Source organism: Falco biarmicus, chromosome 1 (assembly GCF_023638135.1).
Source record: "Falco biarmicus isolate bFalBia1 chromosome 1, bFalBia1.pri, whole genome shotgun sequence".
Taxonomy (NCBI): domain Eukaryota; kingdom Metazoa; phylum Chordata; class Aves; order Falconiformes; family Falconidae; genus Falco; species Falco biarmicus.
This window is the reverse complement of record NC_079288.1, coordinates 69,574,351-69,813,231: the sequence shown is the minus strand read 5'-3', so window position 1 is coordinate 69,813,231 and position 238,881 is coordinate 69,574,351. Positions and strand designations below refer to the sequence as shown.

The 238,881-nt window shown below is 38.6% G+C and overlaps 5 protein-coding genes across 16 annotated transcripts; 3 read left to right on the top strand and 2 right to left on the bottom strand.

Moving 5' to 3' along the window:
* Window positions 1-2,702: 2,702 nt before the first annotated feature.
* SLC10A4 (solute carrier family 10 member 4) lies at window positions 2,703-5,328 on the top strand. Its single transcript, XM_056347554.1, is given in 4 exon segments — window positions 2,703-2,882; window positions 2,884-3,203; window positions 3,517-3,727; window positions 4,365-5,328. Coding segments are annotated over 4 exon segments (1,113 nt in total). The 5' UTR covers window positions 2,703-2,816; the 3' UTR covers window positions 4,881-5,328.
* Window positions 5,329-5,589: 261 nt separating this feature from the next.
* On the top strand, window positions 5,590-10,929 carry ZAR1 (zygote arrest 1). Its single transcript, XM_056333605.1, is given in 5 exon segments — window positions 5,590-6,009; window positions 6,011-6,400; window positions 6,484-6,576; window positions 6,673-6,747; window positions 6,827-10,929. Coding segments are annotated over 5 exon segments (1,122 nt in total). The 3' UTR covers window positions 6,971-10,929.
* On the bottom strand, window positions 10,328-196,143 carry FRYL (FRY like transcription coactivator). 11 transcript variants are annotated; one of them, XM_056333546.1, is made up of 64 exons: window positions 195,839-196,143; window positions 176,675-176,868; window positions 121,975-122,174; window positions 115,484-115,537; window positions 109,409-109,548; window positions 108,858-108,954; window positions 106,382-106,461; window positions 105,816-105,896; window positions 105,167-105,335; window positions 104,003-104,095; window positions 100,823-100,921; window positions 99,239-99,340; window positions 96,402-96,446; window positions 93,102-93,205; window positions 92,361-92,469; window positions 91,307-91,393; window positions 90,473-90,644; window positions 89,627-89,759; window positions 89,267-89,374; window positions 87,717-87,954; window positions 86,881-87,066; window positions 86,697-86,783; window positions 85,637-85,905; window positions 84,998-85,193; window positions 83,898-84,022; window positions 72,466-72,523; window positions 70,838-70,929; window positions 69,070-69,242; window positions 68,438-68,598; window positions 67,794-67,904; window positions 66,712-66,866; window positions 66,371-66,470; window positions 65,029-65,197; window positions 64,014-64,273; window positions 62,952-63,092; window positions 60,963-61,131; window positions 59,555-59,639; window positions 57,803-57,915; window positions 55,181-55,331; window positions 54,722-54,825; window positions 53,918-54,103; window positions 52,045-52,249; window positions 50,988-51,109; window positions 50,323-50,513; window positions 49,565-49,659; window positions 47,734-48,341; window positions 46,993-47,090; window positions 45,880-46,050; window positions 44,655-44,795; window positions 42,322-42,519; window positions 40,928-41,089; window positions 40,570-40,644; window positions 38,870-39,046; window positions 36,018-36,221; window positions 34,956-35,126; window positions 30,686-30,939; window positions 28,404-28,611; window positions 26,304-26,453; window positions 23,724-23,822; window positions 18,602-18,670; window positions 15,277-15,294; window positions 14,216-14,326; window positions 12,632-12,828; window positions 10,328-12,265 (listed from the first exon to the last, which is right to left on the bottom strand). In XM_056333546.1, the coding sequence occupies exons 3-64, from the start codon at window positions 122,092-122,094 to the stop codon at window positions 12,007-12,009; spliced, it is 9,105 nt and encodes a 3,034-aa protein (XP_056189521.1). In that variant the 5' UTR covers window positions 122,095-122,174; window positions 176,675-176,868; window positions 195,839-196,143; the 3' UTR covers window positions 10,328-12,006. The 11 variants fall into 11 exon arrangements, with proteins under 11 accessions (XP_056189521.1, XP_056189512.1, XP_056189502.1 ...); XM_056333537.1 differs by lacking the exon at window positions 195,839-196,143 and adding an exon at window positions 190,448-190,630; XM_056333527.1 differs by lacking the exons at window positions 176,675-176,868; window positions 195,839-196,143 and adding exons at window positions 162,280-162,343; window positions 164,237-164,343.
* A 101-nt stretch (window positions 196,144-196,244) lies between these two features.
* Window positions 196,245-211,304, top strand: LOC130146928 (OCIA domain-containing protein 1-like). The gene is made up of 8 exons (XM_056333572.1): window positions 196,245-196,397; window positions 197,201-197,285; window positions 199,286-199,339; window positions 199,820-199,867; window positions 204,055-204,184; window positions 206,349-206,557; window positions 207,892-208,041; window positions 210,852-211,304. Exons 1-8 carry the CDS (start codon window positions 196,347-196,349, stop codon window positions 210,887-210,889), a joined length of 765 nt encoding a protein of 254 aa, XP_056189547.1. The 5' UTR covers window positions 196,245-196,346; the 3' UTR covers window positions 210,890-211,304.
* An 11,498-nt stretch (window positions 211,305-222,802) lies between these two features.
* Window positions 222,803-233,742, bottom strand: LOC130146935 (OCIA domain-containing protein 2-like). 2 transcript variants are annotated; one of them, XM_056333581.1, is made up of 7 exons: window positions 233,572-233,742; window positions 231,054-231,147; window positions 230,171-230,224; window positions 227,892-227,939; window positions 226,770-226,875; window positions 225,445-225,532; window positions 222,803-222,967 (listed from the first exon to the last, which is right to left on the bottom strand). In XM_056333581.1, exons 1-6 carry the CDS (start codon window positions 233,629-233,631, stop codon window positions 225,451-225,453), a joined length of 444 nt encoding a protein of 147 aa, XP_056189556.1. In that variant the 5' UTR covers window positions 233,632-233,742; the 3' UTR covers window positions 222,803-222,967; window positions 225,445-225,450. The 2 variants fall into 2 exon arrangements, with proteins under 2 accessions (XP_056189556.1, XP_056189565.1); XM_056333590.1 differs by lacking the exon at window positions 233,572-233,742 and adding an exon at window positions 231,269-231,368.
* Window positions 233,743-238,881: the final 5,139 nt, after the last annotated feature.

Sequence of the window (238,881 nt, the reverse complement as noted above, 5' to 3'; positions counted from 1 at the left end):
AGCATAGGTGCTTTCCTATGGAAATCAAACCCCTTCTAAGAACAATATAGGGCAATATTATTTATAAAAGTTACAAACTGCCACAAGCTCACGTTTCAGTGAGTCCTTTCCCTCCCTCTTCTTGCTCTTGCTCTCTCTTACCCTCTCACCCATTTTTCAACAGAAGGACTAACAAGGAATAATTTGAAAATTATATATGATCAGGTTTATTTGCCGAGTCTTTTTATACTCGAACAGTCGATCTGTTGCTTCCAGTAATAGCTGGGTAGGCAGTATGCCTTCTCCTGCCCTCCACAAAAGATAGCAGAGAAGGAATTATCCGCTGATGTGGATACATTGTGGTGTGCACTATGGGTGAGCTAGCTGCCTTGCAGCCAGATGCTGCAAAACTACTTAGCATCACTCCAGACTGTACTTTAACAGTGACATATTGGGAAAGCCTGCAGCAAGTTAAAGACAAGCACCATGCTCAGTGGAAGATACAGGTTTTTCACTCCGCACGCTGGATGTAAAAATATGCCAGGTGCTGCCCAGGGCAATGGTACTTGCTGGACAGACAACTGGAAGTACGCTGGCTGGGTTCAAACAGCTTTCCCTGGAGTCAGGAGTACCGCTCTTGTTTAAACCAAGAGTTAAGTTTGAATTTCAGCTGATAAATTTTAAGAAAAATCTCAAGAGGTCTTGATTTGCTACTATGTGTTCATGGCATTTTCCCACTAGAAACACTATAGTTCAGTGTCCCTTCCAATGATGACCAGGTGCCCCCTGAAAGAGGATGTGTGTTTCACTGCATCTAGGTTTACTGAACTCCTCTTATAACTGCCTATATGATACATGTCATACGTTATGACACAAAAATACCTTCCCACAACCAGCCCTGCTCCAGTGGGGATTTTGGGGAGCGACACTTGGTGATAAAACAGAAGGCCTGGCCTGTGCCCTTCATAAGCAGCCAGCCGCCTTGTGCTCTGCCCAGCTGACCCAGCCTGGGCTTGTCCATGGTGATCCTGGTTGTGCCACAGGGAAACCTCACAGGCATTACTTACAGACCTGGGAGGGTATAAGCAAATGATCTGCATGTTGTGAAGCCAGGTACTGGCTACATGAAGGCTGGGGTAAGATATAGCAGTGGTAAGAGTTTAAGAAGCACAATAAATACACTGCAAGCACTTTTCTGCATATGCAGACCTGAAAATTAAGTCCAGAGGATGCTGTTGGCTCAGAAAGCCAAGCAGACCCTGCACTCCCCTCCTCTAGCAGCACACAGAGCCCAAAAATATGAATGAACTAAAGCAATCTGGATCCTATCTGGTTGTTCAGCTCTGATGACTCATCTTCCCTGCGCTCTCCTTAGGCTAATGACATGGAAACAAACACAGGCAGAACAACATTGAACTTGGCATCATTCTGGCAAAGTCGCCGTATCCAGGATTATGTCACCAGGTACTACTTGCACTTCTTGTGTCACCTGTGCCCCAAGTAAGAATTAAGGATTTAATAAGCAAGCAGTCTGTTTTTCTCTTGAGTCACCAATAATTTCTACTTGAATCCTGGGAGAGCCTAAAATTTTACCCAACTACATTTTTGAGAAACTTGCTGTCTGATGGAGCTTAGGGCAAGCAGCCGGTCAGGGCAGCTCCCGTAGGCTCTCTCCTTCAATTCAATGCATCCCCCCTGAGCTGCGACCTGAGATGCTCCATGCGGAGCAGAGCAGCGCGCTCAGCGTCGAAGCCAAAGGGCAGCCCTTGGGGACACTACGCACTGAGCCGGCTATTCCCACCCAGGAGCAGTGACGTGAAGCGGTGGCTGTGACCCCTCTAAATCCTCTGGGTGAAAAAAGAAAAGATGGTTATGCTCCCAAGACACAGCCAGCAGCGGTGCCAAGCACACAGAGTAAGTCACCGACGTGCACCCAGCGCCTGGAGGCTGCCCTCCTCCCTCGGGAGCTCCTGCCCCTGTAAGCGCCCCCCCCCCCCCCCCCCGCTCGGGTCAGCATTTCACTTCTGAAGGAACAGGGTGATACACAATTATTAAATGAAAAGTTTGAAACAGGGGAAACATAAATGCTGTAAGCACAGCTGTATGACCGACAACACGATAATCGCCCTTGGGTGTGATTTTTGGGTGACGGATGACATTTCTTACCCTGGTTTGAATATTCGTGTGTCGCCTGCTTCCCCCGCCTGCACTGACTGCCCTGCAAAGGCGTCACCTCTCCTCGCCGGCTTCTTCCTGGGACCCCACCGGCAGCACGCGGTCCCCCCCGACCTCCCCAGCCGGCTTCCACCCCCCCGCGCCCGCTGCGCAGCCCTCACCAGCACCCGGCAGCTTGCCCGGGGGGGCGAGCCCGGCTGGCCCTCGGCAGGGGACCGGTGCTGCCCGCCCACACGGCGGGACGCTGCGGCACGGACCGACCTGCCGATGCCGATGCCCAGCAAATCCGCCGCCCCCCCCCCCCAGCCGGGCTCCCGGGCTGCGGCGCCGGCGCCACGTGGGCTGCCGGGGGTCGCCCCGAGGACGGGGGGGGCCGGGCACGGGTCCCCGCCGCCGCCTGCGCTTCCCTCGGCCGGGGCCGGGCGGCGCTGGCGGCCGTCGAGGCGGCGGCGAGACACCGCCCACGGCGGGGGTGGCCACCGCGGGTCCGGGCGGCAGAGAGCGGGGCGCGTCCGCCGGGATGCGGGCTGCAGGGGCTGCAGGGGCTGCCGGGGCTGCCGGGGCCGCCGGGGCCAGCCGCCGCCGCATCCCGCACTGACGCCCCCCGCTCCCTCCTCCGGGGCTCTGCGGAGAACCGGCGGCTGCCGGGGGCCGCGCAGCCCATGGACGGCTCCGCGCAGCCCCCGACGGCGGCGGGGGCCGGCGGCCCCGACGGCGGGTCGCTGGCGGGGGGGCGGCGAGGCGTTCGGGGACCGCTCCCTCAGCCAGGGCTTGAGCGTGCTGGTGGGGCTGGCGCTCTGCGTGACCATGCTGGGGCTGGGCTGCGCCGTGGAGCTGGGGCAGCTGGGACAGCAGCTGCGGCGGCCCGTGGGGCTGCTGCTGGCGCTACTGGGGCAGTTCGTGGCCATGCCGCTGCTGGCCTTCCTCCTCGCCCTCATCTTCGCCCTGGACGAAGTGGCGGCCGTGGCTGTGCTGCTGTGCGGCTGCTGCCCCGGGGGCAACCTCTCCAACCTCATGTCGGTGCTCGTCGACGGGGACATGAACCTCAGGTAAGCGCCCTGCCCCCCCTCGCCCCCGGCCGCCCGGGGGGCTGCGGCGGCCCCGGGACGCGGGGAGGAGGGGGGGGGGGGCTGCTGGGCACCTGCGGCGGTGGGGCCGGGGCGGCCGGGCGGGCGCGGCTGGAAGCCCCCGGCGCTGCCCTCCTGCCTCTGCCGGGGCGGGCGGGTCTTACACGGCCCCCGACAGGCGCCTGCCGCCCCCTTCCCTGCAGAGCCCCCCTGCCCGCGGGGGCTGCGGCTTCCCGGGGCTGCCCCCCGGCCGGCCGGGCGGTGATCCGGTATCTCTGTGGTTCCCCCGGCGCAGCATTATCATGACGGCCTCCTCCACGCTGCTGGCCCTCTTCCTGATGCCCCTCTGCCTCTGGGTCTACAGCCGCCACTGGATCAACACGGCGCTGGTGCAGCTGCTGCCCCTGGGGGCGGTGAGCCTGACGCTGGGCAGCACCCTGCTGCCCATCGGCCTGGGGGTGCTCATCAGGTACCGGCACCCCCGCGCCGCCGACCTCCTGGTGAAGGTAGGCATGGCCCCGGGGTGGGGGGTGGGGGATGCCCGGGCACGGCACCGAGGACTGAGCCGGGCAGCAGAGCCTTTCTGGTCCCTCCCAACCAATGGCAGCTTCACACAGGCATATTCCACTACTTAGGTGGAATATGAGGACTTCTAGTCTCGAAATCAAACGGTGGGACAGAGATGGAAAACGAGGGCTATGGCAGGTTACCCCCCCCCCAGTGCACCGGGAGGAGGGCAGCCTGGCGCTGCACCCCTGGCCTGGAGCAAAGGCATTCCCCGGGGTCGGGCTCTCTCCCAGCTCCTGCTGCACCCAGGACAAGCAAAACCAACCTGCAGTCACAGCGGCACTGCCTTAAAACGTGCAAACGGGTTAGGTTTATTACGGAAGGAAAAGTGAAGCACAAGCCCTGGCACTCTTGTTTCCCAGCAGGTCACCCCCAAGCAAAATGATGGAGGGCAATCTGAGCCCCTTTCTTTCCTGGGTTATGATCAAACACCAGCGAAGTCCCAAGTTGGAAGCAAACCCGGGAAGGGCAGTGCAACCATGTTTTGCAGTTCAGACTCTATCTAGCCTCTGCCTGCTATGCTTATCCTTTTAAATAACCCACTTGTTGTTTATCAATATCTGTGTCTGTTGCCAGATTTCCCTGTGGTCCCTCTTGGTGACTCTGGTGATCCTGTTCATCCTGACTGGGACCATGCTGGGCCCAGATCTGATGGCACATATTCCCGCATCTGTCTACACCATTGCAGTGCTGATGCCTCTGGCTGGGTACGCCTTGGGATACGGCTTAGCCACGGTCTTTAAAATGCCCCCACACTGCAGGAGAACAGTGTCTTTGGAAACAGGGTGCCAAAACGTCCAGCTCTGCACCGCCATCCTAAAACTCACCTTCCCCCCGGAGCTCATAGGGAGCATGTACATGTTTCCCCTGCTTTACGCGCTTTTTCAGTCAGCAGAAGCGGGACTCTTTGTGCTGGTATACAAGATGTATGGGAGAGACAGCTACAAACAAGATACACTCGGCGAAGAGGAAGACACAGATATTTCCTACAAGAAACTGAAGGAAGAGGAGGTGACCGATACTTCGTACGGCACAGTGACCACGGAGGAGCACAGCTCTGTTCAGATGGAGCCGGTGCAGACGGCGCTTTAGGCAAGATAAGGAGGGGATGCCGGGGGATGTGTGATGTGTGTTGTGCTTGCAACCAGGCTGGGGCCGCACTCACTGCTGTGTGAGCGGAGCTGCCCGGCCTCCGTCATTTCTTCAGCTGCTCCCATTGTACGAGGTGATGTGTAAACGTTAATTACCGTGACTGTTGTATTTCCTCAGAAATAAATACGAAAGAAAATTTAAAAACACAGGGAAAAGTACGACTGCAATGCAAACCAGTAACCGTTCGTCTGCACGCAAGGATGCTCCTGCCCGCCTGAGCACAGCCGGGATGGGCAGGAGGAAGGTGACGAGCGTTTCGCAGGGGTGAAGCCGGTGCGGTGCCGGTTGCGGATGAACGGGCAAACCACCCCGCGCGCGTGTACCTCTGTGCCTCCCACCCGCTGTAACAGCGTCGTGCTCGTTGTTGTCACCACAAATACATGGCGAAGCTGAACCAAACCCGTGTGCCCCCCTGATTAATGGCGCGGGGGCGGCTAAGGGCGGCGCTGGCTGGCTCACAGGGGCGCTGCGCTGGGGGTGGGGGTGCCCGGCCCCAGGCCCGCACCGCGCGGGGATGGGCCGGGGCCGCCGGGGCCGCCGGGGCCGGCGCCGTCGGGGGCGGGGGAAGCGCGGCCCCGGCCCCCGCCCCGCCCCGCCCCGCCCGGGGTATTTAAGGCCGCCCCCCGGCGGTCACCCCGGGTCCGGCGCGATGGTGGACGAGGCGATGGAGAGCTACCTGTACACCACCTACCACCCCTACTCCTACCGCTACCCGCCGCCCAAGGGCAAGGGGGGGGCGGCGGGCGGCTGGCGGCCCCGGGGCAGCGGCTACTTCACGGGCTACGGGGAGGCGGCGGCGGCCGAGTACTTCGACAACTACCAGCGGGCGCAGCTGAAGGCCATCCTCTCCCAGGTCAACCCCAACCTCACGCCGCGGCTCCGTAAGGCCAACACCAAGGAGGTGGGCGTCCAGGTCAACCCGCGGCAGGACGCCTCGGTGCAGTGCTCGCTCGGGCCCCGCACGCTGCTGCGCCGCCGCCCCGGCCCCGCCAGCGCCCCCGGGCCGCGGCCCCGCCAGGCCGAGCAGGAGCAGGGCAGCCCCGCCACCACCAGCACCCGCGCCGTCCGCTTTCCCCCGCACCATCGCCGTCTACTCGCCCATGGCGTCCCGCAGGCTCACCGCCTTCCTGGAGGAGCCGGAGCCGGAGCGGCGGCCGCAGCAGGAGAAGGCGGCGGCCGTCGAGGAGGAACCGGACGCGCTGCGGGAGCAGCGGGAGGCCGAAGCGGCCGCCGTGCGGGCCAGCTGGGAGAAGCCCCCCGAGGGCGGCGCCGAGCCGCTGGAGCAGCGCTCGGCCGAGCCGCCGGAGCAGTGTCCGCCCGCGGCCCCGGAGCCGCCGCCGGCGGGGCCGGAGGGGAGCCAGGAGGAGCCGGCGGCGGCAGCAGCAGCCCCGCGGGCAGAGCCGCCGGCCGCCACCCAGCAGCGGGAGCCGGCGCCGGGCAAGACCCGCCTGCGCTTCCAGGTGAGGGGCGGCGGGGGGCCGCGGAGGGGGCCGGGCTGGCCCGGCAGGCTCCCGTCCCGTCGAGTAACGGCTGTCCCCGGCAGTTCCTGGAGCAGAAGTACGGCTACTACCACTGCAAGGACTGCAACATCCGCTGGGAGAGCGCCTACGTCTGGTGCGTGCAGGGCACCAACAAGGTAGGGCAGGCTCGGGTCCCCCCGGCGCGGCCCCCCGCCGCCGCCCCCGCTCACCCCACTGTGTCCTCGTCGTCCCCCCCCCCGTCCCCCCCCCAGGTGTATTTCCGGCAGTTCTGCCGGACCTGCCAGAAGTCCTACAACCCGTACCGCGTGGAGGACATCACCTGCCAGGTAAGGGGCCCCCCCCTCCCCCCCCGGGTCCCCTGCCTTGCCCCGGGCCGCGCCGCCGACCGTCGCCTTTCCCCCCCAGAGCTGCAAGCAGACGCGGTGCACCTGCCCCGTGAAGATGCGCCACGTGGATCCCAAGCGGCCCCACCGCCAGGACCTCTGCGGGAGGTGCAAAGGGAAGCGCCTCTCCTGCGATAGCACGTTCAGTTTCAAATACATCATCTGAGGGGGATTGGGGTTTGGGTTTTTTTGGTTTGGTTTTGTCTAGAGCTTCTCTGGAAAACTGCAGGTAGAGCAGGGTTTTTTGTTGTTGGTGGTATTGTTGAAGGTACTTACTGAGGTGTAGCTAGGAAAGCAAGCAAATAAAAGTACTGCAAAGCACTCTCAAGTGATCAGGTGGGTTTGTGCCCAGCTCAGGGGGTGCATCTTGCAATTTGCGTAACTTGCATAGGGGAAGAGCCTGCAAATGTCTTGTAAATCGGTGATCTTCTGGGCAGCAGGTGGCTCAGGACCTTGTAGAATCCTGAGTAGGCAAGGATCTCTCTTAACTGCTCCTACCCTTGAACTAATCAAACACTTGAAGTTAACATCAAATTGATAATTTTCAGTAGGTAGCAGAGCACCATTCATGAACACCTAATAGCGTTCAGGTGCTGTGCATGCTTCTAGTCCATGTAGAAAGTCTCCTGCACCTGTTCTTAATCACTAGAAAATGAGAAATGCTGTGTTAAGGAATTGTCACTTCTACTGGTAGAGGTGGTCTGAATTTAGTTAAGCTGGTGTTCTTGTCTTGTAAACTAAAGGCAAAGAAAGCTTGTGGTTAATGCATCCGCAGGGGCAGTTCTCTCAAACTGTTGAGGGAGTCACTGATGTTACTGTCTCTTGGTAAACAAGTTGCCTATCTTTACTTCCATGAGGTTATCAAGAGAAGCGATGCTTCAAAGGCTCAGAGTATGATACTGCATTTGCCTGGCTTCCTCCTGTGCCTCGCCTGCAGGTGCAAGAGCAAGGTGCATTTAGTTATGGTTTAGGTGCCTGCCTTGGGGAAGGATCGAACTCCCACACCAGGCTGGGGCTGCAGCTAGGGATTGTACTTCTGGTGTTTGGTACTAACGGCAGAACCAGCATGGGTACTGGCAGGTGATGCTCTGTGAAGCCTGTCGGTGCAGTCAGTGGTAATGGCCTCTGTAGGGACTCCGTGCTTCAGCAAAGTGTTACAAGCTGACTCTGGGACTATAGCATCACCATCTTGACAGATTCACAAGCTAGTAAAACCTACGCCCCCACCCCCCAGTCTGCCCTGTGGCCAAGGAGCTCTGTAAACTTGGGGGGGGAACTACCTTTCTGGGAGTGTTAATAAAGCTGTTAAAAACTTGAAACAGCATAATGATGCACGAAGCCTTTTCGTAGAACTCTTGAGGTAGCTTCTACTTAGACTGATTTATCTTGGTTGTAACAAACCTACCTACCCCTGTTCCCAGAGTACTTGAGAAGGCTCTTTTAAATACTAAAGGGGGCACCAGTCTGAGCCAGTGCTCCGTAACAACTTTAGTGCCAGGTGGTCCTTGAATCCCTAAATGGAAGCTAGCGTATGGCAGGGTAGGCAAACACTGCCCTTTGTACCAACAAATGTCTGCTAGAGGGACAGTGTTAATTCTCTAAGCTTAACTCTTCTTGTTGTAGATTCCTGCTTTATTTTAACATGCCACTTTGAACTTGCTGTAGTAACTAAGGCTTAATGCCTCAACACCAATTTATTGCCAGGTAATTTTATTCTTGCTCCATTTGTTATTATAGCAGCACGAGGCGCTCTGGGATCAAGTAGATCTACCACCTCCAGAATGGGGTGACACTGTGGTATTCCATGCTTCTGCCTGAATGAAGCATTTTCCCATGTGCCACTGTAGAAGGAAATATCCCTTCCTTTAACAGCTCACTGAAAGGCTTTCAGTCTCTGTTCAACTTAAAAGTACAACTGCAGCTGGGCAGTTTTCTGTTGTAGCTGCCTGTGCCTTGCACTTAACCTGTAGTTACACCAATGAGCAGTGGCAAGTCTGCAGCTTGAGGAGGAACACAGTTGAGGGCCCCCTCTGCAGCTGTGTGCCCATTATCTGACTCTGCTTGCAGTTGCAACTGGGATGCCTTTTTTTTTATTTCCATCTAAGGATGTTCTTCAATATATTTTCCTGTTTGCCTTGCCCATTTTTAACAGCTGTAGCCTGTCCCTGATGGGGGGGGGGGGAGATTGTGGTGAGCCTGTGTATCTTGTAATGAGTTTCAGAACTTGAGCTCTGTGCCATGGGTAGCATGAAGTTGTACAGCAACTCACAGCAGTATGAGCTGTCACGTGCTCCCTGTTTATATAGCTGTCCCTGCAAGCACTGCTTTGAGGGTTACTTGCTGTGAATATGGCGACTTTGGGGCAAAGATCATCAGTAATAGCCCAGAAATACAGCACAACTTGAGTTGTCTGCACTAACTACAGTCAAAGCAGCAGTTGCTTCTGTTGGGTAAGGTGTAGAACAGGCGCAGGCGAGCTGTATGGTGTACTTCAACAGCAACTGCCCAAGCAAGCAGCTGATGAAGGCTCCAAGCGGCAGGTAGTGGCAAAGAGCCACCCCTGCCTTCATCAGCTACTGCAAGGTTTTGAGGCTGGGAGGAGCGAGTGCAGTGGGCAGCAATATTAAACAAGCTTTTCTTCATCCTGTAGCTCTACGTGTCATTCCTCTTAGATAAATATATTAAATGCTTTTACTGCTTGATGCCAAAGTACAGTTCTGTATCCTCTCCCACTTTACTGCTCCGTTATGTCCTTGACAGCATCCACCGTATCATGGGCACAGATTCCTAGACTCAGCAGAAAGAAGGAAAGCTACTCATGACCTGTGATTATGCAAAGCAGAAAGGAACGGCCTCATGCTGCTAATTCATCAAAGATATCTTGCACTTGCTCTGTACAGCTCTTTCACAAAGATGCTTTTAGTCAGTGCTATATTCACTGCATCTTACAAAAGATGTCTGATGCTTTGCCTTGTTTGTAGATGGCTTTACCATACTCTCAGATTTGGCACAGACCTGCTCAGGTAATGTAGTGTGACAGCTTATGTGGTAGTTGAGAATGAGTAATTTTGGGGAAGCTTCACAAAGTTGAAGCAATATCAAAGACCATCAGCTAGCATGATTCTGTTCCATAGGGCAGGTTCCGCTAGTCATTGTAAACTGAGATGTGCAACATAACAAATTATGTATATAAATTCAGCTCAGAGTTGCTATGAGAAATCTTTTAACAGCTTCAGGAGATACGTAGGAAAATGCTGGTGCCATTGACAGGACATAAAAGGAAAAAACATGATTTCAGGGCACCTAGGCTTCTCTTGTCAGTATTCAAGTCTGTTTAGCTAAAGTATTTAAACTCTAGCTTGTAAAAATACACAAAGTGACAGATACAATGTCTTTTATTTTTACAAAAAAAGCTGGTAAAAGATGAAGTAAATAAAACTAATGCACCACTAAATAAAACTACTTATCCCCAGTAAATACTTATTAAATAATTAAGAACATCATCTACAGTACCACAAAACCATCAAAATAATACAACTTTATCAGGAACAGGGGAAAAAATACAGTTATTATGGATGTGCCTTGACCAGTTACAGAGCTTGTTAGGATAACATAACTACTGTCAGCAGTCCAACAGCGTGCACAGTGCCTTCAATTAATGCATTTCAGCATAATTACATTTCTAGTGGGGTCCAATTCCCCCCAAAAGGCAGAGCTAAGAAATTCAATTCTACGTTCTAAACTCTGGAATTAGAACCTATTAAAAAAATCACAGTGGGTAAGAGATGTATATAAAAATACCAGGTGTTCCTTTCAAATCACAGGAATCATGGGACTACATTCTTTTCTGGATTTTTTTGGTTTTTTTGTGTTTTTTTTTTTCTTACAAAATGCTATTGGTTTCAACAGAATCCAGTTTGTTTTATGCTACAGACTTTGACACTGAACTATGAGTATATTGCCTGTTTGCATGTTTTGGTAGTCAGGTTTCTTTTTTTTTTTTTCCTTCTATATAGTCCCAATTCCTTAGGCTTGAGTCATGAAGATGCATGTATGTGCATTCAAACTCTTTGAACCCTGCAGACTACTCAGACTGCAAGTAATGTATGTGACTACAGATAGGGAGACCCCCCACTTCCCCTCATAGCTTTATACACCTACTGTCTTAACAGTGCATTGCACAAATTTACAAGAAAAATACTGGTTTTGCACTATACAGTTTCTAGAATATATACAGAATAAAATAAGTTAACTTCTAATGAGAATTGCTGATGGGCAGCATATATCTTTAATATACATTTTAAAGTCTCTGCAGGCAGCTACTTTTTGGTTAGTTGTTATCAATATTTGTAACATAAGCACTGATCAGAGAACTGAGCAGCATTCCAATAAAGTTAACAGATATATTATTTCTTTTAGAAACACTGGGAAATCCCAGTTTAAAATATTATTAAATGTCCTAACATTTACACACTATGAGGATTAGATCTAATAAAATAAAATTTCTTCAAAAATAATCTTGCAGCTCTTTTAAGCATGCTCTGAGACCTTATTTAACAATCATCCATACCTTCAAAAAATCACCTGTCACATAGCCATACATTCTAACTCACACACATCATCTTCTTGTTACAGACAACAAAAGCAAATAAAACATTGAGAAGTCAATGGTTTTTGCAGTTGTAAGTCATTCCACTCGTGTTTGACCACACATTCTTCATGATGTTGCAAAGTGTCTCAGTAGATACTAAGTTGACTATATATCTACTACTGCTGGAAAGCCAGGAAGCCTTGCAGGTCTTCAGCCAAAAGAAACCAGCCTTGGTTTTAGCCTCATCCCACCTGCAATATTGATTCAACCTTTAGAGGCTGTTACTGCAAACACCATTTATAGTTCTGTTGCAACAGAAAATAATGCATATATAATGCATTACATTTAAATTTAAGCCCTTTTCCTTTCATGTAGTTTTTATACATAAATTTAATAAAAAAATACTACTGCCACACAGCTACTGTGTAGAAAGAGCAGTCAAGTAAGATGTTCTCTTCTGTTTTCAGATTTTTACTTTTGATGAAACAATTTCTTGCTGTAATGAAACTGTTGGTTGTCAGGGTTGCTGGAGGGTGGGTTTTTTCCATGAAAGGTGCTCAATAATAGTCTGAAGTATCTTCATCATAATTTCTTTTTGAAATGACAGCTGTTCAGAATCCAGTGCTCACAAGATTTATTCCTGGTTTGACTTTCCCTAGAAGCCGATAGGATTGCACCATGCGTAGAGACTCTCGAATTTCTAGGTTAAGTTCCATCAGCTTTGAGCTGGCCTCAGACATGTCTTGGTTGGAGCCTACTACTGCAAAACTACCAGTCTGACCAAGTGTCTGATGACGGAAATATATGTGCAGCAAGGTTTGAACTGGGTCATCTTCAGAACTGCCAAAGATGTCGTGGGGCCAAATGGATCTGTAAACACACAATTTGTATATAAATATTAAAAAGAAAATAGTTACATACTCTTGCTCTTTCAACAAATGTTAACAGAAGACATAGGAAAACATCAGAGAAATGTTTTCTTCCATAGAGTCCTGATAGTTAACAGTATCATTTACTCAGAGAGAAATTCTAAAGAAGTAGTACAACTAGAATTGCTTTTCTTTAAATTGCAATGTATGTATGAACAAGGTGTAATGAAGCAACAGTTCTTGTCCTTTTCGATAAGGACATATGGCAAGAGCTGAAAAAAGCCCTGGAACAGTACCTATCCCTATCTTTAAATTAAAAAGGCCCATTAGCAAATCCAGGTCTGAAAGCAGTCCTGTAAGCACTTACCTGAAAGCCTTGACCTGTGCTACAGCTGACACAAACTCCTTGTTTCTCAGGGTTTCAATGAGAGAGTGAATAGCTGTTTCTGTGCTAGCTTGGGAAGCCTCTGCAATTTCAATTTCTTCAATACCGCTGTCAGACGCAGCCTCAGCCTCTTTCAGACAGCTCTCCAAAAGAGCAAGTTCTTCAGACATGTTTATGACCTAAAATAAATACGAGTTACCTTTTCTAGTTTAAATGTATTTTCAGCCAAATTAACTTTCAGCAGATCAGACTTACATTTTTTCCTCCTCTTTGCAATCATAAATGAGAGGCAGAAAAAGTATATCCAAATATTTGGTGCAGTTGCTTAAGTATACAATTAATTTAATGGCCCAAGTGTGCACGTCAGGTATTTGGGCTTTCACTTGATGAAGTTGCCATCTTAGTTCTTTTAAAATTTGTTTCAAAAAATACATTTCTTTCTCCCCACATCACTTAATAATGATTAAACTGACAGAAAGAATTCAACACTTTGGAAAAGTACAGCAGCAACTGTGTTATTACAAGGACAACTTAAATATAAGGAAAAAAATCTGGAAGACTGGTAACCCAGCAGAGTAACTGTAGTGCAGCCCGTGTATGTAACACTGTCTTCAGCTTTAGCTTCAATGTATGAATAAAAGGCAAGGCCATCGCTCAGAATATGATTCTACATTTGACTGACTTAGGCAAGAAGTGGGACTGGTGTGATGCAGACCTGCCACAATGTTGTCCAGACAGAAATGAACTTGCTCGCTCACAGCCTCTACAAAAATCTAGAAATCTAATTGAGGAACATGCATAACTTTTTCCTAAGTTACTCAAAACCCAAAAGACTTTCACCCAGCTTTTTCATTTTCCTCCCTACTATATCAAGCAAGACCAGGTCTACTGTTTTTTCTGGCTACCTCTATTCTTCCATTACAGACCCAGGGGAGAACTTCCAGAAGACACGGTATTAATAGCATAATGTATTCAGATTAACTCGGTTAACATCACGTATGTACCACACATGCACAGCTGAAGAACATATTTTACTTCTAAAGTTAGTGCAATTAAAAATGGAGTATAAGGTGTCCAGAATGTGTTACTAACTGCATTTAGGATGGAGACTAAGGTTGTAGAGTAATTGAATGGTGGCTGAAGCATCACAGTTACATTCATCGGCTGGTAGCAAGTGACAGTGTTCGCAACAGGAAACACTGGGGTGATGGAAAGGGGCTTCATCAGAACTCTGTTGATTGGACTTGATGTGCCTTGATTGTAGCTTGATTAGAATAGAGCAGGAGTGCTACTGAAATATTTTAAAACCTCATCACTGGACTCCCTGCATTCCTGTCTACTTAAGAGCTTTCAAGCTGTACAAAAATCAACATAGATAATTTAACATTTCAGAAAATTCTTGCAAGCTCTGCTTAAATCTTTTATTAATTGACTGTGAAACAGCTGGTGCTCTCCTTCAGTTTCTAAAAAGATGTCCCACTGATGAAAATGTTATCAAAATGTGTTTTGAATTGTTTGGCTTTAAAATGTCAACAATTAGTAGCTAAATGGCATGGTTTTCATTACCTCTGCTTCTTTTTTGATTGTTTTTACTTGGCTGATGAGTTTGCAATAGGCTTGGAACAGAAGCAGCAACTGGAAATGCAACTTGTATAGCCTCCGACACAACTCCAGCTCCTACAAATGCAAAGAACATTATTATATTCAGGAGGTGCAAAACATCTACTATCCAATACAAGAGACAATAAATGACAGCTTCCTCAGTATAAGAATGTACAGAATTAAAAGTAGCTATTTGGTTACTGAAGAAAATGTCAAAGAGACTTAGAAGCTAACATAGCGGGAAGCTAATGAAAAGCAGATGAAAGCTTCATTCAGTTCTCAATTTACAGGCAGCCTCTCTGACATAGGTTTTAAGTTTACTTTTTAATGAAAAGTTCCATTTCCAAGAAGGGTGGTGGGGTGGGGGATGTGAAGTGATTAAAAAGGCATTTTGAAATGTCATGTTCCAAGACAGAGTTTCATAGATCACTTAACTTTTATTGTTGATATTTTACTGTTTTAAATTCAAGATCTCATATCCAAAAGAAGCAGTTGTAGTCTGTAAGTATGGAATCTTTCATAGCCATTAACATAAATATGTAAGCACAGAATATAATCTCAGTTTACAACTGCCTGATGGATTAAGAGGAGAATAATACCATTCTTGGAGGCAAAAATAACGTTTCCTTTATAAAAGGTAGTTCTGACTCTTACTGTAGCAAATACCACATGATACATTCTTAAGGAAATAACATAGCAGCATTAACTTATGCACTGTCTTGCTTCCATTTTTATGCATCTAAAACAGTAGTCAAAGTGCAGACAGTGTTAATACTGCTTTACATATTGACATGAAAGCTAGTGCTAATGCAATAATCTTCTATAACATTCTACTAACTACAGGATCCTATTATCTACAAAGGACCAACAGTTCAATGGGTTAGATAATGCAAAATTGAAGCACACAGCATTTTTGTAATCATCTATGACAAGACATCACTATGTCACAAATGGACGAGACAGATGGAGACCAGTTTGGTGACTGGCAAGGTTAAGTATTTGATAAATCAAGAACCATCACTTACTGCTAGAATTTCCATTTGCTAAGCAAGAAGATGAGCAGGTCACAAAAACACAAAGAAAGAAAAAAGATCAAGAATTAGTGTAGGAAATAATTTTAATTGGGGTAAAAGATGTCCCAGGCAAAATGGAAGAAGAAATACAAGTAATAAGCTCCAAATATTCCTTGAATGGAAAAAATTAACAGACTGAATTTGAAGTGAAATTGCTTGCTGCTATAACTAGCAATAGATAGCATTCACTTTGTAGTATCTGCACTGTACACTTAAGGAAATCAAAACCAAGGACACTTAGGTTTGAACATCTGTACAATGCTTCTTACTTGTTCTGTACCACTAGTTTAAGCAAAAAGGATACTTTTTAAAGTTTGAGATGTAATGTTAATTTGGATTCTAAACCAGTTCAGAAAATTCTTGGTTTTGCTAAACTCAATTCTCAACACCTCATTGTGAGATTTCTGTAATTTAATTGCACTTGGTTTTTACAAGCTATTTCAGAAAAAAAAGTTTGGGAAAGAGGGACAGGGAGAGAAATGATCAGAAAATATATTTGTCAGGCCAAGGACAGAAACTTCACTTCTGTGCTTTGTACAGCGCTAAGCGTATTGATGGTATTTAAGAAGGTACAATGGTTATAGTAAGCATATGAAGATGCAACTGACGTCTGATTCCAACAGGCAGAAGCAGTTGAGCTTTACTAAGCACAGTTACACACAGTGTGTAAAATAAGTTATACACTGTGTGCTTAACAGACTATAAACATAGCATGGTTTTGTTCTGTACCCTGTGCTACCATATACATAGCACAATCGTTATATAAGCAAAGACTCATGATGCACAGAACACTGCAAAGAGATAAGATCTTGAACCGCTAAAGTCAACGAGAATTCTGTGAATTGCTTTAATGAAGCACAGAAATTCAGACTTCGAGGAATAGCAGGGTCGATTATTTAATATTTTTAGTCATTAAGTTCCAGTGTTCTTTAAGCTAAGCCTCATTATTAGTGTAAGCCATAAATAATCCCTCTCCCCAAAATCACACCTTGATAGCTATTCTAAAAATTCAAGAAAGGTTTTCCTTCAAAAGTGGCTTTGTACTGCTGCAGTGTTTTTTCACATACTTGCGCACTTGAGGAATAATCTGATTTCTCTACCTGCCAGTCCCGTACAAATAGTCTAGCCAGAGTCCAGATGCATTCTTTCAGGCTTGTGTCTAAGTACTAACAGCAAAAATCCAATAATTAGATTTACTTGCAGGTCTGCTGGCAATGCGCAAGCCAAAACAGAATTCATCTTACTATTCCTTAGCTGTATTGACCACAGTACTAAAAGTTAGTAAAAAAATCTCATTTGTGTTAGTGAATGAAAAATACCTGTTGAATGCAGCAGCTCTGTTTTCCTGAGGAAGATGACACCTATGTATTTTTAGCATTAACTGATTGACTGGATAGACTTATCAGCCCCACACGCAATTTACAAGGACTTTCGAAACAGTGATCTTACTTCTCAATCTCCTTCAAGTCACTATAAGCTTCTATGAATAAATCTAGAACTTCTGTAAACTGTTTATATCTATGAAGCAGGATAACAGGACTCTGCCTTCTCAATGGATACGATATATTGAAATGATTCTAACTGAACCTGTAAGTGCAAGGAGCACATAAAGAAAAAACTGCCAGCATGCCTTACAGGCTAGGATTGAAAACCAAAATCAAAACAGGCCCCCACAAATAATCCGTGTGAATGGTCACATAACTCCTTTTCAGAGGCTGTCTTCAAACCCTGCAGAAATGGGGAAGAACAGATAAAACTGCCTCGCTCAGAAACCATGGTTCTCTCTGTACAGGCTACGTGAAAGCCTGCATGAGGCTTTTCCTCCATTTCTTGGTTTCCCTAGCTCTGCAGTGGGAACAGTAACATTTACCTTCATGGTAAGAACAGTTACGTTCTAACAGTTAAATGTCAGAACAGTTTCTTGGTGTATATAAGCAACATTCTAAATATGGACTGAAATGCATACATGCTTTTTTATTAATATATAGAACATTTACTGTATTGTGATAGTAAATGTTGTTACATATTTCTAAACACATACCAGTCAGTATACGAAGATGTAAACCAAGTGTAAAATACACTAAATGTTGTGTTCATTGGCAAAGCAAAAATCCTTGCAAATGGTAGTAGATTATTTGGCTGTATTAACTATATTTCTCCACATGAAGTTTTTTAAAATGTGCAATTTCAATGCAATACAAAAATCAACAGTATTTTATCACACGTTTCACTACTCTAAAAATTCAGGTGCATTTTGTGTTTGAATTTAAAAAATATATATGAAAGCAAATGAAAACTGTATAAAAGAAGAAACAGTCCATCACATGGTAGACATTCCTGCTGCTGAACACAATATTTTCAGCAGCAGAAACATGACCAAGTGCATCAATGAATAGTTTCATTGAATACAAGGAATAAAATTCCTCCTTTTTCAGCTTGAATTTAGGATTTTTGTCAAAATGTCATTGTGAAAAGGTAAGTTCATCTGCTACCTGCAATTTTACTTTCTTACATCTTTCACTGCTCTTATTACAGGACTCTAGATGGCAGATTCCTTGTACCTACTAATGACAGTTTTTGGATTTGCTTTTTTATCTACAGTGTCAACATTATGCAGCTACTGTTCTTTTTAAAAAAAAAAAAGAAAAAAACCCCCTAGTCTGTTTGGGGAAAAGCTATCACTTAGTATAGCAATTAGTAATATTAAACATAGATGACTGCCATGCAAATACATAAAAAATATTGAACTAATATTAATAGGTTACTTCACCTGTTTCTGTTAGGTGATTTTCTGACAGAAGTGTTTCATGAGATTTTTGCCATACTGCCACTTTACTCCCTGTTCCTTCCCACCCAAATAATGGCTCCAGAAAGGTCATATGTATTTATATAGTACTAAATATAAATATATTAAATTCAGTAGAGGTTGTTGGCTGGCCAGTTTATTTGAGCATATACACAGAATGCTTTTTTTTTTCTTCTAGAAACGGCTGCAGAAAAGCAGACTTGCTGGTACACAGATGGTATCTAGTCTGCTTATCTACTCAGTGTTATTAAGTCTAGAACCCAAGATGGGTTGCCAACTTTTATTAAAAAGAGCCTTTTTTATTAGACCACTACTTCATAAGAATCTGAGTTTCCAAAAGATAGGATGATAACCAAAATGAAAAGCTTTTTCTACATTTTTAATCTCTGTAAATATTGGAATTTTTGTGCAATAGATATAAGGGTGTTTTTTAATCTCTTATCCAGAGACTCGCAAATGACATACACCTACCTGGGCATCTGTGTTAGTGCCATGAATACCATCATCAGTACCAAATGTTCTTTTACAGTCTTCTAGCCACTGCAAAATAAATATAAACAAGATTAAACCGCTTCTGAAACAGAGCAAACTGAAGACTGCTAAAACTGATACTTCTTCAATTCTTGGACGTTCTCAGATTATGTAAGAATTTGTGATACAAAATCAATTGTTCAGCAGCGTTGTTTCCACTACTGCTGGCCACTCTGATATTTCACTTTGTAGTTTTTATTTTTTCCTTTCTGTTGTAAATTTTCTGTAGCCTTCATTACCCCAGATGGCGATAGTACACTTTAGCATAAATACTAGTCTGTGATTTAATTTGGTTACTGTTAGTGAGATGTGTGGGAGGGTGGAGGCAGAAAAATCCCTTTCAATAAATGAGATCATATTTTCTCCTTACTTGCTGCACAAGGTTTACACCAACATGATTTCTCAGCATTTAAAATAGAGTACTAATTCAAATTAGAGAGTAAGAGTAAGCTTGTTTTATTTTTGGGGACTACTTTAGAAACGGAAGGAAATAGAGCTCTCCTGTGTAACTAGATGCAAGTGTAGGTTTACTGGATGGAAAGAAAACCCAAAAATTCTTCAGTGGGATTTTACCATCACCTGAGTTTATACAAGCCAGGGAGCTGAAGTATTCTCACATTACACAGTGCAAACATGCAGATTCTCTTCTCTTGCATGACTACAGGGCTGTATTTAACCCCAGTTCATATAGCAGACAAGTTTATTAATTTCATGGGCATTCTCTTCGTCTAGCTTTAACCAACCATGCAAATATAAAACTGTTAATACAAAGCACTTGCAGAACCAAGTACGCTCTTATTGGACAATACGACCTGATCATCTCATCGACAGTGCCCAGCGTATTTTTCTGTACAGTGCAAACAGCTGCAAGCATGAGGTAATTCGGATATTACTGAAATGGGAAATGTGTCATGTTGATATAAAGTGCAGATTATCTTCTGAAATAAAGAACAGGCTCTATACATCCAAGGAAGAATAATTTAGTACACTGTGTGCTTGATATCTTGACTCTCACAGGCAATCTTAGTGACCTTTTTCTAACCTTTGTCTGATGCAAGAAAAAGAAAAATGTGATTTCCCATCTGCTCAATTTAATAAAGGTTACTTAGTGAATTAACTAGGCCTGTGTGCTTATCAAGAGGAGAAATGGAATTTTCTAAACACCGCAGTGTCAGTTTCAATTAGTGACATGGATACCAACATACACAGCAAATCTCATTTTTCTTTTTATCTGACAGCATCCATCGGCAACAATGGAATATGGCTGCACTGGAACAAACAGCATCAGCAACTGGGCAGCTAGTATTCATTTTCACACACTGCCCTTTTAAGACCTTTTTTAAATCTCAAAGCCAGTCTGAATAAAGGGTGTGTCTAGAATGTTGTGATACACATATAACCTTATCTTTTCTGTTACATTTATCTGATTCCGTACCTTTGTCACTAATACACACATGAACTCAGTGCTCCTTGCAGTTTCCTTGCAAGGAAATAGAACAGTAGCACCAAAAAGGTGACAAAATTAACTTGTTAAGAATTTTTACAGAATATATGTTCAGCATGGTAGAAAGACGTAAATTGCGACAGTAGTAGATTGTGTGACAAAACGATGATCCCTACATGTTTGCTTTGCACGCTTTCCCCACGTATCTCCTACAAAGATACAGGGTGAAGAGCATCACTGAAAGCGTGATCCAGGGAAGTCTGTGGTTGGTCTTGGCCACAGCACAGGCTGGTTTGCCAGATTAACACACCAAAACAGCCATCCCAAACCACCCTTTTATCTCAGTGTACAGGCAGGAGTTTCAAGCAACTGCAGCCCGAGCCTCTTACTTTGATTCACGTGAATGCCAGTATACCACACAGCACTGACAGCGATGAACATCATCTATTAGGGTAAACCATAAGCAACAATTTTTTCATTAAAGAAGTTAATGTACAGAATTTTCCAGCGGGTTGCTTCTAGAGGATGCCAGATTAATATGCAAATTTTATTTATTTAAATATCTGTTGATTTTTATTTGCTTTATTGTACAATAGCCCAACCAGCTTAGTTTGATCATTTTTCTGCATGCTTCTATGAAAAAAGCAAGGATCTGGAATAAGATCACTATATGTTTTGCCTTAATACTTTCACATTCAATAGGATTCATGGCACAACTGCCTGCAGTAACAGAAATTTAGATTTGACTTGAGGAAGTCTCTTTCAGTTATTCCCTATACTCTGCTTAATAGGACAGAGTTAGATAACCAATCAAACATATCTGAGAAGCAGCTTCGGAAGAGTCTTAGTCTACATATACTATATAACACACAGCACAAAATAAATTGAGGACCAAAAGCTGAAGAAATGCTTTTAAAAAAGTTCTAAAAAATTAAAATTTTCTATGATAATTAATGACTTCTTCTAAATGAACATGCTAAATAAATACCTATATAATGCACTGAATTAGCTAAATGACATGCTATCAAGAATCAGAAATTATTCGTCAAAGCTATGTGGCTAAATTTCTTCCTCCTCAGCACTGCTTCTTTCTAGTTATAAATGATTAAATAAAAATGAAACCCTGGCAAAATGCTCTCAGTGAACCCTCTTCCTGCTCCAGTCACTCACACATCATGTGGCAGAAGACAGGCTGACTACAGAAACATGTTACTGGACACACTTTTGACAGCAGCACTACAGAAAAACAACTCTTTTTCACTCTGATATAATGACAGAGGCCATCACACCGATACTCATATTTGTTTATCAAGTAAAATAAAATAGAAGCAAACAAACACTCAATATCCAGCACGGATTTATGTTTGTATGATAGATGGCAGTGCAAAATTAGCTAAAAATACACAGCCACAGACACAAGTTGCTCTCTACCGTGCCTCAAAATCCTCCTGTCTGATCCTGGGCAGATCAGTTAGCCTCTCTGTGCCTCAGTGTTGCTGTCTAAAACAAGGAATAATACACGTTATTTTCTCATAGGAGTGATGACAACATTACACACTAGTGAGTGTCGGGCATTAAGTATTACATTGAGTAAGGTAATCTTGGTCATGAGATCAGCACTTTTTTTCTAACTAAGCCAATATGGCAAATTGTAGCTCATCATATTACATCAAATAAATTGTTATTACCACAGAGCAGAGCAAAAAATGTAGCATCTCTTTAACAGAAACACTGGCTCGGATCTTAGAAACAGCTTATCTGCATTAATAGTGCTGTGTGGCATACTTTAGCATTGGTTTTTGGAAACTGTTTCTTTTGAGGTCCTTTCCACAAAAAAAGTAGATGTCTGTTCTAGTCAACAGATGAGCTGTCAGCGATCTTTGCAAGGCAGAGGCCACAATTTTCTAATAAACTTAGTACGATCAAGAAACACAGAGCCACTAGAGCAAAATACAGCTCTGCCAAGAAGTCATAGCTTGTATTCTGGTTCTGTTACGCATCACTGAAACTTGCCTATACAGCCATTGTCATGGCCTCACAGGCTGCTATCAGTAAAAAGTTCCTTCAAATGCATGCTTAATTTTCCGAGGAATTATTTTCTCTCTACAGCAAAACCCCTAATTATTCTCTCTCTCCCTGTACCTGAAAAAGTGATTGTAGATCTATGCTTTATTTTGGTTCTTGAAATTGAAATCTTACCTGTTCCAGTTTTCTGAAATTAATGTCTTCTTTCCTGAACGTCACACAAAGGTTCACAAAAACAAATATACAGACCCTTGTGACAGTTTCAACTTTAGAACTTTGTGTTTCTTTGCAAAAAGGATATATCCGCTAACATATACCTTGAAAACTAAACTGTATTATTCTAAATAACGGACATAAATGTCAGCCCTCATAGAACTGCAGTTGCAGGTTGAGAGACCTAAATTTATGTGTCTATGTATGACACAGCTGTTTAAGTCCCCATTACAGTCAGTGGAGAACCAGTCAACAAAAAGAAGTCTAAAGACCTATTCAGCTGAACGACAAGCCAGTACGTACATTAGGATAAAATGCACTGCTTTCTTAATTTCTTTTATTGTATTGACTTGATCCTTGAATACTATGGGTGTTAAGGCACTTAGTTCACATATAAATAGTTATCTGTAAATGTCTTAATCTGGAGGTGAATCCCACCTTTCTGGTCTAATAAAATAAGCCAGAAAGTTCATGAAGAAAAAAATTACCATGACTTACTGATATTCATGTTAAAAATATTTGAATATTTTTTAAAGAGGATTTTAATATGTACATTTGTGCAATGTTATATATTCAAAGTTGTCATGGTTTAACCTGGCAGGTAGCTAAACACCGCATAGCAACTCACTCACTCCCCGCTTGACAGTGGGATGGGGGAGAAAACTGGGGTGGGGTGGTGGAGGGGGGAGTAAAATTCATGGGTTGAGATAAAGACAGTTTAATGGTACAGAAATGGAAGGGAAAATAAGAAAAATAATCATAAAAGAATTAGAATATACAAAACAAGTGATGCACAATGCAATTGCTCACCACCTGTCAGATGATGCCCAGCAGGTTCCTGAGCAGTGGTCCCTGGCCAGGCTTCCCCCCCATTTATATACTGTGCATGATGTTCTATGGTATGGAATATCCACCCCTTTGGCTAGTTCGGGTCAGCTGTCCTGGCTGTGCCCCCTCCCAACTTCTTGTGCCCTTCCAGCCTTCTCACTGGCAGAGCACGAGAAGCTGAAAAGTCCTTGACTTGGTATAAACACTACTTCGAAACAACTAAAGACATCAGCTGTTACCAATTTTATTCTCATATTAAATCCAAAACACAACAGTATACCAGCTACTAGGAAGCAAACTAACTATTCCAGCTGAAACCAGGACAAAATTAAATTTCAGAAATACATGCAACAAAAACAATTTACACATAAGAAAAGCCTCAGGTTCTGATTATACACATAGAATAGTAGCAAGAACAGGAAACAGGATTTGAGTTCAGATTTTTTTCCACACAAATTACTTTTAGATATCTGTGTTGAGAGAGAAAGGCCTGCAGCATTTTCTGGATGAGTAGGTTCTAATATTTTCTGTTATGAAATACAGGATACTCACCTGTTCTGCTGCCTCTCTTTTGACATTATAGGTATCCAAGTGTTCTTGGAGCTCTAGAACACTGAACTTCAATGTTTCTAGCAGGCCACAAGACATTAGCTGGAAGATAAATGCAATTACCTTTGTATGCATGTAACATTTGAGTATAATCCATATAGTCCAATATCTAGATTATATAATATCATGAAATTCCAATTTGGAAAAACAATCAAATTAGAATTAGTTGAGTACAGATCATTCGTGATACCCTTGAGTGTCTACTAACACATGTAGCTCTATCAGTTAAATCAGTGAACAGTTCTGAATCCAGAATAGGATGGACAGTACCTAGTTAACATCTGAAACTGAGATTTCAAATGGATTTTTAGATATTTCAAAAAGAAGAATAATGTTTGACATACAGCTAGTGTAAATAGACAAGCCTGTAGCAGGAAAAAAGGTACCGCTGGATTGCTCCTAAGGCAACCTAAGGAGCTTCCAGTGAGGGTTACTTGCCCTTCTCAATATACAAACTACACCAATAGCAAAGGCTTCAGTCTGTAGGAACCAGGAACTGCCAAAGCAGGAACTGCTGGCTATTTGAAGAATTTTCTACCATTGATAACTTTGCCTTTTTCAACGTAGTTTCAAAATCTCTTTTTCCCTCAGGGGCTGCTACCACAGCTTTGCTCTGCACCATTTCTCCCTGTAGTTTGACTTCCTCTTAGTTTTTCTTACTAATCCTTCTCCTGTCACTTCCTGTAATACTTATGCCTCTCATGATGCTTCCTCCCCCACACTGGTCACCCCTTGCACACCTTAAGAGCTCTGTACTTCTCTCCAGCCCCTGTTATCTGGTACCTCTTGATCAGCTTGAAAATGCAAGACTGATCACAAAATTGTGGCATGTAGAGTTACAGTATTCCACATTACTCAGGCAGGGGTGGGAATGATGCTTACATGTTTTTCCAAGGGCATCAAGATTATTATTCTGTAATCAGAAGTAATCTGATGAACAAGAAGGTTCATTTCAATTAAATTATTTAGAAAGATTTATCTACACAGTATTTGCCTATGTAACAACACTAATGTCTGTATACTTGTGTGCATATATATTATTCCTTTTTTATATTTGTATTTTTTTATATATATATATACACTTATTTTTTAAAACACATGCTGTTCTAGCTAGACTCTAGCGTAAGTCTTCTTGTGGCTTCTTATCTCAAATAAATTTCTTCTTTTGGTTAATTTCTACTGCTTTTAAAGTGGCGTAAGTTAAACAAAAAACATTACACATGCTTCCCTTGAAATGCACTATCCAGATCATGCTTTTTTTAGTCACCATGTTTTAAAGTGACAGCATAAGAGTAGAGTTGCCCCTTAGCACCAAGGGAAGAAAAAAAAAAAACAGGTCAGGAAGAGAGTCTCAGACTGGGTCAAGGCCAAAGATCCATCTACCTCAGTCCCCCATCTGACAATGTCTTAATAGCAGTTGCTTAAGGAAGGGCAAAGCAGGGCATGTGGTGATCCACTTCCTCTAGAATGCTTTCATAGCCTCTGTCAATGTGGTGTTCTGCATATTAAAAAAAAATACATCTGTCCAGGGCTATTTTTTTCATGAATCTCTTTAGCCGCTTTTTGAAAGCATAACAGACACTAAAACAGGGTTTCACAGTTTGATGGTGTATCATATGAAGGACCATCCGTCTTTGGTTCTGTATGTTTTGTAAGTCACTGCTAGCTTCATCTGGTCACTCTTAACATTGAGTAAGACAACAATAGAATATTTTCTATCTCTTTTCTCTGATAATTAAGGCATCTGTGGACAGATTTCTCTCATAAAGGGCTGAAAATCCTAGCCTGCATACTTGTATCTTACATGGAAGTCATTCCACATATATCATAATCCTTGCGATCTTTCCTGGAATCTTTTCCAGTTCAACTGTATTTTCTCTGAGAGCAGGGGACCAGAACTGCCCCAGAATTCAGGATGTATACTGGGGATATGTATCCCCATAACATCATTAGCTCAGTGATGTTTTCTGTTTTGCCTTCATTGTATTATTTGTAGCTAGAATGTTTTTCTCATGCATCACTGAATATATACATAAACAAAACGATTTAAAAAGGTAAAGTTGCTGCTAGATAAGCAGTCTTCCTTCTTCTTCCCTGTGCAAAGAATATAGAGTAAATATGAACACGGAGGGAAAGTAAAGAATAGCAAGTGAATTTAAGTGGTATCTAGTATCAGTAAGTTCCCTCACTGTTTATTGTTACAGCTGCGTGGTTTTATGGAGAAAATGCACTTCTCACTAGCATTTTAAAGCATTTATGATACATAGTGGCCACGTAACATTTCGATTCCTTTCTGATTTCAATTATAAAAAGCATCTTTTTTTTTACACCCCAAAACAATTCCGATATTTCAATTTAGTGACATTAGAGAGCAACCTTTTAAAAGGCAAAAATAATTAACATGCTTTACTCAAACCTTTGAAAATCTACGAAAGCATTGCTATTTTCCAAATGTTAAAACATTATTTTGTATGCTACATAAAAATGTTTAAGCATTTCAATGTGTAAGATTGAGATTTTTACCGTTTCCGCATCCACAAAGACTGTTGGACATTCTGAACATAACATCATCACTTCCAGAGAACTCTTAAATTTTGTTCCAATGCGCTGTAGACTTTCACCAAGAAAGCTGACTGAATCATTTGTTATAGATACAAATTTTCTTTGAATGGTCTAGAAATCAAATCAGAAAAACATTTATTTTACATTGTATTTTACTACCCATCTCTGGCTTTTTAAATTTAGAATTTCAGGACAAACTTCTATCACAACAGCATAGATTTTTGTCATTAATATACAAACTAATCCATAATTTGCTCTGAATATTTATGTAAAACTAGCTCCAGAAAATGCAATCAACCAATAAATAAAACCAGCCTGTATCTATAAAGACAATTACTCCTTTCACATCAGTATAGCTGGATGACTATTTGTCTTCATGCAGTATAGTTAGTAGTTCAATTCATTGTCAAGTGTTTGCGTTGCAAGAGATTATACTCTGTTTTATGACTAAGAATACAGCCCATGTAGCACAGTGTGTCCAAACTGCCACCTGCAGGGTTTCTACCTTCTTCAAAAATCAGTCCTATGTATATCACATTAAATAATGTATGCAGACTGTCAGCTTGGCCTAATACAAGTGCTTTGCTATGTATTATTTCATAAATTCTATAAAATTACATGTAGAATGAAACTATACAAGATGGTACTTTCAGCCGCAAAGTTAAACACAGTAGGAGCCAGAAGGCAAAATGGAAAGGTCCAGTCAAACAAGGCCTCCAAGGGTCTCATTTAATCATTTTAACCCTTCTCTGTACCCAGTAACAACTCCTCAGGAATACTTCTTTTGCGCAGGCTCGAGACCTGGATTGCTATTGTCCCTTTTCCCAGAGTATCCACCTTTCCAGCTGACTGAGGGCCATTCTGTCGAGCCACAGAGAGTTTCTCCTTTCTTTCTAGCTCCTTCTTTAACAAACACAAGAGAATATGAACTCCCATTTTACCACTTTGAGAAAAAGCAGCTAAGCTTTGGTACTAATACAGAAAAACTAACCCCCTGATGTCTAGCTGAAGGAAAAAGACAAACATCTAAAACCAGTAACAGAATTTCACAGCGCTGTGGCGAAATTTTTAAACTAAAAATGGAAAATGGGTATAGATGCACAAACAAGTTATTCCATGGCTAAGGTAGAGTTATCAATTCTTCACATGTAAGTTACTTCATGGTACTAACCCTAAACGTGCTCATACACACAGGATAAAATGTGTGCTAGTGTGGTGAAGCAAAGTGAGGCTTTCACTGAGAAATTTATGATGATGTACCAAACAGCAGGCAAAATTAACACTGGAGATCTAAGAAATGGTTGAAGTCATAAGGTCTTGGTTTGTAGTACTGAATCTGCTCTTACCTCACTTGGCACATTGCCTGTAAATAAAATGGATTCATTTTGTTTCTCCTATCCCATAAGAAGTTGCAAAGAATAATGTACATCCAAGTGGTACCACTCTGAATACGTAAAAACCTCATCCCTACATAGGGAGCAGGGAGCCAGAAAAATTAAGCCACAGGCATCTCATGTTGGATACCAGTTCTATGAAGCAAATACAGTTAAGAAGAGGGATTTGAAATTTCCAGCTTAGTGGATCTCCTGGTGTTTCAATTACTTCTCTGCAGAAAAAAACACTTTTCTCACAAGACAGATGCCAAGATAAACTCATTAATGTTTGTCATGCTGCAATTCTATAGTAATCAATCTCACAGAAAACCCAGGAGGAAGACATTAATTCTGTAATCAGTACAGAACCTGGGTGACACTCAGAAAATAAAGGAAGGGACACAACTTGAACTAAGATACATTGAGCTGGGATTGTTTGAGCTGGTTGCTTTTCCTGAGTAGAATCACTCCTAGACAACGAATACAGCAGATATCCCATGGGCAAATAGCGTATGACCACGTAGCATTCTTTTAGCAACATGGGGGGTTTTGTGTGCTTTTGATTTGCTTTCTAAGGCTTCTTGCTATCATAATTCTGAGGCTTTTGCAGTTACAGAGGGGAAGAATAGTTTTCAAAGCACGAGGAAAGGACTTCAGACAAACAACCACACACTGGCAATTCACTGACCTGAAACAATCTTGAGAAGACATGAAATGTATACACAGCACAAGATCCATCTGTATCTGACAGCATTTGATTGACATGGCAGCGCCAGGCTTGCTCTTCATCATCATATGCCACTGGTTGGAAAGCTGCCAATATGGCAGAAAGAAATGGTGAAGGAGGTGGGGAAGTTTGTACTTCTGGGAAACCATCCTGTTCTTCTTCATCTTGGCTATGAATAACAAACAACAGAAATTAACTTGGAAGAAGTTAATGAAAGTGGAAAAAAAATGCTTAATTTTGCTAAGAAGAAAAAAATAAGAATTTGGATTTTGTAAATTAAATAATTAGTTAAGGTAACAATGAACAAGGAAGGGACCAAAAAATCAAAAACTTTTGCTACTGCAATATAAAAAATTTCTTATATTCTCAAACATCTCCAAAGCTTATTAAAATGTTATTTCTATACGTATCTACAGACTGTCTGTAGATTACATGTAGATACAGGGCTATCTGTAGGTTATATATAGTTATATACAGCACTATATATATATATATATATACACACACAACTCAGAAACTGGTATTTTTTTCTTGGCCCCAATTACTGAATTAACATTCAGTTCTTCAAATTTTTATTCCTCTAAACATACAGTCCAACAATATCTATAACAAATTTTAGCTTTCCTTAAAGAGAAACACAAGAGCTCATTTAGCAGTGTAATACTATTTTATAACTGTCTTAAGCAACATCATAAGTGAATGGAGATAGATTGGAACACTTTCATTTTTATAAGCAATCAATTTAATGGGCCTTTGTTCAAAGAGCATTCTGCAGTCATACTTTCCATTAAGCACCAGGCATCCAATAAAAATATCAAACTATAAATTAATCAATGCTACTACTTACAATCATTAACTTAATTGTTAACATTTTCTGCATTACAAGGAAGGATACATTTTGACAGTTGTTCTTGTATAATTTTACTTACGCAGCAGAAATACGTGTGGAATGATTCCAAGTACAGGTAGTTTATTAAAATGCTTTTTTTAACACCATTTTTCTCAGTATCAACCACCTCATTCACAGCAACACCAACTATGTCTTAAACAAGACTTAAGCATGTCTTAAACAAGAAACGCGGTGTGAGTGCTGGTTTTGGGTACATTCATTTTAGCACAAAGCTCAAAAACTAAGATGCAATGCTTCTGAATAAGATCTGTAAGCAAAGCTTCAAAAAGATTTTCAGACATTTTCTAACAAGTGTATCAACCAAAAAAATAATCACTTTTGTCTTTTTGTTTCTTTGGTTACTGCAAATAAACTAAAATCTTAAAGAGATTTTTCAGTTGCACATTAGGAAATAAACTGCTGTTAACTGGTACCAGCCTTTAATTCTCACAAGGCATATTGCAGTAGGTTGTGTACGGGATTACAAGATTCAATTTCTCTGTCTCTGTTACAGTAGAACCTTCTCAAATGACTTGGTCTTCTACAGTTCCTGTTGTGCCCTTTGCTGTAAAAGGCTCCTTAAATGATCTCTCTGAGAGAATATATTCTATGTTCCTGTATAAACTAAGTCTATGTATTATTCAATCTAAACTTCTGAACAAATTTGAAGTATGAACAAGCCTATGAAGAATTTGGAATTTTTTGTTTCTTTTGGTTTGGGGTTTTTGTTTGTGGTTGGTTTTTTCCCCTCCTTAAACTGTTACCTTCAAGGGACTTAGGGTTTTACTTTAAATATGAATCAACCAGCTAGTATTAACTATAACTTTTCCTCTTACTAGTTATTTTTGATCTCCATATGAAAAACCCCGAAAAATATTATTTTACTTTAAGATGTCTTAAAAATAAACAAGAAAGTGATTAACCTTAACACTGAAAATAAACCTTGAGCAAATTCAAAGACAAACTGGCCTGACTCCTACAGGACTTATGGGTTAAAAAAAAAAAACACAACAAAACAAAACATTTTTTTTTCTGTCTTTGGGTGCCAAAATAGGTTCTGCTATAATTCAGAGAGTTCAAGGGCTTTTCCATGTTACACTGCTTGCAGCTGGTGGCTGCCAAGAAAACACTCCAGAACATCCTCTGACCTCTTTTCACATCTCTGCCCCATTGATGGTGATGAAATGTACTAGATTTCCTTTATTCAAGAATTCTCATCTCCTGCACGGCTGTTTTCCAGAGACAACTGCTGAGCATGGGATTCATGGAAAACCGCACACCATAAGAAAGCCTACTTTGATTCATGCACTGATAACATGTAATTTCTGTTACTTGGAACCAATATTAATATTACCTAGACAAACCAGAGAAGTCAGCTTCTTCTTCTTCACATCTCTCATCTAGCTCTTTCAAAGCAAGAGTGACATCCTCTTCACAGATAGATTCAGAATAGCTCTCAGGAGCTGCTGCCTCTGCCAGCTCTGGGGTCTCTTCCAACTCAAGAGATTCATGACAGACCAGACAGTCTTGTTGTTCTTGTAGTAGATACAACCCAGTGTCTTCACTAGCAGTGCTAACCTGTTCATCCTTTACTGCTGAACTGCCTTCCTGTGAATCAAACATACTTCTATTACTTTTATTGTCAGGGCTTACATATTCTTATCAGTTATTCTTATGGTAAAGTAACAGAGTTATATAAAATTGTTTACAAATATCCATTTATACTTTAATCATTCAGCTTTATGGATTGTTCACACAGTTTTACTTGAACAAAGACAGGCAGTCTATTTGTAACTTCTGGTAAACATTAATATCCTAGAACATGACTTATTATTTATAGCAAATACCATTTCTCAAATATACGCAATTAAATCTGTCAAGAGAACACTCCCAGAAAAATATCTGCAAATAGCCTCAAACATACTTAGATCACAAACACAAGCAAGACTTCCATATTTTACTTTTCCAGGTAAGGACAAAAATTGCTGCCTCATGCTTGCCTTTGGGGTCTGGAACCAGTACAGAATATTTCTTTTCATTTCCACTCTCCATTTTAACAACTTTCTAAAGCATAATGGAGCAACAGTGTAACAGATGAACAATGGAAAAGGGACATTCCACATTTTTATTATTTTGCCATTACTGTTAATATGGGGAGCTTTAAGGGTTTAACCCCGAATCTCTAAATGTAGGCTTTCAATCACTGGCAATTATAAAGACACGATGATTAAACTCAGGTAGGTAATATCAGAATGACCCTTTCTCCCTTCCCTCTTCTTCCATTAGCATTATTATACTCATTAACATCACTATATTGAAGAGAAGAATTCAGATTATAGTTAATTTATGATGAATCCATTTGAAACCTTTTAATGGATTTTTCTGTGGAATAAAAATAACACTTTCTTGTACTTGCTGTTTCCTAAAGGCAAAAATTATCATGTATTCATTCTTACTGTGCTGGTCTTCCCCTACTGGGATATCCAAGACTGGTCAACAAACCTTTGATCAGCCTTTAAGCACACATAGCACTTCATGACTTTCATCAGTCTAAACAGATCCTCAGATAAATAACTGTACTCATTAGAAAAGACAATTCAGCTTTAAACAGAACTGTATCGTTTGCTTTCACGGTGATCCTAACCTGACCTCGCTTTGACAATGGTACTCCTCAATGTGACACTGCTGTCATTTGACACAGCTAGTGACCTCGCTTCTGATTCCTCTTTTGTAAACGTTACATCTGTAACTTTATTGCACAGAAGAGCCATTTTGTCACACTGAGCAGCTAAGGCACACAGGATTGCAAGACACTTCTAAATACCACCGCAAAATAGTTTGGATTGAAGCAGAGGTCCATTTCTATTATAGATGTTAATGTATGATACAGAGCTGCATTGATCATGCCTGGTAGATGTACATAGGAGGGATACGCTTTTAGAAAATAATTAAGTGCTAATTATACTAGCTAATAAATTTACCACTAAGTTAGTCTTCATAGTGCCATCACTCCTGATTTCTGAAGTTTCCTGTGTAACATTGCACATGTCTTTATTACCAACATGAATGGCATTTAAGTATCTTTAAAAATGGATTTGATAATTCCACAGAACCTAAGGAAAATTACTTGTAGTAAACCATTCCCTCATAAATCCACAGTGCAAGTGAGTAAAAGAATAATTTTAGTCAGAAACTTTCATATACTTAATTTTGTAAAACTTACTGTACAACATTGAAAATATTCTTATAAGCTAGAATGTGAATTTTTGTCCTTTCTGCAAAGATACATTCTCTTACTGGGAACCAGCCAAATACATTTAAGTAAACTATTTAGTTAACTGTTCAGCATCCCTACAAGAGAAGAAAAACCAACTGCATCTAACCAGCACACACACTTGTTTTTAAATGATGGCTTCAATTTTTTTATTTTACCTGAGATAGATTTTGACACATTTATTTATACTTACAACGTTTTGATAACTGACACCTGACAAGCAATGAAATACCTGTGTTGAAAGTTTATAGATAAAGTATATGAGCATAGGAAAAAACCAACTGCACTATGATACCAGTTGTGCAGTACAAGAATTCAGAACAAGATTAGTTTTACTGGCCTCACAAATTTTTCGAAGTGAGTTGATAGTGTGCCCATTTTCAAGCACATTCTATTAAAAAGCATAAAGCCAGCTCTCCCTTTTAGCAACAAAATCCAACTAGACAGCTAACTCTTGTAGAGAAGTAACTTCGAGTGTCTGAACCGTGCTTGAAGAGAACATATGTATTGGACTGAATCCCATCTTCTAACAAGCACAAAATAAATGTGGAACACATCACATTTAGTGATTGCATTTATATGCACTTACAGCCTTTTTTTTTTTTTAAATATAACAATTTTTACTGGATGTTGCTTAGTCATGAAATTATTTTACAGCCCAGTTTAAATGTTTTCAATATTTTTAATGACACCGGTGCTTGTTTTGTGTGAATGTTTTCACCTGGCTTATAGGAAGTATAGTGATTTTAAAAGGCAGCTGCAAAAGAACAGTGGATCCAAGTATAAAGGCAGTCTTGGAAAGAACTATAAAATCCTAAAAATGAGTTACAGCTGAGACTGTATCACAAGCGAACAATGGGGAAGACAAAAGTTCTGTTGTGGTGAATTTCTTTCTGTAAAATGCCAGCTTCTCCCTTTTGAAATCTTAACATAAAACATCTATCCTATGTGGACAAACACCATCCAGATTAAGTATTCTTCCTCACCCAAAATTCTATTGGAACAAAAACGCATACTGTAGACAAGCAGATGAAGTGCTAACAGAATAATTTGTTTGACAATCTAAGCACAGGTGTTCTACAAAAGTTCAGACAACTTATCTACTGCAATGGAACCAAAACTTTTTTAAAAAGCATGTAGATAATAATGGAAAAATATGAAAAATGTGGAAAAAAAGCTGCTTTATAAAAGTCACAATATTACGCTTTTAGAAGGTGAAGATTTTACCAAAGAAAACCAGTCACCCACACTTTCCCTTTGTTGTACTCTAAGTATGTCTTTTGTTCTTATATTTGAAATGTTAGCTAGGTGGGTAGTTTGCCTGTTAATAAGAGTGATTTTCTAGGCAGCAAACAGGTAGACTACAGCCTTTGTTCAGAAACCCCAGTCACTTGAACTAGTCAATTGACTGTTCAAACCAGGTTGGCTGAAGACTCATTCTTAAGTGTAAACTACACACTCGTTATTCAGATACACATAGAAATGGCTTGATTTTCTGGAAGACTCAATAAAACTATGCTCTGTTAAAGATGGGATTCGCAATACTAATCCAAATAAAAGTAAGATTGTCAGTAGCATTAATAATTTTAACTGAAGAGATAAGAAGTCCAGCTAAACCAAGTCACTCCATATTCAAGAAAAAACCCAACATATTGAGGTTCTAGATACAGCTGCTAAATATTGTAGGAATTGTAGCAGATCAGTTTTCTGGTTTTTAAAATCTTTTGAATAATTTAAAAAACTCATGTAAAATAAAATTAAAGTACTCACAGACTTGCAGGCGGCCATTAGCTTGAAATTTGTCTCAGTCCACACAGGCCTTTCCAAAAAAGTATACCACTAGCATCTCTGGTCCTTTTTAAAGGATTATTTAGTGGAACCAACTGCTAACACAGCTGGCCTGAGGTTTTATTCCCATATAGCACCAATCACATTAACCCAAAGAAAGCAAAAAAAAAAAAAAAAAAAAAAAAAAAAAAAAAAAAAGGGGGTGGGGTGGGGTAGGGAGGTAAGAAAGTATTTGAAAGAAAATGTTGCTCAAGAAGGATTTCAACCGTATCAAATAAAAGCATCTTGAATATTAGCCTATTTTCATTCTGCACCATGAAATGATCATTATCAGCCCTTCAAGAGTATTTTTAACCTGTGGCAAGTTCCCTCAGTCCATCCCAAGCAGTTTTCATACTGAGGGAACATTTTGTAAGAACATTCCAACAGGTTAGAAATATTAAAAGCAAATCAAATAATCAGTGTAACAGATGAAAATTCAGTTGAAAAGAAAGGCAAAGTTGCTATTGAAACACTAGAAGGAGCCCAAATCAGCCATGCACCAGCCCGCATTTCTCCCCACCTCAGGCAGCTGGTTGCTAGAATTATCTAGAGGAGAAGCCTCCAAACTTGGGGTCTCAGTTCTGATTTGAAGCACCTCTTCTGTTCCCACACTGCTAGTGGAATCTTGAGACTGAAGTGATAGACCAGCATGATCTGATATTGTTTCATCTATGGCAGAATCGCTGTTTAACTAAGACAGAAAAGAAATGTTAAATTCTTCATAGTTTACTGAACATATAAATTACAGGGAAAATACACGTTAGTTTTGAAATAGGCTGTTTCAATATGGTTAGCTATTTGAATTTATTTACATATTACGAGTTTAACAGCTTTACATTAAAAGCATTACAAGCATCACATGCATTTCTGTAACATTTAACTTTCAAGAGAAGTTTGAAATTATCCTTGAAATCCAGAAAATTATTTCCTTTCTTATTCTTAAAGGTCTTTGGTGCTGGTGAACTGCTAGACTGAAAACACTGAAGAGCAGAGCTCTTTGTTTTGGGCAACATTAATACAAACTTTGCCCAAAGTCTGAAAAGCAGCATACTATCCCTGCTGCTTCCCTGTCCAGTCAATTTTCTCCTAATTTTATTTATGTAATGCAGAGAGGCTTCCTAGTGACCAGCATTCTTGATTTTCGTTGTGTGTACACATGCTTCAAAATCTATAACCAAGTTTTCAATTTCAATGGTTAAACACAACTGAGGTTCCCATGGGATCCCACTTATTGCTCTTGTTCTTTTTCAGTATTTTATTTTGTTTTTTTTTTTAAAACTAGGAATCCACAAAGACACATATTGATATATAACACATGCAATTTTGTACTTATATTGAAACAAATATACTAAATATAAAGACAGTAAAAGAATGTTGTACTAGAATTATAAACCTGTTATGTACCACTGACGTGGTAAAGCAACTCTTCCCTTCACTGATGTTGTTATGAAAAAGAAGCTTAGCCACATTAATTTAGTTCCTCTTTAGTTCACTTGGGCTGAAATTGTGAGCCATACTTATCCATTAAAAGTGCAAGTGAAAGCTTAGGTTCTCAGATTCCTTTCACAGACAAATAACTTACCATCTGTGAACGAGACAGTATCTGACTTGCAGTCAGGGCTGCTTCTTCTTCTGAGGACTCATCAGTATCTTCCTGGTTGGTCAAGTTCAAGCTGGGTGTGCTACCAGAGTACTGACATTCTTGAAGAGACGGTGTGTCACCTTTGTCAATACTGTCAAGAGAGCGCCTACGAACGCCCCAGTTGAAGTTGTCCATGCTTTCACCCTGTAATAAAAAAAGTTTGCACACATATGTATGTATGAATTTCAACATAATAAAATAGACAAATGCAACACAGAAAACACAAGTACTGAATGCATTATGAACAGAGTTTCAATCAGCCCTTTAATTTTATTAAAATTTTAAATACCTTGTTAAATGATGTTTGTAGGTAAATTAAAATATATGGCAAATGAAGTAGAAATCTTTTGAATATCTTCTTGGGAAGCAACTCAATATATAATCTAGAACTGTATCAATATCAGTTTTATGTATCTGACTAGCAAGTACAAACACACCACAGACAACAACAGATGAACAAGCCAGGGCACCAGGCTGCAACTTACCTGCAGCTCCTGGTTAGCAAAAAGGAAAACACATATAATTAGAAAGAACGAGGACAAACACTTAAAGATACTCTAGAACCAGGGAAAAATGTTTTATTACATAAGATTTGCCAACAGTAAAAGACTGATTCAAGCTCTGAAAAAAAAGCTTTAGTCAAAAAGCTAGTATTTGAAATAATTTATCTTTCTAACGGGAGATTGATTAAAAAAAAAACAAAACAAACTGATGACAAAACAGTAAAACCAGCATGCTTATGATACATTTTCTCTAGTGTAACATAGAGAGCAAGTGTTTCAACAAACATTAGATGAAATCCTTTAACTAACACACATGAATCTAAACTGACCACATCCAACTGACAAAGCACCATCAACATTAATTATATACAGGCTGTAGAATAACCGATGTCTTCATTAACTGTTTCACCAGCTACTTTGTGTCGGTTTCATGAAATAAAATCTGAACACCAATAGCGGGATCCTTTCTGTTTGCATATTTTAAAGCTGGGATACTTGGGTTTCAAACACCAACATACTAAGTGAAATTCATATCTTAAAACCAGTACTGTTTTAATTCACAAGTACAATAACAATCTTTCATTTTCTCAAGCACTCTGTCAGCCTTCAACAGTTCATCGAAGTAAGATGGAAAACCTGGTAAGTTCAATTTGCCAGTGTACAGACCGTTACTGAAATACCTCATCTAGCCCCAAATGTGCAAGTAGGGGTTCCAAAACTGCTCTGAGTATCTCTTGTAATGACTTAAGAGATCATAGTGATGCATTAAATATGCAAAGCAAACTAAACATTTTGTGGTCTCTTTCTCTTTTAGTGATTTGGTTTGCTCCAAAAAAAGTGACAAGTTACGGCAAAGCAAAAGAATCCCAGCTACAAAGTACTACTACTGTGGGATGCTACTCAAGTTTAATCTGAATATTACTCAGATTTTAATATAAATGGCCCAGTTCATACTGTTGACATTTAATTACTATCATCAAAGAACTTTTTATATTTTTGGTGTAAAACTAGGCAGCTCTTATATGAAGTGCACAACTTATATGTAACGCCCTAAATTTGTACAGTCTGTGCTTTTTCTTTTTGTGTGTGTGTGTGCAAGTATAGCAGCACTGCATGTTGCATACAGGCAAGCAATGAGAAAGAAACTGTCTTCTCTTCATTACGATCCGGTATTAAAATAACACAGAAAATGAAATTAAAGATTAACTTGATTTGGCAACATTTTCAACTTTTGGCATCCTACTTGCAAAGCCCCATCTAGTGTTAAAGTAGTGTTTTACTACTAATAAGCCTTGATTCTGAACTGTTTGACTACTTGCATTCAATATAGGAAATTGTATATGTATGGTGTGTGGTCACATATATGCAATAAACCATAATGAGCCTGTACTTTGGCTGAAGTGAAGCCATATAGAGAAAGCATGAATAAAGTGAGATAAAACTAAAGTATTAAGGGGAAAAAAGCAGGATTTTGTAAAAAGAGCTAGATTAATCAGGAGAACAACCACCTTAGTGTTTAGATAGGCAAATATTATTCTTAGTAGACCTGCGAGGGTCTCCATTACTAATTCAATAATTTGTATAGACTATAACAAAAGCACTGAAAGAAACTATAAAGCATTTGATTTCTTCTCCCCAATCCTTTTATAGTCATACTTTAAAGCTTCAGCAAATTCTGGTCTGAAGCCTTTTATTTATTCCAAACAAGCAACATTTTTTAACAGAACCTTTACTATTTCTTGATATTATTTTTATTTTACCTCCCCTTTCTTTTTTTAACAGGAGAAGTGGAGGAAATGCAAGAACTGCAACAAGCCAGATATAATGTAAAAGTCAATGCAAGCAATTATGGTGACCAAGTCAATCGTATATAATGAGATAGTATATCACACAGTTTGTAACTTTGAAAGCTATTCTTCATCTTTTCAAAATGCAGAAAAATATCAGGAACAAAGATTATGACATTTTCTTAATGTATTGTTCCATAAATAAGTGTTCTACTGCATGATACTCAGGTGTTCATCCTGTCATTGGCTTATACTGTCATATCACTTCACTTTCAGGTTAAGTCACTTAACCCCTCCAAAAAACACCCAACAACTTGCAACAACTTAACACCGCACAGTTTAGACACCTTTTTTATCATGCAAGTTAAGCTCAGTAACATCATAAATTCTTCCCAATTGGACTAGTTAGAAGAGCTGCCAATTCCTTAGAATTGCACCAACATAACCTTATTTTTAAGATGTTCTCAAACGGAAATACACAGAAGAAATCCCAAGGTCTCACCTCTGCATCTTCCAATTCAACATCTAAAAAGTCAAAGTCTTTAAAAACTCCAAATTGCTGTTCACTGGTATTGTCTTCTACAGCCACTTCCTCCTCTTGAATCACTTCTTCAGTTGTTGAAATAAGACTAGTTTGTTGATCTCCAACTTCCAAGTCTTCATTAGAAGAAAACACAACCTGCAGATACAGGTAAAAATAGAAATTAAAAGTTCCAACTTCTCCAAAAGTCAGATATCCTGCTTTCCTGCAATTTAATGGCATTAGCAGCAGCGAGCGTACCACTGTAACGATAATACTAGGGCACTGCAGACTGCAACTTGTTTCAAGACTTGCTGGATTTTATACTACATTTTTAAACCAGTGATATCATTGTCTCCTTAATGTAACTGAGAGCTGCGAAGGTTCAAATAAAGAGAAAAATATACCCCCAAACCTTCACCCAAACCTTCATTTTCATAACCACAATATTAATCAAACTTAAGAACAACAACAAAAAAAAATATCACAATAATCATCCAGCATTTCACAGGCCATACCATTTTTGCCTATCAGTTTCTGTGGAAGGACTGTATACCTATAAATAGGCACCCAATGCTGGCTTCCAGTGACAATAATCTTCACAAATTACAATTTGCTGTTTATTTCCATTTTTTATTTTTCACAATCCCTTCAGTTTCAGCTTTCAGGCATCTAATTTTATTTATTTTAACCTCCTCCACTAGATAAAATATGCAACTCTCATCAATATTTTTTCCCCAGCTAAGAACTTCTATGTTGCAATAAAAGATATTCTAGATGATAACCAAGACAGGCTACTCACTTCATTTTAAAAGCTCTTAATGTCATCACCACCATTAAGCTTAGTATGCCAGTGGGGGTCTTTTCTATGCCATACACTGAAGTAACACCATCGCCCTATTTTTACTCAACAGTTAAGACTATTGTTCCTGCTGATACCCATGTTAATTTGAAGCCGTGTGATCCACTGGCCGTTTTCAATGGATTCGATGGTATTTTCAATACAGCATCAACATCCTTGCAGTCCTCAGCCACTGGCTGCTCCTTCTCGCTAAAGCACATCTTATTTATAATGGACTAGAATAGGGGAGACCTAGTTCAATCCCCTCATCTAGCCAAGACAATTAAAATTCATATGTGCAGCCTCAAACATGCAACACGCCATTCTGGAGTGGCAGTGTAGTCCTGCTCTTCTGTGAAGAAGTATTAAGGGTTAGTTTGATCAACAGAGCTCCTCAACATCAATCAATTTAATTTAGAGAGGAAAGATTTGAGTTCCAGTCCAAAGACTTTTAAAAAAATATAATCTTGGTTTGATAACCAAGTAAGATAAAAAGTAAGAATTAATCCTAGTAATTTATCCTTGCTTTAAAATGTATAGTCTTCCCCCTGTGAGTCTGACCTAAATTCACTGAGACAGCAACATGAGTTGTGGCTGAATTTAAATACTGTTTTGAAACCTGTCTAGTAAAGAATGGTGCCCACTGGACTTCTTGAGGAATAACAGCAATTCATGACTTATGATTTAATCTCTTTTTAGTTCTTCAATTGGATTTGTGAATTGTTGAACCAAAATCAGTTTGTCAAAACTCACTCTTCATAAGTTCATCAATACCTGAAAACACAAAGGCATTCTCACTGCTGGAATTTAAAAACCAAAACAAACCACCATCACCACTTACTGAAGGATTCTTGGGAAGACCAGATTCTGGACCACACAGAGAAAGCACGTTCATTAGTTTCTCCCTAGTTCTTCTCTGAAAAATATACCAAAGAAAAACACATAGCAAGGCATATGCTGGAGGTCCAGGTAAAAACGTAAAACGTCTGCATTTTTTAACTAGCCATCTCGCATGCTGACTTCAGTGAAAAGAATCTTACCATTTTTAATTTTCACCAGTATTAGCTTTTAGTTTATGCTATATTTACTGTTTTGCTAAGACACAGTATAGACTTCTAATTAAAAGTTAACAATTACTTTTTTAATGTTTATAAACACTGTCTATAATATATGTATAATGTGTTTGAGAGACAATGTACCTGAGATAGCTGTGGTCTCTTCCAGCTGACAGGAACTAATGCATTTGAATTGGAGCCTGATGAAGTTGAAGAAGTGCTCCGGGTGACAGCAATGACTTTTGGCTTCCCATTTCGACCAGCTGCGCTATGTTGATCACCATACTTATTCCCAATAATGGGTGTCTGTCAAAGACAAGAAATACTTTCTTAAAATTCAAATCCATATTAGTAGAGTCTACACATCTGATTTTAGAATTTAGAACTAGAATAGAATTTAGAATGTCGGAAGGTTTGTCTGTTTGATTTTAAGCAACCTATGAAGCCCATGACCTAATCCACTGAGCACTGGTACACTGAGAAATATAAAGCTGAATAATCCTATCCTGCATAGCAGGCTGCCATTCTGCCCACTTGTGTTTTTTTGAAATATGCAAGATTTATGCTGGCAATCCAGTTATATATTTTTTTAAACACACTTTAAAAACAACTGTGTTCTAAGTTCAAAAGATGCAAAGCTTCTCTATAGAATCGTTCACAGACATGAACAAACTGTTCTCATAGACTAGCAACCTTACTAACACACGCACACTTCTGAAAACCAAAGATCATATTCAGCCTTTGTGACAGTAAATGCTACTCCAATGAACTCTGTGGGAATTCATCTCATCTTTCAATTACTTGCATTCACTGAAACATCCAGTAAGGAATTCACTTACCAATTTAAGTAATGCTCCTAAGACAGAATCTATACCTCCAATAATTACCTAGGGTCAGCTTCAACCAGGAGCCTTTACTGCTGATTACTTCTAAAGTTTCTACAATTTTACCATCCCTATATTACACTGCAGTCATTTGGCTACACTCCACTTTTCAGACATAGAATGAGTATCAGCTGTATTATTTCCAGTTCTAATGAACCCTAATTGGGGTGTTGTTTTTAACTACAGAGGCTTTTCTCCAGTTGCATCCATCTTGCACTGAGGTTCCTATATTCTGTATCCTACTCTCCTGTAAGTTTTCTCCCCCCTTCCAAAGTCATGCCAAAATTGCCATACAGGGTTTTAATCCTCTCAACCCTTCATTTGATAAAAGCCTGGAACGTACAGCTGCAAGCAGCAGCCAGCTGCAGTAGCCTGTTCTCTGACACTGCAGAAATACCCTTGAGAATAATCATATTGACTTTTAGTAACTAACTCTCCAGACATTCAAAGGGGGGGAAAAGGCAAAACCATAACATATAAAAATTCAAAAATTATCTTTCAGTATGACTCTAATTACATGTATGTAAAACTTCAACATCTGCCATTCTTAAAATCTGTATTTATTTTAATATATAAACGTGGAAGGCTAAAAGAAAACAAATCTGAGTTGGCAACAAAGTCATTATTGCATTATAATTTACATATAATAATTACCTCTGATATATCAAAATGAAAATCTAAGGTCTTCCCAGGTAGCTCCTTGGAGACATTATTAAAAATTTTCGTGAAAGAGATTTCAGGAGAACCTATGTCACTTCCATAAGACTTTGGAATATCATTTGGTACAACAAGGCTTGCTGACCGAGACACCACCAGTTTCAAAATATTAAGGGCTTCCTTCCAATATGGACTCTAAAGAGAACATACACAAATCACAAAATCACTTCAAACAAGGCCGCCATTTTTACTGCACAGTAGGACTTTGCATTGATTGACTGCAAGATTCCCAAAACCAAAAGTTCTGATCTTCTACATGTGGCTGCAAGGTCCTAGCACAGGTGGTCAGCTGTGGACCTTCAAGTGCTGGGAAGGCAGCAGCACGGTCATCTCATGGTGGGTGGTCAGGTCCAGCCAGACAGGCTCACCAGCACCGGGTGACAATGCCAGCTGCACCAGACTGTTCTATGTCCCTCGCTCCCTGTATTTACACGATGTTTTTTACCATTGTCTGAAGTATCTGCCCTTCATGCCCCAAAAGATAAAAATTCATAGCATTTAAAAGCAAAACAACTTCCACCTCCTGGCATCTTTAATTATTTTACACCTATACGCAAGGTAAACAGAATTTGAAACAGACAAACTTTGTATTTCCTCAGACATTTTAAAGATCCTAAAAAAAAGAAAGGCAAAAACATTTACAAGGTTTTTACATAGTATCAAACCAATGGAGTGCTTAAAAAAGCCATGGCAAAAGTATGAGAGCTTAATAGGCAGAGCCTAAGTGAAGTGCACTCTCATTAAAATGATGATTAAGGTAAGGTAAATAATTCAGTAGTTTCAACTGGAGATTGTGGAGTGAATCACAGAAGAGACTTCCACCAAAAGCAGTGCCTTGGGAGGGCTAAGATCTACCCTCCCAAAGATGTTAGGGTTCTACCTGAAACTTAAAATTGTCCAGTTTTTGAAATTAACAGGATGCCTGCTTTGGTTTGTTTGGGGTTTTTGTTTGTTTGTTTTTTGTTGGTTTTTTTTTTTTTAAATGAGGATACCATGTTTAAAATTTAATATATTTCAATAATTTTTTTTTTAAAAATATTGCACGGAGAAAAAAAATGCCACTTTTAAGGCTCTAAGTAACAAAAGTCTCCAACAATCTCCTGAATTTCTGTGCATTATAAACATATAAAAACTAGTTGCAAACTTGAACCATCCTTGTAGCAACTTATATTTATTAAGATGCATTGTGATGGCAGTGGAAAAAACCCAGCTTAGCAGCACAACATTTAAACAAGACATGTTCATTTATGATCTTTTCTTTTGTCATTTATAGTGACGTGTTTTATTGTATCAAAAACACAAAAAATTCTCTGGAATATTTTTTTTGCTGCTACCATTAGTTTGATAGCTAACATCTTCTAATTAAGATTACATTCCATGGTAGCGTGGGCTTGCACACAAAGCTCAGATAAAGGTCAGAGGTGAAGCAAGCAGCCATCAGACTATAAAAACTAGAGTTAATGTTAATCATTCCATTTTGCCTAATGCACTCTGACAGGAGCATAATATCTAAAGTACATATCCATCAATAACAAAACATCCATGGAGCGCTACTTTTTCCTGGTTAATTATGATTAAACCATTTGACTGAAATACATCTGGCAGTAATGTAATTCTGGAAAAGAGAAAAGGGGGAAGGCGGGGAAAATGTGCACTGAAATAGTTTAATGCTCCAGGGATTTTTATAAAATCTTTCAGCAAGATGCTAGACTTTCTTCTGTGAAATAGATTTTCAGTAAATTGTGTTCCAAGTACAAAGGATCAAATTACCTAGGGCAAAATATTATTGCTCATCTTTTGGGGATTTTCTTTAATAAAAAATACACTCAAATTTGTTACGGTGCAACTTAATGTTCCTCACAGATGTATTAGCGAAAGTTGTTTAAATATGCATTTACCTGTAAAACTTCCTTTTGAACCAAAACATATACACTTAAATAAAACATTTGTGCAGTATTTAGCAGTAAGCATTTCTTATATTTTAATAGTTGAAGGATCATCTCCTTTAACTATATATGTAGACTTGCCTATATCTGTATAGATGCACATTCAGTCAGGTAACTTGACCCACAAGATATAAATCAAATTAGACAAATACACAAGCATATAGTGAATTAAGTACATAGGACAAAAATAAAATACTATGGAATCTGACTTTGAAAACTATTTTTATATCTGCAGTAAATTAATTCCTCCAAACATACAAGTGTAATTTCACTACCGCTTTGATAATAAGCAAAAAGGATTTTACAGTTTTTCAGAGTACCTACCTGAACATATTTACCAATCACTTTTATGATTTCCAAATTAAACTGCTTCACTGGTGCTGTGGATAGGTCAATATGACTCAGAAGACTGTAAATGATCTGCAGTAAGGACTGTTGCATACTGGATAACCCTTTCTCTAACAGCTAAAAAGAAGGTTTTTAAAATACAGAATTTAATTAGGGCCTAATGGCAGCAAAAAGTGAAAACAAACATTAAAGTATAGATAACTTCCATACAAATTTATTTTCCCATTCAAGAAACCTAAGTGTACCACTTCACGATCTTCAAAATTTTAACATCAAAAAAAAATGCAACAGAACAATGTTCTCTGTCCCAATTCAGTCTTTTACCTGGGTTTTGACACATTTACTAGCACAGATCTAAAGTACCTAATAAAAAAACACGTCTCACTAAACAGAAGTGTTCATACAAATTCAAAATTCCAAAGCTGTATGAAAAAACAACTACATCTATGCCTTAAAGAAGGCTGGTAAACACAATATTATGAACAAAATAAGTACATATAAAGTCATTCATGAGAATGTACAAATATTTTTAAAAATAGCTTCATCAGCTTGAGTTGCTGTGATATACTTCAAGTATATATTCAAAATCTTGAAGTAATATACTTCAAGAACCAGGTCTACAAGCTTTTTGACAAGCTACTTAAAGGTAATAAAGGTTTTCCTGTATGAATGGCTAGAAGCATATACTGAATTCTATAATTTAAATTATCTTTGATTATATACTATGCAATACTTACAATTGAACTGTGAAATTATTTTGTAAAGTTATGATAAGGACATCTTTAAATGTGTACCCGGCTAAAAAGAGGCCTCTTAAAATTTGCACTACGTACATTTTGCTAAAGACAAGACAGTGTGAGCATTTTATTCATGTAGTACAGAATATAAATATCTACTACTACAAAATATAAAAACACTACTACCATAAAAAGGGACCTTTCATTAGAGGGATTATGATTTCAATGTACATTTAAATTGTACACGCCAAAATGGCAGCAGTCATCCCTTTTCTATATTCTAGAACTTGTTAATGTTATTCTGCCATTATGGAAGGTGCACTCCCCGCCCTCGCCCCAGCTCCCCCCCCCCCCCCGCCCCCCCCCCCCCAGTATTCAGAATCATGAAAAATAAGGAATTAGCAATGAGTATGTGCAATGTTGATCACAGACTAACATGAGATACACTTTTATTAAATATTTACCTCTGCAAGATAAGTTACGAGGTTAAATGTGGCATCTGAGAAAGAGTCATGCAAGTATCTACACACTACGTTAATCCAGTTAGAACAGTCTCTGGAATAACTGTGTGTACTGTATAAACTCATCATATGAGCCAGATTGGCAAGAGTTGGTGATTTCTCCTCTGCACAAACCTGAAAAGCAAAAACCATATTTAATTATATTAGAAATAACAAATTTTTAGCCTAAGCATTCACGAGTCATTATGCATTTCTCCCAGATTCCACTCTATTTTCTAGTAACTGAAATCGAACTAATCACACAAGCAACACCTACAGCTTCTGTTGAACTCTGGTACTGTACCATCCATGCTTCAAGTTTACTACTCATACCAAACTTATGTCAAGTACTCTCCCTAGCTAGCAGTGCAAGCATTTAAGGTACAGCAGTAATTTCTGGATTTGCACCAGGCATGTACTCCTTTGAGATGGCCAGCGCAGCTGAGTGATTTACGTATCACAGTTTGGACAGCCAGAGGGCTAGGGCTGCATCTCCTACCACAGACAGCACTTTCGCCCTCCCCTTTCCACATTCTTCCTTAAAATGCAGGCTGCCAGGCCAGCACACCACCAGCTTGGCTGCCGGCGTGCACCATGCGCTGCTTTAACAGACACTACCGTTCAGAAATATTCCAAGGTTAATCGCTGTATACACGTAAAAAAAAGAACATACTACCTTTTCTTCTCTACCTACTAGCCTGAAAGGATCACATCCTTCTCAAATAAATTAGGAAGTGTTTAAAAATTGACTAGGTTTACATTTAAAATTACAAACTGAAAAATTAGACCAGTAAGAAAAAGTAATTGATAAAGTTAATGAGGAAATCTGTTCTTTACATCTAAGTTTTACAGAATAAGCTAAAGGTGTCTTTTCATTGCCAAAGGGAATCTCAGGGGTTGGTATAAGGTCCAACTATATAAATTAGGACTAGGTAACATCTTTAAAATATGACCTTTTATAGTCATTTCCATATGACTATTATAATCACATAGAAGTATTACATAAGGGAGCAGAAAAATACAGAAATAATGCTGGTATAGACTCCTGGATATTTCTCCAGGCATCATTTTACCTACCTTTGCTATCCTGTCAGCTGTTTCTTTACAAAACTGAGTTGGGTTATCAAAATGTTGGATCAGATGAGGAAGTAGGCACAAGATGTTTAGGGGAAATCCTAAACACATACATAAACACAGTTACATGAGCCCTAAAGATTTTTACTATGACTTAATTTAACATGGAGTTATCTGTCATTTAGGAACCCTTACAGCATGATGCACACATTCACACAGATATATATATTATACATACACATACATGTACCTAAGTGTGTATGTATGTAGAATGTATGTAAATGTCTGTGTTAGGTATAAATACACATAAGATGAAAATAAAATCATCGCTGGATGAATTAAGCAGAACCATGAAACTGGACAGCTTTAGGCAGTACAGCCACATCGTTTCTAAAATGTGTAAATGTTTGAAATAGTACTAACTGAGTTACTTAGCACAACATCATGAAAAATACTACACATGCTCTAAAAACTCACTTGTAGGCAAGTTTAAAGTAAGTTAATAGTCAATACATAAAGTTTATGTGCTGTATTTCCTGACAGATAATCATAGTCTGTAATGTATTTGCACTATCTAACACTGTAGCATTAACAACTGCAAAAAGCATTACTGAAGGGTGGTTTTTGTTTTTGTTTTTGTTTTTGTTTTTTTATGGCAAATGCATGATTCTGCTGATGTTGATTACACTTAAATAAATTTAAAAAAATATGCATTTTCATTACATATGCATTTACTAAAGATACCTGCTAACTGAGAAGGATCCACCAAAGCATGCCTGGAAATTGTGATGAGTTTACTGAGGAGATGAACTGTCATTTCTTGTGTAGATGCTGAAGTAAAGCCTTTAAGGAAAAGCTGCTGAAGGCCTGGAAAATTATTCCATTTCAGTTTATTCTGCACCTTCTCTATCTTTTCCCGACTCTCTGATTTATCCAGAGGCAAGTGAATAAGAAGTTTGTTGAGTAGCTTGAGAGCCAAAAGGTATTCATACTCATAATCTGACTCTAGCAATGAAGCTGCAATCCAAAATATGGTGGCCATCAAGTTGACAGGGTCAGTAGTGGGCTGCACATCATATATCCCTCCCTCTCTCAGGGAGGAAAGGCTTCTAGTCCTGGCCAAACTTCCACCATGATTTATCCTTCCATCCATTATATCCAGTGTGTTGCTCCGCCGACGATCACCTCTCCGCTCACTGATTAAATTCAGTCTCAAAGAATTACTCCTTGTATTGCTGTAGTATCCCAAACAACTGCCACTATTAATGGGACTTGTGCTTAGGTTTATCTGTCCAGTGCTTTTCCTATTAGCTGCATACTTGTTTCCCATTACAGATTCATGGTATGAGGTTCTAAAATAAAAATCAGTATTATATATTATTCCATGCGAAATATTTAATAACCCAGTTTAGAAAAAAGGAAGAAAGGAAGAAAGATGTGTCGCTAATCACATATATACACATACAGTGAATACTCCCCTTCATCACTGGAACAGTATTGTATATGAAAATACAGAATTTCTACATATATTAACAAAATATCCTTACAGCATAAGGACAAGACTGTAGCATCCCAGTATCTCTGCTACCAAATCTATTCATTACAATATCAGAATACCAAAATAGTTACATAACAATTCAGTAAAATCAGAAAAAGCCTACAGCATGTAAAAGATTATCTGAAGACCCAGCATTCCAGCTTACTTATAGATGTGATAAAGATAAAAAACCAAATGAATTAAAAAATGAAATTATTTACTTATTACCTCCTATTTGTCTGAAGTATCTGACCTAGAAAAAACAACACCTTCCAGTTCTGATACTATGAAACTGAATATATTCCTAGAAGTCTCAACATTTCAAAAAATTTTGCTATGAAAGCATCTGTACATTTAGGATTTTTTTTTTCAGTTTGATAAAAAGTCATTGAGCTAACCACTCAGACTGTAATGAGACACACAAATGACTCTGTTCAATTACACTTCTATATGGACAACAAACCTGAGGCTTAGGACAGAAAAGCATTTGCTGTGACTGAAGAAATTTATTCTGTATTAACTTTGGAATGGAAGTATTGCAGTATAGGAGTTTTCATTTGTGAGCCTTAAATTATCTTTTAAAGATTGGTGCCATTACCTTCATTATACGTATAGGGAAAAAAATAAGACCTCAAAAAAAATCACACTATTAATCAAGGTCAGTAGGGCCCAATTTAAAAAGGAAGTTCTAAATATACTCAGTGCCTTTATTTTGAGACGTTTTAGAAGAACTGACATTTCAGAATTGAGCCATAAAGAACATCTTGAACATTTTCCTTTTTCTTTTTTTTTTTTTTTTTTAAATTGGACCCAAGAGGATGGAAAGGTAGCAGAGATCCTTTTCAGAAAATCTAAGTTCTTACGAGTTTTGCTTAAGGCAGAATCATAAAACCATAAAAAAGCAAGCAATTTTGGTATAAGGGCACAATTATTCTGCAAAGACAGCAAGAAATCATTTCATTACATTTGTAATGCAGATCTTTAATAATTCAAATGTGTAAAAATGTGTAATGTAGCTTGACTAATAAAAGAACTTACTGAGAAAGGGCAGAAAGCAGATCATAATGCTTCATGGTTTCAGCCAACGTATCAATAGCAGACTCTAAGGTTAGAAGCAGTTCTATGACAAAACCCTGGGGAAAGCCACAGGTCATTATTAATTACGCAATATGCACAAGGAAGGTCACAGATCTACTGAGTAGCGCTACAAAAATATAAAATCTGTATCTGTAGTTAAATTGTTATTTCATGCTTTAATTAGAATGCAATTTTGATGAGGCAGCTCAAATTAGCAGTGTATCTTCAAGACATGGAAAAGCTTTATTTCTAAATATTTATAGAATTCATTCTGTTTTCATTATTTTTAAGGATGAACTTAGGGATGGCGTCATTTAGACTCTTCTTTAGGTGTACAATGACACTGAGTTGGACAGCTGTTAACACTTAATCAGGTTAAGTTCTTAATAAAAGAGAACAAATTATTTTTAATACGGCTGATCTTAAGATTCTAACTATGCAAGAGAAGGTGTTTTCAGGAAGCAGATGTATCACACTCTGAAAGTTCCTATTGCTGTAGAAGAGAATGTGCACAGCTTATCTTTTCTCATTTAATTAGATGAAAATTCAGGAAGTGTCACAAACAAAACTGCTTTGATATCTGCAATATTTTTATTTTAAAATAAAAAGCAACTGAATAAAAAATGCTTTTAAATTTTACTGTCGTTAAAATAATTATTCAAGTATTTTATTCAGGCAAGCTTAGCTTTCTAAGTAATTGGGGGAAAGATTTCAAATACCTGAGCTTCTTCTCCTGCATCTCCAACAGTTTCTACTAGTCTGGAGAGAACATCAGAAAGTGTAGATGCAGTAAGAGGCTGCTTCAGAGCCCTGAAAATCTGAAAGGATCTCCCAGCATAATGTCGAGAGGAGCACGAAAGTGCAGTTTGCAAAGCAACTTCACTGAGACGGTGTTCCAATTGAAATCCTCCTATAAAAGTAAATAAATACTGAAGCAACACAATGCATTGTAAAAAACAAAATCAACTGAATTTAATGAAGAGTAAATTGCCAAAGTCATTCCTAACTTTAAAATACTCTCATCTTCTACATTTTTCTCAAGGGCTATTGCTGTCAAAAATCCTTCCAGGCATATAAACTCATATTCCAAAATACTTAACACTGGGGAGACTTGCAAAGAATAAACCATTTATGATATGCATATTAAGTTTCCACAATAAATTAATATTTTTCTCTCATTCCTAGAAGACTATATTTAAATCTGTCATAATAGAAACATGAACTGAAGTGTGCAACACACAAGAAAAATTTATTACTTAGAATCAGTAAGTGACCACCTAGAGTGATTTTATAGATAAACTGTAAGTTTACCGCCATTTAAAAAAAATCCATTTAGTTTGCAGACTTGGCTATTCTATCACCCACTGATTGTTTTCAAACATACCTGAGCTAGACTGTTTAAATATAGATACCACATGCTTTAAAAACACAGTTAACTGTTCAGCACTTTTTATATTAGGGTTCTTGGCTGAAACGTCTTCATGATTCCAAAGTGGGCCTCTTTTTCTAAAAATATGAAAATAGAACAAATACTTAACAGAACATAAAACATAGCCTTTGTCATTAATATTATGCAAATATTATTTTAACCTTAAGATCAATTGCTATTTATCTACTACTTATCCCATAAAAGAAACCATTTAGAACTGCAGACACAAATCGGAAAGAAGTGTGACAACCGCCCAATATTATGTAATGATTTACAAGAAGTTAATACAAGGTGAAGAGCACTATATCAGATCCAACTGAAATAACAGTGCAAGTTTAGGAAGAGAGGTTCTCTGTTAGACAACAGTTATGTAACAAAGAACCAGCACAGCCAACACCATTATACAGTCCTTGGAACAGCCACCTTCCTATTTTCTTCCCATCTATCTTCCACCACACTATTCTAAATTTAGGCTGATGTAAAGCATAAGTAATCAACAGCTTTGAGAAACACACAGGATTTCAGATTTACAAAATCTTGAAAGCTTTATATAAACTATCATACAAACTGCACAAGTGTTGATGGTTTTACAGATGTCCTTTGCCACAAACTACTGGTTTTTGAACAGCCAAGCTCTCTACTACTGGGTAATCCATAAATTCCACACAAATCTTGCGGCTCCCTAATCATCTTTATGTATTCCAGACCTAGTCCTTTCCATGGAAAAGGAAATTCTATAAACTGTATGGCAAGCAAAGATAACAGACCTGCGTAGAACATGGCAAAAGACTTTTAAACACTCAGGACATGAAAGGGTGGCCAAAATTCTCTGAAATTGTTGGAAAGTTAGAGTTGTGCATAAGCTGTATCACATAAAAACACTGCAGGATTAAACTATCTCTTACTGGTGATAGACCAGCCAAAATCAGACAATGTGACCCTAAATAGTAAGGATTTTGCCGTAACTCCACAAAATACATGTCTTGACAAAAATAAGAATTGGAAATCTTACCTTGAGGTAATAAATTCTATGAGAGTTTTCACTTTTTCATCCTGCTCTACTGAAATGTCAACCTCATTGAGGATTGTGGTGTGCAGATGAGAAATGGCAGCACTTGTATTTCCTAAACTGATGCTAGAAGAGGTAGAACTTGAACTAAGCCCTGAGTCTGTCATTGGGGAGGGCTGGTAATCAGGTATAAAATCATGAACACCTGCTGAAATAAAACCAAGACGATAATGCACTCTTAAGTTGACAGTTAATATTAAATACATAAAAGAAAAAAAAGCCCTCTAAAAAAATAAATCAGTAACTTAGCAAATGCAATGAGAGTAATTTAATGCAATAATTTCAATGAAGTCTGATATATACAAAGTCTTCACATGACTGGACCCTTAATAAGGAACTGCTAGATCCCTTTTTAAAACTACTGTGTTTTGTTTGATTTTGTGTTGGTAATATGACAGCTCATCGGTTTCTGAGCATCTCTTCTTAAGGAGTTGAGACAAATCATATAAACTATTCAATAATGTGCAGATAATGGTTTTGTTAAAACTTAGACCCGGTGTAATTGAGAGTACTTTAAACTAGTGAACACTACGTATTAGGTAGTGAACTGACCCTAGGCAGAGCCCCTCTAGCTGCACAAAGTTTCTCTGAAGTTAGTTTAACCTTGCTGCTGTTAAGGTTTTTCTCTGCATGTAAGGAATCACGTGGCAATAAAATACAAGTGCAGTAACTCCTTACATTATGCCTCTATCTATGAGGTGCTGGGAGAACGTAAACTGGCAAGGAACTGGTCATGAACCTCTGACTGTAACAACTGTACTTAAGTTTGAGAATCACTGATATCCACCACAAATTTTCACTCTACGGAGCCACAGGGTTTGGACTAGGGTATCAGCTGGCCCAAATAAAATTTAACATCAGCTCGTCTGAACTTGTGCTAGGCATGCATATCTGTAATTAACCTTAACATAATCATTAGCTGGAAATGTTTGGTGCTGATCTTTCTCTAGTTTCTATCTGACATTTTTGTTTTAGTAATAGCAAAATACTGTGTCACGTTTAGACAGTTTTACCCAAAACTGTAAAGATTAGGAACGGAATGGTTTGTATAAGTCACTATACAGGTGGCACTGGTGAAGTTCTGTGAATAGCTTTACATAAAAGAATTCTTTCACTATGCTTGTTCTTTAATTCCTTTTTGCTATGAATATCAAATTCACAAACCAGATGAATATTTTTTGGTTGGTGACAAAATCACTTCTGATGTGAACAGAGAGGAAACAAATTGTGTAGCAATATGCTGCCACCTACTGAAATAATATGAAACTAGGTTTCAAAAAAATTAACTATTTCACATTTCTTTAGAAACTACAATAGGCTCACATCACTAAAATGTTCCTTTTATAAAGAAATACATAGAAAATATATAGTTTCCTGTATAATTATAATATTGTAACATTAAGGTGAAAATTAGAAGGTAATAAAACAATATTCTGTCAGCCTATTGAACAATGCACTTACAGCTGACAAAATTCAGAAATTTAAAGTCGCTATAAACAAGTAAGAGAAGTATCTTCTTGGGTTTTATTTTCAAGAGCATTATAAAAACTGCTGTATTAAAGATCTAACACACAGAGCTCCTTCTGTGGTTTCCACTACTATTTCATCATTCAACTGTGCTCCCTATTCTGATGACTGGGCACAAAGTGCTAATGTGAACCATATTTATTCTGACAATTAAAATCTGAAGAAATACATTTTCATGCCAAGGGCTTAGGAAAATATTACAAATAGCAGAAATGTTCATAATGGCTTGAAGAAAAGATAACTTTCCATGTCATTTTAACAAGCAACACTTAATAAATCTAAAGCATACCTGTGAAAGTATAATCTAAATGGGTAGTTTGCTTGACAGTAAGCACCCTGGACTCATTGAACTCTCTGTTTCTGAGTAGGACAGAAGCAACAGACTGGACATTACTGCCAGATCCCATCACTATCAGTAGATGCAAAAGCAGACGTTTACAATGCTCATAGACTTCAGGGTGACAGTGGTCAAAACCTAACACAAAAGGAAAATGGAAAAACTTCATTACATTCAAAGGGCACGCCGAATTAAATTATTTATAAAATAGCAGCATCCAACATCCATGGTCTGTTATGCTTTACTAAATAATAGATACATAATTCACTAAATGTTTTTTCAGTGTTTCAATATAAAAACAAAAGCATACAGTTTAACAAACATTAATATGTCCTCTTTATATCATAAAATAATCCTCTCACAGTAACTTAATTAATAAATTAAGAGCAGTAAGAACTTCATGTGTTCTGTATGAAAATTACTACACAGAGAAATGGAAAAAAATTTGAATTTTACTGTGACTTCTACAAGGGAGAAAGAGGTAAAAGTGGCTCCAACAGAAAGTGCCTTGAAACAACTACAAAACAATTATATTCATATTAGTCAAGCTAACATATTTAGTTGAATTTTAAATAGTGTAAATATTAACAAATTTATGATTTAATTTGAAATTGAATTTCAAATTAAATTGAAATTGCAAAAAACAGATTAACAACTCAATATAATGGCAAACATTAATTTAGATGTGGAAAAGAAAAGCTACACAAATAGCTACAATTCCTAATTTACCAGACATATTTCTAAGAATGTTGTTACCTATAAAAATTGCATGAAGCAAAAGATGCAAGTATCCTCCCCATTCCACCTTTACACTGTGGTCAACTATCAAGTCAGTCAAAAGGATCACTGCTATATTGCATCTAAAAACAAAAGAGTAATTTGTTAGAAGAACATAATGTCAACTTCACGTAGAGCTGCAAAGAACTTGGTGTGTTACTAACCAGTGTTTCTTTTTAAGTCTACAAACATCTACACAAGTTGTATTATAAGGGAAAAGATGAATGCTCATAATGAAGATAGAAAAACTTTAATCCTCCAAATTAAAAAGCTGAGAAATCTTAAACTGCTAGACCCATGAGTAAAATCACAGAAAACAAATTAGTAGATTTAAAGACAGTAGATAGTACATTTTTATCTGCTATCTTTAAGTCACTATATGTGTGCAATACAAATTAAAATGTAATGCCCTGCCATCAGCATTGTTAAAACAGCTACCTGTGAAGTGACATGCCCGGAGGAGAAGTTTCAGGCAAGTAATCCACCAATGGTGACCAGCAGCCTCCAGTCGGTGGAAAAGGTAGAGGCTCTCCTTGATTGTGCTCCATCACCTTCAACCGCCAGTTTGAATACAGAGGCATTGAATCACCTAACACAATAGGTAATTAAACCAGGAAAATAAAATATATATTATATGTTTCTGTATTATATAGTCTTCTAACAAAATATTTTTAAATTCTTGAAAAGCTGAGATGTGGGGGGTGGGGGTGGGGGTGGGGGTGTGTGTGTGTCTGTGTCTGTGTGTATGTCTGTGTGTGTGCGTGTGTGTCTCTCGATGGGATGGACCAGCCACAAACAGTAGTAGTTGACACAGTTTAAAAAAACCAGAGAAAATTGTTATTTCTTTCAGCATAAGGATGATTCTACAAAAGCCACACACATAAAAGAGTAAGATTTTGTTGAATAGGTTCATAAAAGTGAAGGATGGATGGATGGATGCACATAGGGAACATGGATGCACGTAAGGAAAAAAAGGCAAAGTAATCTAATATAATTTCCTTTAATTTCAAAACTCATGTCAGATGGGGACTTAAGGCTGGGTCCCAAGATTGTACTGAACTCATTTTGAAGAGCTGCATTCCACTGTAGGCTAAAGAAGTATTTCTCAAGAGTGCCTCTCTATAGGTCTCACTAGCAAAAATCCACCAGTTCTACATGTCAGGTAATGCCAGCCTGATATATGGGGAAACTCATAATTTGCCACTTTTACAACAGCATAGTCCAATCCCACTGCTTGACAAAAGCTCAGAAAATCATTACATTTTTCAAGAAAACACAGAAAGACATTTAGTTTTGATTAAGCAAGCTTCAAGAGTGGAAGAAACATCAGCTATTTGGTACCAGTATATTGTGTTACATATCCAAAATATTTTTCTGGTTTTAAATGAGATGTCTTGGACTTGAGAATGATCGATTAAGGCTAGAAAGAAGTAAGACGACTGCCTTAACACTTCAATGTTTCAGTGATTCTACCCGTTGTCCTTTTGGAAGTATAGCTGCCGAAGTTTCAGAAGTTTACACATGTATCAGCGCATTACCGCCTTCTTGACCAGAAGTGACAAACTTCTTACTGATGGAACGTGTGAATTTTCACCTGCTTCAGGTTGCTATCACAAATAGCAAACAAAGATGAAAATGACCACAACTAAGATACTGGAAATCAGCCATCCAAGCAGTAATAAAGAAGGTCCGCCAACCTGTTACTGACCCAAAGTTTAGGAGATCTGCATGAGTATGCCCAATCTTTACAAGAAGCTCTTAGAGGACATTATGTTCCACTTTCTTGAAAGAGGTGATATGAGCTACATATTCACTCTAACCTTTATGGTCTGCACAGAATCAGTCATTAAGGAGTGCATAAGGAGATCCTAATGGACTCCATTGCTTCAATACAGCGTGGGACACACCACATTCCATACTGACATGCAATGCTCAAAATGCAGAAATGTACATCCCGTTGTTCAGTAGCACAAGAGAAGTAAGGAAAAGGCAGTACCGTATCATGTGCTGTAACAACCTGACTGGCAGCAAAATCAACTGTCAATAAAAAACCTGAGTGAAACGTAAGAGGACAGTCTGTGGGAGCACTGGATTAGACTGAAAGTCTGGATCAGACTGAAAGGTATCTGATAATCCCATGCAGGGTTAAAGTACAGTCATTTTAATTACTAACAGCTTGTTAGCCGAAACCAGTTTCAGTCAAACAAGTACTCTGACAAAGCATACAAACCCCACCCATGTAAAGCATCGATTACTGTCTGACCAATGTCCTCATTTTTGCCTAATTACATGACCTGTTCAGCTTTCCCTAGCATTGCAACCATGATTTTATATCTTAGGCACTGGTACAAAAGTAGCCACAGTTAATAAGCCTCCATTAAAGAAAAGTCTTGAAAAGAATATGGAGTTTCAGGATACTTTTTTTCCTATTTCCTTACTGCTGCACCTCAGAAAAAACAGATCACATTATCACAAAAAACAACCCAAAAAATATTTTCAAAACAATGTTGAAAATAAGAGCAAGATCCTTTTCCCCCTCCTATATTTTCCTTTACTTGGCTTCTCAGAAAGTTCTGTACTCTTTTTTTTTTTAAACAGGCCAAGGACTGCTATCATTTAAAAGCACTATTACTTCTAATTTTCTGGGGTTTTAAAATTTTTTTTCCCCATCATCTTTTTCCTCATTTATCTCATTTTCCTCATGCTAATCTCTTTTGTTTCTTCTGCTTAATCATCTCTCTTTGGTGTTGGTACTGGCAAAAACCCAATAGAGTAAAACCACTTCATTTGAGAAGATGTTCACAACTCATTCCAGAGGACAAGGGAAGGAAAGAAAGTGTATTATCTTCCTTGCACATTCTATTGTAATCAAATGTATGCTAGACTTCAACAGCAGTACTAAGACCAAAGAACGTAAAAAACCCAGTTATTTTTAAACAGATCTGAGAAAAACCCACAGATAATGCTTATTTCCTCATGTTCCACAACCTTCAGCTAAAGTATTAATACTTGAAAATTTTGTCTTCTATCCATAGAAATATTGTAAAATAAAAATATTACTTTTTTCCTCTTCGTATGATCCTCCAGAGCTGCTGCTGTAGCGAGATTCTAGTCTGTGGTGCTGGCGGTTTAAGTTACTATTCAACCCGCTGTAGATGTCTAGATGTACATAACTAGAACCAAATAAAGCAGCATTAGTAACTGACGTTCTGTGACAAATATTAATCGGGGCTTCTCAGTAAAACTGTATTTTAGCAAAGCTAAGTGTTATGTAAAAATATTTCATCTTACAAGGAAAATCAATGCCAGATAAGGGGATTTGAGGAGAAAATCCACTACAAATTACATTACTGTTAGATAATTTTCATTAACATTTAGATACACTAAAATATTTGTTACCATTACGCGCAAGTGATTTCTTCTCACTCTTGAGCAAAATAATGACAACCCCATTTGATCTGGCACAGACATGTACATACACACACAGAGTCTAAGATCCCACCTCACTAACCTGGTAAACTATAAAGAAATCAGAGAAATGAGAGCGCTAAAAGCACAATTTCCAAGCTATTTTGTAGGTAAGTTTCTAAAATTCTTTCCTCCTGGCAAGTCTAAGATGTACATGGTATATCCTACCAAAAAGCATTTACCCTGGGGAGGTGGTTAGACAACCCTACAGCATACGCCAAAACTTGCAGAGACTTTCAAACCACCTTCATTACCTTACAAGTTTCTTCAGCTCCAGCCCCCATAGCAGCCAAATACTTGTCTGTATATACTGTGAAAATACTTATCTTCACACAGCTTCCCCCTTCCCCCCCAATTTAACTGAAGAATCAGGGTTGTCTCTATCAATATATTTACTAATCTAACTATATTGACATGATTATCCTAGGGAAGAAAAAAAGTGTCCAACTGGGAAATTATATGGGAAATATAATTACTAAGGCTCTCAAACAAGTTGTCACAAAATACTCATTTGTGAATTTACCGCATAGTAGCTACTCTACAGTAGGAGCACTTCTTTCTGTGCACACTTTTTATCATGTTAATTAGAGAATCCCTACTCCCTTTTCACTTTAAGCTTAGCCAGCTCATATTTAACACAAAAGGAAAGCATGCCCACAGTCAGTTACTGTTGATCTCCATGTTCACACCCTGACTAAGTCTGTGTTAGCTGTTTGCTCTCCACCACCCTCACATCGGTACCACTGTCTGGCAAATTTCTCCAAAAGATTGTTCTTAAGAAGCTCAAAAATTGAGGAGGGAGGAATCTGTTTTAAAACTAGCTGGAAAGGATCTTGCCAGATAACAGGCATCCAAATACTCTTAACTGGGAGAATAAACTAGCTTTCAACACACAGTCACTGTTGATTTCTAGTGAGCTAGTAAATCCATTTGTGAACTGGCTACATTACTGAACTAGTAACATTTGCCCTTGATGTATCCACAGCCATCTGCAGTATAATTTCTCTTACATAAACATATACAATCCAGTGTAACAGTAGCCAATTTAGGCATCAATAACAATATAGCTATAGCAATACAAAGCCTGACCCGGACTGATCCCTTAATTTACTCAGTTTCCTCTAAAGCTTTTTGAGTTCAAATTACAATTGAGGCTGGTACTGTTAATCCCAAATAGTATTCCAGTTGGGTTACATTAAACTTAGAAAATTTACAGTCACGTATTTCCTGCAATGCAGATTTACTTGGAGTCATTGGGATGGCTTTTATAAATACAAGTATTTATAGTACCTACTAGGAATTCCTGTAGTTCAACTAATAACCGCTCTTTGATGAGATACTTACTTCTCTTCAATATTGTCTTTTATATGTTTACAGTCAGGGTTCCCATCTGTGGGAGCTACCATTGTATTGCTACTAGAAGTGGTACCTGTGAATTATAGACAAAGAAAAAGATGGATCAATAAAAAAGAATAGCAGTCTTAAGCAATACATGATGACCCTTGTTTACTTGTCCATGCCAAGAGCCCTAACCAGGTTTACACTACAGCAACTGGCACAAATACAAACTGAGCCACAGAAATACATATAAGAAAAAAAAAAAATAATAAAAAAGTGGTTAGACTAAAAGATTCTGAGATATTACCATAATTCCACTAACTGGAAAAAAAAATCAAAATAATCCATTCCAGGAATCTCTGAATTTTCAACACAAATTAAATAGAAAAGCTTGCTTTTGAAGCTGGATCTAAAGACCTTTCTTTTCGGTTTTCTATGTCTCATAGTAATCTGTAAAACTTAGTTGGACTTCGGTATGCAGTTAATTCAAACCACAGACAGGTTAGGGATTAAAATCTAACAGCCTGCAGGGTCAAGTTTGTACCAACTTCTTTTTAAGAAAAAACTGCAAGCATTACACTGACTGAATGAGCACAATTGGAATTAATTTTGTACCCGCCCCACAGATTTTGCTACTCTCAACTGCACTGCAGTACAAGGGCCCCATAATTGTTTTTCATACTTCTAAAACACTTTAACGAACAAGTGCCAATGCATCCACCTTGTGATCCAGATAACCCCTACGTGATAGGTCAAGGCTGCTTCATAACACTGACAGCTTTGCAGCACAAAAGCTAAGTGCTACCTTAGATACCCTCCTATCCACACCTGTTGCGGCTCACTTTGAAAGATGCTTCACTAAAACCAGACAGCTTTTCCCCACATTTCTCAGCATGTTCTTGGACTGAATCATGAGGTGGACACTTATTATATTTTCAGTCAGGTTTTTTTGATGACTGATCTATAATTAATTGTTAAGTACTTCTAAATAAATTCTCCTAAGTAAGTGTACTTAAATCATCTTGAATAAATACCTATGGATGCAGCTTGTGTCTATAACAGAACTTAAAATGTAATTTATACAGATTTCAAATTACATAAATCTTGCCAGTTGTTTGACTGAATTATGACATAAAAGTGATATAGTGAGGGTAAACAGTGCAAGATCTGAACAAAGTCTAACACATATTAATACAAACCTGTGTTCCTTGTGAACCTGTTATGTGTTCTTTAATAAGACATTTGGGTACACCAAAAACTGCAGATTTTGTAAAACAAACTTTTAATCTTGATTTATTTTTAGAAACACAACATTGTACTGCTATTGAATGTTTACAGATGAACTCCATTATTGTAACTGATTGATAATAGAACATTTATCATTGACAATAATAAAAGTTTAATACATTCTCACCTGAAGTGACAGAGGGGATTTTGTAACTGGAAGTAATGCGGTAGTACGGTGGATTATCCATATGGGTGACTCCTGAACTGACAGGATCTGTAAGTTGAAGCTCACTCACCAGCTCTTCTAGTAGTTGCATTGTTTTATCTCTACCCAAATAAACAATAACTTTCTTTACCTGCCATCAAAAAAAGTATATATGTATATAAAATATAAATATATATCAAATAACCTGTACATAAAATAAAATTCTTATTGCAGTGAGTTGATTTAAAAAAAAACACATTAATTTAAAAAGGAAAATCAGAGATTTGAATACCACAACTTGTTAGAATCAGTATCTACCTGCACTGCAGTGAGGATACATGAGACTTACTCTAGTTCTAAGAAAACAAAATGGCTTTTACAGCTGTCAATAGTAGCAAGCATCAGAAACATATCACAAGATTAAGAAAAGTAAGTCTCCGGAGTTCACTGGCAGTTATTTAAGAAGCAAAATGTTTTCTTACAAAGGTTTTAGCATCACCCAAGGTCAACACTGGAGAGAATGTATTCTGATATAATTTCTTTTTGATACTTCACAGCTGTGTTCTACACCATTTCTTTTCCAGCAGGTATCATATTTTCCTTCATGCTATTCTGCAGTGCTCTCACATCGGCTTTGATAAAAAACAGAATTAGTTTTGAGGGGACCTGAGGTGGAGATTTTTTTTGTTTTAATACTTGGTCACGTGAGAATAATCACACTATCCCTACATGGCATGACGGGTGCTTTATTTTACTATATTATCTGTCTGCTTTTTAGGACTATCCTAAATTATATCATGGGGAAAATATTTAATTCCCTGAGGCCTTAATATGCTCTGGTAAGAATAAACACACAACTATATCAATATTTCATTCAACATATAGTAATTAAGGATTCTTCACTACACCTTACTTCAGCAAAATAATCCTGGTCACTCCTAAGCAGCAGCAGATGGCTGCTAGTCAGTGATTACTCTATAGATACCAGTGAGTTCAAATTTTTTATTCTGACATTTTCTTGAGTCATTACTGCTCAATGATTCATTTCCATCCTTTTGATAGAACTCAGAGCTGAACAGTAAGCAAGTGATCCAGGGTGTTTGACTCACGGAATTACCTTATCACCTTGTTCAAACCATACATGCAAAGGCTTTGGGCTGCAACATTAAGCTAGATTTCCTGATCTGCAATGAAAACTTCTGCCAATCCATGAAGAACTTAAGCTGTCCTTAGTAAGAACTTCATAATATTTTAGGTCCCGATTGTTTACTTCATTTCTAGTTTTTTTGATTAGCAAATCCTATAATAATTTTCTATTGAAAATATTACTCACGGAACTATCTTATCTCTTCCTAATGAACAGAGACCAGCCACTGCAGTAGATTTGCATCTAATGAGTTGTTCAGTATACTTCTAATAAAATTACTCTAAATTTAGCAATCAAACTCTTAGTTACCTTTTTATGACAAAGGAACAAAAAAATGCTAAAACAGATATAGACATTTTAGCAAGTCTTTTCCATTTTTTATGATTTACTTCATAAATGAGGTCTATGGTCCACCTAGTATACCCTGAATTTTGACAACTCTCAACTGATAGGATGGCTACCAGACTGTTTCAGATTTACCATCTTGAGAAAACTGCAAGAGTCAGCAAGTTGTCTTCAGGAAGCCTCAGCTATCTTTAAGGTGCAATATTCTTTTGGGTTTACTTCCTTTCTCAAGCCCATTCCATGAATGCCCAGTTTAACTGAAACTGATACTGAAATTTTGACACAGATGTCCAAAGTAACTTAAACAAAAGAACTGAATTTGATTTGTTCATAGTATTCGGTGGTCATAAAATATTGGGTTAGAGATTTTGATACTAGAAATCCTACCTCACATTTTTTGTTTGGTCACCTCTGCTGCTAGACACACAATTAATTTTTAAAACAACAATAGGTCTAAGGAGAGACATACACATACTCACATAAGGCAAAAGGCTGGGTTCACTGTTCACTCCACAGATACTGATCAAGAAGTGCAAAATTATTTTCAGATTCTTTGGCCAGCTATCTGCTAAAGTAGTCCAGACATTTTCTATCTCTGACCAAGCCACTTCATCACCATACTAGAAAACAAAATAAATATCTCTCCTGAAAACTCCAGTAGAAAACATTGTATTTGAAAGTGATCTGTATTGAGTGGGACAGGCTCTAGAAGAAGGAGACATAAATCCTGTAAGGAGCTGTTGCCTTTTTAACATTCCAGAATGAAACTTTCACATATATTCAATTTTTATAAACACATTCCGGAAATACCTTCTTCTTACAGCTATAAATACATAAATATATCTCTAACAATATTTGTACATATTGTATATTGTATTTATAGCTAATATATTATAATAGATTACATAAGTATACAAATATTTAATATTATTTTAATTCTATCGTTATATATTTATTTACATATAAAACCAAAATATCTCTAAATTTAGCAGAGATCCATTATCCCAGTTGCTGACAATCCTGACTAAAATTCAATGGACCACAGGCTTCCAGGAGTAGTTTATTGTTAATTTGTAAGTTAATTTGTGATTTAAAACATGATCCCTCATCAGTAGGAATCAAAGATATCAATAATTGGCAGGAGCACTGCACGGGAGCAATACTTTTTCTCTGTTTGAAGTAGCTGTCATAAGAAGGAGGAGGGCCTGTCAGACTCTGGCAACAAGACTGGTTCCAAAACTCCACTTTGAGATCACAGGTATACAGGCAACTTGGGATTATCTATCCAGCTAGACATCTATATTGCAAAACAAGTTATATACTGTTACTATATATAACAATACTGTAACGTTTATTTTACATGTTACATATTCCTCATACTACCTCAAAACTAAATGGTATAGTTTGGGTATACATAAGCAACTCAACAAATATGAGCAGTAACTCTTGAAAGTTTGGTAACACAGTACCTCTGAGCAGTATTATCTCGTGCCCTACACAACAATCCACTGGAATGAGATGGAGCACTTAACTAGTTTTACCTTTGCAGTCATGTACATCAGATTGTTCAGAACCATAGCTGTAGCCTGTGGCGATCCCCAGCCTTCTCCTCGTAGCCATCGTCTACTGTTCACCATTATTTCTCTGTCTTTCAAAGAATCTTCTTCATCTTCCTCTTGCCGACGAATGGTTGGCAAAGGTTTCAAATCTACCAACTCAATATTGTTCATCCACGGCAGCAGATAATGCAGCATCACCTGTCTCCCAGCTGGATGAGCTGTTTGGATTCTCTGACTTACTTCTGTCATTCAAAAGTTAGGTACATGGATGAATTGTGAATCAATAATGAGAACTGTTTTGGTAATAACAACCACCAATGAGCCCAGTAGTCCATACTGATACAAATGAAGTAATGCTGATACAGACATAATTTTTTTGTTTAGCTGACTAGAGCCATTTATAAAGGCCGCAGCCTTCAGCAGAGCTAACAGAAGACACTGCTGACAAACAGTGCTGACGAAACCATATTTAGTATATGCATACACATATATTCCTCTAATTGCAGGGGGGAACTGAAAACCTAGAGCATGTAAAAATGTACCAACTTTGGCACAAAAGCACTTAACCATTTTCTCTTCCTCGTACTAGTCCTAGTTTTTTTTAATTAATGTGAGAGATTATTAATCTGCAATTGTTTAAAAATGCTATGGAATAATATTTTAAACCAATCTAGGGTAAATAAGAAAACACTAGAAAGAACAACAGAAAGAAATTTTTTAACAATAGCTGCAAATTATTTCTCCAACATGATTTTTCATGGTTATTAGAAAATCAGTAAAAGTATCTTTGATTCATATTGATTCCTCTTGAATACATTTTAAATACTAGTAAACAAAAATTGTCACTCAGTAAATTCCATTTTCTCCATTCATTATGTTGTTACCTTGTCCTGATTTTAGTGATTTACATATAAATTAATTATTGAAAAATAAGAATTACATATTTTCTACAATGCTTTTGACCCAATGAGGTTTTTGTTTTGTTTTAAAACCATACCTGAGAAGATAGCAAGTGTTAGTTCAGGATAAGTCCTTGCTAATTCTTCTGACAGTTGATAATATGACACAGAATACACATGTGGTAAAGGAGAAGGCTGACCCAAAACCCCATCCGTCCGCTGAACTTCCAGTTTGTGAGCATAACGGAACATCTTTGGTTCCAAGATCTACAACAGTAATGTTCAGAATTTGAAGCTAAGTAGAGCTACAGTGGAAAACTTCACTACTCTTACTTAATATTTCTTATCTACTCAGATCTCCATACATCTACAGTATTCACCAAAACTGTGGTAATTTCACAGAAGGTTAGCTAACAGTCACTCCACTTGATGAGTTTCCCATCAATAAATTTCAGAAATCTGCTTTCACAAAACACCATCTTAAACATGAATTTCTCTAAAACAAAATGTGAAATACTACTGAACACTTGTCTTTCCAAACAATATCCATTTCTGGTCATCTATGGATGACACGGATAGAAGCAGTCTTTGTAATCTTTGATGTGACAGAGATGTCACATCATCTCTGTAATCTTTGATGTGACAGAGATGCAGCAGGAGGCTAAAGCAGTTTGATACTTTAAAAGTCAGTTTAGGCTGATCTTAAGCAGTGGTGTTCATTTGAGAAGAAAGATGGGGCTGAAAGGGAGAGTGCTGTGAGTGCTGACATAACAACAGGAGTGTGACTTCAGTGGGGACTTTACTGTTGAATTTAGCTGACAACAAAAACTTTTGAAAAAATCTCCAAGATTTGTGGTCTGAGGCACACGCAGCGTCTATTTATTTATTTATTTTTAAACACTAATGCTGCCTGTAAGATTAAGCTTACCTGTAAACGACCTCAGAAAGGAATATACAAAACTAAATTAAGTAGCTAACTAGATTTGCACTATCCACAGAGGTGAAAAAATGTTTGTTATTAATGCAAAAATAAAAAACCTGGCTGTCACCCCAGCAGACAGAATAAAGGGACAGGAAGCAACGTGCTTCTTTCTGAGTTGCTTTTGGAAAAATGGAGCTATATATCACTCTGTTTCAGTGCCAAGCCACCAGAGTCTTGATTTAGGTTTTGTCTCTTGAAAAAGTAGATATTAAGAAAATACATGTCTTGAATGCTTAGTTCATGGAAACAGATACACTTCCACTGAAGTCTATTTGTGCCAGGTAAGGATCTGGCCTAACTATGTACTAAAATAGAGAAGAAAAAAAAATATATACACACACACATTGCATTTCATTACTGGAGGAACAACTAAATAATAACAGAATTATTGTTTTTTTTAATGCACAGAACAATTATATTTTAAAAGAAAAAATATTAATCAAAATTAGCTTACAAACCTGTAATAGTTGCATAGCAACTTCATAGATAGCCCTAGTAGAATCAGCTGCTTTAAATAGTATCAGATTCAGGAGGGTCACTGTATCACACTGGTAATCCCTAGGGTAAAATTGCAGGTGTGAAATAAGTAATACTGCATTCAGCTTTTTAAAATTTGAATTTATTAAAGTTTACTTTACAGGGCATATGGTATGGGATAATAAAATATTTTGAAAAGTTTCTCTAGTAACACACAAAAACAGGGGTGATCTTTTCCTCTTTGGGGGAGGAAAAACCACAGTTCTCCATGAAAGCACACCTTGAAAATTAAAATCTAAAGTTTTGAAAAATGCTGTAGTACCTGTTTTGGAACACACTGGCTATGGCTTTAAAACAGCCAGCTGCTACCCGTTTGGAACCTGTGTAACACCGGTCTACAGCCCAGTACATGAGGTTACTCTGGTCCGGGTTGAGCTCCAAGAGCAGCATGACTGCCTCACAGCCTAGCTGGTGAACCTGTATTCCAGAAAAGAACCAATATGTATTTATAAATAGAGAAAAAAAGGCCAACTTATAAAAACTACATCAAATAGGGAAATAGATTTTTAATAATTAAAAAAACCCAACCCACAACTTCAATACACAAGATTTGTTCCATCTGAAAACAGTGAGACTGCAGCTTAAAACAACAACAGGTAATTCTATCAAACCATTTCATGTTCAACTTGCGCACACAGTCATAAATTATTGAAGCGAACAGCTAGATAGCTCTGTTGACTTTTTTCCTCAGTTTCAAGGCTACCTTGAGATATTTACTGTTTTCACTTGCCTTACTACAAGATGAACACTGTCCTGAAAGCATCAGATACAGAAGAGCACTTAAAACACATGCAGGAATTCCAATGGGATACAAGGGATAGATCTGTGTGGAAGCTTGCACGTTCTCTTGAATCAAGAGTAGCCCACTGGAGCTGTATTTTCATGTAGTCATAGTATTTGTGCAATGGAGTCCCTATCTTTTAAATCTAAAGCTTGCCTTACTCTTTAGAGGTAAAGCTTGGTCTTCCTAAGTTCTGCAGGACCCCCAATGGACTCTACAGTCTTACAACAGCTCACGTTCAAAATCTTGCCTCCTTCAAACACCTAAAAAAATCTGCTTATTACTACAACTTAGCCTAGCTGATTAGTTTATAAACTATCCACAGTGTTTCACTCCTTGCCCTTTCCTCTTCCATTCTGTCTGTTCTTAGACTGCGACTGGGGACTGCCTTCCTCAACAGGGTGAATACACATACTGAGGACAGGGCAAATATATGCACTATTAAAACAGCTTTGAGCTTAAGCCACTCGAAAGCATTTAGGCCAATCTGACTACAAAACTCATTAAAGCATATGTTGAAGGCACCGACAGTTGCAAAACAACGTTGACATTGCCTGTATTACCTTTTTATCTTGTGAATCCAAAATATTATCCAGCCACTTGTATAAATAGCCATCAGATGAGAGTCCGACATTGTCTGCAACAGGGCCACAACACAGTACAGCAGACATAGCCTTTGGAAAGTAATTGAAAAACACTACATTTTAGTAACTCAGGCACAGGAAGGGCTTTGACCAAGTCCATTAAAATATCAGAAAACTAGCTTCTATTCAGTCAAGGGAGAAGACAAAGGCTAATAAATAACAGTTTAACATCTTCTTTAAAAAATTAACAAATCCTATTTTTCTCAACTTCCAAATACAAGGAACTGCCAATACTGAAGTGCTGATATATTTAAGAGTTAATATGTCAGTTTGATTGTGAATGTATTTTTACATGAAAGTGCTTCTTAGACAACTGAGAAGTAAAGCTATGGGAAGTATATGTTTATAAGAATATAATAAGAAATTCCTATAGCAAGTGCAATAGTCTACAGTATGGAAAAAAGCCAAACTGTCATAAATACACATGTAAGCAGAAGAGAAAAAGAGCTAAATCACGAATGGTAATAAGGATGTGAAACCTACATCCAAAAAGCCCAAATGTTAAATTTGCATTAGAAAAGTCAACATAATCTATTTCCAAAATTCAGAAAGTGCTAAAATACCTTTAATGCACAGTATTGGTGTCTGTTTATTCGCATGTTCCTATCACTGTATCTGTCCAAGGGAGTAAACATGATACTAAAAGGACCTGCCCAATGACTGAACAACATAAATAGACTGTGGCGTAGACTCTGCTGCGGAAAGACACTTCTTCTCTGGTGTACTGTAAGAAACAGCACAGTTAGACACACTCCTCCTGTCAATCTTTGAAATAAAGTACATAAAACATAAACAGACCTAAACAATGAATGTAAGAAAAATCAATGTAAAGACATATTTCCACATCATAATAGCTGGATGTAGGTTTACTGTTGTCCTGTTTAATGCCACAGTGTAAAAGAATGAACTATTTCTTAGTCTAGAGAATTTAAATGCACTGCCAACCAGACTGTTGCCAAGTAAGAAAATTACTCGTACATTTCCAAACAGTACCAGAAATCTCTCTTAAAAAATCATAAACTCATTCTGCTAAAGTTACATCCAAAACTGATGGCATAAATTATTTTTATGAAAGTATTCTGAAACTTCAGAGAAAAAGTGGATTTTTTAAGTTTTTGTTTGTTTATTTTTGTTTTTTAAAATGCACTGCATATTAAACACAGTCATCAGAAGTTACTAAAGCATTTTCACATACCTGGAACATTTTGAATGATATTTGCCACTAAGGCACTAAAATGGCATCGGATATCTTTCAATGTATCAGAATCCTTTTCATTTTCTGCTTCTAAGAGTTGTCTTGTTAGATCGACATATTCAAGTAGAGTGTTGTTGAGGGAATGTGTTTCATTATCAAGGCCACCACTTGCACTTAAAAATAAAATATGATACATACAACAACAATTTTTGAAAACAATCCTTTTTTTCTTTCTTTTAAAAAACCTCTACAATCTCATCACTGCAAAAATTTAATGCAAAGTAATTCCGTCAACCAGCTTCTATTTCAGTGTTAAATAAAAAGCTCCAGTGAAAGGAACCTAATAATCAAGCCCCATTATCAGAAGTCACTCATCTTCAGTTGCACAGAATTGGTTCTTATACTGGGGGAAAGTGTTAAAAATAATAATGAAAAAACCCCAAACCCCTCCCCCCTAAAAACCCCATGCAATTCGTAAACCAGAGAAAAATTACTACTGCTTGACTATACACATCTATATCAGAAACTGATTTTTGGGAGTCGGTCAAGATGTTCAGTATTTCATGACATGCTATTGACTATTAGGCAGATGAAAGCAATTTATTCATTTTATATATTCACTTCCCATCTCCATTGCTTTAGCATCTGACTAGACATCTGCACTAAACTACATAAGGAGATTAAAGACCGCATATGATACAAAACTGCCCTCCTTTGAAAAACAGTTGTTAGAAGGGTGACTCCTTTCCTCTCAGTTCCCTCCATCATCTTTCCACATTTGTACTGAAGGCAACTAAAAACCATGCCTCGCACACCAGAGACAAGATGAAGTTTGCTACTTTTGACCACAGAGTCAGGCTGGCCTCAGAGAGGAAAGCTGACAAGGTTCAAGGGTGCGGGCTGTACGTAGGAGATATTTTATACACACTAGTTAAACACCAGTGAGTACCTTCAAAGATAAGAGGGAGAGTATGATTTTAACTGCTGCCATCTCAAAAGTCAGCATGCCAAAAGGAAGGCATTTTAGCAATGCTTCTGAGGCAGCACTGTAGTAGCTTACCTAAAGATTGAGAATTTCACACTGATTATGTTGCTAAAGTTGACAAATGTTTAAGTATCGTTGCCTAATAAAATGGCAGGAGCTTGCCTAACCATCTCCTAACCAACTTGCTCTTAGACAATTCCATCTGCACAGAAAAAAAATTTGTAAGAGACTTGTAAAACATATGCCAGAATTTTAAGTCTTCTTTCAAAGTGTCCCTACACAAGTAGGGTAAACAGAGGGGGAAAAAATCCCCAACCCCTAATCCAGTTAACATTCTTCCTCCCTCAGATAGAAAAAGGACTAATATCAATGAGCAGCAGCCCTCTCTGCATAGGGTATGCTGACTAGTACCAGGACTCTGGATGAGGAAGAATTCCAGACTGATTGTAGAATAGCTGTAACTTGAGGGTTTTTTATTTGCTTAACTGGTGCAATGTTCGAAAACACACAAACAAGAAGGAACATGACGCATTGCCTGTTCAAAGCAATATCCCAGGGAACAGAATAGCAGCATTTTAAATAAAATGCAGACCACAGTGACAAAGAAGGGGACGAAGGGATTAGAAAGCCAGCAAAGTTCCAAGTTTTATAAAACCATATCTATTTATTCAGTAGTATCCTAAAACTTACTGAAGAATTTTGCATGCTTGTTATACTGGGTCATAAGAATACTAATGACTTAATTCAGAAGCATAAACAACACCTTGTCAGTACTGCCCCTACCTGTGACTAATGACACCAGCATCTGCCAACAGTTCAAATATTCGTACTAGTTGTACTCGTAAAATATCTCGACGCCTGCGCCGCTTCATGTTCTATTCAACAAGAGGAAACAAAATTAGAATGAAGCATAGGAAAAACTAAGTGTAAAACCAGCATAGTGTATAAAAAGCATCATTATATCTGTACTACAACTGGCATCAATTATCAGGAGTGCCAATCTTTTAAGATGAGTTACAAAAACTGCCAGCAATTTTAATAAACCAGACAATGAACAAAATTTTTCCCTGTTGCAACTCCAAGATACGCTAGGTTTGTTACTGCACGTATTATCAAAATAATGGGTTTTATCAGTCTCCTCTCAAAAAGTGCAACATATAAAAACAACAAAGTACAAGCGTCAATCTTCCTACATATTTTGGGGAAGGTGGTGCTGCCTCTCTACTGTGCTCTGATAGACCCCACCTGGAGTACTACATCCAGTTCTGGGGCCCCCAACATAAGAATGACATGGACCTGTCAGAGTGGGTCCAGAGAAGGGCCACAAAAATGAGCAGAGGGATGGAACATCCCTCCTACGAGCAAAGGCTGAGAGAGTTGGGGTTGTTCAGCCTGGAGAAGAGAAAGCTCCAGGGAGACCCTTCAGTTCTTAAAAAGGGCTTATAAGAAAGATGGTTACAAACTTCTTAGCAGGGCTTGCTGCGATACGACAAGGGGTAATGTTTCTAAACTAAAGAAGCCAAGATTCAGATGGATATAAGGAACTAATTTTTTACAGTGAGGGTGGTGAAATACTAGAATAGGTTGCCCAGAGGGGTGGTAGATGCCCCATCCCTGGAAACATTCACAGTCAGGCTGGAAGGGGCTCTGAGCAACCTGACCTGGCTGAAGATGTCCAGATAGCCTCTTTAAAGCGCCCTTCCAACCCAAACTATTCTATGATTTGCACGCAAGACTGACAAAAAAGATACAGCCTGGTAAGATTTTGAAACAGAGATGATATTCCTTCCCATCATCTGCATTTAGTTACAAATTTGTTACTAGTAAGAGTATGACAGTTACCATAAAAGATATGAAGTAACCATCTCTGAATTTGTATCTGCAGAGATTATTTTTTCTATGAATACCTACTGAGGCTTCTAAACCTTGCTGTAAAACATGTTCTTGATCAGAACATTTTTAGTTAGAGCAGTCAGTAGGTAGGCTTAACAGCCTTTTTCATTAAAAATAAATAAAAAAAAACATGCAACAAAATTGGTAGACAGTAGAGCTCAGTTCTCTCTTAGGTACTACTAATTGTAGGCATGTTACTGATAATATAACGAAAGTAACAACTGCCTATGTTTAGATAAGAGGAATTAAAGGTGCGTGGAAAAGGTTACAGTAATTTTTTCATCATTTGAAACAAAGCCTCTTTAATACAGGAATAACAAAGAGCTCAAAACAAACACAAAGCTCTTTAATGTAAACACCTCACAATAATTTAAAAAGGTAAGATGTCACATTTTTATCTGGTATACTGACAGTTTTTAGGTGCAGAAACTAAAGAACATAACTAAAGTTTCTTTACTACCATTTGTGAGAAGATAGTTCAAACTGTGTACTAAACATAGTGGAAAATATCTAATTACCTCTGGCCTTCTTTCAAGTGCTTCCTTAATTATAGGATGTAATTCTTCTATTAGTTCCCTGAATTAAAATAAAAGAATTAAAAGGATAAAAACAATGATTAAATTAACATTTCAGTGAAAGATGTTTTACAGCAACACAGCAACTAGCATTACAATGTAAGTTAAAACAACCTCAGTTCTCCCTTCTTTACCTGTAGCATTCTGAATAAATGAGCATTTAAGAGAGATGTTTCCTAGAAAGATTATTTTCTTAATTTAAAGACAGACTACCAAATGGATTTCTCAATAACTACCGCTAAATTTGCATTCACCAAGTATTAAGGCATATTTCTATCACAGGTGATTTTAATTTATCTTAATATTCAGATTTAACAGGGCCTTATGGTATAAATGATACTATTAGAAGACCAAAAAAACCCCAACACGCTGGCATAGCTGGTCTCTGTGAAAACTGAACAACATGCTTTGACATTGTGGTTACATTCCCTGTTTGTTCTGAAGCTCCACAATCTTTATTACTACTCAAGGGCCTTCTACCAAACTAAGACTGTCTTATTGTTACAGACTTGCTAATAGTTAGAATTTATTAACTTTATTTGATTTTATAAAATCATTTTAATAGAAATACAGAGGAATAAGAAATATATTTTAATGAAACTAGTAGCTGCACAACAAAAGCTGCTATGAAATCCTCTGTACAGCCCTGTACCAAGGCCAAAAGAATTGGTAAGTGAGAGCAACTGAATGAAACAACTCGTAGTTACCTGCCAAGAAATCGTGAACTTTAATAATTGATATGAAGAAATTGCATGGAATAGGGACAATAAGTTAAGTGTAAATATATTTACTCAAAGAATGTAGGTATAGTAATTAGGTCATGTAACCATATAGTTTGAAAGAAATAATTAATGAAATAACTAATGAAAGAAGGGATCTGTTTCTCTAACTTTCTCTAACAAGGGGCCTGTTTATAAGTTATCTAGAGGGAGCGACTAAAAGAAACAAGAAGAAGAAACAGATGGTCGACAAAGACATAAATTAGCTCAGACCGGTAAGGACACTGCAAACTTGCAAGACCATCCTGTTCCAGGCAAAGGGTGAGAAGTACGCCATGAGGAAGACCTACGGCCTTCCTCCCAAAGACCCCTGCCCACAATTCTTGGAAGAATTTCCGCAAGCGCGAAGGACTGATAAGCTAATTAACATACAAAGCGAGAGTATGTTAATGATTTTCAGGAAATACTATGTTTATGCATGAATACTTAATGAATAAGTATGAATAAGTTCTATATAAGGTGTGTAATTTTGAAGCCTGGTGTGCATTGATCGTGAGGAGACTCACTCACGCACCCGGCTGTCAACAAAGAAGTGTCTGCTTATCTACATCGCATTGGTGTTGATAAGTTCTTCATTCTGAGATTTTGGTAACAGTTTTGGCGACCCAGATGGGACCTCGCTGAAGGAGACCGGAGGAGTCGGGGACCTGATCGGTTCCAGCCGGCACCAAGGATTTCTCGGGGATACCCATCGATCCCCGATCCGTAAGGCTCTTTGCGACGTTCCCTGGATTTTGGTAAGACACTTCTTCATTGTAAATTGTAGTAAGTGGGTTAGAGTCCCACTATAATAAGTGCACTAGAGTAAGTGGGTTAGAGTCCCACAATAGTGGGTTAGAGTCCCTCTATAGTGAGTGGGTTAGAGTCCCACCAGTGGGTTCAAGTCCCACTGAGTAAGTCTGCCTGTCAGTCGTGGTGAAAGCTGTGCAGGGTTGGACTAAAGGATCCTTGTGGAAGTGGAAGCCTAGGCGTCTGCCCGTAAGACATAAGCGAAAGCTATTGCAGGGCTGGACAACAGCGGAGACAAGAGAACCTATATGCTATAGTGTTCTCTAAGGTAGCACCTCTAACAAAAAGTTAGAAGTATTTCATGTGTTATTTTGTGAAATTGTTTATTTCTTTGATTGTATACGGAGTAGCAATTAAGAAGTGTATAATATTGTGTTATATACCTTTATTTAAGATAACAGTTGTGGAAAAGTGTGAGTGTGGCTGTAAAGGAGAGACGTGCAATAGAACACGAAGTGAGTGTGGAGTTCGAATCCACGGATCGGAGTGACAGATTTCAGTGATTGTGTATTGTACTGTAAAGTGATTATACTATGGCATCCAAGTTAACACAGTTGTTTAAAAGTAAAAATATGGGTAAACTTGCTGCAAATGACAAAATTCCAAAAAATTCTCCATTGGGATGTTTATTGGCACATTGGGGAGATTTACACGATGTTCTGTGAAAGAGACAGATGATTGAGGATTGTAATAATTGGTGGCCTTTGTATATATTGGATGATCAGGAAAAGTGGCCCATGAATGGGACACTGAATTATAACACTATTCTGCAGTTAATGCTGTTCTGTAAAAGACAGGGGAAATGAAGTGAAATGCCGTATGTGGATTTGTTCTTTTACTTAAGACAAAGAAAGGATTGGCAGGATGAATGTAAGTTAACTATTGGAGATAATCTGGTAATGGCTATAACTGCTGATAATAAGAAAGTGAAAACGTGTTGTTCAACTTGTGAGATTGGGAAAGATTGTTTGAAGAAGAGAATTGCTTCCAAAATTGATGAAGGACCAGAATCAGATATATCCTCTCCTAGAAGAGAAAGGAATCAGGGTCGAGAATATAGGGCATGAGAACAGGTGGGTCAACCAGATAGCAGTGGAATAGAAGATGTGGAGGAGAGATTACCTGAGATTGTAATTCATACTCCTGTTTCACGGAGAACTTGACAGCAGACACAAACAATAGCTCCCCTGCGACAGGGAGTTGGTAGTGATGGGCCAGTATATGTGAAAGTACCTTTTTCAGTTATGGATTTGATGGCATGGAAACAGGCAGCAGGAATTTATAGAGAAGATCCTGAGAGAGTGGGCAGAGTAGTAGATACTATAATCAGAACGCAGAATCCAGACGGGAATGATTTACAGGTGATCCTGGATAATTTGTTAGATGATACAGAGAAGCAGATGGTATTGAAAACTGGCGAAGCACAGGCAGAGGTGGCTGTGTTGAATGGAATAACAGGTAGAACAATAGAGCAGAATTTTCCATCTGGGGATCTGCAGTGGGACCCAAATAATGTGGCACATAGAGAAAGACTGAGTCGGTATCAGAAATGGATTTTATATGGAGTTGAACATGCTATGCCTAAATCTCTGAATTGGTCAAGTTGTATGAAGTAAGGCAAGATAAAAATGAATCTCCCTCAGCATTTCCGGAGAGACTAAAGGAAACTGCCAGGAAATACACTGATTTGAGAGTGGAAACAGAGACAGCTCAGATACAATTGGCTTTGATTTTTATGGGACAATTGGCACCAGATATAAGGAAGAAACTCCAGAAACCTGAGGGAGAGGATTCAAGGAGTTTGAATAAAATGCTGGAGGTAGCATGGAAAAATATATAACCAGAGAGAAAAAGAGGAAAGAAAAATTAGGGAAAGTAGATTATTGGCCGTAGTGACAAGGATGGCAGATAGAGAAAGAGGCAGAGGATGAGGATTTAATGGAAGGGGAGGTTGTATGAACTGTGGCAATCGGAAATTTAATACCTCCCTAGGAATAAATCAGTGTGCTTTGTGTAGGGAGGAAGGACATTGGAAAAGGGATTGGGATTGTCCTAAAAATAGGAATGCTTATCAAGACATGGCCAAGGTAATGGTTTTAGATGATTGAAGGGGACCGGAGGGGAACCCAGCTGAACCTCTGGTTATAATTAAGCTGGGAGAAAAAGAAGTTAAACTTTTAGTGGATACAGGAGCGACATTTTTCAGTATTAAATACCTGTAAAGGAAAAATTGGAACAAAACCAGCCAATATAATAGGAGCAACAGGGAAAGAAGAGAACAGGCCATTTCTACAACCCCTGGATTTGAAATTTGGAAATAAGATAATTACACATGAATTCTTGTATGTACCAGAATGTCCGATACCCTTGTTAGGAAGGGATTTGTTATCCAAATTGAATGCACAAATTGTTTTTGAAGAAGGAGAACTTTTCTTGAAAATACCTGAGTCAAAAACCGGAGAAATCCTGATGATACAAGAAAAAGTAAAGGAGCAGGAAATTCCACCGGAGGTGGATTTGGCAGTGATCCCTACACAATGGGAAACAGATATTCCTGGTAAATCGTTAAAATTTACCTGTTAAAATAGATTTGAAGGAAGGTACAGGGACAGTGAAAATTAAACAATATCCAATCAAACCAGAAGTGAGGCAGGAACTGAAGAAATTGATTAATACATTTCTGGAGTATAACATTTTAGAAGAATGTGAATCTGAGTATAATACTCCTATTTTACCAGTCAGAAAACCCTCGGGTGAATATAGGTTAGTACAAGATTTGAGAGCAGTGAATCAAATAGTTAAGGATATTTATCCTGTAGTAGCAAATCCCTATACGCTGTTAACAGCGTTAAAGAGACTTATCAGTGGTTTACAGTGCTTGATTTGAAAGATGCTTTCTTTTGTATACCTTTGGAAAAGGAAAGAAGAAAACTATCTGCTTTTGAATGGAAAATCCACAAACCAGGCGAAAGATGCAGCTGACATGGACCAGATTACCCCAAGGATTTAAAAATTGTCCAACTATTTTTGGAAATCAGTTGGCAAAGGAACTTGAGATCTGGAAACAGGATAAACCAAGACCTGGACATTTACTTCTACAATATGTGGATGACATATTGATTGCTACAGAAGAAAGATTTACTTGTATACAGGTGACTATTGACCTCCTGAATTTTCTGGGACTAAATGGGTGTAAGGTATCCAGGAAGAAGGCCCAAATAGCCTGTCAGACTGTGATATACCTGGGCTTTGAAATTTCAAAAGGGCAGCGACAATTGGGAAAAGATCGCAAAGAAGCTATTTGTAGTATACCTGAGCTGAAAAATATTCATGAACTCAGAGCGTTTTTAGGAATGACTGGGTGGTGTCACCCTTGCATTATGAACTATGGACTAACAGCTAAACTGCTATATGAGGCCCAAAAGAATTCTCCCTTAGTATGGGGCCCACAACAGCAAAAGGTCTTTGTAGAATTAAAGTGTGCCTTAATGTCTGCACCTGCTTTGGGACTTCCAGACTTAACCAAAGATTTTCAGTTGTTTGTTCATGAAAGGCAACACCTTGCACTGGGCGTGTTAACTCAGAAGATAGGAAGCTGGAAAAGACCAGTCAGATACTTCTCCAAACAACTGGACATAGTGAGTAAAGGGTGGCCGAATTGCCTTTGAGCAGTGGTGGCAACAGTAATGCTCATACAAGAAGCTCAAAAATTGACCTTGGGAAGAACAGTAACAGTCTATGTCCCGCACATGGTGATAACTGTCTTAGAACAAAAAGGGGGGGACATTGGCTGTCTCCGAGCCGAATGATGAAGTACCAGGTAGTACTGACTGAACAAGATGATGTGATTCTAAAGACAACTAACCTAGTAAATCCTGCAGTGTTTTTAAGCTCCATACAGGAAGAAGGACAACTGGAACATAACTGTGTGGCTACCATCGAGTATGTTTAATCCAGTCATGAAGATCTGAAGGATGTACCATTGGAGCGACCAGACTGGGAATTGTATACAGATGGAAGCAGCTTTATGGAGCAAGGAGTCCGATACACTGGATATGCAGTAACAACAGATACTACAGTTATAGAAGCAGGAGCATTGGCGAATACCACATCAGCCCGGAAAGCGGAACTTATTGCTTTGATTCAAGCCCTAGAACTAAGTAAAGAAAAGAAAGTAAATATCTGGACAGATTCAAAATATGCCTTTGGGGTAGTGCATGTCCATGGAGCTTTGTGGAAAGAAAGAGGGCTATTGTCCTCTCAAGGATCAAACATTAAATATCAAAAGGAAATTTTACAATTATTGCAAGCAGTTCAGAAACCAGATCAAGTAGCAATCATGCACTGTAAGGCACATCAAATTGGGAACACAAAAATAATTGCTGGGAATAATTTGGCTGATAAAACGGCAAGAAAGGTAGCAAAGAAACAAACATTACAGATAGCAATAATTCCTTCCAAAACAGTAACCCCTCCTAGGGAAAGGCCAAGATATTCAGAACAAGATGACAAATAAGGTCAGTTATTAAATGCTAAGAAAAACCTAGCTGGATGGTGGGTAACCCCTAATGGACAAATAGCAATTCCACCTCTTTTGATGAGAGAGGTAATTCAAACAAAACTTCAGGAATGTCACTGGGGAGCGGAAGCCTTACTAACTTCTTTACAGAAACAAGTAGTATCAGTTAAGATGTTGGGAATAGCTTAAAATGATAACTGCAAAATATGAAGTATGTTTGAAAAATAATCCAGTGATGAAGAAAAGAGTTCAAATGGGTAGATTAAAATCTGGTACAGAACCTGGAGATTATTGGCAAGTAGATTTTTCAGAGTTACCTAGACAAAATGGGTACCGGTACATCCTGTGGGGGTTGATACTTTTACAGGATGGCCAGAAGCCCTTCCCTGTCGCACCACACAAGCAAAAGAAGTAGTGAAGTAGTTACTACAAGAAATAATTCCAAGATTTGGAGTTCCTATTGGAATTTCTTCTGATAGAGGTCCACACTTTTTTGCTGAAGTAGTCCAAAGTGTTAGCAAAGTATTGGGTATTACTTGGTAATTACACGCGTCCTGGAGGCCACAATCTAGTGGAAAGGTAGAAAGGATGAATCAGACTTTAAAAAGACAAATAAGTAAGATTTGTCAAGAAACTAATCTAAAATGGCCTCAAGCGCTTCCATTGGCATTATTATGAATCAGAGTACAGCCAAGAGTGGAACCTCAGTAAGTCCTTATGAATTATTATATGGAAAACCATATGAGTCTCCAGAACCAAATCCAAACATACATATAAAAGGAAAACAGGATGTGTATAACTATTTGCTTTCTCTAGGGAAAACTCTGGCTGCAATTCGGAGTGCGGTTATTTGGAATAGACCTTTATCCCTGGAGAATTCAGTGCATGATTTCCAACCAGGGGACTATGTCTATGTGAAGACCTAGACCTCTGAACCTTTGCAGGAACGTTGGAGAGGACCTTTCCAGATACTGTTAACCACTTATACAACTATCAAGACTGCAGAATCAGATGCTTGGATACATTATATTCGGGTGAAGAAAGCACCTATTCCATGAAAGATTGCTAACCGTGATCCAGAGACTTTAAAACTGACTCTGAAACATGTCTAATTTTTTCATATCAGGTTTTGATTGTTCTTTGGCTTTTATTTTGGTCGGTAGTGGTGGTAGGATCATGGACTGACTTGGTGGATAGGAACAAAAGACAACTAGAAACAGAAAAGTAATTGACATTCCCAAACAAATGGCTGAGGAAAATTCGATGTTGGGATTGATTAAAGGATTTGCCAACTTGCAGAATGTTACACAGATTACTGCTTGTTACTGCAGCAGGTGAATCCATTCCGTGGGGAATTTTAACTATGAATCTGACCAATCTGGAACATAAAAATGAGACCACCTATTGTGAACAAAGGCCAGTAACTCAATGGTATGAACAAGTAAGGGTTATCAGAAAACAGTGGAAATCTCCAGGTAGTCGGGCTGATTGTGAAAAATTGTTAAATTATGTTTTTACCAAAATAGGGAGATATAAGACTGTGGGATGGTGTTCTTATGATGAACAACTTCAAACCAATGTGAGCAAAAACATCATGGAATGGAAGTGTAACAAAACAGGCCAAGGTACACAATCAGTAGAACAATGGGACTCTATATGGTCTATGTCCATATTTTCTCAATTTCAGTACATGGCCAGAACTCCTTGGTGTTTTACTTGGGATGGAAAAGCTTTCGTAGTTTTACCCTCAGTCAATGATAAATCAACTTCATTGAGAGAGAAGGAGAATAAAACAGTGCCATGGTGGAAATGTGAAAAAGTGTATGATATCAGCAATGCAGATTTAATAATTCAACAAATTCCTCCTTTGGCCGCTGCTTTAAAATATGGTTGTTTTTGCTGAGGTCTGAAGAATACTCTCAATTTAACTAGCACTTTTACACCCAGAAGAGGAACTCTGTTTAGTTGCAGAAAATCTACTATTCAAAGTCCAGGACATTTAGTTTGGACGTTAAGTGACGGAACCTTACCATTAGATGGTAAGGTGAAACAAATTACTTTAGGCATGCCAAAATTGTGCCCGATTTGGAAGAAATCACCGTTTAAGGGACCCTTGGAAAGTTTAAAATTAGAACTAACCAAGAGGTCTGAGACAAATGATGATACTTGGAAAGAGCCATCAACAGGAGTAAAAATTGGCTGAGCACTTGAATCACTTTTGAATCCTATAGCCTCATATAGAAACAGAGAATGGCTTTATCAATTAACAAGGTCAGGTAGAAAAGTTAGCAAATGTCACCAAGAGGGGATTTAGGAAATTGCAGGTGACCTCCAGAATGACTTTACAAAATAGAATGGCATTAGATATGCTTTTACTTAAAGAACATCGAGTATGTGGATATCTCTAGGATAGACTGGACCACTGCTGCATTCACATTCCAAATGTAACTCAAGATGTGGAACATGATCTGGACCTATTAGGTAAAACTGAAAAGGAAACAGAATCAATTCGAGAAGATATGTCAGAAGATTGGCTGGGGAAAATTTTTAACAAATTGGGATGGAATCTAAGCTCTTGGATACAATCTATAATCAAAACTGTGTTTCTGTTACTGGTTGTCTTTCTGATGATCATGCTAGTATATGCTTGTTTGAAGAAACAGTTTATCAATAGAATTGCAGTCAATCGCATGATCGTGAGAGAAGTACCAACCATTCCACCAAGATAATAGTCCACCACCAAAATATGCTGAAACTACTGCTATGTAAATAATGTGAAAGTATTGAAAAGTTTATTTTATTTTTTTTATTTTATAAAATCATTTTAATAGAAATATAGAGGAATAAGAAATATATTTTAATGAAACTAGTAGTTGCACAACAAAAGCTGCTATGAAATTAACATACAAAGCAAGAGTATGTTAATGATTTTCGGGAAATACTATGTTTATGCATGAATACGTATGAATAAGTTCTATATAAGGTGTATGATTTTGAAGCCTGGTGTGTGTTGGTCGTGAGGAGACTCACTCACGCACCCGGCCATCAATAAAGAAGTGTTTGCTTATCTACATCGCATTGGTGTTGATAAATTCTTCATTCCGAGATTTTGGTAACATTATGACTCCCAAAAGTATGGATATACGTAGACAAAATACTAAGGTAAAAACATACAGGTTTTACTATGTTAACAGACATTAAAGTAACTACCACCTCCACTTTAGATTTATTGGAGTGTGACACATTTTTCTACTTCCTGTGCTACTGTAATTTGGACATATCAAAAGCATAAACCACTTCAATTTTTTGTGGTAAATGACTGACTTCTCTGCTACATCATTCAAAGTTTTTCCTTAAGAGAACAGGTCCAGGTGATCAGAAAGCTGCACAAACTTGTGCAGTGCGCTCAATTACAAGACTTAAGCATGTTTTATACTTTCTTTTAAACACAGAAAAGAATCTGAAGAAGGTTGTTTGTGCTAAAACATAGTAAAGGGTCAGCTTCCAATGGAGAGCAAGAGAAACCTAGACAATTTCATGTGATCAGTAAGAGAAAACAAAAAAGAATATTCTAGCAAGTTTAAGTGGACTGCACATACATATAATCTATAATGAAAAAAATTCCCACATACCAAGTGGGAGCAAACAGTGCTTAAAAAAACAAAACCAAAACAACAAATCAGCACAGAGCTGCAACAGTGAAGGATGGGCTACAGTTAGCATCTGGTGGGAGTACACACTTTGGAAAGAGGAAAAAAGCTGGTCATCAGAAACAAAACACAGAAATCAGAAAACTGATGAGAATCATACTTTTTTTTTTTTTCCTAAAGTTTGCTGAATTAATTGTTTCAAATTTAGAAAACAAGGATTTCTGGTGAAACCCTTTCTGAAAGCATTTTCTAGACTTCTAGAGCACAGTTATAATTTCAACTGTTCAGTAGATCTTCAGGGTCACGGGATAAAGTCTTGCTTTACTCCTGGTAGGAGAGTAAAGTCAGACAGAGTACAAAATTAGAAGATCATCACAGGATTAAAACCGAATACTGTCACTGAGGACTTGGCATTACAGTTTCAAATACACCTTTGGCTCCTCATCTGCTATTATTATGGGACACAAGTGACTGGAGACAAGAAGCAAATCTTTAACACCAAGGGTATTAGTGATCCCTGATTTCTTCTGCAGAAGCGGAGTCCATTGCTATAGCATGGTACAACTTCATAACTCTATTAAGAGGCTGGTGCTGTCAGAGAACATCTGATGCTCAGCACCGGTCTTCTCAGGAAGTTTTCGTCCCCTCAGATGTTCTCCCTCTTCATCCATCTTCCATAAAGAAACAGTTGTCAGTTGAAGACAGTGGCATGGAGATGCATTTTAAAACTCATGGCTTCCTGGCACAGAACTGCCCTTTCACCTCAGTGGATTTGTAATACACACTGACAGTACAGTACATTAGGATCCTAAGAAAAGCAAATTTCAGTTGGGGTAGGAAAGCCACGACGGCTAGATAGACCATTTTGAATTCGACGTTTATATTAAGACTTGTCACAATAGAGTAACCAAAAATCTTGGATTATGAGCTGAATCCAATTATGTTGAACACGATGTATGAAACTGACAGAACAAGTGGCTTGGCAGAGATTTAATTCTGCTACAGTAGAACACAGTTACCAGTGCCCTAACTAATCCACATGGACTTGTCATAGTACAACCTATGAGAAAGGTATATTAGTTATGAAGTTACAGGAAGTTTACTCAGAAAAAAAAAAATGAAAAGGGGGAGAGGGATGTGCCACACATTTTCGAAGCTTCAGAACTAGTCAGAAAACAGTTGTAACTGGTATTTTTTTCAGCCTGATCCAAAAATCTCTTTTTAGAATACAGTTATCCCGAAATTTCTACACATAAAGAACTCAGAAACCTATGTTTACTGGCAATACCATTAAGGAGGGTTTAATAACTCTTATACAAACATTATTAATAATTAAAATTTCAGACATTAATAGCCCACAGGGCCTGTTCTTTCACATAAGGGCAACCTTTAATATCAATAAAAGGCAGCCCTTTACTATTTCAACTAACTTTTCCTTTATGCAGACATGACCACATAAAATTATTTCAACCTCCAACAATCCTTTTCACACCACTAATGCTGGAAAAGACAATGGTAATCAGTTTTCAGAGCTTTTTACAAAGTTCTTGCAAGAAAAAAAAGCAAAACTTTTTTTCTGAGCTCTGATTCCCCAGCTTTGTAATCAATTAGCATAAAACCAGATGAAACAACAGTTACCTAAAAGCTCCTGGGTTGGTCCTGCCAAGTCCCAGCACAAGGGATTCTGTAATTTCCATGCTCTCAGAGCGCATCATTGGAACTATGTGCTTAAACAAGGAGGAAGGGGATGGAATGCCAATGATCTAAGAAGAAAACCAGAATAAAACAGAATGATGTAGTTACCAGACAATCAGGTGATGTGACATTAAAACATGTGCTATAATTTTACAGTCTTCTCACACGTATCAGTGACTTAAAATTATAAAAATGAAATATTTGGTATTTGACATGGAAAAAGACTTTCTGAAATAGTAGTTTAACTACTTTTCCATTCCATGTATAATTCCATGTCAGATCACAACGAATGCCTCAACATGATAAACAGATGCTTTGCATCTTTAGTGTATCTGCCCTCCTCAGGAAGAGGAAACACTTCTGGTGTGCAATTCCTTAAGACTCCACTGCAGCTCTCAAACAGAACAAAGCTTTCAGTCTACAGTTCCTCAGATTTAGGGAAAGGATCCTGGCAACAAACAAGTGGAATAGGCTGCTCCTGCCAAAAATCTGCTGCATACTCCATGAGTTATCTTTACCTCTACTGTACCTTCTACAGGAAGCCAAAAAGGAGAAAAACAAAAAGAAGCAAACAAGCAAAAAGAAAAAATCTGCAGGTGATATGAAGCAAGGCAGACAGAAAACTATCTGTCATTGGGAAAAATGTAACAAGATACATTATGCCTGAATATGTCACTGCTTCAGTTACTGACGTGAGAGGCTATTTGCTCAGAATTGCACAAGCCAACTGACAGCAAAAAAACCCCCAGTCAATGGTAAACATTTCCTCATTACCACTGGATAAGACTGAGATTGGGTTAATGTTTTTATGACATGGTTAGATTTTGCCTTAAAAAACATAAGCAGAAAAGCCTCTACAGCACGGATTGGGAGAAGCAAACTGAAACATTATCCTAAACACATGAAAGACAAATGTATACTAAAACGTGTTTTCAGACAAATTACACCAGTTTCTGAGAATTATGACAGTTATTATAAGCCTCAGGTGTCTCCACTTCCAATAACATATAGACTTATTTACAGTAAGCTTTAGAAGAACCTACTCTTGAATCAATGCTGTAACCGCTGTCGGGAGTAGACGCCAGCGTCTCAGGAGGGGAACATCTCACAGAGCCTGTGGAGGTGGAGGAGTTTGAAGAAGATGCTGCACTGCAGCAAAGAATCAGGTAGTTTCTCCACAGCCCAATATAGGAGTCACTGCTTGTAGTAGTATTCACTTTCTTTGCATTGATAGGGCTGCTATTTAAAAAAACCAAAAAACTCCATATAGTAAAAAAAAAAAAGCTCAGTATAGTAAATAAAGCTTACCAGATTTCACTTTGTTTTTCTACTGAATTTATTTTTCAATTATGTACATGCCATTGCTTCCAAAATTATTAACATGGCGTAAACTGAATAAATTGTTCAGAATACAGCTGTACATCAATAATGTATGCTTTTATAGTCAAATTTGTTGAACTACAATATGACTGAAGGCATGAATTAATTAATCTTTACAGCAGGTAACATTTTTCCAGACAGAACTACTTTAATTTTTTGTTATAGAAAGCTGAATTAAACCTACAGAAAATATTAACAGGCCATACGCCACCTCACTGAAACGTGATGACACCGCAATAATGATAAATCTTGAAAGAATACTCAATATAATATATTGTTATTTACTTCAGAAATTAACTTACTTTATATCCACTTGTGGAGACAGCAGTTGGAGTCTGGTATAAGCAAACGTCCAAGCATAGCTTACAGCTGTCGGGCAGTGTTTTGGGAGATTTTCCTGTTTCATAAAACTTGAGAGGCTTATGATCCATGGATCTTGACCTTGAGTCACATGTGCAAATATCCATATATGTGATGGACTGACTACATCAAACTGGTGGCTGATGGGGGAGGAATTCCAGTCAGCCAGAGTCTGTAAATCTATTGAACTGGGACAGTACAGTAAAGTAGTCTGTGTGCATAAAAAAAGAGAACAAGGCAGTATTTTACATCTATGTATATTAAGTAACAATGTCTTCATTGTTAAAAACCTAAGAAAGTATCAGTGTCAAAACTACATTTAGAATAGATAAAACACATTACTTAATATATGGGGGTTTTTTTACAGACATTCCTAGCATGGACAGTTATATAAAAATGCTGTTTGGGAAGGAACTGGCTATTAGGAAACAATAAATTCTAGAAAAAGGCCCTTTCACTCATTAGGATTTAATAATTCCAAAAGATTCCAGACTCTAAAAGCCTTACTACTGAACTCCAACTTGTTTCTTAAACCTAAAATCAGAAGAGCTTTTCCTTGATACTTAAGAGTTAATGGTAAATATATAAATACAGAATTCTGTTGTTATGGATAGTTATTATAGTTTTCATCATGCATAAAGGACACATTGACTTTATTAAGACACTGTATCACTGCAGAAAAAGGTGGTGGTCTTTGCTTCAAAGAAATGGTAATCTATGAGCAAGATGAGAAAACACAGTTAAGGATATATATGGTATATGGTGGTCATAACAAGACACCACTGACCATAAAGTGCACAAAGTGTCAGCTTCACAACATTCCTCAAATTTTTTTGAGTTTCTTGTTTTGTTGGGTTTGTTAGTTTTTGGTTTTTTAAGGTGATAACTTGCTGATAAAGTTAGCACAAACATAGTGATGCTATCATTTAAAATATATACAATTTGCATGGGACAGTTTTGCAGAACCCCTCATCTTGCATCCAAATGTTAAAACTCTCCTACCTGGTCAGCCCCAGTGAGATGTATGAAACTCTCCAGGATAGTAGCACTTAGTCTGTCCATTACATCTATAGCCAACTCATCATCACTCTACAAAAGACAAAAGGCAAAACATAAAAAGCTCAAACAAAGTCAAGACAAAAGCAGTTTCATTAAGCAGCCACAAGAATGGGTCATCAACTCTTACCTTAGAAATTTCTAGAAGTGTGAACAAGGCCCTTATTTCTCTGAGAACACTGACAGCTAATCTCCTGGTGGCGGGCCTTGTGCTGCAAAGGATGACTAAAGCAAAGCCTTCCACCACATGAAATACACTGGAATAAAGGGTCCTCTCCAGAGGAAGGGTATGGGCAGCCCCATTGGATACACCACGCTGAGAAAAAGATCACAGAAGTCAAGCAAATTAAGAAAAATATTAACACAACCAAGCTATAATAGTTCCATAATTGGCAATGGCAGAATTAATCATAAGGTATTTAGATCTTGTTTGGCTACTAGTCAAGTTTTGCATTAGGAGAATTGCATGATACCAGCTACTTTGTTTTTTTTAGTATCTCTCTGACTTCAGTCCAAACAAATATCACAAGAAAGTCTTTCTTGTTTCGTTTTCTCACAGGAACGATGCAGTGAGGGCAAAATTAAAAAATAAAGTAATACTGTTACATATAGTATTGTATAAAATTTAACTATTTGGACTCTTTCTGTTTGTTAGTAAAAAATGGTGCTTTTTTACTAGTTCTACTGTTTAACTGCTCCTACTTAATATACTTCCAGTTACACATGATGACTTTTGTTGTAAGCAAAAATGTGGCCTTGAATTAGTGTTTAGGTAATACTTAATAATATTGAAGTAACTTTATTGACAAAAACGCTGATTTAAAATAATAGATCTAAAAATCTTCAAGCACTGTAAGAAAGTAAGCTGAATTTTTTATTATTTAGCAAAACCAATAAAGCCTACTAATAAAATTCTACGTAGATTCAAACCATGTTTTAAAATCAAAGGACCTTATTTAGAAATACCTGAGAATCTTGGTTTTTATTGTGCATTTGGGCTGCTTGTTTCCACTGATTTATGAGCTGCACTAACATTTTTACTGCATTGTCAAGAAGCGTTGGGTGGATGTCAGTCACTTCACGCACAATAAAATATACAAATCCTGAAAGAACATCTTCCCGCCAGTCTGGAAAATCAAGCATTAATGCTTGGAGAGTATTGAAAGCCAAGGCACGAAGTTCTTCATCCATATGAATTGTCAGCCTGTTTAGAAAAAATACCGATATCATCACCCTAGATTGGCATACACTTAACCAGCCTTTATAAATTAAAGTTTGGTGTTAAATCTTCATTCTTTACTGCACAATGTAGAATACTTCCACACATGCATTTTCTGCGTGGAATACGTCTGGAACCAGCTACTAACAGAAGGCACTACTACTATAGCAAAATAATCCAAGACTTCACAAAACTCAGTACAGACAAATAATTTTCAAGTGTGACAATCAAGTCGCACATATAGGCACATCTTTGCACGCATCTGAGCAACCGCCTTAGAGCTGGGGCACAGTGTGATGTACAGGTTATTTTCTTCAAATAAAAATGAAAAGAACAGATTATTTCTGCAGATAAAGCAGCTTTACTCTGGATAGGAGAAAAAACTCGCAAAAAAACCCCTTTGCATATATGCTTAAAAATACGTCTCAGCTATGGTAGAAGAAACTTATCTGGTACTGTATTATTACTTAATACTTCATGTCTTTTATGTGATTTTTGACACTGAAGAAAAAGTGTTAGAAACATCTTATTCTCCCACACCACTACCTTTTTTATATATGTAACTGAACACATTATATGCAAATGAATTTATAATTTAAAAGCTAAAAGCTATCCCGTATTTCCGCGCTAAGACCATTCCTGGATTAAAAATTAAAAAGGAAGGTTTATCACTCTAGTAATACATAAAGACCGCCTGCATGTACCACAACTACATATTCTCACTGAATGCTCAGTTTACCCACCTGCAAACACCTGGCTGTCCAGTTGTCTCAACTACTTATCAGTACTGATAAGGCACATTCAAGTTAAATTGAGATAAGAGATGGAGGAATATGGGTAGTGTTGAATAAAAAAAATGGAAAAAGGAAGCAGGATTAGTAGAGAACAAGAAAAAAATTTTGCCATTAAGTGCCCGTCTCCAATTTTGGTAATGTCAAATAAGAATGCCTTTATGATAATTTACAGTAGTAGCAATAGGAAGGAAAAAGAAAAAAATATAAAAGCTGAAAAAAGTATGATAGTAGTAACAAAAAGATAAGACAAGTTCAAAAAACAAAGCAACAGAAATTCCTACTTTTCAAAAAATTATCTATAAAAATAAGTGGAAGACCTTCAGAATAGGTTTACCTCCCGCTACTCTGGCCAGTAACACTTGACCAACTGCAAAAAGCAGGCAGGAACAGGAAGAATGGATTTTATGTGCAGCGGACTCACACTATATAGTGCACTGATGAACTCTTATACACACAGCATTTAAAAAGAAACATCACTAAGAGCAGAATTTAATTTCCTTTACCTTGCAAGCAATTCAATGAGGTCAGTCTTGCTCATGCCATCTGGAATCAGTCTTGGGATAGCAGCAATACAAGTTCTGAACAAATCTATCTTAGGTTTTCTCTCACCCCTACAAAACCAGTTTATAACCAACAAAACAACAGGAAAATCTACTTCAGTACATGGCAAATATTTTCAATTTCATGTCAAAACTAAGGAGCTAACAAAACCTGTTATAATTAATTAATTAAATTAGCATTCATTTAATAGTCAAGAAAAAGGCCAACAATTTTAATGCATTAATGATGGTATCTGCAACATTCTAGCATAAAAATAATGACATATAACTGTGACAGTGACAATGCTGTAATTCAGTACATACGTAATCATGTCTTCAGGTTCTTTATTGGACATCTGCACACTAGTCATGCACATGGGCCTTCCAACTTCTTTGTCCAAATGCCTAAGAATGCTATCTAGTGCTTTTCTGACTTGAGGGTAGTATATGGACATTCCTGAAAAGCCAAAGAGTTCCGATCACCTCTTTCATTTATTCTCATTTCATTTTCACATTTTTAATAAAACGTTTGCCACTTACTCAGCTTCGAACTAACTTCTTCTTATACAAAAGTTGATATGAAATACACACTTTAAATGTCAAAAGAAATAGATGTTAAATGAGTAGTAGTAGGCATTATATGGAAGTAGAACTTTCTTTCAGAAAGATCATAAAGAAGCAACCATTAGTTGCTTTTCTGTTTTCTCAACTCTGAGCATTTTAGTTCTAGTTTAAATTTTACACACTGAAACAGTCCTTTAGAGATGACTACCTCATCCACAGAAGATCAATACAGCACAGGGATCAAAACTGTCTTACTCCAGCTGTGGGACATTTGGGACATTCTAGAATGACATCAAGGGAACTAAAATTGCCACGCTATTTACGACACTAATTGCACTCAGGCTTCTTTGTGCTAATCTGGCAGTGCGGAACACTTAAAAAAAGCCATGGATTTGGTCTCAGACACCAGAAGGTCAATATTATTGTCTAGCAGCCCTCTCTAAAGAATCAAAGCAATTCTGTTAAAATATACTATGATTAGATTCTTGTTAACAATTAAAATAAATACAGAAATAAAGTTTAAAAAAAACCAACCCACTGCTTGAGAATAATTGCGCACATGCATGCACATATTGGAACGCCAACTTACAAAAGAATACAACATACCTATAACTTTTGCTTCCTCATCTGTCAGCGTTTTATTAAGAAAAATTTTCTTCACACGCAGAGTATTTCCTGAGGGAAGAACAACTCCTGTTGTTGGCATTGGTGGTTCACCATCTTTCTGCTGCAAGCTATCTGCTATGACAAGGAAGACTCTGAGGCCGATATTCATCCTCTTCAATAGCAAAAAAAGGAAGAAAAAGGAAAGAGAAAACAGAAGAAATTGTAACATTAAAGTAACACAGATGAAGCAAAACACAAACTGCATTTTCCCCTCTTTCAAACAGACAGCAGTATAGGTCCAGTAGGACAGGTATTATTTAAATGTTACATATTAGGGTAATGAAAGTAACAAGAATAAGAATAAAGTTTAAGTCTTCAGTGTCTCCCCATAACTGACTCCAGTTAACTGACTTGGCATAGGCTAATATACCAAATACTTTATAGTACAGAGCACCAAAGGACTTAATATGAATCTTGAGAATGACAGATTGCTTAAACATCTCATTTGTTCAGTTGGGTCTTGAACCATAAGAGCCAGGTAAGACTTCTCTGAAAAAAGGCTTTACAGTTATACTGTAACAAAAATTCACACCTACTTACTGAAATTATTGTTGAAAGGAGTCTGAACTGTAGTACTGCTGCTAGCTCATTCACCAGAAATGAAACAGCAATTGTGCAAACTACAATTACTTACTTCTTTAGTTTTAGCAGAACACCCACTCAGATACTTACTACTCTGCTTACATCCTGGCTCTAAAATAGTTAACCAATTTCCCCTCATAAAATCCCCCAATGCTCTGTTCTCACTGTATGCAAGTAATGAGCTTTTTTTACCTCTGGATTAATAGTGAAGGTTTTAGGTGATTTTCCAACACTAAGAAGATCAAATATTATTTCTTTCATCGCAAAATCCAAACGTTCCTGTAAAGGAAGACAGATTGATAAAATCATTTCTTTTCAGTTAATAGGAATAGTTTAATTTCATGGCTTGGAACAGGTGCTGTCAAAAAGTTTAAAAAATAAAAATAAAAAATATTCCTTTTTTCCTATTCATTCTTATGACTTAATGTTCCTTTTTAAATATAGTACAATTCAACAAGCTCATCCCCTGATATGGTTGAATCATTTCTCTTGAAAAAAATTCCCAGACAATTCTGATCAAGTTGAACACATTTCTACAAATGAGCTGAACTGTTTTAAATACCTAAAAATTAATGATAAAAACAGGAGCCCTAGGAAACAAATATTAACAGTGAAGGGTTGAGTGTTTTGCCTCGTCCCTGTATGACCAGAAGCAAATTGCTTTGGAAGTTGAAGCACAGACAAGCTATCTGCAAGACAGGAAAACATGTCTCTAATCTATAAGGTTATAGATGAATGAGAGTTTATCTTGTGAGATCATATCCTGCATTTTGACATTAAGACACCAGAAGAACCTAAAATAATATTAACCATAATGCAATACTAACTACACACTAATACATGCATTGCATATTTTTTCTGTCTACAGAGGCTAGTCTCCAGGCTAAATATAAGTGGACATTACTGTTCAAATGCTTTGTCCCTTATAAAAATATTAAGATGGGATATACTAAATATATTAGTGGATTTATATATATACACATACACAAACACAACAGTGCAATAGAAATGTAAATAGTAAACATTATAATGTTCATACACAACAGTTATTGAAGTTTAAGTAAAATAATTTTCCCACTAGTAGAAACAGAATGAGTCGTTTCATTTTTGTAAGTATTTAGGGAAATTCTACTCAGGATATAAGACCATTACCTCAGTGCAAATACTTCAAAACCTAACCATAAACTTACAAGTCTTCCAAATAATGCTCATCTATTCTTATAGCTCTACCTAGGCTTATTCTTACCTGAGCAATGAACTGAATAATCTTCACAAATATATTCAGAGGTGTGTCTCGTGGGACCACACTACGTGATCCTTTTGGAAAAAGTGCTGATACAATGCTCATGAGACGGCTAAAGAATTTAGAAACAAGAAGAAATTAAAAAAAACTTTTAAAACCATCTTTTTAAATAGCATAGATGTTACAGTTCAAATCTGGAAGTGTGTGTGGAGGTGTTGCTACTAAACAATGCACAAAGAAGCATTAAGACAGGTAGGACCACCTATGGAAAGTACAGCCCTCTACTGACACAGGCAACAGTATTCTGGGCTTATTTATAAAGTGACCAAGATCCTGCTTTAAACTAGTTAGTAATAGTCAGGAGGAGGGGCAAAATCTGAAGGACTATTCTAAATTCTCGTTATACTAATTTATACTTAAAACTTTTTCACTTCCAGCCCATACTTAGCAATGGCCACTTCATACCCTATTTGTTCTGGTACTGTTAGTGCCTTTTAATTTCAATACATTTCCTACTTCTTACATCTCCATCCTCTTCTATCCCTGCAAAGACAATTGTAGACTCTATTCTTTCTCCTCATCAAAGTAATCAAATTCTTTCGCTTTCCTCTGTTAAGATGAAGTCTTTGTTCCCTTGTTTATATGACTAGATCACTCCTGAGCTTCAAGATCTCTTCTGATATCACTAGTGGGAAACCCCCCTCACCAATCAATAGTTTAAACTCCTTTGCATAATAAACTTACCTTTGAGTTACAGTGTTGCTTTCACATTTTATTCTAATAACATAAACCCACAATAACCTATACAAAGATTCCAGTGCAACTCGGGACATTTTGGGATCTTTATTCTGTAAAATAAATGAAAAATACAGTTACTGTTGCCTGTGAGACACTCAGAAAATTCTGTTATTACTCTTTTGACTTTCAGGAATAGTTTCAAATTTTTTTACAATGAAAACTGATGTATTTAATACCAACTACAAGTTTTAATCTGCTTTTATGAAAACAATCCTGTATTGCATATTTGCAATACTACCTGAATATTTAGCTAGTAATTCCACATTATTTTACAGCAGAGTAACTAAAAAGCAGATATTCCTCTTAAGATGAATACCAAGAGTGTACTACTTACAAGAATTTTTCTCAGAAAGCCATTAGTAACGAATACCTACTTAAAGCAAACTAACTCTAGTTTGCCTAAAACATCGGAGTAGCTGCTTTGGATCAGGCACAAAGTCTAAATCCGTCATTCAGTTTATGACAGCAGACAGTAGCAAGTGCAGAAGAAAAGAACGCAAAACAGGGCAGGCACACAAGGATGCTTCTCCGGGTATGCACCCCAGGCTTCACCCAACTTAGTCATTTCCTCTGGGCTGTATTAGTGTTTACTCACTTCCAATGGATTTTTATTGTAACAATTAAACTAGATTTCTCTTGAATTAATACAAAATCTTGTGGCATCGTTCAGTTTGAATTATACACTTTATGAAAAACAATTATTTTTTTTGTCTTAATGCTGCTACTAGGAGTTTAGCTTTATTCCTCCTAGCTCTTAATCTGTGTATAATAGTAACTAACCAACATTCTTTGTACTAACTCCAGCAATCCCTTTTCCTACTAGGGATTCTTGGTGCATTTATGATCTTGAACTGTCCCGTGAGATTCTTCAAACCGGCCAACAGTATGAGCTTATGAACAGAGTAAGTGATTCCGAGTTGTCATCATTTTAGACACTCTCAGTCTCAAAAAAAAATCCAACAAAAATCAACAAAAAAAACCAACAGCACCCCAAAACTACACCTTCCCCATCTGCAGTGAATTCTCTCTGTTTCAAGACCTAACTATACAATGGCTTAAGCCTAAGTAATTTCATATTTTGTGGCCTCTACCACAAGCCAGTGAGTCAGAATAACAGATTGCTTTGCCCTCCCCAGACAAATGGTGTGTGATTTCACAAATGGTGTAAGTGGATTTAAGATCACACTGTTTGAAAAAAGATGGTCTCATCCTCAGTTCTCTCCTCCACAATCTCACTGCTCTTTTGTATTGACTCTAGCAGTAAGAAAGTCCAACTCACAGCAGTAAATTGATCCAAATAATTTCATGGCCATGTCTGTGCAACAGACTATATGGAGGAGAGTAATTTGGACGGCATTAACACAGGTGGGCTGGGACTACTGGTTTTGGCAGCAGCTTAGTTGAAGAAAGGCTAAAAGCCTATGACAAAATCACAGAGGCAAAAGTGGTATTTCACAGACAAATAACATACATGACTTTACCAGAATATTAGACGTAATAACCTAACCCAGTCTACATCAGTGATAATGCTGTTCTACCCTCCCTCTTCACACCCATCAATATATCCCTGCAATCACTTCTGAATTAGCACACCTGCAACTAGGCAGTGGATAGATTTAGGAAGGTGATCTAGACAAAATCTAACCAGCAAAATATGACACCTGTCCCTGGTTAGTATTCAAAAAGATAGCTGTCCCACTGTCAAGTTAATTTACCAGCAGTGCTACTGTAAGGAAGAAGCAAACACTCAAAACTGTATGAGAGGGTGATTTTAATCAACTTAAACAGCAAAAAAGTCATCACATTTAATCTGCAGGCCAGCAGTTCTCCATGTTCAAAGTAGGCTGGTGAATTCGTTGGTAGACACACTACCAAAGTCTATCTGAAATGCGGTGTCTAGAATGGAGTAATGCTTCAGTTTTCTTATTTCTAATATTCTGAAGGGGAGCTTAATTTAGAGATCTAAAGAAAACCAAAAATTTACTATTAGCTTTCAATGGTCTAATAAAAAAAATAAAAATGGTATAGGTAGCAGATTATCTCACAATGCATTAACAACATTCTATCTGTTAGGAGGTTTATCATCCAATATAGCTACTTCTGATTAGTTATGACAAAGTTGCTTCTTTGCTTAAAAAAAAAGTATAAGGAGGCATTCACCTTTTTAAAAGGGTTACAAAATAAATACAGCAGTACTTCTAAATCCTTCAGCACTGAAAATTTTTGTTATCTCTTCCTGTAATTAGGAACTATATATACTAGAAGAAAATGGCTTTTGGGGTCTAATTTATGGCACACTTCCTGTACACTTGGTGTTAATGTCAGCATTCCCTTTTCTCTTTGATATTACTGCAAGTAGAATACAGTATATACGGCTATGTAATTCACCAGCCTGGCTAAATTTGAGTCTTTTTTAGCTGATGCCTGTCAGATTTGAAAGCACTCTGGGTTGTTTGGGTTGTGGTTGTTGTTTTTTTTTCAAACACAATTTTGTTTAAAATCCTAACACTTTTAACATGAATTATATCAGTGGATTATGGAATAAGCTGTAAAAATTATATCTCTGTTACAAACCCAAAAAAGTAAGAGCAAATCTACAGTGGTTTTACATGATACATTAAGATGAGTCAATGAAACATATTTCAATGAAGGCAAGAAACAAAATAGCATTTTTTCCATGTTAGGCAAATGTAGTCACTTACTGAAGAAAGTACTTTTTAATATTGATGTTAAACTTTTCTTCTGTTCTGAACTAAAACAATGTCTACTTTTTAAAACCTGCAAAACCAACAGTGTAAAAGTCTTTCAAGTTAGTGCACTGCAAGTTGTTATAGCATATCAGTTTCACATTTTTTAATTGTGAAAATGTTTTCAAGTTTGCTCACATGCAAGACACTATTTGAAATGAATTAACAGAAAAAAACCATACATCTGAATAGGTAATTTACTTCCAGTTGAAACATGCACTGCTGTTCAGGAAAGCCAGCTGTGATATTGATACTCAAAGTTACATGTTCACCCTCAAGGAAAAACTGATGCTAGATAATTTTCTGATCTTTCTCCTTTACTCCCTGGCAAGAAAAAAATCTTTGAAACATTATCTATTCTTAGTCCTGTTGCTTATTAAAGTACTGACAGCAATTTTACCAAGAAGGGAAAGCACAAAATACAACAATTAACATAAAAAACCAAACCAAAATATTTACAGGAGACAAAGCAACAGTTCACATCGACATATTAACTCACCTGAAGTGTTTCTATTTGTTTTCTGATACTGTTGTTAGATGGCATCTAAATAAAGCAATGTGAGACAGCAAAACATAACAAACATGAGAATGGAAGGCACATGCATGTTAGATGAAAAAAAAGCACAAAAACAACAGATAGCTGTCTAGTAAGGACTCTATTCAGTAGAAATACAGGCTTTGCTATAGTGGTAGGAAACATTCCTCCAACTTTCTTTTGTGGTAACAGACACTAAGGTTAAACTGTGAAAAAAATTATTCTTTTCTACCCGACAGTGGTGCAGAACGATAAAGACACTTTTCTCTCCCATTTCAGCAGCTTTCTTAAATGTTCCTTCCTCTCCTTGGAGGAGGTGGTACGGATACCACAACAACTCAGCTTCATCCCAGAATCTATCAGCTTTCTGACAAACCTGCTAGAATTAACCCATCTAAAAACTAGTAAAAAAAGTAAGCAAAACGATAACACTGACCCAGCGTTACTGCCTGCTGAACAAATTCAGTATTTTGCCTACGCTACAGCGTGTAGAGAAATGCCCTGCTGGGCTCAATGCCGAAAAAGCATCCCAACTGCTTTGTGGGACACAAGGCCAGCTATACATATACCAACAAACCCTTTGGTACACCTCTGGTCTAAACTGACTCTTACAACTCACTTATCTGCTATTTACATCAGTCCGGACCCCTACGTTTCCTCTTTTCAGCAAGACTAGGATGTTTGCCTCCTATAATAAGCCTGCTTTGATGTAATGTGCACCAAAACCCAGTACCAGGGCAATAAACATTGCTAGCACCGGACTGAGATTCAGAGCACCCTCAGAAACATTACCAAGTACAACATAGCACCGAAATACTGCAAAGTAAGGTAGGGTATGAATATACTTATGCATCAGGTACTATGGAGCAACTACAAAGATGTGAGCTTTCACACCATGGCAAACGGGGAATTCCTTATTTCCGTCACCAAAGCGTGACCAGATGGCGTTTATTGCTAGGAAATGTTTGCCCAGGGCAGGCACCAGGGAATAAAGTGAGCACCATGAATCCACGACCTACATTACCTCAAACCTGTACTCTTCACAGAATACCCTGTGACAGAATTTAAGTGTTGTCATTATTTCAATCACTAATTTGTTAATTTTAACCAACACAGTAGTGGTGGATGAACCTTTCCAGTATTTTAAAGTATCTCCCAGTAACTTTCAAAATTGCTTTATTAAATAACAAAGACAGTAGAGACAATAGATTTGGAATCCTTATTGCATTTTAAATACTTAGGTAACTGCAAATCAAATAACTTCAGTCATTAGAAAAATCAGGAAATATAATGAGGAAGGGGAAATCTAAAAGACTAAACTGCTGTGAAATTCAGATTTATAAATTAATGAGATTACTTATTACAGAGTGCATGCATTTAATTAGCTTCAGAAATACAGGAACACATTAATTCGTAAGACACGTGAGAACAGTGGGGGTGTATTTTTCAAAATTAAACTCCATGAATTTCTGAACACAGTAGACACCCAAAAATCCAAATAATATTTGGTGGGCCAAATTAAACCATGCCATAAAATATCCTAAATAACCCATTGATGGCACAGCATCATAACACTGCAAATTCTGAATTGCAGAAATTCATATGTAGAATTTCTGCTGAATAGAGCCTTACAGTAAATGTGTTAAGCTGTTAGTGGTTAACAAAACTAAGTAAAATATAAAATGCATGCTCAGCAACTACCAGTTAAACTTACTGGCGTTTATAGTTTTAATACATCCATTATCAGCCAATGGACATTATGCCAGAAAAATGCAACTCCTGGATTGTAAGAATTTTTTAAAAAGCTTCATAAAAACAAAAGCAAAAGCAGCCTCCATAAGCAAAATAAACAACAGAACAAAAATTGCGGCAAATATTGCAAAAGAACTGCAATGTTAGATGATAAATATACAAAAACCCAACAAGCAACAGAAAAGTGTGGAAGATGAAAACAAAATGACCCTTAAAAAAACAATCCAAGCAGCTAAACCTGTTTGCTTTTGACTTCATGCTGGTTTACATATTTTATTAATAAGCTTCGGAATTTTCACTCTTACCTAACCAGAATGAATATTGTGAAAGTGGATCAAAGAATTTATTAAAATTATACATTAGGGAAAATCATTAACTATGTTAATCAAAATTAAGGAAAAACCATGTACAACAATTAATGCTATGATAAAGTCACTAAAACAAATCCCTAATTTTTAAGTATCTTGATCTCTTTATCAACCAACTCATGTTTACAATGCTATCAACTGAAGCCATGAGTTAAAGGGACACTGTAATTTTTATTTGGAAAATACATATCACAGGCTGTAGATATAATCTTTTCTGGACTCCCAATTAATTTTCTATTTCTTTGGTAAGGGAACAAGAAAGAGAAATTTTGCATTTACTATACACATTCTACTTAGAGGAGCAGACAAACCACTTATTTTCTTACATATAATTTGCACATGAAGAATTACAGTTTGTACTTTATTTGGCATAAATAGCATTTATTAGCAGATAGTTCTACAGATTTTACTTAATAAAACTGATAGTCCCCGGGGGGGGGCACATTTATTTCCAGCTTTACATAGCATTACAAAAACTTAGTAGTAAGTTTAACATTAACGGAGACTTAAGACATTTGGTTTGGTTTTTGGTTTTTTTTTTTTTTTTTTTTAGGAAAATAGTTCGCAGTGTCCTTTTAAACAGCCAAATATTCACTGTTTATTTGGCATGAAAATGCTAAAAACATATTGGAATAAATGCTATCAATTTGCAACAGTTCCTGAATTAAAAAGGATTCTTACCTTTAGATGGGACAAACAGTTCTGCAGGAAAACGTGCCAGTTATTTAAAAAAAACTGTTTCTGACTGACACACAACAGGCAGGTGATCAATGGATACAAAGCCTATGAGCAGGGGGAAAAAGAATTGATCAAATTGCTCTTTGCAGACCTATCAAGTCTTGTACATTGAGAATGAGACACAGTCGGTCCTTGTTTCTCACTCTCATTTTAGCATTGAACGGCAGCCTTCCCCTGCACTAGGACACGTGTGCCAGGCATGGTGTCCTAGGTATAACCCACGTGCTATAAGAGCTCATGGTGTAAGACTGTGGCAGCAGGACCATGGTGAAGCTCACTCCCTAGCAAGGCCTGATCTCAAATATCACCCTTCATACAATATCCACTCTTTCCCTGCGACCACACGACCCAATTCATGGGGTCCTACGTGCTGGGAGAGGGAACCATCACTAAGCAGAATATTCAGGAAAAACATCAACAACTCAGTAAAAACCGAGGCAGGCTTTAGGTTGTCAGAAATGTTGCTTCTACGCAAGGTCTACTTTAGGAAAGAATGAAGCACCATTTAATAGTCTGTGAATATGCTGACTAGCATGACTTTTCTTTGCTTTAATAGCATAAGATTTGTTTGAACACCACATATTTCAGCAGAATGAACAATGGCGATAAATTCCAAATCTGACTGCAGATTATCTTGTTATGAAGCAAAATTTTAAAAATTAAATTGTAAACTTAATGTAACAATGTTTCTGACTTCATAAATAAAATTACATGGTGAATACTAACATCAACTACTTTATGTTCTTCTTACAGAAGGAGTTTAACCATGTACAATGACGTGTGCTTTATACGCTCAGAATACTGGAAAGTAAAGCTTGTCACTAACATGAAAGTGAGAATAAATCATTTTAAATTCACTTGCATTTACTGAATATACCAATTGTAATGCAAAACTTAGGTCTACATTTCCAGCAAAGTGGAGTGAATCAACTTGAAACATGGCTGCCACGGTCATCAATAATTACCAAGTACTGCATTAATAAGATATTTAAAACCTTGCTAAGATGCTGGTTTAGGGGAAAAACTAGTCTTACAGGAAAAAAACCCACAGATAATTTATATCTGAAAGAGATAATAAAAAATATTAGAAAAAGAAAAAAAAAAAGTGTATGAGGAGGGGAAAAAACAGGCAGAGCAGGGCTATTAACAGGCCATTATTCTGCTGAGGAAGTCTTGTCTGACACTTCCAACTTTTAATTTGTCATCATCTAAATAACACAGATTCCCTGAACACAAGTTCTTTTTAGAAGAGACATTAGGTTAAATAACTCTGTGCTAAAACCCACTAAAATAACCAAAACCAAGCATTGTTTTCAAGACAATCTCACAAGTGAGATAACAGAGTACATATCTTGCACAAAGAAACAAATCAAAGCAAACACACATAGACAGTGTGAACTTAAACATAATCTAACTGAGGAGTTAATATTTAAATTAATACAGCTCTTAGCTTTTCCTCATAAAATATACTAGCTTAAAAGTCTAAGATGAGTAAAATGGAGAAGTTGAAATATTTCTTTAAAATACCAGTGAATGCTTCTTTCTTGAACTCAATTCAAAGGTAGTCTGATAAAGCATCTCCACAAAATTTTTCAAACATGGCACATTCACTTCATTTTTAACAGCCTATTAAAAAAAATACATAAATGGGTTTAAAAGTTTATATAGAAGGCAATTTAAATATACATTAAGATGTCCATGAAATCAAGAACACTCAAAAGTTAAATCTCACTTTAGGTAAGTATTTGAGTGTATGTATCTGAAATATAAACAGAAGCATAAGAAATCATGTCATACACTACAACCATACAGTTGAAAAAAACCAACACAAAACCACAACAAACACAAAACCCATTAAGAAAACTACTATTCTAAGAATGTGGCCTGTATCTCATGCTTGAAGAAGAAAAAGTATTTGGAACTAATTAACAAATAAAAAATACACTGAAACTCTTTATAAGCATAATTTCATATTTTTCAAAAAATAATGCCCATAACTTTCTCGTTGTTCCCCTCTTTAATGCTCCCCTTTTATGTGCTCCAGTTCTGCAAACTGAAAACTTAGGAAATGATACACAGGATTACCAGCCAATTAACCATGTAAGTTGTCTTTGATCAGCTTTCAGAATTAATGGAACAAATACACTGAGCCCTACACCTTTTTTACCCACTCTGTCCTTGCATACAAAATAGCCTTCCCTCCACAAACCAGGCAGCTACCTTCTTTGTCAAAACCTCTGCAAACCTGTATTTATCCATTCCAACATTATTCTCAATGGCTTTATACTGTATTTCTGCTTTATTTGTCAAATTGGGGTGTGTTTGAGAGGGAGTTGGCTTTTCTGGAAGAGATCCTCTATAGTCAAAATTTCTCTATAATATGGGGTGGTGGTGTTAGTTTTTATTATTCAAAGTTATTAAAAGGTATGACATGTCCACCTTGCTAAGAACACTGTGAAAACATGATGAGGAAGCATGAAAAATAGCATTCAATATCTATGTAACATATACAAATCCAAAAAAAAGCAACCTGTGAGAGTAATTATGTTTTAAGTTACTTCCTACATACCTCCAAATTATTTATCTTTTGCTATTCTTAAGCTATGGGTTGATCAGTACCCTACTAGCTCCATGAGAAATTCATTGTTGCCAGCACCACACTGTTGCTTTGGGATATAACCTTGGGTTTACAGATCAGTCTTAACTTCCTCGCTGTAAAATATGCTATTATCTGTCATACCTGCAGGGTCTAAACCAGGTCAAGTTTTTTAAAATGCCTGAATGACTAAGCAAGAGAATACAGTAAAGAAGTTACAATGCTGCAACCTAACAGCTTCCTCACGTAAGCAATTTTCTGTATCCAAGATACAGAAGAATCCAGATTAATTTCCTTCATCTGCTTCAAAAAGATTCAAACTTGCCTCTCACATCTTCCAGGAGAAGGACTAACCCTCTCAGCTGCATCTCAGCCTAGGATGGTGCTCTCCAATTCTATTTAAGAAGCCTCATTTGTATGAAATGATTAGACTCAATGACTCTGAAAGAAAGATCAAGCCTCCCTCCCTCACCAATCGCTTAAAGCACTGATTCAGGCTGTGCTGGTAGGAAGCAATCCATAAAACACCACACACACTCTGCACAGCGGTGTGAGTGCTGCCATGGTTACCAACGAATAATCCCAATTCCCAAATGCTGCTTCTCCCTCATTACTGGGCATGCTGTTTTCACTATTATTTAAATTATGATTTTGCAAACTAGTATTTGTATTTACCTAAATGCAAAGTACTTTCACCATGTACCCCCACTCCAAATGCTGAGCAACTATGGAGTTCAAAACAATAAATGCATTCACTTTTCAGAAGGACAAGAAATTGTTCTCTAGAAGAATATAAGCCCAAGTAAGATCAAGACTTCAGTCAATAAAGAGCTACTGCTAACACCACCTCTTTGTGGTCATGCCTTAAGAAGAAAGATTGTCTCCTGTCCCATTTAAAAAAAAAAAAACAAAAAAACAAAAAAACAAAACAACAAACCAAACACAAGGTTAAGACCAGTGAAGGGAGAGAAGCATTTCCCCATAGCTCAGGGCAAGGCAGATCATTTTAAAGAGGAAGCAGAGTTCAGAAGGTTTTATGTTTCCATTCCTATGAGCTTGCTTAGGCAGGACCCCCACCCAGCATGCTCATCTTTGTAGATCCCGTTCCACAAAACAGGATCCACGCATCCCAGGTCTCCACATATTGCAAGATATGCCCCTACGATCAGTTGTAACATGGAGCCATGATCTGCCATTTTTCAGGACAGTGTGCCAAACACACCATGGCCTAGCATCTGCTAATACAATTATCATTTTAGACAACAAACACAGCAAGTATCCATCTGCTACAATGAAACTTTGAGTTCATGGTAAATGGTCAGCTTGAAGTACACCCAGCTGTCACAACTTCTTGTTGACCTGCTGACCAAGCTGTACACAACTGAGCAAAGTAGCCTGGGAAGAAGGGGGAGAACCTGTCCTGGCTAAAAGTGTTCTCACAAGCAGCGTTACAGGCACTGTACATCCAAGACTGATGATATCGAGGGTTTTTTTTTCTTGTTCATGGCTGCTGAGTAAAATTTCTTCCTTTAGATTTAAAACACATACCGGAGGGAGATGACTGACTGCTCTTCCACTTGAAGGATTACACCTAGTGGACACTCACCTTTAGAAACAATTTTTATTTAAATAGCCAAAAGCTACATTCCTCCTCCTTGCATAGGAGTTCACACACTACCTTATCTGTAAAAACTCTCCTAACTGTAAAAATGTTACATATCTCAGTTTATTCTAGAAAGAACTTAAGAAGTTTCAGCTCATAAAGAAAAGACAATGGGACCCTTAAGAGAACAAATACTGAACCAAGGAAATTTCAAGTTTTCAGAGCAAGTATAAAATGACAACAGTGCCTTTATCAACAGTGTTGATAAAAGGGTCTAGAAAACAGACAATTATAAGCAGTTCTGAAAAAAGACTAGAAACTAGCTAATAGACAAATTACACTGGCACATTCCCCTTTGAAAGATTATGTAGCTACTTGGAATTTACTTAATAGTCTCTTTCAATCTGTAAAAACATAACATTTTGAACATTAATGGAAGTCATTTCAGCAATGAAAGCCTAATTGAAAGTGAGAGGAATAGTGGGGAAGAAAAAAACCCAATACTTACAGCAGCCACAGGGATGAGAATTTCCACAAACAAACCAGCAAGTGCATGCTTTATATCTTTATCTTTTACTTCCAGGAAGTATTGAGCACATTCCTTCGTAAGGAAGCATTAGAAAAACATTTAGAAAGAAGACAAGTGTCACCATGGCATAAAAACCACCAGCAGTATTGCATTAATTGCCAGTTTGAATTTAAAACATGCAATGTGTTTGTTAGTCTTATATTCCTTGACAATGCCAACTTTACAAAATATTAGAAACTTTAAAACCTGTTTCCCCAGCAATTAAAAAGAAATCGAAAGGAGAACATTTGTAATACCAGAGAGCTACTTACTTCCTACTTGGAATATGAAGAGTACTCAGAATATAAAATAATATAAGTATGCACATTTTCCTCAGATAATTCTGAAGTTTTAAAAAATAAAACCTTATCTCTCTTGAAATTATTATAAAACATTTTTTTAATTTTTATATACTCATTTTCAAGAATACTTTGATGCAAAGAAAATCTTACCGAAAAATAAATAATTCATACACATGTTTGCACACTCCAGTATACCAAATTGTCAACTCTGGACACAATCTAAAGCACCAACGTGTATGTTAGCTTTTTCAGCATTGAAATCAATGTCAATGGCTATTCAATAGTTCCTATAAAATTTGTGACCAAGTTGCAATAACTTCAGTTACTGTGGAATGGGCAAGTTATTCATCAGGACAACTTTTAATCCATGAACAAGAGAAGCAAAGAGATTTTAAGTCTCTGAAAATTAACTGAAGTGTTTTTTCAAACAAAATCATTTCTTGGCATCTCAGCTGTTAAAAAAAGATATATCAAGTAATTTTTTTCCTTTAACCCACTCCTTTCATAAAGACAATTATTTGATTGCTATCCATTTTCATTGAATCTTGAATAAGTTAATATATTACAGGTTTGCCATATTACTGAGACAATTGAGAATAGGTTCTCATTATGCTAGGTACTCATGAAGTGTAGAGAAACAAGTGATTCATATCTCTGAGAACTTACAAACTGAACAGAAAAGGACGAAGGATGACACTCTAATATTTAGAGTGAGCAACTGATCATTACAGGCATCATTGTAGCTTCATGAGTTAAACAATCAAAATCATACTAGTTTCACTTTTCTGTAATAGTAATTTACCTGCATGAACTGAAATGACGCTTCAAAATCCTCCACAGGATACATTTTTACTCGAAAAAACTTCATTCCCATAATCAAACTGATGATACTTTGTACCACATGAGGACTCTGTTCTTTTTGTCTCAGTTCCTTTAATTCAGTGACAAATTTCTTCCTAACAGCTTGAAACCTAAACCAGGGATATACGTGGCAATTATTTGAATTTTTAGTTACTTTTATATGATGTCTATTTGAATCAGTTTCCTTAGGCTGTTAATGAAAACACCACCTACAGTAAAAGAAACACGAGCAAGATGAACGCCGATACTTAAAATCCAGGCATTTAAGAGTGCCTATGATGACCAGCACATTAGAATATTCTCATTAACTGAACAACAACTATTGACTGATACCAGGCCTCCTTTCCCTGCACGTACAAGCAACTTGACAGCAAAGCAATTCAGTATTGCACTACAGAGTATTTCTTGATTTGTACAAATGTACTGTGCCAGAATACGAGACAGACAAGCAGGCTACACCCGAGTACACTGGACACTGACACTTAAGGGGTTAGTTACTGGGGTCATTAACACATGCTCCAATATTGAATAGTCTTTAGGTCTAGAGTGATTCTTCCCAAAATGCAAGAAGAGTCAGAAACCGAACTTACTTTGATTGAGCAAGAACCCCTGTCACTTCTGCATATAAATCTGCAATAATATGCACATTCCCAGTGTTGGTTCCTGAATACCTAAAGAGAAAAAGGAAAAAAAAAGGAAAAGCAAAAGAAAAGAACAAAAGAAAGTGTTAAATACAACTTTATTCTTCTAAACACCACACATGTTCTCAATTACAAACAAGAAGTCTGTTCCATAGCAAGGTGGATTATCACCATAAAACCAACGTGAGTCAAGCATAAAATGCACGGGTGACATTTAAAGAGATGTTGTTTCCTTGAGTGGACACAGGAGGCATATTCTGTGTAGGAAATTTACTAGTTATCCAAACTTGGACTTTTCTGGCTGGCTATGCAAATCATTTTGTATCTTCTAAGCAAAATAAACTCAGCATTATATTGAACACAGCTGTATTTCAAGATATGTTTTCAGTTTAAAGATACCAGGGTTCATTTACACTATTATCAACAACATGTTACAGGTGAGGCAAAGGAGAACAATCACAACCACAGGCTGGTAATACACACAAAATATTTTAAAGTACACAAAAGAAACTTACCCTTCCTTATGTTTAAAGTGCTTAAAAGCCAAGTTTAGAACTTCATGTACTAAAGGATCTGGCACTGGATGAACAGGTATCTGAAATGCAGGTATCATTGAACTATATGTAACTATGCATGTATATATATACACCTATGTACGTATGAAGTAAATAAATAAAACAGTACTGTGAGAGGCCCTGTAGAACACTAGTGTCAAAGGACACATCTTCTGTTGGCAATGATACCAAGTTAATTCTGCAATATATGAACATTTAGACAATTTGCATTGGCATTCTCTTAAATATTTTGCATACTGGCTTTCAGGGATTAAATGAATAATAATATAAACAACAGTAATGTAAACACTATTAATTCGTCCTCAAAATTTATCAGACTACATTAACTATGCATCTTTTCACTTTCTACCTTGTGTGGTATTACTGTTACAGATTTAACCTCAAAATGCTATTAATCTCAGTATAAAGGAAGACAAACAAAAAAAATAAGAACGTAGAAGAGATTATCATTTCCATTTTAGACTTTTTCAGATGAAAGCAGCCAAAACACATAAAAATCTCCCTAGCAATAAGTAACAATGTGGTGAGAAACCAAAACCAAGCATTGATTAGAAGGCTCTTTTTTACCGAGGTTCTCTTTGACATCACCACTTTTCTCAGTTTGAAAAGGAAACATTTATTAAAAAAATCAAATATATTCTTTTAAAAAAGCACTATATGTAATTATGAAGTCATAATAACTTTAAAATTTCAAAACAATTTAGGTGGGGACTAGGATAACCCTAGTAAACATTATTGCTTTAGACTGATCATGATTTAGTAAAAAAACCTTATTAAAAGATTACTGTCTTGGCTACAGAAAATGAAGCACTTGATGCAGAAAAGTATGAAATTCTAAAGCAATAAGAAAGCTGTTTCTCCAAGAACATCCAATTATTGGAACTGACTACTTACATGCATATTCATACAATAAGTAATATGTAGCCATTTAAGCAAAAGATTTTTGTTCCTACATAGGTCATGTCTGTCACCCTCTCTCCAGCTGCTCTGTGGATACTACAGAAACAGCTGGATCATGCCCTTTGCACCCTCTAAAACCAGTTTCTAAGAATTAAACAACGACAGGGCTCCCAGGATGACAGGCATATGGATGTAATGTGAGTGTAAATATGTTTATTGATTAAAAGCCATCATTTCTGCACTTTGACTACCTAATCGCAGAAACATTACAGGCAGAAAATACAAACCCTCCCTTAGATAACTTTTAATACTAAATTGACCCAAGGCTTCTTTATGTGGTGTATCTATGTTCAGTGGCCCATTGCAGGTCTTTAGCAGAGGAAAAATTCATATCACGAAAATACCTATCTTGTCTGGAGTACAAGCATGAGAGAGGCTCACCAAGAGCCTCTCTTCAAGATCAAAACTTCAGCATCTCTCCTGACATCTGAATCACTAGCAACGTGCACTCTTATACTCAGCAGAAAAACTAGTACCAGTTCAAAAAACAGAAGCTACCCATACAACTTTGCAATCCTAAACAATGTATTCTATTTTCCCCTTTTATTTTGCACCGATAGAAAATTTAGGCAAGGAGAGAGCATGAACTAAAGATTTTCTGTAAAACACTAACAAATAAGAGTTTGATGGCTTTAATACTGTTGTCTGCATATATGTGCATGCATTATAGAAATATCACTTTGGACGATTGGCTAGTGTCTCAGGGCAGGACAGGCAGCTCTTTTGGTTTATTTTTTTCATTTTTTCCCTGTATCACATATGTACCATATACAACCACATAAACCAAAACCTCCTACAAATTATTTGCAAACTAAACCATAGCCCTTGCCTGACTTGGTACAGAAAGACATTTAATCTTCACGTACCTAAAGGACAAACTACTTTAGTATTTGAAATGTGACATTTGCTCGTCTTCCTCATGTTTCATACCGTTTCTTACAGTAATTTTTCCTCTCAAAAATGCAAGAAAAATGATGCTGCTGAAGCCAAACTCTACCCTCTTGTCCATACACCAATGCAAATATTAATTTGCATTACAGAGTATTAACAGAAATTCCATGTGACATCATCTAGCACTACACTATAAGGCCAAGCAAAATTACATACCCTTTCTAAGTTTAAGTGACATACTAATCTTGTCACTTTATGATTTCACGTTGTATTGCAAAACTGCAGACAAAAAGGTACTGAATAAAAACAGGGTTTTTTTTAAAGTTTTGGTTTTTGCAGTACATTAGCAGCTTTGCCTTAGTGGATCCAAGACACATGAACTGAGATATGCAGGCATGTAAAGAAAAGACAGGAGAAGCCAAAGGCTTTATGCAACTGAGAGTATAATTACAGCCTTGTATACGCTCATCATATATATGCTCCATATAAAAATTTAAAGTATATGATCAAAAGTGACATTAAAAGCAAAAGATTAAAAGAAGTTTGTCAAAGTAAAAGAGCTTACCTGTTTTAGAACCTCTATTAAAACTAAACAAAAAATGAAATCTACAGCTAAGTCCCTCCTTTCAAGTAGATAATCTCTTTCACGTTGTTGGTCGTCCCTAAAATAAGAAAACAAGAACACGTGTATCATACACAAGATTGAACACAAATATTGTGGAGAAGAGGTATGCATGCACACCTTCCAAGCAATCACTGCTACACGCATATAAAATGATGGTTAGAAAGACTTCGGGGTTTGGTGCAGCACTGACATCTTGCCCCTCTCCTGAAAGGGCCTTCCAATAACAAAAACAATTCAAAAAGGGGCAAACTAGCTTGTAATTACCAGTGGCCAACTTCCTTCTGTGTATCAACCCCAAAATCATTAAGTCACTTCATGCGTATCATCTACGCAAGTTAAACACACTATCTCAAAGAAGCCCATGCTCTTTCTATACAGATTTAGGTAATGACGGTTCCAAATACAAAATACTTGTCAAAAAAGTACAAAGCGCATATTCTTAGAAGAAAGCACAGAAAAATCAAACAGACTTTTCCAAGGAAAACTCTTACCCCTTTGATTTTGTGCTAGACCGAGGTCTATATTCATAAGATTCATCTTCTGTTCCATTTTGGCGCCTGTACCAGTCAAACAAGGTGCGTAATAAGGAGGGGAGACAGTGCTCTGCTACTGAGCTCATAGAGCTTATCAACTGAAAAAAAGTAAGAAAAATAGTTTAGCATGATAAAGCAATCTAAAAATCCTAGAATTATAACCATCCCTTCAAACTGGTTTTTAATGTTAAAAACCATTCATCATGTAATTTTACAAAGTAGCAACTTTAGGTACCATTTCCATCTAGGACAATTAGTGTAAATATGGCACACTAAGTTAATTATTATGATAGATTTAAGCAGACAAAGTGTTTCAAAATTCACGAGGATCAGAGAATGCTATATTTATACAGATAACCCATATAATACCATTGAGAAAACAGCAGATACTTTAGGATTTCCCTGAATGCTGCCATATGTATTGCTCAAGTATACATACCTTTACATTACAGATGACAGACAGAAGTAAACCTCCTAAACTGAGGAAGTATGTAACCTTCAAAAACATGCCGCTTTCATTATTATACAAACAAATATAAGAGCCTTTTAGATATTCTCCTCTACTTTTAATACATTTGACTGGTCTAGATCTCAAGCTATATGTACTTTCAGCATAACTCCCCTATCAACTGCTCTCTTTCATAAAACCCATGAGTTGTAAAACTATCCATGAAACAGTGGCAATAGAAACCATTATAGAAGGATGACTTTAACAGGTATGAAACTTAAATACTCCAGGCTTCCTTAAACTTTAACAGAACTCATCAATGCCCCAGGTTTGGAGAGCAGAATGACTGAGAAAGGCAGCATAAAACAGCTATTAACTCCCTGCCAGGAGGCAGCTGGGAGCAAGCCCATCCCCAAAACACTGGCTGGAAGAGGAGAGTTACCCTGCTGCTCAGTGATGCCATGTATTAATTATCTCCCGCGTCTTTCAAATAAGAGGTTTCAATAGAAGCCATGCTTGTGCCATAACATATCTATTACTCACTATTCCAGAAAACCAAGATACTATCAATTCCATTATTTCTTTGTCCTCATTTGAAGCATATTGGGGTGTCAGATGGGGGGAAGGGATAGGGGTAGGTTAACCATAAAGAAACCTCAGGAGGATCTTTTCCAACCGTCTGAATGCTTTACTCAGCTTGTTAACCAGTGAGCTATTCAAGTCACAAGAATTAAGCAGTATTCTTGACTCCCTGAAAAATCCTTTATTATATAAACAAGTAGAGACATTTTCTCAAAATAAGTGAAATCATATTCTTATTCTAGAAGTCCATAAAATTTTAAATCCCAGTATAAAATACAGACTACATATATTCTACATCTGAACAGGAACTAGGTTACATTAAGAAATTTTTACTAGAATAATGAGATTACTTTTTTTCTTATTATTACTGTCTGTCAATAGGACACTCACTAAAAAGGGATTCAATGGAAAAACTATGCATGCTTGCTGCAGGAGAGGCACGCACATTGAGCTAACTGCACAAAAAGATGAAGGCAGTTATTACAGGCAACACAAAACCATACAAAAGCTTTTCCACACAAACACAACAGAAGCTAGAATGACTCTGTAAGCTTGCTATAATGCCTTGCATCTCAGAACAAAGGCTAAGCTTTGAGAATACCTTCATTCTTATACTAATGTATGTTGAAATCTTTGTAACTTGCTTTGAAAACTAAGCATGTTGTAAGCTTGTTCCTTGTGCACCAATATCCATATAAACCAAATATCCAGTCAACCAACTAACATACATCAGACTTCAAGAAGCGTACAGTACAACACAACTCAATTTTACCACTTTGAAGTTACATTGTGATGTGAAATGAAGCAGTGTGTGATGAAAAGGAATGTGTACGAATGAAGATGTTGTTCAAGAGCATTTTCTAATGTGGCAGAGGTATGACAAACTACCTGGGGGGGGGGGGGAACAACAACTTGGGAAGACAAAGAGGAGAAGAGGAAAGAAAAACTATGAGGAAATTTGAGACACTTGTGGGCTACTGTTAAAACTATTATCCTTCAGTAAGAGGAAGCATCATAAAAACAGCTGCCCAGAGAGGCTGTGGAGTCTCCTTCTTGGGAGACATTCAAAACCCGCCTGGACACCATCCTGGGCAACCTGTTGTAGGTGAACCTGCTTTAGCAGGGCATTGGACTAGATGATCTCTAAATGTCCCTTCCAACCCTGACCATTCTGTGAAAAAAGAACTCAAAAGAGTCATTTGTATTGATAAAGCTTCAACAAAGCTTCACCATGATTTCATGTACAAGAAATGCCTGTTGCTTGCATCAGCTTGGGGTAATCAAACATCTCTGTTAACTTCACTCCAGCCATGAGCAGAAATCACAAGTTAAACGCATTAATGTGTATGTGGGAGAAAAAAAAATAAAATTCAGAAAGCAGGAAGAACAAAGCTTCCTCATGAGCTCCTAAATCAAGGTATTAGACTCAGCATAAAATAGTCAATGTAACTGGTAAGCCTTAGAACGAAAGCTAAGGCTAAACTGGATGAGCAAGGGATCCATCATCAACCACAGCAATCCAAAATATGTTTTGCCTTACTGTCACTTTCCGTACCCCAAATAACCTAAAGACTGGGAAAATACATCAATTTCTTTTTCTCTAAAAATAATGATATATCAAATACATTGCACAGAGCTGTGTTCATACAGCAACCACACACACAACAGGACCAGAACAGATTAAGGAAACACTTAAGTTTACCCTGTGCTGTCAACATAAAATGACCCCACAAAGCATTTCTACTCCTCTGCCTCCCTTCTGAACTGATGGGTTTATTAGTAGAAGAAAAAGAAGAAAGCTGCATTTTAAGCTTTACTAAACCTTTTCCTTGGATTTTCCTGCAATTTTACACAGCATATTAATATTACTACCCTTCATAAACATTCCAGCAGTTAGTAAATTACATCATCTTCCACAGAAATAAACTATATCTCATGCACTAAAAAAATTGTCATTGGTAAAGTGCTACACTCTGAGACAACTGACGTTATAAAGCATTTTCCTCTTGAAATGAAAAATCAGTTTTACATTATAATTATATATTTCCTGCCAAGTTTTACATTCCTTACATTCTAATGAGAAGGCATTGGAATTATCAGGAAGATGAAATCTTTGCTCATATTTCATAGCTGCTAAGCAGAACATGAGCTATATGCTTATTCTTTTTATTTAAAATAATTACCATATTGTTTGGATACTAAATTAAAGATCATCTTATATAAAAATAAGTTAGCCCTCCTATTTTAGCATTAAACTATGCCTAGCTTGAAAGCAGCAATCCAGAAAAAGAGAGATCCTATAATACCCAAGAGGGCAGGGTTGCACTAGTCAGCATTCTATTCCTCAGAATGAAACCGCAAAGTGGGCTCCAGTCTTAAAGGCCATAAAACATTGCTAACTGCTGCATTTAACATACCCAAGAGCACACTGAGAGGTAAGAAGAGATGCAAAACTATAGGAAGATGCTAGAGCCCAAATTCCAGCTATGGCCCAAATCCTGATCCTGAAAACATTCTTCAAGTTGTGTCGAATCATAAACAAGCCTGAACCCCAGAAACGCATCTGCTTTCACTCACTGAGATGGCCAAGATATGCTTCTGCATGATCATAAAAGTTTTGGTGTTTAGGACAAGAGTAGGAAATTGCCAAGTATGACTCCTACAACAAACAAAGGAAGAAAAATACAAGCTATTTCCGTTTCAAGCTGTACAAGCAAAAATATTTTAAGAAATGCAATATATGCTCTAAAAAAAATATCTCCTCTGGTAGCTTCTTGATGCAGTGGGAATGATAAAGGGAAAACACTGGTACTAAAATGCTAAATTTTTTCAGAGTTTAAAAGTGTTATCAACATAAAAATATCCCTCTCTTTTTCTAACATTTCATCTCTTCTAGCCAAATTTACATTGTTTCAATTAAAACCCCAGTGACAAGTAAGAGTTACACTATTTGAAAAATCAAAACCGCCTGGTTTTGCACACTTGGATCTAATAGCAGCCCTCTTGGTCTAGTTATGCTTCCAACAGAAAAATTTATAATCCCATTAAACAGCTATTTTCCTTTTTCATGATAAGGACAGACAACATTACATGTCTTCCTCCTCCATCCCTCTTCTCATCACTTACTGAGCTGAGAGAATGAGTATTAACTACATACCTTCTTACTCCCACAGTCCCTCTTGTGTCTCAATTGTGCTCTTTTTATTCACAAAGTACACTTACTACTCAGAACACCGTAACAGTACTGCTAAAGTCAGTTTTTAGACTTGAATTCCTAACTCTGTAAATATCTCTGTGTAAACAAGGTTGGCCCAGCGACAGCTCTAGCTTCTCTGCTGGATGCTGTGGCTGTGCACTCTGGATCCTCCTCTCTGCCATACTTCGCCAATCTTCTTATTCTGCAATCTTCTGCACTGCTGGAGAATCAATCTTAATATAGCAATGAACAAGAGAGAAGCAATCTTAATTCCTTTTGCCAAACCACATCCAAAATTCCCTACCTAAATTCCTGTCATCATGACAAGCCCTGTCATCACAAGGGAGCCATTCCGCTCTGACTCTCTAAAGTAGTTATTCAGTACCATTAAAATTCAGCTCTTCATGAACCCAAAGTAGATTAAAAATAATTCCGTTTGATTATGTGTGCGTGTGTGTGTGAGAGGCGAGTTCTTATTTTGTTCTTTTGTTATTTGTAAAGTACTACGTTTTCAGGAAAATGAGTTTATTTCTATATTACAAGATTTCAAAAGTTATATGGATTATTTTTTACGTCATTCAATATATCTTTAGAAGCCTATATGTAGTTTAACATGTGACTACTTATTTATAAAAAACATTCTTCACTGAGGAAAAGGGGGGGGCAGATTAGTAGAAAAATTAGTAATATTACTGATTCACAGATTTCCTTAGATCATCCATTATCATTAACATTATTTACCTTTTGGTCAGCTTTAAAAAAAAAAATGGTAGCCACTAGAGAATTTATGCCCTATCCCACCCTCACCTGTTTTCCTTGCTTAAAAGTAAACTTTCATTTAGGACATAATGGCCTTACTGCTGTTTAGATTGAAAACATAAAAAGGCTACGTGAGGTTTTTGGTGTTGGTTTTGTTTTTCTTTGAAAATAAAATTATACATCAAATATTACATGGTATTATTTGTTTCTCTTTTGGGAGGAGTGGAAAGAGGTGCACAGATGGCTATTAATTGAAAAGCAGGGGCAGGTCAGCAGATTTTATTGCAATGTCTATTACCTATATTCAGGGAGTAATGGAAAGCATGAAACAAAAAAACAGTTATAGAAGATAGGGACAGAATACTGAACTTCATACAGTAAGATGCTATTCAGTAGCAGTTAAAAATAGGAACATGCAATTAATGAGGCTTCATCTGAATGGTGCCGCACCATTGCAAAGAAGCAGTTATGGGAGAAAAAGCACGTCTATACTACGAAAAAATTAGAAATACAGACAATAAACTTGAATAAATTGAGCGGAGTTATTCCAGGTACAGTTCACTTACAGTAAGTAAAACAGAACAGCCTTACAGTGCAACTATATGCTCAAAGGACAAGTAACTTTTGAATCTACTTTATGCCTTCTGCCATAGAATCAAAAAGCCCTTAGCAAAAGCCCTGTTACTGAAATTAACGCTATTTCTTTATAAAAGCAAACCCCCAAACACTGAAACAGTAACTGATACAGGCTGAGGTTCCACAAAGCTCATTAACAGGAACAGAAATAAAGTCTTTGTGTCTCCACCATATTTCAGCATCTTTCCTCCAGCCGTTTTCACTGCCACCTTCACGTAATTGATCTATTCTAGCAGTTTCCTACTACCATATTCTATAATGGAAAATAAAGTAATGAACATTCAAGGTCTAATCTTCTGACACTGATTCAGACATGGATGTTCCAAGTATTTACAACAGTGGAAATACCATTCTGCAAAACCAGAGGCCACCTGCACCCAAAAAAACCTGCCTTCAATTACGTGTCTCCTACCTGATCAAACTGAAGATCTTCACCTCTTTGGAGAGATCTGGACAAGAGCTTTTCCTGTAAAAAAACATAAAAAGAAATATGAATGCAATTGACCATTATCAAAGATAGGTTCCTCCTTTCTCAGTTATATTAGGGAGCAAACAAATAACTTTTAACATGAATATCTGCATTAGTTTTCATCTAGGGAATAACCTTTACCACTTAAAAAACCACTTACAAAGACATGAAGTGTACTCACAAAACAGAGATGTAAAATTAATTTTGTAGCTTAGTAGTAATATTGTTCAAGACTGATACACAGAAAATGTCAAATATCTTTCCCAAACAGCAGGGCCTACAGCAGTGTGCTCAGACATAGCTGGCAGTGAGTGCCAAGAGTAACTCAGAAGGAAAGCCATTCCCATTTGAATTAACAAGGATATTCATGTTCATAAGGCAGTTATTGTAAGCTACAAGAATGAATTTTAAAATGTTTTCACCAAGGCAGAGACAATTGTTCAATAAATTTCCAGCCTGCACTTTCCCTGAACGGCAATGAAAAATAGCTAGAATATCTAGTCCAGAAAAAGGAGAATGTCCATAATAATTTGCTTTACATTTGAAATAACTCTGGAAAGATGCAAAGCTACAGAAAAGATGCCATACTAATAAAATTTAATTATTAGAATATTTCACTGCTACCCATACCATAAGACAAACTGCTCTGTTAAAAGCAAAATTAAATTATATTCTTAACAAAATAACATAGTGAGAATTAAAGCATTAAGAAAACAAAACAGTCATGAACTGTAATAGTAGTGTAATAGTAAATCTTATTAGTCACTGTGGAGAGTACTAAATCACACAGTTTCAAAAGATACAACTTTTATAGTCTCTTGGTAAAAAAACAAACAAACAAACAAAAAACCCAGACAGACAAGACTAAGCCCCACTTACAGGCTCTGAGAGTCAATGATTTACTGTAAGCCAAGTGCCACAGTAACAGCTTTAAAGGTGAATTACGAAGTGGTAAGATACATAAATGGCTGATGAACAGTTCTTGCTACTTAAAGAAATTTCAAGCTACTTTTCACTCCATTATAAATGAATCAAAAATGTTATCTTTGATGAGGAAAGCAGAAAAAGTGCTCAAGGTGAGGAGTTAATAGCTCACATTATATTGCAGTAAGCAAACAAAAAGCTTCTATGAAGCCAGTTAAGACAAGTAGTAAGCTGGAAGAGCTGTTAACCTGCCTGGTCTGGGATGTAAAAGGCAGTGTCAGCAATACTGACAGCCAGTATTGCTCTCAACAGGTTGTGCCTCAGTTAACATAAAATAACTGCTCAGTACTTCAGTAACAGAAAACACCTATGCTGTCAGGCTGTTGACAAAAAATTAAAACCCAGTATTGCTTGGCATTTAAGACTTGCAAGGCTGTATGTTAAAATTGGGATTGCATGTACCAAGTCCAGATTCAAACCGACAGCTTATTTTCACTTGTTCTAATCGTAATCTTGAAAATACAACACAATTTCTGGCATTTGCTGCTATGAGTGCAACTGTATTTCTTGTCTAAAAGGACATAATCTCTGGTAAATATTACAGCCTCTGAAAAGTGGAATTCCCAGGCAACCTGAATGCTCAGGCAAAAAGCATTTGCCTACTCTGAAAGTATAACTGGAAATAATATAGGTACAAGTTCACAACTCATTTTCACTTTCCATAATCCAAAGAAACTCACTTAATTGCCTAAGAAGACACTATGTATGCTTCCAGTACGCCTAAATAATAATTTAAAAAAAATAGTTCTATTTGTTCATCAGTGATGTATTAGCCAGTGTTCTTTCACTGGGTATTCAAAAGCAAAGGGAAAAGATTTCAGATACTGGCAAATAAACATTGTTTTTAATTTTTACAAATTCATAGGATTTTACATGTCAAGTCAGTTCAAAATTCTGTTACGAGAACTGATGTTTCAGAGCTTTTGATATAAGCTCTATAGAGCGCTTAGAACTCTCTTTTAACTAGAATTTCTCTCTCCCCTTTTTTTACAAGGGAACATCTATTGTAGGTGAATTAATGTTATCTGTCCTATGCTTTTAGATAAACTACACAAATAATTGTAATCTTATCTATAAAGCAAAAACACAAGAAATGTTCCACCCTATATAAACATTGTATAATGCTAAATAAGCTGAAGGAAAATAACTAGAAAACTATTTCCCAAGAAGATAAAAAAGTGACTTTCATGTAAGAAGATGGTAAAAGTCTGGTTCCTTATGCCTCCTCACAAGACAATGCCCCGACAGGCCAAGTTTCCACCATGGTACTACGAAACTATTCTACAGGTGAACAAACACTGGGTTTATTATACCCACTGCACCTGTCCAAAACCAGAAACAGCTAGAGAAAAGAATGGCAACAAATCAAAGAGAAGTTAAATACTCTGTAAGTCTTCAGATGAAAAAGTTGAAATTCATGTCAATAGATAGCAAACTGTCTTTAAGATAGGTCTGGTTTTTCCCCTACATTCTATACTAATGGAAACACTTCTGTACATCAAATGTTGATACAAGTTCTAAGATTTTTAGTATCAGAAAGAATGAAGACTTTACAAGTTCATAATGCTCCCTATTATTTTTCCTCAGCATTAAAGATTTTAACTGCTAATAGGTAAATATCACCATAGTTAATATAACACCAACCAAACAAATGTGACATAACCAAATGATACTCAAAGGGGTTTATCAAGGCCTCTGATTTATCTGTATGACTTCAAAATTTATTTTTGTTCAGTGTCGCCTTCTAATTCTGCTTTGTCACAGCCCCAGTCATCTCACATGACTTACAAAAGTCTACCCAACAGTATAAAGAAAAGGTCTAGAAACTTTCACTGAATTAATAATTTAAGATTTATTTTCCTGGCTTCCTGAAGTTCTGAGAGATGGAAATAATAGGTCTATATTTACCTTTTACAACTGAAAAGAAAAAAGAAAAAAAAACCAAAAAAAACCACACAACAAAAAACCCAAACCCTAAACTAGAAGAAACCCAACCCACTACTGAATTAACCAAAGAGCAGTTTGCATCCATTGTGTAAAGCAGAAATGTCAACATATGGCAAGCAGCAAACATCAGGATGTAGGCAGACGTGTGTGCTGTGCAAACAGCTACACCCATGGAAAAAGGTACCACCTGTTGGCCCCTCTCCAGTATTAATTGGCACCGTCCTCCGGTGGCTAACACACCTCAGCAGGGTGGCTCAGGTGAACACAGCAAAGCTGACATACTTGTTTCTGTCCTCTAAGCTGCAAGTAAGAAACCAGAGAAGCGATGCTGCCTTGCCTCCTGTACCCTAAGTGCTGAGCAGTGCCTGCATCCTTGCCCTAGCGTCAGAGCAGCATACGAGAAACACTGTGCTGAAGAAATGCAGTGTGCTAAATATTACTACTTTCAGACGAACTTTTGAAGGCACCTAGGCAAGACTTGCAAAAGCATGCATTGCTAGTCTGAGCAATGTTTAGTTCATCTCCGTGACGGACTAAAATAGCTGGTGTTGGTAACAGCCTTAAATAGTTTTGCTAGTTAGTTTTGGCTTAAACATGAGACTGAACTACGATTTAGTAACTTAGCAGCTTACCTAGTTAACAGCTTGGTAACTTGGTGGCATCATGTCAAACACTCTGCTTAAATCTGTATTTATATACAGATTGACAAAATACAAGGTAACTGAGTGAGTTGAGGAAGGATGGTATTGTGCCTCATAGTCATTCTTCCTCAGCTGAGGAAGAGTATTTTAAGCTACCATAAACTGTGACTGAGCCCTTTTTCCTTTAAAACTATATACCACTACAAAAGACTTAGAAGAATTTACTTTTTAAAAAGTGTTTTAATTTAATTTGCTCACTAAAAGGACGATCTTCCTTCCTGTGGTTATGCTCGCTACTTGAATCATTTATTTTAAGCACTTGCTGATAAGTTCTTTATGCAACTTTGGGAACTCTGCAGTATTACTATTTTGCAAGCAGAGAACTCTTAATTAAATCAGCAAAAGGAAACTACTTTGTTACTTACTGAGTATCCTAAGCAAATTCACAGCCAGAAAAACCATTTAGTTACTTTCTAAATTCACAAGTCAGTTACTTCTAAATGAAACCCATACATCTAGCCAAAACGGTACTCTACCCTTATCACCCTCAGGTCCTGTCTTGATTTGAAGCTAGTATTTCATTTTTTAAAATTATTTTTTAGATTAGATTTTTGCTCCCCTACTTCATCTTCAAGTTTTGCAAAGTGTCTAGCTCCTAACTTTAATTGCTCTGGCTCCAAATTCCCTCCAATAGCATCATCTAACAGCCTAGCTTCATCTAACACTTTAAAGATTTATGTAACATTGTATGTATTCTCTACATTATTGTTTGTAGCCAAGTCATCCCACAAATTCAAATCACACTAAAATGATAAAGGGCTTTCCTCTCTTCCATTAAAGCCTTTTCTCAAGTCGGTGCTTTTCCTGTGCCCTTTCAGCCTTTGGTCTTTCATTTTAGATGTCATACACTAGAACTGAATATTCACTATTTATATGAAATACTATGTACAAAAATAAAACCACTTCACCATTTTGGTAATTCCCTTCACTGAGACACCTAAGGATTTCCTTCTGCCTCTGTGTTACACAGGCTCAGGTTGTTTCACTTTTCCCCAGCTTTTGGCACCTCTTAAATGTCTGGGTTTCTACATAGTCCTTCCTTCCCAACACTATAAAATAAGGAATGCTGCCTATACGTGTAAATTTACATTTGATTGCATTAAAAAACATTTTGTTTAAAAGAATTCAACTTAGCGAATAAACCCAGAGAGAACTGTAAAAGACCTTCACAAATGATTACCCCAGTAATATTTATAATTTCTTATTTTATCCCAAAGAATTTTATACATACTGTATACACACAAAATAGCAATGTCAGGATCTGATTAGTAAAAGATCCTGACTAAGGCAGACTTCATGCAACCACCATAAAGGCTCACCAGACAACAGAGCTGGGAATCACTCTTCCTTGAAAAGTGTATTATTTCATTAGTTACATGGGTTTTCTAATTTTTAATTTGGCAAGATGTTTCAATTTGCTATGATTAACAGATTTTAAAACATTCATTTAACAGTCAGCAGCATGGCAGGGAGACACAGCCTGAGAATGTTGTCAGAGCATTTATTTAATCTGCTCTAGGGACAAGTTCTGCAGCACAAGTGAACTCCAGGCCTATTATCTTTACCTTGCTACTAGTATTCTGGTTAGGAGATTTAACTTTGAACTAGCTGTGTGTTGTACAGGAAAAGCCCTCTTCAGCTCATCCAAATCACAGCCAACCTATGTCATTCTGGTCAAACACCACCCTCCCCATGTGTTTGGCAGATGAACAGAAAAGGGGCCAAGGGAGCAGCATTCGCAGCAGTAGGCACGCAGGCCACCCTGAGTGGAGCAACCTGTCCTTCCAGCCACAACATCAACACCCCTAGAGCTCTCCTCTTATTTCTTAGCCACATACCCTTCACCATCTGCATGGCCCTTTTCCTACAAAGTTTCTGTGCTTTCTTATCAAAGCCTCCTGAATACATGAGTCTTTTGGATGTCTACAAGGAAAGAGACAAGTTCCATTTAAGTTGTAGGCTTGTCTGGTATACACACACACACACACATACATAATGTATACCTAAGTAGGTGTATATAAAGAAATGTTTCATTTTCCTCAGCCTTTGATCTACTAATGGTTTCAGTTGAAGATGATTCCATCAGCAACACCACAAAATGTGCTTAGCCCCATTTTTGTGTTCTTTTGGACTGCTTCACAGTAATATTTTTTCCTAAAGTTTCGAAACTGGGGCTCAAGTCTTCGCACGTGCACTTCTGCACACAAACACTCTGCAAGCTGTGAAGAAGCAAACTCTGGAAGCTTGCTCAGCAAGTTTCCAAGTTAAAAAAAACCTTCCCATCCTAGAAATTTCCAAGTTAAAAGAAATCCATTTATTTCAAGATCATGTGATCTAGACTGCCAATGGAATTTTGCATTTCGCCTGATCTGCAATATATGCTGGCTACTATATTCTTCCAGGTGTTGGGTGTTAATACTTTGGAAAACAAATGCATCTTTTCTTGAAGTATATGGTCAAAGTATTGCTTCAAAAAACATCAACAGGAAACACACTTTGCAGTGGTACTGAAGAAACATTTTTTGTCGTTGCTATTTCCTTTTGTAACTTTACAGAACTTATGGATACTAAGAGTTTTAGTTTCCAGTAACCACTACGTAACAGTTTTAATGAAAGTCAATAAAACATAATCCAGGTAGCCACCCCTGTTTGCAAAAGCCTATTTATTCTTGAAGTAATCCCTTTGAAAAGTCAACAATATCTGGGGACATTTTTTTTCAGTAGCCATACATACGATAAAACAGACTATTTTAGAAAAAAAGCAGGACCATTTCAAGGGATACTATGAAAAAAAGGACTCACCAAAGGTTCAGCCATTACAACTTCAATTTTCTTTTCAGCCTGAACAGCAAATTCAGCAAAGAGGCTTTTGATGACATACTCGCCAGGTTTGACATCTGGATCAATAGTAATGTTAGACATGATGATGCCTCTCTTTTCCCAGGTGGAAACAACACTTGGAGAAACTCTGCGTTTATTTACTCTGCTGGGTGGTGTGGAGGCTGTAGGAAAAAAAAAAAGAAAAACAAAGAGCTATAAAGAAGAGCTTCTAAACACAGTAACTGTCACTTCTTTACTTTCCCATGCTCCACACGTATTCACACAGTAAATTCTGTAAACCAGAAGGAGGAAACAACTTAGCTATAACATCCAAAAATAATATATTTTTTTTAACTAGGTGGGGAATTCAACTCTAAGTTGCATAAAGGTTTACAATGTAACTCATTTTTTGTTACTGATAAACCCCAAAAACTGTCTTACGCTGTGTAAACGGTCCCTTTCTGAATACAACTGTATGACAATCATGATAAAGATTACAGCTTTTAATAACTGGTATATTCAGTTTGAGTATGACTAAAAATCAAAAGGTTCAATGTAAAGAGTTATCTCCTTGTATTGTGAGAGGCATCTGCTTGATTCCATTTTTCTGAATCGTCCATGAAATTTAAGTTTCTATTTGGCGTCCAAATATCTGCAAGACAAATACTTCTTTGGCCCCTCTTGGCACTTTTGGTGAGCTTATTTTCCTAACAAGAACGCAAACCCTTTCTAAATATGTCATACTAACTATTTTTTATCTACCCTTTAGTCACAAATCTGAAAAACTTGTTCCTTATCAGAAATAATAATGAATCTATCAATATAAATAGCAATGAATATATTAGCCTCCCCCCTAAGGATTACTGCTTTCACCTCTATACTGAAATTGTCATATACTAAGTTTACACATATTTACGCATCTTTGTTATTATTTTCCTCCCTAACAACTCAAAAATATTTATTATCATAGCTGCCACTCAATCTGAACTGCAGTACTGAAAATCAAGTATCAGAACTCATGTATGAGTTTAACACACACATACCAACCACAGTAAATAACTACAATTCTTGTCCTACACACTGCAAATCAAAATAAATATTGACATCTCTACTGATGCCCTAGATCTACCCAGAAAGGTCTGATATTTCTCTAGCATATTCCACAACTGCAAACGTTACTTTTTTTATTGATATTAGGAATTGGTATTAAGAATTGTTAACTTTTTATGGTAAGATTTTCCTAAGACAAGGAAAGGAGCCAAGTCTCAGTCTATTTTATTGTATTTTATACTGCACTTTGCTCAGGTAAGGCTTTTTGCAGTTAAAGTGTGAGGAGATGCACTTGTCCAATTTTGATGAACTTGCAAAACTGTTGTCTTTTCAAGTTGTACATGTGCAATTCCTATTAGCTAAATATTATCCACAGGTTTTGCTCAAACATTTTTTTCAGTGTTCAACTCATCCATGAAAATAATGATTGCCATGAAAACCAAACCTTTGGTACTTCACATCTTCTTCATAATTTCTTCTATCAGTTCAGAAAGTTACATTTTACATAACACAGATCTCCTCGACTTCCATTGAAAGTAATGATTTATCAAACATTTTAGTGAAGTGAGAAATTCAGCAGGAGTCAGAACAGTCACAACTACCTTAGCCTCTAATCAAAAAGGAAGGTTTCCTTGCATAAGGTGATGATAGTAGTCATGTTTTTTTCCCCTAAGTTTTTGTACAAACTCATAGTTGAAGTAGTGCATATTTTTTCCTGTACATAAATTGCAGTATGCCATCTTCAAGGCTGGAAGGACTTGCCAAGGTCGCAGAGTTGAGTTCCTGGCAACCAAGGGCAACATCAAAATGGCACACTGCATGCCATAAAGCACTTCTGAACATCCTCTAACATTTTGACCTAGCACTTTGATCTTGGTAACAGAGGTCCTAAAAGACACAGAAAAGCATGTGCCACACAGCACAGGCAATGGGAGATCAAAGACAACGTTCTAGATCCCTGTAGTGGAAGTTCGCTAGATGGAAGTAAACAAAGGCATTAAGAAACAGAATAAAGTGCATGCTACAAAAGAATAATGACAACCCAAACCATCTGACTTTAAAGAAGAATTTGTTCTTATCCCATATCTGATGATTAGCTTGTCCCTCAGTACAGAAGCATAAAAGTGTCAGGCGCTTTAAAAAAATTTTCTTCACAATGTCCACATTCTCCAGCATCTGCACTCTTGTCATTCTTTAGCCCCAATACTCCCAAAGGCAACCCGGGAAACAAGAGAGATGCACGTGTTCAAGGAGGAGAGCACAGAGGTTTCAGGAGAGGCAAAAAGAAGGAATATATCCACCCTAGCCATAGCAGGTAACAGACAGGAACACCAAGTATGAGACAGACAAAACAGAAAAATGTTGCAATACACAGATTATGAAGAACTCTTCTTTCATCTCCATCTGCATGCAGACGAACAAAATAAAAAAAAAATCAAGTACCTAAGAAAAATCAAGTATCCTAAAAGATACCACACATTTCTAAGTAAACAGTTGTTTCTATCCCGAACGTGAGAGTTTCTAAGAAAGCTAAAGCTCTGTTCTACTCAACAGACAAACTGGACTCTCTATTATTTTAAATCATATACTGAAGGTAATAGACTGGAAAGAAATGCGAGAAGTTTAAATCTCCTTGGGAACATCATTAGCTGTGTCTGGTCAGAAGGAACTTAGCAAAGTAGCTGCTTTGGCTCCTTCTCGACTTACCTACTGGAGCATGCCACAGTCCCCACATTATCAGGACTGGGGACTTAAGGGAACATGCCACAACAGCTCTGGCCCAGTCCATGTTCCTAACAATGAGAAGCTGGTATTCAGCCAGCTCTTCTCTCTCTCTAAGGAAACTAAGAAGCACTAATGTGCTCCTTAACCCAGAACTACATCTAGATTCGCTTTCACATAGACAAGTCTTAAAGTGTTTACACAATACACTTACACTTCTGTCTCATCTTCAAAACACTGCCTTTAAAAGTCCCTGTCATTTAACAATCAGGAAAAAATTGAGAGCTGGTCATCTTCAAAGTACTATCTTTACTTAGTGTTAGTAAACTAATCCTGAGTAAGAGACCATCTCAGCATGTTAACTTCCAAAGCCTCAAAACAGCCTCTATCACTAAGGATGAAACCTTCCCATCCCAGAAATTTCCAAGTTAAAAGAAATCTATTTATTTCAAGATCAGGGAAACGCTGTTTAGACTGACCTAAATCCAGGCATACTGCAGACAAATCCTCCTACCACCCTCACGTGACAACATAGGAAATCAACTCAGAATGGGTAAACTGGACAAAAATCTAACCCCGGCAAGAAAAATTGAAGCAACTGGACTACAACCACACCAGCTCCCAGATGTGCTGTGACAATTTCAGGGCAAAGCAGAGGGCACAACCATCAAGTCAGGGAAATGTGGTACCAGGACTGCCTTACATCAGTCTGCAATGTCACAGACCCCACTCCTCGGGACGTTTCACACAGCCCCCTTCAGACGGCATAAGCTGCAGTACTGTCAGAGGATGCAACCCCTCCCAGCCAGCCATCTTCTTCCTGTACCGCCTCCTACTCCTGTGCAAGCGAACGTAAGCGTGCAGCTCCGTAATGAACTGAGAAGTGGAAAAGCAGCATACGTATTAATTTTTTTTTTCCCAGGTTAATTTTGACACAATCAGTTGTCCAATTCACTCACCACATGACTGCACATATGCTTATGCCAGCAAAACACGAAAGTCAATGGAGGGACAGCACTTGCCTTTTTACTCTTCCAGCAGCAAAGCAGAGTTAAGACTATCCTGCAGCCGTACATGTTACTAACCTCTGCGTTCACATGCACAAACTCTTCAGTTGGTAATAAACCTCCCCAAAAAAACAAGGGCAAAATGTCAAACTGAAGCAATTATAAATGCTGCCGTGAGAGAATTACAATTATCTTAGTTTTGCTGAAATGCCAGTGTATTCAAAAGGCAGAATAAAAGACTAGGATTTACTTTTATCTATGAACTTGCTGAGGACTCCATGACAGCATTAATAGTCCACATTTACGACTCTTGCCTTGCATATGACAATGTTCATGGGTTTATCTGCTACGTAAAAAAAATCCACACAGGAAGGAAAAAGGGGAGGGAGCTTGACTGTGTTTAATAAGAAGATACATAGTAGTTCCTTAAAGAAAAGTCAAAATCTATTATCAGATTTCTTAACTAGGTCAAACAACATTGTTATCTGGTATAATTATGTTCAGTGGGATTCATTTACTCATGAACTTACTATCAGTAACACCGTAGGAAGGGTCTAAGTGTATTTTAAATAGCATGTTTAATGGAAAAAAAAATCTCATTACAGGACAGGATTAAATAATTTCTTTCTACTATTCTTTGCCATCAAAGCATAAGCCGTTCTCTGCTCTTAGCTTCCAGAAAAAAAATTAGAGTTTCAAAAATTATTTTGAAGCTTCAAAACATGGACCATTTTACAGAACTTCAGATGAAATCCGGAACAAAAAAATCATACCACTTGCAACAGTTCAAAAAAACCTCACCTACTTCCATAAATTGCTTGAAAACACTGACTGTTACTCACTTGAAACAATATCCTGCTTGTTTGCTCTGATGCAAGCTAGTGCTATGTGGGAAATCTGGGAGCAAGTGCCATAGGAAATCTCTGTTAAACAATATTGTTTGGTTGCTAGGGCCACACCAAATTGTTTGGATAGTTTGAAGGAACAGTAAAACAATACAAAGGATAATTAGACAGCCAACATACTCCTGAGTCAAAAGGCAACACACCCAGATGAATGCTAAATGAGAAACAATGTTGTTTCGTCTTAAACACAAATGTCCATAAAGGTTACTTGTTTCTATCACCCTGCTTCTCTCTGTATAGCCCAAATGCGTCAAGTATTTGAGATGTAAGTAGTATCCTGTTTACCAACAAGATTATTCAGGATTCAAACACACAAAGCAGGTACCAAAGCGTAACGAACACATCCCAGCCTGTGACAGTCTATGAGTGCGTTTTACTTCATGGCTAATATGAAACAATGATTTTTAGCTGTCATACAATTTTTTTGGTACTACTTTACACTTCGCCAAGTGTTGACACTTCACGTGTTCTAAATAGTACTAAGTTTTTCACATTTTTCCTACAACTGAAATATGCTTTCAGCTGCTGCTGTTTCTCAAGAAGTTGGACTGGTCTGACTGAAGCAAACCTTCCATCAGGTATCTCCCCACTTTTGAGATACCTGAAAATACATCTAGAATTATTTTATGGTTTTTAAATAAGGTATCCAAACAGAAAATAAGGATACTCAATGCACTTTTGATAGGGCCTCCACAGTTTTCATCAAGCAGATGATATGCTTGGTTACTATTTTTAAAGTTCACTGCTAAGGCAGTAAATCATTTTACACAGCTTACATTTAATGATTAAGCTTTCTGTTATTATTTTTGCAGCACATATAATATCACAGTTACTTTTAAGTTTCCTGTGATACTTGCTGCAGAATAGGGTTTGCATGTCCCACTGGCAAAACAAAACCTCCTCAAGATTGAAAATATGATCTGTGTGGTTACTTAAAGGTATTTTAATTAAGCTCCTTGTCTTCTACACTGATAAACATCTAGAACACTTCATCCTTCACAGAAATTATATTAATATACATGGAAACACATCTGTAACAATTGTTAGAGTGCTTCATAGCAACAAATCTTCAGTTATTTTCCCAAAGGAATCATTATTTTTCTCCTAATAAGGACATCAATGCTCAAAAGGAATCGCAACCTATCCAGCATCATCCCAAGAAATTCTAAGCAGAACCAAAAAGTTAAACTTCGTTTTCCTGCCTCCCAGACCAGCAGTCTGTTTTCTAGGGTGCACAACTTCTTCAGAAACTCTATCATTATTTCACAGTTCTACAGTTCCTGTAGAACATCAGGTTTCTATTCCAAAGTCTCCTTACTCCTATCAGTGGAAAAGCCTCACGATTTGAACAAGAGAAATGGTGAAAATCTTTATGAAGACAACACTTGCTCTAATAACAGATGCACACTCCAAATCTTAGCCCTCGGTCTACAGACAAATATAAAGAAAGATCCATTCTTCACTTTTATCTCTTGGATTTGCTTTCAGAATAGTGATGGGAGGATGCAGTTGCTATTCATCTATCCAGCCTGGGTTGCTGAAGCATGTGACAGCACAGCAGACCAGCCAGGCCTACTACACTGTTTTTTGTCCAAACTATGTACCACTAGTGATAGTGAATGGAGTCCGTTCATAGATTGGACTTATTACTACCTTACTAGCTCTAGCTGTAACTGAACCGCAGCTGATCTCATGCACAGCCAGCACCACTGCACATATGACTCTGGCTCGTTCCTTGGTTTGCCAGCATCACGCAAGTGCTGGAGTCAGCAGTCTGCAGAGATGGTGGATACTTTTGCATTATACTGCATTCATCCAGATTTCTCCATTTATTTCATGAACACTCATTTACCAACAAAATGTTACTAATTTTAAACTGTGCTAATAGATTACAGTAAAACACCCTTATTTTAACCACTTCATTATACAAAAAATGCTCTTCCCTTTTTTTCAGTGATGTGTATTATTCTCAATATAATTAATTTCTGTCAGATGCCATTTTTTGAATAATTCTTAAGACATGTTTAAAAAACAGTACCTAATAAAAATAGTATTCTTGATAGAGGTATGAAAACCTCGAAAAACCGAAAGTGAAAGGAGAGGCACAGCAACCTCCTGATACCACAGTCATATACCATTTGCAAGATAACCTAAATAATGTGGATAAAATCCACAGTTTTTGCCAGTGAAATTATTTATCAATTAAGGGCCACCGAACACACAAATTTTCACAGATTGCATAACTTAGATACTCCTTTGCTTTATGTAACATACATCTACTGATCAGTAACACAACAAATATAAACACAGTGGTTGAAACTGACATCACTCCAAATACACTAGAATATACATAAATCAAGAAAAAAATCTGCTCTTTCTCCCATATTTCTCATATCTTAGTCTGGTTACATAGTCCATGATGAACAAACATCCTGTTGTTTTCAATACAGACTATACAACTAATTTATCCAGTGACACAAAGTATGGCATTCTCTCTCCTTTCTCTGGATTATAGTATACAGTGAATTATCTTTGGAAAAATGTTTAACAAAGATCATAGCTCCACATGTCCAATTACACTACATGAACAGGCAAAGAACCATTATCCCATTAAGAAGCTACATGCACTAAAAGCTCAGACTGCAAATTCTTATTCACCTCTCTCTCTTTCACTGATTTTATGTGAATTTGATGAAAGGAATTAAATAACCAGCAGTGGTAGCTCATACTTCTGTCATGCATTTATGAAATGTCACGTTAATAAAATGCATGGATTATCCACCTGTGAAGTAGAAACAGGCTTAGACCTAGCTTAGTTCAGCAGTATGGTTCAGTGCAACGTTTGCAAAGCCAAGTCAAACCTTTCAGAGAGAGGAAGTTGTATGTGTGTCGGTAACTTCCCCTCCATGTCTAAATCTGAACTTACATTTCACTTCAGCAGTAGAAACATTTCCCTATCAACAATTTATTTGAAGACCTTCAGATGTGTTTATATTACATTCATCCAAGCTCTGGAGCAAAGAAACATAAATGAATGCTGCACCAATAAACAGAAGATAAGTTTATTTCAACAGGTACCTGATTAAGTATACGGCTAAAACATGAAGGATATCCTGGGAAGGAATTTCATTCATAAACTGTAGATTTCAAGACTTTCATTTGGCATAATGCTTTCTAGAAATCTAACCAGTGTCCTGCAAGTGAGAAAGTGAAAGAGAAATAAGTTTTGGTAATATTGCTTCAAACTTAAAAGTGATGGGGTTTGTTATTTTTAATTTAAAAAAAAATAAAAATCAATTTTAAGTTCAGAAGAAAACTTCTCCTCCATCTTTTCCACATCTACAAACACAGTCAAGATGCACGAAGTCAGTCCCCTGCATGTCAAACATAGACAAGTCTTTGAAAGGTCTCTCTCCTGCTTCTAAATTCCCCACCACCAAAACCTTCTAGAGACTTTTTGCTACATTCTCTGCCACATAGCACCTTTCCCCCTTTTTCATACTCATATTCAGACACTCCTTGATAAAGTACTGTGAAGAAACTAAGAAATTCTTTTTGCCTAGCTGCTTTAATGGCTGAGCAAATTCTAACCAGCAAACATTCTAGCCCCTGTAAAGGACTTTCTATCTTGTAGTCTCTTCCCTACTTTACTTTGAGAAGTCTCAAAATAAAAAAGGTGTATTATTTCTTCCCAGAAACTCTAGAATAGAAAGATAAAATAAATCAGAGAGGTAAAATCAGGAAAATAATTTTTAAAATGCTTATTTTGCCTAAACTCAAGACACATGACAATAGAGAAACTGAGCTGTGAACTTCTCCAAGTAAATCCTACTGGCTTTGCCAGTTCTTAAGGACTATGCTAGTCATTCCTCTTACCTTTATACATAGGTGAGAAGGAGGAACCCCACAAAACCTATCTGAAACTCCCTCATCTGTGAAAAGCAGCACCATTACTGAATTGCAAAATACCAGTTTAAGTGTTTATCCCTAAGCAAAGCTTTCTTTTGGGCTGAAAAAAAATTAACAAAAGAATCCCAACAATCCTTAACAACTGTTAGCAAAGTAACGTTACCCTCATACTCTATATAGAGAACCTGCTCCTCTGGAAATTTGTGACTGAACAGGAAGAACAACAGCCATGTGTATCACGTACAGTCCCATATATCAGATGGGCAGGTATTTTTTATCTACAGAAGGTAGAAAACACAAATACTTTTATTAAGAAATTTAATGGTTGAAAAAGAGGTCAGATCTGACATTCAGGGCAGTGTCAGGACATCCAGGGCAGCCAGTCAGAAACAGGCTATCAGTCATTCTGGGCTCTTCCTGTTCACTGAGAATGCTGGACTTGAGAGCAGCAAAGGCTGCTAACAAGCTACAGTCTCAAACATATTTGCTGAAGCTCGCCTGATGAATGCTACGTCATTCTAACTTAGTATGGGATGGCAGGGCAGAATGTCCCATCGATGGTGCAAGCAACTACCTTTACAGACAAGAAGTTTAAAATTAAATAAATAAAAACCCCACTAAGATGTATGTAGGACCTATTTTATGTATTTACATTTAAAAAACAAAAATCCACCTTAACAACCTAACAGCTAGGACACAGATGGGGCATACCAGCTGAAATCGTTACAAGCACATGCAAAAAGTACAACTCATTACGTGAATTGCTTTATAGAGCCTTCTATGGCAGATGATGAGTGTAGATTATTATCAGACAAGAAAAAAAAAAGGGGGGAAAACAAAAAAATAGTTTTGATAGCACAAGATGCCAAAAGACCAAACTATACACATTGGAAAACAATGTACTAAAGCATAAAAATTAGAAGGAGAAGAGGAAATCTGTTTGAACACAATTGTCTCAAGTCCTGCCCAGTCACTCTTGATTATGGCATGCCATCAGGAAATCCTGACCATTAAAGTGACAGACCATTAAAAACATAGTTCATGTAATTTATTTTCTATAAAAACATCCAGAATAGAAAGCCTCTTCAGACAAACCATTTTAATTAAAAATCCTATTTTTAACTCACAGAAACCTTCACTTAGAAAGACATAAAATTTATTCAATAGCGTACTTCCTAACTACTTTGCTTCATAGTGAGAAAGCTGTTGCCATGCAAGATCAGCTTAAAAGAATGTAAAGGGTAAATCTCTCTCTCATCTGTCCACAACCTAGAACATAATCCATCATGTATGGAAGTAGGATAATGGCAGGAATGTAAAGGTTCAGGGCTAGAAGTTAAATTCCCAATGGTAATTTTCAGAAATGCTTCTACTGTCCTAAAGTTTCATACAACTGTAGCTTTCAATTAAATTTAAAGCTGCACATATAATAAAGTTAGATTTAATACATGAATTTCTGCTGGAAAACAGTTCTGTAATCAAGTTCCAAACTTTTCAGAGAACAGATACCCCCCCAAGCACACATCTATTACCTACTGTCTTCTTTCTCAGTAGTCATTGTGAAGACTTAACATGACTCTACTGTCAAAATACTTTGCACAGCACCAAAGTATTAGTGCTGTGATGTCAAGTAATAAAGGTATGTATCCTGATACCTGTTTATTTTGAAACATTTAACAACTGAGCATATGTAACTGCCAAGTTTCACTCATTTACAAATTTTGTATTCCCTCAAGAGTAACCATGTAAGCATAAAAACCCTAAAATTGCTTCTTTACCTCCTATATCTCAATGTTAGGTTTCTACAGCATTCTAAGTCATACCTTTAGCAGTGATGAAACACAGAAACAATTCTATTCTAGCATGATTAAATTGAAAAGGGGAAAAAAAAAAAAGGCTTACACTACCGTTTTTGAAGAGCATTATCTGACACATTTTTTATTTAAAATTCTTACTGCAACAGGAATAAAGACAACTTCCTTTTGAGTACGGAGAGCAAGGATAGACTAGCATATGGCTTAGTTCTTCTGCTCCACCTGCCCTTCAGAAAATGTAAACCAAGCCACTGCTAAGTCTGAACTAGTAGTATTCCCTGCCTTTCAAGGGGGCCTAAAAGCTCAGACTCTTCACCATACCAGTCATGGTTTTCATGCTTTTAGATAGTACTGTGGATTCATGTAATAGCCAAGATACCTTAACACATGAAAGCACCACACATCTTTCCTTCGCTTCTAACTTTTGGAGTTAGAAGGACAACTGGAAAGAGCTCGGCTCAGATGTCTAGCCATCTGGCATCAATTCCAATGATTTATGCCATCAATTTTTTTCTAAACACGAGCAGTTACAACTTTATTTGATGATATAATAGCTAAAAATAGTGACACCGCCCTATGGCTCACTGCTGGATTCCCAGCGTGGCTGCAGCATTGACACAAACTTCACCAATAAGGACCTAGAAATAAGGTATCCATTTCAGCCTAGCAGATAGGTATAATCCTACCACCTGTATCAATATTTTGCAGTATTTTGCCATTAGCAGAGGGGTGTTTTTTTAAGAGGAAGTTTCCAAGGGGGATGCAGATTCCTACTGAGCAAATTTAAGCTTGCTAGGGGGCAGTTTGGTTTCTTCTCATTCCCCCTCCTGGGTGCTGGACTGCAGTTTGAAAGTCACAGAATGACAGTCAACTTCCCAAGTGACAGATAAGTCTGCAGGTAACCTTGCATGCACACATTCTCCCCCACACCCTTCCTGCTTAGTATGGAAGGCATGCCCTGCTCAGCCCATGAAGGTGGGGGAAGCGGGGCAGAGAGCAGAACTTTTACTACTAACAGAGAAATCCATTTTTTCCTTCCTGGGCTATCAAATGAACACTGCACCAGGCTAGAAATACACTGGCGCTCTGAATCCTATGTTAAGCATGAGCTAACAAAGGCAGTAACATTACATCAATGCTTGGCTAAGTGATGTTAAAATAAAAAGCATAAGGGAGGCAAAAGCAGCAGTGGAAAGATATACTAGTCATGTCTGAGGACTAGAAGAGTAGAAAGAGAATGGAAGGGAATTTTATTTGGTAGTGTTTATTCCAGATTTCCATATTCACTGTTCTACAAGTTAAGGAAGCACACATTTCCACAGCACTGATGAGAGTGAACTTACTCTGAATAAAGATATCATTTTTAAGGTACACTAATTACGTGAAGAGAAAGAGAAGCTTTCAGTAGTACCTAAAAAACTAAAATTAAGGCAAGGATATAGCATCAAAGGAATACAAACACACTGATATATGGGCAGCATAGACAATTCAAATTAACACTTGTCACCAGAAACATCATCTGTGATGAGGTTTTGTTTCTTTTCAACGTATTAATAGATACATATACACCACACATCAAAAAATGCATCAAGTAACAAGGTCAAAGTGATCATAGGCATGCCTTTGTTAACCAGCAAACAGAAAAAGAAACTTAAATACCTTCTCTCATCTTTCCTAACCCACATTTCTCTGGAAAAACAAAACTCCATATCCTCAGATTGAAGAATTAAGGATACAGAAAACCCTATCGATGCACTGTACTGAAAGAAAAAACAATATCAATATGCTCAACAAATTTACGCTCTATATTATTTCCAAAAAAAGTGTCAGAAGCCAACAGCTTTTGCAAAGAGTTCTCTCACCAAGTACAACAACCCAAACTAGTTTGTTTAACCCCCCCCTACCACTGCCTGCTTACTCTTTCCATGTGAGAAGAGGGCAATTTCAGCTTCCAGTAGCAGAAGACTTTTCCTCATTATGCTTATTATGCTCATTATCCTCAATTATCCTCATTAATGTCAAACCGATACCTTTCCTGAATAAATGCAAAAAGTAATGAATACTGGCAGCCTTGCTATAAAAAGCTATTTTGGAAAAGGACTCTGGAGCATCAGTTATAAAGTAACCAATAACTTCAAATCATGTATCACTAAAAAAGAACAACCTATTTTAAAAGAATCTTAAGAAACTAATTTAATTTCTTTTTATATGCTCCGTATAAGCATATTAATATTTCAGATGAAAAATATTTCTACAAATTAAAGCTCCAAACATTACATTAGCCCAGACTAGGTCCATTTACAGAGCATTTTCACATCTTTGTAAGTAACTGCCTAGTGAAGCAGTCAAATATTATAACAGTATTTCTGATACTGAGGTATGGTTTGAAAACTGAAGTGTTAGATATACACACACAGATTAAACAAAGAGAATAAACAAACAAATACATTTGAGCATTGGAATATGCTCAAGCACACACAGATCAGGGTTACAGTAAGTCTCATGCATTAAGTATCAATTTCAGGAAAGAACAACTGTTCTACGTTCTAATTCTGTCAGTTTTGCCTAGTAATCCTCCATATGAACATACGAACTGGAAAGGGAAATAAACCTCTGAAGACTAACTCAATCTGTCACATTTAACACAAACATGCTGAGGAGGAAAAGAAATTTAGGAAAAGATTTAAAAAAAAAAAAATCAGCACTTTCAAAATGTATTCTTACAGCAAGTTTGCTGAGGAGTCAAAACAACACGACAAAACCCATTTTTTCCCACATCCAGGTAAATATCTAAATGTAATTGTCAAAACCAACCAACCAAAAAATCATACCTGAACATATTCCCTAAATAAAGTTTTCTGCCCTGAACTGAGGGGATCAGCTCTTCTGAAAATTCAAATCTGATGGGTTTTAGTTTCCAGTACAACTAACCAACAAGTTAGTACATAGCAGAGGTTGATTATTTGTCAACTAGAGCATAAATAGCCTTGTGATGGCACATACATATCTTACAACATTGTTGTAAATTCTGTTTTTAAATATGGTGTAGCTGCCTGTGTTTTTCTGTTTACCAAACGTACTCTTTAAAGCCAGGGCCTTTTGTTCACCAAACTCTACAGAAAAACAGCAATGTCAGCTGCTGAGTTGGTGATGGTCTGGAATGCCTATTTTAATTTTTTCTTGGGGGGAAAAAAACATTTGATGAATATGAAAATCAGAAAACATCCAGACGATCCAGGACTGTTCACTAGGTCAGTTATACAAATTTGTTTTGCTCCTGTGGTTAGTTTGGGAACTGTATTTTGAGGCTCCTCAGCACTTTTTACATTTCTAACAGCACAAGGTAGTGCTGAGTTCACACGAAGCCCTAGCTAACAATATTTTTTTAGAAGTTAGCATAAGACACTTGTATTTCTAACTAGACTTTCTGAATAAATTTATTTATGCTAACCGCAAATAAAACTAAGCCAAACTAGCAAGAATCTGAAGTTGTGCAACTCCTTAGAAAAAGAGATGACAGCCTTCAGAGAAAGTGCAAGGGCACAGCACAAACCTGGCAAAAAAATCTCACGTACCATGCAGACATAGCCAGCACCTGAACTGGACTTCTGTAAGAGGACAATACTAAGTGCCATGCAGTGCTATTCTTAGCCACCATAAACACACCAAGCTTTCAGAGTTAACAGCTTCTTTGTTAGTTCCAGGGGAGGAGGCTAGTCACATCTGAAATAAAAATAGGTTATCATATGCTTCTCCGTGGAACTCCAAAACACATGGCTAAATTGTTCATTTAAGATTTCAGCTGTGTGTATTACAATTGAAAGGGAAAAGGAAAAGCTTTTCTCTTCTGTGTTCTTCAACTTTCATTTTAACTTTTTATCTGATTCTAATCTATTTCAGAAAGTAGTTTGCTTTCTCCACTATAAGGACATTTACCTGGTTTCAATACATTCTTATAAGCTCTAAAAAGCATTGCAGAGAACTGTAACTCAAGAGGCTCAGACTGGTATGAACTGGAAGGTCTGGCTGTGGAGGCACCCAGGGAAGTGGGGCTCCCAGCATGGCCTGTATGAACGGCACCCAGGTGAAGCAGGTGACGGAAAATTCCTGACACCCACCCCCCACATATCTACCTGTGATTTCACAGCACACCCAGACCTGGAGACAAAGAACCATGATGACTAGTAACAACTCACAGAGGTGGGACAGGATGGAGACACTGATCACTGTCCGTTCCAAAAACATATCCAAAATCTGTTGGCAACCAAAGAGGAACTCGGGACATAAGGATAATGTGGCACCTGGCATCCTCACCTCCCATACCATGGCCAGGGATTCCAGACCAGCTGGACACAAGCATCATGGTGCCATTTTGCAGGACAGACACCATGAATACCCTTGTCCTGGTGCTCAGCTGCTGGACTGGCCTCTGGGGCTTAAGAGACTATAAGGGCAAGTGAAAACCTTCTTCCCCTCAGTTCTTATTTTAAGTAACATCTCCTTTCCCTCTTATAAGGTCTTACATTTACAACTGCTACATGGTTTACACAATGTTGCAACAGTATTTCCTATGCTGTTTTTTGAGAAAAATTAAAATAGCAGGATTCCTATTTTTGTAGGAAGACACAGAATATATTCACAGTCTATCAGCAAAGTTAAAGGAGATGCTCACCTACAAAATGAAGTATGGTAAAATCTTTTCTGAAGACTTCCATGCTGACAGACAGGAATAAAAATATGTTTATATATAAAACCGTATTTTAAAGAAAGCAGCCTGTAAGGAGCTAGGACAACTATCACAACTACATTCAGAACTGTAATCATTTGAGTACTACCAGGTTTTGAGGCTTGAAAAGTAACTAAGCATCTAACCATATGCACTAATACCAGCTATGGCTTGGCCATTAACGACAGAAGCAGTATTTGAGTGCCATTTAGAAGACTACACAGTTCACCACAAATATAAAAAGAAGAAGAAATACACTAGAAGAAAGATATGAATCTATTAAGGTTCTGCTTTAAAAATTCTCAATGTCTGGCCCTCTTCAGGAACAGAGGGTAAAATTTCCTAGTAGAGGATATCACAAAAAATGGTTGTATAATCCATAACGCTCCTTACATGAAGAAAAAAAAAATAAGGTCACTTAGGTTACCAAGCAGAATTAGCACAGACAGCTAGCCAAAGACACCACCTCCCAAGTTCTAACACATAAATATACTGGTAGCATTGTTTTGAAAATGGAGCAATACTTGCTTCATTCTTGCTCAGGTATACTATTACCAAAACCGTTTTTATGCATTGCCCCACTATTCCTGCTCAACCCTGAAAATCTCAGCTTTTCTGGTCAAGGTATTTGACCTCAAGCTTCCTCAGTACAACAAAGTTACACAGGCACAATCTGTATGTATCGTAAAAAAATATTACCTCATTAATCGTTCTGCAGTAATAAAACGCAGATTAGACTAACAACTGAATAACTTTTGAAGGGGCAGAAGCAGAGAGCTGGGAAGCAGGTCCAGCTGTGGCGGGACTGTGCGGTGACTGTGGAGCTCAGTCGGGGGTTAGGGCCTCAAAGCTGGGAGCACTCTGGTCCCGATACCTGGAAGGAGACCAAATGCAAACCACAAAACAATAACAAGCTCTGGCCTCTGCCGAGTTACACTCTCAGTCAGTGACCTAGAAATTTGGAGTTTCCCATCCAGAGCTCATCGCTCATCTTCTTCCCTGACGATATGGCATTTAAGTTTGTATGGTCACATATTGACAACACCACACAATGCCAGGCTGTTTTAATCATGCTATAAAAGCCCACTTGCCTTCTGAGCTGACTATAAGTTTGCTAGACCCACACAAGAAATGAGGTTACAGTTTTCTTCCTCTGCAGCTGGAGAACAGGAGGCAGTCTGACCCGCACGGCACTGCTAATCCACAGCCACAGCTCAAGGGAAGGAGCAGTGATTTATCTCCAGAAATACATTATCAATACCCTGCTAAAGCAGCTGCACTCAGCAAGAAGCACAGGACAGGAAAACAGAGGAAACGAGAAATCTGTTAGGTTTTTTTCCTAATTGTAGATGCTGACAAAAACTTGCAACCCCTCACGAGGCTCCACCACCTCAGTAGAGCCGTAAGGCAGATGGCACACGAGCAAACATCCCTCGTGTTAACAAGGCAGACTGATACATTCAAAGGTTAGAAATATCCCGCCCCCCTCTCACAAAGACTTTTTTAGGCAAGACACATGCAAAGCACACAGAAATTACAGTGCCATTAACGCAGAAGGTTAACTCAGGCCCAGCCTGCAGCTTCGGGGCAGCACTCCCAGGCAGCAGGAACGGGGACTGAGGCTCCCCAGAACTACATCCCAGCAGAGGAAATCCCGTCAGGATGGCACAGCTGCTCTTCCACACCTTCATGGGTCTCCATCACCAACCCCAGTCACCAAATAGCTAAAGCTATCCAATATTCACAATCCCTTTTTGGCAGTCAGTCTTTAACCTTAGTCTCAAAACTGCAAATATAAACCAAAACCAAATAGCACTCAAGGACTTCACACCATTTTTCTCAGCACCATGAATGTAAATGGTCTTAGTAGTTAGGAAGTATAGAAGAGATATGAAGGCTTGACAAAGAACTAAAAAAGTGCAAGAATATATCTAATAAACCAGTACCTAAACTAAAATTAACCAAGGAATCACTGCTTCCTCCCTTCAGGCCTTCAGAATAAAGTAGAGCATGCTATTTTTTAATTCTGAAAACTTGCACCTCCAGGAAGACACCAGTTTGGCACATATTCAGTTTTACTGAGGTTGAACTTCAGCTCAATATACTTCAAAAAGTTTTCACGCTCAATGGCAGCGTAATTCACATCCTTCGTGACGTTTTAGATAGTGAAATCCTACAAGCTTGCTTCCAAAAATGCAGAATCCCTGTCTGTGCCCTCCCTATGGTCCTCCCAGGCCCTGTCCTGCCATCCTCTCGCCTCCTCGGTTAAACAAGTTATGTTCTTGTTTCCCTCATCCTCTCCAAGACAAGCACTCTAGTTTTCCAGTCACAGTATCCCCTTAAGGGATAATGCAGCCATAAAAAATGGGCACAAACTACAAATTTAAAAAAAAAATAATAAAAAAATTTAAAAAAAAAAGTAAAATCATTCAAACAAACCTTTGAACACTACTACAGTGACAGATGCTAGGAAAATTTAACAGCGGAATCACTTTCCTTTTGGTCACCTTTTGCCACATTTGTGAATCCTGGTTTTGCTCATATCGTTTTGCTTAATATATTTTTTTTCAGAATTAGCAACACACATTTACCTTCTTTCCTGTGGAAGAATAATTATAGCTTGAAGTACCCTTTCAGGATTTTTAAATTATTATTTAAGAAGAAAAAAGAGAAAAAAATACTCTAAAAAATCGTTCTCATCCATGCACTTCTGCTAGGGAATTTCTAGGTTCTGGATTCCTCCTTCCTCTTTTCCTATCCTGTTAATTTCTGAAGAGAGGGAGGTTCAAATATAAGAATACCCCTACAAGCAGAACAATGCACGACTCCACCTTAATATCCCTAAATCTACCACAGGTTTCTGGCCACAGTGTCTCAAACAGCTATAAAAAAACCACCTTTGAACTTCTCAGCCAAACGTCAGTACATCCGGGCTAGCCTGCTTCTTTCTTTGCCTTGCTGTCACAAAAACAGCGTGCCAGTTGCCAGCCTCTTTTTTTCCAGGACAAGACCTCATTTGTAGCTGAAAGAACAGTAAAAATCTGGTGATATTTGGCCCAACTACTACGCCCTGCTGACAACTGGCACAAACAAGATGTTAGAGTGAAAAAGGAGGCAGGTTTCCACTGAGATGTCAGACACTCAGTTTTCTAAGCCCAATATTGGCTGCATTAAGAGCTGCTGAGATGTTACTGACCAGTGAACCTGGTGCACCGCCACCCTCCCAAACGTGACAGTTCCTAACCCGAGGATCTTAAGTTCTAGTTCAGCAGCGTGAACAAAGGAAGCAAACATGGATCATGAATAAAAAAAGCAAAAGGAAGAAAACCAACAATTCCTAAGGCTACTTACTCTGCTTTGATAGCACTGTAAACATAACAACTCTTTCCAATATTCATTTATTAGTTAGCATTGATTTGCAAGGGTTTAAGGCATTCATACATCTTCCTAGACCAGCATTCTGGTCTGTAGCAATTGCTTCAGTACAAAGGGAACTTCAAAAAGTAAAATTGAAAATGTCCCCAAATCATGTACCAACTGCGCCTGATGGACAGAACCAGAGGAATCATTTATACTTCCCATGCTGTGCTTTCCCAAGATCTCTTTGAGAAATTACTTCTAGAACTTGAACTAATTTTTGAGAAAAAAAACCTATCAATGTTTTAAATGAAAATTTTTATTTTAGAAGTTTGGAGTGCTTGTTTTTTTAAACTCTAAGTGGTCTGTTTCTGAGGCTATGTGAATCTAAAGAAATGTATTCTTTCTCCCCTTTGGATTTTCAAATTCTTGAGAAGAATGAGAAAAAGGCAAAGAGTGAGGAAAAAATTTTACATGCCTGTAGTTTTCTACTACTACTACTTTGAAAGCATTATATAATCATTAGTAGTATTCATTCTGAACCAAGAAAAATCTATCCAACACATGTTGCTTTTCTTGTTTGTTCTAACTATACCTACTTAAGGCATCAAGTCTAAAATCTGGCTAAAATAATTAAAGAGTCATAACACATGTTAATTCTGTAGCTGTACTGAAACATTTTCTACCTCCAGCTTCTTGACCATCACCGTGTCTTAAGTAGTTCTTGATTGGGCCACAAAAACTCCTGGATTTGTATAATGAGACTTATTAATGCAAAGTCAGTGATATAAAGTTTCTTTCTATTCATTTTTAAATAATTAATATTCTAATATTAAAGTAATTGAAACAAAGCAATTATATGCCTTAACATTTTATTTTCTTCTGTTATTGTAGCTTAGCAGCATATTATAGAAATCATATTTCAGTAAACTACTCTGAAATTTCTCCCAGTAACTATTTTCTACCAGACCTACTAACATAAACCTTTGCTTGTGACATTCACACAGGCAAGTGGGAACATCAGAGCTCAAACACTTAATTCATATTTGTAGTAGCATGGCCCAGTGTCTTTGAGGTTCTGAGTGCCCCTTTTGATTTAAAAATGACCTCTTTCTCTTCAAGTTCAAATTCACTCTTTAATTTGCACTGTACCTTACAGAATTTAAAAGCTCCCTTTGACTAGCATCATTACTCTTTGTAGAGGAATGAGGAAGAATATTTCTTTCATACAGGGGAAAACCTGTAACTACACGCAAACAGGATATATAATACAGCAAACAACAGTTTTACTCCACATAGTGTTCTGAAGTTGGCAGTCACCTTTCTAAATAAACAAATTCTGTTTTGTCAATGATCTCTTAAATGCTATTAAATCTCTAGTGTCTGAACCTTTCCCCTTCAAACACAAAAGGCCAAAGCTAGAGTTTAAAAAAAAAAAAAAAAAAAAAAAAGGTCAGCAGAAATGGGGTATTTGATATGGGTTGTTGCAATTGGTTTATCTGGAGTTTTCCTGAAGTCCATGCACAGCATGCAGTTTATTCGACCCAACAGTAGCTGACAGAGTGGTTTGCATTTGGGGCACTTTCTCCTCTCAAAAGCATTCTCTTCTGCAATTTCAATCATTACAGAACCTAGTTACATATTTAGCAAAAAGTATATTGCTTTTATAGAAAGAACGTCACAAAGGAAAGTTCATTCGAGCATATCCATGCCTGACGAAAATAAATAATGTATATCTCAACACATAATGTACTTAATACAATGCAGGCATCTTATTTAAAAATTAATATGAAGAACCGCACATGTAACAATCTTCAAAAAATAATAAAAAAGAACCCACCCAAAAAACACCACAGTTCAAGATTTTCCATGCTGATACACAGAGAAGTCCAAAATAAGGCCCAAAACATCATATATCCTTATCTGCTTATCACTGGTACAAATCTGGTTATATACACTCCCTAATAAGCAGCCATGCCCTTATGTTCAATCTACACAAAGAGTTTCAGAAAATAGACTGTAGGCATCAAACAAATAAGGCAGGGAAAAAGTACACATTTAGGTATGAATGTTTAGCAGTAGTGAATGCTAGACCAACCCAAAACTACCCAAAAAATAATCACACATCTTCAGTCATGCAGAAGAAAAATAAGCAAATATAAAGAAGGCTTCTATGCAAAACACGTGACAGCAAGACAGCTGAGCTGAGACGCCCCTACATGCCCACCAAACAAGACAGCCTCACTACTAGGCAGGTGGTCCTGACCCTTCTTTTACAGTAAGTCCTCACATCCACCCTCCTCCTTGCCTTAAGAGGATTCAGTTGGATAATTTTAACAAACAGCAGCAGCAGCAACTTCTCCACCTTCCCAAGAAAATTTCTGCTGATGTAATGACCCAAAACAGCCCACTAAAAGAGTAAGACAAAGTAGCACAACTGGCAGCTGAAAAGGTGACAAGGCTGCACTGCTAGGGGCAAAGCCACCACTTTTGGCAAAAGTGATGAGCTCAGCCATCTTAGGCTAATTCCCTCATGTTCATCCTGCTCACTTGACCTGCACCTAACGGAGTGGGACTGGAAAAGTCTGACAGCTTCAGAACTTTCACTTATATACACTAGGTGCTCTTCAGTTTCAGGGTGATACATTGGTTTCTCTAGTTTGGGTGATCTACTTACAGCTTTCTTGCCTCCTTCCAGCCTATATCCATTTATAGACCTTGTTATTTCAACCCTACCCTGAAGAAAAGATAAATATAAAAGCTATCTTTTTTTTACATAGCAGATTTTACTACACAGACTGACATTTCATTTAGTTGCATGTATGCCAACACACCACGTATCAGGAAATGCAATGACTCATGGTCTTATGTGCCCCAAAATATACTGCACAAATGGCCACCATTAAAGACCACCTAAGTTCATAAAGAGGGTCAAGTACAGAGGTCCCCCTCCATAATCCCTTAAAAAAAACCAAAAAACAAAAAACAAAAAACATTCATATTTTATTGGTTGAATAACTACTAACAAAAACTTGCTTTTCCTGTGACAACTGACAGGCTGTGGAAAAGCCATTGTTAAGTGCCCTGTCCCTTCTACAGCAAAGAAACTTGCTGCTTCAGCAGTACAGGGATCCACAAGTACATTTATTATCACAAAGTACAATTAAATACATTTTTTTAAAAAAGAGTGGAATTTAGTAGCTTTTTCAAAAGTTACCATAAATTTGTATTAATCTTTCATTTTAAGGTTTCACTTTTTGACATGTCAAAACAATTTTGGAAGTCGTAAGAAAGAATTGGTATATTCTCTGGAGACAGTCTATGGAGTTTCAGGATACAAGACAACTACTGTCATGATTTTTTGAAGTCAAGGTTACAAGTAACAAAAAGCTTTCTACAAAAAGATTGAACACATTATTATTTGGGATGTTTAATATTGGAGGGATAAAGTTAACACCTACTAAATATCATACTTATTTATTTTATTGTTTTAAAAGGCATCAAAAATAGTATGTCATGAAAAATAAGATTTCTCTTGATTGTGAAGTAATGCTGATTTTGCCACTAGCATATAAAACTGCCATTGAAAGATGTCTGGAAGTTCTCTAGAGCACTGTACTGCCACTGATAACTGCTACCCCAAAGGACAGTTTGGATGAGAAAATCACGTAACAGCTCAGACCTATTTTTTCCCCAGGTTTTATTTTTCTTTGCAGTTTAACACTTGCTTGGAAAACAGGTTAAAATTTATCATACAATAATGATTCCTAAAATATTAACAAATTGTGCTTTTAAAAAGCATAATCCATGAACAAACTGCAACAGAAGAAGCAAATCTGTCCTTCTGCTAAACCCGTGCACACCTCCACATACACTCCACCCCATCTCCTCACAAAAAACAAGACTGGGAACAAAACACCTGTTCCACAGTTCTTCATATGATCCCTTTTCATATAAGTTCCTATCATGGCATTGCAAGGTGATTTCACCTTTTTTATTTAAATTACAGTTTTGTTGCTGCCATCAAATGAAAATCCACAGGTTAAAAATTAATCCATTACACCTACTTTGTTAAATACTGTATTATCAGAGCAGAACCTCTCTTGAGAGCCAGGAGTTCATTTTTGGTTGGTAAAGGAGGAAGTGATCTTCAGTCAAGCTAATCCTATGGGAAGGTAAGCGATTCTTAACTCCAAGTGCTTTTTTCATTCACAGAAAGAGTGATTCAGAAGTATCTGCCAGGTAGCTCTCCCCAGTTTTCACGTGCTTGTCAGCACCTGGCAGCCATAGCTCAAATAATTCACTTCCTTTTAAAGCCGCTCCATTTCTTTCTGATTTTATAACACATTTTCAAAAACGACTACTGTGCAGGCAGATACAGCTCACTTCCCTGCTACAACTTTGTTCCCAGGCTCACAAATCTAAGTAAGTTTGAAAATCACTGTCACAAACTCTTACCAAAAAGAGGCCAAGGCCAATGACCTCGATGTAGCTTTGGCAGGCGTGACGTTAAGAGCCGCCCCGATCTCTTACATTGTACGAGTTCTTGAAATATATGCATGACTTCTGAGTCAACATGAGCAAGACTGTATGAAAATCTCATGCACCATCTGCAACACTGATTTACCAGAAAATGGTAGGGACAAGAATTCAAGGACAGAGAAGCACCCACAGGACAGGTGTGCCTTTCTGTTTAGCAGACAGACATACCACAACTGCAGCACAGCAAGAGAAAGCTGTGTATTCATTCTTAGAAACACAATAAAAACATTGTTTGTTCTTTTTCATTATCCAGAAACAATTATTTATTTCTCACCTGGACAAGATTATTAATCAAGTAATTATTAGAAACACAGAAGAGCTTTTAAGAAAGCAGTAATGTGTCATACTCACATTCACTGGAAACCAGTTGTTCCTGCCTAGACTGTAAGCCCCAGAAATACATGCACTTTTCATTAAAACATATGTCATATCTTACAGAAAGGTATTCATTACATAATGCTTTTGATTGTAAGCAGCACAATGGTTTTTTTAACTCATATATTGCATTGCTAAAAGTAATTTTTGTGGCACCCAGGCCTCCTTATTCTTAAACAAATTTAGACAAAATAAGAGAATTTTCTTACATCAATCAACGTAAGTAACAATCAAAATTAGTATTTTTGCTACAATATCAGAAACCTCAGAAGAATGGTTCAACAGACCATATTCAAACTGCAATGGACTAAACAACAGAAACCATACTGTAACTTAACGCTCTTAAAGTTATGAAAACTAAGATTTCTTAAATACTACAGAAAAAAGCAACCTGAGGACCAGCCAGTATAAAGCCTCCATCCCATCCACAACTTCAGTAAACAATTCTTAAGCGGGAACATCCTCACTTCACTGTTGGATTAAAAGAACATTCCTGATCCCATTTAAAAAGAAGTAATGCCTAAAATTTTTGGCACAGACATCACATTCTGAAACTAGGCCATATGAATGTCACTTCATTGTTGTTACTGAAAGAAAAAAGATCAACTACAATAAAACCTTAGCCAGCACTGCAACGTTATGCCAGCTAAGCAAGCCCTTAACCAGACCCATGGAGCTCTGCTGCCTTTCTGTTATATACTTAAATACTCTCTACAGATGCTTATTTTTATGTATATGGATATGCATGCAACATACCCACTCCTCTTCTGACGCTGTTCAGTATACAAAATTCTGAAGTTATCATATACACCTTAAAAAGTAGCATTTGCTTATATTTTTTTATGAAAATACAGAAAAAAACCTCTCTGAAGTAACTTATTAGCATACGAATTTATTGAATTTCCAAACACATACTCAACATAAATATTGCGTAATTCCTTGTTCTGCACATACTGCATCACTTGATTGGAAAACGTTTTAAGAAAAGAAGCAACTGGCTTGCCCACTTCAGCTCAATTCACTCAGCATCCATGTGAATCACAATACTTACACCCAGTACAGGCTGCACAGAAAGGGCTGCTCCTGGCTGGCCTGCACAGTGGAAAGCCATCATAATGCAACTCTCACACACTTCCAGAGCAGACATGCAGCACGGCAATTTTCACAAATGGAGTGGCAATGGTAAAAAAAAGTGACATAAACCCCATCTACCTAATCAGTGTGCACAGAAAATTAGTTTGTTGGTAGATCATCCAAGTACCACTTCCTGACAAGAGAGTCAGGAATATCTTCCTCCGCTGTGCTTACATAACAGAGGACATAAAGGAGAAAACAGCATCACATATAACCTCTTCTCAGATAACCTTTAGTATTATTATTATTTTTACTCTCAGTCTTAGTATAGCTGACAATTACCTAGTCTAAATTTTGCAATTCACCTCCTTACCTATACAGCAATTATTTTTCTAGTTGTAGATTGCATTTATTGTAACTGAATGTATCCCATGGTTTACTTTAGTTTGGAAACTATATACATTAATAAAACCAACTTTAAGGATTTTTAATCGTTTTCATGAGACACCTTCAACTGCTACTATAAAACAATAGAAAAACCCTTCTGGTTATCTTTATTTCAGCAAGAAAGTTAATAACTACCAAGTACTATTACAAGCTATAATTTGGAACAGATACAGTTAATCTGCAAGAGATGAGCAAAAAGTGAAAAGCAAACCCTATAAGGATGCCTGTTTTGAAACATCCATTGCTTTAACTCAAAAGTCATAAGTTGAGAAGTTATTAGTCCAGAACATGAATTAGCCGTCAGTGCAAAAAGCAAATCTCACATCTGAATAAACCATTAGGACAAACTAAATATCTGCATACTCTCCAAGCACCAATTAATACACCGTACAATATATAACTTGCTACTAATTCCTTCAAACAAGACAGGTGAAACAAAAAATGCTGTATTAGGGTAAAAATCCCAATGGAGGTACTCCGATGAAGCGTTGGATAGCAGAAACTGTACATCCCAGACACCTCAAAACAGCCATTAATGAAATATAACTTAAAGCTGAGATACCAGATACCTCCTGCTTCCGACTTCTTTAATCTTTACAAATGCAAAAAACTTAAGGCGTATAGCTGACGTACAGTTACACACCATCCTTCTCATCTCCTGGCATCCTGTCATCAAGCTGCTGTGCTTACGATAGCAGAGCCTGCTACACAGTGCAGGGCAGCTCACAGGCCCGAGACCCTGCATTGAAGCATGTGTGCAGGGGTGATCCGAGGACAGACTGGTTGTCTTTACCAACAGCAGCATCCTTGCCTGCGTTGGTAGAAACTCTAGATCTGGGCTATTTAGAAGATCAAAGTGGGCACTTTTTGCAGGTATAATAATGTGTCTGAGGAACAAAAATAATACCCCCTGTAAAACACTCAGTCTGAGGACGCCTGTTTTGCTTCAAAGGAGCATTGAGCTTGGCAGAACTAAGCCACAGCGTCTGCATCTGATAACTCCGCAGAGACGAGCATCTACTTGCACCTCTCTTGGACAGCAAAGGGTGCAAAGAACTTTATCAGACTAAACCAACTGTAGCCTAAGGAAAATGAAAAAAATTAATATATATACACACACACATATATATATATATATATACTCTTACATGACAACTAGGAAGCAGAATAGCACACTTTGCTCACCCCTCACGATGGCTATGCCAAGTTGCACCAGCACAAAGGATAGCTAAAAACCTGTTTTTAAAGCGTAATTTTACACAGCTGCATGCAAAAAAAAAAAAAATAATAAAAAAAAATATCCGGTATGAGGCCGCAGCTGCCGGTGCCAGCGGCGTACCGAGGTACTTACTGCTGCTGCTGCTCCAGGATTTCAGCAGAGACTTGATGCTAATTTCGAAGAAGAGGGAATCCTGTAGACTGAGCATGGTGCCGGGGGCAGGGCGGGAGCGGGGCGCCGCCAGGACCGGCCACCGGCAGCGCCACCGGCGGGAGGAGCGTGCCGGAGCCCGCGCCGCTGCCGCGCGGCCTCCCGGTGACGCAGGGCCCGGGGCGGGGGGGGGCGCGCTAAAGGCGGCTCCTCGCGGGACCCCTCCCGGCCCGGCAGGCCCCGCCCCGCGCCGCTGCCCGCGGGGTCCCGGCGCGTCCCCCCGCCAACGGCAGAGCGCCGTGCTGCTGCGAGGGAGGGGACGGGGCCCCTCTGCGCGCACCCGCGCTGCCCAGGGACGGTCCCCGGTGACACGGCGGGCAGCGCACCCGCGCTGCCCAGGGACGGTCCCCGGTGACACGGCGGGCTGCGCGGCCCACCCCTCGGCCGCCGAACCACGCAGCCACTGACAACCGAAACCCGAAGGGCTAACGGGCTCTTCGCGGAGTCCGACATGCACTCGCAGCCGATCCGTCACACTTGCAGTGAGCTCCGCAGCCGCCCGGCGTTACTGCGCGGCGCCAGAAGCACGGCCAGCCTTCCGCGGAGAGATCAGCGAAATAAAAAATAAAAACACCCCAGACGTGACAAACAGGTGCCCGGCGGAGGGCAGGAAGGGCCAAGTAGGATTCCCAGGGTGGCCGCCTGCAAGAGAGCTATGAGCGACTGAGCTTCGACACCTGTCGCTATTAGTGGTTTGGGTTTTCTTTTTCTTTTAAAGGACTTCACACCACCGTTTTGACATTTCTGATGGTTTACTTCGTTCAGCATCACCTCAAAGGCCATGACGAAAAGCATCTTAGGTGTGAAGTTTCCAGATTCCTAGGGATGCAATCCAGCACCGCCCTTTAGATAGGGCTCTGGATCTACCCCCATTCTTTCAGGATAAAGCAAAATACCCCATTTCAGCACAGGGTAAAGCAGTTTAAGATAAACCTTCATCCTGCCCACGCTACCGCATACCATCAAAAGGCAGTGGCCCTCTCTCAGCTTGGAGTGCTGTCTTTACGCAGGCCAAAAATGCATCTGAAAGCATCTCAAGGTTTTAACGGACAAACCTAAAAGTAGGCCAAAATTTCAGAAAGATGTCTGCTTCCTGCTGACAGGAAGAAATTATATCAAGAAAATAACACTTGTTTCCGTAACTGCCACCAAACTATACACACAGCATTGTATATGACCCCTTGGGTCAAATACAGAAAATGGAGAGAACTGTACTCTGAGATTACTGTGACACTGGCTGCTAACAGTAGTTTACTAGGTCTGCTTAAACTATGACTTGACCCACGCTGCAGAGATGAACTAAAAAATTAACCATATGGGTCCAAAGGTACACTTGATGAACTAAATCTGCTTTTAGTTAATTTTTAAAAAACTTACATAGTTTCAGAACTGTGCTCCACCCTGTACTAGTAGTAAACCAGCCATGAGGAGGATATCATACCTGTGCCCTGAGATAAACTCAAATTACCTGAAATTTTTTAACATATTCAAGAATGGTGTACAACAAATACTTTTAAGGTGCATTTTTTTTGTGGGTTTGGTTTGTTGGGGCTTTTTTTGGTTTTGTTTTAATGTACACACATACCCACCCCTCCCAAAAAGAAAATCATTATCACTTACAGGGAGGTAACATAGACCAGTCCATGTTCAGCTAAGTTGTTCTAAATGACAGGTCTAACACACCAGCAGCAGAAGGACACTGGAGAAAGAGCGGGATAAGCACGTCACTGCCCTAGCCCATTCATCCATCAAGACAGCTGCTGTCTGACATCTATTCAGGAGATTAAGTTTTATTAAAAAAGAGAATGGCGTGATTCTCACTCAGTTTTCACAGAACAAAAATAAACCAGACTTCCCCATGCAAAATATATTTTTTTCTATAATAAGGTATTAAATTGCTACCTGTATCTGGATAGCACTTGCTTCTTCCCAGATAGGGTACAGAATGCGCATCCACAGAGTAACTCTGTGGGACATTGCATCAAACATCCTTTCATAAGCCTGTTTCAGGCAATACTACCTATCTAGTACCTCCAGTTACCTTATACTCCTTTTTCATCACTTCTTTTATGAATATATTCAAAGTTATACTTTTAGCATTCCTTTTTCCTCTCACTAAATAAAATACAACAAAGGTTGTATTTTGTTATGAGTAGGATATAAAGGTCAGATTTTGGAACCAGCTGATGAATTTCACCACTAATTTGAAAGACTGTATTAATTATGGTTGGTCTCTGACTGCCTTTAACACTGGGCTACTGAGAGTTCTTCAAAGGAATCCTTGTTAACAGCATGCATTCCAAAATCATGAGCCAACTCTCCCAGCACCTCAAAAATAATGACTTTTTAAAATACACTTTGGGTTCTTTGTAGTTGCCCTTTTCCACCATCAGCTTTTATTCTTTAAGTTATTAGTGCCAGAAACTTATTAAAAAACAATCATCCCAGAAACCCCAGGAGATACACTAAAACAACCCCACAGAAATACTAATCTCAATGTTCCAACTTCTGGAGTCCTGAAAGAAGACTTTCAACAAATAGAAGACCTGCCAGTATTTCTGTAAAGCAGTGTTTCAAAAGTTAATGAATGTTAGGAATTTTTTTTAAAAATCTGCATTTATTTATGATATTGATGTGTTTGGCCAAGCAAGTTACATGGCTTTCTGCCACGGCATCTGAGCTTTAGTTGTACTATTATTTATTCATAATACCAACTACTGATCACTGTGGATAGGGCTTCCTCAAGGATACTAACAATTAATTTCAAAGGCAGTTAGCTCAACAGAAGTTATTAGCCCATTAAGAACTTCTAGGTTGTTAAGAATATTTTGAGAACTGTATGTACCCAGAGCTTAAGCTTTTTCTTCCAAAGATTTCAGTAGAAATATTGAAGACTAGGAAAATTAGGAACAAAAATATTTTGAAAAGAAAAATCTTCTTTTAATACTGCATGAATATAAATAATTTGTGTGTTTTCATGCATATATGCACAGAGATTATGAAATTTGATTCAATGGACACCATTAACTTACAAGATTTAAAAATGGTATACACCAAATACTTTTACTGCTGTGCCCCTCCCTGCTGCCCAGGTACAATTAAAAAAAACCCAACAAAACAACCAAAAAAAAAACCCCAACAACAACCAAAAAATTAAAAAAATTTAAAAATTACCAGTACAAGTCCATTTAACAAAAAAGGGTAATGGATCTCTCACTATCTTTGCATTATCATGTAAGCATCAGTGTCATAAGCATTATCTTACTAGACAATTGTGTACAGCCCTTCTAACACTTCTTCCTCACAATCCAATTTACATGCTTTTATAATCAGAGGTGTATAGATGACAACTACTGCAACTTCAGACTTTCTGGTTTTGTTTTGTCTTTGAACTAAGTTAATGAAATAACTACCAGATACTAGAAAAAAGGAGAAGATTTCAGGATAAACCACAAAGTTTAAAAAGTAGCCTTTTGTTTTATTTTTTAATTAAAGCAAGAATAGTAGAAGGAGGAAAGAAAAAACATGGATTACAAGCCTCTGAAACTCACCAAGCACAGGCAAGGCTAATTCACTGAGAAGAGCCCAATAAAGCTCATCATGTAAAGTTACAAGATATTATCATCAGGTGTTTCTAAAACTGCATAAGAAAACATCATTTACAGAATGGATTTTTTTCCAGTTCCTAAATTTCAGAGAGGAAAATGAAACTGACTTCTGGAACGCACACTGTGTTTAAAATTGAGAGCAACAAGTATGTCCACTGTGAAAGAGTCTAAAAATACCTATCACTTTGGAGTACTTATATGGAAAGTCTTTCCATAACATTATTTTACTACCTAGAGAGAATATGGAAAAGAAAGCCCTTGCATTTAGCTATAAGCCAATAGCTTTGATCTAGAGCTACTTCATGTAAGAAAAACAATCCAAAACAAAACTCTCAAATTGAGGATTTATGCATATTTATTTTAGTAGGCTAGACATCACAGAATTCCAATAAATACATAGTTTATATACTGATCTCAATACTTGCATACCTTTTGATTCCGGACCTATTATAAATTTCACTATTACAGGGAACAGACTACTATAAAGTCTATGTTTCTAATACTTTCTGAAGAGTAAGGTGAGGTATATGTGAATGAGCACACTCGTATCAGTAAGTTCTTTAAAGGGCATGACAAGAACAGGGCTGTAGGTGCAGTAAAGCAGAAGTGCTCAAACACAGGCTGCTCACAATCTACTAAAATTGCTAATGCAAATGTCCAGTCCACATCATGGGTTTTTTGCTCAGAAGTGAAAACCTTTTAGTAAAGAGGATGGCTAGAAGCAAACTGCCGGAGCCACTTCAGCAACAGGAGTCAGCAGACTTCAGGCTGCCTGTATAGACCTATAAGCTGCAAGATTCACATGCAGTAGCCCAGCTGCTCTGGTAAGTATTTGACTGCCCATTCATGGTACTTTGATCCACAGCATGCCTGACCTATCCAAGCAGTCAATTCAGCACTTCAAGAACAGATATTTTTTAGATGTAACATTCAGTACATGTACGGTAAGCCTAGTCACACAACAGGTAAGATTTGCCCTGGGCGTTGTAAGTAGCTATAGGACCCAAGCAATATAAAAGACCGGACACTATCGTGCTGTAGACAGTACATATAACAAAAGTTTCCTTTTATTTGTAGAATTTGGAATTTAATAAAAACATTTTTAAAAGGATGACTATACCAGTATCAATACATTTACTACAAATGTGTATGCAAAGGTCATTTGTACAGCTTTTCTTTAATTAAAAGTACCATCATGGCATTTTCTTGGAGCTGCCCAGAAACATCACTGGCAACTATTTTTAACAATGTACATAAAATAAATGCAGTGCGTAACAACTGCTTTTTCAATAACTGCCAGAGTTCTGGTGTGTGGCAAAGGCCAACATGCAAGACCAAAAAAGTAAATTTAATATGGTTTACACAATGTTGGTTCAGCTTCACTTCTTAGAGGCTGAAAAGGTAGGGGATTTTCACGACTGAAGATATTGCTGAAGAAGGTATCTTAAAAAGAGCAATATTTAACTTCAGAAAGTTTGCTTTTAAATGTCATTCATTTTATATGTCATTCATTTATATTTCACAGGGAATATTACAGATTTTTAGCCTAATTTCCTTTTTTTCATTATTATTTGAAGCATTATTCCCTGGTTCTACAATAGTTTTATTTCTCTAGGAGTGTATTCTTACCACACCTCCTCCCTCCCCCAACCCTCCAATGCAGTTCTTGCTCTCTTCTACTGAGATAGCAAAGATAACAGAATATTTGGCTAATTATCCCTTTACAAAATAATTTGCATTAATCATTCCAGCATAAATATTCCATTTAAAAACCACAGCTAAAGGCATTCTTTTAAGTTATATAAAAAACATGCAGTCACTGTTGCTTCCAAAAGTTTCTTTGAGGTTTTCAGTCCTACTACATTCATCTTCAGGATGATATGGACTGACAGAAAATTCACTCAGGCAAAGAAATACAAATAATATTTCCCATATAAAGTAAATTATGAGTTTTCCAACTATATATATATATATGTAGTTCTGGAAGAACACTGAAGAAGCACAGCTTTCTTGCAGAACATAGTCTTTGAGTAAGATCAAAGAGGATACTGTTAATATTTAACTTTTCAGTCAGTTAACATTATCTTGATTGAATAGTAATCCTAACTTTAAAAAAAAATAACAAATCCCCCACAACTTTAAAGAAAGAATAATTAAATTCTGAAAAATCAAACAGCTTTCAAGGTAGTTTAAAAAACACCTTACCAACTTCATATGGATTTAGACTAAACAGATTTCCATATGGCCCTTCCTGAAAATCCAGCTTTTCAGATCAGCAAACATCGTAAGATTACAAGGAAACAAATTGGTAATACAAAACTGAAACATTTCAAACAACTCAGCAGGCAGTTCTGAGATGATATTTAACCAACCTCTCTCCAAGAGGAAATGAGACAGGTAAAGCAATAGATGAACCTACAGCTGTTACCGTATCTCTTGAGCCTGACAAATCCGCGTTTCTTGATTTTCACGGGCATCCCCGTGCTTAAAATTCTCAGTGATTTACTCCCTCTCATATGCTCAATTTCCACTTTTCATGACTGCAAATAAACCTTAAAGGTATAAAGCCCAATTAGTACAGTTCTGTCTTTGTCCAACAACCTGAAATAACTGCCTTAAGATCTGATCTGCTTAATTGTGTTCTGTGTCAGCCTCTTTTTGTCCTTCAGCATTAAATGTACCAATGAACTGGTTCTGGGGAACCAGCACTCCAGATTTTACCAGCCTTTTAAATGGAACCTGAAAACAGTTATGGAGCTACACAGAAAATCCCTTCTTAGTTGCTGGGCATTTAAATGGATAGAGCAGGGAAAGGCTTAACTCTGTTACCCTACAAGGCCTTAAGACAACTTCTACGAATCAGTTATGTTTCTATTTTTGTTGCTCCTCCCAAGCTGCTGGATGTCTGTGCCACTTTACAGGAAACATCATATTTGCATTATGTGAAGATCAGCTACTCTATCCCCATAGAAAGCACTGGGGAAAAAGAACACCAAGAGTTTAGGACTCATCCAGGAAAACTTTAAAAAAAAGAAAGCTAAAGTGAATTACCTATAGGGGTAAACTCAGCACACAAGTCCCAAATCTGTTACGCCTCGTGAGTGCAATAGTACTTAGGTAGAAAATGTTCTTCTCTGATGCAGCCTCCCACTAGACTCACACAGCAGCTGAAGGCACTCATGTTGTTCTCTCGCCCTGCACCAGGAGATGAATTTCTGCCTTCCTCCCTCCACCATAAGCAAAGCTGAAAATTTGCTCCTGAGCCACTGCCGTTGGCAGCCTGCAGCCCATTTCTGTCTGTATGTTAAAGCACTTTACAGTACCACATAACGCACGTGTATGTGTGGTTCAGCCACCTCTGCCACAGAGTGGTAAGTGTAGGCAGAGGGATGGGGGACTGCACAGTTACAAGTAGGAACTACTTCAAGTGTCTCTGCTAAACCTCCTCACAAGCACAAGCCTACCAAATTACTCCACTGTAGCTTATACCCCTATGTAGGCAGCAGTTTTACAAGCTCTGTACACACAGTATAAGGACTTTGAGAGCTGTAGTTACAGGCAGGAGAAGGAAAGCAAGAAGTAGCAAGGCATGGACAGGCAATTTTCTCCTTCTCAAGGTTTCAACTCCTGAAATTGCCATTCCCAATGTTTCAGTTACACAGGGCAGCAGGGCAGCAGCAAGGAGCTCTGTCACCCAGTATCATATTCAAACAAAGAAAATAATTACATTATCATGGCATTCTGCATAGTTGAACTAAATTGGCATATTTCTTCACTCTAAAGCCAGCAAATATTTACAGTACAGGTTTTAATGCTTTAGTTACAGAGATTTAAAGAATTAAGTGCTTTTAATGATGAATTTTACAGCTTTCCCATCTCTGTGAAACAACAGGTATTATTGTAGTAACCTGGAGCAGAAGTACAAAATAGAAACGCTTTAAAGATTAAAAAAGGTAATTGACATTACATTGATTTGCAAGTCAGAATTAACAAAATTCATATCAGTGCCATTTCTGAACATTTATCCTCAGCAAGCATGCTGTTACATTGAAGAAAAGTGAGAAAGGAAATACAAAAATCAGGAAGGGAGAAAATGAGAAGTAACAAACCCAATGGCAGCTAAATGTAACACTTACATGCCAAACACCTAACACACACTGAAAACTTTACAAGGCGGCCACATTTGTCTGGAAGTTCTGCAAATAGTCCACAGCACAAAGTTCCCTAAAGTGCCTCAGGTGGTGGTCTACAAAATAGCCTCGGTCAGCAGATGCACCTGTGCCAGCACTGACAGAGACCACCCAGCAGCTATGAAGCTCATGGCTTTACCTGCAAGGCCACACACAGCTCTCCATCCACACACCTGCATCTGGCAGAACACATCAAATGCAAAAGGGACAGCATCACTCCACTGCACTCCCCACTAGTTAAAGAAAAATTGAGGACTTAAATCAGGTGATAGAAACATGTTCAAGTACAATGGAGAATATGCTTCAGCTTTTTCTATTCCTGGAACTGGCTGCTCTCTGTCAGTCACGAAATTTCTTGACAGAGCACTCACATACTGTTCATTTCTCTCAGTAATTAACATGAACATGTTAGCTTTCCAAACATACAATCTACCTACAAATGTAGACAGTACAATTTCATCAACTTCTGGGCAAATTAAACCACTCAGTTCTACACTCCTTCCATGAAATAAGAGTTATGGAAACCCCAAGAATAAAGAAAACATACTTCAAAACTAATTCCAGCCAACAGAAAACAACATACTGGAGAAATACAGTATTTTTATGCAAGTTATGAGCTGCTTTTATGTGTTTTACTTCCTGTTTTTCCTGCTTTCAAGTTAGAAAATATTTTTAAATTAAAAACATTCTTCCCATAGCCACTCATCTTCTCAAAGAAGTAACTGAGACAAGGCCCACCCTAGTGCATCTTAAAAAATGCCAAAACACAGCAGAGAGTTTTGGGTCAGTGTCTAATACGACTGTGCAACAGCATCCTGATGCTAATGTATCTAAAACTCATATTGTCATACTGGTCTTATCAATGAGCAATGAAAATCTCCCAAACAATCAGGGTCCACCACAGATGCTTGTCACTACAGACCTCACTGGTACTAATGAGGTAAAGAATTATTATTTGTGTAGTATCTCTGTATAAGGAGTATTGCCCAGCTTATAAAGTGAGCGTACACCAAGTCCTGAACATCCAGAGCATCTCTGCAGATGCAAAGCTCCTGCAGCAGGAACTTAATCCCTTTAGAAGGTACCACAGCTGAAGTGATGAGGCTTTCTGAAAGTTCTACTTATCTCTTCAAATCAATAGTACATTTTGATTTCTCATAACAAAATCTTTCCTTTATAAAAAAATACAAACACCAAAAACATTCAAGCACAAGCTGAGAACCCTCTCATCTGGATGGTCTCTGTTGGCAGTGACCTTTTAGAATGTGGCTGGAGAGCAAGAAGATGCATATCATGTAAAACAGCAGAGGCCATGAACACTACCTCCAACACTTATTATTTGAGAAAACATATTCCCAACTGAAGAAGGCACTCGTGACATTTCCTTACTTGAAGTGCAACTAAAGGCTATTCAGTGCTAAGAGACACAAAGAATGCCATTTACTGAAAATGGAAAGGCTTTCTAAAGTAGCCCTTGATTAAGATGAGATAGTTGAAATTTTTGTCCCTCAGTTTGGATCCACATAACACTTTTTAGAAGGAAAACACATAAAATTAGCACTCACAGGGTAAGAATAACTCTGCTACTGAAGAGCTTAAAACAAAAGAAACTAGCAGCATGGAAGTCTACAAATCAAGACATAAAACAGCTAACAAGTGCAGCCAACAGAAACTGACAACAGCTGTCAAAAGTATCATGAAGTACTGAAAAATGTCGTATCTGCCTCTTGCACTTACAAACCACACCTAGAGGAAATTAAGACTAGTTAGATCACCTATAAACTAAAACTTTTGCATTTGAAACACAGATCTTTTTTCTTTTCAACTGAAAAGTGAAGAACTGTTTCACAAAACGTTCCAGGTTACAATCTTTCTCTAACTTAAACCTGACTTGCTGATCATCACTAGCATGGCATTTCTGTATGCAACTGCTGATTTAATCCTGTTGGTAAATACTATATTGGTCTTACAAATACTTTTTTGAGCATCAAGGGGTGTTATTTTGGATTTTTTAGCCCAGTGACCAATCTTAATGTGTTTTAAAGGAGAACAGTTTTTTACTTAAAGGTAAATGGCTCCTTAAAGATAAACTGAGGTTTTTATTTTATATGCTGTCCAGCCAGATAAACATACAGAAAACAGATAGATAGCAATGTCACAGGTGTGTTTTAAAATCTGTTCTACATGCAAGACATTTACAGTGTGAATCAAAAAGAAGCTACATGCCAAACCTTTTTCTCCCTCTCAAAACATCACTTTCAAGACCTGTGGACAATTTAGACATAACCAATTTGAAAGAATACTTTTATGTCCTCATATCACCAGTATATGATAGAGAATGGTTTTACAGCAGTATATATAATTATTTTCACAACTAGTTTCTCCACATCTTGTTTACTTCAGCACTTTGCAGCTCCCCTTAACCAGCTACTACAGAATCTTCTGAAGACTTGCTTGTTCTTCTGGTTTTGTTAATTTTTCTCATTCTCCCCATACCTCTCTCCCCCTCTCCTTCAAGTTGAAAGCTTTATTTTGTCCCTCTCCCAACTATCTTAAAAAAATGTGTATTGGAAAGGTAAAGAGATATTTGCTTTATTTACAAATCTCCCCACTAAGTTTTAACTGCATTATCTTGAAGAATTAGCTTAAAGATAATGTTTTAAAGCATATTTTCAGCTAAATACTGTCCAATTTCACCTCTAATATTTTTTCTCCTTACTAAACTGGAGTTCTCGTTACTTCTGACTTTTCACCTTATGATCTGCAGGACAGAAAGACAAAAAGATCAGAAAAAAAGCCCAAACACCAAGATTACTGACATTTGCTTCCCAAATTTGCTGTTGGTTCTCTCACAGCGTTCTGGTTTCCTGCCTAACCATTGGTACTGGGAGGAAAGGGAGGTCTCCTCTTGGTTTAGCAAGTGGAACAGTCTCACCAAGGATAGATATGCACCAGGACCAACATAAATGAATATATAAGACAACTATACAGGTGGAAGGGTACAATCTCCTTTTCACAGCACTGAGCCATTACAGTGGTCCAGCTGTCATATGAAACCTTATACTAATATACTTAAGCCTCAAAAAAACTTTTAGGTGCTTAAAGTCCAAAAGATGCATTAAAAAAACTCTGCAAAGGTGATCTATTAAGGGAACAACAGCGTTTAAAAAACTGTAAGCTCTGTTCACCATATCTCAGAGGAAAACAAATTAATTAAATCCATGTGAGTAGCTGTTAAGTATGAAGAAAAGGCTCTTCCAAACCTACCTTTGAGTTGTACTAACACCCACCCTGAGCTAAGTTACAATTTCTTTGTTACTCTTTGGGATGAGGTAAAGGTAAGGTTTAAAAAAAAAACCAAAAAAAGAACAAAAAAACAAACACTGTAGGAAAAAAGTATATTTCTTGCAAATTCCTGCATCCTTATCCTTCAGGTAAAACACTGGGACAACTACAGTAAAAGTAGATTAGGCATATAGCCAATATATGTATTGTATATACATATATATACAAGTACACAATACTTGTATGTGTATATATATATATATACACATATATAACAAGTACACAATACAATTAAAAAAAATAATCGGATCTCAAAAAAATAGGGCCAAAAATATTGAGATATCGCCTAGAACTGTCATACCTTCCCCCCCCCAATTAAATATAAATATAGTTGATTTTTCATATTAATAAAAAACCAAACAAGTCAGAGGCATCCTTCCTTTGTGCTTGGGCTTACTTTTAAAAAGATTTGCTGGCCATTACTTCAGTTCAATATTGACTCGATCTTAAGCAAATGCCTTACTTAAAAAATGTTTACCCGATGGTCACTGTATCTGCTTATAAGCAGTAATAATAAAACATACCATCACCGCACTTAAAATAAAAGTCTGGAGAGATACTTGTGTTTCCATTTATCTAAAATATTAAAGAGTTCATTTTCCACAAATCAATACATTTAAAACACAGGGTATTCAGAAGGTGACTGCTACTTTTGGTGATGGTAAGACATCTAATGCTGCCCCCACTACTGACAAAAAAAGCTCTCTCAGTGAGTTGATTCCCCTTGCCAATTCATCTCAAAAATACTGCCCCAAAAATACCAGAACATTTTCTACTGGCTTTGTGAAATGAATCAGCACAGGGAAAGGCCACACCAGCACACAGGAGATGGGGAAGAGCTGCACAGCTGGGAGTAAGATTGCCCTTCTCACTGGCAGCAAACTGTTAAGATCGGCCTGATCTGCTTGTAAAACTGCACTCAAAAATCTAAACAAAATCCCCCTTTCCCTACCTTCTGTTGCAAAGAGCTTCAAGAGAGATTCCAGAGGCCCTTAGGAAAGGTTCCTTATTCCTTCTTATGGAAAATACACACAGAACAATTTCCTGGGGCATTACTCAAGCAAAACAATGCTATCTGCCGTGATTAGAAAACAGAAAAGAGGTTAAGGGGTTTTTATGTAAATAGCATTCTGGATCCCAAACAGTATTATGGAGCAGTCTCTAAATGTAACTGAGAAGCAAACAGAGATTGGGGTGAGGGGGAAGCCATGGTACTTAGTTACCCACTAACCCCTCCAGGCTTCTCTAACTGAAATTCAGAATTCAAGTACAGAAACCGACTTTTATTCCAGATAGATGCTGGGCCGCCTGGTCATCTTCTGATGTAGAAGGCTAATCAGAGATGCAACATGGAGCTGAACATGCCCTGCAGAGATGCTGGTATTACAGAGGCACAGTGCTCATAGGCAGTTCATGTGTATCCAGTTCCTACTGTTAGCCCCCTGGGGCAATTACAGCTCTGTTACTCATTTCTCTGCCACCAAAGAACACATTTCTGTCAGCTTATTTCTGCTCCCCTAGCAGAGGCACCTGAAGGGAAGGAGGTTCAATATTTGCAAAAGGACACATTTTCCATACACAGAAATAACGTGGACGCTGTGAGCAATGAAAATACTTCTATCACTGATAAATTTAACAGCTCTTGTGCAGTTATTGCAGATTTGGCTTACACAGTTAGCCACTAAGACATTCCACAGTATTAGCTACCCTGCCTTACAACACAACCAAAGCACAGAGCTGCAACAGAAGGGCACATATCACACGCCACAGGTACAGCTCCCATTTGCCAGTTTGCACAGAGCAGCCATGGCATTCCCCTTTTGTAACACTACAAACAGCAAAAGGGAGAATACAAAATACTTTCTACACGTGTCTGTATGCGTACACGTTTGTAAGTGGGTTTTGGTACATGAAAATACTCTGGATCTTCCAGTCTCAACTTTCTGTGTTTGATTTGGATTGTAGCTTTTTTGAGACAAAAATTTTTAAAATTGAGAACATGCCAACTCTGGAATGCTACAACAAATTTAAAAGAACTGCCTATTCTTTAACTAACGCCTATTAAGACATTGCAATGCACGCAATAATATGCAAATATTTCAGCGAGTGAGATGTGGTTTTTTTCTAGGGTTCTAATAACCTTGTAAATCTAAAAAGACAGTTCTGAAAGATTTCTAAAATAAACTTGAAACCATTCTGACAGAAGCTACGTATTTTAAAAGATGTGTCACAGAGCATATATTTCTAAGGTCTTGCATTCAGCTATAAAACAAAATACATACTAATTGAGTTACCATTTTGAAAAACAATACTGATAAATGCTTTAATCCAAAAAAAAAGGAATTTCATCACTTGAATTCCACACAAAATATTTTGGTCAGATATATGCAAAGCCAACTAACTGGTATTACCAAAATGATACTTTTATGCTTTGGATGCCAGGAATAGGGTTTTTTGGTTGGTTTAAGACCTTCTAAAATACTTTCATACTTTAAAATAGTTGTCTCAGTATTTCACCTAAATTCTTATTAATATAGAAACATTCATAAAGAGCAGCAATAAGGAACAGAAAGGAAAAGGGGAAAAAAAGCAAAAAAAACCCCACAACCACCCACTTCCAAATTCAAACATATCTACAGGACAAACCACCCTATCTTTAAAAACCTATCAAGTTCCTGAACAGCTTCATTATAAAATAAAATTGGTGGTGCATTAACACCACATCTGCTGACATTAAGCAAGTAAACATTTACAATTTTTTTTCAAATAATTCTGTTGGTTTATTACCTGTTTTGTTGGCACCTGCCTTCTGCAGCATACCCAAACTGGTAAACACAGGAGTTCTTTTGCTCTATTCCAGCAGAGCAGTTCATTCCATTACCAAGATACAAAAATAGAAATAAGCAGATAATTTAAAGAGGATTCAGCTACTATCTGCTATTGTAAAAGCATGATCCCAGAACAGACTATAAGTCTGCATTTCGCAAATGATGACATCACACTATTAAGTGATATTAGTCAGGCACTCCTGATTTCCCTAAAATCACTCCTAATAATTACCATTTGGCAAATATTTCATAAGTAAGAAAGGAAAATTCATCTTCAACAGTAGGGCTGGTGTATTCTATGTTTATTATCCTCATTTGCTCAAGCTATTGACAAAAGATTGAACAAGATTAGATGAAGGCATCTGTTTTGTCTACACACTTAAGCCTATAGCATTTTCTTCTAACCTGGCACAAAGACAGATTTATTCTGAAATCATAACATTTGAAATAAAATACTATTTAAAAGTGAAAGCTATAAAGAAAACATAATACAGCATAAAAGCAGGCTTGATGAGATATGCCTGTGGAGATATTTAAGTCATGCACATCACAGTGACATCCAACTATAAACTTCAGGGCTCTACAGCACTCAAAATTGAATGAGGACATGAACCTGGCTACAAGAGCATCACTCTTTCAGACACCATGAGCTTCTGATCAGAGTTTTCAAGCATATAGGCAGCAACAGTCTTAACAGACCTTACTCTGTAAGAAGACTTCAACAGTCCATACCATTACAACATTAAATTATTCTAATTTGTTATACACAGAAACAACTTCTTTAACGAAACAGAACTGCCCCTTGCTTTCCTCAGCTGCCACATTAATCATCCTGACAGATTAAAAAAAAAAAAAAAAAAAAAAGGAAAAAAAGAAGTGGTTTATATTAGAATGAGAAAGGTTAAGAAAAATCTTTCCAAGGAAATCCCTTTCTCCCACCACCACCACAAACTTAATTCCACTGTTAAGCTGTGAATTCACCACCCAGTAAGACGGATGTCACCACCTCCCATCTTTGCAGTTAGACACATAAGGGAAAAAACTTCTAGGCCACACCAATTCCTGAAAATAGCCACCACATAGCAAAGGGTAAAAACTGTGTATCTGATAGCCATCAGAATTCAAGACCATAAAGGCTCAAGACCTTACTATTTTAGCTGAAGGCAAAAAGAAAAAAAAAAGTAGAACTGGATTTTCCGTTGCCACCCAACTGAATTATCTGAAAAAGGAACATTAACTCATTCCACTTCTTTTTATTAGCACAATACACTGTAAGATTTGACACTAATAGGTAGTAAAAAAAAAAAAGATCATACAAACAAGATTGCCCATGTTCTTAAGTTAAAAATTCTCTAGACAATGTCTGTATTTTTACTTGATTTCTTTAATTTACACACTATGTTTATTAAAAAACAAAACACTGAAAGAAGAAAACATTTCTGAAATGAAAAAAACCACACTTAAAAGGAAAGCCTTCAGAAACTTAGGGGATTCAAAAAACAGGAGGAGAAAAGATAACACAAAGCTTGAACCCTGCACTACAGAGATCTGTGCAGCACATGTCTGTCTAGAGAACTCTTAATGCCTAATCATAGTTACAATTTTAAAACTTAAATGGGGATATTTATTCCCAAAAGGGAAAAAAAAGTAAGGCAGGCATGCAAAGACAAGGAGCACATTAGAGATCCTGTAAAACTGCTTTAAAATAAGTCACACATGATAGTCTTTTAATGATAAAATAGTTCTAAAACTAAAGACCCCATTATAGCAACTCTGATAAAAAGGCCTTTTATATTCAAATCAATCAATTTAGCAAAATAATCACGATCTGAAGAAAAAACTTAGTAATCAGTTTTTACCAGGTTGATGACACGGATACATACTGTAAAGAGGATGTAAAACACGTATCTCCTCACCTTCATCTATTGTCTGTCCTAACGAAAATAGTCTGACACGTCTCATCTTCAGTAGCCTTGGGGAGCTTTCATGGGGAGTACTCCCAACATCCAGAACTACATCTCCGGAACCGACAGTGGGAACAATTTTTTTCAGTAATTCCATTTTTACATGCCCTCTGTGTTCTCAGCACTTACTAAATGCAGCCGTTTAGCTACACATTATGGAGTGTGGCTCCCACATCAACTTCCTTGAGCACAGAGGTAGACTTCTCCTAGTAATGTTACGTTGAACCTGGGTGGTGCCAACATCAGCATATCAGCTGCCAGCTGCTCCGAGGCAGATTTTAAAGACGTCTAACTGTATGGGCTGATAAGAAAACCAAACAACAACAAGCCTACTATATATTGACCAACACACGCTAAACTCTGCATTTGTAGAAGACACTGTATTTAGCAGTGCAACAATTTTAAGCACTAATACAATGCACTGTGTATTTTCAAATTCCTATCTGACAGAGTTCAATAGCTCTTATTTTTCATTAAGTGCACAGTGTTCATCTGCTTTTGAAAGATAACACTTATCATTCAGAAAGTCTATGCACCAGCTCTATAAACAAGGTGTCTAACAGCACCACAATTGAAACCATTTGCATTCTCACACAGTTTTAACTATTAGCTATGAAGATACTAACATTTATTAAGTTCTGTCTTGCAGAGACTCTGATGCTGCATTTACCATTTTAAATACTCAAACCACATTCCAGAAAACACCAAGTAGTGAAATAATCTGTTTCATTTTGTCCAAACACCCACTTTAAACTTAGGGCTACTTCTCCATATGTGTCTGGTTTAGGGTTTTTTTGTTTTATTTGAGAGAAGTTTAAACGTTGCTCTATGTTTAGCTTAATGAAGCCATTACAAAAGATGCCTTGCATTTGGAGCAGAAAGCCCAAGGGTGGGTGGAGAGGGAAGAAGACATTTCTGAACGCATTCAACACAATTACCCAACCTAAGTGTGAAGTATACCACACTATTATCCATTCCTTAAAATAAAGTATTTAATCTGAAATTCGCTACTGTGCCTAGCTCTTAAAAAAACAAAGCCAGAACTACCACAGGTACATACAGTAACCTGTTTCAGGTCTCAGAGTTCCAGTAGCTCAGTGCTCACAAGGGGCTGCTCGACTGGATTAAGCTGTCAGTCCTTTACTAACCAACTCTATTGTCACACTTCATAGGCATTAAGCCTAGTCAAGAATGCCACAACTTGAAAAATTTCATACAAGTTCATTAAAGCCAACACCTAAGACATTTTTCAAGTTCTATATAGACTGAAAACATGTGATAACTTTCGGATTTAAATCTGCATTAAAATCCCCAAATATTCGTTAGTCTACATCTCCCTTGTAAATGAATACAAAATTCTACACAAATCTACTCTGGCCTTATCATAAAAGACTCACTGTCAGGATATTATTTCCTGCAGTGAAAGATTTGGGACATCAAGGAAAAAATTGTCCCTATAATGATTTCATTCACAGAATTTTTTCCACCAATACAAAAAAAGTTACACAGAATATATATTCACAAAAGCATTTTATGTGTTTTCAGAACAAATAATAAGGTACCGCAAAGACAATCTGCAATTATAATAGATCATGAGTCATTACAAACTCAAGCAATCATTTATTCATAATAGCATTACTTTCTATATAATTTCTTTTTTTGCCCTTGAAATCTTCCCACAAACCTACTATGCAGTTTTGAGCTTTTGGGAATGAGAAAGAAGTCCAGACACTTCTGTGAGATTGAGAATGCTTCCAACCATCCACCTGCCAAACTGTGATTTGTAAAGGAGGGGTAATCAGGTATTTCAAGTTGTACCTAACTTAAATACTCTCTGAAAGTTTCAAACTAGATACCAAAGTGCTCTCAACCACACTATGGAGGTTTTATTATGCATGTGGACACAGGGTGGAGATGGCAGACGAAGTGCAAGTACCTAGTGCATCACTTCAGCTACATACATAAGGTGACTTCCCACAGAACATGCAGCATACCTGAATGGGCCATGAATAAAAAAAAAGTCAAGGGTTGAAATGATACTTTTTTAATGAGAAAACATAAAATCCTTTCAAGAAATAGAATTTACAAACAAAACACAAACAAGGAATAAAAACTGCCCACCATACGCACGGTCATATCTTAAGATTAAACCTGATAAACTAAGAGACCTAATATAACACAAATGCATCCAAAAGCTTTTGATTGATTTTTCCTTCAGGACTCTTAAGAAAAGGACATTAGGAAAAGGCCATTTCTGCAGAAGATAGTTGGGGATATATACATACATGCATATATATATTCATATATTTTCATCTGTATCTATGGATATGGATAGATGGCAGTTAACTCCAAGACTTCCATACTTCATTACATCCTGTGAAAGCAGCATTTTCTAAATAACGAAGCTAATATACAAAGCTTATGTTGCTGTCTATGTCATTTCACATACACTCTCACACTTGCTCTTACCATCTTCCTTAAACAGTACAACGTACAACTATGGTTTTTATATGACCTCAGCAACTTTTACAGATAATCTGTCAAGGGAAAACATATGAGAAGACTTATAATTTTTACACGTGAACTCATCTTCAAACAAAAGAAACAAAAACAGGTTACAAAAAAATCAATTTGATAAATTTTAAGGCTTTCTTAATCTGGAACCTCTAAATACAAAGAAGAATGGGAGACTCGAGCTTATACAGAATTATTATTGGTATTACAGTAAATCCTTTGGTGTCATTCTGTGCGTATTCCTCTCTGGTTTACCTGCCGAGGTCATTCAGACCTGCCCTGCTGCAGAGCACCCCAGCGAGCCGCCCCAGCAGGAAGGCGGTAGCACCCCCCACTAACAGGAGCCCACCTCAGCTCAGATCGCAAAACACCCCTGGGGGACCCAGCACCGCTTCCCACAGCACCCACCCCTTGGGTTAGGCCTTTCAGGACACAGGGGTGCACAGAAAGAGCGGCTCCCCAGGAATTCTGCTGGAGGAGGTGAACCTGCTCACGCAGTAACATCCCAGCAACGATAAGTGCTGGAAAAACGGAACACAACCAAGGAGGGAAAGACCCGTGCAAGTGCCTTGACTCCACGCGTCTGGAAGATTTTTAGAATTAGCAATAACGGCAGGGAAAGGCAACTATGAAACAGCCAACACACTGGGAAGAATCCTTTCGGCAGAGCCCAGGTGACCTGTAGGCCACCACCAGCACGCGCTATCTGGCGGCTCTCCTCAGGAGCAGACGTGCGCTGCTAGCCTTCCCTCCTGTAATGCGAATGTTTTTATAACCGCCCCTGGCTGCCAGAGCAAACCCCAGAGAGGGCACAGGGCTGGCTTTATGTCTAACGAATAAGACGGCGAGTCAGGCCCTGGGGTTCCCTCACCGGGGCCGCCGTGCCCACCGGGGGGCACACAGGCGGGAGAGGGGTTCCGCGGCCCCGCCCCGCCCGGCGCCAGGGCTGTGCCCGCAGCGCCCCCAGGCGGCGGCGGCGCCACGCTGCGCCCCCCGCGGGGATCCTGCTCCTCTCCCGCTCCCCCGCGGCCGCGCCAGGCCCGGCCCGCCGGTGCCGGTGCCCTGCGCCCCGGCGGGCTCCAGCCAGGCTCGGCGGCGGGTGCCGCGCCGACCGCCCGGGCACACGGCGGGGCCCCTCCGGCGCTGGCGGCGGGCAGCAGCGCGCTCCGGCCCTGCTGGCGCGGCGGGAATGCACCGCAAAACACCTGGGCCCAGCACAAGCAGGGACAAAGCTACGCACACCATTTCGCAACAAACCATCGCTGCAGCAGCGCGAACTTCTTGAAGCTATTATTTCGCATTAAAAAAATTACTTTAAACCTAAGCCGTTTCACCTGGCTATAGTTTTGTCTTACTAGGGGGTTTGACGTAAACTAGTTCCGTTGGTTTCCATGCTTTTCTCAAAGCTAGTCTAGCTTTCTGTTTCCCGAGAAACGAAAGTAACAACTGTCAGCTTTCGGTAAAGTTTTGATTTCCTGTCAGTAGCTTAAGCTGTATTTGCGAGATACGGGGCTGCTGGAAGCTTTTTGGGGGTTTGTCGGTTTGTTTGCATTTTTTGGGGTCTTGTTTTTCTTTATTGAGCAAGTTGGGGGACTTTTTCTTTGGAAAGTTGGGGATTTCTGGAGTTGGGGGGGTGTTTTGTTTTTTTTTTAATAGCTTGGCTTTAATCATGTAGCATTAGTAGAAGGGTAATACACAAATAGTAGTAAAATACATCCATCACAAGCTGAACATAGAACACAACTGTTACATGCATTGACTAAATGAAATATGATCCTGTTTAATAAAAAAGCCCCCAAATTTTTACCGTTTATGTATTAGGTAACAACTGTTCTTATCTTGAAGTCGCATGCAAGAATACAATGCTTTCCTGGACTCATTAGGAGTTCCTGAGAAGATCAAGGTATTGTCCATCCCACAGCTTCTACAATCCTGTCAGGATAAGGATCTGGGCTTCCTGTGCAGTACTGACGTACCACACAAGATCTTCCAAACCTATTCATTTCTTCTGCCAGCAGATTTTCTTCAAATCAGAACTTGCCTTTCAAAGCAAATCCCAAAGCGGTACACACTCTGTATCACACACATTCCCACGCCAGCAGGAACACCGAGAAGACATCATTACACAATACCATAACAACAGAAGTGGCTAATTTCCGCCCCCCCCCCCCCCCCCTTATAAAAGGATCGAAGTGAGTAATGAAAAGCATGATGATGGTATTTTCTATGCAAAAAAAAAAACCAATAATAAAAAGCATTTAAAAAACACAGGTTCTGTAGAACAGGTACCAGTAAGTCAGACCAGCAATGGCAACACTGCTATGGAACTGAATCTCTGAGGAATTGAGAGCTGAAAACCTTTACTAAAAACTTTAGAAGTGCTTAACTGAAATAAAAAGAATAGAGTTGCCAACTATTAATGTAGGTTTGCCTATGGAAAAGCAAGAATACAGACAACAGCTGATAACCAGAGATTAAGCAGACACATGTATCTCCAGAGTTACTTAAGAACATAAGCGGTTCGACATACATTTCTACAACAATATTTTGGCTATTTAGTTGATGGCTATTTTCACGGCCATCATCACTGTTTCTGTTAGAATTTTCTCTAGCACTACACCGAAGTACACGTCTATAGAAGAATCTCCTCATATTTTAAAATCACGTCCAAAGCATAAAAGTCAAATGGCCAGGTAAGGAATCTATAGTTTATTGTTCAAAATAGCCTTCACTCCAGTCCCAAAGTGCATACAGCAGCAGTTCAGCTTGCTTCCCTTACTAAGCCTGACCTAATCTTAGCTTAGTGCTTAAAATCTTATACAAAGAAGGTGTGTTTAAAATGTTACTGACCTGTGGAAACTATCATTACCCTTTTTTCATTGTGACTCTTTTCCACAGCTTCTATTATTTTTAAAAAAGCAAGCTTATTGAGTTCAGGGTACACAGCACAAGCTCAGTTTCCACTACCAATGAAAATCTTTTGGACATCTAGATTAAATATAGGCCTCTGTTTACACAGCATTCATCCACCCTAACCTATTTCAGTTCCTTCCTTGCAAAATGGACAGAGTTTCTGAAACATGGTCACAGAAAGTTGTTCTACACTGCAAAACAGAAAGCAGAAATTAATACTTAACCTAGAAAAAAAAAACCTGAGTGGGTAAATTCACAAGTCCATTTGCATGGACAGACATGCTCAAGTCTCTAGTTTAGGCGTACATCCTCTGTGCTCTGTTATACAGACCGTGCTACTAAAACTCTGAAATGCTATATACAAGAGTGTTTAGTGAAATATATTTGTACGAGAAGATTTATGTTAGCTGAGGAGCTATGTGGTTTTAAGTTTCATATAGTATATAGTCCTACATAAAATTTCATAGTGTGATCTTTCTTGTAACAAAACCACAGTGCCAAAGAAGGATGTACAACTGGAGATCAAGATTCATAGGTTAATAATAAAATTAGTCATAGAAAAAGTAAGAACTTCATTTTCTTAAGTTACATCTTTGTTCAGCAACAAGGTTAGCTAAAACAGTTGCTGCATACATATTTCTGATGCCGAGATGCTGTCTGTGGAATTTCAGGTTACTTTTAGCTAGAGGATACAGGCAGTTAAAACTAATGTATCTTACTTTCTTAACAGAGTATTATAAGAAAAAAGTCAGGTATCATGTATGTTTGCCTACAGATATGTTGAGACATAACTTTAAACCTTCTTTTATCTCAAAGATAGAAATAATAATCTCTAAAGCATTATAAATTTTTTCTAGTGGAAATGTATAAACTTAAGATTTTAAAACGGCAGTATTTTCCTCTTTAAATCCTAAATGAAAGACTTCCTTCAGCATAAAGCAACAGCACTTAAATTGTTCTGCAAAATACAGATGTCTTTGCCCCTTCTTTTCACTTAGTAACTTAAACACATTTCCACTTGGTTATCTGAACATAATCAGAAAGAATAAATGCTACTGCTAGAGCTATGTAATTTAGTTTAAATAGAAAACAGTCCAATCTAACAGTTCTTACAATAAATTTAGTTGTACTAGGTACTCTGAGCTGAGCTCCAAGTCTTCAACATCTATGGCTGACAGAAAGATTGGCACCTGTATTAGAGGGAATCAAATTCACTCCTGCTCAGATCAAGATGCCTTTCTTACCTGTTAGGGACACATAATGATTATAGTACATTCAAGGCAGTGGAAAAGTAAGATACTTAAGGAACTAACTTCTCAGATAGTACATGATTCGAGCATGATTTACCGCAGTAATAACATCAGATGAATCTGTCTGTTAATTTAGAGCAAATCTTTAATGTAAATGTTGTAACCCTAAAAGAGAATAAAGGTTTTTCTGTACACAGAACATTTATGGGTATTCTCTCCATTGAACAATTTTTTTAATTAACATTCAATTGTCTCCTGTCTTAAGGAGAAAGAAAACAAAAACTGAAAAAAGGAGGAGGAAAAAAAAGAAAAAAGAAAAAAAAAAAAAAAAGAGACATGAAATCAGTAACAACCATTACACTACCAGACGCAGCACAGGGTGCTCCCAGAGAGTGGAACTTGATGTGGGCTTGTAGCAACTCCAGTATTGTAGCTTTAGCACATAAACATTTGTAAAACATTGTTAGTGTTTTAACAGAAAACAGGGCTATCCTTTCAATGCTACAGATGTTCACATATAACAGAACTGAGGTATTTCAAGTGACTATATTCAGTTCTAAAAGGAAAAAAGCCAGGAAATTTGCACTTACAATTTCTAGAAAGGAATGATAATAGATGTAATTTAGGTTTGTTTGTCAACATTTTTGTTTCACAGCTTTGAGCACAGGAGAGGAAATACTAACTTTCGGTGTAAGATACTGGGATGGAATCTCATTTACTCTTCCTATTTGGAAAGCTACAATATACTTGAAATGAAACAGAGGTCTGACTAAGTTAGGTACTAAATTAAGGTCCAGAAGTATTTCTAGTAAGCAGGGGAGAAAAAAAGAAAGTTGAAAACCCAGCAATTTTGGACTATTAGCAAATAAGAAAACCGAGTTGCTAAACACACTAAGAATAAATAACGTTCAGCACATCAAAGTACTAAATAAACAAATACATGGGAAGATGAAGGAATCTCAACCAACAAATTGTTGAGCCACCCATCCATTTTTGTCTTATTTGGAACATTTATGTATTTACGCACACCCATGCAGGTTAGCTTGAAAAAAATCAGTCACATTATCACAGTAAGCTTATGAAATTGTAGAGAAGCAAATAAGACCACCATAAATAAAATAAAAAAAACCAACCACAAAATAAAAACACAACACAGAAACCATACATGGCACACTAACTGTGCAGCTTCAGAAGCTGGGTGAACAGACCTTCCTAAAAAGACTGCAACCAAGGCAAAGGTACTTTCTTCACAGAAGTTCCACTGCTCAGGCATTCTAACAGTGACTTGGTGCAACAGACAAGCTCAAAGAGCAGCTTGATATATTAGTTCTTTCCAAGTACTACAAATTAAGATGGCTCTATAAAACAGACAAGACACATCATGAATGACAATTCGAAAAATACAGTTTAATACAAAATAGTGATAGCGTACATTTAACTAACACATATTATCAGATCAAAAAGGATTATTCTAATATCTAACACCAGAAGAAACATGTGAGATTAGCTTGTATTTTGAAAGAATTTAAGAAAAAATTCTTTATTTGGATTTGGAAGTGATTGCTGGATTACACCTATCTGAAGGAGAAGTTAAGCCTGTTCCTAGAAGAAGCAACAGGGAAAAAAAAACAACCTGCCTTTGAAGAGCAGAAAGATGCAGCCATTGAAATTAAAGGACATAGCTGAACATGATCACCCAGGAAGGTGAGGATTCCTTTATTTGCAGAAAAATTGACGCTCCAGTCACCTGATTAGAATAGAAAGACTAAAGACAACCTTTGTCCTTTCCTCAGTTGTGACTTTTAAACAGACTAATAATAAAAGACATCTAATTGTCATAGTGAAAGACAGGAGGATTCCTTTTGAAAAAAGTTTCAGAGGCTGGAATTACTTCCTCCTTAAGGAAGATACCACAAAGTTAACTTTACTGCTTTACATTTCTTAATATCTGATTTGCAAAAACATCCATTCTTTTCAAGTTAATGTTTGTTAAAGAAAAAAAAAATCTCTGAAGAGAATGTTACATACACATTGTTAATATACACAGGTTATCTTATAACACAATTGTTGCAAGCCAGCAGACTATAAATGGAAATACATGGAGGCATCAAGACGGTCATTCTGTCCAAACTAGGATTATCTTTCATCACTCCCACAGAAAAACCAATGAAATGTGGTTAAAATTAAGAATATTAGCCAAAGAGACCCTAAAGACAGAGGGGCCCCTTTTCTCGCAAAAGACTGTTTATTCCTTCCTTGATTCTGCTGTACAATTTAGCCTGAATCCTTGTATCCTTCAAGGTATGCCTCAAATCAAAGGATCAGGGTCTTTTTTTTTTTTTTTTCTTTACTTTATTGTCTGCATCAGAAGTGAGCCTTGCTGCACTTCATAAGCTGTTTCTGAGCCAGAGATACTTACTGAGGAGCTAAGGAGCATAGCAGAGATGAGAACTTCATGATCAGCGGTGCCTTGTGCGCTGTAGGTCGAAAGTGGCCTGGGCCAAGTGAGGGAGGATGTGTTAAGCCATGCTGGGCAGAAGCACAAGGGAGGGGAACTCAGAGAGTTTCCACAGGAAAGCTCTGCAACTATGTAGGAGGTATCATAAGTAGCTGCATCACTTGTGCCTTACTCAAACCTCTGAAAAAAACTATTGCTGTCTCCTGGTCTTTGAAGTAAAGTGCTTTTTTTGTATAAAGACACACAGTGTTTCCATTAGCTACCCACCAAGGGATAGGTATTTTCCAGTTCCCTAAAGACTTCCAGTTTCCATTCCATTATATATCACAGATTTAAACTGTAATACAGAGTCTTTACTGTAACTTGTGCAGTTACTATACACCTTGATAAAGAAGTTGCTGGGTTTTTTATAATTAAGCACCTCTCCAAGTGAACTCTTCTCAAGCCAACAGTTGCTGGCTGCACATGGAGAACAGCAGCATCTCCACGACCAATAGTAAAATAGTTGGCCTGACCGAAAAGAGTGTTAAAAATAAGATTTTCAGATACATATGCATACAGATAGCTGTTTATAAATAAATTTCAGAGCTGTAATTGTGCAGCTAACCAAGACCAAAGTTAGTTAGAAGACAAGTTTTTTTCTCCACCATCTTCTTGCCGATACATAAACACACTTCTAAAAGAAATCCACAACAGTTCAAGGCCCTTTAAAGGCCAAATGTATTTCATTTTAGGTGTTAAAAACTCCACTGACAGTGCCTTGTACATTATGTTCAATGTACAAGTAGATTGCATTAAAACAAATACATGGTCATAAATAAATGTTAATCTAACTAAAAATTATCATTCACGATAAAGATACATAGCTGTTCTCCATGACAGAAAATAAGTTCAAAAAGAAAAAGCTTTTCAAAAGGTTGAAAACAGGAAATTTATGAATGTTGGATGTTGCTACCAAAAAAAAACCCCCAACCCCCACCCAAAGGAACAATAACAAAAAGCAAAACAAAAAAAACCCTCCCTGACCTTCTAGACACAAGCAGCATTAAAAAATCCCCAGAATCCTGGGGAAGGGAAATCCTACAAGACAGGCTCACCCTCCACCCCCGCACCCCTCCAAGTCTGACACACACAGCTTTCCCACTTCACAGATTAAGCAGCTCCTCTGTGCCCCTATTAACATTTTCACCTTCTGTTTTCTTGCAGACGTGTCTCATACGCTCCACGTTATTTGAACAACATGAGGCATCAAGTGTGAGGCGTTCTGCAAGTCATTTGTCACTACAGGCAAGCACGGTCTACAAAGGTCTTCAGCAGAAAAATACCCCTAGTCAGACAGGAGTGAGAACTAATGTTCAAATGAAGCAGGAGGGGGGAAAAAGCTCACAAAGAGCCGTATTACAAGTTGGTGAAGCCTACTGAGCTATATAAAACTCAAATCATCTTAGTAGAAACTTTGTAATAAAAAGTAACTTAAATGTTCCCATTTATTTCCCCAATATCCATCTTACAGTTTATACAGACACAGCTAATGAAACTGCTGAGCAGGCTACTGAGCAAAAGTACTGCTTTAATCCTAAATGACTACTTAAAGGAGGGGGAGTGGGGAAGAAACAAAAACCTCTTCTCCTCTTGATGGTCCTTTATTTTCTTAATTATACTGGGGAAAAAAAACTTAACCAAACTTAAGTGGTACACTTGCAAAAACACTTACAATGTATGTTCTGAATACTGTTCAGTAATTTCATTTACACACAGAAATAGGCTTTTGAGCATAATTAGCAATAATGTAGAAACATACGTAGTCATTAAAATCCTTTAAAGTGAGATAAAACTAGAGTTGTCCAAAGCATAAGAAGCACCCACAGGAGAACAACTTCCAGTAAAAAACGATACTAATGTCCTCAAACCCTCTGCCTCTCTTTTCCTGTTTCATTTGAAAGACTGATCTGGAGTTCCTAGCCTAATGCCAAAAAGCGTATTTGCCTTACTTGAGCAATAGAAAGATATGGATGTTCAAGGTAAACTTCTGCAGCAACAAATTTATTATCTTTTGAGAAAAAGAATACATAAATCAGAACAGAAATAATTACGGTATAAAATTCTGACAAAAGACAGTGAAGCAAGTCAGCATGTTCTGTAACTAGAAATGAAAGCCAGTGGCAAAAACCAGGGATATGGTACACTGGAGATGATCCAATGGCAGAACTTATAATACATTCAGATTTTATTTTATCGTATACTTCTCCTGTAAAGAATACATAGGACAAAGCAATAAAGCAAAGAGAGCTACGCTAAAAATACTACAGAATATATAATATTATAACGATAATTATTGACAATAGAACATAATATTCTATCACATTCTATAAAGTAATATTATAGAATATATAATATAGAATGTCTTGAATATTAAAGTCCAAGTCCACATAGAAAATACCATAGAAACAACTGCACTTCGACACCAACATGCTCTTTGTTCTCAAAGGCCAAAAGGAAGCACAGTCAGTCTATCAGTTTTATGACTCAACTGCAGAGAAGCAGTGTATTACATTATTTGTGAAGGACAGTTTAGGTGTTGGATTAGTTTGATCCATCCATTTAAACTCATAATTGCCTCATCCACAGTAATGGCCCTGGTGCTTGACCGCAATATGGATCTATTCACTACTGATAAAATCCTTACATCAAGAGCAGTAAAGAAAAGAGCATCTATATAAGGAATTGTGACGGCTTTTACTAATTAGCTGCATTACCTAGCTTCACCCACAAGAGGACAGAGCTCAGACACCTGCCAGCACATCGTAAACGAGGACTCTTACTAGCACCCAAGAAGTCTGATTTGCATTGAGCACTTAAGTTTGTGAAAGAAAACTTGAGAGAATTATTGGACATACAGAAATTATACGAGAGAATTACTAAATGTACAGTTTGAGGATTACTAAATGTACAGGAACCACATCTGAATTAGGAAGTCTCCAAGCTGCACATGATGCAAAGATAGGCGGCTGCTTGCCCTTTTGTTAACCTCTTCCTCAGACATTCAACTCTTGGACACAGTTACTACACCGTGTTAAAATCACATGTTCTTATTTGATTTTACACAATACAGACAACCTTCTATTCAGATAATTGATATCTGAAGTAGTAGTTCAAATGTGTTAACAGTAGGATATAGATAAAGACTTAAGCAAAGAGGGGAAAAATTAGATGCATGAAAATGTATTTATGACAGAATTGTGAAAAATGTCTTACCACTTAGAAGCCATTGCTAACCACCGACGAGAGCCATTATCACGCTTAGGATGGATCCATCAAGACATTTTCCTCCAAGTCCAATACGCGCTTAGAGTAGACCAAAGATGCAAACAGCTACAGGTCAGCTGGCATGTAGCCAAATCTTAAAGAAAGGTCTCCAAACACAGTACAGACAAATGAAATATAGAATGCTGGAAAGAAAATAAGAAAAACCATAGTCAAACCTTAGACACTTAATGGAGATGTCAACATTCTCCAAAAGCTTTAGAATTTTTCTTTTTTCATTTAAGTCACAAACAATAATTACATGTGTCTTCAGAATTGCTGTTCTGCTCAGAACCTTAGGATTCTTAATGATTTTTCCTCCATGAAAAACTAAACCTGACATAAAAATAAAATCTAGCTTCCAACACAGCATATTTTATGTACATCCATTCTTTATATAGAATTTTAGTTGTACTTTAATTACAAACATACTTTATTAATCATATATACAATTGCTCTCAAATGCAAATCATTCTGAATCAAATTCTTCCAATTAGCCCTTTCATTTCTTTTCTGATTTGTGCTGATTTTTTTTTTCCCTGCTTGGTTAGCAGGAGGATGCGGTCAGAAAAAGGAACAAACAATACTTCAGCTGCCTCTCCCTAACAAAGCCTTGAGAACTTCCACAGATTCCTTCATAACAGAAGTTTGTATGCAACTTGCATAGTTGTCACAACTTGCCTAAGCAGCAGTTTGTTTTTGTTCTTCTATACCACCAAACTACAGCAAAAGCACTTCGGTATTTTTAATTTTACCCTGAAGGCAGATCAAGCACTTTTAACTGCTTTTAACAACTCAAGTCTCAACGCGCAGACAATCCAGTGCTCCTGATCATCGAAGTTGAGGGGGGGGGGGGGGGGAATGTTTTTAAAGTCATCGCCTGAAAAATTGCAGGTACATAAAAAGACCTGTACACCCAACATGACTAACAATGCTCTGATGCAACACGAATATACTAGTTTCCTTTAGGGATGTGTGAACCATTCAATCACCAACAATTATTTTATGTATGGTTTGTTCTACTTCTTAATTAGTGTTTCCAAAAATACAAAAGAGACACCCACCATAGTAAGTGCAATCTAAAAGTAAAAAGCCACATCCTGAAATTTTTAAGATGTAAAAGAAAGAGACAAGCAGGAAAATTAGGTAAGCTTTTGCAAATAGGAAGCAAGCTGATATTTATATGTAGTATGTTTTGAATTTATGTAAGTCCTTGAAAAAGCAAGTCAAGCTTTTTAAAGACTTGACCAGTTAGAAACAGAAGCATTTAAAGACAGATAAAATTCTAACTCTGAATTTCACCTGCTAAATTGCAACTCTAATAAAAATGTTAGCAGCTTTCTGTAGTTTGTGCATTTGACAGTACAATGCATTAAATCAGCATGACTTTTTCCTCTTTAGACAATTAGGGCAAGCAAACATTTTCTGTGCAGCAGCAAATATGGCCTTCTTTCTTTTCTTTTTCAGAAAAAAAAAAGTTGTTTAAATCAACTCATGCAAAACTTTAAATTTACTCCAGTTTAGTAGCAAGTGGGTCGGCTGTCCTTTAACTCCTCCCCTATTACACTAACTGTGAACAGCACTTTCACAAATCAAAATCATGCCATATTGCTCTCTATCAAACTGAAATGCCCAGACAGAAATCCACCTTGGCATATGCTGACATTTTAGCTCACTTTCTAACGCAAAACATACATTCACAGATACATAGTCCATTCTGTTCAGAAGCTTCCCTTCTCACTGTATCCAGAGCAAACACATACAAACATACATATCTTCATTCTTCACCATGCCAATTACATCTCCCCCCACCGGCCTCAACACACTACACCTAATAGGCCAGCCACTTAATGGTGCAAATAAAGTTAAATTGAAAACTAACTTGACTGTCCAAGCTTTAGGACAAGATACTGACATTTCATTTCAGCTGGCAGAATGTTTGGGAAGAGCCTGGAGGGTGGGAGGCACAGGAAAACTCATTTGAGGTATTCAAGTTTTTAGTGGTATGTACTGAAGCAATGATAAACTTAAAATTGCAGCTGCTGCCCAGAATTTCAAGAATAACTAGAGTTTTACTTGAACATAACCTAAGGTATCCTACAGAATCAATGTGATCAGATGAAGTCTGACTACAGGCAAAAAAGGTAACAGTAAAGTAGCAGTAAGGTCAAAAGCGTCCAACGGATGTAAATGAAGCTTACAGTGACAGCATATCGCTAGAGGGAGGTTCATTGGGCTTCATTTCCTAACTGCAGCTTACAATTTGAAGTTAAAATGTAACTATACTTTATCAGATCTGAAGTCAAAGGTATCACACAGGTGGAGGTTCGGTGTTTAGGGTTCATCCCTATGAAAGACTTATGAAAAGCTAAGAAACAGAACACGACAAAACTACATAATAAAGTTCAAAGTACAAGAGATTAGCTATAATAAGGTTTAAAAAAAAAATTCAAAGGACACCGCTGCTACTCCTACGTTTTTATACCTAAAAAAATTCAGAGCTCCCTTCACATCCTGAATTGGGAAATGCAGCTAAAAATCCAACCGAACTCAAACCTCTCAAAGTAGCAGCATATATAACTTCTATCAGGTGAACTTTTTCTTGGGGGTAGGGGGTATTTAAAAGAGAATTTATTTCTCATTTATTTTCAAGTTGCTGTATTATATTCACAGAGTAGCTGCTATAATGGTGGCTGCTATGCAAGACTGACAGCTTTACCCTTTTGTGCAGCAATTAGATGCTCCAATACAGCACACTTTTTGCCATTGCTAAGTGTAGAGGAGGTGGTACTCCAAAAGCTTCATAAAAGGGGATTAAACCCAGTGTTGCAGGAAATCAAAGTGCCAGTGCCTGCATTTAAGAAGATATGCACAACACACTAAATTTGGGCTTTCTTACAATTACTGGCCCAAAAGACTTAATGTGATGGTACTTCAGAATAAATAAATAAACACTACGTTTTTAACCAACTGTTAGAAGTAGTGTTGTCCATGCTATAAACACTATGCAGGCTTCAATACACCAAGTGTTTGCTTTCACAAAGGTAGAATAAAGGCAAAGATGAATTATATTAGTTTTTAAGACATCATTTTAAAGATTACAGCAAAAAATTGCTAATAAACCAGCTTAAGGGCAAACATTTACGGAATGGCACCATGGTCACTCAAACATGTGGCTGGACTGAACCTTCAGCATTTTATAGAGCTTGGCTAAGTAACCTGCTGTCACAAACACTCCTAAACATAACAGGCTACCCCCTTGTGAGCTCTGGTCCCTGACGCTGTCCCCCTTGTCCCCTCCCCAAAGCGATGGCAGATGGAGTAAGAGCCCATACAATGGGGAGACATATCAGGCCACAGGACAAGTTAAAGCCACACTTCAGCCCAAGGCTCATGACTTAGATCACTCCTCAAACAAGGGGTGCAAGAAAAGAAAAAAAACAAACCCAAAAGATTGTAAATATTACCCAGATTTATTATACAACATACTGACCATATAAGATTTTCCTGTTACATATCAGTTGAGCAATTTTTCCAAAACAGCACTGAGAGATGCTACCAGCAGGCTGAAAGATTTTTCAGGGGCTGCCCAGTTCCTCCGTTCTCCCAGCGCTCTTCAGCTATAGCCTGCACAGGTAGACTGTGCCTAGCTTACTGCTTGCTTTCCTCTTGAATAAGTGATATTAGTGCCTTTACCAGAAATGTACCCAAAAGGGGGGAAAAAAAAAAAGCATTTGAGAGTATCTGAAGATTAAAGAATAAAAAAGGGGAATGAAGCTTTCCAAGTTGCTGATAGCCAAATATACCTCCTTTCTCTACCAAAGTTTGGCACGTTTTGCCTTAACAGAATAATTTTGGAAACAATTTGGTTCTTTTGCTTCTTGTGAAAGTTTTAGGTATATTAATATTTAATAAATACATAACAATAACACCACAAAGTAAAAAAATTACACAATGAATTAACATGATGGTCACGTGATACTCTCCCAGTTTCACCAACCATCTCATTACTGAAACAGCCTTTTTTACACTCCATGATCCACACCACCAGTGAGGCTGAGTGGCTGCCAATCAGCTATGGGGAGGCACAAACGCTGTTAAACAGGAGAGAAACAAGGGTCCCCAATTCAAAAAGCAAGCCTTTTGGATGCTGGGGGCAGAACTTCATTAAACACAAATATTGCAACTGGAAGATGCATAGATCCTAAGCAAGAAACTGAGGTAGGTTGAGCTTCTACGTAACCAATATGGAATTTAGATAACACTCAGGAAGCAGATCAAGATCACCCAAGTGGAATCATGGGAAAAGAAGAAAAGGATGAATATCCCAGTCATACCAAAACTTTGGAATATTTACAAACATCCGCACCTGAGAACTACATTTGTTATACTGGTTCAACACTTTCTCTTCCTAAGAATTATAAATAGCTCTTCGTTTACAAACTGACAAAGTTCAACTGAAAAGACCCCCATACAATCTCCATTTGCAGTTGACAATGATTTGCAAGATAAACTTCAGAGGAGAGCTTGGGGCCGAATGTGTAAGAACTCGACCATGATAAGTCAAATTTAAAAATCTATATTTGCGTTCTCCTTTGTGGCCAGTGCCATAAAACCTCCCTCTTCTTTAAATTTTGATTATAACTTTTTATCTTTTGAATTTAATTTCAGAGTATTAGAAATATGCCAAAACTCAGTCTGTGTTTTTACTAGACCACAGTGGATATTTCCATCTAGGCAGAAGACCTTTCAAGTCTCTCAGATTAGCCTCTTACTAAAAATTGCCTTCACTAGTGCAGCAGCCCAAGGAACCCACTGCCTTCAGAAACTAGAGTAATGCAAGAATGGCCCAGTTACACCTTTCCTTGGTGCTAATGCCCTCTGATTCCCACCCTTACCTGAGTGTTGATTTAGAGAAGTGTTCCCTCAGCTGTAGCACAGAACCCATGATTTTATTTTGGGCCCCCCAAAAAAGACCTTAATTATTTTCTATTACACCCACTATAAGCTAGGATTGGCTACCTGAGAGAAAGTATTTCTGTGCTGCTTTTCAACTGCAAAATAAAAGCGTCCAATCTGCAAGTGAACTGCAGAGGACCAAGAATTACATCTCTCTCCTGTCAGTGTCAGAGGTTGTAAGCAATCCATATTTTAGGACTACCCCAAATGGATGTTGCTTCCACCAGGAAAACAGCTAAAACTAAGTCTGTGCCAAGCACAAACTTTTAAATACTACACAAAATTATTTCCAACGGAAGTAACTAATAAGACTCCAGCTTGCCTAATCTTAGGTCACGTAGACATTTATCGTCACTTGTTCCTTCTCATTTCATATGCACTGGGGAGGGAAAATGGCAGAACATAACCAACAACCACCTTCTTCCTCAGATGCACTGCTACTTGAACAACAAAACAGTGCATCTACAGCATTTGCAGCAGCTCCTACTAAAGCTCTCACAGACATTGATCTAAACACCATCGTTCACCATTACATTAACAAAGTTTCAGCGACAGGAAAAGTCAGAACTTCCATGAGCGTGCAGACTAGGCAAGAAGCCTCAAATTCTGATCCTCTGCACCACCACCGCTATAGCAACAATGGGAGAAATGCTAAAAATGCCAAATGGCTCTAGTAACTAAACTCCTTTTTTCTGTTTTTTACAGAATAAATTACAAGCACAGACTAAACTAAAAATCAGCCTACAAGCATGAAATTAAATCTGAAGAACAGAAGTTTATATCACACATTCAAACGGTTTTCAGCAATTGCCTACTTTTGAAAGCATCTCAAACCAAAACTAACAATCCTTATTTATTCAATAAACTTTTGGAGATCAACATCTAGCAGAGTTCAAGCGCTTGGAACTGCTGAATGGAAAGTCAACAGCTTATGTACTACCTTTCCTCCATTAACAGACTGTTAAAGCTAAAAATAATCTTTCTTTAAAAGTGCCAGAAACCATCAAATCACTGACCAGTGCCTGTACAAAGAAAAATACATGGCAATAATTTTTTTTTCTTTAGTTATTATTACCATGAGGAGGAACCAACATGAACTTTACGCACATTCAATACCAAAGTCTGTATGGATTTAAATGAAAAAATAATAATAAAAACCAAACCACAAAAAAAAAACCCACTTTATTCCCTTGAACAAAGTAGGAAGCTGTTTTCCCCACTCCCTTCCCTCAGAGCAACTTCAACAGAGGTCAAACTCAGGTCCTACACATAAAATGCTAGTAGTTCTTCAGATACGCTGACCAGACAATGTTGAAGTGTAACAGTTAGCAGATTTCTCATCTACTGAAGCAGCTGCAGAAAAACATCCTTAAACCGATACATCCCAATATAACAATATTTTTTGGCCTCTGGAAATCTGATACAAATACTATATAAAAGGCAGTAGTGCTAACTGCTTTTGAAAGACAACAATCAGAATGAGAACTTTGTTGTACTTGCAGACCACCTCTACCCATTCTTTTTTCTTAAACAACATTCAGCCTGAAGAGTCCATAGAGTCTATATTTACACAGGCTGAGACATGAACTTGCTGTTTCACTTTAACAGAAGCCTAAATGAGGCCAGTCTGCATTCTTCAGTACGACAATAAGATAAACAGAAAAGTAGTTGACATATTCTTCTTGTTTCTAGGCAAAAACATTCACAAAAGCTCTACTGATATTTTCTCTCCTGTGCATCCTATTCTTCTCATAACAAATGCATACCAGTTTTCAAACAGCCATCTGCTAAATTAAAAATATCTTTTGAGGACTTCTGTCACTAACATATATGCCAATTCTTAAACTTAGAACACCTGCATCACCAACTAGAGTCACATAAAGATTTCATGCCTTTCAACTATATAATGATAGGCAAGAGTTTTATATACTAGATACAGTTTTAAGGGAGCAGGCAATAAAAGCTACTCCAAAATTATAGGGGCTAGGAAATACTTGAAAATAGAACTATTTATTCTTATTTTAAAACCACAAGTCAAGAGAACAACAACTAGCACTACAGCATAACATGGAACACACTATGCAGTACCTTCTTTAGATATCCTCCCAGGAGATACAAGGATGGGCTTCATATTGGATCAAATCAGCTGCACACAATCCTCTCCCCGCCCCCCCCCCCCCCAAAAAAAAAAAGAAATACAAGTACAGTCTGTGCCTTTCTGATGGCTTGCTTTCAGATTTTCAATAACAGACTACAACAGAAGTTGATCATGATGTACAGTAAGATAAACGTTCTTAATTTTTACATCAGGTTCATCTTTTTCCCTAGGACAGCAAAGGTCCAAAAGTGTTAAGTTAAAAAGATGTGTACAATGATAGGTAAAGACTCCCAAATTCCTCCCCTAAAAGCTTGTTCTATTCATGCTGTGCTTGTATCTACCTTTTTTCCTGTTCCCATGCTTGCTGTCTACCACCTCTCACCTGTACCAGCTATTCCATTCACCTCTTAATTCTGCAGGTAGGTACATGTAAAAATATAAATATATATATGTATACACATACACACACAAACATATGTATCAACTGCATCTGAAGAAACATCTCTGACCTCCAGTTTTTATGCAACATTTGCCACCAAGGAGGTTGAAATGGGGAGGCAGAGGTGAAGTCTAAACTGAAGGAACAGAGCAAATGGGGCAAGATCTCAATGATCTCTGTCTATAGGAAACAGAGAAACAGGTTTGCTGTATCCGAGTGAATGCTACCCTTACTGCTACTCCTCCCAAGATTAAGAGCACTCATTCCCAACTCCTTTCTCTTTATGAGCCAGGGTATCCAGCAGCTCCCTGAGTCACTGCAACAGCACCAGCCATCATGGGACCAGCCACTACTCATCTCCCTACCCCAGAGAATAAACAGGCCAGTCAGCAGTCAGTGCACCAGACAGTAAGTTCTTCAGCTTTTTGGACATCTTTTTTGGATGATGTCTACAGAGGCAGAAGTCTTTCCATTTTTGCTTACAACGATCTTTTTTTAACATGATCGGCATTACCAGCAGGTTAGATTAGTTTGATTTAAGATTATGAAAATTCTGTCAATGTCAAAACATTCAGCTGCCACAGACACAATCCTAACAGTTTCTTTCTGATTTAGCACAAGAACAGAAGTGGTGTTGGTTAATTACTATTCTTATGCAAAACTGATAGAAAATGCCTAGGAACACCTCAACCAATCTTTCATGCTAGCTGCTCTACGGAGAATCAGTATTTGTCCAGGTCTACTTATTAACTCCAAGTCCCCCTTTAGAGCACAGTGTTTACAAAAGATGCTGCTGCTTCATTATGCAAAAATGAAGACAAAAATGAAGACAAAACCAGAAAATGTCACTGGAGAAATAAAGTCAGTCTTAGTAATATCAACTTCAAATGTGAGTTCCTGAGACCTGGTTTTATCATAACGTTCTCGAGACTTACGGTATAGATATTGTTCTCTTTGTGTGTGTGTGTGTGTGTGTTGGGTTTTTTCTAAATTAATTATGTTTCTTTTATTCTCTTTTAGCAGTCTCCCACATTAAATTACTACAGCCTTGCATTTTGGACCAAGTACAACAAACTATCCCTATTTGTAGTTTTCAGCGCTCTCTCCAGCTCTTATTTTATAAACATATCAAACATTATATTCAGTTATTACAAATAAACAAACTTAACTGCACAGGGCTGGCAAAACCCACGCAATTGTTGTCTTTGAAACTACTACAAAAAACAAGTAGTGAAAGGTGAACAGCAGTTAAGTCTTCTGTGAAAGGCTAAACAAGCAGGTCTTACCCATACTCTCACAAGGATCTTTTCAGCATTCTTGCCTCTAAAAAAGGTACCAGATTTTTCTTTCCTTCTTCTCCCTTGCTTATTCACACATTGCTATGGGCATCTTTGATCTCCCTGAATACTTTCTGCACAAGCATGACTAACATCACTCCCACCATGGCCCAAACTATGGCAGGCCAAGGACTGTTGGCAACAGTGATACTTCTCAATGCTGTATTTAACCTATAGCTTCCCCTCCCATTTAACATGACATACCTGAGTAGTAATATTTTTGTTACAAGTTGCAGCTTATGAAGACAAAGCAGAGAAACCTTGAGAGGACTGAGGAAAGAAAACAGGATCCTAAGTTTTACCAGCAAGTTATTTCCATCAGAGCATTAGAGGACCTCCATGATGTCCCAGCAGAACCTTCTCTGGAATACTTCATACAAGTCTGGCCAATGCATGCTACAAAGACTACTTCATACATGAAAGAAGGCAATGATGGGACTTTAGGATGATCAGGTGAACAGAAAACATCTCAACAAGAGAAAGTCTAGTTTAGCAAAATTATATTATTAGTCTCTAGAAATACACTGAAGGTAAGTGAAATAAACTTACAAAGGAAGAACTGGTGTTTAAGCTGAAAATAATGTTGGCAACTGCCACTGACATAAACTGCAAACCAAAAATTACAAATATTCACAGGTACTTTATTCCAAAGCAGTCTTCCAATAGTTAGATGGCAAAACACACAAAACTTGTTATATTATTATCATAATCTCATGCAACTTCATTTAAAAATCAAAGAAGAAAAGAGGAGATAAAAACATCCAAGCAGGAGTCTCCTCCCATTTTCTGGAAAACAGGGAGAAAGAAGAAAATAGGTCACCACACTAACTCCAAAGTAACCAGCAGTACCACTGAAGTGTGCATGTCAATAGTCCCAAGTCTCCTGCTACAGATTCTGCTGAAAAGCCAGCTATTTTAGACTAACCCAGCCCCAGCTCTGAAAAAGCACAGTTCACTTCCACTGCTCCAGCAGCACTGCTTTGGCAGGTGGTCTGTCAAGTGTAAGAAAGGTACTTCTGTGTGGAGATCTGTGCTAGCTCCATGCAGATCATCCCTGCCTATCATCACTAACTGCAAAGAACAATTCACGTTGCTCACATTGACAAGGGCAAGAACACCCCACATAAAGAACAAATCATTAAAATCCCAAAACTTACCGTAACAGCTTCTGGGCACTAGCCCATTGTATCAGAACAAATATTTAGACATTTCAGAGAACCTCAAACTCAATTTTAGAAGCTCATTTTTAAAAAAAATATGTTCTCCTTCCATTTTTGCATGCAAACATAAATCACTAGGAAAAACTGGGGATAAACACAAAAGTTTCTCAAAACTGAAGCCATGTCAAGAACAGACACTGTTGTTCAAGTAGCTTGAGAGAACATATTCCTTTCTGATACCTTCCAATGCCAGTATTGGACACCTGCTATCCAAGAATGTATTCTGTCATTCTTCCTGGGAGGCGCTCATGTCAGAGGGAATTAGGGATTATAAAAGATTTGAGGGAGGGGAGGGAAAAAAGGACAACAAAAGTCTTGGAAGAGGCAAAGCTATATTGCAGTACACAGATACTCAGAGAACTAACTGTCAAACACTGAGGATATGTGAGCTAAATGCTAGAAAGAACAACTGCTGGTTTAATCAATTAAAAAAAGGCAGAAGCAACCCCAGCTGAGTCAGTGTGCCTAACATCTATTACTGGAGTTCACTGGGATTTGGAGCGAGACCGGACAAGAATAATGCTGAATCCTAAAACCTTCTAACACTGCAACACTTCTTCTCCAGTCTATAGTCATTCCTGGGAGGATTATTACAGATGCAAAAGTCATAAAAGTTCAAAGCTGTTCAAGCATGCAGAAGCAGTACAAAGCGGTAAACCACAGCTAGGCTGTGCACTAGGCCAGCCGCCCTCCCGCTGATGTATAAGCTACACTGCATTTCCTACTGGTAAGGTAAGACACACCAGTAACTACAGTTATGGGGTCACAAACCCTGAACTATTATCCTCATTTTTTTTCACAGTAACTCACATAACCCATGCGTGCAAATACCACCTTCCTTTCACATTATTATTTGCATGTGATACCTATGGTTTCTGTTAAGCTAAGGCTTAAAGATACACGAAAATTGCTAAAAGCTCATGGCCCTCTAAGCCAGAAGGAGCATATTATATATCTATGTTCCATATTATGCAAGTCCACTGAAGTGTAAAGTTTGCCTACAAGTCTCTTAAGGAACTCAGGAAAAAAAAAAAAAAGCCATTTAGTCCTTTGTGCGATAATGAAGTGGGCATCACCAGACCACATAACCACTGGGGGGGTAGGGGGTGTAATTATAATCTTAAATACTGTAAAAAGTAAATACAGACAGCATGTTCCCAATTGTACCAGCAAACGTTTTCAGCATACCAATTAATTTTAGCCTGCAAAATTAAAAGGACACTCACAGTGGGAGTAAAAAAAAGCGAAGACCACTCTTCAGCTGTTGAGGCCTAGCAGGACAACACTGGAGATGGAAAATTGAAAAGTTCTACTTTTTGCCTTACAGCCCTACAAACCTCCAACTTCCCTCCTCAAAGGTACTATGCTCTTACATGAGAGCCAGCTATCACCATGCTTTGGCTCACCTAGGCCAGCCAAACAGAAATAGAATTAGTGGGGTATTTCAACCTTACTTTACCTTAACTAACCCCACAGAAGAATTAAACAACTTTTCTTTTGAAATGAAGTTCAGCAACAGTTTTTTACATCCCAAAGCAACATACCACTGCTCTGCTCCAAGGAAACCACTTCCAAAGAGAAGTCAGCACAGGCTTTAACCAAATCCATTTTGGAATATAAATAAGGAGCCATTCACAGCAGCAATTCGCCCAGGGAAGTCAGTCATCTACTGACAACAACTGCCATCAAGTACCACTATGGTCCTGTACAAACCACAGATAAAGGAAGCTTTTGACAAGAGAGAATGTCGCATCTTTAAATACTTGACTGACTAAACCTGCAACACAATTTTTACCGAGGGGTTTGTTTCCTTCCTGCGATAATGGCACCAGATATAAATCGGTGTGTGGTTTCCCAGTGCTTGCTCAACAATCTTCCACAGATTCTGAAGTATTCGGCAGGCATCCTCAGCATGACAGTAACAACACAGAAGCAGAGCAACTGAAACAGCCTACCGAGGAGGCAAACATTGAGGAAATACTTCTTAAGTAACTACAGTTAATTTCACTCTTTGCTCAACCCACAATAAGCAAATCACCTTCTTTATCACAGTACTCTGCATGCTTCATATTGCTCGTTCCTGCCCACATGAGCGACTCTTCGCCTACTACCTCAGTAACTTACAAATACCATACTCTTTCTAGTCTGCATCTACATGAAGGTGGCTTACCATCTAAGTCGTACCTCATTACATGAAGTCTGAGCTTGGGAAACGTGCAGCGTATGTAAGAGTAAAGAACTGGCTTTCTGCTTTAGTATATCTCTTTCCTAAGGCACATTTCAGATTTGTAATTCTGAGGGAAGTCCACATTACACTCTTGCTACCTCATCTCCAGACTGTCCCACTATTCCTTAAAACTCTAATGGCAAACTGTGTTTGCAACTCATTCCGTATGAGCGACCACCAAAACACTTTGGGTTTGTTTGGTGTTGTTTGATGTTTTCCATCTGATTCCTTAGGACGCTTTACCGGGAGCTATCCTGATTGCCGGACCAATGATTTCTGGTTAAGACAGACCGAGTTGTTCACTAAGCAGCCGAGTGTAGTTACAGTCAAAAATCATCACATAACCAGAATACTGGAAGTGAACATATGTGAAAGAAAGCAGGGGGAAGAAGGGAAGTAATCGAGCCCCTACAATACTTGCAGGCACATCGCTAACGTTTATGTGAGACTACAAAACACAATCTTTAAGGTGCTGTTCGGACCAAGCCTGGTCCCGGCAGCACCTTAAAGCGCCTCCTTCAGCGAGGCGCCACACACGCGGCGCAGGGCGCACACGGCAGCCACGGCTGACGCTCCGCGTTATAAACTAAGTTTCACGCCGGGCGGGCGAGCGCGGCCGGCGGGCGGGGGGCGGGAGGCAACGGCACCGCCGCTGCCCGCCCCTCCCGCCCGCGGCCCGGACGCCCGTTGCTCCGCCGGGGCTCCGCCGCTCCCGCGCAGCCCCCGGGCACCCCCCCCCGGCGGCGGCGGCGGGGCGGGGCCGGGAACAAAGCCCGGCTCCGTGCCACCCTCCCCGCTCCGTCCCGCCATTCCCGGGCGGCCCGGAGCACGCCCAGCCCCGCCATCCCCCGCGGCGGTGGTGGCCGCCGAGCGCCACAGGCCGGCGGCCGCCCGGCCCCAGTCGGACGGGTGCGGGCGTGGGGCGGGAGGAGCCCGGCGGCGGCTGCTTTCCGCTCGGCCCGCGGGGGCCGTGCGAGAGCCGCGCCCACCCCGGGGGCTCCCGGGGCCGCCGGCCGCGCCGGAGGGGAAGGCCGGACACGCGCCGCGCCGCGCGGGCGGGGCCGGGCCGGAGTTAGGGGCGGAAGAGGGAGGGCAGGAGGGGACTGGGCGCGGGGCGCGGAGGGGGCCGGGGGAGGTGCCGTCGCCCCGGAGTAGGAGGGCCAGAGCCCCAGCCCGGTGGGGAGGCGGCCGGGAGGCGCCAAGCGCACGCCAGTATTGCCGACCCCGACCTCTCCGCGCCGCCCGGCCCCACGCTGCCCTCGCCTCACCTCCCCGCCGTAAACAAAGCGGCGCGGGCCGGGGACCGGGCCAGCGGCGGGGGCCGCTCGCGACGCAACACCCCACCACCCCCCCCCGCCCGTGAGCCCCGTTTCCGTCGGAGCAGGCGGCCCCCTCCTCCCCCCCCCCCCAGCCACGACCGGGTCCCAGCCCCGCCGCCGCCTCACCTATCCCGCCGGTAGAAGCGCTGCCTCCCACCGCAGCCCGGGGCGCCGCCGCCTCGGCGCGGCTACGGTGGCCTTCAGAGCGACTCTGGTAGCAGCCGGTGACCGACTCGCGCCGCCAGCATCCCCCGCCGGCTTTATCCCGCCGCCGCCGCCTCTCTCCTCCGGTAACTCGACGGTCCGGCTCGTCCCTCCCGCCCCCCCCGCCTGCCCATTGGCACGCGCCGCTCCACCAGGAACCGACGCTCACTGGGACGGGCGCGCAGCACTCACGCGGGACCACCCCCCCAGCCCTTCCCCGTTGGCTCCCGGGCATCTAGCCCGCCCTCCCGGACACGCCCCCGCTTGGCGCTTCGGCCAATCGCAAGGCAGAGAGGGGGAAGCTGAGCCGCCCATTGGCGGCGCCCGTCAGCTTCCTGCGGCTGCGATAGGCCAAGGCGGCAGCCAGTTCCGCGTCCCGGCCAGCCCGTCCACGGGAGAGCCTCGGGGCGCCGTCTGTCCCCCTCCCCGCTCCCGAGCCTCCCCGCCGGGCGAGGGACCGCGGACGACTCCCGCCTAGGCAGCCTGTCCGCGGCGGGGAAGCGCCCCGGCCCCAGCGGCTCCCCTGGCGGGAGGGCGGCCTGAGGCGCCTGCGGTGCAGGTACAGCCTTCCGCCGCCCAAGGAAGCCCCCGCGCCACCGGTGAGAGCAGGACCGATCACCGTCGCTAAGAACAGTTAAGACGGCCGGTATCGCCAGGCAGCCGGGATCAAACGGCCTCCGGGCCACGCAGCTGCGCGGCTGGGGAACGCCAAGGCAGTCTCCTCGCCAAGGAAGCGGCGGGGCCCTATCGGGGACGCTGCGCCGTGCCCCCACTTGTGCGGGCACTCCGCACCGCCTCCGCCTCCCGGCCGCCCGTCGGGAACGGGCGGAAAACCCGCCCTTCCCCCCAGTGAATAAGGGCAAATAGTTGTGTCTCGGCCAGCTGCGCGAGTGCGCGGGTACCGCCTGTTGGCCAGAAACTACCCGCCTTGTTCTACCAACGCGAACCGCTGGGCTCCCCCCGCAGGAGCGGCCCGGCTCTGAGGACTGCGGGGTAGGGCGGGGGCCGCGGGGCAGCCCCCCCGCAGCACAGAGAACACCGGCCGCCTTCGCTGCGGAGACCTAGCTGTGATTTCACGTCCTGCCCACAGGCACCGATCGGCACGGCCTAGCGCAATGCCAGTGACACAGGCGGTAAGGCACGGCCGTGAGGTGATGCACGACACCCTCGGCCATCTCACCTGGCCCGGGAGCGGCAGGGTTTCACCGCCGCAGCAGGGCTGGTGGCCGGACGTAACAATGTATCTCTAAGCAATACAAGGATTGGGGCGCCGGTGGTAATAAAAACAGAAACAGTGCCAACAATAACATTTTAAGTGGTTAAAAAGTAACTGTTTTGTCTGTTGAAGGACCTCAAAACTTCCAGGCTTGAAAAGGAGAGAAAAAAAAAAGGGGGGGGGGGGTAAGGGGGGCAGAAGAGAGAATACATGTCAAGCATGATAAAGTAACACCAGATCCGCAAAAGGGTATTAGAAAGAATCTTGAAGTCACCATTTTTCCACTGTCAAATACAAACCTATCTTGCAAGTACTGTACTATAATCAGCACATCCAACAAAAACAGAACTGCATAAAAAGTATGCTTTTTACAAACAACAAATGTGCCAGCACAACAGTTGCCAATCCGTGTTATGAGACGCTCCAAGTTCTATTACGTGCTTTGTATGATTCCGGTTCATTTGGAGTAAAAGGTCTCTTCGTGCTCAACTACTCACGTCCACACGCAGCACACCCTTAAGACAGATTATATACATCAGCTTGCAGAAATCAGTAGGAATAAACAGGCCGGACAGGAAAAAATAATGATACACTGGTAGCTGAGAATAATCTTCTGGGTTAACTCCTTGCTGTAGATTTAAGAATTTACTGAATAAAGTATTTTTTACTCTATTTTAACAACTGCACCAGCCTAAACATTGAGTAACAGAACATCTAACAAGAAAAACAGGATTTATTGCTACTGGTGGTGTGCATAATTTCTGACAACTGGTTGAAGCAAAGTATGTCACAAGTTGCTTCTGATTTTGAAGTTATCCCAAGGTAGGAGCTCAGCCTGATCTTCCCAATAAATGCATATACCATCCATGTAACTGAAACAAGAGCAGCTGAACCTCACTACTGATGAAAATCAGACCACTGGTATTTAACTCTGAGCACCTGAGCTTCACAGGATGCATAATCACACCACTTTCAGAATCCAAATTCTCCTGACTGTTACCTGCCTGCTTTACAAAATAGCCCTAAGGATTAGTTAATATGTAAAGTACTTTTCCAAGTTCATTACAGTACCAGTTATTAATAGCAATTATTATCAATGTGGGTAAAGTCCTTACTAATTGAGGCTTTGAGTATCAGCTCCACAGACACCCACTCTTGGTTCTTGCTGATGTGCCATAATGCTTCAGGCAAATAACTGATTCTTTGTTCGCCACCAGTTGTAGTAGTTACAACAATGCTCTTTTTTTGGTATGAGGCACTGTTATTTCCTCATTAGGGAGAGAGTGATTTTTCCAAATACAGTCCTGTTAACTCTTGGCAGCCACTGAAGAATCAGCAGCTTTCAGCTGTTGTGTTTTACTCGATTGTCCAGAGCACCATGCAAAAACCAGCAACAACAAGAAAAAAATATCACCATTCCAGCTATGTACTTGAGCACATAAACTTCCAGTACTTGTTTTTGCAACTTTCCTTACCAGATCAGCATATACTCCCAACTCTTTCACATGTCTACTTATTTCAGTTACGTCTTATACAATATTGTAAAACTAAACTTGTTAAACCACCTCTTTGTTCTGCAGTGAATCTGTATAAAGCCTGCCACTAACTGTTGAACAAGGAGATGGAAAAGAATTTACCACAAAAGATAAGATAAGCTTTACAGTCTACACATAACTCACCCTATTAATTCTTCAGCTCCAACTTCAAGAGTTCTCAATATTAACCACTGACTTTGTTTTGCGAAGTACTGCAATGACAAACCATCCTTCACATCGTCCAACTTCTTGTTACGTAAGTAATCAGATCACTTGAAGAGAATCTTATTGTTCTAAAGTTTTTCTTTCTTTGAGGCATCTTCAAAATAAATCACTTCAAATTTCTAAAGGTTAACTATCAAGTTGCAGTATTACAGTACTTTGAATTTCAAATATGTTCATCACTCTTGGATGATACTAAGTCATAAAAGAGAAAAAGTTTAGATCTAGCTGTAATACATCTAAAATTTTTTACTCCTGAAGCAGTGCAAGAATACCTAACTTCATGCCATTCCTCTTTACAAATAATCTATGAGTTTTGTAGACTGTGCATGTTTAAAACCACACACAAAACAGCAATTAGAAAACAGGTGCTGGAACATCACACCATCATCGTGCATGTCACTAAAACAAACAGCTCAAAACTCCCTGAGAAATGTTACCTTGTTATCTCCAAAGGACTATTTTCTGCATAGTTTTTTAAAACAAAAATACCATATTGGATAACAGCACCTGTCAAAGGTAGGAAAAATAGTACTCGTGAGATTATAGAAAGGGATTAAAAAGCTAGCCTTGCCCAAGGACAAGATTTTATGCAATGCATCAGAAGGACTCGGTAATATCATCACAGATTTTAAACTGAAGCTCTCAGTAGTTGCATCAAAGATGGCATGAGTATAAAGGAAGTGAGAGAGCAGTGTCCTTGTTAAGATTTCTATGGATGAAATTCAAAAAAAAGACTTAAGGACAGGGAATGAAGTGCCAAAGCTGTGGATATGCTCTATGGCCTATGCTGAATATGGCCGTACAACTGCAGTTCTAAGCCAACAAATGGATGTATTTATAAAGGTGAAACTTTTAAGAATCACAAGCAGACTGTAGTAGGTAAGATTTTTGAAAGGATGATAAACTCACTGGTTTGCCACATTATTTTTTTTTTTCCATTGGAAGTCTAAGGGACATGGGGATAGTGAAGTGAGAAAAATGACTTCATTTTACAATGGAGAGGCAACACAGAGGCTCAGTCATTTTCTTTCGTGAAGGAGACAGCCATTTCTTCCCCATTGAAGCTCTACGTTTAGAGAAAGTGCAGTTCATAAACATATCCCAACCCTACAAAAATGTAACCTTAAAAACCCATTGTACTCTTTGCCCAGAATGTACTGAAAGCTAAGCGGGAAGAAGCATGAAATAAATTGCCTTAGCAAGTGTGCCATAGTCCCATATATAAAACTGTTGCAGCTGATGAGGCCAAAATCTTTTGTCTTCCAATTAATAATGTGCATAACTGACGTTCATGTGTTGGAGTGTGGTTTGTTAGGGTGGGCCCAGGTGATAGGCAGAGATTAAGGTTCCCTGATAACACAAATTACTTACAATCTCTTGGAAATTAGGTATGTATTTATTATATGATGAGAACTACAAATTAAGAATCCCACAATACAGTTTCTGTTTCTACCCTCCCAGCTTATTTCAAGAATCCAATATTCAGAAACCCATCTCCTCTACAGCCTTCTTGGTACAGGCAGCCAAACCTATTACTTCACACAGACTTCTTAGCCCATTTGTCCTAGATCCTCCATATGCTCACAGTGTTCATTCTACAGCTGCATTCCCTACTAATTTCAGACATTTCACATCCACATTCCCTACTAATTTCAGACATCTTCAATCTCTAAAACCTTCCCTCTTCTATCTTCAGGCATGGGCTTTTTTTGTACAGCCAGTAGCAATTTAAGCCTCTTCACTTGAATTCCAGGGTGAAGAGACAATGGCTTACTCCAGGAAAGGTTTAAAGGGAGTGGTGCATTCCAGGCAAGTAGAAGCAGATCAGGATATGGTGAATGCAAGCCACAGTACTGAATGTTTACAGAAAAATACCTCAGCATACATCACACTATCAGAAACATCTTTTTATTTTTTCCTCAGCTTTTCCTGATTTCTGATGAACTGCAAGCATTCACTTATGCTGCCGTTTCAGGCGCATTACCTAGAGGCAAGCACAAAGACTCCTACTAGTCTCCCACTTCAATACAGTTCTAACCACCAAACCTTTACCACTTTCAAAGTTCAGACAGTTGCCCACCAGGTCTTGCTTGGTCCCAATTCAAATAAACTCTTTTTCAGCTAGCAGGCACCCTTTCTCTTTAGTCAGTTCTGGCCATACATCATGACCAGCAACCAGGTCACATACCCATTGGTAACATACCTATTTTTCAAACTAGATATGGACAAATAAAAGCTTTCTGCAACTTTCTCAAAACCAGCAAGTCAGTTACAAAGCCAAGAAGCACCAATGCACATATTAACACTGCAAAATAAAACCAACCACGTAAGGATTACCTTTAGAGGGATTCACCACTTCTGAAGCAGTGCCCGCTCTCAAATGTATTAGAAGGTGACATTGTTTAAGCAGGCAGGAAATAAGATAAAATACAGGAAGGAAACATTCTCGATTGAAATGAATGCTCTGAGCCTCAGCTGCTACCTCTAGGTCCTTCCACCGCCCTCACTCGGCTTTCCCAGCGAGGAACCAGCGCTGCTGAACGCAAATAAACACAGAGCCCTCGACCAGACCACCGAGTGCACCAGCAGCGGCGTTCTGCCCGCACCGCGACCCTCACGGCCTACTCTGGGGACCGCCCGCAGGACCTCCCCGCAGGGGAAGGCAGCGGAGAGCGACTGTGGCCCGAGCCCGGCCCAGCCCGAGCAGGGCACCCAGGCGGCCCGACGGCGCTTCACGGGGGCCGCCCCGCCCCGCCCCCACGCATGCGCACGGAGGCCGCGCGGCCAGCAGCACCGCGTCGACTTCCGGGTCAGCGGTCGTTCGCGCTGCCCTCCCCGCCCCGCCATGGAGGCCAGGCAAGGGCCCGGCGGCGGGGAGGTCGGTGAGCCGGCCGAGGTACTGTCGTTCGTTTGGCGGCGTCTGCCTGTGGGAAAGCGCGAGAGCCGTGTGGGAGCCCGGTGGGGCCAGGGGTTGCGCCAGCCGAGGGCGAGGTGGCAGGCGTGGGCCTGCGCGCACGCCCCGCTGGCCGAGGAGCGGGCGGTTTCTTTCGGTGCCTCGCCCGCTCCCGCCGTGAGTGGCCAGTGGGTCGGGGGGACGGTGCCCTTCCGGCCGTGCCAGCGGCCTTGCGTGGGGCCGTTCCGGCAGGACGTGTCCTCCCCGCCGGCGGCGGCCTCCTGGTCTCTGCCCTTCTCCCGGCCGGTCAGCTGGCAGCGTGCCTGTCGCGACAGGAGAGGGTCACGCAACTCTAGTAGAAACTTCTCACGCGGTGGCAAAACAGCTGGCCAGCTTCCACTAAATATATGCATGTAAATGGACAACATGCGTTGTGTATTTAAACCCCTGACAAATATTTTAGAAAGGGATTTCTTGACATAACGAGCTGTTGGATTTCACCAATTTGGAAGGCTGGCTGCAAGGATCAAAGTAGGCTTTTCTGAAGAAAAAGGAATAGATTGAGTTGGAAATTGATTGTGCACAAGATATTTTATGTTCTTTCACATCATTTGTAAAAGCATTGGGTTTTCTTAATGATACTTATTCGTGTGACGTTTATAGACAGAAGGCATCAGTTCCTCAAATAAGCTGTGTGGAGGTACAGATGCTACAAGGCGTGAAACCTAGACAAAGTTTTTAATTGAAAAAATCCCCCCAAAACTTTCTTTTGCTTATTCTTTTCTACTTTATTTCCCTAATGAAAGAGGGAAGTACCTAAGCCTTACGTGCCGACAGAGGAGGAAAGAAGACTCCTCAAGGAATGTGCTGAAGAGAGTGCCCGGTATAGAGGTAAGTTCAGTTTGCTGGTAAATTTGATTTGCTTTTCTTCCACCTGTTGTTTTTGTTGTTATCTGAGGCATTAAGGAAGGAAGGCCCATGGCAGTATGCCACAACGGTTCATTAACAAGCTGTATGTCGTCTAAAATTGCATCCCAGTAAACATTGTTCCAGGTAGGTTTTACATTTATTACGAGTTTGCAGGACAGGAATTTGGAAAAGATGCAACATAATTTGTAAGGTGTATGCTTTATAACAAGATCCCTTCATATTTTAAATCAATATGTTTATCAGTAGTCTGAAAATAGGTATAATTAATGGAGTCTCTCATTTATTTATGTTTCTGAATACGTTTTGTTACTTCTGCATTTATTTTGTTGTTGTTATCTTTAGAATGCAAGAATAAAATAGTTTAACTTGGAAACACTGCTTTCCATTTTTGTGGAGACCTGTGAAGAGAACAATGTATTAAGTAGTCACTCAGCTCAATTTTTGCAGAAAATTTCTGTGTCTGTGCATGGCCAGACATTTGGGTGGTTTTCCCCTTTCAATAAAAGCCAAGATTCCCAAGCATGATTCTGCAGTTGGTAATGATTTCTGTAATACAGCTAGTATACAGGAATAATAAACTTGCACTGTTTTCACAGAATACTTTGTGTCTCATCTTAATTTATTTGAAATATCGATGTTATGTCAGGCTGGGTTGGTTTGGGGTTTTTTTCCACAGAACACTGAGAATGGATTGCATTACTTCTTAGTGTTGTTTCTGTAATCCAAAGGTTCAAGACATACCTGTTTTTTATGTGTCTGGTCAAGAGGCTCGAACAAGCCTTCTGATACGATTGTTACCCACTATTTTATCACACGCTGGTAGATTACTCCTGATGCTGATAGGTGGCTTAGCAGAAACCAGGACAGAAGAAGAATTTAGCAGCAGATTTGCTAAATTTAGGACACTGGGGCTCTGATTTCTCCTGGAAGTCAGTAGTTTCAGGGGCAACTTCTAAGGCATTGTGATTTTGAATTAACAACTCAAAGTTCTGCTTTATCTTTCCCCATTGCTTTGGCATTCTCCCACTTCTAAATACCTGGAAGCCTTCAGCTTGTTTGGTAAAATCTAGACATTTTCCTTATATTTTTAAAAGTGAAAAGAGTCACATTCATTAGTAGTAAGATGGCGATTGGTTATGATTTGTTGATAATCTCTCTCCTGGAAGACAAGAGAGGAGGGAGTTGGTTTTTGTTCTTGGGGTGTTCTGCTGTGGGTTAGTTGTTTGAAATAAGCATTCCTTTTGTTTATTGCCATCTTAAAATGTTTTTTGCCACCTAAAGTCTTTCAATACAGTAAAAATGGATGCAAATTGTTAAACTGATTGTGATAGGAGGTAATGCTCTTTCATGTTTATTGTCTTCTCTGCATTCCTGACCCTACCCCTGAGTTGTATAGTATGATTCATAAGCTACAGAAAAAGCTGCCCTGTTCTTTAATTTGCTGGTGAATAAAATGTTACCTGATTTTAATCAATTTGATTTATATCTCTGTAACAGTGAGACTTTTTCCAAAGATCTATGTTAAAACAAAATCAAGACTTCGGTTACACAAAAGTTTTGGAGGCACTGGCCTTTATGTAACTGCCTTCTGTCCTGAAGAACTGTGTTTCTGTGGTTTGAGGTTCTGCATCTTGGTGCTCTAGCAGTTGTAGCTAGGCCTGGAGTCTTGTCCTTAGAGCTTTATCCCATCCAGCATTGGCTCTTGTGTTTTAGGAAGCATGAGGTCTAATTAAGACAGGATGACTCATAAACCACTACCACATAATTTGTAATAGGTCTTAAAAACTGAAATTGAGAATGTTTCCTAATTTATTTATAGTTTTTTAATTATATATATGCCTATGGGTTTATGCAAATGAGCTTGGTAAGGCCTAGCAACTCTTACTTTACTGCGTATTTTGATAAATGTGGTTGAAAATATTGAGAATTGTATTTTAAGCAACTTTTCTTCTTCTTTACAGCTTTTCCTTTGGCTGCAGTGAGCATGCTTGCTACTAGTTTCTTAATTAGGAAAGGTAAAGTGTAAACATACTTTGGGTTAATTTGGATTTGCTCAGATGAAATATATTTCTGCTGTGAGTAAAGTTACTTTAATAATATAATGCCTAATCTACTTGTAATTCAAACTTGAAGTTCAAACTCTTCAGCTATATGACTTGCAGTTCCTAAAACTGAAGGAGCAAAACTTTAAATTAAAATCAAATTCATGTTTGTTTTATGTTATTTGACAAATGCAGTATCTTGGTGATTATGAAACAGTGTATTCCTTAGTGTGTAGTAATAGTGTGAGTATTATGATTAAAGAGGTAATTCTTAGGTGTTTATAATTTAGGGGAATTAAGATGGTAGGTTTTCTTGAATTTTCTTCAATATTAATTGTAAAAGAGTAACCTGCTACCTACAAATGTAACTGCAAACTAACCTACAAACATAACTACATTTGATGGTTTTCAGCTTAATTCTTAATAACTTATTACTTTGATCCTCATTTTCAGGTGTTCTAAAAGATAGCTCAAGATTTGGCTCTTTTGTGAAAGTTGCGTGTAAGTAAAAGCTACGTATAAATTCAGCCTGTATTGATGCTTTAGGTTCAGGCCTGTGTTACGCAGGTGTAATTCCTCTGAAACTAGCTGGCTGGTTCACTGTGACTCCATTCTGTAGGTTCATAGAATATCTCAAGGTGGAAGGGGACCCATAAAGATTGTTGAGTCTAACTCCCTGCTCCTTGTAGGAATAACTAAAACTAAACCATGTGACTGAAAGTGTTGTCCAGATGCTCCTTTAACTCTTGACAGGCTTGGTGCCATGACTGCTTCCCTGGGGGGGCCTGTTCCAGTAACCAGCCACCCTCTCAGCGAAGACACTTTTCCTCACATCCAACCTGAACTTCCCTTGATGCAGCTTCATTCTGTTTCCTTGCATCCTATCACTGGTCCCCAGCGAGAGATCAGGACCTCCCCCTCCACTGCCCGCCTTGAGGAAGTTGTAGACTGCGATGAGGTCACCCCTCATCCTTGTATTCTCCAAGCCGAACAAACCAAGTGACTTCAGCTGCTCCTCCTAAGTCTCACCATCTTGGTCACCTTCCCTTGGACACACTTTAATAGTTTGATGTCCTTCCTACATTAGGGTGCCCAAAACTGCACACATTACTCGAGGTGGGGCTGCACCAGTGCGGTGTCGAGTGGGACAGTCGCCTCTCTTGACCAGCTGGCTATGCTGTGCTTGATGCACCCCAGGACACAGCTGGTCCTTTGGGCTGCCAGGGCACGTTGCTGACTCATATTCAACTTGCCATCAACCCAAACCCGCAGTTCTCTTCCCATGGGGCTGCTCTCCAGCCTCTTGTCTCCTGGTTTGTATGTCTACCCAGGATTGCCTTGTCCCGGATGGAGAGTCTGGCCGTCACAGAAGGAATGCTTACATCTGTACAACTGTGCCTGAAGATAGGAATGAATGATCTGATATATCCAATGAATGTTTCACCTTCCTGCAGTTCATCCTATCAGCCAGCAACTTTTTAGCTATGTTTCTTAACTACAGCATCTCATACTGCAAGAGCTTGTTCAATGTCAAGAGGCAGAGCACTTCACTTATTCACCACCTTTGAATTTGTGCAGCATATTTTGGATAAGTTTTGTTTATAGGCTTTCCACAAAATTGTTTGACAAGTGTAATGTAAAAATTTAAGATAAAATAATTTTAAATAGATGCTGTACAAGCTTACTTTAAATTACTTTGCCAGAGTACACCCACCCCTCCCTTCCTAACTTGAAAGTCTTTATTCATGCATCTCGCTTGTCCCATTCAGGCTATTTTAGTGCCTTTTTTTCCTGGACGTTATGACCGTACAATTGTAGGAAAACAGCAATTTCATGTGAATTATTTTGGATTAAGTCTAATAATAAATAAATTAATAAATTAACCTTTTCAATGTATACATGACAGTAAAACAGGAAGTTGCCATCTTGCCAATCTGCCCAGATAGACCCAGTTACTCTTCCAGTTTACTTCATTGGGAAGAGAGTAAAACCCATTATTTGTGGTGAAGGAAGTGTTGTTTAAGCAGATAAATGAATGTGAGAGACTAGGGCTGCCATTTGTTTATGTTAAATTCTGCTTGCTTTCTTTGAATGCCAAACAATGGTATAACACAAATATTTCTAATAAATAATAGAATTACTGTTTCCCTGATAGCGCCTACACATTCCTAGTTAAGGGCCATGTTCCTCCTATTTAATAGGACTAAGTTTTGAAATCAAGGGAAAAAATTAGGAGCAGCTGGACTGGACCAGCTATTCTTGATGTTAAAGTTATAAGTCAAAATACTTCTGGTTTTTGATGTATACTGGAGGCATATGGACTTTCATTTTCTACTAGAAGAATTTTCCATAAAGTATGTGCTTTGATTGTTTTTCAGTAGATAATATGATTTATGTGCATTTTAAATATGGGGATTTTTCTGGGACATAGTGTATAAGTGTATAAGGCCTGAGTTAAGCAGTTTTCATTTCATCCTCATATTGCTTAGGTCAGATGCACCTACTTTCTACAGAATCTTCTTGAAAACTATTGCCAGGGACAGAGTTTACAGGTCCAAATTATATCTCATAATTGAACTGCACATTCTGCCTGCAGTGAAATCTCATTAAAGGAAGAAGTGCAGTTGTGTTTTGGTTTGGGTTTTTTTCCTCCATGAGTTCTGAAAGAGCATATGCAATTCTAGGCACTGCTGCTAGCTCATAGCTAAACAACAGTAAGACGGTTCTTGCTTTTCTGGTGTCACTGATCTGAGCATATTGCTTCTGCATTTGTTGATTACAGTAGTCTGTCTTTGATAATGGTGTATGACATTTGTGGTTGTTAGATTCTTATTCTGAACAGTATCTGTACCTGAGTACAGTAATAGGTCTTTTATATCTAACATAGTAAAGTCAGGTTTTCTTTAGTCTCTATCTTGCATCTTTCCATGCTTTGCCCCTCTTGCGTTTGTCTGCAAGTTGAGAGGTGTTCCATTTGTTAGATAGGAGTTTTCAGATTCCAGGATGTTCTCCTGCCTACAGGAATTTACTCATAACTTTTCTCGGTAGTCTTCTAGGCACTCTGACAATTTAATGGAACTTCTAGTTCTTACTGATACACCATATTGACAGCATCCCCTTCAATGTGGATGGAGGACCAATAGCTCGTGGCTCTCTTTGGCAAAGAAGAGTAAGATCTATATGTCCTACTTCGTGACAGCTTGCAGTGCGACCTGGCCTCTTTTATTGATCTCTGGTCAACTTCTCTAAGGTCTTGTCACAGCGAATACAGAAGCAGCAGAGAACAACAATATCTAATTTAGTGTGCTAACTCAAAAAATGTGGATCATCTGGCTGTTGGTTCTGTAATACAAGAAACCAGATACTTTAGCCAGTAATTACTTGGGGTGCAACATCTTTCAGAGAAATGCTTCCACTGTGCTTGACTGGAAGGCCTCAAGAAAAGGAGACATTCTCGTTGTCGTTCATCCTAAAGATTAATCACATTTGTTCCTTAGCTTTATTTTTGAATTCTTCTTGTGCTGTTTTTTCTTTTAGGAGCTTGTCATTTTTCCCTTTGAGCATATTTATAGTATTTGAGAGGTCTTCCAAATTTTTGACCTGCTAAACAGCTAAACCCTTACACTTCTCATTTTTAAACTTCACTCGTAGTTGTGGCTGTTCTTTTTTCCCTTGGAAGAGGATTTTTAACCTCTTTTTGAAAATACAAACATTAGGAATCACAAATTCAGTACCAGTACAGCAGAGTAGGGGGAAAATCCCCTTTTATAGGTTCCCAGGTGATGTAATCCATAGGGTGAGGACCTCGGGGGATTAATTTTACTGGTAATTAACTCTTTGGGGGATAAATGTTGCTGGTAATTAACTCTTTCTTGACTTAAAGATGATTGAGTCTTTAGTCTTTCTATTTAGAAAATACTCGTTGCATATGAAAGAATGGTCTAGTCCTCCTACGAAGTCAACAACAAAACTTCTATTAATTGCCGTTGAATCCTTTATGCTGCTTCATACTCCGTTTGACCCACTTTATAACACTTGAAGGAGCCAGTTGGTGGAAATCATCTAAGCCCAGAAAGAACTGTCATGATCGTTTATTCTTATGTCCTGTCCAGCCGATGAAAACAGCTCATGCACTAAATTGAAAGCATTTGTCTAGTGATTGTGAGGGTTCGGGTAATTCAGTTGTTTGCCCTCCAGCAACCATGTCATAGAATCCTTTTCAGAAGATGCTGAGCCTAATGCTAAGTTTTAGACTTCTCTTTGTCCTAGTGAAAGCCTTTTCAAGGTCTGACTCTTCTGATGGATTAAATTAGCAGAAGTTACTACCTTCGTTTGCTCCTGACTATCATCTTTGATAGTTAATTGTTATTTTTGGATTTTGGGCAAAAACTGATTGCAATTATTTTCCTTTTTTTGTCACCGTGGATTCATCTACTACTAGCTGAAATCATCTGATGCTCATGCCATGTCTAAATCATTGCTCTGTATCTTCATTCAGCTGTTGCATTTGTTTTTGGTACCCTTTGTCTGCAGAAGCAGCAGGGACGATTAGTGTGTGGTTTTGGTTTAGATATAAACTGTTGGTTTTTTTTTCAAGATACTGTATAATTTATTTGAAATTATTATTTTAAAACTATGTTGAACATTGTGATACAACTTATAAACCCATCTTTTTTTCTTTTAAAAAGTTGCTGGAATGTGTGGATACATGGGTGGAAAGATATCCTACTTGCCAATATGTAGCGAGAAATTTAAGAACCTGAAGGATTCCCCAATAGGAGATGTTCTACGACAAGCTCAGAGACATAGTTCACATAAGTAAGAATTTAATTCTCTTTTAAATTTAAAACTTCCTCTCGAAGAGGACATTTTATGCACTAACAGATCAAAGCTATGTTTGCAGCTTTCAATGACCTTCAGAACTGCACTTTCTCTCTTTCCCGTGTTACCTCAAATCTCCCATTTTCAGGAAGCTGTATCTGTATCAGTTGGTCAACTATGAAGCATGCATTTTGAGCTCTTTACATACAACCAACCACTTCAAGGAGTAGCAAAAGAAACATTTTACTTAGCAAAAGCTATTCCTTGTAAATGAAGATGATGTTTTCCTGTGGAATTTACTTACAGTGTGACAGCAGAAGCTGCCTCTTTAGAAGTAAACTAAGTTAACTAAAATAAAATAGTGTAACATTCTGGAAGTTTTTCCCATAGTTTAGATTGATTGAAGTAGGAACAGGGTGGAAATGATTTCAGTGTTTATTGAAGGAAAAAGCTCAGTAAACAATATCAGTGCAGGAAGAAGCATGGTGGTCAAATTTACTTCTGTTTGCAGATGTAAAGGATTTAAACAACAGCATTATGCTGTACATATGAGAAACTCATCAGGTTCCTAAAACTATTTCCTGTTTTTTCCAGAATGTTTTCTACTTCAAGTGGTTTTTAATTGCAAACTACTTTTGGAATATCTCACTTAAACCCTTGATTCAAAACTGAGAGAATAGTATTTGGATAGTGATTAGCAGGCCTGCTGTGTTTGTGCTAAGAATTGTAAAATGTTTATAAAGGATTTGATTAAATTCTTAATTATTTTATAAATTCATGACAGTTTTATCTGCAAGATTTACCTTTATTCTGAAATGTTTACATTTTTATGGCATCAAATAAAATTTCAGGAATTACCACTTTATGCGTTTACTGTATAAGCTCAGCTGAATGGGAGCAGGGCTTGTCCCTTCATCCCCCTCCAGTTTCTAATAAGAAATTGTCATGATCATTAACTGTATTGACTCTAGGTGAGACCTTGTTTAAATGCCATCTTCTGCTGCACCAGTAAGTCCCTTCAACCTTCAATGGCCCATTCTATTAAATGGCCCATTTTATTTCCTAAGTGATAAATTTTGGGTTTTTTTTCCTTGATTGAATGATTAATTTAAATTCATTCAAATTGCATTATTGTCCATACATGCTACCCTTTTAAGCCAGCAACATAAATCATTACATTTTCAGAGTAATTTACACCTACCAATTAATGTACGTTGGTAATTCTGATTTGCAGTTAAAAAATAGGTAGGGAGCTAAAAGATCAAATAATTCTTTAAAGCTGTGTTTGCATATACTTTAAAAATATAATTAAGGCAATAAAATGGATTAGCTGTGTATGTTTAGTGTGAGAATAAAACACTAATTGCAAGTGTTTTTGATATGAAACTAGAAGTACAGCTAAGCAGAAATTTAAAGTAAAAAATGAATAAATACCCTGGAGACATTCTAGTGGCACTAAGTGGTGGCATTCTTTGGTAGAGGCATGTTGTGTAGTGGTTTGCAGGGCCATTTTGAGTATGTAGCAAATGCTTTAGAATATCAGGCATCATTTTACAGAATATTCTTCATATGATCTTACATTTCTGTCTTAAGAGAAAATTCATTAATGCTTCTGCTGAATTCAGCGACTCAATAAACCTTTGTATTTTAATTTCCCCAAGATGGCTCTTCATTCTCCTGCTGTTTGGTACTGATCAATTACAGCAGCTTCTAGTGATGAAGAGTTTTGAATTGCAATTTTTTCCTAAAAGGCCTATAAAAATAACTATAGTTGATGCTACCACTGGTGACATGACACACCCTGTACTATTTGTGTCTGATGCATTTTTTCTGTCTGAAGATTCCCTGGGGGAAGGGATTGTTATTTTTGTCTTGCAAAGTGCAAAATACTTTGTCTCTTTTGTCTTTTCTGGAGATTGTCAGGAATGAGTTAAGTTTCTGGGAGGAAGGGAAGGGTACTGGTGAAGGGACTATTTAGATCTTTGCAATATAAAGGAAAAAAAATAAACCCAAACTTTTTTTTAAGATGATAATTCATTTTGGAAGCTAAACCATCCAAAATACAAGAGTACTTTCTTGAACTGCACATATTGTTACTCTTACAGTTCCATTTTTAACTGTAATATTTATGTATTTAATATTTAATTATATTATTTTCCAGCCGTTCCAGTCGGAAATCTGAATTTTCAGATATGCCTTCTCAGTCATTTACTGAACCTTCTTCTCCAAGAGCTGGATTCCCACTTTCTTCTAGCTATTCAGATGATTATAGTTCAACAGATAGAGCCCTATCAAGCTATGAACCCATTCCATTCAGTGCTTCTCTGAATGAATCTTCACCCACAGGAATTACCGATTACACTGTTCAAGGTGTGTTCTGTCTTGATATTTAGCAGTTTGTAGTACAATGACTCTTGCTTTTCTCTTAGATACTTCTCTTACTAAACTGTGTATTTTCATCCCATGCAAGAATACATGGTACAATATAGTGGTTTTGAATGAAGCACCTTGAAGTTCCCAGAATTGTTACATGGAAGATAAATATCTAAAATACATTATTTTGTGTTCTAACTGTAAACTAAATTCAGGGGGGGGTCCTGGTTTGTAGCTCTAATTGCAAGTAGAGATTGTAAATTAACTTAGGAGGTTTAATCTGTTGTGAAGCTAAACCTGCAAAAAGTTCAGCCTGACTTGAAGTTCTTTTTGATTGAAAATAAGGTGAATTAGTCTCTGCTGTTTGTGTTCTAGCCTTTCTGAGGTTATTTCATTTTCACTAGTGCTGGTGCTGTAACTGTATACCTCTGTAATTCAGTGACATTGGACTGGTTTTTATAATGTGACAAACGTTCAGATCTTCTGAGAACTGAATGCATATTGTGTTCTGTCTGGCAACAGCTGATTTTCTCACAGAGAACTAAAGTGGTTTTCAAGTACTGTTCTGTGCAGCTGCTCTTCTCCCAGTATGAATTCTGTCCTCAGCTATTGCAGGGGAAACACACGACTCTGAGTTCAGGTGTCTCTGGTAGACAAAGAAGGAAGTTACTGTTAAAAATGCAGAGTTTCATACCTTGAATTAGTTTGGATTTTTTAACTCCTTGATGGAAAAGGTTTTATTTCACAAAAAAGCCCTTTCATGCAACTCAGTAAAGTGTCAGATGTAAATATGTCAAGAAAACTGTAATTACACCTCATCGCAAATATCAAGAGTTCGTAGAACCTTAATTACAGAACCAAGAATCTGCATTACTAATGTAGATAAAAGGATAAAATGTTTGTCAGGTAACACGTGATGGATGTAGTCCTAACTCTTTGAAAGCAGAATTTAAAGCCTGAATGTAAACCCTTGAGCTTCACCTAGATTTCTCTTCAGAAATCATAAATATATCAAACGTATGATTATCATAAATTTTACATAAAGTGACCAGAACTATTTTATCCGCCAACTTTTTTAGGATTTCCATTGGGTAGAATGAAGAAAAGGAGTTAACTGCCAGTCTTCCAAAGCAGTTTGGCAAAATGGAAAGGATAAAAGGAACGGATTAATCAAAGACCACATGCATTCTCAGTTGCATTTAGAATTGCAGCTGTCATGCTCCTTTTCATTTAGGATTGAGCTGTAATTAACTGGCATACGAGAACAGGTTGTAGCTAAGTCTTGGTGTGTGATGCCATTTCCAGTATTTTGATGTTTGTTTTGTTTTCAGATCCTGATCCAATTCCAGAAGAAAGTCGTAAAAAAAAAGGCATCACGTATGAGGAATTAAGGAATAAGCACAGAGAGACATATGAGGTAATGCTACCACCAAAGGCAGAAACTCCAAGCAAATTTTCACAGGAAAAAGCAGCTAAGGAAGGTAATATACTGATATACAGAAATAGGTAGTAAATTCAGATTATTGGCAATAATGTTAAAAATGGTTACAAACCCAAGGCTTAATTCTGCTTAACCTTTAAGCAACTTATTTTTACAGTATCTGCAGGTATGTTACATGTGATATGTGGTCTGTAGTTTCAGATTTCCTATTAAGTCTTTTTTAAAACTAATGATCTTACAGTACCAAATTATAATTCCTCTTCTGTAGCCATGTTGCGTGGTGCCAGACTGAAGAAATCTCAGAACTTTTGGTTTGTTGGCTACAGGGAGCAACCTCTTTCAACAAAGAATTCTCTGACCTCAGAGCTATACCAAAGAGTTTTAGCTGTGGGAGGGGATGTATGTTTTAGATAGCATTGTTCTCTCAAAATAGAGCACATGGCTGATGGTTTTGAAGGGGAGGGTATTTATTTTTATGAATTGTTTCATGTGGAATTAGTGGATTTCTATAGAGGCATTGTTTGTAGAGGTTCATTTTCTACATTAAAACTCAAAGGAAGGAAACGGTGTTTGGCAGCAATATTGACATTTGTTTTCACAGTGAAAAACAAAACTTTACATAGCAAAATAGGAATGTAATGTCCTGAAGAATAAGATGTCATTTAGTCAACTTTTTGACTCAGTCAGTTTTTTTGGAAAGGAGACACAGAAACAAATCTTACATTCTTGCTCTAGAACTGCTTAAATTTATTGTGCCATCTCTGAAAATGATGTTACCAAGAGGAATGTTTTACCATTTAACATGCTGCTGGACTAGTCAGCTGGAACTGTTTAGGTCTGTACGCAGTGTCCAGTCTTGTTTATTATGTTGCAACACGATTTGTAAGAATAGCTAAAGGTCTGCTATTAGGCATAAGAGGTGTAATAAGTATAGAAAAGTGTATTAAAGCAAAAAGTTCTGAAGCAGTAGTAGTAAGCTTTGGAACAGTGTTGCTGAAGAGTGTCAGTTTCATGTTGTGAACTACTTTCTCCACATCATGTCTTTGGACAGATCTGCGTGATCTTGAAATAAAATCTGTAACAATTATTGGGTAATGATTTAAATCTGTTATTTCAAGGATGAAAGCCTTTTCATCTTACCACATGACTATGTGAAATGAGACATCAAAAATTATTGAAGATACAGTTTCATATTGCTTCTAAATTCTATCAGCTGACACTTGATTTTACACAATGTTTCTTTTTCAAGATATTTCTCCACAAATAGAAAACCCAGAAGTGTCAGTTGAAAATCATACAGAGAAATCTTAAAACAGCATTCTGCAAACCTTGCTATATTCCACAGCAAATCTTGTGGCTGTGAAATGAGAATATGCATTCATTATTTTAGCTTTAGTTATTTGAAGTCTATAAAAGATCTCTATGAAATGTTGTTCAAATGCTGCATTCTGTCTGTTATGTTTCTGTGTTCCGTTTGATGGTTACGCTTGGGCTTTGAGAATAGAACTACACTGAGCAGCGCAGGAGATCTGTAAATAAACTTTAAAGAGTATATTTTTAGGGAAAAAAAGAGTAAGGAGGGAATAAAAAAATTCAGAAATGTTTTACAAGTGGAAGTACATTTAAATCTACAGTTCAGGGATTCTAACTGATGATGTGGGCTACGATGTGATTTAGCTTTTTGTGTCACTTTGGACATGTTACTTGTATGCCTGTTTGTACATCCCGAGTCATTACCCCTTTGTTCATCCTCTTATCTCTGTATCATAGGAACCAGACTAGTAAATAGGAGACTGGTTTCTGCCCTCTGTTGCAAGGACGTAAGGCAAAACAAACCATGTTTAAACCAGTTTTAAGCGTCTTCTATCTGCTGGTGCCTTCTCCGTTCATTGTAGCCATACAAATATGTCCATCTGCATAGTGATCTGGACTGGACCATTTTCCAGGGAATAAGCACAGCCTGCTCAGCTACCATGGTTAATAGAAATGGAGATCAAACTGTATTTTGAGAGAGCTTCTCATTGTGTTACTACAGTATCAATCAGCTTAAAAGAGATTTGTCAGTGCGTTATGCCAAGTTTGCTGACATCTCACTGAAACAAGGACTACACGTTCTGCTGCACATAGGTATTAATAAACAGTGGGCTTAGTAATTGATTTACAAGTAGATTTAGGAAGGGGTGTCTGACTAGTGTCAGCATTGCTACTGGATCATGTAGATCCATCCTTTACCCTGTCAGTGGTGGCATCACTTACAGGCTACTTTTCAGCTCACTTTCAACAGAGCATCTTTTCACTTTCTGGTCATTGTTCAGTTACGCATGACGTACTTCTGATTAAATCTGTTATGATCAGTACCCTGGTTTTTTTACTCTCTGAGTCAGTCCTGTACTAAAGGAAGTTGCCAAATAATAAAGGCCGAGTAGTTTCCTAGCAGGGATTACTGATTTCTGTTTGTTTGTCTTTGAACGTGTTTTTAACTATCCTGAATCCATCCAATTGTGCACGTAACCAGATTATGTAGCCACATTATTTATCATAACATTCCTTGCCTGTTTCCTCCAATTGTCTGTTTCATCCACAAGTAATTACAAATTCTGTAGAGCAGGAATTAGCACAGTAGGCCTCTTGACTGAATATTAGTTCATTAAAGAATAATGATTAACAAACTCTTCTCCCCATTTATTTAAAAGTAGCTTTAATTAGATTGTCTGTTGTGCTGTGACTGACGCTCCCTCCACTCCACAAATGCAATGATAGTACATTTCATCATACTTTCTGGCACTGTATAAGATAAACTTTTGCAGTTAAGTGAAGTCGTATGTGACTACTTTTTCTTCTTTTCTTTAGTTAAAGTAAATAAATATGGAGATACCTGGGATGAATAAGAGCTGAATGAAGAACCGAAGACAATTATCTCCTGTCAGCTAACTTGAACTTCATCTAGATTAGTCACAAGTATTGGCACCTTCGGTGTGTTCTGCCAGGCACAGCTATTAATGAATGAGGAGAGAATCCTGAGTTGCCAGAAGATTAAAAAAAAACAAACCCAAAACCATTTAGGCTTAATTTTTCTTGATTTTTGCATAAATAGCAGGCAAGGCTATTGTGAGGTGTCATGACTGTAAACCATTTGTGCTATTGTTTAAGAATGAAAAGGGTAACAGACAATAACTAATATAAATGTATAGCAAAAGGTAAAAGTGTATGTAAGTAAATGCAATCACATGTACTGGGAAGGAAAAAACATCGGAATCTTCTCAAATATTCAAGACTTGCATTAAAAGTTACCTGTAGAACTCACCTCTCACTTGGTTTTGTCTGAAAGTGATATGCTGGAAAACTCATATTTTTGTCATGCTTCATTAGTAGTGTCTGGAATAATACTGAACTATTCAGGGGAAAAGAACTGAAGAACCTAGCCAGACACGTAAGTAAGCATATGTAACTGTTTTTCAAAACTGTTTCATGGTACCAGTTTAGACCAATATTCTGACTTGCCCACGCTGGGTCTCTTCAGTCATTTTGGAAGAAAATGATTCAGTGAAACTGCAGATATTTAAAATAGCTACATTTAAGTGCAGAAGGTTAAAGCTGACAAACTTGGGTAAAAGCTTGAATGATGCCTTGACTGTTAATAATAGGTTTTGTGTATTTTGCCTTAGTTCTCAGGTTGTGCATGTCATGACAAAAGCCTCCTGTTTATGAAGAAAAGATCCAGATAAGTGAAATGTTGCATTATTATTAGCTGTAAGAAAAGACCTACACTGGCAAAACTGCTGAAGAGTATTTCCTACTGTTTGCATCGCCTTCTCTGTCTCGTTCAAAATGTTGCCTTCCATTAGGGATTCTCATATTCTCACCTGTGTCATTTCATTTCACAGCACTGTGTTTATTTTGGGCTTTTGGCTATAAGGGAGCAAAAACCACGATGAAGTTGATAGCATAAAAGCATTCCTGACATAATTGTTGGAGGTGAAAAATTACTAACTTGCCAAGTAGAAAATTCTTGAAGACCTTATTGGTTTAGTGGACTAGCAGCAGAGCAGCATGAATGAGAAGATTATTTTGGAGGGGTACAGAGCAATCAGCTGAAATGAGGAGGAAAAAAACATGGGGGAAAGATGAGGATGCTTAAAGAGCCAAATACTCCTTACAATAATCAAAACAGTAAGATTGCTTTCAGAAAAACTGATCTTGAAAAAGGAGTGTGTTAATCAGATAATGACGTTTTATCAAAAATTTAAATTACAGAGAACGCTTCTCGTGGGTGTCATGAGAGAGCTCTGAAAATACCTGAGGTCTGCTGGAGTTATATTGCAGTGCTTTTTAGTGTGCCATTCCAAAGCTGTTTAGATTCGTCATGAAAATACAAAGTTTCATAGTTGTGAGTTACACAAGTAACAAGAGGCAGAAGATTTAGATGACAGAACTGGAACAGATTCCTGTGGCGGTGGTTTTCCATCTATAAAAATTCTTCTGAATGAATGAAAATTTTGGATAAATGGTAAGTCTCCAAGTGAGAAAATGCAGGAAGAGGCTTATGGCATTGAGGAAATAGCAACGCCTAGACACCTGGGAGACACAAAGTATTGAACAATAAGCTTGCCAATAAAAATATTTGGTTTGGTTTTATTTGGGAGGAATTGGGATAATACTGGATTTTCTCAAGTAAAAGTATGTAAGGCTATAGTAAGTTTTGTTTTTCTTGGGGATCTTAATGAATGTTTATACTATAGGTTGTTTATTTGTGTAAGGCAATGATCATCTTAGGAGTTGAAGATCTAAGTTAATGTAAATACCTCTGCAGTGTGGATACGCTACTGAAAAGTGAGACTCTCTCTGTTTCTCAGCATTCGCTGCAAAAGTTCCTGTGGTGCCAGTGAACTCTACTTAGGTGTAATCAAGTATTTAATAATACACTGGAACGCTGGGTTGGGCTGAGGGCCTTGTGCTCCTGTTTCTGGCCGTTACCTGGTTCTCAGTCTCTGGGCATTTGCTGTGCTGCACGCTTGAGGCACTGCTGCCAGTCCTGAGCGTGGTGTACGTACTGCTGTATGTATTTTGGATTATTATGTGCATCTGTTTGTGTGTTTGCCTTCCTGACAGGACACTGTTTGGGGACCAGCTAGTACAGAACAGACACAGAGGGCAGAGTACTGAACCCTGTGCCACTTAAACGCTGGAAAGGTAGCGCCTGTTTCAGACCTAGCGCTTGCAAAATACAGTGCTCGGAGTTGCTCGTTTTGTATGCTGGGAACGGGTAATTAGTCGTTCATCATATGAAATGCAATAATCATTTTATCAGAAGCCAGTGATCTGAAAATGAGACTTTCTTCAAAACAGCTTGCCTCAAATTAGTATTTTAGGTGGGTAAACACAGCGTTTAATAGAAAGTGTATTTTTTTGTTGTTTCTTAGAGGAGAAAATAAAAGGTGTATATAATATATCTTTAATGTCGTTTTAAAGGTTTAATGTCTCTGTTTAAGGTAATATTATGTTTACATAAGATTCCTAAATTGAGTATAATTTTTCATTCTGTTGCTTCTGGTTAATATCTCTCAGAGGACATTTTTTTTACTTGAGAACAAGGTGGGTTTACCATCAAACAATTTAAAGTTCTTTGGCTTTCCATCGTATCCTTAGGTGTTAAATACAGGAGAGTTCACAGTCATAGCTGTTAATTTAATAGGGTATTGGAAACTGGTATTTTCTCAAAGTTGGGTCACGTTCAGTTTGCAGTGGCAATGTGTGGGCTGAACCCCTGATTTAGTAAATAGCTGTGGGAATTCAGTCCTTTTCCTTCCCTTTTCCTGCACATCTCCCATTAGCAGCACCTTGTGTCAGAGTAGATTTTTTTCCAGTCTCTTGATTTCATAGCAGCAGCCTCGTTACCCATGAGCAGCTTGCTCATACTGCACTTACATGACTTTGGGGCATTTCTAACTCAATCCAGGTGCCTTAGAGCTGTCGGCAGGGTTATTGTTCCTGAAAACAATGTGTCTAGATATAAAGAACTAAGAACCGTGAATGCACGAAGAAAATGTGACAGACCCTCGTTGTTTTATGTTTACATGTATTTCCAGCTAAGACACACCATATTTTCTTAAATCATTAACCAAGCCAACTGTTTTCCTGGTCCCTCTCTGCTCTTCAAAAAGCACAGTATGAATTTCACTTTGCATTACCATTTGTATTTCCAGTCATGTATGTTTACAATCTGACCTACCCACAAAGACATCGGCATTAAAAAAACCCTGAAGTTGTCCTATAGGCCGTCATACCTATATGTTCATTAATTATGATATTATTCATAATATCAATATGTTCATTAATTATGATATAATATGGACATGAATTAACTCAGTATTTATTGTAAAGCTAAGTAAATTTTATTTTATTCCTCAAACTAAATTTTAACTACATTAAAAAAAATTAACTCTTACACCTTTAACACTAGGAAATGAGTCTGAATGAGTCACTATGACCATTTATGGAAAAAAAACAAAACTTTTAACTGCTTTCACAATTTCGTAAAAATAAGCGGTTGCATGGCCAGTTGAAAGGAGCCAGTAGCATTACCCTCGAGTCAGTTGCTACTAACGTGCGTGAACACAGAGAAGGGGCTTGTGAAAATGTGCCTCAGCTCTAAAAGCTGGTAAAGCTCTACCAAAAATCCCGGCCCTGAATATTTTTGTCTTTCCCCAAACTAGCAGGCATGTTCATAGTCCCAAGTAAATACACAATCAGACCTTTCCAGGGGTTTGTTCCTACTAAAGTTGTTTGGAACACATCTACATGAAAAAGAAATGTGTAAATGAAAAGTAATTTGATTAGCTTAATGAAAATTAAGCTGATACGCACAAGCCTGGGGAAATCGAATGTAATATTCCAACGCGTCCACGAATCTCTTGCCTCCTGGCGATTCAAGAAGAAACCCTGACTTGCCCACTGTTTGCTGGACGCTGGAAGACTTGTTTGTTTTCCCCGTGCTGGACTCCTCGTTCCGCGGCCCTTGGTGAGGGCCTCGTTCAGCCTGTGGGCGCTGCAGGGCGCACACGCAGCGGGCTCCCCCCCGCCAGGCACGCAGCAAGGCCCTGTGCAGCCAGGCTTTCTGACCTGCAGCCAGAGTAAGGTATCGCTGTAGCCTCTTCAGGGAGACAATAGCACTATAAATATTTTTTTCTTTCTTAATTTTTTCTGTTTGGTCACTTATTAAATTCTTTGTAAAAACCAACAAATGACGCTTGGATTTTAATCTCAAGGCAATAAATGGGACAATTTGCATCTCGTTGCTATTTCGGGCTCTTGCCTCGGCTCTGTTCGTATGGGTTTGCCCCAGTTCAGCTAAGCCAATGCAGGTTTGGACACAGATATGCTCATATTGGACACAGTTTACTCGTATTCTCAGTACTTCATATTGATACTCATACTCAATACTTAAGGTATTTTCTTTGCTGATGTAGGAACTGGACATAAACCACCAGCACCAGACAAAAGTTTTGAGGCTTCTTTGAGCACCTGCATGAGAACCTGAACCAAGGAACACCAGGGAGTCTTATATATGAACGACCTTGGCCAGGGCACAGATTTCCAGTTCATAAGACCACGAAGGGAATTATTGTTTCCAATTGATGAGGAAAATAAAACAACTAGTATTTTTATTTAGCCAAAATCAAGCAATATAGCAAAACCAGAAATCCTTAACTGTTCAGGTAATAAAATGTGATGAAAAATAAACGAAATCTTGACTCTAACAGCTATTGAGAGAGCTGCTGGAGAGCAGGCGATAATCCCTTGGAGACACCATTTGTATGTATTTACTCCAGATACATGAAAACAGTATAATACTTAAGGAATCTGACGTTAACAACCATGATTTAAAGCGTTTGTTTCTGTTTGTTCTCTTTAATGTTAACGAATACCTGTTACTGTGCTACTTATATGTTACTGTTTTAATACTGCTTGTTTACTCATTTTTACTTAGTTATTTTTTTTGATTGAGCAATACAAAATTTCCTGAGACTTTAATATACATGGCAGAATGGTACTACGTAGTTTCAACGTGCGGTCAGTGTGTCTTCTGTTTAGCAGAAGCATGGCTTTGCAAAACTAAAAAGCAAGTCTTGTGTGAGCTACTTTCATAATGCAGTACCACAGTAAACAAAGGATGTATGAGAAAGACATTGGACAGTTATCTGATATAAAGGATAGTCAATCAAATATAATTTTCACTTATTATTGAAACAAGACAAAAATCTTAAGATTAAAGAGAAATGGAGAGTTTGATAGATTTCTTTTGCCAGAACTCAAAGTACTTTATTCAGGATTAAAAATCCATAGCATATGTAACCTTTGTGGTGGTGGTTTGCCAGTTCCTCAGTGATGATGTCGGACTCTGTTTTCAGGATATGCAATCTTGGCGTGAAGAGCTTCTAAACCCAAAAATTTTCAATTCATTCCTTATACAGAATGCTGTACATTCCTGTCTACTCTCTCTATAAAGCTAATGCCAAAATAATTTTGTTTGGCTTAATTCTGTGGTTTAAATATAATTGTTAATCTTAACTGTCTTAGGATAACTAGTATTTTAAAACAGCGTAACTGATACACGAAAGGGTGAATTTGGTTGCAGTAGCTGATGCTTAAACATCAACAGTGGATTATGAACCACGTCTAAATCATCTCCTAAATAAGCCATTCTAAGTAGGAGATGTTCCTGCTGGTACAGTGTCATGCAGTTAGTGTATATGGCTACGAGCTTGCGTTGAAGAGCTGTGGTTTTCAGGTTCCCCTGAAGATTTCACGAAGGACTGCGTTTGTTTTTCCTCTCTCACCCTCTGCATGCTAGATAGCGTGCAGCTGCCAGCTGACTTCGAAGGCTGCCTTGTAGACACAAGCCACGCTGCGGTGTGACGCCTGAACGAGGAGCCCCTTCGGCACGTGCTCGCTGTGTGGGAGCAGCCGGGGGGCGGCCGTGCCGGCGTGGCAGCTCTGCCCAGCAGCCACCCACCAGCGCTGCCAGCTTCTCGGCAGCTTGGTGTGAAAGCCCCGTCTGGTTCTCCGGGCTCTGTGCCTGCCAAGGGGGCGGCTCCCAAGATCGCTGTGATCTACTGGATCAGTGGAGCGAATCAGGAGCGAGTAAATGGCAAGCACCTGCTGCTGGGTAAGGTTTGAATTTTGAAGTTTGTATTTTGAAGTATTGTGCATGCGGCGATACAGCAGGCAGTAACATCTGGTTCAGTCAGGGCAGACCTCAGCCTACAGCTGGTGTGCGTGACGGGTAGGGTGAAAACACATCTCCCTTTGTGTGTTTTGGAGCATTAAAGCTGTTCCTTGCTCTGAAATACCTGAGCTTGCTGATGTGCCTGGCTGACACAGCATTGCTGCTGAACGCTCAACGCGCGCATACACAAGAAGTAACACTTCGAAGTTCAGTTCAGTGCAGGGTTTATGCAAGATTCTAGCATCTGCTTTGGAAGTGCCACTGCTTTTGAACAATCTGGATGTCAAAGATAACGGGAAAAACATCCATTCCCACGCTAGCATTTTTTTTACCATTCATCAGCAGAAAAAAATACTATATTGTAATTAAAATGATTTAGATGTGTGTTTTCTTGACAAGCACAAGCTTGAGCCTTGTGCTCTCTGCACACAAAGACGTTTCAGTCTCCACTCATGGCTATTAGTTACCTGGGTTTTAGTTCATTTGGCAGGGCTTTTGTTTTTTTCAACAGCTTTAAGAATACAAGATTCACCATAATTGTCACCCTGTCCCTACACTGGCTAGTGATCCTTCTGGGAGGAGATCGCCCAGACCTGTCCTTCTCTGACCACAGCCGAGAAGCTTCCTGACACAAAGGTTGCGTATGGATCACACAAATCCAGATGTTTCACAGCCACCAAGCCTCTGTGCAGATCGTGCCTTTTGGAGCCATCTTGCTTCCATCATATCCTGTGGCAAGAATAGCCATGATGGAATCGCAGTGTGTAAAGTGCTTCTTGGCTGTTTCCTTTAAAACTGGTTTCACTGAGTGCCAACTAGTTGTAATATCAGAAAAACCCAACAGCAATTACTCCTTCCTTATTCATATTTCACGCTGTTAGAGATGTCATATTACTCATCTTGAATTGCTTTCAACCTGGAAAGTGAGTTACTTAATCTCTTCTGAAGAAACCATTTTGTATCTCTTATCACTGTTTTTTAATTTTTTCCCCTCCTTTTTCTGTCTCGGCTCCGTTTTAGACTTTCTGAGGTGCATTGGAAGCACCACAATATGCAAGATGAGGGCATGCCACAGAATTGCTCTGTAGTATAAATGTATTTTTTCCTCAGTTTTTTCCTAGGAATTGTTAATGTCCTACTTGTCTTTTGGATGTCATAGACCACTGATCTTATGTGTTGCAACTATGCAAACTGACTCCCAGATCTCTGTACTGAGAATGTCAAGAGTAATTTAAAACAAACTGTGTGATGCAGTTAGTATTTTTCCCCATGACAATGAAGCTTATCACTCAGACTCAGTATTGAGATATTTTCCTAGCTCTATCGTTTTGTCATCAAGAAACTTAAGTCATGTTTTCCTTTGTCAGATTATCTGTTAATATGTGGACCAGATGCCCCCCAGCATGTCCCCAGAATGCCTCTTAAGCCTTCTAGATTTTAAACTGGCTTTGTGAAGTCTCATTTATTTCTTGAGAACCTAATTTTCTTGAGAGACTTAACAGAAAAAAAAAAAGAAAAAATAACCCTCCAAATCCATACCAATGCATGTGCATGGTATGGAGTGTATCCCTTTGCTCCCACGTTCACTCTTGCAAAAAAAACATTAATAGATCTGTAAAGCATAACATCCTGCTGTGAAAGCGGTAATGATTCTTCGTAATATGTCACAGGTATACTTACGGCACTATAGGACTTTACAAATCCACCTATTTTAGAGGCAATTCCTCAAATGAAGTACACACTTGGGAAAATAGTACACCTTACAAAAGCTAAGTCTGTAAGTACTAGTGGCTTAGTATTTCTGAGATGTGGAACTCCTGCAATGCTGATGTCAGAAGTGGGATTCACTTTTTTTTGGTGCTTTCAAATAAAGCTCCGGTGTGTGATGCCAAAAATGAGTCGGGTGAGTGGGACAAATTACAGCAGCTCTTTCAAAAAGATTACAAAAGCTCTTTCAAAAAAATTACAAAAGCAGCTCTTTCACTGGCAGAAATTGTCATGAGGAAGAAGCTGCTGCTCCCAAATCAGCGCTGCTGTCAGAGGTACCAGCGTGATGCCTTCATACCTACCACCTGGCCTGGTCCAGCATTTCTCGTCGTAACTCCTGCCCCAGAGCAGCCCACCCTCCCCATTCCCTGTCATTGCACAGCGTGCCGTGTTCTCTCATTCTCTCAAAACGTAATAAAGTAAGCTCCAAATCTTATTTTTGATAGGGATTTAGAAAAACTTGGATAGTAAGCGTTCATCTCCCTTTCACTCCTAGTTTTAAAAGAGAATTATATACCAGCTGGCTTGCCTAAAGTCCAATTACTAAGTTAGGATTAAAACAGGAATGTGCTTTGTTTTCAACATACAATTGCTTTTTCCTCTAAAACACAACTTTTTTTTTTTTTTTTTTTTTTAATTTGGATTGAATACAGTATTTGTAAAATTATTTCAAATAGCTAATATAAAAGTCCCCAGGACAACCTATTGCAGATGTTTGAGGTTAATGTCATTACAGCTTTCCTCTTTTACTCTGACCCTTTTTTTATTCATAATTTCGTGAAGTGGGTTGAGGCTTACATACACCTACTCCCTTTGAATGCATTACGGCTGAAGAATGTATTTCGTTTCTTGATTTTAGCAAGTACATGGACTTAACCAAGCTGTGATATGCCTAAGCACAGTTAAACTCGCTCATCTCTGGGTGACAAAAGTAAGCTCTACTTTCCAGACATAAATTAATAGGAAGCTATATATATTCATTGGAATTTTTTTAGCCTTTTTGTAACATATTCCTGCCAAAAGGGAATGTATATCCTATTATCAGTACAAGAAAATACTAAGAAAAGTTTTAGCACTATATAAAACAACGCTTGATCCTTTGTAAGGTCAACTATTTTTCCTCCTGGAGATCTCTTCCCCTCTTATTCCAGACTGAAATAATGATTACAAAAGCAACCAATTACCACAAATCTTTCCATATTATTTAGTAATTCACCCCTAAATTCAATGTATTTAACTTGTGCTTCAATTAAAACCAAATTCTTTAACCAACTTTATGGAATGCATGACAGTAGTGGTCAACATAGGTTAGCTCATTAAATTGTACATAATTACTATGGAACAGCTGTAGTAACTTACAGTTCTTAGAGCATTTTTTGTTAATCATACCCAAGCAGAAAAATCACGAAGGTCTGGTGGTCAGAGCACCTTTTGCATAAAGTAATAAAGTCAAACAACCAGCGTGCATTTAAACGTTCCTTTCTGCATCATGCAGCACAACTACTAACACCCCAACACCTGCTTTCTTATAGAACTCCTGTGAGCCATAAGGCACTTTTTCTTATTTCTCTGTCAAATCTTAAGAAGCTTAAGTTTAACTAGGTCCTATAAGCCATCCAATGCTAAAAAAATCCAGCATCTGTCCAATTCCACCCCTAGAACACATACCCAGCTACCAGGAAAATTCCAACATCCCTGTAAGTCACAGCACAATGAAAGCCAGTTGGCTCCAATTCTAGCAAATTAACACGGTACAGAATGTGTTGTGAGTCTTTCCTATCCTTTTGTAGCTGGTGCTTTTGGGATACTCAGTTAACTTAAATCTTACATTATTTAAAATTTTTGAAGTTATATTTAAAAAATATTGAAACATCTTTACTACCTCATTATAAAGGCTTGTAGCCCCGCTGCACGCTTGACTAGGTTGTTGGTTGAGCAAAGTGGGAGAAATTACATTGCAACAAAAAAATAACAAGCTTGCCTGTTATTTCTTCAATCAAGGAGTATATGTGGAGCCTGACACCTGACAGGCTTAAAAAATTATTTGGCCATAAATCCTCTGAAATACAGAAAAATGCTTTGAAAGACCTTCTAAAGAATGCTTTGCCCATTAGCTGTGCTCGTTTTTCCTTTGGTATGCACAAATTTAGTGCTAATACAGTTTAGATTCACAAACAGCCTTTTTTTCATAACAGTATCACAGTAACTCATGAACTTAGATCCACACAATTAGCTAATCAGAGTATTGCCTCTTGCAAAGTATGGAAATAAATTTAGGGAAAAAAGACAATTTTTATATAACAGTACGTTTATTACAGCAAATAGGAAGCTTGAACAAAATTACATTTAGAGCAAATTTAAGTAGCTTGTAACCCGAGGAGGTAACACTGACCACAAAAGCAACCTCTGAGAGTCTGACGTGAAAGGTCCCCTGTCACATGCATCACGTAATGGCTTGCCTCAGATAACCCAGGCCTGACTATAACCTTGGTGCAGTTTGTTGCTGTTATCTTGACAGCAGATGTCAGATGTAGGGAAAGTAGCTAAGACATGTCATCATTCGAGTTTTGCTGGCTATCACAGGACACCTGTGACAATTACATTTTCTTCACAAAGGAGGTCGACTTCTTTGTGGTTGTGTAACCCTCTCTGCCTGTAGCCCCTGTTGAAGACTCACCAAGGCTTACCTGCTGGTACACCAAGCATCCAGCTCTGACATGGCCCAGCTGTTTACCCTTGACTCAGACTGCTAAGAAAGAGCTAAGCAAGAAGTCTGTAAAGAGGTAAAAAGTGTAAAATTAAAGCCCCTGTTGAGACAGGGGTTCTTAGTAGTTCAAGAATTCAAGAGGGCAAAACCCATTTGGAAAGGTATAAAATCTTAAAGGAAAAAAGCCAGGGAGGCTAGTTAGTCTAACCTTTCTCCTTCTGCCTGGTGGCTGCCTGGCTAGTAAAGACTCTCTTACCAGGGTGGTATTTAGCCTAATAGCTTCTTAAATCCAGAATGTCTTTTGTGTGTAGCAACCATTTAACATTTAACAGTTCCTTTGTAAGTTTACATGCTATGTATCCTGCTTGCAGAATCTCTTTGTGCCCGGGTAAACATGCCCAAAGCAGCTAGTTCAAAAGAGAGGTACTAACCACAGGCATAGTATAAAACCAAACAGACCCACCTACCCGCCACCCCAAGAAAACAGTTGACAGTGAAGCCCAAACTTTTCAGTAGCTGTACATTTGATTTGCATGTGAACACCATCACTGCACTTAGGGGAAATGTCTGCTTTCGATTTCCTGAGATATTTCATGGAAGTTTGTGTCTCATGCTGCTTGTAGAAAGCATGTGTGATCTAGTTCTAGCCTTGGATTGTGTGCAGACCATAAACTGTTCCAAAATATTTTATCTTCTTGTTCACTGTGAATGTGGCGTGTGCTTTTGATATCCCTGGCAAAGTGGACCCTTCTGTAAAATTGGCCAGTTAAAAGTTGGTTCAGCATAGGAACTGCAGTGTGACAATACCCTAATGAACTTTTAGCTTAGTACTCTTAAAACGCTCCAAGAACAAGGAGCCATCTCCAAGACTGAATAGCTGCTAAACTGTGGAAAATCATTTAAGCATCCTCACACTCTTTCCTTCTGACATAGAAGACAAACATTCTAGCATATGCCATTTTGCTTGCTACACAAACTATTGCTGGCATCCAAGTACAATAGACAAATTTAATTTTTCAGCACTAAGAGAAAAATTGCACTGAAGGGAGGAAAATAAACCAAAACATGCTGAGAAGAGAGAGAAAAGGAAAAATCAAAAAGTGCATAACAAGAAACCGGCATTTATTATGAACAGAACTACATAACATTATGCAACTGCTTCAAATAAGGCAATTTACACCACACCGAAGACATTGATTCTTCTCTACAGAATAAAGTCGTGAAAGAAGATGCTGATCCGTAAGATCTTTATCATCTTCACTACATCTGTAATGGAATGAAACGACCCATTATTTAGCTGAGTGGTACCTTGCTTTTGACATGAAATGCGCAGCTTCTTGGTGATTTCTGTGAGAACTCTGCAAAGTCCCTGAGGATAAAAGACATTACTCTTGGACTCATCAACAGGAGATAATTTTATGTGGGTGGTCTGCCTAGGCAGTGCCAAAGCTCACGCTTTATGCTTAGCATGGATAGTGGTGAGAGGTACTCAGTAGGGTCTCTGTACCTTTGTAGAGCATAGCATGCTAAATTCAGATTTTTTATTGAGACACAGAAGGGGTTATGAGGTTTATTATTTTCACTTTTTAACAATACAGGAAACAACACAACGCTTATGGTAATTTCTTTTCCTAAGTTTCTGAAACCTGTCCATCAAAACTGATTTCTGACAAATTCAAAATGATCACACTGGCCCAAACATGTTGGCTTTTTCCTTCCAGCAATTAAAATTCAAAAGAAATACTTGTCTCACGTTTGTTTTCAGACTAAGTTTCTGACTAAGCTTTCTAGCCCTTTCAAAAAAGGCACAGGAAGACCTAAGTGGCTGGTAAAAAGTGCAGCAATCAAGTTCTTTGATGAACACGTGAGCTGAACAGGGAACAGGTTCCACAGCAGAAATTCCAGGACCCACCGCAGGAGGAAAACAGAAGGGCCTCTGGCATCCTGCATTTTTCCCTTCATACAGCTGCAAGACTCCTTTGTATTTGGGACAATTTGGAATATATTTAAAAGCTAATTGGTACTTATACACCAGAAAAAATACTGTCAGCTCACAGAAGAAGGCTGAAAAAGGGAAAAAGTTGAAAAAGAACATGTGTTTGGATTTCAGGTTCAGCAGGCTCCAGCTCTGATAGACAGTGGTGGTAAATCCCACCATCAACATTTTATTCCACTACACAGGTAATTGCTACTAAGCGTTGGTCCTCAATTAAATATGCTTTGGGGTTCTTATTTGAAATAGGTGAGGACACTAGCCTACATAGGCAAACATTTATTTAAAAGAAAATCTTCAAAAGCACTTAATCAACACAGTCATGCAAGGGCTTAATTAAGCTTACAGCTGCTAAAGGATTTAGGATGTCATTCATTCACAGCTACCTAAGCCTGGCTCTCTCCTTCATGCTGGCACTAGCAAGTTACCCCTCAGAAAGGTTTCCTGTCCCCCCTCCCACCTCCTTACCGGTCTGATACCCATCTAAAGCAGGGGGATCTGGAGGGCCACGTTGCTTCATGGTCTCTGCAGCTGGTACAGAGAAGCACTGCCCCTTTTGGCAGCAACTTTATTAGGTGAGCCTAAGCCAAACTGCATTTTCTGCTAGTGGCTGAGCACTTGCAGCTCAATATAAAATGCTCAAGCAGTGGCAAAGTTGATTAAAACCAGGAATTTATTCTAATGGCTTCTTTCAGGATAATCCTTACTGCCATAACATATTGTTGCATAGTAAAAATTGATCAAAATCTCTCCTAAGTAAAGAGGTTCTGCTAGGCTACTCCTCCTTCTAGATTGTCTGCAGTCATGCACTTTAGAGCAAGAAAAGGACCATCATCAATATCCTTGTCTAAACTCCTGCATAATATATGCCAGAGAGACTCAATCCAACAATTTCTGCATCACACTTCTGTTCAGAGCTACAGTTAGAGCCATAACAAACTCGCATGGCAGGATTTCAAACAGGCCTTCTGCTCTCCTCTCTTGCAGAAAGCCAAGCTACTTGCAAACACTTTCACACATTCTCCTGCCTGTGAGAAATGTAGGCCAGCTTACCACAAGCAGAAAGTGTGAAAATGCTTTTAAAAAGCCCAGCTGCTGGCCTGTTTTCCACAGACAAAGAGTGCAAGTGCTTTTAAACACTCCCCTGCCTTCCACACTGTAAACCCTCCATTTTCACAAAGGGAATTTTTCCCTTTCTGGGGTGAAACCATCACATCAGCCATCTCCCCTGCCCCACCATGTAGTTGCTCTAGCACCACTATTATATTACCCTCAGGAAGGCTCTAGCTAAACCATAGTACTGGATGCAAAAAATAACCCCACCAGATAAAAAAACCCACCCCCCAACTGTGTCTGCTTTTAGATTCTCAATATTTCTATGACTTATCCATAATCATTTGATTCTTTAGTAAAAAAGTTGGAAATTGAAAGGAGCTATATTTGTTTTTGTACAAGTAGTCAATCCAAATTAATTCCGATTAGGTGAATAACCAATACTTTGCTACAGCTAAAGCAGAAATTCCTCCAAAATTGGGGGTTTAAAATTAGCATAAAATTATGTAAAGTAAAAATGAAGAAACAAATTTAATTAGAAATCACAGATAGAGAATATTTCCTTGAATAATGCTCAGGTTTTAATCCATGATTAAAATCCATGGTTTTCACTACATTGTTCAAAGGTTTCAGGTAAGAATACCACCCAACAAGGAAAATAAAATAAGAATTTACTTTAAATTTCAAGGTTGCCTACCTGGGTCTAAGATGCTGAAGGAATTGAACCTTCTTTCTCATTCGATTGCAGTTTTGCCTCATATTCTTTGCTAGTATGCTGACAATGCCTACAATATTGAAAACAGATAAAATTTTCAAGAATTTTACAGGATTTCTTCTAATACAACCATATGGCATTCTTGCAAATGTTCTTGAACAAGTAATCTCTTGCCTGTATTCTCCAATTCTTATACCTGCTTTACAGGACAAACTGTAAAAAAATGGCATCTAAAAGTCTCAGCCAATAAAACCTCATTAATATTATTAACTACCATCTCTAGCAATCGCCATTTTCTGAGCGGGAAGAGAGTTCTTGCCACTGCGCCTATCAATAACGAGCAAACAGAGTTACGAGCAAGGTATGAAATACAAGAGAGTGACAAACGGCCATTTTGTGTAACGTCAAGTGAGGAAAGTAATAGCTTTGTTATGTGGGGGAAGAATGGAAGAGAGATGTGAACAATGAAGAAGCTTCCCATTGTCAGTCCAGCATTTCTGTAGGCACAGAAGCTCAGGTTGGTCTGGAGGAAAGATGTGGAAAGAGAGGAGAATGATTTTGTGGGTAGGATTTTTGGAAATGTATTTTGCGTGTGAAAGGTGCAGATGAGAAGCCATATTGAGAATGAAAAGCGGTACTGGCAGTTGAAGGAGGAGCTTGGAAGGAAGTCGAGAGACTGATTTGACAGGGGGGAGTGCTTTATGTGAAGTTCATAAAACAATGACTGAAACATGGCTGTGCCAGGTGACAGGACGTAACCACTGAGATCTATCATATGGTTAGACTTGCCAGGTGGAAAAAATGCCCTCAGTTTGTGCTCTTCATGGTTTGGCATGAGAGCATGAGGTTGGGCAAAGCCACAGCAGAGGAGGCTGGGATGTGGGTTGAGATTGAAACTGTTGTTAAAATATGAGGATAGTGTAAAAAAAATCTGCAGCATATTTGGCCTGATATATGGTACAAAGAAAGACACAAAGGGCCAAAGTGATGTCATGGATGATGGTTAAACACTCTAGAGGCACAATACTAGATGAAAAGAGAGCTAATAACTGCTGTCCCATTACACTTAGAAGTACAATAATTTAATTTAACTAATGGATTTCCTAACAACAGGTATTACACCAAGTTTAATTTGCATTTTCTGAAGAATATTTAGTAGTTGCTAATACTGTCATATACAGCCTAAGAATATGAGTAATACTTCATGACCTGGTCACTGAATTTAAATTTGTAGTTTTGCTGCATATAATTTTTACTATGTTTTAGACTCTTTCATTCTAGGATTAATAATTTAAATAACCACAAACCTTTTTTGTTGTGGACCAAATGGTACAATACCAATTTTCTGGAACTTTTTTTGGCATTCTCCTATGTATGACATCTTTCCAATGGCAAAACCTAAGACACCAGCAACTATAAAGACAGATAAAAAACCACTGTTAGTACAAGGGCTTAAATTAGGAGTCTGCAATTGGCTCCATTTTAATCATATGACAAATTGTATGTAGCATGTCTTCTCAAAACATGTCACAAACACATAGAAGTTATACAGGGATTACACAGATGATTTCAGTAACTACTGAAAACTGGCTACTATCATAAGATATAGCAACTGGTCCAAGACAATGTATACTGGAAAAGGATACCATATTCAGCTGGAATGGTAAGATTTCAGATTCAGACAAACAGATTATAGAGATAGCTCACAGTGGAATTAATTCACAACATCAGCACTGATTTCTCTTGCCCTTGTGTACACACCATGGTATATTTCTAATGATCGCAGTTTTAACACTATCTTCTCTGGGCTTCTAAGGAGCTAGAACATCGGCCTCCCATACTATCGCGTTGGGACTTTCACTCATTACAGAGTCAGAATAAAAACAGTGCTTCAATATCCCCATTTTTCTGTTGAACTCTGCTGAAGAGAGAATCAACTTCATTTCTTGCCATTTAAGAGACACCTTACTGTACTGTACAGTTTCTGTGCTTTGTTTTCTTTATCAATTCATCATCATGAATTAGACAGTTACAATCAATCAAATGAACATATAAAAAGGAACATAGTATTTTATATATTATACTACGATGACTCCTTGATACCATAAATTGTGTGATCTGCTAAGCATGGCTGATCAATGAGGCTGACATTATTTATAAAACAAAGATGAGATTTGAGTTTTTACTAATTTGAGAGGCTATATTAAGTAAACATAAGCTGCTACTGAAAATGTTTACATTAAAAGAACCTTGTTTCATAGATTTATTTTTAAACATAGCAGAATTCTGATTTCCTAAAGCACTGTGGTAATATCTCATAAATTTAAAAAAAAGAAGAGTTTGAAAAGAAATTCAGAGAGATGCATCTGAGGTCTGCATACTGCCTGTAAATAACCTTTCCATTCATTTTAGAATTGAGTACAACTTACTTGCCATCTTAGGTAATGCACCAAATCTTGGGGTTGCTGGCAAAATACCTATGATTAAAGGAAATAGTCAGAAAGCTTATTCACTTGAGGAACTCACCAGTACTCAAAACCAAGACAGTATTTTTTCTACAAGTTTTTGCATTTCTGAAGGTGAAGACTGTATGAAAAGTCCACTAACTCAGATTTAGGAACATCAGGGCACTTCCCATTCTGCTAGTTCTTAGTGCATCTGTTTTAGGGCAGTTCTAGAGTAATGGAAAAAAATCTGGACTTTGCTGGATTCAGTTCAGGCAGGGGTTCAGAGTGTAAATCAACATGAAAGCAGCATGGCTGCGAGGGATGACACCTGCAGCACTGCAGAAGGAGGAGATGGTGCTTATGTTTCAGCACAAACCAACCCTGCAAATATAACAGCAAACTGAAATCTCTTACTCAGGGTCCAGCTCCTTGTGCTGTGAGAAGCAGGCCCAGACTATTCTTCAGTAGTTTTCTGTGGCTATGGATTAAACTAGTATTAAACTGTACCGCTGGTATCCAGCCTCCTCCTCTGGAGAGATTATACATTTTGCCTTTAAGAGGAGAATACAGTGTGCTGAACAAGAAAACCAAAAGATTACCTTTAGCTTTTCCCATCAAAATCCACCTTCCCCCAGTTAAGACCAGGAGGTGAAACCAGTATGCCTCTGAGAGCCTGCGTGCCTGGCAGAGGAGTGCCATGCTCTGGAGGAGGGCTCCACACAGCAAGATTACCACAGCAAAGGGATGGGAACACTGGCTGCACTGTTACATGCATTCAGACAGTATTAATGAGGCTCAGAAGCTCCAGCTTCTTCTAGAGGCAGCGTACTGCATGCAATCATCAGAAAGGAGTGTTTAGACAGAGGAGCATTCAGTCTACACTAAGTGCAAGGGCCTTCACCCACTGGCATCTATGCAATTTTAAATTGTGTCTCTCCGAGAAGGGAGGAGCAAAATTGTTGTTTGTTTCTAAACAGCTCCACCTTCCCGCCCAGTTGTTGACACCAGTCATGATTATTTAATATAGGCATTTGTTATTTCACGGCTGATCAGAAACATCCAAGTACAATGGAAAGAAACTGAGAAGAGTACTCGGTGCCAGAGGCTGCAATGTTAGCAACTGAAACAACCCCAGTGCCCTTCCTGTCACTGCTCACCCTTTTTCAAATGGGTAATCCTTTGTCTTCCTTCACACACTCTCCCTTGCTCCTTCCCTCCCTGTCCTCCTACAAGCTCATAGGTCAAGAATGCAACAGGGAACCCACATCAGCCTCTTGTGGTATAGCACAGCTTTTAGGTTTTCTACTCTAGTCCTCCCTATCATCTTAGAAAAACAAAAAAGAATGCGATGAGGAGGAAACATGGCAACGGTGCCTGAAACAAAACAAGGGGCTTGCAACCACACACAGTGAGAAAAGGCTGAGCCATTTCCACTTTCTCCATTTGCTGTCTCCCACCACCCATCTCTTATAGCCCCTGGATTCTTTTCTGCTTCTTGCTTCAGGCCCTGTGATTTTGCTCCTACCTACCCCTGCTGTAACTCACTGCTGATGCAGGGTGAAGGACTGTCTTATTTGCTCCTGTGGGATACACCATCTTAGTGGTCTTCAGGGTGGATGCCCTTCACCCTTTACCCAAAACACTAACCTCAACTTTATTATTAGTCAAGCCCCCCCAAAGGGCAACACAAGGCACAATGTGTAGAACCAGGCTCATCCATCACATAAACAGAATACAATTCTCTTTTGTGTTAGCCTGAGATCACAAGCCATCTCTATAAAAAGCCCTCTGTCTCCTCATTTTGGCAGTATTCCTTGTCCCTTTGCACCAAAGCTGTATTCATACTGATATATGGTCACTGTAAAAACATTGCCAGCATTTTCCAAATAAAACAACAGTTCGAACTAGAGTACCTGATTTTGATGCCCTTGCTCAAGTTGTACAATGCTCTGCCCTACAAGCAGACCCAGTGAAGACTCTACACAAATACATGTGATCGTGGTGACAGACTCTAGCCACCAGTCTTTGAATTTGTGAATTTTCTTTTCAGTTAATGTCCTTTCAAATGAATGACTGTGGCAATGCACACATAATGATCAGATCACTATAACAATGATGGCAATGAGTGAAAGGAATATTGATCTTGAAAAACAGCAGGCTTTAGGAAAACTTGCATTTCAGTAGTAATTGCAGAGTCTCAACTTCGTAACTGTCTCAAGCCACAACAATAACTTAGGACCATCATGTGTGTTTATATTTACCTTTTGAGACTAGTCCCTGGGCGACAAGCATGCTCCCAAGAGACAAAGGAAGAGCTGTAAAAATAAAAAGGAGGAGAATATACAGTATCAGCCAAAATTTGTTATCCATTTGTTAAATACGTTACTCTTTTATATGTCAAATGGTTTATATGTTTATAATAAATATATTACTCATCTTCTAAACATTAACTTTACATACTGTCTTAATCACCTATTCTATCTGCTCATTCAGATTATTGTATTTTCAAAGGCAAGGACGGCTTCACACAGTGCCAGACATCAGGCATGCTGCAGCATCTGGAGCTAATGCATTACATATATTTATAAAATAATAGCTTCCATAATCTGAATATCTCTTCTCAGTACTGCAACACTAGTAATGACAGCAGCTCCAATTAAATGCTGAAACCCTTTTTAATCTTCTCATTTCAGAAAACATGTAATTTAGATACAGACTGACATGGTGGACTTAAAAGGCACCAAAACACTGAGTAACTAATTTTTCAGATGTTCTAACACCTGAAGGATTTTACAAATCCAAGACACATAGCCATGACTGCCTTTCATTCAAAGGCAAGAATAAGTATGTAATAAAATTATTTGACTACAAGAATAGAACCAACTCCATGACTGTAAAAGTAAATTCATACTAAACAAAAGCTTAATTCAACCACCTTTACCTACAATGATTACGCAAATAATACAGTTAACCCTGTAATAACATATTGCTCAACTTAAAATCAAGTGACAGAGTTAACTCACAATAATATTCCAACAAACCCCAATGTATTACAATAAATGGCACGGCATTTTCCAGCCAGTTTTACATAAATATATAAAGAAGTCATTCTCAGTGTGATAAGAACACATTTGGATCACTCACCTCTGTACCAGAAACTTTCCTTTTTGCATTCTTCACGGATCCTTACAATTTCTTCAGAGTTGTGAATTTTTGAGATGGGACAATAGAACATTGGCTGAAAGGATAAACCTGGGTTAGCTTATTGAATTTCATCTCACAGGAAGAAAAAAAAAAAATCCATTAAAGACAACAAATTATTTAAGAAACAAATAAAATACAATGCAAAAGCCAACAACCAAGCAGAACTCCTTGTTCTGTTGTTAGCAGTGTGATGAAATAACACCCCAACACAGAAACAGAAAGAACTACATAGGCTTTAAGTTAAAACCACTCATCCTGTTGGTTTGTACTTTCCTAAAATAGCTCAGCTGCTGCTTACACCAGAAGTATATTGCTTTATTTCTGTTAGCCATTTCATTCTCATAAGCTACATCATCTTCTGGTAAAGAAATTACAGGAAATAAAGGCAGAGTGGTAGTTTCTAAAAACAAAGTTCTGCCCCATACAGAAGTCAATTTAAGTTCAGTCAGAGCAGATTTTGCAAGTATTCAGAAAAAGGGTCAACACAAATTGTCAGATTCCCCTAACTAGCCTAACTTTCTCTCTGAGCAGTTTAAATACATTCATGGCTTTAACTGAACTCAACCATACTGGCTTCACCTTCATAATAATTAGTTTGCCAACAGGCGTCTTTTAAGCTAATGGTAACTCTTTATTTTCCCATTTTGATTGTGAAAAAAAAGACAGTATTCTCTCTTGCATTCTACTGTCCAGGGCATCGCCATGAGGATGTAAGTAGATTATTTTTCTTTATGAGATGACTTGGTTATCAGTGTTAGCACTTGTAGTACCATTATTGGACGTCTGAAATATACGGGTGTACTGATTTTGGCTGGGAAAGAGTTACTCTCCATAGTAGCTGGTATGGTGCCGCATTTCAGGTTTGTGACCAAACCAGTGTTGACTGGAATGTTTCAGTTATTGCTGAGCCGTGCTTACACAGCGTCAGCCTTTTCTGTTTCTGGAGCAGCTGACCCCAACTGACCCAAGGGATACCCCATACCGTATGACATTGCGTTCAGCAATAAAAGCTGGGGGAAAGAAGGAGTCATCATTAAGTTAAAATTAATGGAAATTTTAACGTTTTTCTGCAAAAACATCACATCCACAAACATACTTATTCTTGAAAGCAAAACCAGACTTCATAGAACAAGCAGTGCCTTGTGAAAAAGAGCACACTAGTCTATTACAGGATTCTACCTCATTTTATGGCTGACTGATCCATGATTTTGTAACCATAATAATAAAATGCATTTACTGGCTGCAGCCACACATTTCACATTTTAGCTAATTAATATCTCAGTCCTTCTTCAAGCACTGCTCCCACTAAAGTTAATGGTGGTGCTGCTTGGGTAAACAGTACAGAACTGACTCCACTCCAGACCGTAGAGAACCACTCCAAACTGGTTTCACAGCAAGGTCACAGCAAATACAATAAAATCCAAACAAGCTGAGTGAAAGATAAGGAAATTAGTGTCAGAGCCCTAAGTGGACCAGCAGGCTTTGCAGCCTTTCTGCCCCCATACACGCCCTGCCAGGGGTTTAGTTGCTTGGGCTCAAAGTCAGCTCTAATATGGCACAGTTGTGTAACACTAAATGAGATTGCTGCAAAAACAGCAAAGCTGGGGGAAAGATCTGCAAGAAGCTTTTGCCCAGGGCCTCTGCCCCTTGGCTCAGGACCTGCATTTAAGCTCAGGCCCTCACCCTAACTGTGTTGTAGGTATGCCTGCACCCGGCTTTTTGCCACGATGATCCCTACCTTGCTTTGCTAACTTGACCTCCTGCCTTGGTATCAGATGTGCCTTATTCCCACGGCCTTGCAGGGCAGTCACTGGACTGACTGATGGTTGGCTGACTCCGTTGGTTAACATCACCGGATCTGCTCTGCTCCTCTTTTTGGGGTACTGTGGAACTATGTTCTTTGTCCTGGAGTGAAGTTACAACCCCTGCCCACTTTGCTGTCACTGGTGGCTCCCAGGTCACCTTTCCTTGCGGATCAGTCCACTTTTGCAGCTCTCTGGCAGTGCCTGGTTAGCACCAAGGTCATACCACATTTAAATTCCTTAATTTCTCCACCAGAGGGGAATGCCTTTCTCCTGCACAGCTGGAGGGCAGGTTCTTGTGCAATACTCTTCCCTTCTCCCATTCTGAATACATATCCATGTGCATGCACAGCTCAATGGGGACATTTATTATCCAGTTACACTGGACTAGTACTCAGACACTAGGGCTCTGCCAGCTCATAACTAGTTTAACTAGCATAGCGTAAATCAGGGCCCACTATCTTAAGACTCAAAAGCTCCTAGCCGCCTGAGTGTAGTGAACCAGGAAGAATAACACATAGCCTTTTCTTCTCTCCATTTATATGCTTATTAAGCTAACAGACATCTGTTTCTCTCTTCAGTAAGAGCCACCAATGCAAAACCTCAGTTATTCACTAGCAATAGCATCAAAATAAAAGGGAGGAAACCCAACTTACCCATCCAGTTTGCTCCAGTGGAGATGTCTGACTTTCCTGTTGGGTTGTTTCGGAAGACATTGCCTCTTTCCTTGTATCCTGCTGCCGATCTCGGTCAGCAGAAATGATGTGTTTTATGCTTGGCTACCTCTTTCTGCTAGGTACAAAGGTAAAAAGCCAAAGTACCATACTGATACTGTAAGTTCAGTGTTCACCTAGAAATAATAATGACCAAGTTGAGATGAGTATTTTTTTCAGACGAGAGCATTCAGTCACTTGATTATATACAGTTTAAAGCACAGTGTTACCACTTAGTAGCAATACAGAGTTGTGTGTAGCCTAATTCAAACAGGGAAGTTGGTAAATACAATTAGATGCTGGATCATAATATAGCACAGAGCTCTCAATCATAAAAAAATGGGAACAAATATGAGCAAGTAATCCAAAACCTGTCTAATTTTTATTGTATTGCAGGTGAAAAATTTAGCTTCTTCAGCATGCTGTCCAGAATCACTGTACTGCTTCTGTCCTCATTACTGTCATCTGAAGTTTTCATTCCACAGGACCCACAATGCAAGCCTATCGCAAACCACATCTGTGTTTCCAATAAACACAATCCAGTCACAAACATGCTTTTAAAAAAAGAAATCTATAATAGACTCCAAAGACCTTAGACTTGCAGTCTTCCATGCCTGAGAATTCTGCTGCTAGGGAAAACCAAGAAGAAATCCTATTTACTTCTGGAGTAATTCAAACGTCTAAACTGTGATTTTTACCTAGTACTTTGCTACATGGTCTGGCACTTTATTAATATACAGGGCACTGCTGCTTTTCAAAAAGTACCTTCTGAGGAGGGTGGCACTGAGTACGGCTGAAGTGACCATGAAGGACAGAGTTAAACAGGAAACATATGCAACAATAATAACCCGAATGCTTTTGGCATTCTTAATATTACTGTATAAACCACTTCCTGCACTTATTTTGGGGTCAGTTACACAGCTATAAAGTTCAAGCAACGTCTGCTTCACACACACTGGATATTCAGACAGCAATGCTTTTCTAAGTAATGGAACAGAAGCAACATGACCTCCTTTCCCCTTGGTAAAAAGACTCCATTAATTGCATTCACACCAATCTGCACTTCATTTTCAGTCACTCTCAAAAAACGACAGAGTACTGTGTCTTTGAAAAAAACTAAGTTTGAAAATCCACATAAAGTTGGGAAAGCCTACAGCTCTTCACTGTCTGCTTTACCCTGACTAACTAAAAGCAATCCAGTTTTCTATCAGTCTGCTGTCACTTAACGCAAAGGACGTAAAAGATGAGAAAATGCCTAATTACAACTATCAAAGACACATTTTATTCTTCTCATCTGCTTTCTTATTCTTATCTGCTCACAATGCCTACCTGTGCAGATGACTGCATAAAAATGTCACTGGAAAGCACTACTGAATGATGTGGTTTCTAACTGCTGCAACAGATTTTACATGCTCATCTTTTTAATGAGGATAAAAAAGCTGAGTCACTGAAGAAAATAAATAACATTCTAAAACATTAAGCAGTAAAAATTAGGTTATAAAAATTTTCGGCTTGCCATTAACCTCCTGTATTGTCTTCAGCATACATTTCGCTAGAATTACAAGTTATTTAGCTTTACTTCTGCTTCAGCATAACGAATTCCAAAAGTACATAGCCCTTTAAGCACCCTCCTGGTACCCCTCCACTTGGGATAAAAGCTGAAAGCTATACTGGCAAGAACGAAGCAAAGAGACAGAGTTGAGGTCATCAAAATATTATTTAATTGAATTATTAGTATTAGCACACATGCCGCCTCCTATCTGAGCAATGTAAAAGTGTTACAGTATTTTGGGGCATTGTGTCTTGGAAAGATGACCATCACCTAAAAAACCAGCTTTATTTGTACTGACCTACTGAAGAAACAGCTTTCTGGCATATTTTTACTGTAACATTTATTGCTGTTCTCAACCTAACTATACAATTGTTAGTGTAACAATTAACTGTATATTCTCTTAGCTGCCTTGGGAAGAATTCCTCAATGATGTTATTCTTCTGTTTAACTGAAATACCTATATAACACATGATTAAATCAATGTGGTTTGCAAGGATCAAATATTCAAAAACCTTCTTCCTATTCTACAAGAACTATTATGGAGCATTTACTCATTTACAGAAAAAAAGTCTAATATAAGACTCCTGAAAGAACTCATGGTTTTGATTCTTCTAACTGGTTGATAAAAGAAGCAGTATGTGAGAAGATAGCTAAGTTTTCAGATGTGAGAATTGCCAACTTCATATACTGTTTTCAATAAGAAGCCTCCTTCCAACTAGTAACGGCGACCACATAATTTCTAAGATTACTTGGGGGAGAAGGCGGTAGCCAAGATTGCATGTTGACTGGGATCTACAGTGGAGATACGGCGCATTTGCCCAGGGCAGGTGCCAGTGGAGCACAGTGATCACCGAGACAGCCCAGGACTTCAGAGCAGCCCTTCAAGGCCTGTGTGGCCATTGTGAGGACAAGGGTAAGAATCACTACGATGTTCCACACGTTATCTTCTGAACTGGCTCTTTTATCTTCAGTCCGGGCCCTTATTTTGAAGGAGAGTCAACAGAGCAGCTGCCGTAGGTTTTCCACGAAACGTGCCTGACCAACAGCTGGGTGGACACCACCAAGCGGTGAGTGCCTGGTGCCTGCCCCGCCGCGGCACCTGCCCAGACCCCTCCTCCCGGGCAGACCCGACCCCTCCGGGCCACAACAGGGGGCTGTTTTGTACTTGCCGCTTGCTCTAGGGCCAAGGCTGTGGCTGGCGACGTGCCAAACGCCGGGAGGTCTGGGCTTCCCGGCAGGGGAAGGTAGCTGCCATCAGGCCCAAGGCTCCAGCCAGCAGCGCTCTTCCCCTCTGAGCCGGCCACCGGGCCCGTTCCCAGCCCGCCTCCGTGCCCCGGCGCCGGGCGAAGGCCTGCGGGGAAGGGGAGAGGGCAGGGTGCGGGGCGCTGGTGGGGCAGGACCCTTACGAGCCGCCGCCTGCCCCGAGCCGGCCGCCGAGCGCCCCACCAGCCCCGGCCTCGCCCCCGCCGTGACGCCGAGAAATCCGGCACGGCTGAGCTCAGCGCCCCGGCGCGGAAAGGGGGAAAGCGGGGCGCCAGGCCAGCCCGGCCCAGCCCAGCCCAGCCCAGCCCAGCCGCGGCCGGGCCCGCTGCGCCAGCCCCGGCAGCCCTGAGGAGCGGGGTGGCCGGGCGGCACCCAGGGAGCCGCCGCCGGGGCAGGGCCGCCCCGCTGCCCGCGCCGCCGCTTGCCGCTGGGCTCCACCACCATCTCCTGGCCGCCGGCTGCAGGGACGGGCGGGGCAGCCGCCCACGGCCCCCGCGGGGCCCCGGCATCCCGGCACGGAGCCGGCGGGGCAGGGGGTGCGGAGGGGCCCTGCCGGCGAAGCGCCGCCCGCCCGGGGCCGCAGGGTGGCCCGCCGCGCCCCGGCCTGCCGACACCTACTACGGACCGCGCAGCTCACGCCTCCCCCCGGGCAGCTCCGGGAGAAAACCAGTGCCACACCAGTAGGAGTCCTTCGCAGTTGTCCGATTTCCCACAAGAATTTCAGAACGCCAGTTTAGCAATGGTGAATAATGAACTATGTACAATTTATTTAAAGAACAAAGTGCCCACGCTTTTGTTTGTCCAAGAGTTGATAAACATTCAGAGACCCTCATTACTGACTTCGAAGATACACTAAATTCTTGAATTGGTGACGTAAAGAATGTACTAATTGCCAAGGCTTCAGATTTCTGTTATTTTTAAAAAGACACCTGGTCCTAATGATATGAAGAAATTGTATGGAATAGGGACAGCAAGTTAAGTGTAAATATATTTACTCAAAGAATGTAGGTATAGTAATTAGGTCATGTAACCATATAGTTTGAAAGAAATAATTAATGAAATAACTAATGAAAGAAGGGATCTGTTTCTCTAACTTTCTCTAACAAGGGGCCTGTTTATAAGTTATCTAGAGGGAGCGACTAAAAGAAACAAGAAGAAGAAACAGATGGTCGACAAAGACATAAATTAGCTCAGACCGGTAAGGACACTGCAAACTTGCAAGACCATCCTGTTCCAGGCAAAGGGTGAGAAGTACACCATGAGGAAGACCTACGGCCTTCCTCCCAAAGACCCCTGCCCACAATTCTTGGAAGAATTCGTACAAGCACGAAGGGCTGATAAGCTAATTAACATACGAAGCGAGAGTAGGCGGGTTTAGGTAGTGAATATGTATAGGCATTAATTGAATATTCATTGTTTTATTGTATGAATATGATATAGTTCATCACTTCGGGTGTGCATGACTTTGGTGGAGCAATTCCCCCGTGTACCCAGCGCTGCCAAATAAAGATAACCTCCGCTCACTCAAATATTGGTGACTGATTCTTTGAATCAATGGTATTTGTTAATGAAATTAACAGTCGCCTAACAATGTACGACATACGGTGTTTGGGGGTGTCCTAGCAACTGAAAATATTTTGTGGAAATGACGAGATCTTCAAAAAAGAAGTGACAAATTCCATTTTGACCATTTTGGAATGAAAAGCCTTACCTACTTTGATTTTAATACTACGATGCTTATATAAGTAAATCAATAAATCTGAATTTCAATATTAACAAATAAATAAGAAAAAGACTTTCATGTTTTTGCTCTGAAGTACTTTCAGGTAAATCTTAAAAACAGAGAGTTTGAGGAACATAATTGCGATAACTGACTTTACCTTTAAAATTAAAATTAAAAACAAGTTGAACACGATTTTTAATAGGCATTTTTGCACAGGAAAGTGCAAGAATCCAAGCAACCACTATCCCAGGCACACACAAATCAAAAATAATACTGCAAGAAAAAGTTATCCTGAAACTGTCAGTTCAGGCAGTGGTGGGTGGCAGGGGTTGTTCCTCTAGGAATACTGAAAAAAATAAATTCCACTTTCTCTGAAATGAGAAATGCAATGCCTTTCTTTAACAATAAGCTTTCTAAAACAAAGCATGAAAAACTGAGTTTTATTTTGCATTTTGTCTTCAACAAAAACTGTCTTGTTTTTTGGTTTGGTGTTGGGGTTTTTTTTACAGCAAGACGTAACAGGTTTTAGTAGAGTATCCTAAATGGTGATATAACACTTCAGTGCTTATAATGAAATTAATAGCTTGTGAGATCACCATTATACTTCCTCCTCTTGCAGACCTTGGCATCTCTATTTCATAATAAACATGACGTAAGTCATAGTTCATTTTCTTAAGTCCAAAAAAGCTTTCAGCTTCCAGAAGTCTCGGCTGCT

Bases quoted from the DNA above. Each gene is read 5' to 3' on its own strand.
- FRYL (XM_056333479.1), bottom strand. From the start codon at position 164,381: ATGGAATTACTGAAAAAAATTGTTCCCACTGTCGGTTCCGGAGATGTA. The intron at 69,243-70,837 runs GTAGGGGCAGTA...TTTATTTTTAAG, and splicing joins GCTGGTGTCATTAGTCACAG to TGCAAGTGGTGGCCTTGATA. The intron at 23,823-26,303 runs GTAAAAATCTCA...TTTATCTTCCAG, and splicing joins TCTTTGTGGATGCGGAAACG to CTAATGTCTTGTGGCCTGCT.
- LOC130146935 (XM_056333581.1), bottom strand. From the start codon at position 233,631: ATGTCTTCCGAAACAACCCAACAGGAAAGTCAGACATCTCCACTGGAG. The intron at 226,876-227,891 runs GTAAGTTGTACT...CTGTCTTTATAG, and splicing joins TGCATTACCTAAGATGGCAA to TTGCTGGTGTCTTAGGTTTT. The intron at 225,533-226,769 runs GTTTGTGGTTAT...TCAATATTGTAG, and splicing joins TTTGGTCCACAACAAAAAAG to GCATTGTCAGCATACTAGCA.
- LOC130146928 (XM_056333572.1), top strand. From the start codon at position 196,347: ATGGAGGCCAGGCAAGGGCCCGGCGGCGGGGAGGTCGGTGAGCCGGCC. The intron at 196,398-197,200 runs GTACTGTCGTTC...CCCTAATGAAAG, and splicing joins AGGTCGGTGAGCCGGCCGAG to AGGGAAGTACCTAAGCCTTA. The intron at 204,185-206,348 runs GTAAGAATTTAA...ATTATTTTCCAG, and splicing joins CAGAGACATAGTTCACATAA to CCGTTCCAGTCGGAAATCTG.